This window comes from Phacochoerus africanus, chromosome 3, assembly GCF_016906955.1.
Source record: "Phacochoerus africanus isolate WHEZ1 chromosome 3, ROS_Pafr_v1, whole genome shotgun sequence".
NCBI lineage: Eukaryota > Metazoa > Chordata > Mammalia > Artiodactyla > Suidae > Phacochoerus > Phacochoerus africanus.
Genome location: NC_062546.1, coordinates 119,992,832 through 120,281,189, shown reverse-complemented (window position 1 = coordinate 120,281,189; position 288,358 = coordinate 119,992,832). Strand labels below are relative to the sequence as shown.

General features: G+C 43.2%; 1 protein-coding gene and 1 long non-coding RNA gene across 9 annotated transcripts; one reads left to right on the top strand and one right to left on the bottom strand.

Moving 5' to 3' along the window:
- The first annotated feature begins 98,798 nt into the window (after positions 1–98,798).
- On the top strand, positions 98,799–284,593 carry RBPMS (RNA binding protein, mRNA processing factor). 5 transcript variants are annotated; one of them, XM_047772544.1, is made up of 10 exons: positions 98,799–99,372; positions 175,090–175,167; positions 178,512–178,550; positions 180,045–180,107; positions 214,743–214,893; positions 256,388–256,518; positions 267,525–267,658; positions 269,628–269,697; positions 277,750–277,851; positions 284,479–284,593. In XM_047772544.1, exons 1-9 carry the CDS (start codon positions 99,307–99,309, stop codon positions 277,762–277,764), a joined length of 747 nt encoding a protein of 248 aa, XP_047628500.1. In that variant the 5' UTR covers positions 98,799–99,306; the 3' UTR covers positions 277,765–277,851; positions 284,479–284,593. The 5 variants fall into 5 exon arrangements, with proteins under 5 accessions (XP_047628500.1, XP_047628505.1, XP_047628504.1 ...); XM_047772546.1 differs by lacking the exon at positions 267,525–267,658 and having other exon boundaries at positions 98,804–99,372; XM_047772549.1 differs by lacking the exons at positions 256,388–256,518; positions 267,525–267,658 and having other exon boundaries at positions 98,800–99,372.
- Positions 132,692–134,542, bottom strand: LOC125123174 (uncharacterized). Of its 4 annotated transcripts, none has more exons than XR_007133995.1 (3): positions 134,333–134,542; positions 133,176–133,336; positions 132,692–133,083 (listed from the first exon to the last, which is right to left on the bottom strand). It is a non-coding gene; the product is annotated as an uncharacterized LOC125123174 (long non-coding RNA). The 4 variants fall into 4 exon arrangements; XR_007133997.1 differs by having other exon boundaries at positions 134,343–134,541; XR_007133996.1 differs by having other exon boundaries at positions 133,176–133,238; positions 134,333–134,525.
- Positions 284,594–288,358: the final 3,765 nt, after the last annotated feature.

Below are 288,358 nucleotides of genomic sequence, written 5' to 3'. Positions count from 1 at the left end.
TGGTACATATATATATACAATGGAATATTACTCAGCCATAAAAAAGAATGAAACAATGCCCCTTATAGCAACATGGATGAAACTAGAGACTCTCACACTAAGTGAAGTAAGTCAGAAAGAAAAAGACAATTACCATATGATATCACTTATTTGTGGAATCTAAAACATGGAACAGATGATCCTATCTAAAAATAATAACAAACAGAAACAGATCATGGCCAAGAAGAGCAGACTTGAGATTCCCAAGGGGGAAGGGGGAGGGAGTGGGATGGATGGGAATTTTGGGGTTTTTTTTAGATGCAAACTGTTATATTTGGAATGGATGGGCAATGGGATCCTACTGTACAGCACAGGGAAATGTGTGTGACTGGGTCACCTTGTATAACAAAACTTGACAAAACATTGCAAATCAACTATAATAATAAAAAAATTTCCTTAAATACATAAGTAAATAAGTAACAACAGCAACAAAAAAATCAACCATCCAGGAGGGCACACAGGGCTCGATGTGGCCTGATACCAGCCTCCGAGGCCAGGCGGACTCTGGACCCCGCAGGCTGATCAGGCCCTCAGCCCGTCACTGCCTGTATGAAACCCACGCCTGGCCATGTCCCTCACCTCTCTCCTAGCTGCCACAAGAGTCTCATCCCTGAGTCTTGGCAATGTCCTTGGTGCAGAAGACTGTGGCAGAACCAGGTATAAATATTTATGAAGCTACACGTTAATAAGACATATACTGAGCGCAAAGCATGGATTCCTGCTTTGAAGATCAAGGTCGCTTTTGCCAGGGGAGCCATCTCTATATACAGCTGTATTTCAGGGGATGAGCTTCTGGACTCTTGGCTCTCTCTGGCCTATTGCTAATGTGGTCCTCTGCCAGGGGCTGTGTTATCCCCAGGGGACATTCGGCCATGTCTGGAAGCCTTGTGGGCTGTCACATGGGTGGGGAGGAGCTTAGTCTAGCATCTAGTGTGTAAAGACCAGGGACAATGCAGTAGGTCCTACCACACGCAGGACGCCCCCCTCCCCTGCCCCTCCAATATCAGTGGTGTGGAGGCTGAGGAACCCTGCCCTAAGGTAACAAGCCCGGGCATAGAAAAGCACTCCTGTTAGAGAGGAATTTGCTCAAGGCCTTACAGCCAGTGAAATCCAAGCCTGAGGTCAGGGATTCCAGCAAGCTTGCTCCAAAGCCTCCAACTCATTCTCGGAAAACCATCTTGCTTCCTGGCATCGTTATCCTCCCATTCTAACTCTTTTTTTTTTTTTTGTCTTTTGCCATTTCTTGGGACGCTCCCATGGCACATGGAGGTTCCTAGGCCAGGGGTCCAATCGGAGCTGCAGCCACCAGCCTATGCCAGAGCCACAGCAATGCAGGATCCGAGCCATGTCTGCAACCTACACCACAGCTCACAGCATCGCTGGATTGTTAACCCACTGAGCAAGGCCAGGGATCGAACCTGCAACCTCATGGTTCCTAGTCAGATTCGTTAACCACTGCACCATGACGGGAACTCCTGTATCTCCATTTTATAAGAGAAGAAATTAAGAGTTAGAATGGGGAGTTCCCGTCTTGGTGCAGTAGTTAACGAATCCGACTAGGAACTATGAGGTTGTGGGTTCGGTCCCTGGCCTTGCTCAGTGGGTTAAGGATCCGGCATTGCTGTGAGCTGTGGTGTAGGTTGCAGACGTGGCTCGGATCCCTCGGCTGTGGCCCTCCCTAGCCTGGGAAGCAGCCTTGGGAAGCGGCCCTAGAAAAGGCAAAAAGACCAAAAAAAAAAAAAAAAAAGGAGATACCATACCTACCAATTAGTATTACTGTAAAGATGAAGTCACCTAAGGCATAGGAAAATGCTTTGTAAACTGGCTAAGTACTGACCTAATACTATTATTATCATGAAGAGTAAGATAGAGTGACCCAGCGGTATGAGAGACCGGATCTGGGTTCACAGATCAGGCACCATATGAGGACATTGCCTTGACTCAGCTAACAGATCACGTCAGATGCTGGCAGTTGTAAAAGAACCACATGGTCTTCATTTATATCGTGAGGGAAGTGTTATGCTTCTCACAGCTTCTATTGCGTGGTAGTTAAAAGCAGGGCTGTGGGACCAGGCTGCCTGGTTGTGAATCCCATCCCTGCCAAGTACTGGTTGTGTGAACTTGGCAAGGTGTGTGTCCTCCCCGTGCCTTTGGTGTAGACTAAAGAGAGCAGTGTCTACCTCACTTGGTTGTTTCTTTTCTTTCTTTTTTTCTTTTTGCTTTTTAGGTCTGCACCAGCGGCATATGGAGGTTCCCAGGCTAGGGGTCTAATCAGAGTTACAAGCTCCTGGCCTACACCACAGCTCGCGGCAATGCCAGATCCCTGAGCGAGGCCAGGGATCAAACCCACAACCTCATGGTTCCTAGTCGGATTCGTTTCTGCTCCACCACGACAGGAACTCCTGTTGTCTCTTGTTTGTAACACAGCCAGGCCCACGATAGGTGCAGAATAACTGTCAGCTACTATGATTGTAGCTCTTGTTGGTGTCACTTGCTTCTGACAGTGCTTTCTGACACTACCTCAGTAACGCCCACCTAGGAATACTTGTGCCAAGTTTTACTCTTTGGAGTAAATGTCACCAATTCCCTGCAGGTTGGTGTCAGGACTGTTTGGGTGGTCACTGCATCTCTGTCTCCTGACATGATGTTATGGGCTGAATGCTGTCCCTCCAAAAATCATATGTTGAAGCCCTAACCTTCAGTGTGACTGTGTTTGGAGCTAGGGCCTTTAGAAAAGTAACTGAAGGTGAAGTCATAAAGGTGGGGCCCTGACCCAATGGGGTTGGTATCCTTATAAGAAGAGTAAGAGACACAGCAGGAGACAGAGATCTTTCCCACACGTGCACACAGAGGAGAGGTCACCTGAGGGCTCTGGGAGAAAGCAGTCGTCTGCAAGTCAGAAAGAGCTCTCGCCAGAAACCAACCCTGGTGGCAGGTTGATCTTGAACTTCCAACCTCCAGAGCTGTGAGAAAATAAATTTCTGGAAGTTGCCATTGTGGCTCAGTGAGTTAAGAACCTGACTAGTATCGAAGAGGACATGGGTTCGCTCCCTGGCCTTCCTAAGTGGATTAAGGATCTGGTGTTGCTGAAAACTGTGAAATAGTTTGCAGACTTGCCTCAGATCCCATGTTGCTGTGGCTGTGGTGTAGGCCAGCAACTACAGTTCTGATTTGACCCCTAGTGCCTGAGAACCTCTATATGCTATGGGTATGGCCCTAAAAAGACAAAAGACAAAAAAGATTAAAAAACAAAAAAAGAAGGAAGGGGAATTCCCATCGTGGCGTAGTAGAAACAAATCTGACTAGGAACCATGAGGTTGTGGGTTCGTTCCCTGCCCTCGCTCAGTGGATTAAGTGTCCGGTGATGCCATGAGCTGTGGTGTAGGTCGCAGATGTGGCTCAGATCCATGTTGCTGTGGCTGTGGTGTTGGACAGCAACTACAGCTCCGATTGGATCCTTAGCCTGGGAACCTCCATATGCCACAGGTACAGCCCTTAAAGGACAGAAAACAAAAAAAAAAGAAGGAAGGGAGAGAGGGAGGAAAAGGGAGGGAGGAAGGAAGAAAGGAAGGAAGGAAGGAAGGAAGGAAGGAAGGAAGGAAGGAAGGAAGGAAGGAAGGAAGGAAGGAAGGAAGGAAGGAAGGAAGGAATTTCTGTTGTTTAAGCCACCTTCTCCATAATATTTGGTTATAGCAACCCCATAGCAGGCTAGTTTACTTGGAGTGCTCAGAAAATTTTATGGAACAAATGAATGAAAGGGTAAGTAAGTCCTCTGCTCTCTAGAATCATACCAGGGTTCCTATTGCATCTCAGTGGTTTAAGAACTAGACTAGCATCCATGAGGATGTGGGTTCAACCCCTGGCCTTGCTCAGTGGGTTAATGCTGCAAGCTGCATTGTAGGTTGCAGATGCAGCTTGGATCTAATGTTGCTCTGGCTGTGGTGTAGGCCTGCAGCTGAAGCTCTGATTTGACCCCTAGTCTGGGAACCTCCAAATGCCATAGGTACAGCCCTAAAAACAAAAAAATTTAAAAAAAGAGAGAGAGAAAGAGAGAGAATCTTACCACCTGGAGTTTCTGCTGTGACACAGCAGGTTAAGGACCCAGCATTGTCTTTGTGGTGGTGCAGGTTCAATCCCCAGCCTGGGGCAGTGAGTTAGGGATTTGCCGCAGCTATGGTGCAGGTCACAGCTGTGGCTCGGATTCAATCCCTGGCCTGGGAACTTCCACATGCTGCTGGTACATCCAGGGGAAAAAATTATACCACTTAGTAGAAGCCTGTCAACAAGTACTTGCCATGTAGTACTTGTAATTATTGAAACATTAACTGATTCACTAAATATTTATTGATCCTTTACCACATACCAGGCACTGTGCTAGGCGCTTTGAGACAATCTCTTCTGTCACATCTTGTGGGGGTACAGCCTGAAACAACTGGACATCATATCCAGAAGAGGGACAGAAATGGCAGAGGTTATCTTTCTTACAATGCCTGTGGAGGGCTCTCTGACCAGTGATAGGTGGGCAGGGGCCTGAAGGAAATGCAGATGGAAACATTCAGGGGTCTGGGGCTGAGAGGAGGGCAACAGCTGGAGAAGGGGCTGCGTTGTGCTCAGACAGAGGAGGCCCACTCAGCCGGAGTGAGATAGGCCAGGGAACAGGCAGGTGGGGCCACCTGGAGTGTCAGGGCCCCGCTGGCTCAGGTGACCCCCTCCAAGCCCTGAGAGTAGCCTGGCCGTGTGTTGGCTTGTCACACGCTTTGTAATCTACACAGCTGACATAGGCCAGCTGCGAGGGGTTGGCCCTGCTGTCTCCTGCTAGGTCCCCCTTCTCTTACACTTCCTCCCAAGTTGGATGGTGTCACTCATTAGACACTTGGCATTTTCCATATCCAGAAGGGGAAATCAACTTGTGAGGAGTTTTAATCTGTTGTGACTTGTTTTTTCATGGTACATGAATATTCATGGTTATGCATAACTTTGTATCATAGCTCTTAAAAAATCCTCCAAATTGTATAAGCTTAGGCCCCACAAAACCTGGATCCCCTCCTGGAGGCCAAGAAAGTAGGAGGTAAGGACAGGAGAGCAGCGGTGACTGTCCTCTGAGTGAGATAGGAAGCCATAGAGTGTTTGTTTTGAGGAAAAAAATCTTTATTTTTGATTGTGGTAAATATAATAAACATAAAATTTACCATCTTAGTAATTTTTAAGTGTACAGTTCAAGGGTATTAAATATATTCTCATTGTGTACCCCTCACCACCATCCATCCCTGTAACTTTTTTAAAAATTGAAATATTGTTGATATACAGGATTATGTTAGCTTCAGGTGTACTACCTAGTGATCTGACATTTGCATATTTCAGAAAATGACTGCCATGAAAAGTCTAGCAACCATCTGTCCTCATGCAAATTTATTACAATATGAATGGCCATATTCCTTATGCTTTATCTTATATGCCCATGGCTTATTTATTTTACAATTAGAGGTTTGTGAATCTTAATCCTTTTCACTTATTTCATCCAGCCCCACGCCCCCTCTGGCAACCACCCATTTTTTTCTCTATAAGTCTGTGATCATTTTGCTCTATTTATTCATTTGTTTTGTTTTTTAGATTCCACATATAAGTGAGACTATATGGCATTTGTCTTTCTTAGCTATTCTTTTTTATGGCTGAGTAATGTTCCATTGTATATATGTACCACATCTTCTTAATCCATTCATCTATTGATGGACGCTTAGATTGCTCTGTATCTTGACTATTGTAAATAATGCTTCAACGAACATTGGTATGCATGTATCTTTTTTTTTTTGTCTTTTTGTCTTTTTAGGGACACATCCATGGCATATGGAGGTTCCCAGGTTAGGGGTCCAATTGGAGGTGTAGCCACCAGCCTATACCACAGCCACAACAATATGGGATTGGAGCCACGTCTGCGACCTATACCACAGCTCACAGCAACACCAGATCCTTAACCCACTGAGTGAGGCCAGGGATCAAACCCGCAACCTCATGGTTCCTAGTCGGATTCATTTCTGCTGCGCCATGATGGGAACTCCTCCGCATTTATCTTTTTGAATTAGTGTTTTTGTTTTCTTCAGATGCCCTTAGGGTCTTTTGAGCAGAGAAGTGATGTGACTTACGCGTTAAAGGATAATTTATCTGTCCTGTTAACAACATCCCATGAGGGGGTCATGGTACATCAGGATGCTGGGGCCCAACAAATGCAGTCCTCTACCTTTGATTTGAGGTGTAAGGGTATTGTAGAGGGTGCAAGAAGCTCACCCTTGGGTGGGGAGCAGCCCTTGCACACAGCCATGGGCACAGGCTAGATAAACAGTGAGAGGAGAGAGATGGATGTGAGCTAGAGAGGTGAGTGGGGCCAGACCTCAGTGGTTAGATGCTGACCAATCTCTTGTTTTCTTGCTTTTGCTGCTTTTAATAAAAGGTGCCGTGTTGAAGCGAGGAGGCAATGACATCCACCTGTATTTTCTTACACTCTTCCTTGGCCCTCACAGACTCTAGGCATGTAGCTGTCTTCTTGGTTCTTGGTTATAAGAGAGGGATCCTGAGGACATCTGGATGACACCAATGCAGCATATTTATGCTATATGGAATTGGCTAAAGTTACAGGACCAGTAGGCTCCTCTGGGGCAAGCAGGGATTAACAGATCTCTTGGACTCTGACCACTGGACCAATTAGAACTGAAGTTTTGGTCAGTGGTGGGTTTGGATACCTATACTTTTCTAAATCTTCAGTCCCTTCATTTCATTACCAAATGGCAAAATGCCTGAAGTGTCTTGATCTGTTTCCCAAAAGTAGGTGATCTTCTTCTTGGGAGGAGGGGGATCTGTTCTGGGTCCCAGCATGTCCCATCACTGTCCCTTGCATGCACCCTCTCAGGCCCTCATGTATATAAATCCTGGGCGGCCTCACATCTTGGCCTCACATCTCGGCCCCTGCCTGAACACATCTGAATTCCCAGTGGATGTCCCGGTTAGGCTCTCCCTCTCCATGTAAATATGTGTATACCATACACAGGGTGTCACATGCACTCACAGGGGCATTGTATATCTAGTGACCTGCCACATCTCATGGAGTGAACCACAGGACTACGCTTTGAGTCTGTAGGGTAGAGTTTCTGTTCATGCCTGAGTCCACACGATGGCCTTGTGGGACTGAATGACATTGCTTCTCTACCTTAGTGGGAATATGAGAAAGGAGCATGCTTCTTTTATTTCAGTCATTCTTTTTTTTTTTTTTTTTAAGGGCCACACCTGTGGCATATGGACATTCCCAGGCTAGGGATCACCACAGCCACAGCAACGCAGGATCAGAGCCACATCTGTGACCTACACCATGGTTCACAGCAACACCAGATCCTTTACCCACTGAGAGAGGCCAGGGATCGAACCTGAGCCACAATGGGAACTCCTGACGATGAGGAGTATTTAGCCAGTTTTTATCAAGAAAAATAAGTCTATCTACTGGCTTATCAATGGATGTTCTCTGGGAACAGATAGTAAAGATGAGCCTGGGCCAGCATAAACCAAGGGGAGGAATAAATAAAATCATAGGTTATCCCAAGGAACCAAGGGGCAGGAATGTAGCCAGGCTAGGACCAGAAACCAATAGGACCTTTCCCCTCCAGCTCTTGTCTTTGCTTCCTTTTGAGCATGCTCTCATCTTCTTTCTCTTTCTCAATTCAGGCATGGTTTTCTCTGGCCTTCATGGAGGACTATGGGAATGTGGCCATCCCAGTATTTCCACAGCCTGAGATACCAGCAGAGGCTGACCCGCAGCTTCCTGGTCCCAGGTCTCAACTCCTAGGAGAGAGGACCTCAGACTTACCGTGGGACTGGTCTGATTTTAAAATGTGAGAAGAGTAAAGTTAATTCTAACAACATATTCTATTTAACCCAATGTATACAAAATATTATCTTAATGTGTAATCATTTAAAAATTAATAACCAGCGTCTCTGCTGTGGTTTCAGCAAGTTGAGAACATGACATAGTATCCATAAGAATGTGGGTTTGATCTCTGGCCTCATTCAGTGGGTAAAGGATCAAGCGTTGCTGTGAGCTGTGGTGTAGGTTACAGACATGGCTCAGATATGGTATTGCTGTGGCTGTGGCGTAGGCCGGCAGCTGCAGCTCTGATTCAACCCCGAGCCTAGGAACTTCCATATACTGCAGGTGTGGCTATAAAAAAATTAATATCTTGCATTCATTTTTTTTTAGTAAAATTCAGCATGTGTTTTATACTTTCAGAACATCTTAAGTCACAGTTCCCACATTTCAAGTGCACAATAGTCTCATTCGGCTAGTGGCCCCTGTGCCTGACAGGACAGTCCTAGAGGAGAGAAAGTCCTTCTGTCCCAGCGTGTTCAACTAGAGTTGACATTCATTCTGACATTCACTCAAGTGTCAAAATAAAACTGTGAAGGAATGATAACATTTGTGCCATAAACAATAGACTGAAAAGACAACAGATAACAGTTTGGACCACTTTACTCCCTGGGAGGCTAGATGAGGATTTCCTAGGAGAGGGAAAGGGGGGTTAGAGAGGCTACAAAAGAATAAGATGCTGCTCATCTCTTCATATCCTTGCACTCTGTTGCCTCTTCTATACTTAAGCAACAACAGAATTCTGTATATATTCTGGGAAATCTAAGAATAGACAAGTCTTTTGCCCCATTTTCTACTGGAACCTTGGAAGCCAATGGGGCAGGGTTAGGGCAGAGAAAATCTAAGGCAACCCTTCAGTTTTTCTCCAGCACCTACAGTCCGTGGTCATGACACTGAGGGTGTAGAGTATGTGGACCAACAACCAGAGACCATGATAAGATATGGACAGCTTAGTGCCTGCCAGGGAGATAGATGCCAATAATAAGACCAGGTGGGGAACAGTCCTTCTTGGCAGGGACCTGGGTGGACCCAGGATGAAGAACCAGCTGCCACCATCACATCGACTTTATGGCAATATCTAAGCCCCCTAGAACTTAGAACCACCTCTATAGAGGTGCTGAGTGAAGGGAAATTGTAAAATGATTTAGTTTAAACCTGAAATAACTAAAAACACCCAGATTTGAATGCACTGGCTCTTGACATCAGAGAATGGAAACTCAAGAAAGACATAAAATTTACCTATAGAAAAAGAAAGTTGCCTTTTATTGCTCATGGGAATTTTATCATCTAGAAAAATCTATGTCCTCTAAAATTATGCTATAAGAATATTGGGAACCACTTAGAAATCCATAGGAGCATAAATGATTAGAATTGCTATATGCTCTTGTTGAATTGAGCCCTTTATCATGATAAAAAGATACTCTTTATCTCTGGTAATAGTCTTTGCCCTGAAAGTCTGCACCTACTTAGTGTGATATTAACACAGACACCCTAGCTTTCTCTCGATGAATGTTAGCATGACATACCATTTAACATCCTTCTACTTAAAAAACTTTGGATTTTGAAACAATTTCAAATCTGTGGAAAAGTAGCGAGGATGATATAAAGAACACCCTTGTATTTGCCCCCCACCTCAAGTAGGGTTCCACCATGATTAGCAAGCAGCAGAAGCTAAAGAATGGTCAGCAGATCTCAGAGCACCTTCCCTACTCGGCACTCTGTACTCTGCTCTCCCTTCGAAAGCACTTGACCTTGCACATTCCAGCTGCCGTGGCTGCCCCAAATTCTCAATTCTGTCTCCTCAACTCAGGCAGAGATTTTCTGCATAATCTGGAAGATGTGAATGTTTGCTTTTGTTTCTGGAGCAGGTCTCCAGTTTTCACCAAACCAAGAACTGCAATCTCCCTTCCAACTTTTTAAACAATAAAAGGAGCTTAAAGTGGAGGCCACCGGAAAAATAGCTCATTGGAAGTCAGGACAGTTTCACCACCAGGACTTTTAGAACAACTCGGATACAGTGATAAAACCCACTATAGTTCCTGGGACAAAAAGTCCTGACCCGTCTCATCCGTGTATCTGTATACTCTCCAAGAATGTGTTGTGTAACATCAAAGGATGGCAGGAGATGGAGAAAATCTGAGACCTCATTTGGTCCAACGCCCTCATTTTACATGTGAAAGTAAGAAGGTCTGGGTGGGAAGCAGCTGCTCAAGGTTAGACTCTTGACAGTTGAGGAAACTTAGCCCCAGATCCTGGAGATCCAGATGCTCAGGGAAGGATGTCTTCCAGCTCCCTGGATAACTGAACTCTTTGGTCAGCCTTGATTGCAATATTTTATCAGTGAAAACCTCCGAGGTATTTAAATTACTCTTGTGGCCTAAATCCAACAAAATGAATCTTTCCTTCTAATGGAGGCTCTTGCAGGGTCCAGGGGGTCATTATTCTAAAGGGGTCCTTCTCATGTCATAGAGAAGCGAGTGCAACTTGCCTGCTTCCTTTCAGGAGGGGTCCTTGAAGAGCAACCTGAGCTCTTCCATAGACACCCTGGTCTCTGACAAAATACCAGCACAGCCAGCTCCCCAGCTCTCTTCCCCGCTCTTTCTGGTCTGTCCTGACTTAGCATGTGCTCCAGATCTTGCTCCACATTTTCTGAGGTTGGTGAGCACCAGAAGTTTGCAGACCTCATGATATTTCCAGGTTCACAGCCTCGTGAAAATCTAGCCCCCCCACCCCACCCCCTGCCTTTGTTCACAACGGATTTTTGTTGCTTAGTTTCTCACATGGAGGAACAATCCAAGCATCTGTTTGCTGCCCTTTCCTCAAACTGTGCAGTGACACAGCTAACACCCTGGGCTCTGGATCCTTAGAGTTTTGACTTTAGAATGTTTTATGGGATGTTCCCTGGTGGCTCAGCGAGTTAAGGAACCGGCATTATCACTGCCGTGGCAAGGGTTCGATCCCTGGCCTTGGAATTTCTGTGTGTCGTGAGCTTGGCCAAAATGCAAAAAAAAAAAAAAGAATGATTTATGGAAGTTATAAAAATAAGTTTATGAGGAAAAAAGTGCATGCATATATACAGAGAGTTTAGAGTTTCCGGGGAGGCGGAGGGAGAATACAGACACAGTAAAATGTACTAATCTTAGGGGAACTCATATATACATATCTCCATCATACTGATCAAGACAAAATATTTTCAGCCTCCCAAAATGCTTCCTCTCACCCCCTCCCAACCAATGCCCTTGTCAGTGAGTTACGACTGGGGCTCTATCACCTGAGACTAGTTCTGCCTGTTCTTGAAATTTATATGAATGGAACCAAACAGTGGTACTTTTCTGTGTCTGGTTTCTGTGAGTCAACAATACATCCTTCAGCTTCATTTGTGTAGTCTACAATCGACCACCTTCTTCCAGGAGTCAAAAATTGCAAAAATGCCAAGATCCAGATAATCAATATTTGTATTTGTCATATTTGGCCCTAAGTAGGCACAAGTGCCTTAAAGACATGAACCAAAAATTCATAAACATAAGACATACAACTCATTAGTAGACACATAAGAAAATGTTCCATCTCACTAGCCTAATATATACTTCTAAGTTAAAACGCCAGATCTATTTTTTTCTTTTTTCTTTTTTCTTTTTGTCTTTTTAGGGCCGCACCTGTGGCATATGGAGGTTCCCAGGCTAGGGGTCCAATCGGAGCTGTAGCTGCCAGCCTACACTAAAGCCACAGCAAAACCAGATCCGAGCCACATCTGCGACCTACACCACAGCTCATGGCAATGCCAGATCCTTAACCTACTGAACAAGACCAGGGATCGAACCTGAAACCTCATGGTCCCCAGTCGGATTCGCTACCGCTGCGCCACAACGGGAACTTCCCCCAGATCTATTTTTCAAATGAGTACAATTATTTTTCAAATTGAGTAGAACTAATTTTTTAATGAGTTCAATAAAATGGGAATACTCCCAGCAAGACTATACATAAGTTAGAACAAGTCTTAGAGGATAAAGTGAAAAAGCCTTTAAAAATCTCTATTCCCTTTAATATTCCCCTATAGTGACTCAAACGCAGGAAATAATCTTAAATATGGAAAGGGGTTTTTGAACAAAAACGCTCATCTAGCATCTTAAGTAACATGAAAAGCCAGAAACAAATATCCAGCACTTGGGGAATGGCTACAAGAATTGCAGAGTTCCCATTTTGGCACAGCAGAAACGAATCCGACTGGGAACCATGAGGTTGCAGGTTCAATCCCTGGCCTCGCTCAGTGGGTTAAGAATCCAGCATTGCCATGAGCTGTGGTGTAGGTCGCAGACGTGGCTCAGATCCCATGTGGCTATGGCTGTGGTGTAGGGTGGCAGCTGTAGCTCTGATTCAACTCCAGCCTGGGAACCTCCATATGCCAAGGGTGCAGCCCTAAAGAGAAAAATAATAATAATAATAATATCTCAGCAGGATATTATATTGTCTTAATGGACCAGCAGCCAGCACAGCTAGTTAGCTGTGGGACAGAGACAGAGTGAGTGGCAGGTTACAGTTTGCTTGGACAGGATTGGCTGTTTTGTTTTACATGTAGCATTATAAAGCTGAATGCTCTGGAACCCATCCCAATGGATGTATTAAACTATTTTTTTTACTAATTAAAAGTGAAAGGGGAGATCCCCTTTTGGCTCATCAGTAATGAACCTGACTAGTATCCATGAGGACACGGGTTCCATTCCTGACTTTGCTCAGTGGGCTAAGGATCCAGGGTTTTGGTGAGCTGTGGTGTAAATTGCAGACATGGCTAGGATCTGGAGTGTTACTATGGCAGTGGTGTAGGCCAGTGGCTACAGCTCCATTCGACCCCTAACCTGGGGACTTCCATATACTGCAGGTTTGGCCCTTAAAAAAAAAAAGAGAGAGAGAGAGAAAGAAAGTCCTTTTGTGGTAAGAGACTATAACTTAAATTTATCCGTTTCTAGCATATTTCCTGGCTAAAGTAGGTGACAGCAATTATTTATCACAGTCACAACTGATATTGTATTGAATTCTGACTATATGCCAGGGGCTTTCCCAAACAGGTCCTACCATCTCATTTTATTCTCACTGTACACATTTTGCAAGGCCTCCCCACTCCCAGTGTTTCAATTTGTTTCCCTCCAAGACATTTTGCCCTCCAGGGGGGTTCAGTGATCCTGAAGGATGGGGATTCTGAGTCTGGGGATCCTAGCAGCCAGGTCCTGGGTTTTCCAGCACTTCTGTGCTTTGAAGACAAGGACTATGCAGATAAAAGGGGGGGGGGTTGCAGATCAAAACCTGGTTCACCTATGCAGGCTGGGCCTCCAGCCTCCAGTGTCCTTGGAGCTTGGGGTGGAGCTGGTACCCACACTGCTGTAGGGCATGCACCTGTGCCACACAGGGCCGGCTCCCGGGCAGGTTGAGCTTCTGTGCTGCCTAGACCACAAGGCCAAGTCTACCTGGTGGATGGAGTCAGGGAACACCGCAAGTAGAAATCCTTAGGGAGCAAAGGAAATGCAAATTATTCCTCTGGAAAAGGACTTTTACAAGCCTTCTTCATCCCCTCTCCCCCAGCCTGCAGCCTGCAGGGTCACCCCCAGTTTGCCCGCTTTCAAACAGGCAAAAAGAATTCTGTCATCTCAGTCATATTTCTTCAGAAAAACGCTGGCAGGGCTCTCATCCCTCCTTCCAAGGGTGTGGTGGAGATAATTCAACTCTGAATGGCTCAGGCCTCAGAACAACCCAGCTGAGCCAACTGGGGGAAGAAACCTGAAATTGGAGGCATTTCTCTTTTATTCCTTCCCATTTCTTTCCTTTTAAAATTTTTTGAATTTTATTTGAATGAAAAATAGCAATTAAATTACTGAAAAACTGAATATTGCTAGAACTGGAAAGAAAACCAAGAATCCCTGCTGTACTCCTCTACACTTCTGATGCCTCTTCTTTCAGGTTGTTTTCTTTCTGGTATTTTCTCCGTATTTTTAAAATACAAGCTTACCCAGGTTTTTCTCGATTTTTTTTTTTTTTTTTTGGTTTTTAAATATTGCCTATTGCCTTTCTGTGGAAAAGCACGATCTAGGACTCTTCATCAGCCACTGCCTCCCACACACTCCTCCCTCTCACAAAATTTGGTTAAATCCATATTTAGGGTTTCCTTTCTGGTGACCTTCATTTTCTTCACAGCTGAGGCAAAGTCATGTAGTCTCTCCCGGGAGTTCTCTTCCATTGACTTGAAACTTGTGGATTTATTCCGCCCCACCCCCCACCCCCCGCTGCATTTTAGTGGACGTGGGAGAGTCATCCGTCTTCCTGTTTTCACCAGAAGTCTTTCTCAGCCGCCAGGCCACCTTCTCTCCTCCAAAGCCTCCACTTGCGCCCATTCTTCTGAGTCTGTGAGCCGATAAAAGAAAAGCTTAAGTCATTTGCCTTTCCGAGGGTACTTGCATCATTTTATGAGGAAACACTGGATGATAAAAAATGTTCAGGCTCCCAGAGGGAAGTTGGTAAAGCAGAGTTTCAGGCTGCCAGAATTTCAGGCTGCAGCAATAGGGATCTGGGTTTATGAATGGCACCTCTCATAGACTGAACTCTTCTGCCCAAGTGCGAGGCCAGCAGGGGACTCTCAAGCCACGAAGAGGGGGAGCTGGGTTTGCAGATCAAAATCTGGTTCACCTGCCCAGGCCGGGCCCCAAACCACCAGTGTCCTTGGAGCTTGGGCTTTATGCTTCCCCCCTCGCCCACTCCTCGGCTGCCTTTTAGTGGAAGTGGAGTCAGCCGGCGGCGGCGGGAAGGACTAGGAGGGAAGGGGGAAGAAGGAGGCGAAAGAATCCCTGTCTCCGCTGGGAGAAGGCTAGTCGGCTGGAACTGGCTAGTCCCTTCCGCGATTGACTAAATATAACTGTTCAGTAATCCGCAGCCCTGGGGAGTCACGCTCTTCAGGAGAGCTAGGCCGGGAAAGAAGTGGGTGTTGGCAGCTCCAGGTCAAAGGTGTGCTGGAGGAAGCACCGCTGGCACCTTCTGTTCCCGCGAGTCAGTCCCCCAGCGCAGAGTCGTCCTTGTTTTCCTGTTTCACACTGAGGGATCTGAGCGGTCACCCGCCCTTACCCAGCGCCGGCCGATAAAGATCCGGCTGTCCTTGCGTAACTCTGATTGGGGGCCCGCATTCCGCTCGGGTCTTTATCTGAGGAACATTCCTGACTAAAACGGGACAGATCCCAGAGGAGTGCTGATGGACAGGGCCTCCGCTGTTGACCCACAGGGCTGGCTCGGGGCTTAGGGCCCTACCGGGCGGAGGAGCACCCTGAGGAAGGGCCCCGTGCTTCAAAGGGGCCTCGGGGAGGGCCTGGCTGGGGCAGCACCGCGGCTGGCACCTTCCGCTGTCCCCTTGCCCTGTTTGTTTGCACAGCCAGAGGTCTGTGTCGCTTGTGCAATGTTCAGTGAAAGAGCTGATCATGGACTCTGTCAACTGGAAACTCAGGTTCTCTGTTAAAAAATACAAGCAGGAAGAAAATCTCCTGTGGATAGGGCAGAGGGAAAGGAAGAGTGGGATTCAGGGACTGGTGACACATCACAGCAAAGAAAAATCCCTTCGTGATCTTCCGAGAGAGAGGTTTTTGTAACCTCAGAGGAGGTCTTAATAAAACATTATTTCCTTTTATGGAAGCACGTCGGTTCTGTTTATTAGAGAAAGCAGAACTTTTTCCTTACCATGTGTGTTATGGAGAGGACTGTTTACACACACACACACACACACACACACACACACGCACACACACGTGCTCTAGGCACTTTGCAAGCAAAACCTCTAGGAGGCTGAGGTAGGCAGTGGTGCTTTTTCTCTAGCCATTATTTGCTTCCCTAAAGATCTTTTTTTTTTTTTTCCTGTCTTTTTTAGGGCCTCACCAGAGGCATTTGGAGGTTCCCAGGCTAGGGGTCAAATCGGAGCTGTAGCCACCGGCCTATGCCAGAGCCACAGCAACTTCAGATCCCAGCAGTGTCTGCAACCTACACCACAGCTCTCCGAGAGGCCTGATCCTTAACCCACTGAGCAAGACCAGGGATCAAACCCTCAACCTCATGGTTCCTAGTCGGATTGGTTAACCACTGAGTCAGGACAGGAGCTCCACCCTAAAGTATTTCCACTGCTATGCTGGAGCCTCAGGTAATCAGGCACTCCTGAGTGTTCAAAACAGTCTGTCCCTCTCTTTTTCCATATTAATGGTCTTCCAGGAGAGGGGCTCTGAAAGGTATTTGAGTACCAGGGGGCAGCCTGCCTGGAGGTTTCTTCTTTGGCTGTCACCTTCTGTTATTCACTCCTCGGAACCAGCAGGAGGGTGGAGAGCTCTCCCCGCCTTTGTGGGAAAGTGGTGCTGATTAATAAATAGAGTCTGGGGAGTTCCCATTGTGGTTCAGTGGGTTAACATAAGTTTATTATTATTAAAACATATAGGGAGTTCCCGTCATGGCTCAGCGGTAACAAACCCGACCAGTATCCATCAGGATTCAGGGTTGATCTGTGGCCTTGCTCAGTGGGTGAAAGATCTGGTATTGCTGTGGCTATGGCGTAGGCTAGCAGCTGCAGCTCGAATTTAACCCCTAGCCTGGGAACTTCCATGTGCCGCAGGTGCGTCCCTAAAAAAAAAAATTTAATAAATCGCAGGTGCGGCCCTAAAAAAAAATTAATAAATGGAGTCTGTAGAGTTCCTCAGCTTTGAACTCCAAAGTGCACTTGAACGTCTTGTTAAAAATGTAGAGGCTTATTCTGGTGGCCCTGGTGGGGCCTGAGACTCAGCATGCCTAACAGGGAATGAGAGAATCCTGGTACTCTGGTTCAGACAACATTTTGAGTAGCAAGACCTTGGGGGACCTTGTTATAGATACCCAGAACAACCCAGGGCAGGCCTGAAGGCTTTGCCCCCTGCCCCCCTAGGTTTGTAAGGCTCCTGGTCCTCTCTATGGACTTGGGCTCTTGTGACTGCCCTGGTGCTCCTAGTCCACACCCCTGTCCTTGTACTACTCAAGGACTGGGCGACACCCTGCATGCCACCTTCCTCCTGCTCCCCACTGGTAGCTCATCTCTGCATGGGCACTCTGCTGATTAGGAACTCCACAGCCAGCAATCACCACAAATGATCATCAGTCCTGGACCCCACACCTAAGTGCCTGTAGGTAAGCCTCTACTCTCACCCAGCAGGACTCCCTATGTCTGGGACGAGGAAGATGGTGCCTCCCCAGAGCATAGCCACGTGGCTTTGAAAATGAGTGGAGCAAGCTTATCTTACCTCTGTGCTTCGGGAGAAAACAAAAGGGATGGCAATCTTCAGATCCTGAGGCTCTGGGAAAGACAAGCCATTAAGGGAAAATGGGCTTATCTCAGAAGGCGCCCCTAGATAACCTTTGCTTCCACTTTCAGCCCTGACATTCCTTTTTCTTTTGCCAGAAGACTGAATAAGAGAGTCAGGGAATCATCCATTTGCTCTGGAATGTTTTACACTCAACTCTCTGCTGCAGTGATCAAAAGGGGGGACGCAGGCAAAGGTCCCCCACCTCCAAACATGGCAAAGGTTCAGAGAGCTGTTGTTGTCTTGCATACACTCATACGGATGTACATGCATGTGCACATAAGCCTATGTGCCCACACACACACGCCTATGTGCACACACAATATTTGCCAAGCAAATAAAGGACTCAAGCATGAAAGGGAAGAATGTGTACATACTGGTGAAAAGAATCTTTGTAAAAGAATTTCTGGAAGTTCTCTGGTGGCTCAGCAGGTTAGGGATCTGGCATTGTCTCTGCTGTGGTGCCAGTCACTGCTATGGCAAGTGTTTGAGAAACTTTTGCATGCTGCAGGTGCAGCCAAAAATAATATACATATATATAGAAAAAAGAATTTGGGGGAAGTTCCCATTGTGGCTCAGTGGTTAATGAACCTGACTAGTATCCATGAGGACTTGGGTTCAATCCCTGGCCTTGATCAGAGGTTAAGGATCCTGCGTTGCCGTGGGCTGTGGTGTAGGTTGCAGATGAGGCTCGGATCTGGCATTGCTGTGGCTGTGTGTAGGCTGGCAGCTACAGCTCCAATTCGACCCTAGCCTGAGAACCTCCATATGCCACAGGTGTGGCCCTAAAAAGACAAAAAAGACAAAAAAAAGAGAGAGAGTGAGAATTTTGGGGAGAATCCATCTTCGTATATCTGCTTTTTAAAAAAACATGATTTTTACAAGTTTTTAAAAAATTGATTATTTTTCTCCCAGTTGCATTGAGACATAATTGACCTACAGCACTGTACACTTTTAAAGTGTAGAGAGTAATGATTTGACTTACATACATCATGAAGTGATTATCACAATAAATGTAGTGAACGTCCATCATCTCATATAGTTATAAAATTAAAGAAATAGGGAAAAAATCATTTTCTTGTGATGGGAACTCTTAGGACTTTCTTATGAACTTTCATATGTACTGTACAGCAACACTAATTCTATTTCCCATAGTGTCCACTACATCCCTAGTACTTATTCACCTTATGACTAGAAGTTTGCACCTTTTGACCCCCTTCATCCAGCCCTCTCCCTGTGTCTGCTGCTTTATCATGAAGGGGAGTCTTGAACTACCACTCACTTCATTAAACTTACTATAAAAATTATCAGCCAGGCTCATCTTTCCCCTGCATTCTTGGTTCTCCGAGGCTCAGTCCAAGCTCTCCTCCGGCCCCCAGCCACTAGTCATCGCTTAGAAATAAACCCTCCAATATCCTTAATCTTGGCTTCCAGTGTTCAACACCTGACTTTCATCCAAATCTGACTTTATCTGCAGAAGGATCCTTTCTCCTTCTCTTTGCACACAAACCCCTCCTTCCCCACGCCCCCCCATTCCATGCAGACATGACCTTAAGAACAGCTCCACATTTCCCTGTTCCCTTTCCTGACTGTTTTGTCCATCATCAGCTCTCAGCAAGGACCCCTAGGGAAGTCCACCTATTCTGTCACCTCACCCTCCTCAATCCTTCCTGCCTCCCATGCTCTAGAATGTTCTTGCTGCTCCCCGTTCTGGAAACATCCACGGATATCCTTTGCTTACATTTCCTCAGCCTCCTGTAAGGACCTTCACCTCCACTGATTTTATGTCAACAAGACATAAGCAGAGGAGGTCCCTCCCATTGTGCCTCAGGGGTAACAAACCCGACTAGTATCCATGAGGACATGGGTTTGATCCCTGGCCTTGCTCAGTGGGTTAAGGAACTGGCGTTGCCCTGACCTGTGGTGTAGGTCGCAGAGGCAGCTCAGATCCCATGTTGCTGTGCTGTGGTGCAGGCTGGCAGCTGCAGTTCCAATTCAACCCCTAGCCTGGGAACTTCCATATGCCGTATCTGCAGCCCTAAAAGGTAGGGGGGAAAAAAAGAAAGACACAAGCAGATAAACATACAGAATGGCTCCCACGCTGGAGGCCTGACATTCTTCTTTCAGGTCTGCAGGATCTCCCCTTCCCTCCATCCTACTGAACCAACGAGCCCATCACATCCCTTCTCGCTGTTTTCAGAGTGTCCTTCCTGGCTTTCCATCCTACTGAACCAATGAGGCCATCACTTCCCTTCTTGCTGTTTTCAGAATGTCCTCCTGGCTTTCCTTGCCTCTCCTCACCCAGGCTGGAGACTTCTCACCTCTGAGCCATGCAGCACCCCCACACCCACCGGCCGTTCCCACCCTCCACCTTTCTACAAGGTCCTCCCTCAGTGTCCTTGTTCTTTGATTCTTTTGTGTTTCCCCTTCACAAACCTCACGAGGTCCCTGCTATAGAGAACCTGCACCTTCCACTTTCCTTTCTCTGTTGTTGAGGCCACCAGAGGAGCCTGGTTGCTTGTTTCCCTTCTAGTTCTTATTACTTAACCTCGAGGGAGAGGTCAATGGCGCTTTGCCACCCTTTAGTCACTTCTGACTTCTCAGACCCCCCAGAGTCTGTTGCAGCGCCCATTTCACCCCATGAATTCCCAGTCCATCCCTGTCCGCCCTCCTCGGATATCCTTCTGACTGAAAATATTGCGATTATCTGAGGGAGGGTGTTTCCTCATTCCTCCCCACTCCCTACTGGCCTTCTAGTGAGGACATTTATACTTTTCAGCTTGGAACACTGTAATAACCTCCTAGCTGCCTGGTCCCATTCTCTCCTCCATTCCAGCCCACTCTTGGATTTATTATTCCACAAACCACGTTCCTCTCTTGCTTAAAAATCTTCACGTCTCAGAGTTTCTGCTGTGGTGCTGCAGGTTAAAGGATCCAGCATTGCCACAGCTGCAGCGTAGATCACAGCTGTGGCTCAGATTTGATCCCTGGCCTGGGCACTTCCATATGCCATTTAAAAAAAGGTGGGGGAGTGGGATGGACTGGGAGTCTGGGGTTAATAGGGGCAAACAATTGCATTTGGGGTGGATAAGCAATGACAGGGAACTATGTCTAGTCACTTGTGATGGAGCATGATGGAGGATAATGTGAGAAAAAGAATGTCTGTGTGTGTGTGTGTGTGTGTGTGTGTGTGTGTGAGACTGGGTCACTTTGCTGTACACTACACTGTAGAAAATTGACAGAACACTGTAAACCAACTATAATGGAAAAAATAAAAATCATTAAAACAAAATCAAATCTCCCTATTGCCACGGAATGCTTTGACCTGACAGGTGTGACTATTTCCCACTCATACCCATTTTGTCTGCTGCTAAATCTTTGCTCATGTTCTTTTCTGTCTTCGGGGTCTTCTCTCCCTTGGGGCCACATGAGCAAATCTTATCTTACCTCAGAAGCAGGCTCAAAGTCATCTCAGACAAGAAATTGTCCCTAAACCCTCCTGGTAGAAGGGATTTCTCCCACCTTTCTTACAGCTTTTGAATTCTCCTGCAACATTTATAGCTTTCCACTCTGTATTATAGTTGCCACACAAAACCGTAAGTTCTTTTAAGGGTTAGGGTCCTGTTCTGGAGTTCTGGCCGTGGCGCGGTAGGTTAAGAATCCGATTGCAGCGGCTCAGGTTGCTGCAGAGGTGTGGGTTTGATCCCCTGCCTGGAGCAGTGGGTTAAAGGATCTGGTGTTGCCGCATGGCTGGGATTCAATCCCTAGCCCCAGGATTTCCATATGCCATGGGTGCTACCATTAAAAAAAAAGAAGTCCTATTCTCTGTACCTCTGCGTGCCCCATGGTAGGAGCACAGCACATGACACACAATGCTGGACTATTCAGGATGCTTTTATTACAAATGACAGGAACATAGCTAACCTAGGCAAAAACAAAGAATATATTAAACAGCAGTTCACAGAGCAGTAGGAGGAAAAAGGGAACAGCTGGGCCTCAGGAACAGCTGGAACCAGGGACTGGAATTCAGTAGGACACATGCTCTATGTCTTTGCTTCTCTCTACATGCTGGATTCATTCTCCTGCTGCAGTCAAGTTCCCGCCACATGGCTCTGAGAGCTCGCAAGACTCACACACCCACTTCCTTCTCCAAAGAGGGCTGGGTTTCAAACAGCAGTTTGAAAGCTGTCCTGGAGCCATACTCTGATTGGTCCAGACTGGGTCAGGGTTTTGTCTTGGACCAATGAACTTAGCAGGGGGTTGGGTGGCTCAGTCTACTTGGAGCTCACTCCAGAGTTCTGGAGCCATTTTTAGAAAAGAGGACTCTTCATGAATCAGGAAGGCCCCCACAAGAATTATAGCACTCTTTTTTTTAAAAATTGAAGTATAGTTGACTTACAATGTTGTATTAGATTCTGATATATAGAAAAGTGATTCAATATATGTGTGTATGTATATATTCTTTTTTATTTTAGGTTATTATAAGATATTGAATATAGTTCCCTGTGCTATACAGCAGGACCTTGTTGTTTATCTATTTTGTATGTAGCAGTTTTTATCCGCTAAGCCCAAACTCCTAATTTATCCCTATTCTCCCATTTTGACCATTGGTAACCATAAGTTTATTCTCAATGTCTGTGAGTCTGTTTCTGTTTTGTAAATGTGTTCATTTGTATCATGTTTCAGATTCCACTTATAAGTGATATCATCTGATATTTGTCTTTGTCTGACTTAGTATAATAACATCTAGGTCCATCCATGTTGCTGCAAGTGGCATTAATTCATTCTTCTAGGGAGTTCCCGGCGTGGCTCAGTGGTCGACGAATCCGACTAGGAACCATGAGGTTGCGGGTTCAGTCCCTGCCCTTGCTCAGTGGGTTGAGGATCTGGCATTGCTGTGAGCTGTGGTGTAGGTTGCAGACGCCCAACTTGGATCCCGCGTTGCTGTAGCTCTGGTGTAGGCCGGATTGGACCCCTAGCCTGGGAACCTCCATATGCTATGGGTGCAGCCCTAGAAAAGGCAAAAAGACAAAAACAACAACAACAACAACAAAATCATTCTTTTATATGGCCGAGTAGTATAAATCCAATAAATTTACAAGCATGTTATTAATATTATTATTAATTAATAAGAATTATGGGAATTCCTGTCGTGGCTCAGCGGTTAACAAATCCAACTAGGAACCATGAGATTGCGGGCTTGATCCCTGGCTTCCCTCAGTGGATTAAGGATCCGGTGTTGCTGTGAGCTGTGGTGTAGGTCGGAGACGTGGCTCGGATCCCATGTTGCTGTGGCTCTGGCATAGGCCAGCGGCTACAGCTCTGATTTGACCCCTAGCCTGGGAACCTCCATATGCCATGGGTGCAGTCCTAGAAAAAAGACAAAAAAAAAAAAAAGAGAGAATTATGAAGCAGTGCCATAAAGTAGTCAATCACTGCTTCAGATGGCTCTTTGTCATTTTAACCACATACCTTTATCTTACCTACTCATTAAGGTAATACTTTAAATAATTCTACTTGGTCAATCTCATTCCAGTTAGAATATATACTTGAAGGGAATGAAGTTGATTCTTTCTTAACAGACCTTTAAAATCAAACTTTAAAATCTAGATAAGCCTTACCTCTGGCTAAAATGGATTGATGAAATTTCCATGTATATATATCTGGCCCCCAGTGAAAAAATGACATCAAGCCCCATTATATATAGCTTTTGGTTGTACAAATTCCTCTGTATTTTGACCAATTTTCCTCTCTTCCACTTTAATCAACACCCTATACCTTGAACCCCAGCACCTGTGGGTTTGCTGTGTGGAACACATCCTTGTTTCTTTTGTCCATATTGGTCAATATTTATTATGATAAATTATGAACATACTCCCTAAGATTGGCTTTTCTACTTGGTCCCTCATGGCCAGGGCTGTGAGAGTCAGATTGGAAAGTATGTCAAGGATGAGTTGGCTTTATCTCTTTGAGCTTTTTCACACTTTGAGATCTTTAATATCCAGACTAGTCATTTTGACACATTTTTATCAATGTCACACCCACTGAAAGTCAATAATACAGAATTACCAAGACCTTCTGGTCCTTGAATACTTGAAAGTTGGAGGGGATAAAAAGAAAAATCTTTTGTTTCAACCAACAGTTATGGTTAAGAGAGGAAAGGAGCAAAGAGATTTAATGATAGGAGAAAGTGGGCTTTTAACACTTTATACAATAGCCAGATATTTATATGAAAAGAAGATTTATCTAGATGGCAGGTCAAATGTCTAGACCATGGACTGAATGTTTTTTTCCATAGATTTGTATTTGCCAGATTTAGCAAAAAAAAAAAATATATATATATATATATGTATCTGTGTATCTATATATATCAGATGCCCAATTAAATTTGAATTTGAAATAAAAATGACTTTTTTTAGTATAAATATTTTTCCATGTGATACTTAGGACAAACTTATACTAAAAAAAAAAAGAAAAAATGATCTGTAGTTTATCTGAAACTCAAATTTAACCAGATGTCCTGTATTTTATCTGGTAATTCTGTTTATATTAGATACTTTGGCCTTATGTAGACACAGTCTGAATTTTACTTTTAAGCCAATAATTTTTCAAAAGATATATATCCATAGAAATTAATCCTTCCCCATAGTTTCCTTACCTTTCCACCATCTTTGCAATGGAAATTTAGACTGCTCTTCTCAATTCCATATTTTCTTCCATATGGCTCACAACCTTAGCCTGGAATAGTAAGGCATCATAGCTTAATCAATGCAAATATTGAGTTAATACTCTATTTTAGTATGCCCTTTGTTAATTTGATTGCCTCTAACTTTGAATACATTATAGGGTTTAGCCAGTGTCACAACCTTGAGTCCTCTTATAATCTCCTAAATGGTGGTGATGCAATCATATATTCAAGGACCAATTGTCAAACACATATTTCCCATGATGCACCTTTCTAGGCTCTATGAGATGTACAAAGTCATCCCATGACTCCATGAAAAGCCTACCGTGCCAGGCACTATTCAAGGTGCTGGAACTGCTATAGAGGGACTCACAGTTATTGAGGAAGAATGAACGCATCCCATAGGTGGCAGAAGGAACCAAGATCCCCTACCCCAAGGGACATGTGTTCTGCTCACTACCAGGGGGATTGTTTTGATGAGTGGAATAACTATACAAGCTGAGGGCAAATACTGATTTTCATAATGTAACAAAGAGAAGTTCTCAAGTTGACTGGGAGAAAAGAAAGAAGAGGGAAGAGGCAGCTGGCAGAGCTGAGCTCTTCTGGGAGAAGAGAAAAGATGTCCACTGGGGTAATGGATTCAGTTTCAGCCCAGTGATGCTGTGAGCCCTCCTTCACAGGCTCCAGAGAATCTCCAAGAAAACACTAGTTTTCTCATTAATGTGGGGTTGGACATGTTTTGGAGGCTATGACAAAGTGGTGAGTATGGCCTCCAAGTGAGTGTAAAAAAAGAGCGAAGGCCCCCTGAGGAGGCCCACCCATCTGGGTTACGTCTTGGGAATGTTCATCTTGCATATTTGATATAAGTTAAAGAATCCAGCTGCAGTTCAGATTAAGTTGTTGCTAAGAAGACAGCCTTGCCCTCTATGCCAAACATTTGGATTTTTATGTAAGAGAGTGAAGATCCTTCTGGCATGAGCCGCAATGGTTCTTGGCATCAGTTAAGTTTCTTTTGTTTCAAACAAATCAAGGCCGATTAAGCAAGAAAGAAAAAAAAAAAAAAAAAAAAGAGGATGTGGGGAAAGGGATTGTTAGCAGGATGTATTGCAAGCACATGGGAGAGCTTACAGACACAAAGGAAGGGTTGGCCAGTGAGGCCGTGGAAGGACAGGGGAACAGGGAATAGGCTCCTCCAGGGACCTCAGGGGCCAAACTCATAGATTATTTTTTTTCCAAGCTGCTGCCACCATGTGTTTTAGCCTGACTTATGCTGTTCATAGTTTCAAGTTCCTTTGAGAAAATCTTATTAGTGAAGCTGGAGTTCCAGGTCTCTACCCATCATGGACAGCAGGTGGTATGGCCGTGACCCATGGGCAGAATCACTTGAGTTGGGCAGTCTCCTCTTTCTTTGCCTCCAATCTCTCTCAGAACTGGATGGAAATGGTGAAATCTTGGGTGCTTGTTCTGTTGTATCCCTTCTTTTGTTTTAATGGAGAATTTTAAATATTCCATTTCCCTCACGCACACTAATTTAGAAGTTATATACTCGATTTCTATGCTTTGGGTAGTTTTCCTAAAAATTCCAATTTGCATACTTGACAGACCCAACTCTAATTTAATCAGTATCTTTTTTTTTTTTTTTTGCTTTTCAGGCCCACAGTTATTGCACATGGAATTTCCCAGGGGTCAGATTGGAGCTGCAGCTTCTGGCCTATGCCACCGCCGGATCCTTACCTACTGAGCAGGGTCAGGGATTGAACCTGAATCCTCATGGCTACTAGTCAGGTTTGGAACCCACTGAGCCACAACAGGAACTCCATTAATCAGTATCTTTTCTCCCCTCACAGGCAATATAAAGACCTTAAAATATTTAAATTGCATCCCCCCTTAACCTCCTTGTATAAATTGATTTTTTTCATATATTTTAATTCAACTTTTAGAATACAGCCAAAAATTATTAATGACAACTTTATATTGTCATTGTTCATTTGCATTTGCCATTTTCTTTGCTTTTCACTCTTTTTTGCAGCTCATACATTCCACATAGGATCACCTTTTTTTTCCTGCCTCAAGTGTATCTTTTAGCATTTCCTTTAGGAGCTTTTGTTAGTAATGAATGAACACTTTTTATTTTACAGAATATTTATTTATGTTGTCCTTATTCTTGAAAGTTTTTTCCCACCTCACTGTATGTACAATTGCAAGTTGGCAAATTATTTTTTCAATGTGCTGAAAATATAGGGCTATTTTTCTTTCTTCCACAGTTTGCTGTGGAGAATTTGCTGTCCGTCTGACTGCTTCTTTTTTTTTTTTTTTTTTGTCTTTATGTCTGACTGCTTCTTGAAAGGCAATCTTTTCTGACTTTTTTTTTTCTATTTTTAAGATTTTCTTTATTTTCAGTTTTCTGAAACTTCGCTATGATGTATGTAAATGTATGTAGGTACGTTTTACTCTCTGGCTTGGGATTTGATGGATTTTCTGAATCTCTGGTTAAGTTTCTGGAGCAGTTCTGAAAATGCTCAGCTATTATGTTTTTCAATATTGTCATTGCCCAGGTCTTTCCTCCCTCCTTCTGGAATTTCTCTTTTAACATTATCTTGTGTGCCTCTTAACCTCTAGTTCATATTTTCCCATATTTTCCATCTTTTTGATTCTGGGTTGAATTCAGAACAATTATTTTCACTCTTTCCCTTTTGTTTTTTCAATTGTGTCTTAATCTGTCCCCTGGGTTTTTAATTTTGGTTACAACTTAAACTTTGTCATTATAAAAAATCCAGTGATCCTTTTTATAGTTTACAATTCTTTACACATACGGCTAACTTATATTTTATGCACTAAGCATGGATTTTTTTCATTTGTTTTGTTGGTTTTGGTTTCTTTTTTTCTTAAGTGATGAGACTTTTAATGGGAAGAAGCCACTTTATTTATTTATTTATTTGTCTTTTTATGGCTGCCCCTGGAGTATATGGAAGTTCCCGGGCTAGGGGTCTCAGCTGAGACATATGCCACAGCCACAGCAACACCAGGTCCAAGCTACACCACAGCTTGTGGTGCCTCGGGATCCTTAACCCACTGAATGAAGCCAGGGATCAAACCCTCATCCTCATAGAGACAATGTTGGGTCCTTAATCTGCTGGGCCACAATGGGTACTCCTTGGATGTTTTATAATTTGTAACCACTGAGTTCATAATCTAAAGTCTACATGGCTCTTTTGATGGTTCTTCATTGTTTCTGTCGATTTCCTTGTACGCTTGGATATTTTAAATTCTGTGCTGCTCACTGCTCTTAGAAAATTATTTGTGGGGATGCTCAGTGGCCTAAGAGGAAGGTTCCCTTCAGGAGAATTTGTATTTGTATTTGCTTTGTTTAGGTGGATAGGTACCCTTCTGCCTGGGACCACTTTAAACTTCAGTCAATGTTTAAGGTTTCTTAGACCACCCAATCTTCTGAATTCCTAAGAGTAACTACCTCTAACTACAATTTCTTAGGGATTTTGTTTTTCTCCTTTGGTCCTTCTGACCCAGGTGAATCGCCTCAAACACCGTGGTGGGGGAGGGATGGGCAGGCGTGTGTGAAAGCAGGAAATCTTCACCTTTGAAAGTCCCACTCTGTGTGGAGGCTTCCACTCAGATGTTGCCTTTAGACAGTCCTGTACTTCCATTTCTGTGCCTCTCACACCGAGAGTCTGTGAAAACCATTGCTCAGTGCCTCAGACCAATTTGGCAAACACAGTCAGGACGAAAGTAGTGCAGAGTGCTCCATTTACCTCCTGACTTTTGCTTTCTCTTAGTTTTTGGCCTGAGTTTTTGTTTTTATTAGATCAGCAATTTGATGCTTTTATGAAGATTTTGAAACCTTTCTTTCCCCTCATTGTTTTTATTTTTTTATTTTTATTTTTGGCTTTTTAGGCCTGCAACCGTGGCATATGGAAGTTCCCAGGTCAAATCAAACCTGCAGCTGACAGCCTGCACCACAGCCACAGCAATGCCAGATCTGAGCTCCAACTGTGACCTACACCATGGCTCATGGCAATACCAGATCCTCAACCCACTGAGCAGGGCCAGGGATTGAACCTGCATCCTCATGGATACAAGTGGAATTCCTGCTGAGTCATAACAGGAATTCCTCCCTCATTGTTTTTGGATGCTCTCATCCAGAGGGTATCTTTGAACAGCCTCGAACACCATGAAGAACAAGGTCTGGCCACAGAGAGTGAACGCTCGCTCCTCAGGCCTCCAGCCAGGGTCACCTCCTCTACTGTGAGGCAAGGGCACCTGCTCTGTCAGTCAAATGTTTAATGATTTTTGGAGGACTAGAGGTTGGTTTATTTATTTGTCTTTTGTATTTTTAGGGCCACACCCGTGGCATATGGACATTCCCAGGCTAGGGGTCGAATCGGAACTACAGCTGCTGGCCTACGCCACAGCCACGGCAACACAGGATCCAAGCCACGTCTGTGACCTACACACCAGCTCATGGCAAAGCCAGATCCTTAACCCACTGAACAAGGCCAGGGATCGAACCTGCAACCCCATGGTTCCTAGTTGGGTTCGTTAACCACTGAGCCACGACGGGAACTCCAAGCAGAATTTCTTAAAGAGAAGACAGACATGATAATCATTTGTAGCTGTAGACTCAGGTTCGACCAGCATTTCTCAAGGACCTGTTATGCCCAAGGAAGAAGGCTAGGCATCTTTCAAAACATAACCCACCAAATTCAGAACAAAAGAATGATGTCCCCTTTCTAGTGTTAAGCAGGGAGATGTGGGGGGGGACCTCAACTATTTTAGGACTAAGGATGAAGGGTTCTCACTTGATGTTCTCCCATGTAAGGAAAAATATTTCAGAAATATATCTGAAGCTCGAGGGCACATTTTAAAGCTTAACTTAGCATAATATACCACTCAGTTAAGCTTCCAGTTCTCTAAAGGATGTGGTAAGGGTCTTAGATATGAGAGATTTACTTTTTCTCCATATTAGTTCATTTTACATTAATTTGAAGGAAAGATTATGCTGTTTGCTATTTCTGTGAAACCCAACGTCCATGGGGTAAGGATCCTTGGCACACAGTGCAAAAAGTGGTGTGCAACCCTGCTAAGGAAGGGAGTGCCATGTGTCTATGGGGGAGCAGTTTTTCTACAGGGAGCACCCTACTCATTTTCTTTTGATAATGTGTATTATTACACTACCTTCCACTGTAGCTATTTGTGGAAACCTTCAGTCTCATATTAAACTCTCATTTCTTGGACATTTGGGGGACTTATTTTCCCACAGCACCTAACACAGTGAGTTACCCATGACAGGCAATACATAATAAGAGGCAGGATGGGGTGTAGAAAAGAATATATTAGGGCTCTGCCACTAAAGACAGGAAGACCTTAAGTGCCACAGATGCTTGTTCTTTTTCTCTCGCCTATTTTTTTTTCTTCCTTCCTTTCACTAACAGAATCCCAATTTTCATCAGTTATCCATTCCTTGTTCATGCAGTCAATGCCCTTTGGGAAAAATCTGAGCCTACTCCTGGCTACGGGGGAGTATTAGTCAGGGTTTTCCAGAAAAACAGAACCAGTATATGTAAGGAGATTAATTATAATGAATTGACTCTTCGGTTATGGAGGCTGAGAAGCCCCACAATCTCCCATCTGTAACCTGGAGACCCAGGAGAGCCGATGTTTAAGTCTCAGTGCAAGTAGAGGAGGAAACCGATGTCATTGCTCAAGAAAAGGCAGAAAAAGTGAATTCTTTCTTATGCTGGCCCTTGTTCCATTCAGGCCTCCAATGGATTCACTGAGGCTCATCCACATTGGGAAGGCAATTCGCTTCAGTCTAACCACTCAGATGTTAATTTCATGCAGAAACACCCTCAGAGACACACTCAGAAATCATGTTTGACCAATACCTGGGAACCCCATATCCCAGTCAAGTTGGCACCTCAAATTGACCATCACAAGAGGCAAGTCCTCTTTGGTTTAAGACAATCATCACATCCTGCCCTGCCACTGGCCATGGTGATTGGTCCAAGATGGGCAAATATATCAATCCAGGCAAATGAATTGCAAGATGAGGTGATGTTTGCTGGATATTGCAAGGATGGAAACTCGTGTGCTCTTCTATGGAAGAGACCTACAAAGATGTTTTTTTCCACCTGGACATGAATGAAAAAGCTTCAGTCCAGGAAAGTTGCTGATAGTCATCTTATGACATCAGAGGAGTCAGCCTTGAGATACAAAGACGGTATGAAAGGCAGAGAAAGGGCTGAAAATAAACTGGACCAGTGCTGAAATTATTGCACCTGGGATTAAAGTTGGCCTGAAGACCACCATAGAGCTGGACTTTACAGCTCTATCAGCTAGTAAATTCCATTCGCTGTGTAAACTGGTTGGGGTTGGATTTTCTGCTGCCTGCCACCAAAAGATTCCTAACACACACAGTCAGGGTTTCAATGTGAGGATCAATGAAACATATTTACATCCAATGATTCTATTAAGAACTCTACCAGGAAAGCAAAGCTTTTTTTTTTTTCTTCTGTGAAGTGTGAGCAATCAGTAAGTATTAACCAAGTTGGACCTCCTACATCAAAAAAGCTGATGCAAATCCAAAGCTTGAGATGACTAAAGAAATTCTGCAGAGCTGCAGACTGCATTCCTTCCTTCTCTCCAGCTGTAAACATCCTTCGAAGTGGCCTGTCCTCCCCAGGGTTTCAGGGACTCATCTTGCTAACTATCCTCTGAGGATTTACTTGACTGTCTTTAGAGAAAAGGATCTTCTTGTGTATTCACCACTTTGAACAATGCCTGACAAAGAGTAGACCCCTAGTAAATATGAATTATAGATGGATGGATATGTTTAACAAGTACAGGTCTCTTTTGACTTATATAGGGGTTACATCCCAATAAACCCATCATAAGTGGAAAATATTGTAAGCTGAAAATGCATTTAGTACATCTAACCTGCAGAAATCATAGCTGAGCCCAGCCTCCCTTCCACATGCTCAAAACACTCGCATTAGCCTACAGCTGGGCAAAACCTTCTAACATGAAGTCTACTTAATAAAGTGTTGAGGGGTTCCTGCAGTGGTGCAACAGGATTGACAGTGTCTCTGGAGCTCTGGGACATAGGTTCAATCCCTGGCCTGGCACAGTGGGTTAAGGATCTGGCGTTGCCATGAGCTATGGTGTAAGTTGTAGATGCAGCTCTGATCTGGCATTGCTGTGACTGTGGCTTATGCCAGTAGCTATGGCTCCAATTCAACTGCTAGCCTGGGATCTTCCATATGCTGCAGGTGCAGCCCTAAAGACGACAAAAAAAAAAAAAAAGAGAGAGAGAGAGAAAGAAGGAAGGAAGAAAAGAAAGGTGAAAAAGCGGAGTTCCCATTGTGCCTCAGTGGAAACAAATCCGACTAATATCCATGAGGATGCAGGTTTGATTCCTGGCCTTGCTCTGTGGGTTGGGGATCCAGCGTTGCTGGACCTGTGGTGTAGAACACAGACATGACTTGGATCCGGTGTTGCTATGGCTGTGGCGTAGTGAAAAAGCAAATGGTTGATGGGTCCAGATGGTTGTAAACATATCACGTGGCTGCCTGGGAGTTGCAGTGGCTGCCATAGCCCAGCATTACGAGAGAACATGGACTGTGAATCACTACCCAGGGGAGAGATAAAAATTCAAAGTATGGAGTTCCCACTGTGGCTCAGTGGGTTAAGAACCTGACATAGTGTCCATGAGGATGCGGGTTCAGGTTTGATCCCTGGTCTCTCTCAGTGGGTTAAGGATATGGCTTTGCCCCAAGCTGTGGTGTAATTCACAGAAGTGGCTCAGATCTGGCATTGCCGTGGCTGTGGCATAGGCTGGTGGCTGCAGCTCAGCTTCGATTCAACCCCTAGTCTAGGAATTTCCATATGCCCCAGGTGCAGCCCTAAAAAGAAAAAAGAAAAAAAAATCAAAGTATGGTTTCTATTGAATATGTATCACTTTCTTCCCATCAAAAATTCAAAACTCTGTGGAGTTCCCTGGTGGCTAAGCTGGTTGAGGAGTGGGTTCACTCCCTGGCCCAGGAACTTATGAATGCTGAGGTCATGGCCCCCCCAAAAACCAATCTGCAAGTTGAACTGTCCTAAGTTGGGGTCCATTGAAGTGTCTGCTGTGACACAGTGGGTTAAGAATCCAACTGTAGTGGCTCAGGTTACTTGGGTGGCTCAGGTCACTTGGGAGGCTCAGATTCAATCCCTGGCCAGGGAACTTCCATATGCTGTGGGTGCAGCCATAAAAAAAATATGTTGGGGCCCATCACCATTTATTAAGCATCCACTATATACCAGGTACTGAAGGAGGGACTGGGATAGAGCAGGGCACGAAACAAAGGCGGTGCTGGCAGTCTTGGTGTGAAGGAACTTCTGGGGAATTATCATATTTTAATCCCTACAACCAGGTGCTGGTTATCTGGGTGTATTTATGTTACAACAATTTATCAAGCTGTTCCCTTCTGATGTGGGTACTATGTATCTTAGCTTTAGTTTGACAAAGTGTTCCCCCAAACCAACAAAAAAGTCCTTTTTCTCAGTGTTGGGGAATGGCTCGGATCGTCAGTGTCGGAAAGTGAGACACATGAACATGGGGAGATCTCAACAAGGCTCTTTATTTCTGCAGAAGGGTGCGGGTACTCAAAAAGCACGTGCAAAGAAGAAAAGACCCTCCCTATCTATCCCTAACACAGGTGGTATACCTGTCCCCTTCCCACTGGTCAAGTCAGGGCACATATTCTTCTCGGTTGGCTAATTGAAACAAACTGCTGCTGGGAGAAGAAGGAAAGAGGAGGGGGCTGCAGAAGTGTCTCAGCTGAAACCGGAGCAAAATGGAGCAACCAAGATTTCCTTTGATAGAAAAGACGTTAATTCACACATCAAGAAGTTTACATTCCCATCAGATTAGACAGATAATACAAATAAATATCTAATGTTGGCCAAGATGTCACAGATGCTATAAACATATGGCTGTAAGAAGAATGACTGCAGTGAGCACTCAGGTGGGGGCAGTCAGAGCAGCCATTCATCTGTCACCATGTGGACAGAGTCCCTGGACTTCTGTCCATCCATCTCAGAAGCTTAGTTCCAACCTGCTTTCTGAGGTCAGACTGACACCTACCTTTGTGCTTCTACTGGGCTGAACTGAGGATGGTCCTGCCGTGAGTGGACATTGTGTGCTTAGGGACGGCTGAGCTCACATGTAACTCCTGACTCACACAGAAGACTGAAAAATCCATCCTCAGCTTTGATTCTCCAAGCACTGGAAGCATTTGATCAGCTCTTGCACACCATCGTTCATACTTTAGAATATTTAATAAGAAGTGTTTGGGTTTCAGAGAAGGAAGGGGGCTTCCCCCACACCCTCAAGTGTTTTTGGAGGATCTGCTGTCTGCCCAGAACTGTGGGCATTTAGTTCTAAATTCAGTTGTAAGATGTAGTTCTAACTAACAGGAGTTTATCATCTTAATTGACAAGATGGATACATGTCACACAGTTACAGAATAATATAGAAATTTAAATAATTAAGCTTAAGGAGTTCCCGTCATGGCTCAGTGGTTAACAAATCCGACTAGGAACCATGAGGTTGCGGGTTCAGTCCCTGGCCTTGCTCAGTGGGTTAAGGATCCAGCGTTGCCATGACCTGTGGTGTAGGTCACAGACCCGGCTCGGATCCCGCGTTGCTGTGGCTGTGGCGTAGGCTGGCGGCTACAGCTCCTATTTGACCCCTAGCCTGGGAACCTCCGTATGCCTCTGGTGAGGCCCAAGAAATGGCAAAAAGCCAAAATAATAATAATAATAATAATAATAATTAAGCTTAATAGGCTTGGCTGGTATCCTGTATCTTTTCTTTATAGCATTGGTCACATGTGCAATGTTGTCTTTATGTGTGGATATTTGACCATTTGTTTCCTCACCAGCCTGTTAGTTCCATGAGTCCGGGATTGTGTCCATTGCAGTCCTTACACTGCCGAGAGCACAGTATAAGGTCACTGAAATCAGGGAACGAGTCCTCTACCTTTTTATACCCTTATGGTGGTCAGTAAACCTGGGTGGTGCTGAGGGTACATTAGCAACCATCCTCTTCCATCTCTAAGAAATGGCTTGTACGGTGAGCACCAGAAGAGACGTGGAACAAAAGGGACTCTGGCTGGAGGTGGGTAAGGGGTAAGGTGTAAAAGACAAGGGAGTCAAGTTTATCAATAAAAGCTGCCTATGGAATTTTGTCTTCATCTATTGTCATGATCGGCCCCCATAATGTGACCACCATTGGGAGTTTTAATTCATATGTTCTTAGCTTTTAAAGTCCTAGCCTACCAATGAAAATTAGAGAAGTTAGAAAGAATAGGCAAGTTTTCTGAAATAAAAATGCAGAGCAAGAGGAACTGTCTTTAGTGGAAATCTGAGAGCCACGGATCAATTCTATTACAAAATGACCAATGTAGCCTCGAAAGTTCTGGTTGATCTCATTGCAGCTCACACCAGGGGTGGAATGAGCAGTTCCTTAGACTTCCACTGAATCATTTCTAACTTTCTGGCTTCACTTATCTCCAAGCTGGAATGTTCTCTTGAGCCATCAGTTGTCACCCCCAACCTGGGGCGCCTCCCCTTCCCCTCTGTCCTGCCTTGTCCTCAGATAACAGTCCTCTCCAAACAGGCTCTGTTTCCACCGTGTTTGGAATGCTTCAGAGTAAAACTGGACGTGAAGAAAACCAAGGTCCCCTCGTTACGTTCTGTTCACCTTCCTCTTGCATTCCGGACGTACCTCACCCTTAGCTGGAGGGGGCCAGCTGGCTTTCCGCTCAGGACTCCCTCAATTCCGCCTGATTTGTTGTCCAGGCTTGTTGTGAGACTAAGTCCTTTGTTCCTGGCCCCCTTGTGGCCCTGGGCACGCTTCCTTGCTATCCCAGGCCTGCAACAGTCCCCTCCTTGTCTGTCAGAAGCCCGTTCCTTATCCATCTCCAAATCCTGGTGTAAGACTTTGGCCCCGAAGCTATTTTCTGGTGACATGTCCCCTTGGCTTCTCCCTCAGGCTGGGACAAGAAGCAGAGAATCATGCTTAAAGGATGGAGAGGGAGAAAAAGAACAAAAGGCAGCCAGTTCCCGAGCCTTGCACTTTCTGGGGTTTTCAAAGTAGAAATGTTTACTCCGGTGTCCTCTCTGGGCCTCAGCTCTCTCCTCCAAAAGGGAGAAGCTGGTGCATGGGGGGCGGGGGTGGGGCTGCTCTAGGCCTGGTTGTTTGTTTCATCAGGAATGTTGGGATGGGAAAGGGAGAGGGATGAACAAAAGGCCTTGTGTATGCCCAGCAAAATCTCCTTGGAACCTATAAACTCCCAAATATCCTTAAAGGGCCACAAGATTAATCTGTATTGACATCCCCCAGGCGCACTGCGCATTCATTTTCCTTAAATAGTTTTATCTTCTCACACACACACACACACACACACACACAAACCACTGTGGAGTAAATTTTATTATCCTCATTTTACAGATGCAGAAACTGAGGCTTGCCAGGTGACAGAGCTAGTAAGGGTGAAGCCTAGATTGAATTCAGTGTCCTGAGTTCTAAGTCTGTGCCCTTTCATTTCCTCTTATTTAAAAATAAATATTATTGCTTTTCTGATTAAGTAATGCATATTCTTTTTTAATTTTATTTATTTAATTGAAGTATATTGATTTATAATGTTGTGTTAGCTCCTGGTATATCACAAAGTGATACAGTTATAAGTATGTATATACATACTCTGTTTTGTATTCTTTTCCATTATGGTTTATCACAGGATATTGAATATAATTTTCTGTGCTTACAGTAGGACCTTGTTTTTTATTTTATATATAGTAGTTTATATCCGCTATGCGCAAATGCCTAATTTATTGGTCCTCCACCCCCTTTCCCCTTTGGTAACCATAAATTTGTCTTCTGTGTCTGCGCATCTGTTTCTGTTTTGTAAATAATTCATTTGTATCATTTTTTAAGATTTCACATATAATATGTATATTCCACATATAAGTGATATCGTATGATATTTGTTTTTCTCTGATTTAGTATGGTAATCTCTATATCCTCTCATCTCCAGGATTATCTAAGTGGTACATATTCTTTATAGAGAGTTTGGAAAGACAATATAAAATATAAAATTAAAACAATCCATAATCCCACTATCCAGAGGTAGTAGTCATATTAACATTTTAGTGTTCTTTTCGCCAGTCCAAGTTTATGTGATACTATACTATTTTATGTCCCAATTCTTTTGATGTTTTGAGGGGTTTCCTTGGTTTGCTTGCTTTTTTTTTTTTTTTTTGTCTTTTAAGGCCACACCCACGGCATATGGTGGTTCCCAGGCTAGGGGTCAAATAGAAGCTGTAGCCACTGGCTTACGCCACAGCCATAGCAACAAGTGATCCAAGCCAAATCTGCAACCTACACGACAGCTCACGTCAACGCCGGATCCTTAACCCACTGAGGGAGGCCAGGGATCAAACCGGTGTCCTCATGGATGCTAATCGGGTTCGTTAACCGCTGAGCCAGGACAGGAACTCCTTGCTTGCTTCTAAATAGTTGATTTTTCAGAGCAGTTTTAGGTTTACAGGAAAATGGAGAGGAAGATACAGAGCATTCCCTTCCCCGACCTGCATACATGCACAGCCTCCCCTCTCTGTTCACATCTTGCACCACCTGGTGTATTTGACACAGTTGATAAACCTATACTGACATCATTTTCACCTTAAGCCCACGGTTTACATTAGGGTTCACCCTTGGTATTGTATATTCTACAGGTTTTCACAAGTGTATAATGACACATACCCATTATTATGATGTCATACAGAATTGTTTTGGTGCCCAAAAAATTCTTCTGTGGTCTGCCTTTTTATCCCTCCCACTCAAACCCTGAACTTTGTACTGTTCCATAGATTTGGCTTTTCTAGAATGTCATATAGTTGGAATCATTTAGTATATAGCTTTTTCAGATTTGCTTCTTTCATTTAGGAATATGCATTTAAAGTTCCTCTCTGCCTTTTCATGGCTTGGTAAGCTCACTTCTCTTTAGCACTGAATAGTACTCCATTGTATAATGTCTCATAGTTCATCCATCCACCTCCTGAAGTACATCATGGTTGCTTCTAGTTTTTGCAATTATGAATAAAGAAGTTACAAACTTCTGGGTGCATGTTTTTGTGTGGATTCATTTGGGTAAATATCATGGAACATGACTGCTTGATTATGTGGCAGAAACTGCCACACTGTCTTCCAAAATGGCCGTACCATTTGTGTTCCCATCAGCAATGAGGAGAGTTCCTGTTGTTTCACATTCTCACCAGCATTTGATGTTGTCTGGGTTTTGGATTTTTTTTTTTTTTTCATTCTAATGGATGTGTTGTGATATGTAATTGTTTTTTAAATTTGTGTTTCCCTAATGACATGTAATGTTGAACATCTTTTCAAATGTTCATTTTCCATTTGTATATCTTCATGGTGAGGTGTCTGTTCAAATACTACGTCCATTTTAAAATTAGATTGGTCATTTTCTTATTGTTGAGTTTTAAGGGTTCTTTGTGTATTCTAAATAACAATCCTTTAACCAGCTATCTTTAGCAAATATTTTCTAACATTCTGTGGCTTGTCTTCTCGCTCTCTTGACTGAGTCTTTTGCAGAGCAGAGGTCTTTAATTTTGATAAAGTCCAGTTTATCAATAATTTCCTTCATGGAATATACATTTGGTGTTGTATGTTAAAAGTCATTGCCATAACAAAGTTCATCTAGATTTTCTTCTCTGTTGTCTTCGAGGAGTTTTATGATTTTGCCTGCATATATAGGTGTATGTTCCATTTTGAGTTAATTTTGTAAAATGTGTAAGGTCTGTGTCTAGATTTATTTATTTATTTTTTTGCCCCTGGATGTGCTATTGTGACACCTTTTGTTGAAAAGATTCTCTTTTCTCCATTGTATTGCCTTTGCTCCTTTGTCAAAAGTCAGTTGATCAGATGTGGGTCTATTTCTGGGTTCTCTGTTCTGTTCTATTGATCTCTTAGTCTACTCCTTTGCCAATAAATACTATCTTTTTTTAAATTACTCAGTGAATTTTATTACATTTATAGTTGTAATAAACACTATCTTGATTACTGTCTTGAAGTCAGGTAATGTCAATCCTCTGACTTTGTTCTTCTGATTCGATATTGTATTAGCTATTCTGGATGTTTTGCCCCTCCGTATCAACTTTAGAATCAGTTTGTCAATATCCACAAAATAGCTAGCTGAGATTTTGATTGGGATTACATTGAATCTATAGATCAAATTGGGAAGAACTGATATCTTGACAATATGACTCTTCCTATCCATGAATATGGAATATCTCTTCATTTATTCAGTTCTCCTTTGATTTCTTTTTTTTTTTTGTCTTTTTGCTATTTCTTGGGCCGCTCCCGCGGCATATGGAGATTCCCAGGCTAGAGGTCGAATCAGAGCTGTAGCCACCGGCCTACGCCAGAGCCACAGCAACGCGGGATCCGAGCCGTGTCTGCAACCTACACCACAGCTCACGGCAACGCCGGATCGTTAACCCACTGAGCAAGGCCAGGGACTGAACCCGCAACCTCATGGTTCCTAGTCGGATTCGTTAACCACTGCGCCACGACGGGAACTCCTCCTTTGATTTCTTTCATCTGAGTTTTGTAGTTTTCCTCACTTAGATCTTGTTCATTTTTTTTAGATTTATACCTAAATATTTCATTATTGGGGTGCCAATTTAAATACTATTATATTTTTATTTCAAATTCCACTTATGCATTACTGATACATAGAAAAGTGATTGAATTTTGTCTTTTAACCTTGTATCCTGCAATCTTGCTATAATGAGACAATTTTAGTTCCAGGGTTTTGTTTTGTTTTGTTTTATCGATTCTTTCAGATTTTCAACATAGACAATCATGTCATCCGCAAACAAAGAGAGTTTTGTTTATTTCTTCCCAATCTGTATACATTTTATGTCTCTTTTTTGTCTTATTGCATTATCTAGGACTTGCAATACAGTGTTGAAAAGGAGTGGCGGGAGAAAATATCCTTGCCTTGTTTCTGAGCTTAGCAAGAAAGCATATGGTTTCTTACCATTAGTTATGATATTAGCCATAGTTTTCCTGTAGATAGTTTTTATTAAATTGAGGAAGTTTCCGCCCTATTCCTAGTTTGCTAAAAGTTTTTACCATGAATGGGTGTTGGATTTTATCAAATGTTTTTTCTGCATCTATTGATATTATCATGTGATTTTTCTTCTTTAGTCTATTGATGTGATGAATTATATTAATTGAATGAGCCTTGCATTACTGGAATAAATCCCCCTTGGTGTTAGAGTCCTTATTATGCATTGCTGGATTTGATTTGCTAATATTTTGTTGAGGATTTTTCCATCTATATTTTGAGAGATAGTCGGCTGTAGTTTTCTTTTTTGTAATGTATTGTCTGATTTGGGTATTAGGGTAATGCTGGGCTCACACAGTAAGTTTGGAGGTATTCCTTTAGCTTCTATCTTCTAGGAGAGATTATAGAGTATTGGTATACTTTCTTAAATGTTTGGTAGAATTACCCCAGTGAATCCATATGGACCTGGTGTTTTATGTTTGGGAAAGTTATTAATTGTTGATTTATTTTTAAAAATAGATATAGGTCCTCTTGAATTGTCTATTTCTTCTCATGTAAGTTTTGGCAGATTGTGTCTTTCAAGGAATGGATCCATTTCATCTAGGTTATCAACTTTGTGGTCATAGACTTGTTCACAGTATTCTATTATTAGGCTTTTTATGTCCATGATATCCCTTTTTTACATTTCTGATATTAATTATTTGTGTCTTCTCTCTTTTTTCTTAGTTATCGTGGTCATCAGATTATCAATTTATTGTTTTTTTCAAAGAACAAGCTTTTGCTTTTATCAGTTTTCTCCATTGATTTCTTATTTTCAGTTTCATTGATTTCCTCCCTAATTTTAATTTATTTTCTTCTGCTTACTTTGAATTTAACTTGTTCTCCTTTTAGTGGCTTCCTAAATTTCCTAAGACTTAAATTATTGATTTTCAATTTTTCTTTTTTTCTAAGATATGCACTCAATGCTAAAAATTTCTCTCTCTGCACTGTTTTTGCTGCATTCCACATAGTTTGATAAGTTGTATTTTCATGTTCATTTAGATCAAAATATTTAAAAATTCCTTTTGAGATTTCGTCTTTGAATCATGAGTTATTTAGACGAATACTGCTTAATATTCAAGTATTTGGGATTTTACAGCTATTTTTCTAGTCTTATTTAATTCCATTGTGGTCAGTCTGAAAGCAGACATTGTATGGGGTTTTTTGGGGGTTTTTTTTGCCTTTTTTCTAGGGCCACTTCCGAGGCATATGGAGGTTCCCAGGCTAGGGGTGTAATCGGAGTTACAACTGCAGGCCTATGCCACAGCCACAGCAATGCCAGATCTGAGCTGTGTCTGCGACCTACACCACAGCTCATGGCAATGCCGGATGCTTAACCCACTGAGAGAGGCCAGTGATCGAACCTGCAACCTCATGGTTCCTAGTCGGATTCATTTCTGCTGCACCATGACAGGAACTCCTAAGTCCAATATTCTTAATCAACTTGTTCAGACCAATTTGTGATGATTCACAGTATTGCTGCAGCAAGATGACATTTGTGTACTCTAGGGAGTGGGATGAAGTGGTAAAGATATCAGGTGGAGAACAGGTTGAGAGGGAGCCCTTAATAGCTGCTAGCTATCATCAGCAAGAGATGTGGCAGAAGAACAGTTACTGCATGACCGAGGGGGGTCAGCATCAGCATAGACTGGGCCAACCATACTCCTTCTATCCTAACACCTGGCTGTTAGTACAGAGTTAGGATCAAGAATCCAAGGGGGAAGGCAGTTTGCATGCTTCTTGAGAGAGAGCCAAGGATGTGGGCAAAGGGCAGGGCAAGGTTCAGAATCCATGTAGAATAGACACCAGGGTCAATACCACTCACCTGGGCTGAGTGTCCAGCAGGTCTACTAGTTGGGGCCTCCAGTCTCTGTTTTGAAACTCAGGGAACTTTCTCATCTGTATTAGTTCCTCTCTTCTGGGCAGCCACAGTTTGAAAGTGAATTATGATAAATGTTTGACATGTAAACCCTCTTTAGTAACTGCCTCTGGGAATTGCTTCAATTGCTGCCCTGTTCTATTTGTCTGGGTATGGGCCAAGAATTCCCCTGTCTTCTGGAGCCTTGGACTTTATTGGCCATGTCTATGCTTGAAATGGAAGAAGGAAAAGAATCTCTAAAGAAAGGATTGAGCAATGTTAAAATAGCAGGTTGGGTGAGAGGTGGAGTTAATAGCAATGCTCTTAAAGCTACTGAATGAGGTGGGTGTCAGACTATTCTCAGTTTGGGGGTCTCCAAGTTCTATGCCTGGTGCAGTCATGCCCTGTGCTTCAGGACCCCCAGGCTTCTCATACGAAAGTGACCCTGAGCACGCTTTCTGTGCCAACCAATCCACTAGCTCCAAAGATAAGGGTTGGCCTTATCTTGCTCTCCAAGGGGCTTTGCCATCTTCTGTGAACTAAAATTTCTCCTGAGGTATCTTTTGTTTTCTTTGGAATGCAGTTGTTGCTTTTCCATAACAGACTAGTAGTGAATGCTCTATAATTGGCAGTAGGACACTCTATTAAGCGTTGCCTTGAAACCAGGAGACACAGCGTGGTAGAACCCAGGGGACTGGAGTCTCAGACTTTTAATCAACGTATGACTAAGTGTAGTGGAAGGACCAGGAAGAGCAGAGCAGGAAAGGAAAGGAATACAGTGATGTGGTCAGGATGCAGAGGCAGACACGCCTTGCTTCCTTCCTGCCTGGTTATTTTCCAGCTTTGTGTTCATTACTTACTTGGAGCTTCAGTTTCTCCAGCAAGAATTCCCAGCACTGCCTCTCAGAGAGAGGTCACTTATTCAGCAGCTGTTTGTTGAGCATCTACTAAACACCATGAGCCCCTGCAAAGCAGAGCCACGTGCTCTTTGTCTTCCATCCCTGATGTCTAGCACAGTGTCTGGCATATTTCAAGCATTAAATCAATGCTTATTGAAGAAGCAAACCAGTGAATGGGTGGGGAAGAAATAAATGAATAGAGGGGGGAAAAATGAATTGATGTAGAACTGCTCACTTTTGAGGATCTCCTTGGGAGACTGGGTTGATGGTTAGATGAAATGCTGGTTTTGCTCTCTGTAGCTATCACTTAGCACAACCACGGAAGTAGATGGAAATAAGAGTTGACTTCCTTCCAAATACACAGCACAGAGGAACAAGGTTGCTTGGAATGGGATGGAAGACCAGAAGTTAACCAGCTCCATTGTGTAAGGAGCAATGTGGCCCAACAAGACGGTTGGGCCAATTTCATTAGTACCCTTAATGATTAATTTTTTAGTTAATAATTGACATGTCATAGCAAAAAGCCTGAAAACTGAAAAGGCAACTGTTTCATTATTTTGGATTCTCCTGCGTGTATGAGTCCTTCTAATAGTCACCATGCAATACGTGGAAACATCAGCAAGAGAAGGTACATTTGTCACTTTTTGAAATATATAAATAAATTCAAATAAAATAGATGTAAATCAATTCCCTGGCCAGAAGAGGGATGAGAGCCGTCAGGAAGTTATCCTGACTTCCTTAAATATCTGGGTGCTCTAAATAGGTCCTTTTTAAGGATTTGAGACTCTCAAAACAAGGCTGCCATAAGACCGAGTCACCCCACATGTAACAGGGGGGACCAGTCTAACAGGAAGAGCTCTAGAGATTTTTGCTTTCTCATTTCCTCTTTAAATACAACAGAAAAGTCCATTTAGCTGGGATTCTGGAACACTGCCGACTCTTCCTGCCCTATCTGACTAAAATTCAACAAGGGATCATAAATAATAGACTGGAGGCCAAAAATACATGTGGGGAATCCTGTCAAATAGAAGGGTTGACGTCAATGACTTCTGCACGGCCTCTGATATTTAGTGCAAAGAATGAGACGTGAGATCACAAATCCCAGTGTTGTTTCTGCCACATGGAGCCGAGGGAAGGGAGTGAAGCAGAGCAGGGAATCAACTCAGCATGGCCCAGGTCGCCCTGCTGTTCTCTGATCTGTTGTGCATACGAAATTTCCCTAACACTTCGCGGGTTAAAGCAATAAGCTGGCTCATGACTCTCTGGGTCAGGAATTGGGGAAAGTTCAGCTGGACAATTTTTCTGCTCGATGAGGCATCAGCTCAAGAGTTAGTGGTGGTTGGCTGGCAATGGCCTCATCTGGAGGGCCTGTGGCTTCATTCTTCCACTTGCATGTCTAGAGCCTGGTGGGCTTGGCTGGAACTGCTGACCAGAGCACATTCATGTGGCCCCAGGGCAGTCTCAAGCATCTTATGTGGTTGTTCAGGCCTCCCCCCAAAAAAAGGGTGAAAAAAGTGTTCCAAGAGACATGGGTGAAAGTTGAAAAGCTTCTTAGGTCTTCACCTCAGAAAGTTCTAGAAGGTCACTTGGGTGGCATTCTGTAGTTCAAGCAAGTCGCAAAGTCCAGCCCAGCTCTGAGGGGACAGGCATGAGACTCTACCTCTTAATGGGAGAAGTAGTAAGCATTTGTGGCTGCCAGGAACATAGAACATCAGAAAATGGAAGAAAATTCTACTGGGTAGAGGTTGGTCACTTGCAGAAGCATCTCTTCGCTTCTCTGGCTCTTTCTGCAGTATCAGGAAGCAGGCTGGAGGAATGCCAGGCAGGTGGCGAACACACCCTCCTGCCCCTCACAGAGACGCGAAGGTACTTCAGACAGCCCTGGAGACCTGGAGACCAGGCCTTCCCTGTGTGTACCTTTCTTTGAAACGAAGAGTTCTCGCTGACCCGCCTTCCTAAGCTTGTAGCCTACAAACACGTGAACCTCTGGAGGTCCTGAAACACTGGGAATGCTCTCCCCATAGCAACATATTAAAATCAGTAAGCAAACCACAGCACAGGCCCCAAACTTAACATATGCTAGAAACCTTCAAGTGTAGGCCTTTCTCTACATGTTAAAGACAAAATACTTCATAAACATTTCCGTGATGGTTTTCCAGTTCCTAAATGCTGGGAAGCAACGCCAAGGGTGAAGACAATCCATGCATTCCCCAGTAGCCACTGAGTGCCCTCAGCCATGGGGCAAGCACAGAGCTGGACCCCAAAGTGCAAAGACAGAAGAGACACATAGACCCTTCATACCAAGTGGGTCATAGGTAAGAACCAGAGCTCAGAACTTTCCAAATACCACCTCCTCTGAGTAAGGACTGTCATTTAACCTCCTGCAGAGATGAGGCAGGAATCAGGCTCAGAGAGATTGGGGGACTGTCTAAGGGCACATAGTGAGGAGGTGGCAAAACTGGGATTAGAACCCAGGTCAGACTGTGTAACTTGCTCTCAGGAGATAAAAATCCCCTCATAGAAAAAAAAAGAAGCAAATGCACTTCTGGGTACACTGAGAGGTTTATTGAAGTTGTGGCTCTTCCTTAAGCCCTCTTCCTTAGGTTTAGATCATCCATGCTGAGAACTGAGGACTTGAGGAGTTCCCATAGAACTCCACACAGTGTCCATGAGGATGCAGGTTTGATCCCTGGCCCCGCTCAGTGGGTTAAGGATCCGGTGTTGCCACAAGCTGTGGTGTAGGTCCACAGATACAGCTCAGATCCAGTGTTGCTGTGGTGCAGGCCAGCAGCTGCAGCTCTGATTTAACCCCTAGCCAGGGAACTTCCATATGCCACGGGTGCAGCCCTAAAAGGAAAAAACAAACAAACAAACAGAGGACTTGAAAAGGGGACTTGAGGCACGTGCAGGCCCAATTTTTCTAGTGAAGCTACAATTTCTCCAGATCCCATTGTCTTATTGGGCACTTTTGAAAAATATCCATCCTCTATGGAGATTGGTCCGGCAATATTATAAAGAGAGCTATAAAACTGTTCATACACTTTGACCCAACTCTCCTGCTTTGGAATATACCCCAGGGAAATATGCAAAAGAGAGAAGAAAGCCAAGAGCACAAAGATGTTTACAGCAACACAATTCACAACAGTGGAAAAATGAGGCATGACCTCATGCCCCAAATTGGGAAAAGGTTATGTGAACTATGGTACATTAAGACAATGGAATGTTGTGTTGCTATTAAAGGGAATCGGGTTTACAGATTCTGTTGATACATCGCAATGCACATGTAAGATAATCGTAAGAGGAAAGAGAAGAATGCGAAAGGGTATGTACACTCTGGCGGCATTAATCAGTCTGCATGCTCGTCGATAAGGATCAGAAGACGACAGAATGTTGCAAATAGCTGGTGCTCTAAATTTATAGCATTCCCCCTGCCCCATCTAAAGTCCATGGGACCATGAAAAAAAGATTTATCATTCACTTTCATTGCTGGTGAGAGGGGATTTCCTAGTCCCAAGGCTCAGTGTGTGTCGGCAGTGCAATGTGTCTGCAAGAAGAGCCAGCTCCATGTTCATGTTCAAGATAGAAACCCAGTGATCAGAACAAGGGGAGTGCCTGGCCAGCACTCACTAGGCCATCTCTCCTTATTACATATAGTTCCAGGCAGCACACTCCAGGGGAGATTGATAAGCTAGTGTCCATTTTAAAGACGTTAGCTAGCATGTGCTGTGACTAAAGACCATGGAATAGAGGAAAAGCTGGAAAGGCCTACAGATATCTGGCCTGAAGCAGCAAAGTTTATCAGAGACCCAGAAGCTCCCCTCCAGCCCTGGGGAAAAGTGTTGGGCTTGCTTAGGGGCTTGGGAAGCACTGACCCCAGACTAGTTCAAAAGCATGATGAGGAAGTTCCCATCGTGTCTCAGTGATAACGCTGACTAGTATCCATGAGGACACGGGTTCAATCCTTGACCTCAATCAATGGGTCAGGGATCTGGAATGGCCGTAAGCTGTGGTGTAGGTGGAAGATGTGGCTTGGATCCCGAGTTGCTGTGGCTGTGGCACAGGCGGGCAGTGAGAGTTCTTATTAGACCCCTAGCCTGGGAACTTCCATATGGTACAAGTGTGACCCTAAAAAGACAATAAATAAATAAATAGCATGATGATAAAATCTTATAAAATATATGCAGCTTTATAACAATGAAGAAGAAAGCTTTTTTTAAAAAAATAAGGGCTCTCATCAGTGAATTTCAGAAGTACTAGCTCCTGCGTGGGTGGATTCATTTATGCATTCAGTATTTGTTAAGCACCTACTAAGGACCAATTAGGCATCGTGTGCTAGGAGTTGGGGATACATTATAAAGAAAAAAAAAAAAAACAGACAGAGGGTCCCTAAGATTGTGAGATAACAAACAAGGGTATGAGGAGTTCCCGTCGTGGCGCAGTGGTTAACGAATCCGACTAGGAACCATGAGGTTGCAGGTTCAGTCCCTGGCCTTGCTCAGTGGGTTAACGATCCGGCGTTGCCGTGAGCTGTGGCGTAGGTCGCAGACGCAGCTCGGATCCTGAGTTGCCGTGGCTCTGGCGTAGGCCGGCAGCTACAGCTCCGATTCGACCCCTAGCCTGGGAACCTCCATATGCTGCGGGAATGGCCTAAGAAATAGCAAAAAGACGAAAACAAACAAACAAACAAACAAAAAAAAAAAAACAAGGGTATGAGATAGAAAATACACACACAGGTAAAAAAATATCTGATTATAAATAGTGATCCAGGCCATAAAGTAAATATGAAGGTGATGTGCTACACAGGGGTAAGAGTCAAGAATATTTCCTCTAATGTGCTCAGGGCCAGCTCTCAGGGGAATGACATCTATCCCAAGAGCTGAAGATTCAGGACAGACTGCCACATGGAAAAGAGGAAAGACACTCAGCACATTGCCAAACACAGAGTGTGACACTCAAAGCCCCCTAAATCAAATGGCAAGCTTAAACTCATCCCTCAGATGCCCTTGGAGCCCATCATGTATATTCCCATGTCCTCTACGGAGCCCAGAGCAGAGCTGTTTATTTTCGGCAATCCATGCACTGAGTCAACAGGTAGCCAGCTCTAAGAATTTTCCTGTAAGTGGGCTATTTATGGCCTCATTCAGCGGAGCTCGCAGGCTCTCCTCTCCTGGGTCAAGGCTTCCTGGCAGCCTTTACAGATGACACAGAGTCAAGAAGACTTCACAGGCTAGAGATAAGACACCCATGGGTCCTGCCAAAGGGGAGCCCTCTTATTTGAGCAGGGTTACGCCCAAGCCATACCTGTGGAAATAGCAAAGAAAACTGTGGAGTTGCTCTAAAGTGGTTCAAATTCCCTGTAAGGGCACTTTCTTTATCTTAAAATATCAGACTCCTAGAATGAGCATGTTGTATGTTCCATGCCCACTGAAGACATTAATGTGTGGTCAGTAGGTTGGATTTATGACGCTGTATCATCTGGGAATCACATTCTGTCCATTAGGACCAGCTAAGTGCTGTCAGGAATGCAGGACAAGTGGTGCTGAAACGAGGGAGCAGATAAGTGGTTACGGCGCATTAAACGAATCCAGCTGGACCAAGGGTCCTGCAGTGGCAGCACCAATCCAGCGACCCAGCTGGGCAGCACACAGGCTCACTTCACCCTCAGATGTCTGGAATGCAAACACCAGCCTTTTGCTCTTTCCTTTCATGGGCTTTTTAAGCCCTCTTACATGGCAAGAAAGCCAGAAGAGAAATCACCCATGCACACTTGAGATAGCAAAAGAAAAAAAGAAATGGTAAATCTGCCCTTGATCTCAAACTCGACTCACACTCTAGGGTTTTATGGAAGACTAAGCACAGTAGCCATGGCTCTTGGAAGTTTGACTGACACTCATCTCAGTTCTGACTATCGCCAGTGAGAAAGCGTGAGGAGGAAAGTCCCTGGATTCTGTTCATAGAAAGATAACCCTGAATTCAGTAAAAATACTGGGCATTAAAATATTATTGCAGGAGAAAGACGATTTTCTAATGAACCAGGAATAGCAGTGACATTTCTAATGTGAAAAATTTGTCACTTTCATGTCAAGGCAACATGAGAAAAGGGAACCCACGTGCACAGTTGATGGGAATGTAAATTGGTGCAGCCACTACGGAAAACAGTATGGGGGTTCCTCAAAAAATTAAAAAACAGAATAGCCACATGATCTAGCAGTTCCACTTCTGGGTATTTCCAAAAAAAATGAAAACTGCTCATTTGAAAAGATATATGCTCCCCCATGTTCACTGCGGCATTATTTACGGTAGCCAAGATATGGAAACAACATAAGTGTCCATCAACAGATGAATGGATAAAGAAGATGTGATATATACATAATGGAATATTACTTAGTCATTAAAAAGAGAATGAAATCTTGTCATTTATAACAACAGGATGAGCCTAGAGGGTTTTAAGCTAAGTGAAATAAGTCAGAGAAAGACAAATACTGTATGAGCTCACTTACATGTGGAAACTAAAAAGAAAACCAAAAAACCAAACTTATGGATAGAATAGAATGATAGTTCCCTAATAGGGCAGTTCAGGGAGGGGGTGGGGGCAAATGGGGAAAAGGAGTGAAAAGGTACAAACTTCCAGTTATAAAATACATAAGTCCTGAGGAAGTAATGTCCAACATGGGAACTCTAGTTAATGATACAATACTGCAGATATGAAAGGTTCTAAGAGAGTAAATTTTTTTTTTTTTTTTAGGGCCCCACCTGTGGCATGTGGAGGTTCCCAGGCTAGGGGTCCAATCAGAGTTGCAGCTGCCGACCTACACCACAGCCACAGCAATGTGGGATCCCAGCTACATCTGCGACCTGCACCACAGCTCATGGCAACTCTGGATCCCCGACCCACCAAGTGAGGCCAGGTATTGAACCTGCATCCTCCTGGATACTAGTTGGGTTTGTTTTCACTGTGCCATAACGGGAACTCCATGTGAGTAAATCTTAAAAATTCTCATCACAAGAAAAAGAATTCTGAAATTAAGTATGGTAGCGGATGTTAACCAGACTCAGGGTGCTGGTCATTTCATAATATAGACAAATAGCAAATCATTGTGTTGTACACCTGAAAGTAATATAATGTTATATGCCAATTATATATACCTCAATTAAAAGAAAAAGCCACATGAACTACATCCCATGGAACAAGAAGAATGTAATTTGAGCCACTCTCAGTAATCGCTTACAAACTTAAAACAGATAGCAACAAAATGTGCAAAAATTCAACACGGGAAGGAAAATGTATTCCAGAGAATGTTTGATTTTGATTCCCAACAAAACCCCAGATTTGATGAATAACAGATGATAAGTAAACATGGGGAGAAGGAACGCGTGAAAGATAAAACCAAACTCATTTCAGTTATTTAAAAAGGTTTTTTTAAAAATCAATTTTAAAAAATAGGGGGAGACTGTGTACCATGTTACCATGATTTGTGAGGGACATGTGACCAAATTTCTCAGGGTGTCTTGGTCGGAAGGAGACATGTAGGCTCCATGGGGAGGTGATGGGTTCCAGGGGTGATGGAAGAACCTGAGCGGGCTGTGGGCCCTGCAGAGACCTAGAGAGCAATTCCCAGGAGGCCTGTGAAGTGTCTGTCCCTAGTCCTATCCATTGAGTTGTTAGTGTTCAAAGGGGCACATAGAAGACGACTTTATCATGTTTATGATTGCTCCCATGTTGTAAGGGGCAGCTGACACCTCGGAGGGGGCCACACAGGGGTCCACACACCCACTCACCAGCTGCAGGAACTTCTGTGAGCTTCAATTTCCCTCTCCGAGTCTTGGGAGAATGAGAATACATCCTAGAGGCTTTATGAGAACTAAACTACACAACAGAAGTGAAACACCCAGGAGAGAACTTCAATAAATGCAGATTTCCTTCTCGTCTCAGAAAATGATAGAATTCAATTTTATCTTCATAGCTGAGATTGATGGATTAAAAATCCAAACATTGAATATAATAGAACAAATACACACCTTATCTTAAAATAGACACAGGGCAGGCTATGGGAGCATTAACCTAATACCAACTTTGATTAAAGAATAGAAACTGGAGTTCCTGTCGTGGCACAGTGGTTAACGAATCCAACTAGGAACCATGAGGTTGTGGGTTCGATCCCTGCCCTTGCTCAGTGGGTTAATGATCCAGCGTTGCTGTGAGCTGTGGTGTAGGTCACAGACACGGCTCGGATCCTGCGTTGATGTGGCTCTGGCGTAGGCTGGCAGCTCCAGCTCTGATTCGACCCCTAGCCTGGGAACCTCCATATGCCACTGGAGCGGCTCAAGAAATGGCAAAAAGACCAAAAAAAAAAAAAAAAAAGAATAGAAACTGAAGTTCCCTTGTGGCACAAGAGAAACGAATCTGACTTCTATCCATGAGGATGTGTGTTCGATCCCTGGCCTCGATCAGTGGGTTAAGGATCTGGCTTTGCCATGAGCTATGGTATAGATTGCAGACAGAGCTTGGATCCCATGTGGCTTGTGGCTTTGGTGTAGACCAGGAGCTGTAGCTCCAATTCAAATGCTAGCCTGGGAACTTCCATATGCCATGGGTGAAGCCCTAAAAAGCAAAATTAAAAAAAAAGAAAAGGAAAAGAAAGAAAGAAAGAAAATGAAACTCTGGAAATTTTTTAATAGGCTACAAGTTCATAGTAAAGAGGGAGCTTTTAAAAAGATAGACAACCTGAAGATACAGTATGGGTAGGGAAGTATGGAATAGGGCTGGGTGTTACAACCTGGTAGAATTTGCTCCATAAAAGGATAAAAGGATTCATTTTCTAAAAGTAAAAGCTGTTTGTAAATGAAATTAGTTTCCTAAGAAGGTATGGGCACATCCTTCTGGCTCTTGGGAGGAAGGGTACTCTTGTGTTCAAGGTCTTTCAAGGTCTCTTTCAACACCTGGAGGCCCCAGTCCTGGGCTTCTCTCCGACAGCCTTCGGTTCTCTGGTAGAGAGAGGTGTGGCTGGGCTTTGCCTGAGTGCAGCCTAACAGCCTGCGCTCCTGCAGAAAGAAGCTCTTCCTGTATTTGGGAACCTGGTTACATCTTTGTCAGGTAATTGTATGATTCTTTTTTCCATCAAGGTCAGGCAGTGATAAAAGAGAGCAAGTCCCAGTTCTGGAAAACATGCTTGTCTCAACTTCCCTTCACCTTCCAACCACATGGGACTTTTATCAAGTAGTCACACAGTGTTGTCTGAGTCCTGTATTTAACACCACGGAAGTCATTGGTTCAAGCTACTGTACTTGTTATTGATTAAACTGATGATCTCTTTGAGTTCCCATTGTGGCACAGTGGTTAACAAATCCAACTAGGAACCATGAGGTTGCAGGTTCAATCCCTGGCCTTGCTCAGTGGGTTAAGGATCCAGCGTTGCCGTGAGCTGTGGTGTAGGTTGCAGACGCAGCTCAGATCCCACGTTGCTGTGGCTCTGGTGTAGGCCGGTGGCTACAGCTCCGGTTAGACCCCTAGCCTGGGAACCGCCATATGCCTCAGGAGCAGGCCCCAGAAAAGGAAAAAATACCAAAAAATAAAAATAAAAAATAAAAAAATAAACTGATGATCTCTTAATAACAAATTCTCTAATTCAAATGTGATATTTAGGTGGCCATTTTCTTGTTTCTCCATTAACCAAAAGTAGTGTGAAGATTTACAGCCTCGTCTCATAAATTCACATCAGGAAGGACCATTGAGTCCTTCCTTGATCCTAATTATTTTTAAAACTTCATATGGACTCAGATAAAGTACTTTTCAATTTTGGTTGCTAACAGAAGCAAGTCATCACTGAGTCATGTTTACAGTAAACATAGACAAAATGATAGGAACAAGCTTAAATAAAATAGCACATTGCATTGGGTTTGTCTGGAAATAAACTTTTTTAACATTTACAAATACAGATACTCAAAATTTAACTTTCTTTAAATAAGGTCTTATTCCTCATCTACAACCAAATTTAGTACATGCCAAAGTTATTAAGAAACAAACCCTTTATTTAGGTTTGAGTATAAAAATCCATCTGCTTTTTTTCCCAACAACAAAAAAGAAAACATTTTCACCATTTTTATAAGTTATCAAAAACAGCCAAATGGACTTTAGGAGTTTTCCAAAGCAAAAGAAAGGGGTAAATTAAATATGAGAGAATCTGGTACCTGAATGAAATTTTTCCAAATATATAAAAGATTAGTTTGGCAAAAATCAAAGTACAGTGTGTCTCATGAGTTGGAATTGCTCCTGAAATATCTGGATAAATATATCATTTGCCATACAGTTTATATTGTAATAAATGTGCTATTCATGTGAACCTGGTATTAAGGCACATTAAAAACACAAGCTTTGTAAATGAGGATGCTATAATTCTCTATTGTTAGAAGCTGTTATCAGTCATTTTGTGTCTTGGCCCTTCTCTTGTCAAGCTTGACACTGAGCAGAGCTTCCAAATTAAGAAAATATTCGAAACACTTTCTTGAGTTGCCTTTAACATGAGACTCCTTGCATGAATTAAACCTGCTTAATGCTGCCGACACTCATGTTTCCACCGGCCAGCAGCACTGACCCAGAGGTTCAGGAAGGTAGAGAGACACCCAAATATCCTCCCAACATAGCTGACATACTTGTGGGGGCAGCTGCTGTCTTCACCACCCTGGCTGCTTTCAGTTCACATCATCTCCTTCCGTGGGAAACTGTCTCTGAACCAATCTATATTTTGGCCACCAGGCTGCCTTTTCCTCAAAGGCACCTGTTTACCTGGGGCTCTTCCTTCCTCTCCACAAAAATCTTTTTGCCTTTAGTCTTTCTCCTACTCTAGTTACCCTTCTGATCGATAGAGTAAATATTGGGAGTTCCCACTGTGGCGCAGTCGGATCAGTGGCATCTCTGCAGTGCCAGGATACAGGTTCGCTCCCAGGCCAGGCACAGTGGGGTTAAGGATCCATCAATACTGAAGCTGTGGTATTGGCTGCAACCATGGCTCAGAGCTAATCCCTGGCCCCAAACTCCATATGCTGTGGGGCAGCGAAAAAAGAAAAAAAATGTAAATATGTAAATATTGAATTTAACATGACTTCTTTGTGCTTTTTGGAAGGGTTCTAAGTGGAAAAATACCCCCCAATCAAAAAAAAGGGGGGAGGGGTTATGGAGGAGAATAGTACAGAGAATCAATCTGGTGTGGATATATTTGTTACTATGAGGGTAAATATATGAGAGGTGTAATTTAATTTGTAAAAGGGTCAATTAAAACACAATTTTCTATTGAAAAAATCAAATAGTATTTTATTACGTGGATGTTTTATATGCATGAAATCAATAAACAAGGAGTTCTTATCATGGCTCAGCGGAAAGGAATCTGGCTATTCTCCACGAGGACACAAGTATGATCCCTGGCCTCGATCAGTGGGGTAAGGATCCGGCATTGCCATAAGCTTCGGTGTAGGTCACAGATGTGGCTCGGATTGGGCGTGGCTGTGGCTGTGGGCAGTGGCTACAGCTCTGATTCCAGCCCTAGCCTGGGAACCTCCATATGCTGAGGGTGGGGCCCTAAAAAGACCAAAAAAAAAAAAAAAATCAGTAAATAAGAACAGCTTTAAGCAGCCCATTTATGGTCCATTAGCTTAGTAAGTTGGTTGGCATTGGTTGCACTGGGATCTAGTTTCAAATTTGCAGCACTGCCTAAGCTCAATGGTAGATATATCAGTTTGCAAAATCCCTTTGGCTCTCTCTGTATAAATAAATGAGATCATTTTTTTTTCTTAAGAAAAAAAAAGAGGAATCATAATCACATTATTTGTAGATCAAACCAAGAACATGGGTAGAAAATTTGATGAAAGGGATGAAAGAGAAACAGGAATTAATATTAACACTTCAGGCTCTAAACCTAGGCAACTGGGGAAATTAATAAGTTCAAGTGTGAGGACAGGTTTTCTAAACTGTAAAATGCTAACATAATGGCCATGGTTGGTACAGAAAAACTAGCTGAGATGGAAAATACTGGAAAATAGAGGCAGGGCAGGGCAGACAGTGACACATTTAAGCAGAGAGGTACCAGACACAATTGCAGATTTCCATTTGGAAGTTGAGCAAGGTAGTAAGGCTGGAGACAGAAATTTCAAAGTCATCCACACAGAGGTGATACTTGAGGTTTCAAGTAGAAAACGGAGAATGATGACGATCCCTTTGAGTTTCAGAATAGAAATCTTTTCATTGCCTCTTCCTCTGGTATGTGATCAGTTATTATATCTCTTCTGTGTCCACCTATTTTGTTTTTGCTTTTGTGCTCCCAGAGGGTAAGAATGTGTCTCACGTCCTTCGCACAGTATGCAGCTCAACATCATCAGCAAGCGGGCTCTTCAGTCCACATTTCTCATCCAGATCTGAGCTGGTTTGACCTGGGCGTAGGGAGGGCTCCAGGACACAGGCTGTGGGGTTAAGTGTGAGTAGAGAAACAGGGCTTAGAAGAAAATCAACCCACTCAAAATCCAGCGCTATTGTGAAGGTCTGACGAGGAGATTCTCCAGGCAGAATACCATCAGAGGGCAATCAGCAGGTTAGAAAGGGAGGGCAGAGGGTTTAAGGAGTAAGGAGGAAATATGTAAGACGTGATGGTTTTCTCTAACTTCCCCTTCCAATTACACACTCCTGAAAATATAACACACTCCTTTCATATTTCGCCCAGCATTTTGGGCCTTGGAGTATGGATCCAGTGCTTCTCATATGTAATTTTCTTTTTCTTTTTTTTTTTTGCTTTTTCAGGCCACACCCGAGGCATACGGAGGTTCCCAGGCTAGGGGTCCAATTGGAGCAACAGCTGCCAGCCTACCCCGCAGCCACAGCCATGCAGGATCTGAGCCACATCTGCGACCTACACCACAGCTCACAGCAACGCCAGATCCTTAACCCACTGAGCGAGTCTGGGGATTGAACCCACAACCTCATGGTTCCTAGTTGGATTCGTTTCCACTGTGCCACAACGAGAACTCCTCTCACTTGTAATTTTGTGTCTTTCCTTAAAGTTAGCTATGGTTTTGACCATCAGCAAAGAACCCATTTTAAGCATCTCAAAGGCAGAGATGTGTCAGAATCCTCCCCCTCCTCCTTTCATGTCAACCCTGGAATCTTGAGGAACTACCCCAGGCCTTCTGCAATCTGGGTCTGAATGAACAGGTGTCCACTGGATGCTCCAAATTCAAGGACTCATTTTACTAAACCAAGGGCCTCAGGCTCCCCTCACCGTGCTCCTCGCAGCCTTCTTTTTATTCCACCAGGCAACCTCCTCACTCCCCAGCCCTCACAGCCCTGGTCTCCTCCTGCTGGGTTTGCATCTCTCTTTGACTCAGCACTTTGAAAGCCACACCTCAGGCTGCATGCTTGACCCTGGGTTCTGGCCTGTTAATCTTACATTTCTGACATGCTTGCCCCACGTCTTCCCTTTTGAAGGTGAGTGAAAGGTTGAAGCTGATGATTTCCTGTGGAGGCTCAACATGTTAAGGACCTGGCATTGTCTCTGTAAGGATGTGGGTTCGATCCCTGGCCTCGCTCAGTGGGTTAGTGGGTTAATTAGCCACAAGCTTTGGCATAGGTTGCAGATGCTTTTGGGATCTGGCATTACCATGGCTGCTTTGCCATGGCTGTGGCATAGGCCAACAACTGTGGCTCCGCAGTCCAGGAACTTGCATATACCACATGCGTGGCCCTAAAAAGAAAAAAAATGTTGAAGGTTAAAAGAGTTACCCACTGTTATGACTAGAACGTTATGTGATCATTAGCAAATAAATATAATACAATGTAACTCCAATGAATAAAAAAAAAACAGTTCACCTTTGGGTGGATATACAGTGTTGGGGTTATATTTTCCTCTTTTGCATAAAATTAGAACCAGTTGCTGTGTTTACACAAACTGTAAAGGCTCTTCTTGGCCAAGTAAATTGGCAGAGATGCACTTGCAATAAAAGGCCAGCATCCTAATACCTTCTCCCAGCTCTACCTATAAAATGCAGTCTCCATTGCATTTCCAAACATCAGAAACTATAACTTCCTTCCATCACCACCAACACTGCTACAGACAGAAAAAGAAAAGCCAGGATCTTTATGAATTTTTCAAACAAATTGTTACTGTGCACACATCACGTGCTGGTGTTGAGCTAGGCTTTGGAGAATTAGAGCTGCATGGAAGTTGTGATTCCTGGCCCACAGGCACTCACAGTCTAGCAGGGGTGACATGACATGTACAGTGAGCCACACTACAAGGCAGTGTACCATAATTGCAATGGGAGTGGGTGGTGGGGACCTCAAGGGCCACAGGGTTTCAGAGGAGGGAGAGAGCATTGCCGGCTTAACAGAGGAAGTTCATTCAAGTTGAGCTTGCCTTTTGCTTATTCAGTGAATATTTACCGGATGTCTCTGAGATCGGGGGACTGGGCTAGTTGTTGGGGAATATAAGAGTCAGCAACACAGACAGGGTCCTGGGTTCCCGTGAGAGGCTATCAGGAAAACAGACATTAATCAGATGATCACACAATATATAATAGTAATGCATGGTAAGTTGAGTGAAGGATGTAGAGGGAGCGATGAAGGCACAAGGGAGGGGGTCAGGAAGGACTTGCCTAAGGAGCAGCTGCTGAGATCTATACATGAGGAGGAGTTAACGAGACAAAAAGAGAAGTGAAAAGAAAGGAGAGGGGTGTGGACATGACAAAGAGAACCGCATGCACATCCAAAGTTCTTGAAGTAAAAGGAAGCCTGGCAACTTGAATTAAAAATGCCCTGTGCAGGGAGCTCCCCTTGTGGTACAGTGGAAATGAATATGACTAGTATCCATGAGTATGTGGGTTCGATCCCTGGCCTCACTCAGTGGGTCGGGGATCCAGCATCGCCGTGATTTGTGGTGGAGGTTATAGATACAACTTGGATCCCGAGTTGCTGTGTCTGTGGTGTAGGCTGGCAGCTGTAGCTCTGATTCCACACCTGGTCCGGGAATTTCCATATGCTAAAAAAGCAAAAAAGCAAAAAAAAAAGCCCTGTGTATAGAATACTCTACCCAGCACCCAGCAAGATTATCATTTAAATTAGAAGGAGAAATAAAGAATTTCTCTGGCAAAAAACCCTGAAAGAATAAAATGCCACATGTAGCAAAAATAATAGGGAAGAGGGAAGAACAGGAAGAGACTGGAGCCAGACCACTCAGGACATAGGGTGGCGAGGACTCCGGTCTTGATCCCAAGATCGATGAGAATCTACTGAAGGGATTTAAGAAGAGGAGAGACTGGAGTTCCCGTCATGGCGCAGTGGAAATGAATCCAACTAGGACCCATGAGGTTTCAAGTTCAATCCCTGGCAAGCTGCAGCATAGGTGGCAGATGCAGCTCAGATCCCACGTTGCTGTGGCTGTGGTGTAGGCTGCCCAGGTGCAGCTCCAATTTGACCCCTAGCCTGGGAACTTCCATATGTTGCAGGTGTGGTCAAGAAAAAGAAAATAAATAAAGCTGAAGATCGATGTGGAAAAGTTGCTAAAATCAGTCTAGAAAGACAGGTTGGATTAATATTATGAAATGTTTAGAGGGACATGCTAAAGATTTTGGATTTTATCCTATAAGCAAAGGAGAGTTACGTAAGCAGGTGGCTTGAGCTAAACAACCTGTGGTATGTCGGGTAGATTGAGCATAAAACCAGTTAGGAGATTATTACAAGGTCCTAACTAATGTGGGAATGATAAGAAAGGAGAAAATATAGACATAGGAAGGAAGAATCAACAGGTCTTTCTTGAAAAATGAGATGTGATGGGTGATAAATAAGATGAAGTCAAGGTGGCTGCAGGGTTTGCAGTCTGGATGCCCAGAGAACAGGAGCACCATGTGGAAGAAAATGATGAATTCACTTTTAGATACACTGAGTCTGGACAGAGAAGAGAGACATCCAGGTGGTAAGGTCCAGTTGCTTTTGAACATGCAGAAGATGTGGATTTAAGGTCGTTGAGAGATGCCCCCCTTGCTGTGGGAAGAAGAGACAAATTCCTCAGCAATGTCTCATTCTTTAAATCTGAATTCCCAGTGCCTAACATGTATCAGGAACTCTCATGTTTTCAATGAATGCATTGAAGGCTGAAGGTGCTATTCTTCTCCTGGGCTTGGCTAGTAAAACAATTGGAACCCAGGCTACTCAGGGTAATGGCTGACTGAGGGTCCTGGAGAGGACAATGAAGGCAGTAACCAGAAAGAGGGCAGTGGTGGGGACAAATTCCAAGTGAGGAACAGACAAGTGAATGCCTCAGTATGTGGCACTAACGCTGAAGGTCTATCAGCTCAGAGGATCTCTTTCCTGTGGTTATGGCACACAGTTTCCTGGGTGGAGACTCGTAAAGGGTCTTGAGGGCTTAAGCATAAACAATCTGAGTTTGCCTTCCAACGATGGGAGAGAAGACAAAAAAAAAAAAAGAACATTGTCTCACCAAGAAACAGGAATAAATTCTCCTTAATGGGTTAACATTTAAAAGTCAAGGAACTGATTTTCATCAAGGACACCAAGACTGATAGGGGGAAAGAAGGGTCTTTTAAACAAATAGTGCTAGGAAACCTAGGTATCAACATGCAAGAGATGAAGTTGTACCTTTACCTTACACCACATATAAAAATTATTTCAGAATGGACAAAAAACTACATTTAAAAACTAAAACTGTAAAACTTGTAGAAGAAAACTTAGAGGCAAATCTTCATGACCTTGGATTTGGCAGTGTTTTCTTTAAAAATGACACCAGAAACACAGACAACAAAATAAAAATATATAAATCGAATTTCATTAAAATTAAAAAACTTTTGTGCATCAAAGGACATTATCAGAGTTCTCTTGGAGTGCAGTGGGTTAAGAATCCAGCGTTGTCACTGCAGCAACTTGAGTCACTGCTGTGGCTCAGGTTTGATCCCTGGCCTGGGAATTTCCACATACTGCAAATGAAGCTCCACCCCCCCAAAAAAAAGAGAAAGAGAGAGAGAGAATAAAATGACAACCCACAGAATGGGAGAAAATATTTTCAAATGAAGCAACTGACAAGGGAGTCATCTCCAAAATTTATAAACACCTTCTGCAGCTCAATACCAAAAAAACAAACAACCCCATCAAAAAATGGGCAGAAGATCTAAACAGACAATTCTCCAAAGACATACAGATGGCCAAAAAACACATGAAAAGATGTTCAACATCGCTCATTATTAGAGAAATGCAAATCAAAACCACTCTGAGGTACCACCTTACCCTGGCCAGAATGGTCATCATCAAAAAGTCCACAATCAATAAATGCTTGAGAGGGTGTGGAGAAAAGGGAAACCTATTGCACTGTTGGTGGGGCTGTAAATTGGTGCAACCACTGTGGAAAACAGTATGGATATTCCTCAGAACACTAAAAATAGAACTACCATTTGATCCAACAATCCCACTCCTGGGCATCTATCCAGAGAAAACCACAACTCGCAAAGACACATGTACTCCGATGTTCATTGCAGCACTATTTACAATAGCCAAGACATGGAAACAACCTAAATGTCCATCGACAGAGGAGTGGATCAAGAAGACGTTGTACATATACACAATGGAATATTACTCAGCCATTAAAAGGAAAGAAATAACGGCATTTGCAGCAACATGAATGGACCTAGAAATTCTCATGCTAAGTGAAGCCTGTCAGATGGAGAGACACAAACATCAAATGCTTTCACTGACATGTGGAATCTAAAAAAAGGACACAATGAACTTTGCAGAACAGATACTGACTCACAGACTTTGAAAAACTTATGGTTTCCAAATAAGACAGGTTGTGGGGTGGGGGGATGCATTGACGGTTTGGGATGGAAAGGCTATAAAATTTGGTTGTGATGATTGCTGAACAACTATAAATGTAATAAGATCCACTGAGTAATTTAAAAAAAGAAAAAAAAAAGACAAACCACAGAATGAGAGAAAATATTTGCAAGTTATATATGATAAGAGTTTATCTAGGTTATATTTTTTTAGAACTCCTACAATTCAACCACAAAAAGATAACTAAGCCATTTTTAAAATGGACAAAGGACTTGAACAGACATTTCTCCAAAGAAGATAGACAGATGGCCAATAAGCACATGAAAAGATATTCAATATCATCAGTCATTAGGAAATGCAAGTCAAAACACAATGAGATATCACTTGATAAATATTAGGATGGCTGTAATAAACAGTGGCACCCTTGCACATTTCTTTTTGGAATGTAAAATGGTGCAACCACAGTAGAAAACAGTCTGGCAGGTCCTCCAAAAGTTAAACATAGAATTACCCTATGATCCAGCAATTCCACTCCTAAGTATATACCTAAAATAATTGAGGAGTTCCTGTTGTGGCGCAACAGTTAAAAAATTCGACTAGTATCCATGAGGATGCAGGTTGGATACCTGGCCTTGCACAGTGGGTTAAGGATCCAGCGTTGCCCTAAGCTGTGATAAAGGTCACAGACAAGCCTCAAATCTAGCACTGCTGTGGCTGTTGCATAGGCCAGCAGCTGTAGCTCCGATTAGACCCCTAACCTGGGAACCTCCATATACCACAGGTGCAGCCCTAAAAATAAAATAAAATAAAATAAAATAAAATGTAAAGTAAAATAAAATAAAATAAAACAGTTGAAAATAGGAACTCAGATACTTGTACACCAAAGTTCATAGCATAATTCATAATAATAAAAAAGTGGGAGCAACCCAAGTGTCCATCAGAAATGAATGGATAAATAAATGGAGAATTGTCATCAGCCTTAAAAAGAAATGAAGTTCCGACATATGTCACAATGCGAATGAACCTTGGAGACATTATGCTTAATGAAATAAGTCAGACATAGAAGGATGACCCTTGTATGATTCCACTTACATGAGATACCGAGAAAAGGCAAACTCACAGAGAGAAAGTAGAATCAGGGTTACTCAAGGATGAGGCAAGGGTGAATGGCAAATTACTGCTTAATGGGTACAGAATTTAAGGTTGATATAAAAATTTGGGGGAAATGGTAATGGCTGCACAACATGGCACTAAATTGTCACTTAAAAATGGTTAAAATAGCAAATATTGGAGTTCCTGTTGTGGCTCAGTGGAAATGAATCTGACTAGCACCCATGAGGATGCAGGTTCAATTCCTGGCCTTGCTCAGTGGGTTAAGGATCCGTTGTTGCCGTGAGCTGTGATGTAGGTCACAGACAGGCTCGGATCTGGTATTGCTGTGGCTGTTGGGTAGGCCAGCAGCTGAAGCTCTGATTTGACTCCTAGCCTGGGAACCTCCATATGCTGCAGGTGCAGCCTTTCCCCCCAAAGAAAAGAAAAGAAAAAAGAGTAAATTTTCTTTTTCCAAGAGCGTCAATAAGTCAATTTTAACTAGGTAAACATAGTAATGATTATAGCTCTCATTGATTGAGTGCTTTCTGTATGCTAGGAGTTTTACAAGTGTTATCTAATTTAATCTCCGTAATATCCCTAGAAGGAAGGTGTTATTATTCCCATATTATACATAAGGCAACTGAAGCTTATAGAAGTGAAATAATTTTCCCAGAGCCGCAAAGCTGGTAAACAACAAGTTTGAAAGTAAGATAACTTCAAGTTACTAAGTTGGAAGTTAAAGGAATTCCTTTTTGTTGTCGTTGGTTGAAGTTAAATTTTTGTATCTAGAAATAATGTTTTGTAAGAAAATAATACTAAGATTATCATTACTTCTAAAAATAACATGGTTTTAGAACAAGAGTGAAATACCAGTTTCTGCTTATTTAATTGCAAAGACTTAAACCTGTGCAACAGCCAATGTTTTTGAGCATGTAGTGAGTTGGAAACCTTTGAACAGCAGTTTGGCAATGTAAATCAGTACAAGTCTTTTAGAAGGGCCATTTCGCAAGATATACCAGAACGCTGAACACTCATTTTCAAAGAAGTTCTGCTTCTGGGAGTGGATCCTAAATGAGATTCTACATTCAGAGAGAAAGTTTTTATCCAAAGGTGTTAACTGAAGCATTATTTATAAAATGGTTTAAAAAAATTGAAAACTGTCCAACAGTTTTTTAAGTGCTTACGCAAATTATATATATTTATTCAGAAGAATATTGTATTTCTTAAAATATTACTTACATAATATGGGGAAATACTTCTTTACAATGCTAAATTTAAAAAGTTAAATATCACAGGAGTTCTCCCCTGGCTCAGTGATTAATGAATCCGACTAGGAACCATGAGATTGTGGGTTCGGTCCCTGGCCTTGCTCAGTGGGCTGAGGATCCGGCGTTGCCGTGAGCTGTGGTGTAGGTGGTGTAGGTCGCAGATGGGCTCAGATCTGATGTTGCTGTGGCTGTGGCATAGGCCAGTGGCTACATCTCTGATTCGACCCCTAGCCTGGGAACCTCCATATGCAGCGGGAGCAGCCCTAGAAAAGGCAAAAAGACGTAAGTAAAATAAAATAAAAATGAAATGAAATAAAATAAAATAAAATAAATAAAAAGTTAAATAGAGGGAGTTCCCATTGTAGTGCAGCAGAAATGAATCCAACTAGTATCCATGACGACATGGATTTTATCCCTGGCCTCTATCAGTGGGTGAAGGATTTACCCCTGGCATTGTCATGAGCTGTAGTATAGATCATAGATGAAGCTCAGATCTGGCCTTGCTATGGCTGTGGTGTATGTCCACAGCTGCAGCTCCAATTTGACCCCTAGCCTGGGAACTTCCATATGCTACACGTCCAGCCCTTAAAAGACAAAAAAAAGGAGTTCCCTTCGTGGCTCAGTGGCTAACGAATCTGACTAGGAAACATGAGGTTGCGGGTTCAATCCCTGGCCTTGCTCAGTGGGTTGAGGATCCAGCATTGCCCTGAGCTGTGGTGTAGGTTGCAGATGTGGCTTGGATCCTGCATTGCTGTGGCTCTGGTGTAGGCTGGCGGCTAGAGCTCTGACTCGACCCCTAGCTGGGAACCTCCATATGCTGGGGGAGCGGCCCAAGAAATGGCAAAAAGACAAAAAAAAAAGACAAAAAAATAGTTAAATATAGAATTGGATGTTCATTATGAGTGTAGTTCAGTAAAAATAGTATGCAGAAGATAAAAATCACTTCAAGAAAAAATTTCAAATCAGATTATCTTTGGTGGTGGAATTCAATGTGGTAGTTCTTTCCACTTTTATATATTTTTCATATATTTTAAAATGAGCATATATCACATTATAATCAGAAAATAAACTTTAAAGAAGTGTGGTTCAAAAGGACCAAGTGAGTGAGGACCACTCTTTCGAATTAGTGAGTAAGATAAAATATTTTGTTTTTCCATTTCAAAGACGGTCTGTTCTTTTTACAACTTGAGAGCACTGCTGTGATTAAAAAGGCTGATAAATGACCAAGAATTCATGGGTCATCAACTATAACTCCCTGAAGAATGCAGAGAAAGCCCTAAGCCATGAAGTTAGTATTCAACTAACATAAAAAATTAGTCATGTAAATCTATGCCACATGAATACATAGTACTTACTGCTTAGTTATGGAAGGACTCAGTACACCACTGCAGCGAAACTGCAGCACATTTTTTAAAAATGATTTTTATTTTTTCCATTATAGAGGGTTTAAAGTGTTCTGTCAATTTTCTACTGTACAGCAAAGTGACCCAGTCACATATATATATATACATATATATATAGACATTCTTTCTCTCACATTATCCTCCATCATGCTCCATCACAAGTGAACAGATACAGTTCCCAGTGCTATACAGCAGGATCTCATTGTTTATTCATTCCAAATGCAATAATTTGCATCTACTAACCCCATACTTCCAGTCCAGCCCATTCCCTCCCCCTCCCCCTTGGCAACCATAGGTCGGTTCTCCAAGTCCATGAGTTTCTTTTCTGTGGAAAGGTTCACTTGCGCCATATATTAGATTCCAGATATAAGTGATATCATACGGTATTTGCCTTTCTCTTTCTGACTGACTTCACTTAGTATCAGAGTCTCTAGTTCCATCCATGTTACTACAAATGGCATTATTTTGTTCTTTTTTTATAGCTGAATAGTATTCCATTGTGTATATATACCACATCTTCTTAATCCATTCATCTGTCAATGGACATTTAGGTTGTTTCCATTTCTTGGCTATTGTGAATAGTGCCCACAGCACATTCAATAACAAACAGCAACAGAGGCTTCACTAAGTTAGGCAGAGACCCAACCAGAAAGATTTTAAAATGATGAAAATCCTACAAAGAGCTGAAGTATAAGTCAGTGCTTACCTGATTTACAGTCAGGATCAGCCCTACTTCAGCTCAGCACACATGCCTCAGGGGACCCTGGGAGCAAGCTGGCTGAGAGGTGGGCTGGAGCTAATGACTCAAGAAAGTTGAGACCAGGGTATAATTAGATGAACCCCTTTTTTTTTCATTAATTTTTTTTATTCTGTTTCTTTTTTTATTACTCAAATGAATCTATCACATCTGTAGCTGTTTAATGATCATAACAATCCAATTTCACAGGATTTCCATCCCATAACCCAAGCACATCCCCCCACCCCCCAAACTGTCTCCTCCAGAGACCATAAGTTTTTCAATGTCTGCACCTGTTCTGCAAAGAAGTTCAGTCTGTCCTTTTTTCAGATTCCACATGTCAGTGAAAGCATTTGATGGTGTCTCATTGTATGGCTGACTTCACTTAGCATGAGAATTTCTAGGTCCATTCATGTTGCTGCAAATGCCGTTATTTCTTTCCTTTTAATGGCTGAGTAATATTCCATTGTGTATATGTACAACGTCTTCTTGATCCACTCCTCTGTCGATGGACATTTAGGTTGTTTCCATGTCTTGGCTATTGTAAATAGTGCTGCAATGAACATCGGAGTACATGTGTCTTTGCGAGTTGTGGTTTTCTCTGGATAGATGCCCAGGAGTGGGATTGTTGGATCAAATGGTAGTTCTATTTTTAGTGTTCTGAGGAATATCCATACTGTTTTCCACAGTGGTTGCACCAATTTACAGTCCCACCAACAGTGCAATAGGTTTCCCTTTTCTCCACACCCTCTCAAGCACTTATTGTTTGTAGACTTTTTGATGCTGGCCATTCTGGCTGGTATAAGGTGGATATGAGCCCTTATACTAAGTGGGCATCACATATCTGTGATTTGGCCTGGGTGAGATTTTATTTTTAATTTTAAAAAATTTATCATTATTATTATTATTATTATTATTTCGTCTTTTCAGGGCCACACCCATGGCATACGGAGGTTCCCAGGCTAGGGGTCAAATTGGAGCTGTAGACGCTGGCCTACACTACAGCCACAGCAACATCAGATCCTTAACCCACTGAGCAAGGCCAGGAATCAAACCTATGTCTTTACGGATGCTAGTCAGATTCATTTCCACTAAGCCACAACAGGAACTCTGAGATTTTATTTTTTACCTCAGGCTCTGTCCTGTGTCACAATTTGCCAATTATTTTCATGAATCCCATGGCAGTTTTACATGGATCCAAATAATGCCTCTTACTTTTTAATGTCCCTATTTAGCCATTAGATTTTGATGGCTTGATTTTCATTTTTCATATTGAGCATATTCTATATTTTAGGCCAAGGAGCATCAAGCCATTTTGCAGTTAATGAGTTTTGTCCTTACATACAATGAACAGTATTTTTATTTAAATTGGGCAAACATTAACGATCATACTCAGAACATTTTTTTCAAAACCTCCACACTCTGTGGCACACTGCAAAATTTTCATGGTTGATCATAAAGAAGAAAAAGGAAGAGAGAGACCCGACCCTGGGGAAGATGGAGAGGTCAAGGCCTTGGCTTACTGTTTCATTGGCAGGAAGCTCTGTGGGCAGGTGGCTGGGTGGGGGTGTCCACAGGCTGCAGTTCCATGGAACTGCAGTGATCTGAGAAGGTTCAGAGCAGGAGTTTCCATCATGGCACAGCAGAAACGAATCTGACTAGTAACCATAAGGATGCAGCCTGGATCCCGGTCTTGCTCAGTGGGTTAAGGACCTGGCATTGCTGTGAGCTGAGGTGTAGGTCGCAGACGTGGCTAGGATCTGGCATTACTGTGGCTGTAGTGTAGGCCAGTGGGTACAGCTCCGATTCAACCCCTAGTCTGGGAACCTCCATATGCATTAGGTGTGGCCCTAAAAAGACAAAAATAAACAAACAAAAGACATTCAGAGCAGAACTCCCAGCCCCTGTGTATCTTTCCATATGGACTTATCACAGTGCCTGAAGTTCTGTCATTACAATTTTCCCCTGGAGTCTTAAAAGCTAATCATGTTTATGGTTCAGCTTTGAAGATTGCAAAGCACCTCTGGGAAGATTTCTCCCTAAGACCTTGGAGCAGGTGCCCTGACCAGTTAGTCAGGACTGACGGGTGGACCCTTAATGGAAGAGGCATCCTGATATTAAGAGCTTGGGGAGTTGCCGTCCTGGCGCAGTGGAAATGAATCCAACTAGGAACCAATACATTGCAGGTTCAATCCTTGGCCTCGCTCAGTGGGTTAAGGATCTGGTGCTGCCGTGAGCTGTGGTGTAGGTCACAGATGAGGCTCGGATCCCTTGCTGCTGTGGTTGTGGTGTAGATCAGCAGCTACAGCTCCTATTAGACCCCTAGCCTGTAAATTTCCATATGCTGCAGGTGCAGTCCTAAAAAGGAAACAAACAAACAAAAACAAAAAAAAAAAACACAGAAAAAGCAAAAAAAACTTGGGCTTCAGAGTTTAAATTCAGCCTCAGCCACTTACTAACTGAGAATGGCCTGGGGCGGGTTATCTTCTCCAAGACTCAGTTTCTTCATCTATAAAATAAGATAATAAGAGTTACTTTGAAGGGCAGTTGTAAGGAGAACATGCAGGTAAAACACTTAAGCGCCACAGATGGTACTTATTTCAAGATCACAAGGTGGCTGAGTGGGAACCTGTTAGCTCCTGAGTGCAAACACCACCCTCAGCCTATGAGCATCTCCAGTAGAACAGGTTTTAACCTAGAGGTCCCCATACCTGGAATTGTGGAGAGCTCTTTGTTTTACAAAATAAAAAACAACTCAGATACCATCACTTTGGAGGTTCTGCTTCAGGAACTACAAAGGCTTAGAGGTCAAGCATATAGATTCTGGAATCAGACTACCTGGTTCAGATTCCAGGCCCCTGGCCTAAAACATGTATCTATGAGCAAGTCATCTATCTTTTCTGTACCTCAGTCTCTTCACCTATAAAATTCGGATAACAACAGTAACCTACCTCTAAGTATGGTTAATGAAACGAAATTAGCTATCATTCTTAAGCATGGGGTAGAGCTTAGTAGCTGATGTTTTCAAAGAGGCTGAGATCTTTTAAAAGATCATGAGATGTAGTAGAGCTAAAATCACTTTTCTGCAAAGCTCTTCTAATGAGCTTCCAACCGTCGGTCCTTAATGTAATTTTAGAAGCAGAAACAGGAGATTCAGGGACATCAAAGCATAATTTTTGGCAAATGACTGATCACTGACAAGGAAGATAAAAATGAGGAGGCATCGCTTTTTGATCATGCCTTATATGGACACATTTACGAAACGTTGGACAATTTTCAAGGTAAACCATTTACGTCAAGAAGCACAAAGTCAAAAGATTGGAAGGAAAAATCTAAAATTACTGGATTGCACATGGCAAATCACAAGTAAATGAATCATTGCCAGAAATGTTTAAAACTGCTTGAGCTGGACACTGAAAGTCAGGGGAATAAGATATACCTATCTTAAAATGGAGAGAGTGCCATTAAATCAGATTCAGATGCATTTAGAGCTTCATACCTATTGACTACAAATAGACCAGCTGCTCTAGGAATTGGAAATTGAACACAGACAATACATGAAGAAGAAATTTCAGTTCTTAGCAACATAATATGTGATCCATACTTCCAAAATTCAGAGGTGCTGTCAGACATTTCTTCTAGCTGCTCTATTCCTTGTTGTTCTTTTTTTTTTTTTTTTTTGTCTTTTGTCTTTTTAGGGCCTTACCTGAGGTATGCGGTGGTTCCCAGGCTAGGGGTATAATCAAAGCTCCAGCCGCTGGCCTATGCAAGAGCCACAGCCATGCCAGATCCAAGCTGCATCTGCAACCTACACCAACCACAGCTCAGGGTAACGCTGTATCCCCAACCCACTGAGCGAGGCCAGGGATCGAACCTGCAACCTCATGGTTCCTAGTCGGATTTTTTTCCTCTGTGCCACGGACGGGGACTCCTGTTCCTTTTTGTTCTTAATTGTCTTTTACAAATTCCTTTCTTTTCCTCTTGTATACCATCATTTACTCTTCTAAGCTGTTTAAAAATCATTCCCGTTGCTATTGACCATAGCGTCTGGGTATTTATGCAACATTTTTAATTGAAATATTTGTCACAATCCTTGCAGACTTACATGCAGTTGTAAGAAACAATACAGAGTCCAATTTCTCCTAATAGTAATAATTTGAGAAATTATAGTATGGTATTACAGCCAGGTAATTGACATGGCTACAATCCACTGATCTTATTTAAATTTTCTTAGTTTTACTGATAGTGGTTTGTTCGCATGTATGTGTGTTTATTAAGCTCTATATGATTTTATCACCTGTGTAGGCTCACGTATACACTACCAGAGTTAAGATACTGAATATTCCAACACCACAAGGATCCCTCTTGTGCAGCCCTTTAAAATACATCCGGAGTTCCTGTTGTGGCTCAGTAGTAATGAATTCGATTGGTATCCGTGAGGATACAGTTTCTATCCCTGGCCTCGCTTGTTGGGTTAAGGATCTGGCATTACTGTGAGGTCACAGATGCAGCTCGACCTGACACTGCTGTGGCTGTGGCGTAGGCTGGCAGCTGCAGTTCCGATTCAACCTGTAGCCTGGAAGCTTCCATTGTGCTGAGAGTGAGGCCCTGAAAAAAGCAAGAAAAAACAAAAAGACCACATCTACTTCTTTCTTACCCTGCCCCACCCCCAGCCCCAGTTTTTGACCCTGACATCCATCTTTCCCCCGTTTCTAAAATTTTGTTATTTTTATAATTTACATAAATGGAATCATATGGTATGCAACCTCTGGGGACTGGCTTGTTTTCACTTAGTATAATTCCCTGGAGATTCATCCAAGTTGTCAATAGTTCATTCCTTTTGATTGTTGAGTAGAACTCTATGGCAGGACTGTTTCATGGTTTATCTGACCATTAACCTGTAGGAGGACATCTAGGCTGAGTCCAGTTTTTGTCTACTGTGGATAAGACTTCCATGAGCATTCATGTACAAGGTTTTGTGTGAATATAAGTGTTCATTTCTCTGGGATAAAAAATGCCCAGGGGTACAGTTGATGGCTCATATGGTGATTGCATGTTTGGTTTTATGAGAAATTGACAAACTGTTTTCCAGACTGGCTATACTTTTTATATTCCCACCAGCAGTGTGACCCATTTTCTCTAGATCCTCACAAGCATCTAGTGTTGAGATTTCTTAATTTTAGCCTTCCTGGTAGATGAGTACAGATATCTCATTGTGGTTTTAATTTGCATTCCCCTGAGGACTAATGATGTTGAATATCTTTATATGTGTTTAATCTGCCATCTGTATATCCTCACCATTGAAATATCTGGTCATGTCTTTCACCCATTTTCTAACTGATTTTTTTTTTTTTTTACTGTTGAACTTTGCAAGGTTTTTGTGTGTGTGTGTTATACCTAAAAAATTTATAGTTTCATTTTATTTTTATTTTTGTCTTTTTAGAGCTGCACCCACACCATATGGAGGTTCCCAGGCTAGAGGTCAAATTGGAGCTGTAGCTGCCAGCCTACGTCACAGCCGCAGCAACACCAGATCCGAGCCACGTCTGAGACCTACACCGCAGCTCAGGGCAACACCAGATCCTTAACCCACTGAGAAAGGCCAGGGATCAACCTGTGTCAGCATGGATCCTAGTCAGATTCGTTTTCACTGAGCCACAAAGGGAATTCCTATAGTTTTACGTTTTACATTAAATCAGTGATTCATTTTTAAGTTAATTTTTGTATAGATGTTGTTTAGGTCAAAATTAATTTTTTTGCTTGCAGGTGGCCAATTACTCCAGCGTCATTTGTTGAAAAGGCTATCCTCGGAGTTCCAGTCATGGCTCAGGGGAAATAAATCTGACTAGCATCCATGAGGACACGGGTTCGATTCCTGGCCTTGCTCAGTGGGTTAAGGATCGGCATTTCCCTGAGCTGTGGTGTAGGTTGAGGACGTGGCTAGTATCTAGCATTGCTGTGGCTGTGGTATAGGCCAGTGGCTACAGCTCCAATTAGACCTCTAGCCTGGGAACCTCCCTATGCCACAGGTGCGGCCCTAAAAAGACCAAAAAAGAAAGAAAAAGAAAAAAAAAAGTCTATTTTTCCTCCATTGAAAAGCTTTTTCACCTTTATCAAAAATTGTTGACCATATTGCTAGGCATCTATTTCTGGAATTTATTCTGTTCCATTGCTATGTGTATCTCTCTGCCAATACCTCCCTGTCTTGATTACCCTGGCCCTATAATAAGCCTTAACATTAGGTGAAGAGATTCCTCCCACTTCATTCTTTGTCAAGATTGTGTTAGCTGTTCTAGGCCCATGACGTTCTATATAAATTTTAGAATAAGCTTGTTCACATATGCAAAAAGCCTTGCTGGGATGTTGATAGGCATTGCATTTAATCTATAGGTCCATTGGGGGAGAATTGATATTTTTATTACATTGGCTCTTCTTATCCATAACCACAATATATGTCTCCATTTATTTAGGTCTCTTTTGATTTCTTTGTTGAGGTTTTGTAATTTTCAGCATATGGATCATGTTTTATGTGTATTTAAATATTTTGCTTTATTTGAGTGGTTGTAGTGACATCATGTTTTAATTTTAGTTTCTGTATGTTCACTGTCAAAAAGAAGGAGTTCCTGTTGTGGCTCAGCACGTTAAGAATCCAACTAGTATCCATGGGGATGTGGGTTCAATCCCCAGTCTCGCTCAGTGGGTTAAGGATCCATCGTTGCCGCAAGCTGTGGTGTAGGTCGCAGATATGGCTAAGATCTGGTGTTGCCATGGCTGTGGTGTAGGCTGGCAGCAGCAGCTCCAATTCAACCCCTAGCCAGAGAACTTCTATATGCCGAAGGTGCAGCCGTAAAAAGAAAAAAAAAATGCAATAGTTTTTGTGTATCATGGTTTTATTATATCCTAAACCCTTGCTGGACTCACTTATTACTTCCAAGAGATTTTCTGTGGACTTCTTGGGGTTTTCTACATAGAAAACATTTGCATGTTTTCTGCAAATAGAGATAGCTTTATTTTCTTCTTTCTAATCCGTCCGTCTACCATTTCTTTCTTTTTTTTTTTTTTTCCTGCCTACTGCAATGGCTGGAACTTCCAGGACTCTTTTGGATAAAAGTGAGGGCAGACTTCTTTGCCTTGTTCTTCTTGATCAGGGATCATTCATTCTTTCATCGTAAAGTATGACATTAGCTCTAGGGTTTTTAGTAGATGCTATTTAGCAAATTTAGGCATTTCCTCTCTATTTCTATCTTCCTGGGAGATTTATTATGAATCAGTGTTGGGTTTTACCAAATGTTTTTTTCTATATTAAATTGATATGGTTATATCATTTTTCTTCTTCAGCTTTTTTTTTTTTTGTCTTTGTTGTTGTTGTTGCTATTTCTTGGGCCGCTCCTGCAGCATATGGAGGTTCCCAGGCTAGGGGTCGAATCGGAGCTGCAGCCACCGGCCTACACCAGAGCCACAGCAACGCGGGATCCGAGCCGCGTCTGCAACCTACACCACAGCCCACGGCAACGCCGGATCATTAACCCACTGAGCAAGGGCAGGGACCGAACCCGCAACCTCATGGTTCCTAGTCAGATTCGTTAACCACTGCGCCACGACGGGAACTCCTTCTTCAGCTTTTTGATCTAAATTCAGCATTGCCTTAATTGATTTTTAAATGTTGAACCAGCCTTGTATATCTAGAATAAGTCCCACTTGGTCATGGTTTATAATTCTTTTTATGAGAGAGATTGGTCTGGTTTATCTTTGTTTGGTACTGTCTTGGTCTGATTTTGTTTTCAGCCTAATACTGGCTTCATAATATTAGGATTTGTTCTGTCCTATTTCCTAGAAGAGATTGTATAAAATCAGTGTTAATTATTTAAGTGTTTGGTAGAATTCTCCAGTGAAACTATCTGATCATGAAGATTTTGAGGGGGCGAGGTGGAGAAGCGTGGTTTTTTCTTTTTCTGGGTTTTTTTTTGGTTGTTGTTGTTTGTTTTTTTGCTGCACTCAAGGCATGTGGAAGTTGGGATGGAACCTGTGCCACAGTTGCAGCAATGCTGGATCCTCAACTCACTACATCACAAGGAAACTTCCAGGTGCAGTTTTTTAAAAAACAGGATTTTTATGGAATTTCTGCTGTGCTGCAGTGGGTTAAAGGATCCAGCATTGCCACAGCTGCAGCATAGGTGGCAGCTGTGGGTTGAATTCAGTCCCTGGCTCTGAAACTTCCATATGCTGTGGAAGTGGCCATAAAAACAAACAAACAAACAAACAAACAAAAATTTCTTTTTTAGAACAGTTTAGATTTACAGCAAAATTGAGTTCCCATATACATACATTGTTCCCATATACCCTCCCTCTGTTATTAATATCTTGAATTAGTGTGGTACATTCGTTATAAATAATGAACACTATTAATACATTATTATTAACTAAAGGCCACACTTTATTCAAATTTCCTTAGCTTTAACTTAATGTCCCTTTTCTGTTCCAGGACCCCAACCACTGCATTATGTTCAGTTGTCATGTCTCCTTAAGCACCTCTTGACTGTGATAGTTTCTCAGACTTTCATTATTTTTGATGAGTTTAACAGTTTTGAGGAGGACTGATCATGTGTTGTGTAGGATTTCCCTCCATTGGAATTTGTCTGCTGTTTTTCTCATGAGTAGATCGAGGTTATGGGTTTGGGGACCGGAAGCCCGCAGAGGTAAAGTACTATTTTTATCACATCGTATCAAAGATACATATTATTACCTGATTTATCACGGTGGATGTTGACCTTGATCACCTGGCTGAGGTATTTTTGTCAGCTTTCTCCACTCACAAAATTCTCCCTCACTTCCCACACTTTACTTTTTGGAAAGAATTTACTATGTGTGTAGCCCACACCTACAGAGGAGTTACACACACACACACCCCTTATTGCAGGCAGAGTATCTAATAAATTATTTAGAAATATTCTGGATGGGAGATTTGTCTCGTCTCCCCTTTTAATTCATTTATTCAAGTTGTGGCAGATTTTCCTTAAGGCATCCACACTCTCAGATGTCTCAGATGTCACAAATGGTAGATATGAAATGCCTAGCCATGGTGAAAGCAGCCATTAGTTCTCTTGATTACAGGACACTCGAATTGATAACTACCTCACCTTGTCGGTGCTGTATGGCACAAGGTGGTTACTGAAATTGAAGAGAATAAAAACTAGGTTGAGTCCTTGGTGGCACTCACACTCCACACACATTTTCCAATGTCAGGGTGTCATGGTACAGAGGCTGGTCTGGGAATCAGGAGGCCGGAGCTGTACTGCTCTCAACCCTAATGAGCTATGTGACCTTGGGAAGGTCACTTAAACTCTGGAGCACAATATGCTCGCATGCAAACACAAGAATGGGACCTGATGAGCCATTCCCATTCTAAAACTAGCCATGTGTTGCAAAACCACAGCTAGGTTCAGAGTGGTTAACTGATCGCTGCAGGAGCAAACACAGTGCTTTTGCCTGGCTCACATTCATATGTAGAGTCTAACCAGGCGAGGAATGGCCTTAGGCTGTGCTCTGCTTCATGGTTCCTTAGTGCTGTTTCCTATGTCCCTCCCTTTCCATCCCTATTACTGCACTGTTGCTAAGGCCATCAAGCTTCCATATAGACCATCACAATAATCTCCTTATGGGTGTCCCACCTCCCACCTCTTTCCCAACAAGTCACCATACATCCTACAGTAAGGGTTATCTGAGAACAGCAGATTAGCAAAGGCTAGGTTGCAGGAGAATCTGGAAAACAGCTAAATACCAGGATTTCCCAAACTGAGTTCTTTTTGGGGGCGCGGGGGGGGGGGGGGCGCGGCGGCTCGATCAGAAGGACTTGGGCCCATGAGTTCTTTTTAATGGTGGTTATACACACAGAGAAACCTGATTTTTGTGGTAAACTACTTTTGAAAATCCCATATTCCTCTTGGAGGTTTACAACTCAAACTTGCTATAGCCAAAGCTCTGAGAAGTCTCGCTGTAGGGAAATCCTCTCATTATTGCTTAATCCAGAGTTCCTCAAACTAATTCGACCATGATATTTTTGTTATTGTTGCCACAAAAAAATCAATAACATATCTTAGAACTAGTGTTCTGAAGAACATAATTGGGAAATGCTGATCAGCCCATTTTCTAGATGAGGGAACTTGGGTTAAGGGAAGTTAATCAATTATGCAAGGTCACAGGCCTACTTAGTAGTTCAACTGGGACTAAAACCCAGGTTTTCCAAATTCCTGATGGGCCAGTTTCTTTGCATCATACCACACCACCACCTATGAGTCAGGTCTTCAGACTGCTGAAAAACAACAGGAAATGGTTTCTTAAATGTTATAAAATATTTCTGCATGTACAAGTTTTTAATAACATATTTGTGGGGTAAAAAAGATATTAAAATAAACACCCATCACTCAGCATAAGAAATAGAATATTACCAGGCGTTCCCTTGTGGCTCAGTGGGTTAAGGATTCGGTGTTGTCACTCCAGTGTCTCAGGTTGCTACTGTGGCTAGGGTTCAATTTCTGGCCCAGGAAATTCTGCATACTGCAGTGTGGCCAAAAAGAAAAAATAAAGAATATTATCAGACTCTCTGAAGCTCTTATATGTCTCTGCCCAATTGTACCATCTGGTATTTATCATTCACTTGCTTTTCTTTTTCTTTCTTTCTTTTTTTTTTTTTTTTTTGTCTTTTTAGGGCCACACCCACAGCATATGGAGGTTTCCAGGCTGGGGTAGCATCAGAGCTGTAGCCGCTGGCCTATACCACAGGCACAGCAATGCTAGATCTGAGGCACATCTGCGACCACAGCTCATGGAAATGCCAGATCCTTAACCTACTGAACGAGGCCAGGGATAGAACCTATGTCCTCATGGATACTAGTCGGGTTCATTTCCACTGAGCCATGACGGGATCTCCACCACTTTATAGCTTTACTGAATATATATATGTACCCTTAAAATATATTACTCTATTTTTCATATTTTGGACATTTAATTAATAGTATTATAGTATTCTAAAAATTTGTAAAGTTATTGCTCCTTAATTTTGTGTCATGTTGATAAGTATAGCTAGAATTCCTCTGTGTGTATATATCATAATTTATTTACTTTCCTATCAATTGATATTTGAGTCGTTTCCTTCTTTTTTATTTTAGTTTATCATAAGCAACACTGTATGAATTGTTTTATGTAGAAATACATGAATGAGCATGTGAGCTAGTGTTTCTCTAGGTATAGGCTCAGTGAGAAATTCCTGAGTTGTAAAATACACCCACCTTCACTCTTACTAGATAACATGAAATAGTTGTTCAATTTCATCCTCACCATCAGGGTCTGAGGATTTCCATTGTTCCACATCCTTGGCAACATTATCTTGCCAGATATTTTTGAACTTCATAATATGGAAATTTTTGAACATAAGAATCGTATTATGAACATTCTTCAGCTTCAACAATTACCGATCCCTGGCCAATCTTCCATGGGCCATCTTGGAGTATTATAAAGCTAATTCCAGATGTAATATCACTTCATCTGTAAAGACTTAAGAATGTATCCTTAAAAAAATAAGAACCCTACCTTTTAAAAATGGAGGTAAATTTTACATACAAATCTTAAGATACAAATCTTAAGATGGTAAGTATACAAATCTTAAGATGGTACACCCACAGCTGTGAAACCATCAAACATAAAGTTCTAGAATTCGTCCAGTTGACCCAGAAAATTCCTTTGTAGGACCTATAAAAACATAAGAACAATACCACTAGATTGAAGAAGTATTGTAAATCAATGATACTTTAATTTTTAAAAAAAGAAAAATACCACTATTACACCTGGAGTTTAATAACAATTTTTTTTTTTTTAATGGCCACACATGCAACATATGGAAGTTCCCAGGCCAGGGGTTGAATCTGAGCTGCTACTGTGACCTACATCACAGCTGTGGCAACGCCGGACCCTTTAACCCTCTGTGCCAGGCCAGGAATTTAACCTGCACCTCCGCAGCAACCCAAGTTGCTGCAGTCAGGTTCTTAACCCACTTCACCATGGTGGAAACTCCAACAATTCTTTAATATTATGAAATATTTGGTCAAATTTTCAAATTTCTTCAATTGTCCATGCTTTTGTTTTTGTGTTGTTAATTTTACTGTCTTCTCAAATCAGAGTCGAAATGAAAACCATCCTTTCCCCCTCCTTGCAGCTTATTTGATGAACAAATCAGTTTGTTCTGAAGCTTCCCACTGTCTGAGTTTTGTGGGAGGCATTTTCGTGGTGCTATTTCACGTGGTCCTCTTCCCAGTCAAGTATTTGTTAAATCCCGACTGGATCAGATTCAGGATCAAATTTCCGGCAGGAACATTTTATAAGTTGTGGTGTGTTCTTTCACGAGGAGGTTGTGTCTCTTTTGTGTGGAAAGGCAGCAATCATTGATACTTATTGCTTATTTCATCGATTATTTGGTGGATGCAAAATTGTCAGATGCTGTCATTCTATTTTCATATATTAGCTAGAAAGTTTCTCTCAAGAGAAACTTCTCATCATCCATTATTTGGTTACCCTGAGATGTAGTTTGTATAAGAAATCACCAGGGGAGTTCCTGTTGTGGCACAGTGGAAACCAATCCGACCAGGATTCATGAGGTTGTGGGTTCTATCCCTGGCCTTGCTCAGTGAGTTAAGGATCCAGCGTTGCCATGAGTTGTGGTGTAGGTCACAGGCACAACTTGGATCTGGCATTGCTGCGGCTGTGTAGGCTGGCAGCTATAGCTCTGATTTGACCTCTAGCCTAGGAACTTCCATATACTGTGGGTACAGCCCTAAATAAAAGCAAAAAAAGCAAAAAAAAAATATTTTTCTACTAGTAAAAAATATAAAAGGATGTTTTAATTTAAATGTTCTGTTTCCCTAGTTACTAAGGAGATTTTCCTACATTCCATGTTTTCTCTTCTGTCAATTGCCTGTTCTTGTCTTTTGTCCACTTCCTCTCAATGTAGCTTATGTCTTCTTATTACTGATTTCTGAGTTGTTCACATAATCTGGATACTAATTCTTTGCTGGTTGCAAATACCTTCTCTTGGTTTATGGCATTCTTTTTTTTTTGTCTTTTTGCTTTTTCTAGGACCGCTCCCACGGCATATGGAGATTCCCAGGCTAGGGGTCTAACCGGAGCTGTAGCCACCAGCCTACGCCAGAGACACAGCAACTCTGGATCCAAGCTGCGTCTGCAACCTACACCACAGCTCATGGCAATGCCAGATCCTTAACCCACTGAGCAAGGCCAGGGATGGAACCCGCAACCTCATGTTTCCTAGTCGGATTCGTTAGCCACTGAGGCACGACAGGAACTCTTGGTTTATGGCATTCTATCTCTGGCCTCCGAGGCTTTCCCCTTATTGTGTTACCAGCATGGAAAAGCATTTTAAAAGATGTTCATTTTTGCCCTGGAAAGGGCATGGATACATGCACCATTAGCAACATGTGATGTAAATATCACTTGACATTTACTGGAAAACTTATAGGCAGAGAATCTGCAGAGCGCACGGTCTCCTCCCCGACCCCATCCTCTCTCTAGTGTGTGAATACGTGTGCTTGGGCAAAGTGTACCTAATATGTTGAGAAATTAGACCCTGAAACTAGAAGCTACTAATCAAGGAATCTGGCTTATTCCAAAGAGGACCTTCCAGAGCTCATCTTCTGGCAAAGCTGTCCCAGACCTGCTAAAGCATCTTCTTGCTAAACTATAGAAATGCAAGAGGAGGAGTTCCCGTCGTGGCACAGTGGTTAACGAATCCGACTAGGAACCATGAGGTTGCGGGTTCAATCCCTGGCCTTGCTCAGTGGGTTAAGGATCTGGCTTTGCCGTGAGCTGTGGTGTAGGTTGCAAACACGGCTCAGATCCCGAGTTGCTGTGTCTCTGGCGTAGGCTGGTGGCTACAGCTCCGATTAGACCCCTAGCCTGGGAATCTCCATATGCCGTGGGAGCGGTCCTAGAAAAAGCAAAAAGACAAAAAAAAAAAAAAAGAAAAGAAATGCAAGAGGAAATGGTCCTCTGGTGCCATCTTGATTTTTCTCTCCTTGTGTTTGTAGTATCCTGTAGTGGAATGGCTTTTCAGATGACCTAGCCTGCTCTGTCACTAAAAATGAGAGTCTTCTGAAAATGTTTTTGAGGTCAACCCAATGCTTGCAATTAGTATGTGCATAGAATAGTAGAAGACAAGCCACACATTGCTGCCAGGTTAAGCATCTGGAAAATTTCACCTCATTCATGTTAGTCTCTGTCTCAAAAGATTTCAGTAGTACCCCAGGTCCTACAAATTCATGTCCATATTCCTCAGCTGGACATCCAAGGCCTTCTGCCACCTTGTCCCAATTCAGTTCTCTGACCTCACCTTTCTGAAAATTTCCACCCCACTAAATTGGACTCATTACTGTCCTTTAAAATGCCACAAAATTCTGCTGCCTTCCTTCTTGTCTCCAATCATCCAAGGCAGAGGTTTTTTTCTAAGGTACAAACCCAGGTCTCCCTTCTCTGGCAGGCAGGCCCGGCCCATTCCTCCCTGTGACTATGTGACTGTTGAAGAGAAACAATGGCTTTTGACAGGTAGTGTTCACCAAACACCCATGTGCTCCCCACATTTCCCAGCCCCCTTTGCAGTTGGGCTGGGGCTCTGAGACTAGTTCTGATCAGAAGACCACGAGAAATATCACATGTGTGACTAGGACCAAGACAGTTAAGAGTTGATGCATTTTTCCCCACCCTTGATTCTACTACTGTGGCAATCTTGTGTTCTAGATGCTGCTACTCCAGCATTAAAGAGAACAACCCTACCCCCATTCACTTCATGTGAATGAGGAATAAACTGTGGAACTCTGAGAGTTGACTTGTTATTGCAGCATTGACTAGCCTATCCTCTTTTCATTTGGACAGTCTAGAAGTGTAGAGACATGATTTTTCTTTCTCTTCCTCATTATTTTTGCCTGCCCAGCATCACTACTCCATCCTTTGAAAAGTACTTCCTATTCCAGAGGCACAATCCTTATGGGAGTGGCTTGTTCTTACAGCCTACAGTTGACTGGACCAGGGTTCTTAAACTGAGCCATTGAGCTCCTCCTCGTTATCTTTTACTCAGAACCAAATGAGTCAGCTCACCTTTTCAAGGGACTGAAGTTCTAGAATCAAACCGAGAGTGATCAGCCGTCATATCCTGACATATGGAGACAGTTGGTCTACAAGATGTTCAGCTGACACAGAGAAGCAGAGACACTGAAGCCTGGCTTTCTGTTGTCCTGGAGAAATACATGTTTCTTAACACTTCCTCATCTTGTTGTATTGAAACTTTCTTGGACTCCAAGATGCAATAAATCTCATCCTGAGCCAGGGACTGTCTGTTATCTGTAATCTAGTGAGTTCACCTGACACCTATCTGCTCTTTCCCCTGAGGAATTGTCATCAAACCAGCATAACAGGAATCTGGAGAAGCATTTGCCTTTGAGGTTGCGGCAGTGATAATAATGTTCCTCCAGGGCACGAGTTGCCCTGATCCAAGCCAGCTATATTCCTGTCCCATCCCTTCTACCTTATATCAAAAAGACATATGTGGAGTTTGGCTCCACAGAACCATGGAGTACATGCTGGAAAAATAAAAGGAGTAGGGACCCTGAAGACACAAACACAGCCATGCAGGAGGAAACGGAACACAAACTGGTTGTGTGGTGTTAATGAGACCACCTGCTATAGGGTTATCCAATTCTCGTCTGGCTTCAACAGGAAGGAGTTTTCTTTAAAATGTTTTAATGTGGAGTTCCTGTTGTGGCTCAGCAGGTTAAGAACCCAACATAGTGTCTATGAGAATGTGGGTTCGATCCCTGGCCTCGCTCAGTGGGTTAAGGATCCCGCGTGGCTGTGGCTGTGGTGCAGGCCGCAGATGCAGCTCAGATCTGGTGTTGCCTCTGGTATTGCTGCAGCTGTGGTATAGACCGAAGCTGCAGCTCTGATTCGACCCCTAGCCCAGGAACTTCTGCAGGTGCAACCCTAAAAAAAGACAAAACATTAAATAAATAAGTAAATAAATTGTTTTAAATAATTGAAACATTGTAAAGGATGCTCTTGGCATCCACCAGTATCTCCTCAATGTACACCTAGCAGCACCTGGATCCCCTGAGTCTCCCTGAGCGCTTTCTCGGGCTGCAGGGGCGTGAGTGCTCAGCCCATGTGCCAGGCAAGACAGAAGTACCAGGGAGGACGACCCCCAAGAGAAATGTTAATCAGAGAGGGATGAGAGTTGGGGGATAAATACCCCAATGTCCTCACCTCTTAGCAGGACAATTTCTAGGTGCATTCTGTGACCTCAGGGGACCATTCATTTGCACACTCTTTGCTACACCTCCCCATTTTCTCACCCTACCTCCTTGTTAATAAACTTCATTCACCTAAGTCCTTATCTCTCAGGAACTATTTCAGGGAAATCAAAACTAGAACATTTTAAAATTATTATTGAAGAATAATTTCCATGCAGTAAAAGTCACCCTTTTAGAGCACAAGCCTATGAGATTTGAAAGACACAATTGATCATGTTGTACACCTTAAGCTTATACAATATTTCATGTCAATTATTTTCAATTAAACAAATAATAAGAATAAAAAATTCTAGGAAGTTCCCATGTGGCACAGGGAGTTAAGGATCTGGCACTGCTGCAGCTGTGACACAGGTTGCAACTGTGGCAGGGGTTTGATCCCTGGCCCTAGAACTTCCACATGCTGCAGGTGTGGCCAAAAAAAAAAAAAAAAGAATAAAAAATTCTTAAAAAAAAAAAAAAGAAAGACACAGTTGTGTATATACCACCACGTTTCTATTACTTTCTTGCACTCCCTGAAATTCCCTGGCACCTCTTTGCAGTCACCTCTTCCCTGCACCTCCAACCTCTGGTAACCACTGCTCAGTTTTCTATGTTTATTTCAGGATGTCATACATGTAAATGGCATGATATGCTATGTAGCCTTTTTGAGTCTGGCTCCTCTCACTTAGCAAAATGCTTTTGAGATTCATTCATGTTGTTGAGCATAGCCATAGTTTGTCCCTTTTTATTGCATATTTCATTATACAAATATATCACAGTGTGTTTCTCCTCCATTCACTGGTTAGAGAACATTTGGGTTGTTTCCAGCTTTGGAGATTGCCCTAAAGACATTACATTTACAAACAGGCTTTCATGTAAATACAATTTTTTATTTCACTTGGGTAAATACCTAGGAGTGAGTGTGCTGCATCAAAAGGTACATTTATAAGAAGCTGTTTAATTGTTTTCCAAATACCAGTGCATAAAAGTTCCAGTTTCTCCACATCCTTGTCAGTACTTAGTATTATTAGTTTTAAAATTTTCAGCCATTCTCATAGGTGTGTAGTGTTATCTCATTGTGGTTTTTAATTTGCATTTCTCCAATGACTAATTACACTATTTTTTCATGTGTTTAGTTATCATTCATATATCTTCTTTGTCGAAGTATCTGTTCAAATCTTTATTCCATTTTTAGAATGAAATGCTCTCAGTGAGATTTGAGCATTCTTTTTTTTTTTTTTCTTTTAAGGGCCACACCCTTGGCATATGGAAGTTCTCAGGCTAGGGGTCAAATTGGAGCAGGAGCCACAGCCACAGCAATGCCAGATTCGGGCCTTATCTGTAACCTACACCACAGCTCACAGCAATGTTGGATCCTTAACCCACTGAGCAAGGCCAGGGATCGAACCCACATCCCGATGGATACTAGTCAGATTCGTTTCCGCTGCACTACAATGGGAACTCCCAGTTTTGAACACTATTAAAACATTCTTTAATTTCAAAAGGAGCGCTTTCTTTTTCTCTATTTAGAAATGTAGTTATACTCATTTTTAAAAATCAGACAGCATATAAAAGTCTAAAGAAAGTGAAAACAAAATTAGAGAACCTTCCCTGATTCTCTTAGTCACAATGAGATAACAGTTTCGAGACAGAAACCCATGAAAGACAGATCATTTTTTTTTTGTCTTTTGTCTTTTTTGTTGTTGTTGTTGTTGCTATTTCTTGGGCCGCTCCCTCGGCATATGGAGGTTCCCAGGCTAGGGGTTGAACCGGAGCTGTAGCCACCGGCCTACGCCAGAGCCACAGCAACGCGGGATCCGAGCCGCGTCTGCAACCTACACCACAGCTCACGGCAACGCCGGATCATTAACCCACTGAGCAAGGGCAGGGACCGAACCCACAACCTCATGGTTCCTAGTCGGATTCGTTAACCACTGCGCTACGACGGGAACTCCAGATCATTTTATTGATGATGCTTAGCAACACTCCAGTGTTACTCACACAGCTTCTAGCCCTCTGCTGTGGGTGGGATTTCTTCTTACATCTAGGATTTATGTTAATTCTACTTAATTGTTGCCCAGTATGCATTGTGTTAATATTATTTATTTATCTAATCCCCTATCTGAATATTTAGGTTATGTGCAACATCTAGATACTACATTTCTTAAGTGAATTGTCTGTCCTTGTCCTTTGACCCTCCCTCCCCCTTTTTTAGGGCCACACCCACAGCATATGGAAATTCCCAGGCTAGGGGTCAAATTGGAGCTACAGAAGTTCCCGTCGTAGCACATCGGAAACGAATCCAACTAGGAACCATGAGGTTGCAGGTTCGATCCATGGCTTTGCTCAGTGGGTTAAGGATACAGCATTTCCATGAGCTGTGGTGTAGGTCAAAGATGTGGCTCAGATCTAGCGTTGCTGCAGCTGTGGTGGTAGGCCAGCAGCTGTAGCTCCAATTAGACCTCTAGCCTGGGAACTGACATATGCTGCAGGTGTGGCCCTAAAAAGCAAATTAAAAAAAAAAAAATTGGAGCTAGAGGTGCCAACCTATGCCATAGCCACAGCAACAAGAGATCCAAGCCACCTCTACGATCTATACCCCAGCCCATGGCAATGCTGGATCCTTAACCCAGTGAATGAGGCAAGGGATTGAACCTGCATCCACATGGATACTAGTTGGATTCATTTCTGCTGAGCCACAATGGGAACTCCCCCTTTACCACTTTTGTATTGGGTTATTGAAAAGGACTTTAAATATTAGTGATGTTAAATATATTTAATTACTTTAAAAATTTAATAATCATGAGCAACCTTCTTTCCTTTCTTTCTTGATAATTTAATTTTTAAAAGATTATGCACGTCCTACCAGGGAATGTGATTGGGGTTCACACAAGAAGGCAGCAAGCAGGTGACAGCCTGGCATTAGAAGGACACATACGGTGGAACTGAACAATAAGTAAATATATTGAGGATAATGAGAGCCAGGTTTCTCACTGTTGAAGCAAGGAATTATAAATATAGAAAAGGAGGAATTCCCCTTGTAGCACAGCAGAAATGAATCCGACTAGTATCAGTGAGGATATGGGTTCAATCCCTGGCCTCACTCAGTGGGTCAGGGATCCAGCATTGCTGTGAGCTGTTGTGTAGGTCACAGATACAGCTCGGATCTAGCATTGCTGTGGCTGTGGTGCAGGCTGGCAGCTGTAGCTCCAATTCGACCCCAGCCTGGGAACCTCCATATGCCACAGATGCTGCCCTAAACAAACAAACAAAATATATATATATATATATATTTTATATATATAAAAGCAAAAAACTAGAATGAGCTTTGTGTGTTAGATTGGGATTATAGGCATTGATGTGAACTAATGCTATGGAATATAGAGATGTAGAAACAAATAAATATGTGTGTGTATGTGCAAAAAATATGTGTGTGTATACATTTATATGTTCCCTTGCTCTATGCCCTAAGAGGACCTGTAGCAATGAGCACACCTAATACCCACATCTTGGTATCTAAATTCCTTTTCTCCACTAAAAGTGCTCCTTATATAAATGGCTGATTCCAGGTCGGGGGTATGAGTGTGCAACATCTTCTCATCCCAGAAAGTAAGAAAGTGCCCATAGACTGACAGAACATATCAAAAGGATGTAGGAATCAGCTTGAATAGGGCCCAAATCTGCGTCAATGTGTGCATCAAAATAAATCGCAATAGTAACAGATTACATTTCGCTGAATAGAATTGGAATCCAGGAGTCCACTGATATAAACAGACAAATGAGTAAATACATGGGGGAAAGGCCAACTAATAAGTTGAAAAGGAATGATGGAATTAGAAAATTACCATTTGTCAATCATTATAGTAATAATTATTTCAGGCAGAAAACATCAATTTATGCTAAAACTGGGAGGAAAAAGTTGGATGAGAACAGGATACTTGCCCAGCTTCAAAGTTCCATCCCACAAAATAGGGATTAATTACAAGAGGAAAAAATATAATTTTACTATCAGACACCAGATATTTTCAGACCAGCTGACATCATGAGCTACCTGATGTGCAGTAAGAAAAGCACAGCATCTTCTGTGATATCCTGGATTGGACCCTTTTGCCTTTAAGGACATATTGAGGAGTTCCTGTCGTGGTGCAACAGAAATGAATCCAACTAGGAACCATGAGGTTGTGGGTTCGATCCCTGGCCTCACTCAGTGGGTTAAGGATCCAGTGTTGCCATGAGCTGTGGTGTAGGTCACAGACTCGGCTCAGATCCTGCATTGCTCTGGCTGTGGCGTAGGCCAGCAGCTGTAGCTCCGATTGGACCCCTAGCCTGGGAACCTCCATATGTCATGTGTGTGGCCCTAAAAAGACAAAATAAATAAATAAGTAAAAATTTTAAAAATAAAGGGCACATTGCGAGAGCAAAAGCTGATAGTGTTTCTGGGTGAATAGTATATGAGATTCCCCTGTAGTGTTCTTGCAACTTTTCTGTAAGTATGAAATTATTCCAAAAGGGAAAAGAAAAAGGAAAAAAAAATGGTAAACAGAGGAAAGCCAAAAGAGTGCCAGATTTATAGTCAGATGCGGAAACAGGACAGAACAATCAAATACTCAAACACATGTTTGTGGTAAATGGATGAAAGAAAAGCCTTTAAATGAAAGGAGAAACAAAAAAGGTTCATCTGGCTGTAAAATGTCAATTTTTTTCTTGCACAGGCCTTTAGTGAAAGTATTTCAGCAGGTAACATTTGTATTAATTAGCAAAAATATAACAGAAATAGATCAATCAAAAAAGGAGACAGAGGAGTTCCCTTCCTGGCTCAGCAGTTAACGAACCCAACTAGGATCCCTGAGGAAGCTGGTTCAATCCCTAAGCTTGACTAGTGGGTTGAGGGTCAGGTGTTGCCATGAGCTGTGGTGTAGGTCACAGACATGGCTCAGAACAGGCATTGCTGTGGCTGTGGAGTACGCCATCAGCTGCAGCTCTGATTCATCCAGATAAAATTTGTTGAATCAGACCAGGTTATAGGTTATAGCTTAGAATCTGTGATAGCAAGTCTGATGATCTCCGGTCAGTCAGAAATCAAAATCAGTACTCATACAATAAGTTCCAGACCATTTCAGAACAAAATGCTTTTCGGAAAACATCTTCTAGACTGCTTAACTGATATATCATTAAACTTGAAAGACAATTCAGTGGATTTGCATTATAGTTAAAAAATAAGAATCATTTAGCCAAGTCTACCTATAATGTTTTCCACATGTTTTAAATATGGCATAAGTAGATGTAATGGGAAGCATCAGATGAGATTATGCCACTATTCAGTCTTTAAACATCAATGAACATTCCAGCAAAAATTACATACTCGCTCTCATTGTTTTAAAAGGTGGTGAAGTAAAGAAATGGGTTAGAGACTACTATTTATTTAAGAGCTGTAAATTCTACATATATTTATCAATGATGTGCCAAGCACACAATTTAAATGAATATATCATTTTCTTATGTTAATAACAGAAATTAAGTAGGTTTTGGTTCACATGTCACTGGCAATACCAGGCATCGCTGGGGATACTTGAAACCCCAAATATTAGTTGTGTTAGAATATTTTGGGGGATAAATTAAGGCACTTTCTGAAGTAGTCTTCTCAAATGCCTATAGCAGATATAATTGCCTTAGGGAATTATAAGAAAATTAAATCAAATACTTTTGTGGAGTTCCTGTGTGGCTCAGAGGTTAACGAACCCAACTAGCATCCAAGAGGACACGGGTCCCTCGCCTCGCTCAGTGGGTTAAGGATCTGGTGCTGCCATGAGCTGTGGTGTAGGTCACCGATGCAGCTCGGATCCCAAGTTGCTGTGGCTGTGGTGTAGGCCAGCAGCTGCAGCTCCAATTCAGCCCCTAGCCTAGGAACCTCCATATGCCGTGGGTGTGACCTTAAAGAGACAAAAATACCAAAAAAAGAAAAAAAAAAGAAAAAAAACCTTTTGTGAATGTTTAGAGATGTTGTGGAGAATGGGCTTAATATGCTTCGAAAAAAAAGGGGAGGAACTAGATGGAAAAGTGATGGCTGACAGTAGAGGAGGGAGGTAATGAAGAGTAAAGGGAAAGAAGTAAGAAGACCTGGAGAAAAAGAGAACTAAATGTAAACGTGAGATGCTGAGAATAACTGTTGGTTTCCTACCCAAAAGCTTTTACCCTTTCCTTTTCTCCTTGCAGATAGAAGCCACTTCCCATCACAAAGGGTGAAAATGCCCAGTTCTCACTTTCCCAGCATTCAGTGCAGCTAGGGATTCCCATATGATCTGGTTCTGACCAATGAGAGGTGGGAAAGACTTTCCTCCCTATTAACATAGGCTGTGCCTACCTTTTCCACACCATTGAACCTGATTGTATGAGGATATGTTGCTTGGAATTGCTGCAGCTATTTGAGAATTATAAGGGAAGATATGGGGATAAGAAGAGGTACCACATCCACACACGGAGCATGGCAGAGGGAAAAGATGAATCAACCCAGAGCCTACAATTCTTATTATGTGAGATTTTAGAAAGTTTTTGTTGTTGAAGTCACTTTCCATCAAATGTTTTGTTTCTACTTGCAGCTGAAAACATTCTTTTTTTTGGGGGGGAGGTGTCTTTTTAGGGTCACCCCCCTCGGCATATGGAGGTTCCCAGGCTAGGGGTTGAATCAGTGCCGTAACTGCCAGCCTACACCACAGCCACAGCACCTCAGGATCCAGGACCCATCTGCAACCTACACCACAGCTCACAGCAACACCAGATTCTTAACCCACTGAGCAAAGTCAGGGATCGAGCTTTTGTCCTCATGGATGCTAGTCAGATTCATTCCCACTGAGCCACAAAGTATTCTAATGAATGTATTTTATTACTGCCTTAGGATAAAGTCGAAATTACTTTCTACAACTTTTAAGTTTTTTAAATCCTTAATGACCTGGCTCCCCTTTACCTCTCTAAGCTAATCTCTGAATGCTTTTTTTTTTTTGTCTTTTTGCCTTTTCTTGGGCTGCTCCCGTGGCATATGGAGGTTTGCAGGCTGGGGGTCTAATCGGAGCACTTACCCCAGAGCCACAGCAACGCTGGGTCCGAGCCAAATCTGCGACCTACACCACAGCTCAAGGCAATGCCGGATCCCTAACCCACTGAGCAAGGCCAGGGATCAAACCTGCAACCTCATGGTTCCTAGTCGGATTCGTTAACCACTGTGCCACGACGGGAACTCCTCTGAACGCTTTTTGCATTCTTTAGTTGTTTTTTTTTTTCCCAGTTCTCTACCCCAAAGTCCTCTCTCTTCCAATCAGGCTGGTTTCTAAGGAACACTCTCCACTCCTACCACTCATGCTTGACCTGGCCACTGTACTCATCCTTACTCGGTGAAATGTCACATCCTCCCAGAAGCCACTATTAACCACCCCAGCGTATGTATTTGCTACATTTATTAATTCCCTAGAAAGGTGAACTTCCATAGTTACAGCACATTTTCTACTCTGTCATAACAACTTAACACATCATCTAGCCCATGCAAGTCAGTCTTGTATCTCTCTTGTTCATTGCTGTATTACAAGAACCTAGATGGTACCTAGGAGTCATATCTGTGGAACACATGAAGGAGGTATAGGATATTGGAAGCAAAGTAATTTCCTAATCAAAGATAGATTAGGAAAAGGCAAACACCTCAACCAGAAAAATGCACAAAGACTGGAGTTCCCATCATGGCTCAGTGGCTAACGAATCCGAGTAGGAATCCGACTAGGAACACTGGCCTTGCTCAGTGGGTTAAGGATCCGGCATTGCCATGAGCTGCGGTGTAGGTCACAGACATGGCTCAGATCTGGTGTTGCTGTGGCTGTGGTGTAGGCTGGCAGCTGTAGCTCTGATTAGACCCCTAGCCTGGGAACCACCATATGCTGCAGGTGCGGCCCTGAAAAGGTAAAAGACAAAAAAAAAAAAGAAAGAAGAAAAAGAAATGGACAATCTTACACACACTGTTGGAGTGAGTGTATATTATATAAACTTTCTAACTGTAAGTATCAACATTTAAAATGTGCCTACCATCTAACCAAGCAATTTCTTTGGACCATATTCTAAGGAAATAATCCAGGCAATGTATAAAGATATTTGCCCATGGATGCTTACCATAGCATTGTTTAATATTAAAAAACTGTAAACAAATGTCCTTCTATATAGAAGTTGTGCATATGTTAGCGGCATTTGTCAAAGCTTTAAAAAAAAAATGAGATAGGAAAAACCAAGATGTCTTGGTATAGATAAATATTTATGATATGGAGTTCCCATTGTTCCACAGTGGAAACGAATCTGACTAGTATCCATGAGGATGCAGGTTCAATCCCCCGACTCGCTAAGTGGGTCAGGGATCTGGAATTGCCGTGAGCTGTGGTGTAGGTTGCAGACACAGCTCAGATCCTGAGTTGCTGTGGCTGTGGTGTAGGCCAGCAGCTGTAGCTCCGATTCAGTCCCTAACCTGGGAACTTCCATATGCTGCAGGGGTGGCCCTAAAACAAGCAAAAAAGCAAAAAAGCAAAAAAAAAAAAAATTTCATGATATATGTTAAATTGAAAAAGCAGATATAGAGTATTAGTATATAATGATGCCATTTAAAATGCTAAAATTTGATAAAAACTAAACTTAAACCAATTAAACAAATTGGTTAAAACAAACTGATCAAAAACCATATTGGACAAAGATGAATCTATCCAGGCACTAGTGTTAAAACTTTTCAGTTGGAAAATGTCCAGTTTATATTTACAAAGATTAGTCATACATAAATTTTAAAGTGGGTCATTTAGGATGAAAATTACAGTAATTAGGATTACTGGGACCCTGATTTTACGCACACACAAAAAGACCTAGTTTTGCAGCTTTTCGGCCACTGATGTTTATCTTACCTAATTAGTCACGTTTTTGCTCTCTTAAAAATTTATTTACTTTATACTTAAGCTGGTTTGATGAGGCTTTTTTCATAGGAAGAGAAATAAACCTTTGATAAAAACGAAAGCAAATTTGTTTTTCTTTTTCTGTTGGATATTCTTAAAAAGGAGAGATTTAAAATGTTAAGTAAACAATAAAATATGCAAAAAAAAAAAAAAAAAAAGAAAGAGGAATCTGGGTACAACTTTCCTTTTGACCAGGGTGAGCCCCCTTTTTACTCTCACTTCTGAGCTGCCAGCTGCCATCATGGCTTTGGGGGATTTTTCAGTGTTAAGGTTGCTTCTCAGTTTTCTCCCATGAGGCTTAGGATTGTGTTTTCTCAGCTCCCCAATTTTATTGCTGTTGTTTTCTTTCATTCTCTTTATCCTCATTAATGTACATCTTAAAATAATGACAGTAGCTACAAATCTTTTCCGTGTTTTTATTGGAGGTTTTGGAACCGAGCGGATAGAAATGTACATGTATAACCTGCCATCTTCAAACCATAAAATGGGACAATCTACATAAAGTTTGTAACATGGTTTTCTGGCAGTGCTGTTAGCTACTATTATTTTTATTAGTGTTTTTATTCCCATTTTACATCTGATTGCTTGGTTTGTCTCTTTTCTGGCTAGTCTTTCTCCTTGTCCTGTCCAAGCATAGATACATCCTAAGATTCTATTCTCCAACTTCTCTTTTTTAAAGCTCACCTATGATTTCAATTCAGATGATATCCAAATATACGTATTATCTCCTATCTCTTCTGGGCTACAGACCCACTGTTCAACCATCAGGGTGTTCCTGACTTGCAAACCTCATAAGCTTGATGCTGAATTTAATGCTCATGTATTCATGCAATCAGCTCTTCTCTTCTGACATCTGTTTCTTTTGTTTTTCTCTTTGGAGTTGGCATCACCAAATCTTTGAAGCCTTGAAACCTGGCTTTTAGTTCAGATGCTTATTCTCCCTTAGCCCCTACATCCAATCATTTGTCAGATCATGTAGCTTTCCCCTTAGAAATGGCTTTCATTTCCATCCTTTTTTCTCTGCTTGGCCATGGACCATTTAAAATCCATTTCCCATCTCTCATCTCACCTCACTCAAATCTACCTTACTGAAGATTTTTTTTCTAAAGAGCCATTCTTTCTTTTGGCCATGCATGTGGAGGTTCCCACCAGAGCCAGGGATTGAGCCTGAGCCACAGGAGCGACCCAAGCCACAGCAGAGACAGCACCAACTCCTTCACCCACTGTACCACAGAAGATAGTTCTTAATAATAACTAAACAAATTAACTCTTCAGGGGACACCACGTCCCAACACTCACGTATAAGTCAGCTACATTCTAGACAAGTTAAAGTAGGCATTTAAAAATGCTTAATCAAGGAGTTCGCATCATGTCACAGCAGAAATGAATCCAACTAGGAACCATGAGGTTGTGGGTTCGATCCCTGGCCTCGCTCAGTGGGTTAAGGATCTGGCGTTGCCATGAGTTGTGGTATAAGTCACAGATGTGGCTCGGATCCTGCATTGTTGGGGCTGCTGGCAGGTGTAGCTGTGATTTGACCCCTAGCCTGGGAATCTCCATGTGCTGTGGGTGCGGCCCAAAAAGCAAAAAGCAAAAAAAAAAAAAAAAATTAAATAAATAAATAAATAAATAAATAAATAAATAAAAACCTGACCTTCAACTGTTTATAAGTGAGTCTCTAAAAGGCTAGAGACATTTACTAATTTATTATTTTCCTGAAGCACAAGTTCAAATCACAGCTGTAAAGTCGGCGACAGGAAAAGACACTTAATCATAAGCATGCTTGCCAACGGCCCCACAGCCACACCTCCACCTGGCTTTGTTGTTTTCTACTTAGTGTCATGTGTTCAGCAATTTTTAGTAAGGTTCTGAAGGGACCGTATATATTTTTCAATTTCACTTTACTGTCTTAGAAGGAAGAGTATGTGCCAGAAATGGCATTTGTGATTTTTGTTGTTTTATAGATCTAACTCTGGGGTCAAGGGTTACCATACTGGCCAATCCTTAAAAATGCCCAGTGCTTCCTGGTTTCTAGGGCCTTCCTTCCATTGTTCCCTCGCCTAGTGTTTTTGTGGCATATTGCTACATAAATAACCACCCCCAAACCTAGTAGTTTAGAACAATAACCATTTATCTGCTCACAAGGGTATTTACAATTTGAGTAATGTTCTAGGATTGCTGGTCATGTGGTGTCAGCAAAGGAGGTGGGGGGACTCATTGTAAAGGATTCAAGACGGCTCACCCAGAGGGCTGCTTGCTGGTGCTGGCTATTGGGAGAGCTCAGAAGAAGCTGTGAAGTTTGAGGGAACACATGGCTAGAGCTTGAGTTTCCTCCATGTGGGCCTCTCCAGGTGATGACTTGGGCTTTCCCATTAAATGGAAGCTAGGTTCCAAAAGGAAGGAAACAGACACTGCCAGAAATTCTTAATGCCTAGACTGAGAATTCCCAGAATGTCATTTCTTCTACATTCTGTTTGTCAAAGCAGAAACAGGCCTAGCTCAGATTCAAAGGGGAGGGCACACGAGCTCTAACTCTTGATGGCAGGAGTGGTGTGCTTGTACGAAAAAGTGAAGTTATCTGGAGCTATGTTTGAAGTCTAGCTACCTTCACCATCTTATGGCCATAATTCATTTCCCTCCCACAGGAAAAATATACTTATCTCCTTCCCTAAGATATCAAAATATCTCATCCCATTACACATCACTTTGTAGTCTCAGATAGGGATGAACAAATCATAGCCTTATTTGGTGTGAGGGCCAAATCCAACATTGGGCCATTTTTGTACAGTCCTTAAGATAAGAATGGTGTCTGCATTTTTACAGAATTGTAAAAAATAAAAACAAAGAATAATATGTGTCAGAGATCATACACATGACTTACAAAGCCTAAAATATTTACTGTCTGTCCCTATGTGAAAAAAGTTTGCCAGCCCCTGGTCTAGGATATTACCATCTAAGTCAGGTCCAAATGCAGATGTGGCTCCTTGGGTATGGGTCCTTGACTATGCATCCTCAGGATATTAAAGATTCATAATGTGTCAAAGCTGGTTGGCATGATTCCTCTTGATCTGAAGACCAGTGGGCTCAAGAAACAAAATGTGTGTCTCTCACATACCCAGCATCTAATGGTAGAGATAGAAAACCCATGATAGATATTCCCACACACGGAAAGTGGTCCATAGCAATTCTGAAATCCAGCTTGACAAAATATATCAGTTCATTAACTATACCCACTCCTGCTCTTTGGGAACAATTCTCAGTGGCTCTTTCACCCATCTTGAATTATCTTCCTTTTGGAAAAAGCTCATAATTGCAGATGAGTAGATTCCTCAGCCTGCTTCCTGCCTATAACTATGAAGGTCCAGAGGCTGCTTTTCATTATGAATAGTCTCTGTCTATTTCAGTGCAAGGTGGTAATACATATCATTAAAAAGCCAAAGGTTACTTATACTTAATGTTATAACTATCTCCCTTAGGCAAAAGCCATATGCATTTCTTATCAAGAGAGGTCCTTCTCTACCTTGGGCCAGGGTGATACTGTTGTGGGACAACATCATTTAGATCCCCAGAAACCCTAAGGATCTAGGACGTACTACCTTAGATTTTTCTGAGACATTAACTTATCTATTACTGCATAACAGGTTACCCCAACACTCAATGGCTTAAATCAACAAATTGTTATTATCTCACAGTTTCTATTGGCTAGGAATCCAGGCTCTGCTTAGCTGGGTCCCTCTGCCTCAAGGTCTCTCAAAGGTTTAAACCAAGATGTCAGCAGGGCTATGATCTTGTCAATCTGATCCATGTTAGCCCACCATAACAAAATATCCTAGACCAGTGGTTTACACAACAGACATTTTTTTCCCTCACAGTCTTGGAGGCTGGGAAATCTAAGATCAAAGTGCCAGCCAATCTGGCTCTTGGTAAAGGTCTTTTTCTGGCTTATAGACAGCCATCTGTTCACTGTATCCTCCCATGACAGAAAGAGCAGAACCCCTGATGTCTCTTCTTACAAGGGCACTAATCCTATCATGGAGGCTCCACCCTCATGACTTCATCTAAACCTAATTACTTCTCAAAGGCTGCACATCCTAAAACCAATACATTGGGGATGAAGATTTCATAATATGAATTTGGGGGAGGAGACAAACATTCAATCCATAACAGCTCTCATCTAAGGCTGCACATGTGGAAGGTATGCTTCCAGGCTTACTCACGTGGCTGTTGGCAGGGTTTAGCTCCTTGGGGGTTGTTGGACTGAAAGCCCCAGTTCCTTGCTGGCCCGTGGATGGAGGCCTCCACTATTCCTTGCCACTTACGTCCCTCTATCAGGTAGCTCACATCACAGCAGCTGGTTTCCATCAAAGATAGCAGGTAAGAGCACAAGAGAAGGTGTGTGAAATAGGAGCCATGGTCTCTTTGTGATCTACTCTAGGAAGTGATAGCCATCACTTTTTGCTATGTTCTACTCATTAAAAGCAAGTCTCTATGTCCAGCCCACACTCAAGGGGAAGGGAATACATAGGGGCTTGAATACCAGGAGGTAGGGATCACTAGGGTCTTCTAGCTACACCCCTGCCTTGAAATTTACCTAAGGCCAAGTTTTTCCAGTAGCACCCCGGATTTGACATTTGCTCCTAGACCATTTTTCATTTCAAGAATTTTTGTCTTCTAGAGAAGCTAGGCATGAGGAAGTTTTATTTCAAATCCAGCAAGTCCTGGCTTCTTTATGTTTCCTCTAGATAGTGATTGAAAATGGAACAGTTCCTTTTTTCTTTAGCTCATCTCACTTCTCTTGTTCTATATCATAAGCCTCTAAAAGAAACCATCCAACCCTTTCAACATTCTAGCCAGATCTAGGCAGATCCACATCTTCTTAAGGTACCTTTTTTATCTTTCATGTAAAAGATAGAATAGCTGAAACAATTAGCTGGTTTGGCTAATTGTTCTTCCAGTACAGAAATGGTGTCCCCTGTTTTCCTGCCTGCAGTAACAATACCCTCACAATCCTTTAATAATGCTCTTCACTAGCAGGCTCCTTAAAGTTCTTCCAACTTCTGTCTTTCACTTGATCCCAAAGCTACTGCCACATGTTTTAGGTTTCTTTGATGGTGAGATGCCATTTCTAGGAGTGCTATTGTATTTCAGTTATCTATTTATTGCTGCATAACAAACCGCCCTAAAACACAGTGCTTGAAAACGACAGCCTTCATTTTTGCTAAAAGTTTGCAATCTGGGCACGGCTCAGTGAAGACAGCTCATTTCGCTTCCATGTGGTGTCAGCTGGGGCAGATCAACTAGGGCTAGACTATCCACTTCCAAGATAATTCATTCATAGAGCTGGCAATTGGTACCGGCTGTCTGCAGAGAGCTCAGCTGGGGCCATACGCTGGGGAACCTAATTCTCTTCCACTGCGGCTTCACCACATGGCTGCATGGGTTTCCATAAATATTGGAGGGAAGTGATTGAATCTGAGAACTATTTGGGAGGTAAAAATCAGGATGTTGCACAACCATGTGAATATACTTCAATACCGCTAAACTGTACACTTACAAGTGGTTAAGATGGTAATCACTAGGCTGTGTGTTTTCAGCCCCAATTAAAAATTAATAAATAAAATCAGGGGAAGGTGGGTGATGGCCCGGGGAGGGGGCGGGTGGATGGGGGTGGGTTGTGGGAGAGAGAAGTGTCCTATGTTGTTGTTTTTTTTAATGGCCTTACCTGGGGCATATGGAAGTTCCCAAGAAGTGTGACGAATGACAAAAACCAATCAAACACAGCCTCTGGCTTCAAAAACATTTTTGGTCCAGCAGAGGATGAACAAGAGTTAACAAACAATCACAACCCATGTGGTAGATACTGCAGCTTTCTGTCCCAGTGCTAGCAGTTACAAAGCCCATGCCATGCAAATTTGCCTCAAAATAGACCTTTCAGGTCTGCAATTCCCAGAGAAGAACATTTAAGACATAATTATAGGCTTGGATTTCTTTAAGCAAGCTTCAAAATGAACACTGCCAACAGATGAGGAATGCAAACTACAGGTGCAGAGACAATGTCCCTCTCAATCTAGCATGGAACCTTGCAACAGAGGTAGAAGTGCTGGGCAGGGGGAAAGGCAGCACTTCTTGGTCATTCATTAGCCCTGTTTTACCAGACGTTTAAATCCCTTTGTTGGCTTATCACACTTAGTATGTCTGGAAACTTCCTACTGAGGTGATATCATTTTGAAACTTTCTTTCTTTGAAGTAGTAAACAGGTCATAAAATCATTTCGATCCTGAGTGAATGTACACCCCCCCCCCATTTTCTTTGCTCACAAAGTTTCATAAATATCGAGTCTATTTACAGATTTTTCATTGTGTTATTTTGGCAACATAACTCCACTGTTCTTCCAAATAAGTCTAAACCATTCCTCATAGAAAGGACAAAATAGAGGAGCCTCTCTTTTCCTGAGCTTACTACCCCTTCCCCCACACTTTTCTGAAAACACTCCGAATTTCATGCCAGAGCCACAGCAATGCCAGATCCAAGCCCTGTCTGCGACCTATGGCACAGCTCACCGCAACGCTGGATCCTTAACCCACTGAGCAAGGCCAGGGATGGAACCCTCAACCTCATGATTCCTAGTCGGATTCTTTTCCGTTGTGCCACTATGGGAACTCCGATCTTATATTTTTATTTTTTAAACTCTCACCAGTTGTCCCATTCTGCGGAATCTCTCTATGTAAGGTCCCACCCCCAGCCCCCAAATAATGACCAAAGACCACTACCATGAATCCTCCTGGTGCCTTTGTGGAACTTTCCATGCAGAGACGCCTCTGCGAATTCAGTCCCTCCTGTAAGGTCTTGGAAGGATTATTAATATCATTCAAACCCTAGAATCAATGCCTGGTAAGAATGCATTCATCCATTCAAAAGTAATTATTAAGCACCTACTATGTGTGAGGCCCTGTCTAGATGTCCGTAACACAAGAATAAACAAGCCAGACAAGGATCCTCTCACAGAACTTATTTTCATTTTTCATTCCCGAGGTTTTTGACTTTTAACAATGGACAAGGTGCCAGCCTGGCTCAAAGACAAAGGAAGCAGATTCTGTCTGAGATTAAGCCACATTTCCTCGGGTGGGAGGAGGGAGGCTCTCCCCGCACCCTAGAATCACACAATATCCACCTACTCACAAATGGAGTCTGACAAGGACTACCAATCCCTGGGTCAATTGTTATTTTTCTTGGGCCTCTGCCAGGCTCCAGCAAGACAATGCCTTTCTGTGGAGTGTGTTCAGCAACAGGCAGAAATGGCCAAGGAGGGCAAAGTGCTGGCATTACTTGTCAGCACAGGGGCCCAAGACCACCACTCAGCCATTGCCCAGGAAGACAGTGCCCCCTTGTGGTTCCTCATATAACCGAGGGAGGAACTAGAAGAGGAAAAGGGCCATTTCAGTTTCCAGATTAACAGTACCCTGGCCTCTTCTGAAGGTCAATTGCAATTTCAATAGATTCTCAGTTTATTTTCATCCAGGGGACACTTTTTATTTTTTATTTTTTTCCGTAGAGAGAAATGACATCAGGACAGCAATGAACTCTCTTCATCAAAATCTTTCGACTTCCCCTCAACACCAGAAAAATCCAATATGTAAATCCAAGGATCACTACTGGTTTTCTCTTCGTCATGCTCTGAAAGCAAATATTTTCTCTGCTTTCTACAATTTGAACCAGGATCTCTGATGATGTTGCCCTGGAGTCGTTTGGGGTATCTCGTCTCCACCGACACCACTTTTAATGCCCTAAAAGCAGAAGCCTATCTTCAATTTCTGCCGCCACCCCATCCCACTTCTAGGAGCACTTAAACCAGTTAAGGGTAAAGAATGTGGGGTGGGGGAGGGGCGGGGTCAAGACAAACAGTGAAGCAAGCAAGCTGATTAGAAATTGTGATTGGTGCGGTGCGGGGAGAGAATTCCTAGGAGTGAGAAGTGAGAGAGAGCCTACTGAAGTTTGGAGGTTTAAACTTAGGTGTTTGTAGCAGTCACTTGAGTGGAAAGCATAAATGACACCATATTGGAAAAGTTCTGGATGGCTCAGGAAAAATGGAAATTTCCTTCATAAAGCCAGTTTCCATGTATTGTAAACTTAACTGGGTCAGAATGGGTGCCAGGTGCTATAGTTTTATCTATCAACCGATAATCTCCTCTAATAGCAAACTCCTGGGCGATAAATAGAACTCCTAGTTCACAGAGAAGGAAACGGAAACCAAGGCAGTTCTTCCTTCCAAGCCTGGTGCGTAAACAAGCGTTGTGCACTGACCTAGATGCCGGGTCTCCCTTCGTCTTTAAGCTGCTCTGACCCTCTGAATATCTTGTCTTGTCCTCCAGCTCGTCTAGCAGTGAGGAACATTCCCTCGGCCAACAAATATTTATTGAGTGCGTACTATACACCAGGTAGCCTATTAAAAAAACCCAACAACCCAAACCAAACCCGTGGGATTTGAAAGGTAAAGAGGGCTGGGTCTTGCCTTCCAAGAAGGATCTCTCAGAAGAGTAAGAGAGGCAGCCAGGTAAACAAGTAATTCCAGGATAGTCAGATAAGGGCTCTAGAGGAGTCTGAACAGGGGCCAGCCGGTGCAGGGAGGCTGGAAAGGTTTTTGAGGACCAGGCGTCGGACGTGGGTCTGAAGCTGTGCCCTGAAAACGCTGGCCTGGAGTGGGCTGCCCCCGGATGTCACTCGATTTCTCGCATCCTGTCATTTCAAGCTGCCGACTAGGAGAGGTAGAACTAGGTCTAAGCTGGCATTGAAAAGGAGGGGTAGGGGTGCGAATGCCTCGTGAAGAGTAAAGGAGCAAAAGTGACAACTCACACTCCCCGGTCCCCGCGCGGGCAGGGCCGGGCTCCCCGAAGCCCCTCTTCAAGGAGAGTGCAGCGCCCGGCTGGGCCACCGGGCCCCCCAGGGGCAGGGCAAAGGGGGACCTAACCTTTCTCCTCTCCCCCTCTTCGGCCCTCGCCCAGCGACCTACCGCGGAGTCGGGGGCTCGGGTCGGTCGCTTCCGCCCGGCGCGCGCCATCCGGCCGCCTGGCAGCAGCCCTCCGCGCAGCCCCTCCTCCTGCGGGGGGCTTTGCCGTCCTGCGTCCCGTCCCTCCGGGCTCTAGCCTGCAGCCCACATCCAGGGAGGGCGGAGGGAGGAGGAGGGGAGGGAGGAGAGAGGGGAGGAGGAAGGCAGGCGAGAGAAGGGGAGCTGCTTGGAGCCCGTACTTTCCAGAGCCAGCCAGGAGCGCGCACTCAGCGGCTCTCCGGGTCCCAGCCGCGCCCCGCTACCACGCACCTACTCCTCCTGCTCCTCTCCGGGTACCCCTCGCCCCCTCCTTCCAGCAGCTGCTACCTCGGGCGGCGGCTGCCCCCGAGCCTCTACTCAGCCACATCCCCAACTCTGGGCTCACTCCTGGGACGCGCGTCCTCGCCCCATCCTTTCTTACTTCCTTCCCTCACGCCCGCCCGCCCTCTCCAGGTCTCCCTCCTGGGTCCCGATTGTCTTCGTCCCCTTCTCTGTCCGCCGGCGCCTAGCCCTGCCCCGTCCTCTCCCTCGCACTTCCTGAGTCGCCCGCCGCCGCAGTCTCGCCGCGGGACCCCGAGCCGGAGCCCCAGCCAAGCCGCCACAGCCCCGGCTCCAGCCCCCGCTGCCCGCGGCGCCCGGGGAAGGGAAAAGTGGGCGAGCTCGCCCTCGCCCAGCCCCGCGCCCCAACCCTGCCCGGCGAGGGAGGACCGGGAAGATGAACAACGGCGGCAAAGCCGAGAAGGAGAACACCCCGAACGAGGCCAACCTTCAGGAGGAAGAGGTACGGTGAGGTGGTGGGTACGGGCTGGGACGGACGGCAGCCGCGGGTCTTTTCCAAAGTGCCGGCGGCCGGCGGGGCGCGGGTCCCCGGGCGCCGGGCTGCGCCGGGGAGGGGGCGCCGCGGTCGAGGGTTTGGGAATCGTCCTGGCTCCTTGAAGCAGCCCCAGGCTGTGGCCCGGGGACAGTGTATACTCACCGAGTGTGTTTTTGTGGGTCCACGCGCGTCTGTGTGCCTAAAATTGCGTAACTTTGAGGACTTTCCTGAGACCTTTTGTAAGTATAATGCCCAGCTTTGTTTGCACCGGATTTTAAAAGCGGAATCGAGAGCTGACTCCTGGGTGACCTCAGATTATTGAGACCGGGAGGGTCAGCACTTAGTTCTGCGTCTGGGGCTGGAAGTTGTGGGGTGTGTTTGTGTGGTTTAAGGAAGAAACTCGGGGAAAGTTCTCCTTAAAAGACTCCTTCTGTTCCCTGCCCCCTCCCTTTCAACGTGAAAAGTTTCTTAGTGAAATATCTTTCCAGCTGAGGCATTTTGGATTAATAGATAACTCATCAGCCGCATTCTTCTCTGATGAGTCTAAGACCCCAACCTGAGTAATTAGGTTTTGTAAATTTAGGGGCGTTGCGGTTGTGGGGAACAGAAGACGAGAGTTTCAAACTTTGCAATTCATTAAGTGATCATCCAGGCTATTTTAATGGGACTTGAACGTCTGAGCGTAAATTTTGTGGTGGGTCTGTAACAAGGATAAAAATGTTGCAGCTGAGGAGCGTTCCTTTGGTAGAAAAAAAATTCAGTAAATGTAGAAGGGAACTCTAGAACAAACGTTCCAGAATTTCGTAGTTGAAATATTTGTGATAGCCTGTTCAGTGGCTCTGGTTCCTATAGGTACGTTGTCTGGAGTCCAGTAAACAATATTTTTCGCCCTCTCTTTTAAAAGCCCACGAAATTGACTTCTTAAACATGCTAAAGGGAATTTTAGAGTGTATATAGATGCAAGAAAGTATGCAATCTAAATAATGACCTATAAAACATTCTTATAGGTATTGCATCCTAATGTATAAGGTTAACAGAAAGGCAAACTGATTCTAAAGCGCTAGGCTATTGATGATTATGGAGATACTACGTTGAGCGTAAAATAAAACTCTGATAGTGAAACCAAACACTAAGAATTTAATTAGTATATATAAGTCCTCAGCACTTTGTTCCCTTGTAAAGTGGGAACTATTTTTAAATGAGGGAGAGGGAGGAGAGCCCCTAAGACCATGCAAAACAATGCAAAATAAATAACAAAATGTTACAGTTTTTGGGTAGTGCGATGTAGGTGAATTGCTGTGAGCTGCAAGTTGCCTTCCCACCTAAGGAGATCACCTTTATTATAAACTATTATTTTGAAAAGCGTTGTTTTCTTGCCAGTTGTTTCTTAACTGCAAGTGATTGAATACTACTGACATTCCTTCTTTCTCAGAGATGGAGACTTGAATTGCAAGTTTCGCTTTTTTCTTGAGCCTTACTGCTTTGCTATTTTCCCTGCCACTGAAATAAAATTTTAAAAATAAGTTTGCTTTTTTTTTTAAGTTGTTACAGTTAACTAACTCACCTAACACACACTGCTTCAGAAACCTTTCTATATTGCTTAAATTGACAATCTGTTGACTTCTAAGAGTAAGAATATATTATGTGAAACCATCTTTCTCCATTCACCTAATTGAGAACTTGCAAATGGGAAGTTAATCAGGTAAACCAAAGATTTTTTTTCTTGGTTTGAATGTTCCCAAACCCTAACCTACTTGATAAGATTAAAGTCACATTTTTCTGCTTGACCTATCTCGGCCAAATTGCCGCCAGCAATGGCTGTAGTCTGTCCTGTTGTCTTAATGTATGAGGTTGATTACAAGTAGAATTGCAAGTGATCTCGGTCCAATCAATGCCTCTTACCTGTCTTGTTGCCTATTGGTGTTCCTTTTCAGGTGGGAATGGCAAGTATCAGTTTTAGCAAGATACTTTTTTATTTTAAAAATAAGATAGTGTAAAAGATTTCAAAACCCCCAGTTGTGCAAGAGGTAGCGTGTACAAAACAGATACACTGAAGAAAAGAGATTTTTACAATGTTAAAAATTCAGGAAAAGAAAGTGAGTTGGCCTGAATGAGCTAGGTAATTTTGCCCTGATTCCCTGTTTGGGGTTTCTGTTTTGTTTTTGAAAAGCTCCCAGCCTCTTTTTCCTAACCCTGAAAGCCACAAGTAAAATAAATATGGTATTTGGTGAGTCCCATTAATGTACTCAGCATTATACAAAACCACCGCCCTGGACCCTTTCCCTGCCCACCCAGAGATCAGCAATTTGTTCTCAAACACATTTAAAAGCCAGGGCTGAGGATTCCAGTAAACAGAACACACACATATAAAATGTATATTACATATAATGACAGGAGGGGAAAAGTGTGTTCTGTTATAGTTTCTGGTAGCCATTGTGCTGATGAGGAAGAGGGTGAGTTCCGTCCTCATTTAATAGACTAGTTTATTTTCAGAGATCATCAGAGTCGTCTAGGTTTTCTCTTATAACTTGATAAAATCCAGGCATTTTTTCCTCCTGTTTTTAAAGTGCGTTCTTTTTATCTTGTACATTTTAGCCCTGTTGGAGAGCTGTCAAAGCTCACTCTGAAACAGTGATGCTGAAACACTTGGTTCCAGTTGGATAGAATGAACAGTCTAGGACTTAGAATTTTTGCAGGTTTTTAGGGGTGGAAGTTTTTGAGAACCTGAGCAGGAGGTAGACTTCTGCTTTGGGTAGTATTTAAAACTTTGAGGAAAAATTAAGATTTAGGTAGCCAACTGTGTGAGAGAAAATGCATCTGGCTTTCTGGCCTCTAGTGTGCTGTGCATGTGTGTTCCTCTACAGGATGTTCCTGGAAAGAAAAACCAGTTGTCAAAAGTCTTACTGGGGACTGAGATGGACAAGGCTTTGGTATATGTATGTGTAGGGCAGTAGATCATTTCTTACATAACTTTACAGTTAATACAATAATAAAACAAATCCTTGAATTTACCTCTAATTTTAGCCTAGGCAATGTTCTCTTAAAACACCCTTGGCAGTTCACACTTGCCCGACTTTACTAAAATTAATACATGTATAAGAATAGACATAATTGTCTTAATCATTTAAGTTCCGAATATTGAGAATTCTGTTAGAGTAGGTAGAAATTATTTTTGGTCCCAGAATTTTCAAAATGGAAACTTTTGGGGGGGGGGATCAGATCAGTACATCGTTTGTTCTTATTTTTACCTTTATCCATGTCATTGGGTGCTTTTCTGGCTGATTACAAATCATTTCTAAAAGGTGTTTTATTATGTTGAAGCACTGGTGTCAGGGTAATTTCTCCTTAAATTGCTTTGACTGAACGTCCTTGTACTTTAAAAGAACTTGGCCTCATTGGAATATCGACCAAAAAGATGTTTGGCAGATGTTGGACAGAAATCACAAAGTCAGGTCTTCAGAAGTTAATACAGATCTTTAGCTCACATTCCTCCTTTTTTAAAGTACTTGGTAATTTTACCCAAATATTGGGCTCATGAAGAAAATTGTTATGTAATTGCCACAGAAAAAGGGTACCATGTTAGTTTTCACTCGGCAACCTGGGGTTTTCATTGAACGTTCAGAATAATCTACATTATGACTTGGGGAAAAAACAGAATAGTTTTGTATAATTGAACCGAGTTTGGAGTCAGTTACTCCAAATCAAATCACATACAATAAATGTATATTTCAGTCATAAATAGAATTTGGTGACAGTGTTTTGGATGAAAATGTGGTGACTTCATAGTAAAATGATGCTATAAGACCATGCTAATATAGCATACGTTTCTGAGTTATTTTTCCAGTGGTGGTTTTAAAATTTCCCCTATAAGCCCTCATGCTCTCAGGCAGGCATCTCTTTCTAATGGCATTGGTTTGTGGGATGGATAGGCCGGCTGGGTAGGGATTCTTAATTGGTAATGCTTTCAGGTAACATTTTTAGGTTCATCTTCATTTTTGCTTTGAGGATAGAAGTGTTTGACACTGGTCTGGGGTAGTAAAGTAGGAATTCTTGTGCACTGCCATAGGGATATGAATTTTTTGTTTTGTTTTGTTTTGCTTTTTAGAGCCCAAACTGCAGCATATGAAGGTTCCCCGGGTGAGGGGTCTAATAGGAGCTACAGGTGCTGGTCTACGCCACAGCCACGTGGTAGCCAAGCCAAGTCTGTGACCTACACCACAGTTCATGGCAACTCGGGCTCACCAGATCTTTAACCCACTGATCAAGCCAGGGATCTAACTGCAACCTCATGGTTCCTAGTTGGATTTGTTTCCACTGCACCACGATGGGAACTCCATTGGGGATATGAATTATGGCAGCTTTCTGAAGGACTTTGGCACTAGATATCAACATTTCAAGCCCTTTGATTCCATGCTTTTATTTTAAGAAATTAACTCTAAAGAAATAGTAAGCAGGGACAAAGATTTCTTTATAGGGATGATTATTAGGGTTATTTATGATAGTGAAATTTTGCAAAGACTCCATACTACTAACAGGGAAATTGCTAAGTAAATCTGTGTATTTCCTCAAAGAAAATATTATGCAGCCACTAAAAGCCACATTTTTAAAAGAATGCACTTGTGTGTGTGTGTCTGTGTGTCTGTGTCTGTGTCTGTCTGGAGTCCAGGTCTTAGCATTACCTCCCATGCGGTAGGGGAGAGTCTGACCTTCTATTTCAGCTTCTACATTTTAATTGAGGGGATGATTCTTGGGACATTAAGTAAAAAGCAGAATTAAAAGTTTTATGATGGCGGTTTTTTCAAATGAATAACCTAACATTAATAAAAACAATCTGGTATATTACAGATCACTTACTTACTTTCTGATGCTTTTCTATCTTTTCTAAATTTTTTTCTTTCATTTTTCAAAGTTTTATTGAAGTATAGTTGATTTACAATGTTGTGGTACCTAAATTTCCTGTAATGAATATAGAAAGAAAAACAAATGTCTTCACTTTAATGATTTCATTAAATTCCCTTGCACTGTCTGTTGTTGTCACAAAACCATTGGGTTGGTCACATTTCGTTTTGCTCCTGGGCCTTGCCATGGGGATTGGGCCTCTCTGTTCCTCCTAGCCTTTCCTAGGTTTATCTCACTCATTCCTTTATCCTGCCTCTTCGTAGTGATCTTCTGCACTCTCCTCATTCTAAACTGCTTTCTCAGTTTATCCTAACACAGTGCATACTGCTGGGTCCTCTGATGCCCCAACTGCCTTCACTCTTAAATCCAAATTTGACTTTCAAGATTGCTCCAGGAGTTCCCTGTTGGCTCAGCGAGTTAAGAATACAGCATGGTTGCCACTGTGGCTCAGGTTCAGTCCCTGGCCTGGGAACTTTTGCATGCCATGGGTGATGCAAAAAAAAAAAAAAGGAAAAAAGAAAAGGAGAACAGATTATGTGCCTCCTTACATACTGAGCAGACCACTTGCTTCATCCACCCTTTCCCTCTTGGTCAGGCCTGAGCTGCTTTTAAGGCAAAAGTTAAGTTTCATCCCACATTTTGCAGAATCCCATTACCTGCATGCCCTATCCCAAAGTGACAGTTTTCCTCAGCATTCCAGGAGCAGGTCTGTTACCTCCATTTAACTCCCGGATCATTACCTTTCATGTGTTTTGTTTTGTTTTAAAAGATCTATGCTGTCTTACCACAGTGTTTCCAATATCTAACACCTTCCCAAAGTTAGTACCCTGGCACCAGGTAAGTACCACACACACGTATACACATACAATTCTTTATGCATTTATAAACATATGAGCTATCCTTACTGGTAAGTTGGTGGTGATGATATTGAATAGGTAAGCTGTCAAAAAGCAGCCAGCCACTTACTTAATGGCAGATTGTGGATGGACCCACTGGGAAGTGACACCCCCACCCACCTGTCTCCTGCAGCCTCCATTTGTGCCCACAGGTGAGCCTGCCTGGTCTATCCGCCAGCCACTGCCAGTGGGGGCTCGCTCGTTTTGAGGTGCAGTTGGCTTTTCACTATTAGAATTTTGGTTTCTGCTGTGGCATTTGTTGGCCCTTTTGGACAGGGGCTTTTGGAAGCTCTGGTTAGGTGGAAGAGCATGGAGCTTCTAAATGAGCCTGCTCTGTGTGACAGCCACTTTGGAATGTTTGTGTTCAGTTTCACTTGGCACCTTAGTGTCTGCCTGGGGGTAGGGGAAAGGGAATGCAAATGTTCCTCTTGAACAGTACTTGCTTTGGTCAAAGAAAAAATTTAGGAAGGAATGAGGAGAATGAACCTTAATAACAGCTGGGGCAGAAGTGGCGGCTGCTCTTTAGGCTTGAGGCCAGCTGGGACCAGGTATTTAAACTGATGCTGTGTTGATAGGGGGATGTCATCAGAGATGAGCTTGTATGTCCTATGAGGATAACTTGGGTACGATTCCTCTAACTCACACCCGTATCTTGAAGTGTGCGGGAGAATATTTCAAACCACCACCGCGTAGTGTGTGTGTTGGGAGGATTTATTGGGGGCAGAGAGTAGTGCCTGACTTTGGAGCTTATCAGAACAAAGTTGCCTAGTTTGTCACCTTTCCTGAGCACAGAAAAAAAGATAATATTGAAATATTTGATCCTGGGAAATTTCCAGAAATTTTTGTAGCCATTCTTTTGGGTCCTAATTATTTTGTGCATTTACTCTGTGCCAAGTACTGGCCAAGCACTTTTAAGTTTCATTCTCACAGCAAACTAAACGGTGAGGATCAACTTCATTTTCTGGGGAGGTGACTGGGGTCTTCACGTGCAGATTTTCGGGGAGGCTGAGATCTGTGCTAGCATTGCTCCCGGGTTGAGTGGTGACGGCGCTGTGTAAACGCCTAGGATAAAGCACTGTGTTAAGTGAGGTGGTGGTTTGAATTGGGAACACAGTTGATGCTCTGGGAGGAGAGGGTGATGTCGCTATATCAAAGAAAGCTTTTTAGAAAAAAAAAAGTGTTTGAGATTTTTCCAGATGAGGAAAGGGTTGAGATAGATGGTAAGGGAAAGATGGTCCAATCAGAGGGATTGGGATTGGCCCTCTGGAAAGAGAGAGGCTTAAAAGGGAAAACAAGCAGGAGCGGAAAGGGAGGAAGGATGAATGGGGGAGGGGGAGGCATGATGTGGGGGATGGGGGTGCAGGATGGAGGCACTTGCTTTCCTCGCCAGGGAACAGGACCCTTCCTGTGATGGGAGCTGGGCATCTGTATGGCTGGGATGGTCCAGAGGGAAAGGGGATACAGTGGGTTTGGAGGCTAACGCTGCAGGAATCCTGGTCTTGAAATAAGGTAGTGGCTCGCGGTGCGGGGGTGGGAGGAGAGATGTTCAATGGCTACAGTAACTGTCAGATGCCAGGGCTGGAAGACTAGGAGATTCATCCATGGGGCCTCTTGGATTTCTCCTTTGGATGACTAGCTAAACGGTGGTTGTATTGGTAGAAACAGAAAATATATTGAAGGGCAGGGAGAAAGAAGGCAACTGGCAGGTGGAGAGGTTGGGTTGGAGAGGCAGAGGAGAGGGCTGATCTTGCAAAGGGATTTCCAGAACAACTTAGGAATGTATATTGAAGGTCCGTCATGGCTCAGGCAGTTAAGGATCCGGCCTTGTCACTGCTGTGGCGTGGGTTCATCCTTGGCCTGGGAACTTCTGCATGCCAAGGGTGCAGACAAAAAAAAAAAATTTTTTTTTAAGTATAGCTGATAATAAATTTTTTTAAAAAGTATAGCTGATAATCGAAAAGGTGGGTATGTGATTTGAGTGCCCAGAAAACTGGAGAGGGAGTGGGAACCCCAGTTCCTAGGAAAACTTGTGAGGGACAGCCACAAAAGACATAATTTACTTAAAATTGAAGCTGTGTAAAACAATGGAGTTTCACCCCCAAACTGGAAATAGGAAAAACTGAGGCATATTCTTGAAAGCACTCTTTAATTTAGGAACATAAAAAACATATGGCGTATAACCTGCCGAGTTATAATAGTATTCAGTATACATAACTGAAAGCCTGATTTGGGGGAGTTATAAAAAACTAGGTATATATACTAAATTTCATACACTTTTTTTTTTTTTTGCTTTTTTCAACTCACTTTTGTCGGTAGTCTTTGGAAATTGTTTTCCTCTAAAATTTGCAGTTAATTCTCCAACTTTTACTTAAAATTTTCTTTTCCTAGCCAGTGTTCCTAGAAGGGACATAAAATTTGTACATGGGTTTTAGAAGGTAAAGGTGGAAGGCCTAAAGAGGCTTGAATATTTTTGTAAGAAATTTCGCCAAATTGCTTTGTTCTTGTTTGCCTTTGGGGGTGGGGGTGGGGAGGTAGAATGAGCCTTTAACTAGAACCCAAAGTCCTCTCTTATATGGGTCATATTTTCAATTTATTCATTTCACACTTTCCTAAATGTTTGCTACTTTTTCTGCTCACAGCTAAGTGGTCGAGGAATTTAAGAAAACAGCAGTTGCATTTGTACTTTTCATAGGTTTTAACCCTGCTGCAACCATTATGATGCACATTATGTAGACTACTAGAGAAAAAAAAAGGAAATGGCAGTAATAAATGCCAATCACACCAGGAAGATGGCTCCAAATTCCAGGCTGTAATACAGTATTGTTACACCAATTTAAAATGAAAATGCCAAGGGAATGCCAAAGCGGTCTAGCTAGGATTTTGCAAAGATATGTGAAAGCTGGGAGTCCCCCGAAACTGAGGTGCCTCTCATGGACCCTTGAAAAGAGGTTAGAGACCAGTTTCTAATTTCAGTTAAATCTATTCTTGTGTGTTGATTTTCAAAATGATCCTTTCTCAGCTCTTCCTAAATTCTTAGGTCACCAGGTAGATAGGCTGGCAGGGGGCCAGCATTATTCTAAGATCCTAGAGATAATTTTTTTTCTTCCTCGAATCCCCAGGATCCTGTTTTGTGAACATTTCTCTTAGGCCCACCTATGGGATGGGTAGTTTTGGCCTCATGAGGGAAGGGATCGCACAGAAAGTGCTATCTTATTACAGAAGTACCAGAATTTCCTTTGTGCTCCGAGGGGAAGTGCTACAGAAGTGTAATTACTTTACCCAGCATGTGTGATTTACAGGACTTAGAATGTGTGAGTTTCCAAAGGGGCATCTGTGTTTAAATACAGAATCCCTTTAAGCCTTCAGGGTGTGTTTTGGGGCTGGGGAGGGACACACACACACACACACACACACACTTCCGTCCTGTGCCTGCCCCTGTTGGGTGACAGGGGACTAAAAATGTTGGTAATTGCTTTTCCTCCAGGCCTTACTTCTCTGGAGAAGGAGCACGAGAGGTCCAGTCACTAGCTACTGGGCCAGATCCCTGTTCCAATTCTGTCTCCTTTCCTCCCTACTGCCCTTCTAAGCCTGCTTCCTTCATTTCCAGGACCTCCAAGCAATGTACAAGCAACGAGGAGGAAAAAAAAAGTTAAAACTAGTGCTGAGACCATTTTTGTTGCACAGTTTTCCTTTTCAGTCATGTCTTCATACGTATGAGAAAATTGAAGGGGAAATTGAAGATCAGGTGCATCACCAGGTAATATAATCCAACTTGTAAAAGCATTTATGGATTTTTTTTTTTTTTGCACATTAATTCAGGTATCCACTGAGCAGTGTCTACTGTGTTAAGCCTTGCGCTTGACCAAACCAAATGAAGTGTTGTCATCCCATGTTTAGGGATCAGGAAACTGAGGCTCTGAGAGATTAATTTGTTGGAGCTTTTATTTGTAGCTGGTGGTAGGAGATTACATTCGCTCTGGAGATGATTAAGCATATGAGGTTCCTGTGATCTGGTCCTTGCTGGTCTCCCTGAGCTTATCTACCAGGAATCACAGCTTCATTCATTCTGCTTCAGCTGCTTGGGCTGTACTGAGGTATCTCCAACTTGCCAAACCTGTTCCTGCCTCAGGGCCTTTGTACAGGCTATTCTGTCTGTACCCAGCTGTTTCTAAGGCAGTCTCATCCTTGTCATTGGTTCGGATCTCCCTTCACATGTTACAGAGTGACCTTTGACCTCCAAGCTTAAAGTAGCCCACATTCCCATCCACTCTGACATCCCTCTTATTTTGTTTTCTGAGAGTACTTTTCACTCACTGAAATTACCTTGTGTACTTACTTGTCTTGCACGCCTAGATTGTGACTCCCGTCTTGTTTAAGGCTGTAACCCCAGTGCTGAGAACAATGCCTGGAACTGCTCAAGATATTTTTTATTTGCTAAATGATCAGAATACAAACCCACCTGTCAAGTCCTGAGGCCCGTAAAATACTCGATATCGTCCCAATAAACCCTTTCCAGCAGGTTTTTTTCTTCTTTTTTTTTCTTTAGGGCCACCCCCCTCAGCATATGGAGGTTCCTAGGCTAGGGGTCGAATCAGAGCTGTAGCTGCCAGCCTATACCATAGCCACAGCAGCTCGGAATCCGAGCCGAGTCTGTGACCTACACACCAGCTCACAGTAACTTAACCCACTGAGTGAGGACAGGGATCACACCCACACCGTGTCTCATGGATGCTAATCAGATTCGTTTCCACTGAGGCACAGTGGGAACTCCTCCAGCAGTTTTTAGATAAAATTTTAATGATTGCTGCCTTCAAGATGATCATTTCTGGATCCCCATCAGAAAGAGCAACTCCCACCTGTTCTTAAGCCCAAAATTCTGTGAGTGCTCAGTCCCTTGCGGGAGGGCGAGTTGGGGGAGGGAAAAACAGTTTTTCACACAGAAAGGAATCCTTCCCCTTGCCTAGTGAGAATGGAAACTGCACAGAGAATTCCAGAGAAGCGGGAGTGAAATGTGGGCCTCCCGTGGAGTAATGAGTAGGGCAGGATGCCTTTGATTCCTGTTTTGTAGATGTGACTCTTGGGTTGCAAAGAGTTAATGTTACTAAGCCAGGTGGCAGTGATGTGGAGACAGACTTAGTACTCTGGCCCTTTTAGTCTCCAGCTCTGCTTGCTTTCCTCCCTTTGCTTGCAAACTCAGAAGGTTTGCAGCTCAGGATAAGGCAGGCTTTACCTGGCCGAGTCCAGTCTCTAAGCACCTGTGTGGAAGCAGCTACTCTGGCCTGTGAAGCCTCCTGGGGGCACGTCACAGCAGCAGTTGTGTTTATTCACCGTAAAGCAGTAAAGCACAACAGATGATGGGGCAGGATGAAAGAAATCTAAGTTGTCATTACTTTGGTCATCAGACCTTAATTGACTCACTAATACACTCGGGGAAATGCAGGCCATTGGATTAGCCTCACTGATGTCCTAACACTTGACCTTGAGCAAATTGTTTAAACTTTACCATCATCTACTGTCTGGTAAGAGTCTTAGAACCAGTGATCTATAAATCTTTATTAGAACCAGTGATCTATAAATCTTTACATTAATCAGTTCTTGACCAAATCGTCAGTACATCCTTTTTATTATACCTTTTTTTCTTTTTAAGGGATCTAGCACAAGTCATTTCAGTGTCTGTTTCCCCAACTAAAATGTAGCAATGGACAGAGGAAGCCCGCTGTACATTAAAAGAACCAATTCTGCTGCCTTTTTCTGTTTCATCCCTCTGTTCATCTCTCCTCTGATACAGCCTGCCCTGGTAGCTCACCAGCCCAGATACCTCCGGGGTGGAGGAGGGTGGGCTGGCAGGCACAGTTTTAAGCCCAAGATTGTTTTGTTTTTTACTAAGAAAACTAGTGCCTCTCCTTGAGAACTGGGTGGGAGTTTCTGGGTGTGAGCTAACGGCAGGAAATGACCCTCTCTAAACAAAAGGACTCTTGAAGGCCCATCCTGAGTCTTTGTGTTTTGGGGAGGGGTTATGCAGAAAACCAGAGCTAGGAAATTAATCTCTGCTTTAGCCCTTTTAAGAGGGGTAGGGGGTGGGGAGGAGAAGATTCCTTCCTTGCTCATCCTCCCTTGGGTGCAAGTGCCTGGCTCTCTGGACTGTGAGTGCCAGAGAGGTTTAAGAGTAAGGCCTGGGCCAGCTCTTAGGGAGAGGGTGGATTCATACCCTCAAGGAGCGAAAAGGAACCAGGTTGGGCAGAATTATGACTTTCAGCTTTAACCTTGGCTTTCACCAGCAAAATGCAGAAACACAGAAAGGGGAAAGGAGAAGAAAGGGATATTCTGTATGATCTAGGAGTTGGGGTCCTGTGATTTGCTAACAAAGGCTTATAAATGAAACAGATTTGAATACTACATTAACTACCATCTTCATTTTTCTAAAATCTAAACCAACAAGAGCCAGTGACTTCTGCCGGTTGACAAACTGAAGGCACTTGTCATCATTTCTGTGTTAGATAGCAGGGCCCGGATGAAGAAACGTCAGACCTGGCCCCTGCTTTGAAATGATCCTTCTCTTCCCTTTAAAGTGACCATTCGGTATATCAGTATTTGTACAGCAGGATCTTGAACTTATATTGCTAGGAAAGTAGTTCTATCTTATCAAAATTATTTTGCCTTGACAAATTCTTGCTGACTTGTGGCAATGAACTTCTTCCAGGCACACCATTTTTTTTGTCTCCAGGAATATAAATCTTCCCATTAATAATTGGAAACATAACATTTTGTGAAAAGTGGTTTACTAGTTTTCCGAACACTTGAAAACGACAGATGTCTTCTCAAAGAAACATTATCTGTTACTCACTATTTTTAGGCTTTATATTGTTGCTGTACTTTTAGAAAGGCCTGCTGATGTGTTTGGTGGGGACAGGGTGGTGTGTTGGGGTAAAGAGGTGGTTTACGTCACAGCACCAGACACTTAACAGAATTGCAGAGATAAGATTAAAGCCCCTGCTCAGATCCCAGTATGAAAGGGTTTTGTTTGTATGTTAAACGTGTTGAAAGACTCTGTGTCTTAAATAGGCATCAAGGGGTGTAGTATTGTTTAAAAGAGATGTGTTCACTGTAAATTCCAAGGTTTACAGGGAAAAATTATTCTTGTTAAATTCCAGGATCTGATGGGTTGGGAGGCTTGCTCATTTTCTTAATACACAAACTTTAGAGAAAGGTTCCTGTGGTATTATTAGTAGTTTACAGATAGGAAAATATATATGGATTTAGGAAAATATATATGGACTTAGATTCTGTGTTTGGAGGCTTGTATGTTTGCAATACACATTTGGCGTATGTTTTTCATTTGCAAAGTATCAGTTATTTTTTGGTTATTCGTGTAACATCACTTGCATTTTTACAAAGAAAAGACGACATTACAAGAAAAGACGACATATTGGTGATGTCTGTTCTCTGAATTTTAAACACTTCGAACTATAATGTAGGGTGGTAGAATTCTTTTCATTGAGAGCCATTTCTGCATTAGCCTTGCTGACCAGGGTTGAAGATTCCCAGTGTGCATACTTGCCAGAGGTTAGTTTATCATGTAGATGGATTCAGAAGTGAACCCTGTCTGATTGTATTGGGTGGAGGAGCAGCTAGCTCTTGCTGTAGCTTTCCCATTCGTGGTAAACCTTGAATCAAAGTGAAAATGTCCTAATCAGGAATGTTCTTGAATGATCAAAGGGAAGCTTTTGCCCTTTGCAAGACCAGCATCTGTTGCCATTTGGTCATAGTGCGCCCAGCCTACTGACTCTGTATCTTAAAAACAAAAACAAAAGCCTGTAGGGAGGGAGCAGAGACTCAAAAATACTTGTGGAGTTTTGGAATATGGTAGGTTTCTGATTTCGAAAGAAATACATTGGAGAAGTTTTAAGCAGTAAACTATCCCTTCCTCTCCCTTTCAAATGCCTTCCCCTCCATTTTTTAACTAACAGTTGATCAAGATGAAAATTGCTCTATTTCTATTGTCATGATTATACAGAAAAATCCTAAGGGTATGAGTGTATTCTGAATTCCACAAAAAAGTGTTGTTTTTCCTTATTCACTAATGAAGGCAGCCCAGGAGAGCTTGGGTGCCTCTGACAGTAGGAGACCCAGACCTAGTAATCCAGCAGTTTGACTCTGGTCTTCCAACTCATTCCAGTGCTCTCTGAAATCTCTCCACAAAACTAATAAGCGTTGGAGTTCCCGTCGTGGCGCAGTGGTTAACGAATCCTACTAGGAACCATGAGGTTGTGGGTTCGGTCCCTGCCCTTGCTCGGTGGGTTAAGGATCCGGCGTTGCCGTGAGCTGTGGTGTAGGTTGCAGATGCGGCTCGGATCCCGCGTTGCTGTGGCTCTGGTGTAGGCCGGTGGCTACAGCTCCGATTCGACCTCTAGCCTGGGAACCTCCATATGCCGCGGGAGTGGCCCAAGAAATAGCAACAACAACAACAACAACAACAGAAAAGACAAAAGACAAAAAAAAAAAACTAATAAGCGTTATATTTTCCAAATCGAATTGCATTCGTATTCTTTGGAAAACATGCCATAAATACATCACTTCCCTCTTCACCCCTTGTGGATTAATTTGCAGTCAGGAATTGGGACATTTTTCTCATCTAGGGGTGGGATAAAAAAATGAATATAGTGTTCATTATAAAGTCTTGAGATGGTTTCCCTTTATTGAAAGCTCTGGATGGTGGTGACATGTTTTTATAGTAGTGTTGGTTGTTTGCAGTACCCACTCCTATGGCAGTGGGCCATGCACAGCTGAGCTTGAGTGTACAGTGGAGGTTGTCTCCCGGGATATTGTTGCATGTATTAAATCCTGTTATGTATTTAATTGTGCAGTCATTACTCCCAATGCTAAAATAATAACTCCATTGGATTTTTAATTTTTCTGACTTTTAGGGTGGAGACTGCTAAGATGCACAAGCCATTCCTTTACCTAATTGGTGACGTTGTGCCCAGATTTCTTTTCACTGTTGTTTTTTCCCCCCATCAGAACGAAATCTTTTTTTCCCCCTTGGAGTTCCCTGGTGGCTCAGTGGGTTAAGGATCTGGTGTTGTCCTATGGCGAGGGTAAGAGCAGTAGCGATTGTTCATTCCCTGGCCTGGGAACTTGTGTGTGCTGTAGGTGCGGCCAAAAAAACCCCCTTTTTTTTTCTTATTGGCAAATAAATTCACCTATTACGCCTTTCTCTCCCCTCTCTCCCTCCAAAAATAAAGATAAGCTCAAAAAAATAAAACCTGTGTAAATTAATTTTAATCCTTTCTCTACAACCAGTGTTAATGCTTTGGTATATTTAATACTGTGTACAAGTGGATGCCATTCTCGCTCCCCTCTATTTTGGCAAAAATGAGGTCATATCATAATAGTGTTGACTTACAGTTGATTTTCCTTTCACTCGTCGTTGTGATAAATATCTTTACATGCCACTAGATCAATTCTACAGCCCCATCTTTAATTCTGTATACTGTGCCATAGTAGGCTGTGCCCGACTGTATTGAACCCTCTCCTCATTACTGAGCAGGGAGCTTGTTTCCAGCTTTGTGATGTAAACAGTGCTGTGCATCCTCCCAGCTGCGTCTATGTGCCCACAGTCAGTGACTTCCTTAGCTTAGACTCTTAGAAGTGGAATTTCTGGGTCAAAGGGCTTACATTCCTTTTTAAGACGTTTTGGTGTTTATTGCCAAATCATCTCTAGAGAGACTGTGCTAACCTATACTCCCACCTAGAGTATTAGCAGGCCCATTTTCCTGCATCCACTGCTCTTGCAGTTTTCAAATGATTCCAAGATTGCTTCTTGGCTGTGGCGGTTTTCACATTTGTGTTCTAGTTGTGATTCATAATTCATACCCCAGTTGATGTGTATCATACCTGGATGTTACATAGTGACTTTTTAAACTCCACTTCAAGACAACTCCCAACTGTTTCAGGTATTGCTGTAGGCACTGAAATGCTTAGCAGATAATTTCTGGTTATGATATTGAGTTCCTTGAACACACTGAAAAGTGTTGATTTTTGGGGTCTTATGTATTAGGTGCATGGTATATATACTGCCGGCTATAAACGCAATAACTTTGTGATGGGCCCGATATTTGGGGTGTTTCTGTGTGCATGGACAGAATTTCATTGACTTGGTTGCAACATCAAGTGAACCAAGAACGCTGCTGATTAAGCTGTATGGTAAGATGCATCCAGATTTTTTTTTTCTTTATTTTTTGTCTTCTGTCTTTTTAGGGCTGCACCTGCAGCATGTGGAGGTTCCCAGGCTAGGGGTCCAATCAGAGCTGTAGCCACAGCCACAGCAACATGGGATCAGAGCCACATCTGTGACCTACACCACAGCTCACCACAACAATGGATCCTTAACCCACTGAGCAAGGCCAGGGATCGAACTGCATCCTCATGGATGCTAGTCGGGTTCGTCTTGACTAGTCGGGTTCCCGTCATGGCTCAGTGGTTAAGTTCGTTAACCACTGAGCCGTGACAGGGAATTCTTCATCTGGATTTCTGAGATGTTATTTGGTGGAAACGTGTCTTGGAGCCTTTGAATGTCCTTGTTGCTCTACTTTTTGGGTCATGTGGTTGGTTTGTGTTTGAGGTGAGGATAGCGACACTTTGGTCAGTTTGACACAAGTCTTGATGGACAGCTAGCCAGTCAGGTCCCTGGAAGGAGCTTCTGTAAGCACAGTTGAAACAGTAGTGCCTTTCATTAGCTGTGGACCCCATAGCTCCTTTTCCTCCTCTCTAAACTGAAGAGGGGGGCCTAGAGTCCAGTGTGGGATCTCTCACAACTATTCCTCAGTCTGAATGAGGGACCATCAGGACTTTGTCACCTGCCGCAGAGGGGCTGTCTCACTGTGCATGGCCACAGCACACCAGGAGCCACATGCTACGGAGGAGGAGCTGGGCTCAGGTCTCCTTGTGGGGGCCGGGCTGTCAACGTTAACCCCAGCCCACAAGGCCTCCTTAATTGTTACCAGAACATTCCTGCAGAGCGCATGCCCTCCACAAAGCCTACACACATGTTCTTAGAGTGTGACTCTAGGAAACGAGCAGATGTAATGGAAACCTCAGTCTTGACTCACTCTGACTGTTCCATAGGAATGGAATTTGCATCTCATTGAGCGTGTTTAGCAGTATTTTAGGGTAAATTCCCACTGAGGTCACAAAGTACTGGATTTCTGTGCACGTGGCACCTTTCTCAAGGGAACTGGAAGCTCTTTGGCAAATAAAAACATGGCTTTTCTTTGAGTCCTTGTGGTTGACAGATGGGGAGGGAGTTAGGGAAGAAAATATTGATTAGTGAAGAGGTACAGCCCCCTGGGGGGTATGGTCGTTGGTCCTTGCAGCCTTGGCCATTTAGGTGGGATGTAGAAGTGTTACAGAGAAGCAGTTTTCCTGCCTACTTGGAAAGACTGAACACAGGAAACAGTGGGAAAATAATGTGAGTTCCTATGTAAATTGCCACCATTGTGCCTTGTAGGCAGAGGATTTAGAAATGCAGAGAGAAGAGGGAGGATGAGAGTGAAGCCGGCTTTTTAGAAAGTGGAAGAAAGATGGGCCTCAGGAATTGGGAAGATTTAAATAGGTAGGGAGAAATGGACCCCAGGATTACAGCTTTACCATCATAAAGCCTTTTTTTTTTTTTTTTTGTCTTTTTAGGGCTGCCCCCGCGGCATATGGAAGTTCCCAGGCTTAGGGGTCAAATCAGAGTGGTAGCCAAAGGCTGACACCACAGCCATAACCTACGACCACAGCTCACGGCAACATTGGATCCTTAACTTACAGAACGAGGCCAGGGATAAAACCCTCGTCCTAATGGATACTAGTTGGGTTCGTTATTGCTGAGCTACAATGGGAATTCCTGAATGTAGCATATTTATATGATAGGGAGGAGTCTTATCTGGCTGTTAATTTTGAATGAATAAGTGAGTAATGAAAACAATTTAAGGATATTTAATTTATTGTGGCTGCAACTGCAGCATATGGAAATTCCCAGGCCAGGGATCAAACCTGTACCACAGCAGTGACAATGCTAAAATCTCTAGCTGCCAGGGCACCAGGGAACTCATTTTTTTTGTTTTTGTTTTTTTTTTCCTTAAAAAACAAAACTAGGCTTCAAAGCCACACTCACTGGTTAGATTAGCATACTGGAAAAAATGAAACATTTTCCTCTTTTGACTCTTCCTCCTCAGCTTCCCTGATGGCGCCATTTACTCCATGACTGCATTCGTTTTCATGTCTATTCTGCAATAGCACGGCTGTTTACCAGTCATGGTGGCTCTCAGCCTTGGAAACTGGGTATGTGATTCCCAGGTGATAGAGTCATTACAGAGGTATTAAACTCCTGGTATAGTAGGCCCTGCTCATGCAATGGGCAGCAAAGAGACATTGTCCTTGACCTTCCTGGAACGTCCATTGTGTTGGGGAAGGGTATAGTAAACACATAAAAACACAAGTAAATATAAAACTATAAACCGTGACAGGTGCTGTGAAGGAAGACAAGCATAGTGATGTGAGACTGATAGTTGATGGATAAGAGTGGAGTTTTGTTCCAGGCACTGTTGACATTATTCCGTGTATGTTAACTCTTTTAATTCTCATTATACTGTAGGTAGGTACCAATCATCATTATTCCTAGTGTACAGGTGAGGAGCTGAGAGTTGAAGAACTTGCTCTAGGTCACAGCTAATAAATTATAAAGCTGGGATTTGAACCTGGGCAGTTAGTTCAAAATCTCATCTTATGTTAAATATCGGGACATTTTTTGAGCCTCTTAGTGTCCTGCCTTCATAGAGAAATTTGAGATTGGGGACCTGCCTAAGCTCCCAGTAATAGGTAATGGAGCAACTTCTTTTCAAGGAGGTGACTGGTTTCAGAAAACTGGGTGGCCTGTGACTTCTTGCCACAGTTGTCCAACTTTTCCCACCTTTGCCATCTCACCTGTCATGGACTCTAAATTAGACCTTCGGGGCCCATGAAGATTGACTTTATCAATCTCAGTCCATTAACACTAACGGCTCTTCCAAAGATGTTACTCCCTGTGAGTCAGCTAGCACCTGAACACATTTGGAGGCTCCTTGATCAAAGGATCTGGTGTCTAGAAAAGTACTGTCCACCAGTTTTTGGTTATAGTTAGTGGATAGGATCCAGATTTCTGTAGCTGACATTTAGAGCTCCCCATGACCAGGCTCTTCCTTTTATTTCCAAACTTGGTGTCTCCTCTCTGCCCCTGTGCACTGTCTCTCGTTACCCTCCATCCCCACTTCTAAGCATCTAGTTGTAGGTTGATGGTGTCCCGTTCCTTTTTTTTTTTTTTTTTTTTGCTTTTGGGGCTGGCCTGGTGCATTTGGAGTTCCCAGGCCAGCAGTCAAATCCAAGTTGCAGCTTCCATCTATACCAGCAGCTGCAGCAACGCCAGATCCTCTAACCCATAGTGCCGGGCTAGGGTTTGAGCCTGCGCCCTGGCATTGCAGAGACACTGCCGATCTGATCCCGTTGCCCCATGTCGGGGACAGTCTTCTCCTTTAAAAATAACTTTATGGAGGTATAATTCACAAAACTTAAAATTCACTCTTCTAAAGTAGACAGTTCAGTCATTTTCTGGTTTATTCGGAGTTGTGTAACCATCACAAATTAATTTTAGAACATTTTTGCCACCTTCCCCTCCCTCCCAAAATAAAACCTGTCCGTACTCATCAGCCCCTCCTCTGAGCCCTTGGCAACTGCTCATCTACTTTTAGTCTTCATGGGTTTGCCTATTATGGACATTACGCACAAATGGGAATAATACAAAACGTGGCCTTTTGTGCCTGGTTTATTTCACGTAGCATACTGTTTTCAAGGTTCATCCATGTTGTTGCATGAATTGGTACTTTTTTTTTTTATGGCTGAATAATATTCCCATGGTGTGCTTATACCGCATTGAGTTGATCCATTTGATCCTTTGATGAACATTTGAGTTGTTGCCACATTTTGGGCACCCTCTTCTTGCAAAGACGATTCTGCCTCCAGGCCCCTGACTTTCTTCTGCCCAGTGCTTATTGCTTCGTCCTTGCCATGCATTTATGTTTTTCCCCCAAGCTTACTCTGTGAGTAAGAAGTCCCTCCATAGGGCTATCATGTCAGTCTCTGACTTAGCACACTGGATATACTGCCTAGTATTTTTACTTAGGTCTTTTCATGAATCTCTACTTATGTTTGTTTGACCTTTGAGCTTATTTGCTTGTTAGTTTTTGTTTTTTTGAGTTTTGTTTTGTTTTGTTTTGGTTGCACCCTCAGTATGTGGAGAGGTTCCTGAGACACGGGCGAACCTTCACCGCACCCAGTGACAGTGGTGACTCCTTAACTTACTGAGATGCTTTCTCTTTCTTTTTTCTTTCTTTTTTTTTTTTTGGCCTGTTTGTAAGTTTTAAATACAATTAAGTCAAAAAAATACTTAATCCACCAACAAGGCTAAGAGCCTTGCCTTTGAGGGAACTTTAGATTCTAGCAGAGCTTCTATTCTAGGTAATATACACACACACATTCACACACACCTCTTATGTTTCCATGTGGTCACAAGATAAGATACAGGGTAGATTCTCAATCAGTGTGATTTGATAACTATTACCTTGAAATTACCAAAAAGTTGGGAGTTCCCATTGTGGCTCAGTGGTAAACAAACTCAACTAGGATCCATGAGGATGTGGGTTCGATCCCTGGCCCTGCTCAGTGGGTTGGGGATCTGGTGTTGGCATCAGCTGTGGTTGTAGGTCATGCATGTGGCTCGGATCCCTGTTGCTGTGGCTGTGGTGTAGGCTGGCAGCTGTAACTGATTCAGCTTCTAGCCTGAGAACTTCTGTATGCCCCAGGTGTGGCCCTAAAAAGAAAATGGAAAAATTGAATGAGTCCACTAATCCTCTTGCAGGCTGTAGGTTGCTGTCTTGTTTCTTACTGGCAACTGTAATCATAGTTGCCAAGTTTATTCATGAAGGCAAAGGGATGGGTGTGAAGTGTCCCCTAGGAGATGGGGAAAGCAAGTCCCCTACATGCTGTGTCTTCCCTGCAGACCCTAACCTTCATCTTGCCCCTTTCCTAGGCTTTTCAGGTTGGGGTCTTCTTTATTCCAAAGACTGGAATCTTGGAGACCCGGAGGGAGAAAGAGGGGAGGGCAGAATCCGTCCTGTCCCTCCAACTGCTGTCGGAGATGAGAAATTGTCCTCCTTCCTGTTCCTTAGTAGGAAAATGGTTACACAGTTCCTGACAAAACCAAGGCCTGTCAGGTCCTGAACCAGGCTCTCAGGAAGAGCTGCCAGTTCCTTGCCCACTTGGCCATAAGTATCTGCACCATCAGGGGGCTTCCTCCTCCAGTCTTGGCAGTGGCAGTAGTGTGCATGGCTCCCCTAGTACCCTGTGAGGAGGATGAATGAGTTAATATTTGTAGCGGCCTCTGGAAATGTTAAGTGCTTGGTGTTCTTATCTCCTCTGTGAACATAATTGCCTTATAAGGCTGTCCACCAGGGCTGAGGGACTTGGGGCCAGCCTGTGAGGCTAGTTGACTGTGACAGTTCATGACAGTGTTCCCAGAACAGGCTCCGGTGTCTTATTTTAATACTGGTGATACCACTTTTTTTTTTTTTTGCTAATTGTTAGTGTCTGTCTTACAAGTACTTACCTTCAGCTTTGTTGCATCTATTTTTAGCACCCAACCTCTTGTGAGTCTTTTCCTCTGAAAACCAAGCATAGTAAAGTCTGTTTGAACAAAGTGATCCAAAGTGTTAGATTTTTCTTTTTTTTTTTGAAAGGTAGACTACTCATCCCAAGAATTATTTTGAAGTAAATTCATTCTTTTTTTTTCTAAAAAAATACTGTATTTTAAGAGGAAATGGCAGATACAATATTCCAGTAGCAAACCTTATTTTAAATCAATGAATGAAAATGCATACTATTCAGACTAGATTACTCCAAACGTTTGTTCATTTTTCTTTCATGGAACAGAGACTGCTTTTCAAACAGTGGTATGTAAACATGGAAATTTACATGTTCAAAAGCCAGTTTTAAAGATTTCCCCCTAACTCTGGCTGTCCATGTTATGACATAAACATTTATGCTGTCATAGGGTTTTTTTTTTTTTTTTTTTTTTTTGAGCTGGATGGGACCCAGGAAGTTCTTTTATTTAACACCCTCCCTTGAGCAGTGAGTCAGCTGAAGCCCAGGGTTGGGTCTGGAACCCATTTCCTTTTTAAAGTTGACTGTGTTGTTCTCATTGACCTCTGTCTCTCTCTGGAAGTAGAACTGTCATCTCTTTCTGGATCTTTTTTTTTTTGCGGGGGGGGGGGGGGGGCGCTGTGCCTGTGGCTTGTGGAAGTTCCAGGGCCAGGAATGCAACCCACGCTGCAGCTGTGACCTGAGCCATAGCAGTGACAACGCTGGATCCTTAACACGCCGCCCCACCAGGGAACTCCTGTTTTGACTTTAATTTATAAAGAGGATGATAGATATTTTTACAGGTAAATGGTGTAAAATATGCCAAAACATTGTTTTGGGGTTGAGAGAAGGGAAAAAGTTTAGAGTATTATTTCTTATATCCTTGTTGACCTCTGAAAGTATCTTGATTATCTCTCCCTTTTTAGTGTTATCAGAACAACAGGCATTGATTCAATGGCTGGCTCTGTGGGTTACCATCATTTTCATTAATGATATCTTATGCTTGCCAGGGCAGTACCTTGTGAGTAAGTATAAATCCTATTTAGAGGCAGTGAACAATTATTTTCGGTGAGTCTTGGACCTCCTGTATCTGTGAATGTTTATAGGCAGTGTTGTTTATAGGAAATGGTGCAGAGTTGGGGAACTTTGGCCTTAGTACTGGTGGGAAGTGGGACACAGTAGGCTGGGTCTGTTGCTGGTTAGCTCATTTGATTAGAACAGTATGCCAATGACCCCAGGGTCACTGGACCATCTGTGTGTAGGCCAGCCAGCTCTTCTCTGCTGGGATTCCAGCCCTTGGCCAGGAGGCTGGGCCATGTGTGTCACTGGTCACGAAGCTGGAGCAGATAGATCACCAGACCCAGAGAACGAATTCAAAACACATGCCCTGTGGGTTGAAGACTATTTGTGGCTTTTTAATTTATGGGTCTATCATAATGTTGAGAAATTTTACACAGTTCAAAGAATTTCTGATGAATATATCTGTGTACATATCTATCAAGGATCCTAGGAAAATACAGAAAAGTTAAGGAAGGAAACAAAAAAACACTTATCCCATTACCGATAGATTTTACATTTTGGATTTTTTTCCCACTCTTGACTTTTTTGGCTTCCATGACACCATGGGTGCCCCCCACTACAAACACACGTTTTCCTTTTCATCTTTTTTCCTTGGTTTGGTTGTTTTTTGTTTTTGTCTTTTTCGGGCCTCACCAGCGGCATATGGAAATTCCCAGGCTAGGGATCCAATCGGAGCTGTAGCCACTGGCCTACACCAGAGCCACAGCAACACCCGATCCAAGCCGAGTCTGCAACCTACACCACAGCTCATGGCAATGCCGGGTCCTTAACCCACTGAATGAGGCCAGGGATCGAACCCACAACCTCATGGTTCCTAGTCGGATTCATTTCTGCTGCGCTACAACGGGAACTCCTCGTTCTCAAGTGATAGTATTTTTCTGGCCTGGGTCTTCGTTTCTCATTATCCTGCTCACCTGTGCACGATGCCCTTTGTCCCAGACTTCTGCCCTGAGCTCCAAATATGCAAGTGTCCACACCATCTCTAGTTGAATGCCTCCCATATATACCTTAAACAGTAAGTCCAGTAATTGATTTCATTATCTTCACCCCCACACTTGCCCCCTGTATTCCACATCAGAGTCACCTTTTACCCAGGTGCCTAACTCCTCTCTAACTAGTCTTTCACCAGACCCAACAGTTCATCCTTCCATGTGTCTCTCAGATCTGTCGACTTCTCTCCATCTTCCTTGTACCACTGTAGCAAGGCCACCATTACAATTTTCTGCCCTGTCATACCAGCTTTGAAACACCTTTCTGTCCCTAGCATGGCCTGCCCAAGTCTTTGATCTTCAGGATAGCCAGGGTTACCTTTTAAGAAGTTAAGATGCCCTGTCATTCTCTCCCTTAAAACCTTTAACTGCATCCCCTTACCAGGTAGCCTTATCTGTGACACTTTTCTTCTGCAGATTCTGCTTTTTTCTTAGCAAGCTTCATTCATTCTCAGTAATGCACTGTCATGTTCATTCATTCAGTAAGCATTTTTATTGAGTATCTACCATGGCAGATGCTAGGGTTCTGACAGCATGCTCCAAGGAGAATGGGGAAGGGGTCAGGACACACCTGTCAGTGGGCTTGCCTGGAAGGCTGTAATGGCTCTGTTGTTGGGGAAAACTTGGGCCAAGACCATGTGGTTAATGGTTTGGTGTGTTAGATGGCAGTGCCTGGCATGTGGAAGTCACACAGTAAAAATTTCAGCTTGCATTTCTGCAGGGCTTGGAAGGATAACTCCTTGGAAGGATTATGTGGGAAGCATGTTGTGCACAGGGCAGGACATCTGATTTCTTCATCTAAAATTAAGTATGTCTGAGGTTTGTCAGTTTGGTTTTGTATTAGCTTTATGCTTAAAATTACTGCAGTAGGGCTAAATTTTAATGTAATATGATAAATCCCTTTTGTAACATTCCAAGTCATGTTACATGCAGTGCGGGGTTTTCAGAGTTGGGAAATCCCTGGGAGCCAGGACAGAGTGTTGATTCTGGATATCCTAGAGACTTAGGGGGTAGGAGAGTTGCATATATAGTAGCCATGTCCTGTGCTTCATTTGGGGTTTGTTTTGCATCATCCTGGCCAGATAAACTAAACAAAACGATAAAGAGCAGAAAAGGCCCTCCATTAGAGAAGTCAATGTTTGTGTAAATGTTAATCCCTAGGAAATTGAACTTTCTTTGCTCCTCAGTCTTACAGATCCACTCTTTGACCCTCACTCTGCTGCCTTGATGTTTTTCATAGATTGTTTCTCTTTTCTTGGGGGAAGCTTGTTCTTCAAAGAGACAGATACATCTTTTGGCCTAATCTGAGAATACAATAAAATCTTCTGGTGGGGTTTGTGATCTCTAAAAATTTGTTAAGAATGTTCAAATAGTTTACTTTCATATAGAAACAGAACAGAATCGATCACATTGACTGGATCTTTAAGCTTTTACAGAATGTTTGAAATTGTTGGCTGTTTTCTGTTTTCTTTCTCAGTGTCTGAACCTCCCTGGGAATCTTCGCTACCCGTACCAGATAACTGAGGTTATCAGGGGCTGAAATCAACATGGAGGCTCCTCAGAAAACCTGTTTTTCATAAACTTTGAGAGGGTTGCAAAGGACCATAAATACCATGGCTCCATGTTTTTCCATTGTTTAAAAAAAAGGACTTTTTTTTTTTTTTTTAAGTGTAAAAATACGGAAGTACATGGAGTAAAAAATTCGATTTGCCCCTCACTCTCCCATCTCGTCCTGTTACAAACGTGTAATCACAGTTAATGGTATAATATGCATCGTTCTATGCACTTGGATGCAGATAAAAAGGTTTGCTTATATGTAGTACATATGATTTGCCCCCTCTTTATTATAACGACAATAAATCTTAGATTTTGTGTATCAGGGTGTATAACCGTAGCTTATTCTTATTATTAAAAGTTATATGGTATTTGTTGTATGGATGTACACTAATATATTTTACCACTTCCTGCTGACTGACGTTTGCATTATCTTCAATATTTTTGCTGTTACTAGTGCTATTGCAGGAAGCTTCTTTACATACACATCTTCAAACATAGATGTGCTGGTATTTCTAACAGAGTAATATAGCTATCTTTCATGCATTTAACTTATTAGAACTCAACCATAATATCCTCTTAGGTAATTGAAAATGTAAAATTTTACATTTTCTTTTTTTTTTTTAATTTTTATTTATTTATTTTTGCTTTTTAGGGCTGCACCCGTGGTATATGGAGGTTCCCAGGCTAGAGGTCGGATTGGAGCTATAGCTGCCAGCCTACATCACAGCCACAGCAGCGCAGGACCTGAGCTGCGTCTGGGACCTATGCCACAGTTCATGGCAACGCTGGATCTTCAACCCACTGAGCGAGGCCAGGGATTGAACCCACATCTTCATGGTTACTAGTTGGATTCATTTCCGCTGCACTGCAGTAGAACTCCTTTTCATTTTCTGTGTTCTTTATGATACATGTACCTCAGTGAATGAATTTATATTTATGTATATTATGTGCATGTTTGCATAAGTGAACTACATACACTTAGACAACTTAAGGGATATTTAGGGATTTTTAGTACCATGTGATATTTTAAAATCCAGTCTTTAACTCAAACTTGAGTATAATGTAAAGATTCCTAGAAATGGAATTTCTGGATGAAAGGGCTAGTGCATTTAATTTTTTGGTGGATAAGCTGCATTGCCCTCTAAAAAGATTTATTGTACAGTCCTGTCTGGAGTGTTCATTTTTCCACATCCTTTCTATCATCAGATACTATCTTTCTTTGGAGTCATTGGCTGGGAAGCAGGCATTTCTTTAATTTGTATTTTTATTAATGAAGCTGAACATTTTTATTTTTATTTTTATTTTTTGTCTTTTTCTAGGGCTGCACCCACGGCATATGGAGGTTCCCAGGCTAGGGGTCTAATCAGAGCTGTAGCCGCTGGCCTACACCACAGCCACATCAACACAGGATCCAAGCCGTGTCTGTGATCTACACCACAGCTCACAGCAACACTGGATCCTTAACCCACTGAGCTAGGCCAGGGATCAAACTCGCAACATTATGGTTCCTAGTCGGATTCGTTAACCACTGAGCCATGATGGGAACTCCTGAAGCTGAATATTTCTATATGATCACTACTTTTTAGCTTTTAAACAACTTGGTTAGTAATCCTCTCTTATTCATGGTTTTGCTTTCTGTGGTTTCATTTGCCCAGGGTCAACTATGGACCAAACATCTTAAATGGAAAGTCCCAGAAACAAACAACTCATATGTTTTAAATGCTTGCTGTTGTGAGTAGCATGATGAAATCTTGTGCCATGTCCTGCCCAGAATGTGAATCATCCCTTTGTCCAGTATATTGTGTTGTATATGCTACTCACCAGTTAGGATAGGAGGAAACATGGTGTATATATGGTTCAGTACTATCTGTGCCATCCAGGTCCACTGGCGGCCTTAGAGGGTGTCCCCTACAGATAAGGGAGTACTACTATATTTATATTCCTTATTTTTCTATTAAATTATTGATTTCTAGCCACTCTTTATATATTGTAAGTATTGTTTCATGTACGTATTTCCTAATGTCTTTTGGAAATATTTCCCGTAGTTTCTGTTTTTGTTTTTGTTTTTTGCTATTTCTTGGGCCACTCCCTCGGCATATGGAGGTTCCCAGGCTAGGGGTCCAATCAGAGCTGTAGCCACCGGCCTACGCCAGAGCCACAGCAACTCGGGATCCGAGCCGCGTCTGCAACCTACACCACAGCTCATGGCAACGCCGGATCCTTAACCCACTGAGCAAGGCCAGGGACCAAACTCGCAACCTCATGGTTCCTAGTCGGATTCGTTAACCACTGCGCCACGACGGGAACTCCCCTTTCTGTGGTTTTTTTACTTGTCTTTTAAGTATAGGCCTGAGGTGTCATTATTTGATGTCAGTGTGACTCTCTGCCTAGAAAATTCAAAATGATCAATTGAAAAATAAAAAACAAAACCTAGAATAACAAACTTCAGTAAGGTAGCCAGACAAGATTAACACAAAATCATGGAGTTCTCATCATGGCTCAGTGGTTAATGAACCTGACTAGTATCCATGAGGACTTGGGTTTGATCCCTGGCCTCTCTCAGTGGGTTAAGGATCTGGCATTGCTGCGAGCTATGGTGTAGGTTCCAGATATGGCTCAGATCCTGCATTGCTGTGCCTTTGGCATAGGAGGGCAGCTATGGCACCAATTCAACCCCTAGCCTGGGAACCTGTATTTGCCTCGAGAGCGGCCCCAAGACCCCCCCCCCCCAAAAAAAAAAACACCAAAAACACACAAAGTCACAAATCACAAGGCTTTTTTAAAAAACAACCATCATAGGAAAGCAGTATTAATCAACTAGAAATCATAATGAAAGGATACATTCTTGGTAGGAGTAAAAACGAATTTGAAAGAACTACCTGAAGGAAACTGTATTCTTAAGGAAAAAATAAATAAATGAAGATTTTTTTTTTGTGGATGTGGCTGAATAGTGTGGAGGTGAAGAGTGATTGGTGGTAGAAGGTGAGAGTCTAGGAAATATCTAGGTAGAAATGAATGGTTTAGAAACTTGGAGTCAGTTGACAGACTAGTTAGTATTTTATTGACATTGTGAGTTAAAAGTTTAAAATACTGAATTGTGGGAGTTCTGTTGTGGCTCAGTGGAACAAACCCGACTAGTATCCATGAGGATGCGGGTTCGATCCCTGGCCTTGCTCAGTAGGTTAAGGACCTGGTGTTGCTGTCAGCTGTGGTGTAGGTTGCGGACGTGGACTGGATCCCATGTTTCTGTGGCTGTGGCGTAGGCCAATGGCTACAGCTCCAATTCAACCCCTAACCTGGGAACCTCCATATGCCTCGGGTGTGGCCCTAAAAAGACCAAAGAAAACCAAAAAAACCCCCCAAAAGACAAAAACAGAATTGTCAGAGTTCCCTAGTGGCCTAGTGGTTAAGGATTTGGCTTTGTCACTGCTGTGGCACGGGTTCAAGCTTGAGCCTGAGGAACTTCTGCGTGCTACAGGCACAAACCAAAAAAAAAAAAAAAAAAAAACCACACCTGATATAAGTCTTGATTATAGCCAGTTTTAATTTGTTTTCCTTCTATGTGCTGTGTTGTAAAGATGAGCAAAAGGTGTACCCATGGGAAGGGGGCATTTAGAATTTGTAATTGCTTATGTGAAAATTTGGCACAGTTTGTTTTTTTTTTTCTTTTGTGGCTGGTCAGCTGCAGAACCTTCTGTTGAAGTAACTGATAGCATCTAGGGTGGAGCTAAGGGCAGGAACATGTTTTAATCGCATACTCACCAACTTCCTGGCACTAAGAAAATTATCACCAGGCAGCAGCTACCAAGCTAATTTAACTTCAGTTCTAGACAGACACATCTGCAGCAATCATTTTTGAAGTAAAATTTCTTCAAGCAAATATAGGCATTCCTTGGCTTCCTCTTTCTGGTGATGTTTCCATGCATCCTCTGTGGTGTTTTTGTCATTTGTATGCGCCTATGTGTCTTTACCATTAAAAAGTGCTTCAAGTACAAATGTCATGTGCAAATGCTATATTTAGTATTCAGCATCACAGAGGTGATTTTTTTTTTTTTTTGAATTTTTAGGGCCACACCGTGGAAAATGGAGGTTCCCAGGACAGGGGTTGAATTGGAGCTGCAGCCGCCAGCCCACACCAGAGCCAAAGCAACGTCAGATCCAAGCCACGTCTGCTACCTATACCATAGCTCACGGCAATGCTGGATCCCCAACCCACTAAGCAAGGCCAGGGATCGAACTCACAACCTCATGGTTCCCTAGTCGGATTCGTTTCCCTGCGCCACAACAGGAACTCCAGAGAGATGATTTTTAAAGAAATTTTCGGAGTTCCCATCATGGTGCAGTGGTTAACGAATCTGTCTAGGAACCATGAGGTGGCGGGTTCGATCCCTGGCCTTGCTCAGTGGGTTAGGGATCTGGCATTGCCATGAGCTGTGGTGTAGGTTGCAGATGGCAGTTCGGATCCCACATTGCTGTGCCTCTGGGGTAGGCCAGCAGCAACAGCTCCAATTAGACCCTTAGCCTGGGAACCTCCATATGCCGCAGGAATGGCCCTAGAAAAGGCAAAAAGACAAAAAAAAAAGACGAAAAAAGAAAGAAATTTTCTACTTACCTACTATGTGCTAAGTGTTGCAGTGCCCTTAGGCGACTCTTGGGCTAGGTGGAAAGTATTAAAGTATTAAGGTTAGAGAAGGTTAATTGCTGTAGCAGGTAGTAATCACCACCTAGGATGCTGAGGAAGACTCTTAGAAGCACTAGCCTTTGGGCTGGGATGTGTAGGATTATCTACTGTTTTATACACAAACCTGGGCTTTGTTTAGGCATGAGAGAGTCCCATAGTACTTCCTTTTGTAGGAACTTAATGTACAAGAGAAACCCAACTATAGGTTTCTGCACAAATTTAGACATCTGAGGGTAGATTTTGGAAATCCTTCCCTTAGGGTTCATTGCCATAATTTTTTCATAGGTAAGCTAACACACAAGAAGTTGCAGAAGAAATGTATTTTAAAAATGCACCTTCTTGGGAGTTCCCATCATGGTCCAGCAGTAAGAAACCCTACTTGTATCCTTGAGGATTTGGGTTCGATCCCTGGCCTCATTCAGTGGGTTAAGGATCCTGTGGCGTGGGTCGCAGACACTGCTTGGATCTAGCGTTGCTGTGGCTGTGGCCTAGGTCAGCAGCTGTAGCTCCAATTTGACCCCTAGCCTGGGAACTGCCATATGCCTCAGGTGTGGCTCTAAGAAGACAAAAAAATAAAAATGTACCTTCTTAATGGAAAGATCATATTCTTTATGCATGGTCTTGAATGGATGTGTTTATTGAAATAGGTCGTTTCCATTTAATATCTGTCTACTCTCTATGCTAGTGAAACTCATTAACAGGAAATCCTATTGACTGCATTCAGTCCCTTTCTAATTTAGCTTATTTTGAAGAGGTCGTGTATCCTTTGATTTTGACCATGCGGAGTAGGATTGAGGACCAGGACCTGGCCCAAAGGCCTTGGAGCAGTTGAAATGTCTAATACAAAGTCCATGCCCTGGACATTCATTGCTGTGTTAATCACTGCAGTTCAAGCTCACTTCCAGCCTCTTTGCTCTTGAACTGGATCACCAGGGGTGTTGCTATCTGGTGTCCCAGCAGAGCCTTCCAACTTGCTGTGCCCCGGTGTCATGCCAGGGCTTTTTTAAAAAATTCTTCGACTAGAGATCCAGACACTCCAACATCTGTACCGTTTGTCCCTTATCTCTCCGTTCTGTGTTTCCGTCACCTTGAGGGTATTTATAGGTCACCAGTTCTGCTTTCGTTTGAAGACCTATGTGGCAGGACTTGGCACCTCTTTCCTCTGTGTGTGCCTCTTGGGTCTGGTTGCCTAGCTACTACTGAGAGGACAGGAGCAAGGACAGGTCTGGAGGGGGAAGGGAGCGTTCTGGGTTAGACTCAGGGTGTCCAGTGTGGGTGTGGCTCTGAGAGGCCCAGGGAAAGCCTATTGTTGGAGAAAGCCACTTCCCTTCCATTTCTTCTTGACTCATTTCTTCTCTTTCTTCATTGCTGCTTCTATTTCAGGCCCTCTCATGCTCAGTAGGACCAAAAGAATCTGCAGAGTCCATTGGTGGAGGGGTGGGGAACTTCCTGGAAGAGTATTTCAGATTGTCTGAGACCGGTGTGTGGGTCAGTTGAAAGGTGTGATGGTGGGCAGTGTTAACTCTGGGTCTGTGTCAAGAAAACCTGGAGGAGCTTTTGGCTTCTTCCTAGTGCCCTAAGTTTGGGAGTCGGCCAGTGTAGGCTTTGAATCCTGGTCGCCTATCATGGCTTTGTCATGTATTAGCTGTGTTACCTCGGACAAATGACTTGATTTCTCTGAGGCTGCGTCTTCCTGCGTAAATGGGGAATAACAAACTCTACCACATAGGGCTGCATACTAACTGTAGCAGTAGTTATACAGAGAGCGCCTCATTAAGATTTAAATGTGTGCTGGACAAGTACAAAACTGCTATTATTATTACTTTATATTTGTTTGGATGGGGGTTATCATTGAGAAGTGGAAGGTCATGGAGATATCGGCCAATAAGCCCAACTTTTGGGACAGAAAATTTAATTATAAATCAGTTACTTAAGGCGCACAGTTAATGGTGGATTTATAACTGGGTTCATAGTCTGTTTCACCTGATGGTCGGGTGACCGTTAACCTTTCTAAACCTTAGTTTCTTCATCTATTAAAAAAAAAAAGTTGATAATATCTGCTTCGTGGAACTCTAAGGTAATAGATGCAAACTAATGCCTTTGGAATGGATTAGCAATGAGATCCTGCTGTGTAGCACTGAGAACTATGTCTAGTCACTTATGATGGAGCATGATAATGTGAGAAAATAGAATGTATACATGTATGTATAACTGGGTCACCATACTGTACAGTAGAAAAGAAAATCGTATTGGGGAAATAACAATTATGTGGTAGAGTGGCACAGAGCTTGATCTAGAAAGGAACTTTATTTTTATTTTTAAAATGTTATGGCCACACCCACAACACATGGAAGTTCCAGGGCTAGGGACTGAATCTGAGCCACAGCTGCGGCAGTGCCGGATCCTTAAACCTGCTGCACCAGGCTGGGGATCAAACCCCTAACTCTGCAGTGGCCCGAGATGCTGCAGTCCTATGCTTAACCCACTGCACCACAGCTGAGACTCGGAAAGGTTCTTATTTTACTTCATAATAAACTTTTAAGATAAAAGAGCAGTAAATGCTACAGTACAATTATATCCTTGTGTTCACTGTCCCTGGAAACAAAGCGGTTTCCAAAATTTTTGACACTCCTGCATTATTTTGCCAGAGAAAACGTACATACACGCCAATAGCAGTGGCCCATTATTAAATAATATCACTACACCATTATTAGGGTAGGAATTTGTCTTCCTTCTAAATAAAGTTAAGGCTAGCTTCCTCGGTGTGTTACAGTGGATATGAGATGAGTCTATTAGGATTGTCTGCTTCTGTAAGGTAATTATGTAGTATAATTTATCATCAACATCTAGTGATTGACATGTGATAGTAGCTCAATAAATGTTTCCTTAACTTAGTTTGATCTTTCCGATTTTTAAATATTTTTCTTTTAAAAAATTCCTTGTTTCATTGAGGATTAGAGTATGTGCGCTTAGAGTAGTTATTTTGGTGTTTAATTTCACACTGAACATTAGGCAGATTAACCTGAATATTGGTATGTTACTGACCTTGCATCTTTCTCAGTTCTGTTGAAATAGCTAGTTTCCTAAATCAAGGAATTTTGATAAGGTTTAGTGTATTTGTCAAACGCTAGATTGCAGACACTGTTGTAAACTTCTTACAAACATTAACTTTATTGAGTTCTTAATAATTCTCTGAGGAGGTACGATTATGAGCCCCGTTTTATAGGTGAAGAAGCACAGAGAGGGCAGCTAGTTTGGCCAAGCTCACACAGCTCCAAGGTAAGGCTGGCATGTGGCCCAGTCAACTGTTGATTCCAACATTGGTGTTTTGTTTCATTTGGTCTTTTTTAGGGCTGCACTGGCAGCATATGGAGGTTCTCCCGCTTAGGGGTTGAATCGGAGCTACAGCTGCCAGCCTACACCACAGCTCACAGCAATGCCAGATCCTTAACCCACTGAGGGAGGCCAGGGATCAAACCTGCATCCTCATGGATACATCCTCTGAGCCACGATGGGAACTGCCCCCAGCACTGGTGGTTTTAACCACCACTCAGCTCCTTGCTGCCTACCATGCCAGGTGCCCAAAGGGCTCACCTCTTTGTGTCTTTCATGAGAAGTGGCTTCTGTTCACTTGACCTGTGCACTGCTTTAAAGATGGCAGCGTGAAGCTGAACAAAAATAGAATAAAGTGACAACCAAAGAACCATGTTGAAATGCTGGTGATGTAAGATGTGATGATGATGACAGATGCTGGGTCAATGTTCACGTTCCACCAGGGACCAAGTCGCCAATCTGTAAATAAGGGCTCTTGTGTTCAGACTCCTTGGTGATTATTATTCCTGAGGGGGCAGTCATCCTTTTAATCCTGTGGTAGAAAATTAAAAGTGAGTTTCACTGAGGTGCGGTTTATTTTTGAATTTTCTTTTAAATATTAGTTTAGAAAAGTTAATTAAGTACCTGGCCTGTGGATTCAGCTTCTTGGATTTCCTCACTGCTTTCACTGCTTCGAAGGCAGCTTTTCTTAGGAGAATTAGATTACAAATCGGAGAGTTTATACCTTATCAGTAAATCACGAACATTTGGGGTCCTGAATAGGTGGCAGGCTTGCATAATAGGACCTGAGTAGAGTTGGACAAACATAGCTATCTCAGATCTTAAAGGCCTTTTGAACAGAGCCTTAAGCTAAAGTGTTTGTCAGAGTTTCAAGTAAGGCCCAAGAGACAAGAGTACTTTCTCATTTTGCTTGCACTGATTTTTCTTCTTTTGAAACTTAACTGTGTCCAAGGGTTACCCCAGGTGTTAGAAGTTGCAGGGAGGTTTGGCCTGCTTGAAAGCAGTGACTGTTGTTTTGAGGGAGGGATGTCACCAATCCCTTTGAGAATCTTTTTTTTTTTTTTCTTCTTTTTACAGCCACATCCATGGTACATGGAAGCTCCTAGGTTAGGGGTTGAATTGGAGCTGCAGCTGCCTGCCTACACCACAGCCATGGCAACACCAGATCCAAGCCACATGTGCCACCTGTGCCACAGCTCATGGCAATGCCAGATCCTTAACCCACTGAGCAAGGCCAGGGATCAAACCCACATCCTTATGGATACTAGTCAGGGTTCTTAACATGCTGAGACACAGCTGGAACTCCCCCTTTCAGAATTCTTATGAAACCTGTGGGTACTCTCCCCAGAAGGCACACACACATACAGTTTTGTTCCTAACCCCTTAAGGGCTACCCAACTGGGCTTTAGGGGAATGGCAGGTCATCATGGGAGCCAGTAACTGCCCCTCATGTTCTGTGTGCCTTCTGCCTGCATGGTCTGGCTCTGAAATTCAGCTAGCTGGTTAGTTTATCACAGCTGTCTTCTTGCTTACACCCCAGAAACGGTTTGCATTTGAAGGTCTTCCTGACTCTGGGGATGTGAATATCTTATAAAAGAAAAAAAAGACATACCTTCCAACTCCACTAGATATTATCCCTATAAGAGAGAGCTGTCAAGGGGGCCTCCCACTTTCTGGCTACCATTAGCCAAGTAGGAACTGAGGCAGAAAGGGGTCCAGGAGCTGGCCTTGGGAACTGCCCATTCCCTTCTTGCCATGCTGGATTCCCCAAGCTCACTCACCTTCACGTACCTTGGCACATGTTGTTCTCCACCTGGAATGCCCTTCCATTCTTCTTGCACCCCAGGAATGTGTGCTCATCTTTCAGGACCCAGCTCAAATCCAAGCCTTGCTGAACTCCCCTGACAGCCTGCCTCTCTGCTGTGTTGCCACAGCCGTTTTTAAAGGTCTGGGTTACAGCACACCTATCATGTTGTAATTATTTTTTATGTGTTTGGCAGACTCCAAGGCATGTAAACCAAGCTCATCTTAATCATCTTTGATCACCCAGAACCATGTCAAGTGCTAGGTGTGTTTGCCATTCAGCATTTCAATAGGTAGGCTGTGGGGTTAGGATGCCAAGATTCAGGTTCAGCACTTGTGACCTTGTGAGGAGATGACTTTGTCTCTTTGTGTTTGTTTCCCTGTCTGTAAGGGGGTGCGGGGGCAGAGAGGGTTGGAGTCAATAATACATAGTGTGTCTGCCCTGCAGTAAAAATATTTAGCAAGTGCTAAACATGACATTTAATCATAACATAAAGTAGTAGCATTGAGTGAATGAAAATTTGTAAAAAATAATCCAGCCATAATTAGAGATAACATTATTTAAAGAAATTTAGTTGATTCTGCAGTCTCCAAGTTTAAATCCCAGCATAGAGCAAATAAATTAAAATGTGTAGGGCACCCCAAGAGTCTTGGTAGGACACTCTCCCTTCAGCGAACCATCCGTCTTTGTATTAATGTTAGCTGTCATCTGTGTGAAAGCTTTAAACCACTTAGAAGTTACGGTGGGAGTTCCCTTTGTGGCTCAGTGTTAATGAATCTGAGTAGAATCCATGAGGATGTGGATTTGATCCCTGGCCCTGCTCAGTGGGTTAAAGATCCTGCGGCGTTGCTGTGAGCTTTGGTGTAGGTCAAGATGCGGCTTGGATCCTGAGTTGCTGTGGCTTCTGCTCCGATGCAGCCCCTAGCCTGGGTACTTACATATGCTGCACCTGCGGCCTAAAAAACAAACAAAAAAAATTTTAAAGTAGGTACTGTGGGAATATGATGTTTTTTTGTTTGTTTGTTTGTTTTAGGCCATGCACACTATTTTAGTGTCTGGATTAAATATGCTCACAGCCTTGTGTTTTTCAAATCACTTTCAGAGCAGCCCCAGCAAACTTTGGGAATTGGAGGGGGGCGGGTCACCACCATGTGTAGCCCCACCAGTAACATTCAGCCCTGTGGGAATCTTTAAGAAACACTTCATCACAAAAGCATTTGCTTCTGCTTCTAAGAGAAGTCAAAGGTGGTGAGAAAAAAAAAATGTCATTGGAGTTTTTCCTCTTTGTGTTTTATTTGTAGGCAGGAAGGAGACATCCTGCTAAAGTCATAAATGTAACAATCCTGTTTTAGAACTAAAAGGAAAGTCACTAGTCCAGCCTTTTCTCCTTTGACAAATAAGGAAACCAAGGTCCAAAGAGGGGGCTTGATTTGCCATATAACATTGAGTCTGGAGATGGGTCTGTGCCACTGGTTGTCACGAGGCTTCACATGGATGGCCCTGCCACTGGCGTGGGCTGAGGGGTGCTGGAGTGCCCGTGCGCCTGCTTTCTGTGCAGGACCACCTAACTTCCTTCAAGCACACAGCTTGCTTCTAGAAATCCTTCCTGGACTCCCCAGGCAGTATCTCCTTTGTGCTTTCAAAACTTAATTATGCCTAAAATAAAAGCTGAGCAATCCAGGCCTCCTGGAAGGGTATTTTGTTTTCCATTTTTAAAAAAGCAAAGCAATTAAGCTAATAACAGTGTTGGAAGCCTTAGCCACCCCATCCAGCGATCGATATACAGGTCCCCAAATTTTTGTAGTGAAATACAAAGTTTATAATCTTATTTTGCAGTCAAAGTTTCATCAATCGTGGTAGATCTCAATCCATCCCTAGCAGTTGGGTCCTCAGGTCACGCAGCTAAATCCCTTTCATCAGCTTCTTGCAGCCATTTTCCCTCATGTTTTGGCTTCTTGGTGTCTACAAAGTTTCTAAGCTCAGCAGCCCAGTAAACCATACTATTAGCTCCAGATTTCCCTGCTTTAAAGAATGGTATACACTTGCTATTGTCTCCTTTGTCCAAATTGTAGGTCAATTTGTGAATTTTTAAATGGTTTCAAGGTGAAAGAGGGAATGCTTTAGAAGAAATTAAATCATGGTAACTCAATGCCCAAGCCCTAGTAACGTGAGTTAGAGAACAATACTTGCACTTGTAACTGTGTGGTTATATAAGCTACACTCAAACTTGGCAAAGTTAAAAAGTGAAATGGCACAAGTCCCTTTGTCATCGTGGGCAGTATGGGAGAGAATCCTACTTAGTGCCTCTATACCTGTAGTCTTTCTTTATAAGAGAAAAGCAAGTTGCATGTCTTTAGTCTCTGCTGTCCTGTGGAACATGGTATTTGAGAGCTGAAAGCAAAGAAGAGGCTTCATCGTGTATAATTCCTGAAGAGCACTTTTTCTAGCACATTTTTCAGATGTTATAGAGAACCAATTTTTTTCTTTTTTGAACCAATTTTTTTGTTTGTTTTTCATTTGGGAAGGGCCAAATAGCAAATGCAATAGCAAAGGCTTTTAATTCCCTACATCATAGCTCTGAAACTTCTCTAGCCTTTTTTCTTTTTTAATGGCCACACCTGCAGCATATGAAGGTTTCCACAGCTGTAATCTGTGCCGCACTGCCACAGCGCAGGATCCTTTAACCTACTGCCCCAGGAGTTCCCATCGCGGCTCAGTGGTAACAATCCAACTAGGAACCATGAGGTTGCAGGTTCGATCCCTGGTCTTGCTCAGTGGGTTAAGGATGCAGCGTTGCTGTGAGCTATGGTATAGGTCGCAGACGCGGTTCGGATCCTGCATTGCTGTGGCTCTGGCGTAGGCTGGCAGCTATAGCTCCAATTAGACCCCTAGCATGGGAACCTCCATATGCTGTGGAAGCAGCCCTAGAAAGGGCAAAAAGACAAAAAAAAAAAAAAACCTACTGCACAAAGAGGGGATTGAACCCACACCATAGTGGCCCGAGCCATGGCAGTTGGATTCTTAACCCACACAGCTGGAACTCTGAGAACCAATCTTAGTGAATTGAGTAATTTTTGATCCATTCCCCCAAAGTACATTGACAAAGTATATCCTCCCAGAGAAGAGGAATGCAGTAATGACAGCATTTTTAAAATGACTGGTTAAATGTTGTCTGGAGAGACCAGTGTCTGATTTCCTGGTAGCTATCTATGTTACTAACTGGGGAGGGCAGAATAATGCAGTCACCCTTTTATCTGTGTGTGAGAATAGATGGATAGTTTTGACGGACATGGACTAAACACCGTGTTGTGCAGTTTCTCCTAAAGGCCAAAAGTTATATAGCCTCTGTCTCATCTTCATCTACTTTCTTTAGATATGGATGAAAGTTCCATGAATTTTAAAAACACCTCTTATATTTTGTCTGTTCCAAAAAGATACATTGTGTCTACCATTTGATGGGCATTGGGCAAGCTTCTTAAATTTAAAGAAAAACAAGGCCCTTAATGAAAATGATGAAAGTGAAGCAGTTTATTGCACTGCAACAGGATAATTATTTGTGAGTGATTTACTTTGTGGGGGCAGCACCTGTGGTACACGGAAGTTCCTGGGCCAGGGACGGAAGCCATACCACAGCATGACAGATGCCTGGTCCTTAGCCATTAGGCCACCAAGGAACTCCAATTTATTTTTAATATATAAGTTAAAGTGGTATGAAAATGAACAAGGCCTACTCCATTGACTCGCAGTCTTTCTTCTCTTGTTCAGTAATGGTACTTATCAGCATACTTCCTACTGATCATATGGGTCTGTTAAGAGTTTTAACATTTTTGATTTAACTTCCCAAAGATCACTTTTCTTTAGAAACAGTCTTTAGTTTGACAGATAATCGTATAGGTGTTTCAACTGACTCTGATCAAAATGTAATGATGTTTCACTCCTTTATCTGATAAGATGTCCTGGGTCTTTGGTTAGATGGAAGCCTGCAGACACCGTAGCCCTGCATCTCATTTGTGTATGTGTGTGTGTATATATATATGTGTGTGTGTGTATGTATGTGTATATATATATTTTTTACTCTTAAGCAAGAAATCTTCACCAGGACCTCTGATGTGGTAATGACAGCACTGACTACAAAGGCACTCATGACTTCTGATGTCCCTTGTGGACGGTGGGGGCCAAGGGCTGCTTAAATCCTTCCTGGAGTGAAGTGTTTTCTTTATCCGCTGAGGATGATTGCCTTAACTTGTGTCCTTACCTGTTTTGCCTTCCTGTCAACACAACCACTTCCTTAGTTCCTGTGACTGCAAAGACTACCTCCATAGAGGTAGCTATATGAAAAGACGATGGTGATATTAGAATTAGATAGGCTTCGTTAATAGTATGAGAGTGCGGTATGCAAATTTATATGACTAATAGTTTAAGATCAGGGTAGCAGCTATTGTAATAAAACCGCATAGGGCTTCTGGCTCATTTGTAACTTAGCGGTAGTTTAAAATATTTTTATTATTTGCGGCTTTTTTCTTGTTAGAACAAGGTACAGAGTAAAATGGAAAAAAATCCTTACACAATTGTTTTCTCTCTGGTTATATTGCAACATAGGAAAACAAGAAGAAGAAAACTCTTGAGCTTGGACATTCTGTGGACCCAAGAAAAATCATACAAGCTGTGAAGACAGCCTTTATTTGGAGAGCTCGATTTTTCTTGAGTCTTCTCCTGTGGAATGTTCAGTAGAAATCCAGTGCAAGCTTAGGATGATGATGTCTTTCGCCTAAGAATAGACCCTTCTTTGAGTATAGAAAGCAGATAAGCTGTCCTACAGGATCCAAATAGCTAGCGGCCTCACCCCCACCCCACCCCCAAACTTGAATAACAACACAGCAATATAATTTTACCGTTTAAAACTTGGCTGACCCAAACATGAACTTTCAAAGAAAACAAGAGTCATTACTAAAAGAGATTCCATTTCTTTCCGGGGCCTAATTTAAGATGACTTTCCAGAACTTTGAAAAAACTTATTCTTCCAGTGGTCACTTAATTGTGAAACAAAATAAACACCACAAGGGAGGCAAGAGCGAGAGTTCTCCATGTTTGGATTCTAAAATCTCACTTTTGGGGGCGGTGGTGACCTTTTTTTTTTTTTTCCTTCCTTTTTCTCCCTAGAAATGTCATGTTATTTGGAATGATTTATCAGGTTCCATGGGAAGATTATACTCTTTCTGTGAATTTTAAGGGTGATGATTTATGAATAACTCTAATTCAGTAAGACTTCATTTCTTAAAATTTGCCCTGTTAAGCCTCTCATAATACTTCTCTATTCTGTGTGCTCTGGTTATTCAGAACCAGTGAGTGATGGTGTCAAGACTTTTTTTTTTTTTTTTGGTCTTATTAGGGCCACACCAGCAGCATGTGGAGGTTCCCAGGCTAGGGGTTGAATCAGAGCTGCAGCCGCTGGCCTACACCACATCAATGCCAGATCTAAGCTGCATCTGCAGCCTACACCACAGCTCACGGCAATGCTGGATCCTTAACCCACTGAGCGAGACCAGGGATCAAACTTGTGTCCTTATGGATTCTAGTCAGATTAGTTTTCGCTGAGCCACAATGGCAACTCCACAGTCAGGACTCTTAAACCTGGAGGGCCTGGCTTCTCAGCCCTTGCTTGTTGCAGTGAGCCTACCATTTCTCAATGTGTATACCTTTCCAACCAGTTGGAAACGTCCTAGAGAAATGGGATTGGAAGTCACTTCTTAACGTGGCACAGCAGAGAGTCACAGGCTTTACAGTGAGACAGGCCTGGGTTTCAATCCAGACTTGAACGTTGAGGCATTGTCTTTGGGCAAAATGAATCTCATTGATCTCCTTGGTAAATCAGGGGTAATCATACCTGCCATTGCAGGATCGTGGGAATGATTACATGAGATAGTGTATGCATAGGAATGAGTCAATTAAGATACAGTAGGAGTTTATTTCATGATAGCTGTTCTAATTATAATTGACTCATTGTCATTATTGACTTGACCTAGAACTCCCATGTTCTGATTTTTTGCCATTGTACGTGTTATCTAAGTGATGATTTCCAAGAATGAGTTACTTCAAGAATAAAATATCTGAGAAGTTATGAATTTCATGTGGTCCCAAAGCAGTGACTTCTATGAGGTGATTGAGCCCATATTTTGTTTGTGGTTTAATATAAATGAAAGTAAAATAAATAAATAAATGAATAAATAAGGGAAAAAAACTGTAACGAGTCCTGCATCACCAGGTCATGTCACTTTTCTAAGCAGTAAAAGGAGGGAGCTGCATGCATTAGATGGTCTGTTAGTTACTTTCTAACTCTGGAATTCTGTGATTGGTATTAAGGCCGGTAATAGAATTCTGGGAGCTTTTAGTATCCTTAACTCTAAGGAAATTAAGTGTACAAAAGACAATTACATGAACCTTGAAGTAAAGGAGTTACTGTCAATGATCTTTTGTATCCACTAAGAACAGGAAAAGTGCTTGGTGTTTGATTATACTAGATTTTCAAAAATAATTACTCCCTCATCTCTCTCACACACACATAATCACATAATTTAGTTCTTCCATATTTAAGTTTTTTCTCTTTGTGAACTATATATGGAATTTCATTTAACCAGCTACTAAAGGCTCTCCTGGGACAGGAAAAGGAAGACATCTCCATCCTTAAGGAATTTTTTTTTGCTTTTGCTCTTTAGGGCTGCACTCATAGCATATGGAAGTTCCCAGGCTAGGGGTCAAATTGAAGCTGTAGCTGCTGGACTATGCCACAGCCATAGCAATATGGGATCTGAGCTGTGTTTGTGACCTACACCACAGCTCACAGCAATGCTGGACCCTCAGTGGGGTGAGGCCAGGGATCAAACGCACATCCTTATGGATGCTAGTCAGGTTCATAACCTACTGAGCCACAATGGGAACTCCTCCATCCTTAAGGAATTTATAATCTAAGCAAAGCTGAATGATAAAAAAATTTTTTTTAACTCGTAAGTTCAAAGTCTTCGCTGTAACTTAAATTCTGTTCTTATCAATAATCCTTATGGGGCAATGGGTACTGCGTTGGTGATGTACACATATAACTGTGGGAACTTAAGGAGACAGCACTCAGTGGAGATGTGTGCACTGTCTCTGTGTGTCTGTGTGTGTGGTGGTGCAGTGATGAGTTAAGGAAGACTCTACATCATGAATAATCTTGAAGAGGTTTCAAAGGTAAGTTGGAGACTGGGAGAAAAAGAAACAGTCTTTGGTTTGCAATATATTGATTCCAGATAGGAAAAAAAAATTGGAATATGGATAAATACAGGGAATGGACAACACTCTTCCTGACATTGCCTTAAATCTTTTCTTTGAATTTGGTTATAGGCAATAATTATCCCCATTCTTCCTTTGAAGAAAATAATTATTCATGGTAAAACAGGTTACCCTGGAGAATAGAAAGCTCCTGGCACCAGAAAATGTTCAGAGGTTCGGAAAAGTAATTACTCCAGCCTCCCTTTCAAGTCGGGCTCTTTTCCCTTTTCTGATCCTTTAAACATTGCCTGCTGCCAGGAGCTTGCTAGTCTCCAAGGTAGCCCATTTTAGTATGGGCATTTCCAGTGGTTCTAGGGGTTATATACCCCTGGAACTGGGACCTCGTGCTCTATGCTCTTCCTGCATAGTTGGATGATGGCATCATTAACCTGTTCTTTGTACAGGACAGCTCTAAACATATTTTAAATGTGCTGTCAGATTTCTCCTGAACCTTGCAGACATGATTGCTCTCCTCTGGGACGTCTTCAGATGGGACTTTGTCCGCTGAGCATGGCCCCTCTATGCTGAATGTGTTGGCGTCATAACAGTCCTGTCACTGAGGACTACCTTAGTTTTCTTAGCACATGTCACCCTGTTTCCCTGCCTCTCCAAGGCCAGGGTATGTGGTTTGCCACAGCTTGTTGGTGCCTTTGCATTCTCTCATGCAGTCACGGTCTGCTTGTGTTTTCATTTTCAAAAAAAAGATGGAATCATTGTGTTGAATTCATAGTTGGATTTTGTACTAGCAGAGATCCTTGCTTGTGGGATTGATGTTTCTTAAACATTTGAATCGAATAAATAACGAACCTTTAAATGTTTACAGTCCTTGTCATGTGTAGCAATTTGACCTGGAGTTGACAGGATTATAGGTCAAACATTAAGACCGATCTTATCAAAGCCTGCCATTTGGATAAACAAGTTCATTTCAGAAGAATTTTGTATTGAACTCTGAGTGCTTTTTTTTTTTTTTTTAATTGTTGTTTTTACTTAGATGATTTATCTATTATGGAAGTTTGTCTTTGAGCACAACTTTAGATATTTATTTGCTTATTATTCATTCCCATCTTCCTCTTTCCGTGCTGATAAATGGCCTAGTGGCTTTTAGTAAAATAACAGCTAATCAACAGTGTTCTCTAAATAACAGACTGTAAAATTTCTGAGCCAACTGCTTCTTCTTTCCAAGTTTTAGGATGGTTATTATAACATTTATCAGATACAGAGAGTATAAGTAGATTTGCCCCTTGTGTTGTACCTATGTGGTGCACGTAGACTGTCAGTAAGTGGAACCAGAAGTTGGTGATGGTCATTACAAGGGGGTAAGGAAGATTATAGCAGCCAAGATGCATTTTACCTGAAACGTCTAAGTGACTTGGTAGAGGAAACACTTGTTTAAGCAAAGGCATTAATTGATTATCTTTCAGAGAGGAATGAGGTTTACCATTTACTTCTGCAATTGGAATTACTTAGTTCTTTATCCTAACACACAGGGGAGGCCGTAAAGGAGAGGCATTTCAAGGACAGACTATACTACTCTACTCTTTTATGTCTTTCTTTCCTTTTGCATTAATGATACATATTAAGAAATAGGCTGCATGTGCCGTGATTTGTGTCAGGTTTGTATTTATATACAGAGCTAGAAATAGAAAGATGTGGGCGTATGTGAAATGTTTGTTTGCGGAGGGGGGATAGGAATTTACTTAAAGTGTCAAAAATACTGATAATGTAATATCTGTGGTTATTTTAACCTTATTTTAGACAATAAGCTGTAATCAGTCACTATACTCAAGAAATAATGTTTGGAGGATAAACTTTATGTGTGCGTCATTTAAAAGCAAATCTCTTTAATCTTAAAGCCAAAAGGAAAGGATGTGTTCTTTCTTCCATGTTTCCTGTTGGATCTTACAGCTGAGTTGGAGGAGTCATGAATTGGCAGGTTCCAAGAAGTTAAAAGTAATTTTGATAGTTTGTAAAGCAAAATCTTTCCTGTGAGAGTCCTTTTTCAGGGTAGCATAATGATGTAGGGCATTGATTCATGGTTTACCAGGAATCTTAAAGGACCTAAGAGAACCTTAAATAGGCTGACTTGCAGTATCTCAAAAATGGAATGCTATGAGAGATCTTTTTATGTTCTGAAGATCTGTTTTTTAAAAGTTACGAGAAAAGTTCTTCCTTAGAGTTAATTAATATCCCATTCATTTCTCTCCTGCTAATTGTTTATTTTTCTTTCTTTCTTTCTTTTCTTTTCTTTTCTTCTTTTCTTTTCTTTTCTTTTCTTTTCTTTTCTTTTCTTTTCTTTTCTTTCGTCTTTTTGCCTTTTCTAGGGCCACTCCCGCGGCATATGGAGGTTCCCAGGCTAGGGGTCCAGTTGGAGCTGCAGCTGCCAGCCTATGCCAGAGCCACAGCAACTTGGGATCTGAGCCGAGTCTTCGACCTACACCACAGCTCACGGCAACGCCAGATCCTCAACCCACTGAGCAAGGCCAGGGATCGAACCTGCAACCTCATTGTTCCTAGTTGGATTCGTTAACCACTGAGCCACGACGGGAACTTCTAATTGTTTCTTTTTTATAGAACTTAAAAAATTTGTGGTTTAAAAAAAAACCAAAAAACAAAAAACAGGGAGTTCCCCTTGTGGCGTAGCGGAAATGAATCCAACTAGGAACCACAAGGTTGTGGGTTCGATCCCTGGCCTCTCTGAGTGGGTTAAGCATCCAGCGTTGCCATGAGCTATGGTGTAGGTTGCAGACGCTGCTCAGATCCTATGTGGCTGTAGCTTTGGCCAGCAGCTGTAGCTCTGATTGGATCCCTAGCTTGGGAACCTCCATATATCTGTGGGTATGACTATAAAAAACAAAAACAAAAAACAAAAAAAACCAAAAACCATGAAATTGACATCTTAACCAAGTTTAAGTGTACAGGTCAAAAATAAGTATATTCACCTTGTTGTGCAAGAGATCTCCAGGATTTTTTTCTTAGCAATCTGATATTCTAGGAGTTCCCCGTGGCGCAGCAGAAAACGAATTGGATTGGTATCCACGAGGGTTCGATCCCTGGCCTCACTCAGTGGGTCAGGGATCTAGTGTTGCTGTGAGCTGTGGTGTAGCTCGAAGATGGGACTCAGATCCCGCATTGCTGTGGCTGTGGTGTTGGCCAGCAGCTGCAGTGCCAATTCAGCCCCTAGCCTGGGAACTTCCATATGCTGTGGGTGCGGCCCTAGAAAGCAAAAAAAAAAAAAAATCATACTCTAATCCATTAAACAGCAACTCCCCATTTCTACCTCCCTCCAGCCCTTGGCAGCCACCATTGTACTTTTTGTTTCGAAGTATTTGTCTGCTTGTGATAATCTAATATATAAGTGGAGTCCTACAGTATGTCTTCTTGTGACTGGCCTATTTCACTTAGCATCATATCCTCAGGTTTATCCATGTTGTAGCCTGTGTCAGAATTCCCTTCCTTTTAAATGCTGAGTAATATTCCGTTGTATGTACAGCCCACATTATTTTCACTCATTTGTTGAGGGGCATTTGGGTTGCTTCCATCTGCTGGATATTGTGGATTATGGGTGTGCACATGTCTTTACAAGATCCTGCTCTCAGTTCTTTGGGGTATGTACCCAGAAGTCAGATAGCTGGATCATATGGTAATTCTTTACTTTTTTTGAGGAACTGCTGTACTGTTTTCTGTAGCAGCTACACCGTTCTGCACTCCTACTAACAGTGAAGAAGCAGTCTAGTTTTTTAGAATTCTTGGCAACGCTTGTTTTGTTTTGGTTTTTTCCTATGTTGTCAACTTCTCATACTAGCCATAATGATCAAATAATTTTTGATTGCTTGAGGAGATCTGTGTGTAGTTTAAAAAGCTACGGTTTTAAATTGTTCTTGCACTTGCTTTTAATAGGTCTGGTGCAGAGTATTGTTTGTTCTTGATTTTCAACAAAGCTTGTAGGGGAATTTTTAAACAAGGTAGAAAAAGCAGTGGAACATTAATGGTAGCTAAAACTGCAAATCTCAAACTTGGTAAAAGTTTTATACTGATAGAAAAAAAGTAGAGTTCAGTAGAGCAGATTGTGGGGAAAGCATTATTCATGTCATAAGAGTTTACAAATAACAGGTGTACATAGTGCACCAGGATCTTTCTTGCCCATTAATGGAAATGTTCCAAAGACTGAGCAGTCTAGAAAGATGGATAACGTGGGTCTCTTCGGCACTCCAGTGCTTCACTTTTTCCATCATAATGTCTAGTTTCTGTCCTTTTTTATTACAGAGCCTAGGTAGTGTCAACATTCTCTCCTTGCTGTTAAATCTGAAAAATAAACCCTCCAAAAATGGGGAGGGGGAATCAGTATTTTTTTTTTTTCTTGTATCCTCTTAGCAGTCATATCAGAAATAACCTGATCTGGAGTTCCCGACATGGTGCAGTGGTTAACGAATCCGACTAGGAACCATGAGGTTGCGGGTTCAGTCTCTGCCCTTGCTCAGTGGGTTAAGGATCCGGCGTTGCTGTGAGCTGTGGTATAGGTTGCAGATGCGGCTCGGATCCCGAGTTGCTGTGGCTCTGGCATAGGCTGGTGGCTACGGCTCTGATTAGACCCCTAGCCTGGGAATCTCCATGTGCCTCGGGAGCGGCCCAAGAAATAGCAAAAAGACCAAAAAAAAAAAAAAGAAAGAAAGAAATAACCTGATTTGCCTCCTACAGACTACATATATTAGAGAAACAAGTAAACTTGGATAGAAAAACATGGGGAATTTCTGAACTAAGAACAAGTACCAACCTAATTTTAAACAGTATGTTTTTGGACCTTTAATATGTCAGATGTTTTCCTCTGGTGATAGAGGCATAATTAAGCCAAAATATGAAATAAAATACTTGAGATTCTTCACACTTCATTTTCTCATTCTCCACATTTCCATGTCCTCATCTCTTTTCTTACTTTGCCTGTCATTTTGTACCACTCCTCTGTCCCTCCAAGGGTTTCAACCCACATCCTGCCTCCCCTGCCTGGCACCTCCTGACTGCGCCTTGGGTGGCACTGTATCGTATTGTTTCTCTAAACATTCCTGGCCAGTCGCAGCCTTCTCCATCTTAATGACATTCTCCCCACCCCTGCTTTTTTCCTGGAAGGCTTCCTGTTTGCTGAAGATGGGGCCCCTTAGGCCCTCAGCTCCCGATCTGCCTTTCTCTTCCTTCGACTGATGTGCATTGCCAAGCAGAGTGATCAGCACGTCTGCACCGAGTTGTCCACTCAGCCGGAAACTGTGTCAGGTGCTCAGCTGCACTTCCTGTTGAGCCTCCCCCTGCCCCCCGTCCGGAAGCCATCTCTATATGGGGTCAGAGGGCACAGACTGGGCTTGAGGCCCAGCTCATTGTCAGCAGTGGGAGGTCAGCAGGTACAAAAATCTGTGAACTCCTAACAAAGGTCTGGATGGCATTTCCAGTGATATTAGCGACTGAATTAGGGATTCCATGGAAAGGTATAGACAGAATTGGTGGTTAGTTCTCACCACTTGGTGGTATGACCCTTTTTTTTTAATTTTAAAAAATTGTTATTAGGAGGGGGAGGGAGTGGGATGGACTGGGAGTCTGGGGTTAATAGATGCTAACTATTGCATTTGGAGTGGATAAGCAATGAGATCCTGCTGTATAGCACAGGGAACTATATCTAGTTACTTATGATGGAGAGTAATGTGAGAAAAAGAATGTATATATGTGTGATTGGGTCACTTTGCTGTACAGTAGGAATTGACAGAGCACTGTAAACCAACTTTAATGGAAAAAATAAAAATAAATAAAAACTGTTATTAGAGTTGATTTGCAGTTGATTTACTGTACAGCAAAGTGACTCAGTTATATGTATATATACATCATTTTTAATATTCTTTAATGTTGTCTATGCCAGGAGATTGGATATCATGACTTTTCCCCCTATAATAACTTTTAAACCATGATATTAGTATGTTCCCTGAAACGTCCATTTGTGACAGTAGGAGTGATTGGGAAATAAGCTGGTGCGTAGGCTCCCTTCTCTACTCCACTGGGAATGGCTCCTTAGTACTGAGAAGGGTTGTGACAGAGCCCCTTCAAGCTCCCTGTACCTGTACCCCTAATCTGGAGCAGTGGGCCCTTTGGATGCTGCATGTTTAGAGAATATTGGAATTAGTTTGCCCAATGTCTTTTTCCTTAAAATTCAGTTCTTACTCTTGTTCTGAAGCCTAACTCTGGTTTGTTTTTTTTTTTTTTTTTTTTTTTTTTTTTGTCTTTTGTCTGTTGTTGTTGTTGCTATTTCTTGGGCCACTCCCGTGGCACATGGAGATTCCCAGGCTAGGGGTCGAATCGGAGCTGTAGCCACCGGCCTACGCCAGAGCAACGCGGGATCCGAGCCGCGTCTGCAACCTACACCACAGCTCATGGCAATGCCGGATCGTCAACCCACTGAGCAAGGGCAGGGACCGAACCCGCAACCTCATGGTTCCTAGTCGGATTCGTTAACCACTGCGCCACGACGGGAACTCCTAACTCTGGTTTTTAGAAGATTGAGTGTTCTGCAGGAATAACTTTGGTGATTATGGCTGGAAAAATCCAAAACCTTATTCATGTGCATGATGTTTTGTTTTTTTAAAATTTTTTTTAACTGTAAACATAGATGCTGTATTTAATGCTTAAAATGTAAAAACAACTTCAAGAACATTTTTCACATAAATTCGGAGTTGGCCAAAGCATATACTTAAAAATATGTTTGCTGAATTCAAGTAAAAAAAAAAAAAAAAAAAGACTGCATAGCAAAATGTCCAGACTCTGAACTACCTGATTGAGTTAAAAATCTCAGCTTTAACACTTACTGCCATTTTAACCATGGGCCAGTTTCTTAACTGTGTGTCTTCATTTGCAAACTAACGCCTATCTCATAGGGTTGTGGTGATGGTGATTGAGTTGATACTTACTAGTCCACACTTCCTTCTTTGAAATCATTGGTACCGGATGTGCTTCAGAATCTTTGAGATTTTAAAAGGTAACCCAATGATAACATTATACTCCCAGTGAGTTTTAAGGTGGTGCCTAGTAATTAAACACATTATTTCTTCAGTGAAACAAATAGTTAGACTGGGAAAAATTAAAAACTTGAAAAGAATTAAAAATCAAATAGCTCAATGTCACTTTAGGTCATGTTTTGCCACCCAGTGCATTTGCGTACACAGCCTTTCTTCCTCCCTTGGCACACACAACTTTAGGCTTTCAGAGCTTTTAGGTTTTAGAAATGGATTAGGGTTTGTGGATGCATACATGGAAAGCATTTGTAAGCACCATATTAATGTTAGTTATGTGTAAGAACTGAGTTCTTTTCTGTATTTTCTGACCTTTGGCTTGTCATTGTAAGAATAGTTAAATCATTGTGGCTTAAAATGAATATGGTAGGGGGTTCACATAATTATGTAGTTTTCACATATTACTATTTCATTTGGGTTTCAAGTCTACCCCTTTTTCCAACTGTAAAAGAATAAAAAAAGCTGAAGAACAAGGTGGAGCAGAGACATTCAGTGTTCCTAACTGCCATTTTGTCTTGTCTACTAGTTGGCTCCTCACTGAACACTTTTTTAAGAACGTTTCCTTCAGAGACCTCAAATTTCTGAAATGTTTTCTTCTGTTTATTTGTGACTTCTGCCTTCATTCACCTCTACTCTTGAGCATGCATTTAAGAACAGAAAGCCGGAGTTTCCGTCGTGGCGCAGTGGTTAACGAACCCAACTAGGAACCATGAGGTTGCGGGTTCAGTCCCTGCCCTTGCTCGGTGGGTTAACAATCCGGCGTTGCCTGAGCTGTGGTGTAGGTTGCAGATGCGGCTCGGTTCCGCGTTGCTGTGGCTCTGGTGTAGGCTGGTGGCTGCAGCTCCGATTTGACCCCTAGCCTGGGAATCTCCATATGCCGCGGGAGCGGCCCAAGAAATAGCAGCAACAACAACAACAAAAAAAGACAAAAAAAGAAAAAAAAAAAGAACAGAAAGCCACCCTGTAAAAATTAATCTTTTGATCTACTTTGCTGCCAGTGGATCATTTCTGGAACATTTGATGTAGTTTTTTTTTTTTTTTTAAAAGGCCACACCTTCGGCACATGGAAGTTTCCAGGCTATGGGGATGAATTGGAACTGCAGATACAGGCCTGTGCCCCAGCAACACTAGACTCAAGCTGCATCTGCAACCTACACCACAGCTCGCTGTACCCCCGAATCCTTAATCCACTGAGCGGGGCCAGGGATTGAACCCACATCCTCATGGATACTAGTTGGGTTTGTTTCAGTGTAGCTACAACGGGAACTCTGTTGTAGAAATATTTTTAAAAGTAACTTAAAGCACTCCTTAACTTTTAGCTTTCTTTTCCAAGAGTGGAGCCTTATGAGCTTATGACTGGAGTTAGTTGTTTTGTATGAATTCATGGTTATATTATGATTGGCTTGAAAGTCTAGCAGTTTGTTTTATCCTATTAAAATCCACTGAAAATCTCTTTCAGCTTATAGAAGAAAATAGAGTTGTAGATTTTTTTAAAAGATTTTTATTTTTTCCATTATAGTTTATTTACAGTGTTCTATCAATTTCTACTCTACAGCAGAGTGACCCAATCATACATATATATATTCTTTTTCTCACATTATTCTTCATCATTTTCCATCACAAGTGACTAGATATAGTTCCCTATGCTATACAGCAAGAGTTCTAGATTTTCATTTTTTTTTTAAACCTAGTATATGTATTTGCCAGTTAAGAGTCTGACCAAAAGGAGAATTTGGAAATGTTTGAAAGAATAATGTATGCTTTTGAAAAGATAAGACAGATACTAGAAGCAGAATCTATGTACTTTATGAAGGGCAAATATAAAGTTTTGAAGGAAATGTTATTATCCTTATGTCTGTAATAAACACTGACAAAAGTAGCTAAATACGTAGGTATTTCGGGAGAATAATCTTTTAATCTGCCGGAGTATATCTATTCTCTGAAGAACTATAAATTCCACTTTTATTTCATTTATAATTCAGTAGTCCATTAGTTGTAAAAATAGCTGATTCTCTGTAGAAGTAAAGCTGATAGTGGAGTTTTTATGTTTTTTTTTAACATTTCTGTATCATTTATCTTTAGTCTGCCTTTAAGAATATTCATGTGAGGACTTAGTAAACTGATTTTATTATTTCTTAAAGATGTACCAATATGGCATATTAAAAATAACTTGGAGGAGATACCCTTGTAACTCAGTGGAAATGAATCTAACTAGCATCCATGAGGATGCAGGTTTGATCCCCAGCCTCGCTTAGTGGGTTAAGGCTCTGGCGGTGCCGTGAGCTGCGGTGTAGGTTACAGTCAAGGCTGAGATCTTGAGTTGCTGTGGCTGTGATGTAAGCCAGTGGCTCCAGCTCCAGTTCAGCCTCTAGTCTGGGAACATCCATGTGCTGTGAGTGTGGTTCTAAAAAACAAAAAAACTTGGAAAGTTAGATCAAAAATTACCAAAAATCACCTTGTTGAAGTAAGCCTTGTTTCTTGTATAAATTCCTGTCTGTTGCTGCTTCATGTCATACTGATGGCGGGATATTAATTTTAAGATGATTTTATAGTTTGTGTTTAGAGATTCCTTCTAGTTCACTTTTTTATTATGGTTAATATGTGAGGTACATTAGGTCATCTGATGCAATTTATTTTTAGTAATCTCATCATATTTTTAATGCTATATTTTAGTTCTTTTCAAGTAGGCATTAAGGCCAGCAATCATTAAAGATGAGACTGCTCTGTTTCAGACTTGCTGCTCAAAAGCCAAGAAGGCTAAGGAAAAAAACAAGATCTCTCAGGTTCTTTGGTTTGTTTTCTATTTTAAGATTTAATACAGGTGGACTAATTTTCAGTTGTTTGTTTAATAAACTTAGCTTTAAAATGAGATATTCATAGCATTGGAGTAACTTCCTGGTATGTGTATGCATGCATGCAGTATGATGTTGGCTGCTGCAATGAAAAACAAAATAATGTGATGTAAGCATAATAGTTGTATTTCTCTCACATGAAAGCCTAAAAGTAAGAGAGGAAAATTTCATAGCATTTTTATTTTTTTAGGGCCGCACTTGCAGCATGTGGAAGTTCCCACACTAGAGGTCAAATCGGAGCTACAGCTGCTAGTCTGCCCCACAGCCACAGCAAGGCCAGATCTGAGCCGCATCTGCAACCTGCACTGCAGCTCACTGCGATGCTGGAAACTTAACCCACTGAGTGAGGCCAGGGATCAAACCTGTGCCCTTCTTGGATACTAGTCAGGTTTGGTACTCCTGAGCCACAACAGGAACTCCTCACAGCATTTTTTGTTGTTGTCTTTTAAAAAATTTTTATTTTTTATTTTTAAGGGCTATACCTGCAGTATCTGGAAGTTCTCAGGCTAGGGGTTGAATCAGAGCTGTAGCCACCGGCCTACACCACAGCCACAGCAACCCAGGATCTGAGCCGCATCTGTGACCTACACCGTGGCTCATGGCAACACCAGATCCTTAATCCCCTGAGCGAGGCCAGGGATTGAAGCCCCATCCTCATGGATACTGGTTGGGTTCATAACCCGCTGAGCCACAATGGGAACTCCTCACAGCACTTTTAAACTTGGCTTTTCAGTTAAAATACTTGGAATCTCTAACATGATCTCTTCTTCTGAGTCCTGTATTCCCATATCCTGATGCAGCTTAAATCAGGTCCCCTTCCTCATCTTGGGTCATGAAGTCTAACCTCCTCACCCACTACTTCCTCTCAGGAGGAGATTTTTTGTTTTTTTTTTTTTTTAAATCTTTTTGCCTTTTCTAGGGCTGCTCCTGCGGCACATGGAGGTTCCCAGGCTAGGGGTCTAATCAGAGCTGTAGCCACAGGCCTACGCCAGAGCCACGGCAATAAGGGATCTGAGCCACATCTGTGACCTACACCACAGCTCACAGCAACGCCAGATCCTTAACCCAGTGAACTAAGGCCAGGGATCGAACCTGCTACCTCATGGTTCCTAGTCGGATTCATTAACCACTGCGCTATGACGGGAACTCCTTTTTAGTTTTAGTTATTTATTTTTTTTGTCTAGGAGGAGATAGATGTAGGCACTGCCCCCTCCCCTCCCACAGGGAGAGTCTGGGCCTCAGGGACTGGAGGGATGTCACTACTCTGAGACTGGGGTTCCTACTCCTCATAGTCTCTTGGGTGTTTTGTCTTGAGAGTACTTTTCCATTGTTTTAGAAAGAGCTCATTTAGGACCAGAGTCTACAGTTTTATGGGCAAAATCTAGTTTCAACAGAGAATCATGAAAAATTACAATTTACATTTAGTTAGACTCCAAGTCAACTAGGATGTCCTGTTAGAAGTAGGGCTCCAAGCCTTTTTAAAGAACAGTTTATCTTTCTTTTAAACAAATGGAGGTATTACAGGGGACACAGATGGAGGGCAGGTTGCCACATCAAAATAAACTAATGCATAGTTTCCTTCTCTCAAATGACTTTTCTCTTACAATGAGGGTGGGAGAATGGATTAAAATTACAAAAGTTGAGATTTTTAGTCACTTTGCAATCACGAAGCACAGTGAATAGCTAGCATTCTGATATTTGTTTAAAAGTAGACTGTTTTAAAAGTCCAGGAGGGGAGTTCCCGTCATGCCTCAGTGGTTAACGAATCCAACTAGGAACCGTGAGGTTGCGGGTTCGATCCCTGGCCTTGCTCAGTGGGTTAAGGATCTGGTGGTGTTGTGAGCTATGGTGTAGGTCGCAGACGCAGCTCAGATCCTGCATTGCTGTGGCTCTGGCGTAGGCTGGTGGCTACAGCTCCGATTAGACCCCTAGCCTGGAAACCTCCATATGCCGCGGGAGCGGCCGTAGAAAAGAAAAGGAAAAAAAAAAAAAAAAAAAAAAAGCCCTGGAGGTAGAATATTTAATCACTTGCTTGCTAGTTGCTCAGAATTAATGATTAAGCAGTTCAGAATGAAATGAACTTGCAGATGAACTCCTTTGGAAAGTCTACCAAGTAGACGTCAGTCTGGTGGGAACTATGGATGGTTACAACCTGATTTGTTTGCTTCTATTCCTTGTACCTAGAACTAGACTTAGGGGAGACAGTAGGAGACTATGGGAGGTCAGTTTAGGTAGGGGCTGTTAGGGTGTAAGCAGAACATCTCACCCCATACCTGTGGTATTGGCTGGAAACCCCAAATGGTGAGCAATGAGCAGCTTTGATTATTTACCTCCACCCAGCTCAGGCCTTCAGTCACAATTCCTTCCTTGGAATTCATGACACTTGAATGGGCAGAAGTCATCACATACAATGCATGATATTTCCAGAGCTGCATGACGATGAAAAAATAACTGGGGTTCTAAAAGCTAGCATAGTCTTCTATAGCAACTCAGGTGAATGTAGCTGTTAGCGTATTCTGTCATTTTTGGTTTTATTTGGTTTCCCATTGACTAAAAGCAATAAAAATGAGCTTTTCCTTCAGTTTAAGGAAACATTCTTTAATAATAGAGAAACTTTGGAGCAAAATTATTTTTCCTTAGCCTTTTATGATACTCATTGATGAAAGGCAGGTGTATTTATTTAAGAAAAATCTTACTACATATATTAAAATTAGTAGAAAACATACAAGAAGCATAGTGACTAGCCAGCGTCTTAATATTTGTTTAAAAGTAGACAGCTTTTAAAGTCCTGGAAGTAGACTATTTAATCATTTGCATGTCCTGAAATGTTCTAATCCTTGGGTCTTGAATCAGGGTCTTGTTCAGGCCCTGGGTGCTGCAACTTGGGGGTCTTTTTGTTTTTCATAACCTGCTCTGTAACAGAAGTAGGCAGACCAACACATTTCAGTGGCCTGGACTCCTGAGGTCTTTAGATTCATTCACACCTCCCATCTTAGTACCCTAAGCCTCGGATTTTTTTTTTCGTACCTCCCTGAGCTAATATCTAATAAACCTCATGTATAAAATGATGTATACCAGGTATTACTTCAGCTGTTGACACAGGGTTTGTACTCATGAGGCTTTGTTGATTAGGCAAGGTTGAGTTGTCTTTCATTATTTAGTAGGTGTTTTGATCTAGATCATGTGAGAGTTGTCAAGCAAAGCAAGCATGCTTTGTACAGGAACGAAGTTGAGATTTTGGTAAGGATTATCTCCCCCTCCTCACATACCATTTTCTCTTTGGAAATAGCTCCCATTATTTCAGGCCCTCTCGAAGTATGAATGGGGCTAGTGTCTTTTCTCAGGGAAAATTGTCATTTTACTGATGTTTTCCAGCAGGAAACAGTCTATTAGTGATGGATATACTGATAAGAATGGAAAGCAAGTGAGAAACAGGAGATCGTTGTGCAGAGTTGGGGGCTGATTTTATTTATGGAGACATTGCTCCCATTTGTTTTTAAAAATCAAAAGGATCTATACAAATGGCTCCCATCTACTAGGGAATGCACCATAGTCAACAGCTAGATGCAGTCTTGATTTGGGAATTGTCATTAGCCTTGAATAAAGTTGTTGTTTCTATTTCTTTTCCATCATTGCTTTAGTTTCAGTATTATTTCAGGCAACCCCAGAAAGACGGCACATCCAGAGACAACAATTTTGAGGGAGGAAGCAGAGGTCAAAGATGTTTAGTTCTAGAATACACGACTCAAAATTCCTGGTCAAGTGCTTTTTCCCTCTTATCACTCTGCCTTTGTCCTCTGTGAGCTGCCTCACCAAGACTGCATTACATTTTCCAAGATGTCATTAATACAGGTTGTATTATATTAAGTTCAGTGTCCGTCAAACTTCAATAAGAGGAAGGCAGTAATCAGAAGTGTATTTTATAGTCATCATGGCTTAGTTATCATGAAAAATATGGGAATTCCAGAGGCCTTCTATTCAGAAGTAGCCAACAAACCCACATCCATCAAGTCCAGCCTGTGGAAAAGTGGGCAGGAATGAATAATTCATGTTTGATGTGCAGAAATGGCTCTACCGGATATTGCCACTTACAGAGAAGACATCCAGACTAGAACAAACAAAACGCTGGATGTTAACAGGGGAGGAGAGGGTGGAGAATCCCTAGGTTGGAAGTAGATATAATGTACTGGCATTTTGTTCACACAGTAGATGAAAATGGTCATTGTGGCCAGCCTTACTAACTCCCCATTGATACACCTCCCACAAGAATTCTTTTTTTTTGGGGGGGTCTTTTAGGGCTGCACCTGTGAGATATGGAGTTTCCCAGGTTAAGGGTCTAATCGGAGCTGTAGCTGCCAGCCACAGCTGCAGCAACTCGGGATCCGAACTGTGTCTTCGACCTACACCACAGCTCATGGGAACACTGGATCCTTAACCCACTGAGTGAGGCCAGGGATCAGACCTGCATCCTCATGGTTACCAGTCAAGTTCATTAACAACTGAGCCACGACGGGAACAATTTTTTTTTCTTTTACTACATAGGATTGGTTCTTCTCTTGTTTCTTTGGGTTTAGTACCTGTCATTCTGTTTTTGACCTCTTAAATGGTCTTTGGCCTCTTAAAGATGCCTGAATGGGGAAGAGTACCACGTGATTCTTATGCCTCAAATTCCTGCCCATCCGTACGATGTTTGTCCCATATTTTCTACTATGGGACAGATACCACCAGAACAGCTTGCCTCAGCATCAAACCATTTCTTGTCAGAATTCCAGGCATTCTGGCATTTGTTTGTCATATGAATATGCTATTTGTTGAAAGAGTATTCTTTTCATACTTAATCATTTCTGTTTGCTACTCAAAACTTCAAAATCTTTTCCTTCCTAAAATATCAATATCTGCTAACTTTAGAGCAAATTGTGAGTACTATTCTTAACATGTATCTCATACTGCTTTGGCTGCTTTGAAGTATGGCTGCTTGGCATAGGTGTCTTCTTTTCCTCATAAATTCTTAAGAAAGAGATACCAAATTTATTATGATGTGACCTCCATAATGATATTTCTCTGTGTGTGTTCTATGAGCTGCCTGCCTATATGGGTATCATTAGGAAGGACCCTGTTTAAAAATGCAGATCCCAGGGTCCCAGCTTTAATCAGAACATCCAGGAATGAAGACAAAGAATTTTCATTTCATTTTATTTTTGTTTTTCTTGTGGCATATGGAAGTTCCCAGGCTGGGGATCCAGTGGGAGCTGCAGCTGGGGCTATGTCACAGCCACAGCAACACTAAATATGAGCCTCAGCCTGCGGCAACGCCAGATTCTTAACCCACTGAGCAAGGCCAGGATTGAACACCCATCCTCACAGAGACAACATCTGGTCCTTAATTCTCTGACCCACAGTGGGAACTCCCAGAATCTTCATTTTAATTAACCACATGTCCTCCTCCCTATCAACCTTAATGCTCATAAAAGTTTGGCAATCATTCCTACATTTTTTTTTTTTTTTTTACTGTGTTCTACGGACCAGGCAGCTAGTTAGAAAAGCAGTCTCAGGCCCCACAGTGGATTAACTGCATCAGAATCTACATTTGAATACATTCCTGTGGGATAATGTGCACACTGCTTTACTGCTCTGTGCAAGTAATAAGCTGTCAATAATGATTGCCTATTGGTCTCTTGTTCTGCTTCTCAGATATTCTACTTTTCCAAAACAAAGCAGCCGTAAACTGTTTAACTTCTCAGAAATTTAGGGAGTGTCTCAGGGGAATTATTCTTTTATTACATTCTCTTCAATAACAAATTACAGTGAGAGTTCATCATATCACTAGTTGAAGCACAGACATAGTGATTTCCTTCAAGATAAAGGCAGAAGTACCTCATAAAATAGATTCACAAATCTGTTTCTCAGATGAAAAAAAGTCTAATTCTTCTCTGCCTGTGTGAGATCCACTTTGGGCCTGACTCAGAGGCCTATGCTCTAGGGTCAAGCAAAGACTCCCCAGCAGGCCCTATGGCCCTTGGCAGTGAGGGGCTTTCAAGGGCCACAACCTCATCTCCGTGGGAGTAAGTGTAATTGAATATTGTTCCATATGGTGTTTTAAAACTAGAAAACCTTCCTGTGCATTTGACAACTTGGTATGGCAGATGGGTCTGATCAGGAAAATCAGCTGTGTTGCTTGTTAAACATTTAGATACCTAAGCTTCAGCCCCAGATCAATTGAATCACCTTCTGGGGGAAGGACCCAGCAATCTGTTTTTTAACAGATACCCTGAACATTCTTGTAACCAAGCATATTTGAGTAACACCAAATTATGTGCTCTTTCTCTCAGCAGATTATCTTTCTGATGACACCCTTTTTGTTTTTTTTTCAAACACATATATTGCCCTAAGAGTGGTAACGAAGCAGCTCAGAATAGACTAAGAACTGAAAATCAGAAATACAGATCACTAGGAGGTCCTTTCATGGCTCAGTGGTTGTGGAATCCAACTAGTATCCATGAGGATGCAGCTTCGATCCCTGGCCTTGCTCACATGGTATCCGGCATCACCATGAGCTGTGGTGTAGGTCACAGATGCAGCTTGGATCTGGTGTATCGGTGGTTGTGGGCAGTGGCTACAGCTCCCATTGGACCCCGGCCTGGGAACCTCCATATGCCATGGGTGCGGCCCTAAAAAAAAAAAAAAAAAAGACAAAAAAAAAAAGAAAATACAGATAACTAAGTACTAGTTTTTATGTTTTTCAGGGACTTCAAAATTAACCTAAGTTATTTTATACTACTTGTATTCCTTTGAAAACATAAAGATGGCAAGTTTAGGAAGATCTAAGATGGTGAAATGCTGAAGCATCCTAAAATACCTTTGAAGTGTAGACATTGGTGTGGGAAGGGGCTTAAATACATAATGTGCCATCTCTTAGAACTCCTTTACATTTAACTCTCAAATGTGCCTTAACCTCAGATCAACTTATTACTATTATTATTTAGAGAAATGAATTATGCATCTTCTTTTAATGAAAATGTTTGTGTGCCATCCTTTCTGAATTTTGCGGAACAAAGCTTGTTCTTGGAAAGGAACAAATTGTGTTGACCTAGGATTAGAGTAATCCTTGTGTCTTGAGCATTAAAACAAATAAAATTATCAGATGCTTAAAGCTGCTCTCTTAGAAGTCACTGAATCTATTTGTTTAAATCCATTATGAAATTAGGTCACGTTACTTAATTGGGGATCTCAAATTCTTGTACTCTGTAAATCATTTCATGGGATTAAATAATTGTTTTTGATGGACAGATAGAAAAGGAGCCTTTTCCTGTTACAATGGAGATCCTGACCATTTCCATGAAATAATTTAAGTACTATAGCTGGGGAGTCATCATTTCACAGAAATAGCCAAGATCATCTGTAAATGTCAGATCTGAAAGGGACTTGAATCCCTAATCTTACATTTAGATCCATCATTCAGCATTATAGTGATAGGTGAACAGTATATGGTCCCTGCTCTCAAGGAATTTATAGTTTAATTGGAAAAGATTTAACTCTGAGCAACAATTAGAGACAGAATAAAACAAATGACTGTGCTACAAACAATGCAACAGAAGTTGAACAAGGAAGGAAGGAGGTAGTAGAGTTGTCACAGAAGGCTGCTGCTTTGGAGAAGGAAGGACACTTGATTTGGGCTTTCAAGTCCGGAAGGGAGCTTTCTCTCTGAGTAAAGAATAACTAAAAGAAAAGGCTTTTAGTCAGGAACAAGTAGAGTATGAGAGATGCTTAGGACAGGGAGGAAATGTTAAATAAGAGAAAGGAACCATAAATGTGAGAGTTTGAAGGCCAGAGGCTTGGGAATTTTGTTCTAATGTAGTTGGAAGAAACAGATGCATATTATAGCAGTGCTGATTATGAGGTTAGAAAAGCAATAATTTTGCTTTTGTTTTTATTCATTGCCCAAACCAAATGTGTGTGCAAATGGATGTGTAATGTGTATCTGATAATTTTGGTGTTTTGGTTTTTGGTTTTGGTTTTGTTTTTGTTTTTTTGGTTTTTTAGGCCCACACTGGCAGCATATAGGGGTTCCCAGGCTAGGGGTCGAATCAGAGCTGTAGCTGCTGGCCTACACACAGCCACAGCAGTGCAGGCTGCATCTGTGACCTATATCTGTGACCTACACCATAGCTGGATCCTTATTACTGAGCAAGGCCAGGGATCAAACCTACTTTCTCATGGGTGCTAGTCAGATTTGTTTCCACTGAGCCACATCAGGGACTCCAAAATTTAAAATTTCTGATGAATGGGACGCTCCAGCACAGATGAAGACATTTGGAGGGAAAAAAAACAAAAAAACCAAGATGCTTACACTAGCTTTAGAGAGGGTCATGTGAGAGTTACGGGCCAGTTGGCCAAGCACTGCTTACACTTGGATAGTGTCAATGGGGTGAGGTGTGAAAGGATCCATGCTCATCTTCCCTGCGTTCACAGAACCTGTGACACAACTTCACTTAGCAAAAAAGTGTATTGCGTGTGGTATGCAGTGTTAATAACAGTAAAAAAATTTTTTTAATCATTGGCATATTGTAGCTCAGTATATACATAGACTGTTTTTTTAGGTGGCTGATGACATTTTATGTTTTATTGTATTTGGAACATTCAGCAATTTTTCCACTAGGCTCCAAGTAAGTTTCACTTTAATTAATAGCTTAGACATGGCCATTTTGGAAGAATGATTGAGAAGTTTTGGCACGGCAGAACAGCATAATCTGGGAAGTTGGTTGTATCTTTATTTGGTCTTATTAGAACACAGACTCTGGCGTGGTGAGAACTGTTTGGCCATGCATAGCTTAGCCTGTGTTCTGCCCGGAGCTGGGTTGGCACCTCAGGTTCCAGGCAGATCCCCGGCAGGCTGAGTCATGTCCACTACGGAAGGTCCTTCACGGGTCCCCAGGGTCTAACACTCTTTGAAATTCATGAAATGGAAAATAGCTGGTTTCTGGAAAGTGTACTGTTTTGTCTTCTTTACAAATATGTTATATTACAAGTGCAGACTTTCATTCACACCTTAAACCTTGAAAAGGAATTCTAAGAAGTTCCTGGAAGGGTGTGGGAGTAGCGTCAACAACAGCTTTTCACTCTGAAAATTCAGGATTAATAATGCAGGGTTTGTCCTAAGTGGTATGCAGTTTGTTCATTGGTCAAGTTTTTCCTTAATAGCTGTTGTTGAAAAATTACTATGGGCAATTTTTCAAAGTATCTTTAGCTGTCTAAATGAAGTCCTAAGTTTCAGGACTTGACTAATTTCATTCTTTAGTGTTCATTTTGCCCCGCCAGCAAAAACTATTACCTGATAACAGTTGAAGGGTTATATTTATTTTACTTATTTAACAAAAATTTGTACAATGTTTACTATGTGCCAGGTCCTTTTCTGTATACTTTACAAATATTCACTTATTTAATTTTCTTAGAGACCCTATGAAGTCAGTTTTATTCTGTCTCCCATTTCACTAATGAGAAAACTAAGGCTCCAATTACCTAATAGTCTGTCCAAGATCACTTAGCTTATAGGTGGGGGAGCTGGGATTCCAATCCATGTAGTCTGCCTCCAGAGTTTGTATGCTTAAACATAATGCTCTTAAGTCATTCTTTCTCACAAGGAAAAAACCCAATACAAATAGATTCCATCATGGCTCTTAAGTCAGTGTGTCTGAACTGAGAACATGTCAGTAACTCTGGAGCCCATTATGTGTTTCCCACTAACAACTGCTAAATTCTTTCAATTTGTGGCTTAAGACAACATTCTACTTTATTACTGTAAAAAAAAAAAAATACACAATTTAAAAGATATCCTTGGGAGTTCCCATTGTGGCGCAGTGGAAGCGAATCCAGCTAGTATCCATGACGATGTGGGTTTGGTCCCTGGCCTCTCTCAGTGAGTTAAGGATCTGACGTTGCCGTGAGCTTGTGGTGTAGGTTGCAGATGCAGCTCAGATCCTGCATTACTATGGCTGTAGTGTAGGCCGGCAGCTGCAGCTCCGATTGGACCCCTAGCCAGGGAACTTCCATATGCCGCAGGTGCAGCCCCCCCCCCCCAAAAAAAAGATATACTTACATAAACAATGAGATATATGTTCCAGTGGCTTGATTGAGAGGTTCTCAATGGCAAGAACTAGGTCTTCTTGACTGATGTGCTGTGACCCAGTATGCTCTTACCAAAAGCCTTTCCTTTAACTATACCTTTGGAATTGAGATGGAACCTGAAGTTGAGCTATTCCACACCTTCATTTTATAAATGAGGAAGCCAAGGCTTAAAGAAATCTGTGCCTAAAGCCCTCAATAGCTAGTTTTGAAGCAGCAATGTGATTTTAACTACCAGGCTCCATTTAGTGGTCTTTTCCTTCTATTACAGAAATTGAAAAGTTATAGTGCTGTGGAAACCCAGGTTAAATATACACTAAACTTTTAAATATTTTAGATCCTTTTGAAAACATATATTATACTTTTTAAATCTAGGTTATTTCTCAACCTCAAACCTCACCATTTCTTTCTGACATTGTTAGGTCTTGCAGTGCCCCCAGCCAACAAATATACTCCTGCTTGTAAGTCATGTCAGGTCTTCTGAGACCTGCATCCCTTTGCATAATTACACATAAGTAATATATAAACTTAATATTGACTTGATTCAGATGGCCACATAAATGATAAAGAGATATGATTACAGGTGGTTATCAAACAAAATAGGAGTTCTTGTTGTGGCTCAGCAGGTTAAGAATCTAACATAGTGTCCATGAGGATGCGGTTTTGATCCCTGGCCTCGCTCAGTGGGCTACAGAGCTAGTGTTGCCGAAAGCTGTGATGTAGGTTGCAGACAAGGGTTGGATCTGGCATTGCTGTGACTGTGGTGTAGGCTGGCAGCTGCGGCTCCAACTCAACCCCTAGCTTGGGAACCTCCATGTGCCACAGGTGCGGCAGTAAAAAGAAAAAAAAAAATCAAACAACTATGTCTCAATAGAGAGGTAGTTCCTTTAGTGGGCTGGGAGATGATAAGTTATAGTGGAAATATATTGAATGTATCCTGGAATTGAAAATTCCTACAATTGGAAAAGCTAGGAGGCGATCTAAACTTAAACATTGAAGTTTGCTCTTTTACTGGAAGAATGCATTATAAGCACTGGGCTTTGTAGTATTGAAAGTAAACTAGTTTGTAAATTAAAGGAAGTAGCTGACCCAAAGTAGATTATTTTAAAAATTCATATTTCAGTCATGGAGTGTTGTAAATACAAACATTGGCTGAAATTCTCATGTAGAAACAGGTTTATAAGAGTGGGTGGTTCTTGGTAAGCTCATCAAAGCCCCGTTAATAGCCTGCATGTATATGTATGCTCTGTGGAAATCTTTGGACTTGACCTTCCAAGTTTTCCCCCAATAGTAATTTAAAATATTCTAAATTTATATATTTGCTATTGTAATTTAACGTGTTATATGAGATGCCATGAGCTCTGTTGTAGGTTATGGATGCAGCTCGGATCCCGCGTTGCTGTGGCTGTGGTGTAGGCCGGCAGCTACAGCTCCGTTTGCATCCCTAGCCTGAGAACCTCCATATGCCGAGGGTGTGGCCCGAAAAGGCAAATAAATAAATGAAGAGGGTAGTGGAGGGACTTTACACTGGCATTTCTGCCATTTTCTGTTCATTAGAGTGAATCATGCTGAAGGGGAAGGAACTTAATGCTCTATTTGGTGAATGGGAGAAAAATAGCAAAGATTTCGTGGACATACTTTAAAGCTACCACAAGTGGGTTACCCAGATTGTCTCGAATTTCTGGAAGAAGAAACTTGTGAATGGAGAAGTGACTGGTCCAAGGTGTGTAGTCAGTTGGAGAACTGGAGTTCAAGTCCCAGCAGCCGAGCTCCCGTGTGTGGATCTTCTTCTTTTTTTAACTACATGTGCTTTTTTACTGCCTTGAGTACTTAACCTCTCAAATGCACATTTGAAAGTCACAAGGACCTTTATTTCTTCTTCATACTTATCCATGTATGGGTCTTAAAGATCAAATGGCCCTTTCATGCCTCACTCTTAGTAGTGAATACTTAGTCACAATTTAATACTTAAATTCACCCATTTAGTTCATTCTGTAGACACTTAGAGGTTTATCGCCAAGAACTGAGATACTGTCATGTGGGAGAGAACTTTCGTTTTGAAGGTGTACTGACCTGACACCAAAGAATTTCAAGGTGTACCTTGGGTAGTTTCCCACGGCTAAACATTGGGGCGCAAATCTTTTTTTCCCCCACAACTTTTTCAAACTTATGCAGTTCTCAAACCTGCCGTAGTTAACAACTGTGGTGCATTGTGGGAGGTTATTAAGAATGTGCTGCAAGTTGACGTTGACAGTGGGATCAAGTTCATCAGATGGAGTTTGTCCACAACTGGTATCAAAAGCAGTAAATGCATTTAGACCCCTGGGGACTGTTGCGACCGTAATCTGCTACTGCTAATTTTTTCCAGGTACTTAAAGTGACCATGAAGAACTCTGTGCCATCTGGAATTGTTTTTACTATGTAATTTAGGAGAGGTAGAATGGCTTTTTCTTTGAACAGATCTGCTTTGTAAAATCACAGTCACCCAAACTGTGCAGATGGAGAAGTCTTCGGATACTATCTCTTCATATATTTTCTGCTTAGATGTTACTTTGTTAGGCTTTGGAGAAGTCTATTGTGAGTAGCCCAGGGCATCTTTTTGACAATTTCAGGGTACTCTATAGGATTAAGAAACCCTAAGGGTAACAGCACTATAGCAAATTAAAAGGCAAGTTTCTGGTTACACTGAATGAAAGTATCCATTTGAAAATCTTCATATTTTGGAATTCCCGTTGTGCCACAGTGGAAACAAATCTGACTAGGAACCATGTGGTTGCGGGTTTGATCCCTGGCCTCAATCAGTGGGTTAAGGATCTGGCATTGTCGTGAGCTGTGGTGTAGGTCGCAGATGAAGCTCAGATCCTGCGTTGCTGTGGCTGGGGTGTAGGCCGGCAGCTGTAGCTCCTACTGCAACCCAAGCCTGGGAACCTCTATATGCCCTAAAAAAAAAAAAAAGGAAATCTTCATATTTTAACAGTATAAGCAGTGCAGTGTAAGTGGATGAAGAGTAATACTTTCAACCAGTGTTAAAACAGAATAAGCATTTGAAATTTGACTAAAGGAATTTAGAGAAGCCAGGGTGGCGTGTTAAAGGGTAAAGCTTTTCCCTGCCTTTATAAGGAACTTCTTGTTGAACCCTAAGGACTTGACAACCATATATTGTGTTTGACAGCACTCAGTGAATTACCTAATAATAATGTTAAGTTCTCAACTATGCACACACATACAGATCTAATTTCCTTTCTAGGCTAATTCAAACCCTAAATTCCTAATTTGCCTCTGGTACCCACCTCCATTTGTGTCTGACCGCACCAAGGAGGTTTCTGAATGAGGTTTAAGTGCTTTGCATGTACAGACACATTTGCCTCTGCTGGGGCAGTTTCAAACCCTAGAAATTCTTGATTTGTCTTATCCGTTTAGAAATAGAGCAGATGCGCGAGGTGGCCTAGATTGGATTAGACTTTGGTTTTAACAAGTCCTATCAAGGTGAGAGAGATTATGAGACCATCTGATTATAACTTGACAGGCTTGGCTTGGGGTCAGCTCCTCCAGAATGAACATAGAAGTGTGATGTACCTTGTGCTAACTTGGGATCTTGGTTCCCTGTGCATATTCTGAGCCCTGCACATACAACTTTATGGAACATGGTGTTTCTCTTTTTCTGTGTGTATTCCATGAGTCTTCCTCCTTCCTTGATACTTAAGAGAAATTTTTTGATCACCTTGGCGAAAAAGGCCTTGGTTTCCATGGGCCCTAAATAAAGGTATACGTTTGGTTGTACAGACAGGGTCAAAAAACTGAATATCGCTCAAGGCAAACACTAGTGGGCCCTCAAACATTATGCATTATGGGTATAATTGTGTGGCTGTTTTCTTTTAAAAGGACAGAACAATTATCCATATAAAACCAAAACAAACCTGGGAGTCCTGAACAACAGCATAGTGACCCTTTTATCCTATGGTTAGTCAATGCTTGGTGTCTATAGCAACCTGGCCTCCTGAACCAAAACATACCTTCCCAGGGCTAGAAAAGGCGCAAGTCTTTTAAGTCCAGTAGGTGGCTATTGTCAGGAAAAAGAACTTGAGCACCTGTTCCATCTTGAAGCCAATGCCAAGAAGAAATGGAGCTTGACCAAAGGTTGGTCCATTTCTACTGAGCTGCAACCAGAATTAAACGTCTGGCAGGCCATTTGAATCATTGTGGTAATCCATTTTCATAGTGGCAGGATATGAATGGGAAATCGTAGCAGGCCAACAAAGCCTCCTTTGGACCTGAGAGAACCAGCAGTCCTCACCTGGGTTCAGTCTTGTAATTTGGTTCTTCAGACAGTGCTTATAGCAACAAACTAAACCCATTTGCATTTTGTTTATAGAGTTGGGTTTTTTTTTGTTTTGTTTTGTTTTGCTTTTTAGGGCCGCACCTGCAGCATATGGAAGTTCGCAGGCTAGGGGTCGAATCAGAGCTGCAGCTGCCGGCCTACACCACAACCACAGCCACTTCAGATCCTTAACCCACTGAGTGAGGCCAGGGATCAAACCCGCATACTCTTGGATAGTAGTCAGGTTTGTAATCTGCTCAGCCACAACATGAACTCTAAACTAATTTAACCAGTGTGTAAAACTTGGAGGGCTCTGGGGCACAGAGACTCCCTGCCCCAGGCTTGTGTGTTGCAACAACCCAGCTCTTTGGGATTTGTATTGCCACACATTTGTGGAACTCTTATCTTCTCTGTCCCTGAAACCATGTTTCTGTTTCATGGTCTCAGAAGAGATACGGCATGTCCTTAGATGTTGGAGAACGAGTAATTCCTCTGTTCTTGTCCTGGTGGGAAGTAGGATGATCACAAAGCAAGAACACGCCTTTGACTGAAGCCAGGATGGATGGTCCTGTGCCTACCTCCCTACCTTAGAGTTGTCTGTGCCCTTTTTGGGTTAGATTTTATTTTTATTTATTTATTTATTTATTTTTAATTTATTTTTGTTTTTTATTTTTTTGGTCTTTTGTTGTTGTTATTGTTGTTGTTGTTGCTATTTCTTGGGCCGCTCCCGCGGCATATGGAGGTTCCCAGGCTAGGGGTTGAATTGGAGCTGTAGCCACCGGCCTACGCCAGAGCAACGCGGGATCCGAGCCGCGTCTGCAACCTACACCACAGCTCACGGCAACGCCGGATCGTTAACCCACTGAGCAAGGGCAGGGACCGAACCCGCAACCTCATGGTTCCTAGTCGGATTCGTTAACCACTGCGCCACGACGGGAACACCCAGATTTTATTTTTAAAGTACAAAGAAACACTGACTCGTGGTCAGAATTCAAATGTGAAGCAAGGTACACGAAGATGTTTCTACTTGATCAAGTTTGTCTCCCTGGAGCAAGGACAGGCAGGAAGATGAAAATTACTAAGGACAAAGGTGAATAGGTGGGACCCAAGGTTTATATGTTCAAAGCAAGGAGACATAATCAGGCTTGTGTTTGTTGTTTTTTAAAAGAAAGAGGTTATGCTTAAAAAAACGTAAATGCTGGAGTTTGTAAATATATAAAGTGAGGTCTCTGTGTGATCCCACCTACTGTGCCCTATTAACATACAATTAATGTGGTCTATATTCTTTTGGTACCTTTTTTTTTTTTTAAACTTGAGTATCTACTAATGTATAAAAACACTGAAAGAATTACTGGGATTGTGGGCAATTTCAGGTGTTTGCTTTTATTTTTTCTTTTTAGGGCCATACCCGCAGCATATGGAAGTTCCCAGGCTAGGGGTCGAATCAGAGCTGCAGCTGCTGGCCTACACCACAGCCACAGAAACTAAGGCTTCAAGCCATGTCTGCGACCTACACCACAGCTCACAGCAACGCTGGATCCTTAACCCACTCAGAGAGGCCAGGAATCAAACACGCATCCTCATGCATCCTAGTCGGGTTTGTTAACTGCTGATCCAGGAAGAAAACTCCCTGCTTTTTAAATTAATAATCAGGAACCTTTTTCTATCAGTAAATAAACATGTCTACTCACCATTTTAAATGTGCAAGGGTTTTGAGCATCTTCTCAAACTTTTTGTGGATTACTCATTACATTTGTTGAAATTGGACTTTTATTTCAGTCATTAGTTGAAATGTGAGTGATTTTATTATTATCCATATGTATATATTGATCATTCTGTCCTTATTACTAGGTGCATAGTCCTGCATTTTTTGGGGGGGCCTCTTTGACTTTTTAGGTCTGTTGCCATTTCAGTCTGTTTTTCTTTTTCATTTTTCTCCCTTGTTTTTCATCTAACTTGTATTTCTCTTTTAAATTTGTCTCTTATAATGTTAATCTCTTGCCTTTTTGTCATATGAGTTTTTATCATTTGAAATTGTAACTGTGCTGTTATGATGGTGCTTGGGAAATGGGGTCACCTCATTTTGTTTGCCATGTCACCACAGATGTTGACATGGAAACACTAACTGTTGCCTGTGAATCTACAATGGTATTCTGTAGATTTCTGAGATCAAGAGAGATGTATACATAGATGTATACATACTGTGTGCCTAGAGCTGGGCTGCATGCACAATACCCCAAAAAGCACATTCACACTCTAAAAGGCCCTTTGAAAGATCTGTGAATCCACTTGCAATTTGAAAGAATGGTAACCTCAAAAGAATGGCTCCAGGAAGTTCCCATTGTGGCTCAGTGGAAATGAATCTGACTAGCATCCATGAGGACCCAGGTTCGATCCCTGGCCTCACTCAGTGAGTTAAGCATCCGTCGCTGCCATGTAAGCTGTGGTGCAAGTGGTAGACTAAGATCCTCTGTTACTATGGCTGTGGTGTAGGCTGGCAGCTGTAGCTCCGATTCGACCCCTAGCCTGGGAACCTCCGTGTGCCACGGGTGTGGCCCTAAAAAAGAAACAAACAAACCCCAAAAGAATGATTTCAACATAGAACACATTTGAAAGCTTCTTTTGGAGTTTACATTTGTACGTGTGAGCATGTGGATAGATGGAAAGAAAGCTTGCAGAGGACAGATGATCATAAAAGCACCTTATGGGTTCCAGAATGTTTCAAATGAGTGACTACACAGTTATTCATGAGTCACTTGAAAATGAGATTGCCTTTCCCAATCCTGTGAATTTAAGTTGGAACTTCAAGAGGTCAGCTCAGAGTCGTTAAGATAATGTCTAAGACCTTTTAATAAATAAATAACACACAGAGAGGAAAGCCAACAGTCTTTGGGGCACTGTGATGTTCACTAGATGTGGCTACTTGCTGAAAAATGTGTGTGCTGCTTCTCTATTATGTACTGAAATTATTCAGCATTTTTCTGTTGGTTACCAGATTACCTACAGGATCTTGTGTGTTTTTCATTAAACAGAGAGCCTTTCCATTTCCAGGCCTGTTTTGGCCTTACTATCCAGGAAAGCAAAGACCAACACAATCAATGACTTTGCTTATTGAATTAGAGTTTATTACTTTGGAAGTAGGTCATTGAAATGTGACATGTCTTTCCCCGGGGGAGTTGGCAGTGCCTGTTAAGAACACACAGCTAGTTTTAGCCAAAATGTAACTGTGGCCTCTGTAGGAATGGTTGATAATGGTTGAGCAGGAAAGTGCTTGCTGTTAACTTGCCTGCACATGGACTGTTTCTCCCAGCAGTTATTCTTCCAGTCCTGTTACAGTAGATCTGAAGTTGGAAGTGCATCCACAGAATCCATTAGAGTCCTTAGGATGGAGCTGTCAGCAGCTTCAGGTCTCCACCTTCCGTGAGGCATGTTGTGTCCTTGACTAAGAAATGTGTTTCCCCATGTGTCTGATCAAGTAAACAACTCTAAAGGCCCAGTGCCAGGCACATCTGTGTCCATAGACAGTGTTTGGTTTTTGTTTTTTTCTTTTTAGGGCCACACCCACAGCTTGTGGAAGTTGCCAGGCTAGGGGTCGAATCGGAGCTGTAGCTGCTGGCTCTACACCACGGCCACAGCAAGGCCAGATCCAAGCCATGTCTACGACTACACTGCAACTCACAGCAAGGCCAGATCCTTAATCCACTGAGTGGGACCAGGGATCGAACCCACGTCCTCATGGATACTAGTCAAATTCGTTAATGCTGAGCCACAACGGGAACTCCAACAGTGTTGTGAAATTAAGTGTTGCCCTGGGTAATGATTGACCTGCCACAAAGTTCATTTGGCGTCATTTGTTGCTTTGGAACACTTTTTTCTTGAGTATTTGATCATGGATTCACATATCCCTTAAACTCTTACCTTACTGTTTCGGCTCTAATTGGTTACTCTGTGAATGAACTAAGCTTTCTATTGTCCCAGGAAGTTGCTTATTCCTTCAGTGACCAGGAAACCAAGCATGAATCGTGTCTCACCTTTGGGATTTCCATAGACATAGCAAAGGCAGAACCCTTTGCTTTGCTATTTAATAGCTCAGATAAAACACATAATAGAAGGGAAGGGAAACTAAAATATCTTCAGACCTCCCCATGATTCTCCGTCCCAGTCATTATAAAGAGGCGTGAAGTAGATATTCATTCAGGAAGAGTTTATTTTCCCATTCAGTATCTGTTCGTTTGTTTGTCTTTTAACTGTGAAAATTTCCTAGTCTGAGAAGGTCTGGAAAGTGTTCAGAACACATAGATGCCAAGCACTGGGATTTAAGAGACCATGAGTTGTTCTCATAACATCATAACGCAGATATTTAAGAGTTATTTCTCCTGGTCAGCCTGTCTGTTCTGTCAGAGAAGAGAATCTCGCTCTTCATTGAGAGGCAAGATATCTTGTCCGTTTCACTAGATTCTAGGAAATGTAATTTGTTTCTGTGTGTAAATAAAATGCCAGACATCTTAGTTGCCTCTAATTTGATGAGCAAAACAGAAGAGCTTTGATTCTCTTTTTATCATGGGTGAGTGGCAAGCTTAGGCCTAGCAGGAGTAAAGGGCTTTGGGTTTTGTTTTTGTTTTTCTGTAGATCAGTTTTCATGTTGAGACACTAAGAATCTTCTAATTCTGAAATATTTACATCAAAGTTTTCTCCATAAACTTCAGATTTAATTTGTATAAATATTGACATTATTTATAGTTTCCTAAAGAAAGCAATTTAAAAACGCTAGGCAATTTTCAACCTAACAAAACAAATTTATAGTTGCCAAAACATGCTTATTATGGAAAGATAGAAAATACCAACAAGCTAATAAACATTAAAATCACTTCTTATTTCACCATTCAGGGCTAACCCATGTAGATAAAAACATTATATATATATATATAAACCTCCTACAAGGCATTTTTCCTGTTCTCCATAGACATACTTGTGTATATTATTTTTGTTGGTTGCATAATATGCTTTATGGACCTAGATGAACCTTAATTTATATCAGGTAATCTTTTGCTGATAACCCCCACATTTCTAGCGGGGTTTTTATATATATATTTTTTGTTTGTTTGTTTTTGTTTTTGTCTTTTTTTCTTTTTAGAGCCACACCCTTGGCATATGGAAGTTCCCAGGCTAGGAGTCAAATCAGAGCTATAGCTGCCAGCCTACACCACAGCCAAAACAATGCGGGATCCAAGCTGAGTCTGTGACCTACACCACAGCTCACAGCAACGCCCGATCCTTAACCCACTGAGCAAGGTGAGGGATCGAACCCGTGTCCTCATGGATACTAGTTGGATTTGTTTCTGCTACACCACAATGGGAACTCCTTGGTAAATTTTTGACGTAAAAGTTTCTAAAGCCTATGTCTTGAGGCTAGTACTGTAAATAATTTATTCCCTGAGTTAGCTCCCTAGATCTTCATTGATAAGCTGTCACGTGACTAAGCTTCCCTCCTGGACAAATGGTACTCCGGTGTTTAAAACACAAGATCTGCTTATCAGTATTTCCATGGAAACTTCTGTAATCTGGTCAGCACCTGGCATAGCATCAGATATAATGGATACTCCCCAAAATCTGAATGAGTGGGAGCTGAGATTTCCTCTCTGTCCAGGTTGCCAGAGCAGCCAAGTAGAACAGTTGGTGTTCACTTGCTGGAATGTGGGAAAAGGGCTATGGATAGCAGGGAGGGTATACAGGAGAGCAGGTTTCCACTGTCTGTGTCTTTGGCAGTTGTATCCAATTCAGCCTTAACAGCTTTGATAACGTTCTTTGGAAAGAGTGTTTATCACAGGCAAAGTTGCGTGAGAATGAGGGACGCACACGATTATATTGAACAGCAAACCTGACCTTTATTGAAATTTATGCAATACCACACCCAACAGCAACAGAATATACATTTGTTTTAAGTACACACAGAACATTTATCATGTTCTGGGCCATTAAAACAAGGAATTGAAGGACAAGGGTTTTTTTTTGTTTGTTTTTATTTTTTTTGGGTAAGATTTAAGCGTACATTTGCTATATCATCAAGATATTCCATTTCTAGGTATTTCTCCAAGAAGAAAGTAAACATATCCATATAAAGACTTTTATAGAGTGATACATGAATGTTCAGAATCATTTTATTTGTAAAGGGCCCAAATTAGAAATAACCCTAGTGTCTCCTAAATGAGTGAGTGGATGGATGAAGTGTGATGTATTCAGAGACCACACAGTTACTACTCAGTAATAAAAAGGAATAGACTTTTTTTTTTTTTTTTTGGTCTTTTTGCCTTTTCTAGGGCCATTCCCGCGGCATTTGGAGGTTCCCAGGCTAGGGGTCTAATCAGAGCTCTAGTCACCGGCCTACACCAGAGCCACAGCAACACAGGATCCAAGCCGAGTCTGCAACCTACACCACAGCTCACGGCAATGCCGGATCCTTAACCCACTGAGTGAGGCCAGGGATTTAACCCGCAACCTCATGGTTCCTCGTCGGATTCATTAACCACTGAGGCACGACGGGAAACTCCGGAATAGACTATTGATACAATGCAGCATGGTGGATAAATCTCAAAATAATTTTGCTAAAATGAAAGAAGTCAGACAAAAATGATACATACTGGGAGTTCCCTTGTGGCACAGTGGGTTGAGGATCTGGTGTGGTCCCTGCTATGGTGTGGGTTTGATCCCTGGCCTGGGAGCTTCCACATGCCATGGGTGCAGCCAAAAAAAAAAAAAAAACATCATGCCTTAATTTGTATAAAACTTTAGAATATACATGCAAATCTGCAGTGACAGAGGGCAGATGAATGCTCGCCTGGCAATGAGGATGGTAGGACAAAGATGGTAGGACAAGGTGGAATATTAAAGGAGCCTTGAGGTGGAATTCCTGTCATGGCTCAGTGGTAACAAACCTGACTGGTATCCCTGAGGACACAGGTTTATTCCCTGGCCTTGCTCAGTGGATTAAGGATCCGTCATTGCCATGAACTGTGGTGTAGGTCGTTGACGTGGCTTGGATCTGGCATTGCTGTGGCTGTGGCATAGGCCAGCAGCTGGAGCTCCAATTAGACCCCTAGCTGGGGAACTTCCATATGCTGCAGGTGCAGCCCTAAAAAAGCAAAAAATAAAAAAGATTAAAGGGGCCATAAAGTAAGGAAACTTTGAGGGGGATGATGGATATATATGTTCTTTGTCTTCATTGTTCTGAGGTGGTATATATATGAAAATTATTGTAAATATGATGTAATTTATGTATCAGTTATACCTTAATACAGCTGTTTAAAATATAAACAAATAATAAGGCATTCGTGATTAGGGGGCTGTTCACATCAGGTAAATAGCATGACATTTTACCATGTACTGTGTTGGATCAATTAAAGGGTCTTGCTTGTTGATTTGTGCTTCTTCAAGCCAGAATTAATGGAAAGTGATAAGATTCTAGAAAATATTCTCCTTATTTTTCACCTAGGAAAAATATTCAATAATTATACATGGTTTATAATTGAGCATTCCTTTTTTTTTTTTTTCCCCCATCTTTGAGTAGCAACATGATTTCTAGTGAGAAACTCAACTGTGTGGTATCACCTTGCAGAGAGGAATGGAAAATGTAGGGGTTGAACCTGAATTCATAAAAACAGTAGAAGGGTTATTACCAGGAGCTGGAGGGTAAGGGAAATGGGAGACGTTAGTCAAAGGATGCAAACATCTGGTTAGAAGTTGCTGAGAGTTGATCTTCAGTCATCTTGCCACCAGAAGAGAAATGGTCATTATGTGACGTGATGGCAGTGTTAGCTGTAGTGATGATCATTTTGCTGTGCACATGTACATTTATTAGATCAAGAGTGTATCTCAGTATTGGCAATATCTTTAATATCTTTCATTTTATTCCATTCCAAGTGTTTTCATTAATAGTGGTCTCTTCCTGTATTGCAAAATGTGGAGGACTTAAGAGTAATCACAGCGATTACTTTTTTTGTGGCTGTTGGATATATTCATCATCTTGAAGTAGATTGTTGCTTATTCCATATAGATCCAAATTAATTGACGATGTCCGAAAATCTGAAGGAAAGGACGCGTAAAACAACAGTGTTGTAGCTCCAAGCAGTGGGGGAGGGAAACTGGCTAAAGGCCCATAAGACCCACTAAAATAAATAAGTGGAAACAAAATGTGGTGGTAGTGATAATGCAGGGGTTACTCCTTTCCCATTGAATCAGGACCATATTCCTGAGCCAATGAGTCGGTCCTGCCCTTGGTTTGATCCTCCCTGCCTGTTCAGTTTGGCCTCACCCTTCTCAGAATACGCTGGGCCATGTCTCTCCTTGGTTAAGGCTTTTTTCTGCCTGTGACTCTCCCCCATCTCAGCTTTTCTTTATGTGATAAAATCCTACCTATCCTTGAATTTCCCAATCAGATGCCAACACAGTGACTTCGATCCTCCGAGCTGGAAAGGCCATTGGTGTTCTGTGTTTTAGTGCACATCGAGTACAGGTTTTGCACCCTAGGTCTTACAGGTGTAGTTCGGCAAGCTCTGCCCTGGTGTTCTGGAACTGAGCAGATGCAGAGGTATAGATTTGGCTACTAGTTAGGTGCATTTCAGTTGTTTAAGAAATTCTTATATTTACCAAAATTACTGTAATTATCCACACCAAGGAGGGAAACAATGGCAAGACAGGCAAGAGAAAACAAAAGCTGTTTCAGTTTTATCTCTGAACCACATTCTATGCTCATTTGATTAGAGCAGAGGAGTGGTAGGTATACCGTCCTTAAGACTTTTTCTCTTTAAGCTAATATTTTAACTGTGAACCTTTTCTTCCCTCACGTTTTTAGAACAAGGCTGTGGCTAGTTGGGAAAGGAGAAGTCATTTATAAATTGGAATCAGCTAGAGGTGATTCGCTCTGATAACCCACACAGAACCTCTCAAGCGTTGGCTTATTGGCATCTTAACACTGGAGCAGTCATTGTGTCATGGAATGGCACGAATTAAGAGTCACGGGATATTTGAAGAAAAGTGGTTTGGGAATTTCAAGTGAGCTATTCTCTGTCCACTCCCCTGATCACGTCTCATGTGTATTTTCCAGGTCCGGACCCTATTTGTCAGTGGTCTCCCTCTGGACATTAAACCTCGGGAGCTGTATCTGCTTTTCAGACCGTTTAAGGTAACTTTTCTATCTCGGACATTTAAAAGGGGACCAAAAGTATATCTATAAGCTTCCTGGGGCGTTTTGGAGAAAGATATGAAATGATTGAGAAAGCACCCTGTAAAGTGATGTCTTGAAAAGGTTTGCGAGTAAAGGAGATATAATACCTCAGTTGTAACCCATATTCTCATGGAGGGAAGGAAGATTGAAACTGCCTTTTGTCCTCGCAGCAGCTAATCTAGAGAAGTCTCCTGCAGACGTGACATGCACCTGATTCTGTTCTACGTGGAGCAGCCCGAGTCCTCATTTATCCTGTACCATTTGAGGATGTTCTTCAGAGTACAGATTACCCAAAATATTATCAGTGACTTACTTTGTATTTATATTTCAAATGCAATAATGTAAGTCAAGCCCTCTCCCTAGGAGGTTCCTTATTAGTTGAAATACTACCGTTGTTGCTGTTCTTTGGAGACAGTAGATGAAATAGGATTTTATGAACTAGCCTAGGAGCCTAACACCATTATTCTTCCAATGAGCAAAATGTTCTAAGTTTCAAACATAGTAAAATAAAAATTTAAAGAATTGCTTTGGGGAGTTCCCGTCCTGGCGCAGTGGTTAACAAATCCAACTAGGAACCATGAGGTTGCGGGTTCGATCCCTGGCCTCGCTCAGTGGGTTAAGAATCCGGCGTTGCCATGAGCTGTGGTATAGGTCCCAGACACGGCTCAGATCCTGAGTTGCTGTGGCTCTGGCGTAGGCCGGTGACTACAGCTTCAATGAGACCCCTAGCCTGGGAACCTCCATATGCCACAGGAGCAGCCCTAGAAAAGGTGCAAAAAAAAAAAAAAAAAAAAAAATTGCTTAGTATGAATTGAGGGAGCTCTTTCCTGATGCTCAGTGAAATCTTTAATGCAGTCGCCTGTCCATTGTTACTATCAAGATAAAACTACTTCAGAGATACTTAATGTTGCTCAGATTGAAAACTTAATAGGAAATTAAAGGTAAAATAACCATGATCTGAGGATTAAGATTAGCCTTTGGAAGATAAGGAGAAAGCTGGGACTGAGCAAACTGGGGGCTGGAGGCCTTGGCCTCCAAGAGGTGAACCTGGAAGTCATGCCAAATTAAGGGAATGTCGGCTGAGGACATGGCAGCACCAGTGCATGGCCAGGGCCACACTTAGGATTACATGATGGCCCAACTTGATTCCTGGTTAAAGACTCATCCTGACTGAACTGGACCCTAGCCATAGAGGCGTGACGGATTGAGGGCACAACATTATAAATCAACTATACCTTAATTTAAAGAAGTTCATATTGTGACTTAGCGGGTTTAGAACTCCGCCAGTATCCATGAGGATGTGGGTTCGATCCTTGGCCTTGCTCAGTGTGTTAAGGATCCAGTGTTGCCACAAGCTGTGGTGTAGGTCACAGATGCGACTGGGATCTGGCATGACTGTGGCTGTGTTGTAGGCCAGCAGCTGCAGCTCCCATTTGACTCCTAGCCTGGGAACTTCCATATGCTGCCGGTGTAGCCATAAAAAGGAAAAAGGTTAAAAAAAAAAAAAAAAGACAGGTTAAGGGATAATAGCTAGCTTCCCAGGCAGAGGGAATAGGCTGTGACAGCTGAAAACAGCTGGACAGTCGAGGAAGAAGGAAGGCTAAGGGGGCAGCTGGTTAAAACCAACAAACATAAAATAGTCTAGCTTATATGCCAGAAAGTCACCATATAATAATGGACGTAACTCCATTCTGACAGCTGTCCTTTTAATGCAGCAATAATGATGGCATTGCAGTGGGAAACAGGAAGGTTAGACATGAGGTCAGCTGGAGGAAGGAAGGAAGAAAGAACAGGGGTTGTGGGGAGAGTGCCAGCTTTGTAGAATTTGCCAAGTATCTTCTGCAGGGTTGCCATTTTTACTTTCTGTCCCTTTGGTAGGATGAGAACGTTTTAGCTAGTTCCTTTTAATGAAGAAAATAGTGATGTTTTTGTGTATAGAGAGAGAGAGGATTTAGCCAGCAAGCCCCTTATGAATTATCTCACTTATTTCTCCTCACAGTCCTATAAAGTGGGCTAGCCCCATTTTTTTTCAAATGAGTAAAATGAAACTTGGAGCAGTTGCATAAATTTTGGCTCAAGTTTACACACATAATAAATGGCAGGGCCAGGATTCAAACCCAAGCAATTTGATTCTGCCATCCCTGATCCGAACTATTATGTCCTAACTTCTCTTCTGGTGACCTGAGGGGACAATATATCCCCAGGAGTGGTCTTTTCCTTGACTGAAATATCCATTTGTCCTTTGCCTCCGAGGCCTTTGGGGTGTTTAAACCTTCAGGTTTTTCAGAGATTGAGAGCACCTTGAAAAAGGAAGAGGCAGGGCTGTGAATCACGACCTCTCTGGCCAGAAGAGCTCAAGGCCTTTGAGGTAAAATGTTTACAGTAGCTAATTGGTAACATAGTTCTCTTCCTGGGAAAATAGGAGGATGAATCAATCCTAACATCCTGCCCAGAAACCCCAACGCTAAAGTCAGGACCCTCGGACATTCCTAACAACCCTCTTTTAATTAAAGTCCCTGGAGGCTGACCCTCTCCTGCAAATCTGTCTCTGTCCTGATAGGTGTGTTGGTCACTTACGTCAAGTGTCACCCCCCCACCCCCGCACGTGTCATCCATCACTGCAAGCCACCAGCCATTGATTCTTCCCAGAAACAAACAGACTTTGTTATCCTTGTCCTAGAGAGTCAGGAGGGGTAAAAGGGAGGGAATGTAAAGGAAGTGTTTCCATCTTCCTTGAGGATGAGCTGGGGATCAAAACCCCACCGGGAATTTTTGTATCAGTACCAACATGTGAAAAGTGATGGCTGCAATAAATAAGCAAAAGACTCAACAGAATTGAGCGTCACTGCACATTGAACCTTTCCTGGCAGTTTTGAAATTTTCATGAGATGTTCTACCAAGGACATCTTAGTCTTTGTTGTTGTTTTATGGCAAATATATGATCAAGTCATCCTATGTGCTGCTGATTTTCTTAACTTTCCTAGTTCTATAAAAATAAAACAGACTCTATGTTAACGTAGACACCATTTTCCTACCATAATTTCATGGGGAAAAAAAAAATGCATGAGTGTCAGGGCTTGATTTTTTTTTTTTTTTTTTTAAGGCCTGAGTGTGCAAAACATAGGCATATGTGTTGATCATGCATGTGTGTATAAAATTTGTTTTCTCACTTAAGAGGCATTTGTGAGAAGAGTGCTTAGTAGTTATAAAGGACTCATTTTCACTTGAGCAAAGTGCTATTACAATTTGCTGCATTTTCCTGTTATTTTGGGGGGCTCTAAATTTGGTTCTTTGTTTTTCAGGGCTACGAAGGTTCTCTTATAAAGCTCACATCCAAGCAGGTAAGAATTTCACACGTGCACATAAATCATCACTTCTACTGTGAGTTAGGATTGACTTTCTTCAGGAATATTGCTAGGGCCAAACATTCTTTATTGCCATGAAGATTTGATTTTTTTTTTAATTGCTGCTCTAAAATAAAGGGTGAGGTCAGTGATGAATTAGCACAAGAAAAAGATTTCTAACTCCATAGTCTCTAGCTAGGGTGTCTGAGACTGTCACCATGGAGGGCAAATAGAATGCATTCGACACAGTTATATTGGCATTGATCTGTATATTCAAAAGAAGTGATGAATTATCACCTATGTTCACTTTTATTGCCAATTTTTCCTTTAAAAAAAAATAAGGTTAAACAGTTGGTAGGATTTGATGCTGAAGAATGATGCTCTCTCTGATAATAACCATAGGCAGGGTCCCAGGTCTAGGACGGAGCACAGAAGGTGCCAGATGGAGGTGTAGTAATCAGTGACCCTGATAGTTTCTGCAAGTGTCTTTAAGTTTCTAGCTATATCTTTTTTATCTTTTTTTTCTTTTTTTTTTAATGCTGAGCAGCTAGCGTCCTCACTCTTAATCACTCTTCATCTCTTAGTACGGTGTTCTCTGTCCTCATGAATAAGCTATGTTGTAACCATCCTTCTGGACTGAAAGATACTGAGACCAAAGGAATCAGTTATTTTTATTTTATTTTGTTTTATTTTATTTTTGCTTTTTAGGGCCACACCTGCAACATATGGAAGTTCCCAGGCTAGGGGTCGAATCAGAGCTGCAGCTGGCCGGCCTTCGCCACAGACACAGCAATACCAGATCTGAGCCGCGTCTGCGACCTGCACCACAGCTCATGCCAACTCCAGATCCTTAACTCACTGAGCAAAGCTGGGAATTGAACCTGAGTCTTCATGTATACTAGTCCAGTTCCTTACCACTGAGCCACAGCGGGAACTTCCAGAACCCCTCTCTTTAGTTGGAAGAGTATGGTTTACATGACTCATCAAACACAGGAATTTTAAAAGGCATCCCTTGGGAGTTGAGATGAAAATGTTCATTATATAATTTTGATCAGAATCCAGGGCTTTTATCATTGTGTCATTATATTCCTTGCACTTACAGTGTACCAAAAGGTGATTCGGTTCTCTTTCCATTTTAAAAGATGAAGAAACTGAGGTACAGTGAATTCAATTTAGGAAAGTAGAGCCTCTCCACCCAAGTTTTCCTCTATTCCCTTGTTCACTGCTGCTCACCTTCCAACCCCTTCTAGATATTTTTTTTATGATTCTCTTAATCTCCCAGCTGTGCCCTTGAAGAACCACCCTCACAACCCCTTTGATTCATGTTAGAAATTTGGCTAAGCCACTGAGTCATGATTCTTCTGGACTGGCTTTCTTATTTCTGCCCATTGCCTGTGGTTGTTTCTTTATCTTAGCTCTTCAGTTTGATATCACCTTTGACCCAGGAAAATCCCCTGATATTTTTTTTCTTATTTCTTTTTCTTTCCTTAGCCCGTAGGTTTTGTCAGTTTTGACAGTCGCTCAGAAGCAGAAGCAGCCAAGAATGCTTTGAATGTAAGTACTAATGATGTTAATTATAGGGGGTTTCCTTATGAGGTGGTGGGGAGGGACAGAACCTCTTTGGACAGGAAGTCAAACAGAAAGACTGTGTGATAGCTTGATCTCACAAGGAGGGATTCGGTAATTCGCCTTCTAAAGAGATTTCTCATAAACTGGTGAGATGTCTAATATTAAATAACACTTGCCTCAGAGTTCCTGTCGTGGCTCAGCAGTTAATGAACCTACTAGTATCCATGAGAATGCAGGTTCAATCCCTGGCCTTGCTTAGTGGGTTAAGGATCCGGCATTGCTGTGAGGTGTGGTATAGGTCGCAGACACGGCTAGGATCCCGAGTTGCTATAGCTGTGGTATAGGCTGGTGGCTACAGTTCCCATTCGAGCCCTAGCCTGGGAACCTCCATATGCTGCTGGTGAAGCCCTACAAAGACAAAAAAGCCAAAAATAAATAAATAAATAACACTTGCCTCTTCTCTAGCTTGTCCTGAAACACTCAAAATACCCAACCATGCAGGTCTCACTTTAATTCAACCCAGCCACATCCCATGATGGTGCACAGTTTAGTTTGGCCATCATTATACTCTCAATGGCTAAAAGCCAAAAATAGATAAAAAATCTTGGCTTTCCTTAATGCAGGAGGTTTTTGTTTAAAATATGTGGCTGAAAAAAAAAGTTGTAGTCTTTATTCTGATTAAAAGTTGTGTATACTGGAGTTCCCATAGTGACTCAGTGGGTTAAGGACCTGACATTGTCTCTGAGAGGATGCGGGTTCAATTCCTGGCCTCGCTCAGTGGGTTAAGGATCCAACATTGTGGCAAGCTGTGGCATATGTTATAGATGTGGCTTGAATCTGGCATTGCCATAGCTCTGGAGTAAGCCAGTAGCTGCAGTTCCCCTAGGCTGGGAACTTCCATATGCCACAGGTGCAGCCCGAAAAAAGAAAAAAATAAATAAAAACTTGGTTGTACTGCTTTCTTAAAAGATATTCTGTGTTGTGATAGAATAAACGATAGTCAGCTGGAATTGAGTAGAGATACCAGTATTTGGTTTCTAAGCATTTTGTTTGCCATTTTTAAAGGCTTTTACCAGCCTTATTGGAGTATTTTTCCCCTTTAGTATGTTAAAAAAACAAAACGTCTTAAGGGGAGCCAAGCCAAGAAAAGGTGTCAGGAAGCAGAATTTTGTTCTGAATGCTGAGAGGCCTGATCCTTAATGAGGAATCTTCGTGAAAAATCTGGTTCTATCCTTCTCCAGGTAGTTGGCCTAAGCAGCTGTGAATGGGGTTTGATGAAAGCTGTGGAAAGTGTTGAAGATGCTTCTTGAAAGGCAAGAGGCTATTTGGCTGGTTGTGTTCTGAGTGTTGGCCTCTGTGAACTTGTTGCTGTGGAACCTGCAGGTGTCTTGCCAGTACCTGGGGGCTAAGGCACCCCTCACCGAGGCAGGCTATAGGGGCTATCCTGCCCTGGTGACTCAGGGCCCAAGGGAGAGGGCCTCCAGGAGGGTCTGTTCTCTTGCCATGATGGTGTCATTTTGACACAATCTTGAAAAGTTTTTATAAATTGGGGAAAAAAAAACCGTATACACTCAGAAGAATGGTTTGCTTCCTTGTTGGGTTTTTGGAAACATATGGGTACATTTTAGGACCCCAGGAGCTCCAAAGAGCTTAGAATTGTTTTGGATTTGGATAAGTGACCTTCTGGTGTGAATAACTGCTTAATTCATTCCTCTCCCACAGAACAAAATGTAAACCAATTATTTACATCAGTGATACACACTGAAGCAGTGTATAACTGAATATTTTGATATGAAAATGGTTTTATGATTTTTGCATTATATAGATACAATAGAATCTTCTCAATGTAACCATATTTTAAACTTAAAATTGATTTCCATTTAGACAGTGTTTTCTTTCATTCTCACAGGTAGGCATCTTTCTAAAATGCAGAAATATCCTGGGTCCTTTGAAGTTGTTTGGTGAAGTTTTCACCAGGTCCTTTCCATTGTTGTAAAGGAAATGACAGCAGTTGAAGCTTGTTCACAGAATGGCCTTCCATTGCCTGACTTTGTCACTGCTCTGTGTAGAAACATGTCACCCACAATCTGAGAAACAATAGGCTTTTATAATGACCTCTCTTATCTGATGAAGGCATTCCCTTATAGGCTGGGTTGTTTTTTTTTTTTTTCTTTTTAAAGTTTACTTTTTAGATGTTTAAATGGTCATAGTGGTGTTTCCCAGCCTTACTAAGCAGAGTATAGCAAACATCATTTGATTTTTTCTTAGTGCCGAGGGTTGTTTCATCACAGACAACACACATTGAACCATGCTGTGACATTGTCATGAAGGTGTTTACGCCCAGCCCCATGCCAGCCGGCCTCAGATCATTGTTGCTCTCTTGTCCAGAGGTCAGGTTTTAGGTTCAGTGTTTGTTGCTTATGTATTAATAACGTGGGAAGAACACCAAGTAAAACAGGTCTATTTCTGTTCTACTCTGTAGATCGAAGAAAAGTAACTCTTAATATTTACCTGTGGAGTATTAAACATAAGCTTCCTTCTCCTCAGAGGTTTTCTTGTTGATACAGAGCATTTATTAAGCTCCTACTTGATTTCTTTCTCGATATTTTAAATTTTTATGTGAGAGTATTATGGGAGTTCCCCTGTGGTACAGTGGGTTAAGGATCCAGCATTGTCAGTGCAATGGCTTGGGTCGATACTGTGATGTGGGTTTGATCCCTGGCCTGGGGAACTTTCACATGTCATGGTTGTGCACCGCCCATCCCACCCCCAAAGTATTAGAAGTTTTTGTACCTTACAAACTGTCCTGTTGTTTAGAGAACTGAGACCAGAGAGGCTGGATGGCTCAGCCAGTAAGTGTAGGCTTAGAGGCCACCTAGAAGGAAGCCTACTGTGTCACTGTCCTGCCTACTTTATACAGCATCTTGCTGCTGGCTTGGTCCGTGGAATGTTGCTGCATCTTTCTGGTGGCGATGATGGACTATTTAAATCACGTTGTCCAAGACAAATGGCCACAAAGTTTGGTTCATGACCACGGAGCAGCATTTCTTATCTCTGCAGAGAAAATGGACCCGTTCAGGATAACATACTTAATCATGAAGTTGATGCATCTTCTCTGTGACCCAACACATTATGCTCTTTTCAGGATCTTGTCTTTTTGTAGCTGCACCCGTGGCATATGAAAGTTCCCTGGCCAGGGGTCAAACCCGCATCTCTGCAGTGACCCGAGCCCCTGCAGTCGGATTCCTAACCTACTGTGCCACAGCGGGAACTCCAGGATCATCTCTTCTAATTGTTGAATTTAAAACATATGATGTTCATAGCTATTACAAAAGTTTCTCCTTAGGTCCTTCATCCAAGCTTCTTATAAAAACTTCTCCTCACATTCCTTTGGGGGAAATGTCTCATGTTGTAATGTTTTGTTTTGTTCCACTATTGAGAAACTTAAGCCTCAATCCAGTAAGTCCTTCTACATAGAATGGTTCACAGTGTTATGAAACACTTGTCTGTGTTTAGAGCTACTCTTTTGTTTCTCTGTCTTGATCACTGTCTGGTTCAGTTAATTAGTGTTAATAACTTTTCCCAAAATGACTTTTAAAATGATTTTTAAAATCCGTTAATTTTCTTCCATTTCTGGATTATGCTTTAGTCAGTTTTAGAATTCAATTTAAGCGTGTTTTTCCATAAAATTAAGTGGTAACACTGAATTTGTATCAGGGAGCTAGTCAAATCTTCTAAAGTAAATATAGTATATTTTGGTCTTATAGCACAATCTCTCAAATTAAGCTCTAAAAAAATCCCAAACTCAGACTTCCCTTCAGGCTATCTGTGGTACCATTACTCCACATGATTATAGAAATCCCCATCTATTCTTTAACCTGACAGCAAAATATTTAACCTATCCTTTACCCTCCACACATTTATAATTTGTCCCAGCAGTTTTTTCCATTTTCCATGCTAATGGAGGGGGGAGCTGATAACCCAAACTATTATTGGCAAGGTATTTTTAGGATTTGTTTATAATGTTGGAATGTATATCAGATACATGATATCGAGAGTTATAGTCTGGTTGAGTGAAAATTTGATTTGTGGAAATTTTAAGAAGAAACAGGGCCGTGAGCAGAGGTGGGAATAAGCCATCGCTGGCTATTCCTGCCAACTGTGAAAACCCCAAGATTGCCATGGTTGTGTAGCTAAAAATCATGTTTTCATAAATAAGAATGATCTGTAGTTAATTTTAAGATCCACAAGTCTGTTGGGGTCCCTGCTTATGTACAGTTCTTTAACAGGCATTGTCTTAGGCTGGTGTTTGAGATTTGTTCATCAAAACTACTTAAAAAGGTTGGTGTGTTCTGTTGAGTATATGTGCCATTCTGATAGATCTTCCTACTCCCCAATAAAAACTCCTTATTGGCCAAGGTTTTCTCATAGGCTTTATTACAAATGTATTGGAACTAGAGAAGTCTGATCGCAATCAAACTGTGTACGTTACTACAAATTGCCTTCACAACTAAACATTGTTTAGGCAAGCACAATAATTTGCTTTAATCTAGACTCACTGTTCTGAGTTCTAATTATCATTGCACACACACACACACCCACCACTGGGTTCTTTTTAAAATAAGCTTTATTGATGGAGTTCTCGTTGTGGCGCAGTGGTTAACGAATCCGACTAGGAACCATGAGGTTGCGGGTTTGGTCCCTGCCCTTGCTCAGTGGGTTAACGATCCGGCGTTGCCGTGAGCTGTGGTGTAGGTTGCAGACACGGCTTGGATCCCGTGTTGCTGTGGCTCTGGCGTAGGCCGGTGGCTACAGCTCCAATTCGACCCCAGCCTGGGAACCTCCATATGCCGCGGGAGTGGCCCAAGAAATAGCTAAAAAGACCAAAAAAAAAAAAAAACAAAAAAAACCTAGCTTTATTGAGATATAACTCCCATACTATACAATTCACTCATTTAAGGTATACAATTCAATAGTTTTTGCTATGTTACATTATTTTGTAAACTTCTGGAAAAAATATATATAACAATTTGACATTTCAATGATTTTTGTTAAGTGTGCACTTAAGTTGCATTTGTACATTCACCATGTTATACAACCATCACTCTTACGTATTCATTATCTGTTTATATTTTTTCATCATTACAGATAAAAACTTTGTTAACTATTAAGCAAACCTCCCTATTTCTCCTTTCCTCTAGCCCTGGTAAAGTCTAATTTTCTATCTCTATTATTTAATTTGCCTGTTTTAGATATTGAAACAATTTGTCCTTTTGTGTCTGGCTTTCACTTAGCATAAAATTTTTATGATTTATCCTTATTGTAGCAGAACATCGTTCCTTTGTAGGGCTGAATAACTTTCCATGGTATAGATACACCACCTTTTGTTCTTCTCTTCACCTGTTGATAGACACCAGGGTTGTTTCCACATTTTGGCCATTGAGGATACTGCTTCAGTGAACACTGGTGCGCAAATATGATCGAGTCCCTGTTTTTCAATTTTCTGTTTTTCATATATCTGCAGGTGGTGTATTTATGTTTTTAACTTTCTGAGGAACATCCAACCTTTTCCATATTGGCATTACCATTTTACATTGCCACCAGCAATGTATGGGGGTTCCAGTTTTTCTTGTTCTCCCTAATAATTGTTATTTTCTGTTTTGTTTTGTTTTTTAATTATAGCCTTCCTACTGAGTGTGGAGTGGTAATTGGTTCCTTGATAAATACTTTTTGACAAATTTCTGTTATTTATTTATTTATTTTTAGGGCTGCGCCTGTGGCATATGGAAGTTTCTAGCCTACACCACAGCTCACAGCAACACCTGAACCTTAACCCACTGAGAAAAGCCAGGGATCGAACCTGCATCCTCAGGGATACTAGTTGGGTTTGTTAACTGCTGAGCCACTGATGGGAACTCCTTTGACTAATTTCAATAGTAGATTTGGTTTCTTTTTGTATCCCACATGATATAAAATAGTGTTTCTTTTAATGAATATTAGTAACATTTCTGTGATGGCAGCTCTAAGTAAATGGAACTGTTACCCTTAGTTTACCTATTAATAAAAGAAGGAGAGGGAGAGAGTTCCCATTGTGGCTCAGTGGTTAACGAATCCAACTAGGAACCATGAGGTTGTGGGTTAGATCCCTGGCCTTCCTCAGTGGGTTAAGGATCTAGTGTTGCCGTGAGCTGTGGTGTAGGTCGAAGACTCGGCTCGGATCCTGCGTTGCTGTGGCTCTGGCGTAGGCTGGCGGCTACAGCTCCGATTAGACCCCTAACCTGGGAACCTCCATGTGCCAAGGGAGCAGCCCTAAAAAGCAAAAGAAAGAAAGAAAGAAAGAAAATGAAGAGGAATTGAGGATATATAGTATAAAGTTATTTCTTAGGTATTGAAGAAACTTATTCAACAAAGGTTTGTGGTGAAAAGAATTTTTAGAAAAATCTTTAATTTGTAAGAAAGCATGTTGAAAAGGTATTGATAGTGTCACATGTTGGAAAAAAAAAAGCACTCAAGAAAAATTTTACTTTCTCCAGCTCCATAAATTCCCAGCATTGAAAATAAACACTGTAGTTCTTTATATCACAATGATTCTTGCACATAATTTCTGTTTTGTTGAATATCTTAAGCTCTCCAACCACAGAGTTTTTAAACACTTGTATCTAATTCATTATTCCTATACCAGGTTTCTCACCTGTGAAATACGGATATTTTTCGTTTCCAAAAGTGTTAAAGGGAAATTAAGCAAAAACAGTTGCAATTGTTCTAAACATGAAGCCATGCTGTGAACATACTTTCTCTGTCAAAAGCTGTAGCCATAATGTGCTGCTACAAACTCTTGAGTCCAGAGGGATTCCAGGGCTCTTGAGGCAGGTACTGGCCACACAGATGCAGAACTCTGGACAATGGTCTCTGTTTCCTGTATCACAGGTTTTCCTGACAGTTTGGTGCAAGTTAGGACTTTTGATCTTAATATTTGTGCAGCTTGTGAGTTTGGTGAATTATTTCCACTAAACAAAGCTTTTCACATACACAGGCCTCCAGATGGCCTGTCTCAGCTCCTTGCTCACCAGGCACCATGTCAATATGTTTCTTATCAGTTTTGAATTTTTCTCCCTACATTTCTTTAGCCTATTGCTCAAAGTAGTAGAAGAGGCCCAATTAGCGTGATCCCAGCTGGGACTTTTGGATGGGAAATATGCACGCCTGCCAGATGAGATCATGAGGCTGATCTAGTGTTTATCTGTTAAATCTGTTTATAACTGCTTACTCTTGACTTGCTATTTCAAAGCAGCCATTTGACGTCATTGGGTTGGGGAGTATGCCTGTGCCAGTCTAGAGCCGCCATAACGCAGGGTTCTTGGACTCTTTTTTCAACAATTGGGTGCATTTTGAGGCTTGACACACAGCTTAATCCTACTCCCCTCTCCCCCTGACACCCCTGGCAAAGGAAATAGACCCTTTGGGTTGGGGGAGGGGGGCTGTGCTCCTCTCTGTGTTACAATTTGGGATTGTTCTAAAACCTCCCTAGGATGGTGCAGCACATAAAAGTTGTTCTGGGGTGTTCCTTTCGTGGCTCAGTGGAAACGAATGTTCCTAGTATCCATGAGGACCCAGGTTCAATCCCTGGCCACGCAGTGGGTTAAGGATCCTGTGTTGCTGTGGCTGTGGTGTAGGCCAGCGGCTACAGCTCCGATTCGACCCCTAGCCTGGGAACCTCCATGTGCTATGAGTGCAGCCCTAAAGAGACCAAAAAAAAAAAGGGGGATTGTTCTGAAAGAACAAATGAAGATGAATGTGAGGAATTTGCTAAATTCACAATCAGAGTCTTTGCCAGAAGGAAAGTAGGTTATTTAAATCTATGAAGCATTCACAGAGGAAAATAGGAGACAAAATGCCAGAAAAAGAAATCCTAAGGAAGTTTGAAGAAGGAAAAGTAGCTGGGAATGTTATTCGCATCATCCTTTCCCAAGGAAATAGGCGAGAAGAACTACAGGTTCTCGCCCAGAAGCTTACGTGTATTCCAGTGACAAGTAAGTGTGGAAATCTTGAGTTTGCCCAGCTTTTCCCCAGGTAAAACAGTTCACCACATACTACATGGCTGTGTGAAACCGCCCTCAGACTTTGCTTTGTGGCCTTTTCTGAGGATCTGCTTGTTTAAACTTATCTCGACCCTCTTTTAAAAACGCTATCTTATATTGACCTTGCCCTTTCTCCAGGGCTCTTCAGGTATTTCAGAAATGCCAGGAATCTGTTGGCCCCTATTGTAAATGAAAGTAGAAAATATAGTTAGTGTTCATGGAGCCTGTAGTGCAAGGAATGAGTTATTTGGTCCGAAACCAAGGTAGTTTTAGAACCAAGTATCTGATGCCTAACTCACTCTCTTTGTTGTAAAATCACTCCTCGACTTTCTAATGAATGATCAAATGCGTCGTAATGACGAGGGACTTTAGATCTCCCTTCCATGTTGGCTTAATGTTTCTGATTATCTATTCAGATAGGAACTTTGGTCCTCAGAGCTGACGCCCTTTGTCCTCCTCTGTAAGTAGAATACATTAGAACATTTTGAGTTCCCGGTTGAGTTCCATTTTGACTTGGCTCAAGTGGGTTAAGAACCTGTTGCTATCTCTGAGGATGCAGGTTTGACCCCTGGCCTCCCTCAGAGGGTTAATGATCTGGCATTGCTGTGAGCTGCACTGTAGGTTGAAGATGCAGCTCAGATCTAGCATTCCTGTGGCTGTGGCATTAGGCTGGCAGCTGCAGCTACATTTTGACCTGTAGCCAGAGAACTTCCATATGCCGCAGGTACGGCCATGAAAAGAACAAAAAATTAAAAAAAGAAAAATGCACTAGAGCATTTTAAAGACTTAAGGAGTAGGGTAGGACTAAACACCCTTAATGTGGAGTAGGGTATTCTGATGGGGCGTTTGTCAATTATTCTACTCTTATTTCCTTGTACTTAAATACAATATTTCTTTATTTATAATTAAATGGAAAGTTTTCTTGATGTTTCAGTAGACTTTAATAATTATTACGTGGAAATGTTAAAAAGAGAGAATTACAGAGTCAAGGGTTTTTTGTACATAATAAGGAGAGGAAATAAATACTTGCAGAATATGAAAAATACATCTAATGTATTATAAATATGGGAATAGGAGGAATAGAAATAACACAATTCATCTAGAATCTTAAAAATAATATGTCTAAAAAGGCTAATTTTGATAGAAAACCCCTAAAGTAATTTTTAAGACTAGAATTTCTCCTCTAAAAATGTAATGAGACGTTTCAATACAAAACAATTTGAAGTTCCTGTGTGGCACAGTGGTTTAAGGATATGGCGTTGCTGCAGCTGTAGCGCAGGCCACACTGCAGTGCAGGTTCAGTCTCTGGCTCAGGAACTTCCATGTACTGTGGGTGTGGCAAAAAAAAAAAAAATTAACAATTTGAAAAATTAAATGGTACCCAGAGTAACATTGACATTACCTAAAAGAATATAAATTTGGAGTTCCCTTCGTGGCTCAGAGGTTAACGAACTTGACTAGGATCCATGAGGACGTGTGTTCAAGCCTTGGCCTCACTCAGTGGGTTAAGGATCTGCATTGCTGTGAGCTATGGTGTAGGTTGCAGATGCAGCTTGGATCTGGTGTTGCTATGGCTGTGGTGTAGGCCAGCAGTTGTAACTCTGATTCGAACCCTAGCCTGGGAAATTCCATATGTTGTGGGTGCGGGCCTAAAATAGCATAAACAAATAAAACAGACCGATTAAGAGGTAATATATTTGTATGCCAAAAAAATTAATTTAAAAAAAATGTAAATTTTTTTTTCTAGCCATTGTGGCAAGTTAGTTTTAAAGATTAAGGTTTTAAAATTTTAAAATCCAAATTACTCCATAAAATTCAGTTGGGTAGAAAATTCTTACCGTTAACTGGTAACCAATGGTTCTCTCATATTTTGAATTATTTAAATCTGTTTTGTTCTTTATTTGCCTGTCAAAAGATATCACTCAAAACTGAGTGGATGAGTAAACACACAGAACTTTAAGTTGGAAATGTATTATGGAAAGTGAAAATAAGCTTAGGTGGAAAGGAATTCACATCATATGCCTAGATCAAAGGCGCACAAAGCAGCCAAGATATAAAAGTGTTGTTTCAGAGTTCCCGTCATGGCTCAGCAGAAACGAATCTGACTGGTATCCATGAGGATGCAGGTTCGATCCCCGGCCTCACTCAGTGGGTTAAGGATCCAGCGTGGCCGTGAGCTGTGGTGTAGGTTGAAGACGAAGCTCAGATCCCGAGTTTCTGTGGTTGTGGTGTAGGCTGGCAGCTACAGCTCCGATTGGACCCCTAGCCTGGGAACCTCCATATGCTGCAGGTGCGGCCCTAGGAAAAAAAAAAAGACAGAATAAGTAAATAAAAGTGTTATTTCTACACTTTGAAAAAAAGGAATACAAATTAGAATTCACATTATTACAATATAATTTTTCATAGAAGTTTGGCGTTCATTTAGAAGGCCAATATAATGTGCAAATAAAGGAAAATTTAATAGAGGCCAGCAAAAGACACTTCAAGGTTACAGGCCATAGGTAAACCTTAGTGAAAAAAGCAAACAACCATGTTATGAAAGGGCTCTGGCTATCTTATACATCTTAGAATACTAAATAAATGATTGACAAAACAAAGGGAGGAAAGTCTTTTGGGCTTAAAAAAGTCTGTGGTAAGAATTTTGACTTTTACGAACACTTCAGTGTATCTTTTTGGTTTATCTGAGGTGGGGGTGTTCACCAAATTCTAAAAATGTACTTAACACACATCCTAAAAATAAATTTTAATTTACTAATATCAAAAATATACTGTGCATTTGATTTATGAGGGTGGTTTTTTTGGTATTTGTGCATAATATTAAATGTGTACCCGTGAAAAGGTCCTAAAGCTCTAAACTGTGGCTGAGAAGGGAGCAAGTTTTGCGTCGTAACCACTTACCGTGTCTGGGCAGGGGCTTTCTGGTCAAAAGCAGTGTCGTAATTAGGCTGACCTGGCTCACGTCCAGGTTCTGCCACTTAATTCAAGATTGTTCTCAGAGCCTAACTTCTCCTTTTATTAATACTCTTATAGTAACTATCACAAAAGTAAAGAGCATCAAATTAAACGAGAGATTTTTTTTTATAGCCACTAGCACTCAATAAATGGTAAAAATGCCCATAATTGATGGTGATGGTTTTCACAAAGAATTGGTTTTAATTTCTTAACTCCCCTTTTCTACAGTGATTTAGAAATACTTTCAGTGGAGTCCCAAATTCTGCTGGGTTCAGAATACTTCTGAACATTGATTTGTATTCCAGTATGACTACTGGTAAATTGCTTCATCAGTCCTTCCTTAGAGCTTTTCTGGGAAACAAAGCAACGGTGTTGTCCTTAATATTCTCCAGTCTTCAAAATACCGTGAGCCCAGCAAGCACACCCCTCTCCCTTTTATTCCCTTAAGCTAACCATGTACGTGTCTTTCTCCATTTCAGATTCCAGTTGAATCTGTTTAAAACCTAAGACCCCCACATCAATTTTGTAAAAATTAATTTCTTTAATAGCTAGTGAGATTCTTGAGAGGTTTGTTTTTTGTTTTGTTTTTTGTTTTTTGAGGGGTCTAGACAATCCTTTTAAAGAATGAGAAATTCAGCCTCTGCCTCATCAGATCACCAGTAAGTGGTCTTGGTGATGCATTAGAGTGGAGGAAGAGCACTGATTAAAGTTGCTCAGAGGTGAGATCCATTTGAACTCGCTTTATTTTGGCTCCCTGTGCAGCACAGGAAGTACTTTGCAGTGAACTTCCGAAGTTTGGACTTCACTGTTTACATTCTTTGCAACTAACTCTTGCCTAAGCCCCAAATTCTTGGTTGCAAAGCCCTTGCGAGTCATTTGATGATCTGTGCTAGGTTTTTTTTTTTTTTTTTTTAAACAAATTTAAGGAGCAAATGCTACTTTCCTTTTCAAATTCCTTTTCAAACTTCTAAGTTTTTGCTGCATTCAGTAGAACAGATTTCCCATCCATGGATTGATTGATCTAGTCATGATTTATCTAGTTTGTCAGTGACTGTGAGGAGCAAATAACTTATTGGTGAAGATGCATTTACGTTATTATCCTTTGTAAATGCAAGAATATAGCATCACTGACTTTTTAAAAGACTTTAAATTTTTAAATGTAACACAGCCTGTCTAAAGACTATTATCCTGATGTATAGCTTAAAAATCAATAACTAGGATGTACATCATCTTGGTATTTAACTTTGTTAGGATTACCCTAAAATTGGTTATCCAATTTGGGAGAGACCCCTGGATCCCACTGGGATGAGGGATGTTCTTTGCTGATTAACTGAAAAGCAGAAACAGGGCTATAAAACTATACTGGGAAGCCTGTTGTGGGCTGTGTCTGATCTTTCAATGGAAGGCTTTTCAAAATGGTTTTCGAAAGTTTAGGCTGCTGTCTTTTTTCAGTGGTGGAATTTGTTTATATCAACATCGTGCTCCCCTCATCCCTCCTTTTCCCTTCTATGCCAGCCACTAATCAAGACTCAGAGTAAGGCAGAGCCTCCTTACATCTCTCACAAGTGTCCTATCTTAATAAATCTATTTCTTGCCTTTAAAAAAAAAAAAAAATCTCAAAGTAACCTTAGCAGAAGGATCTTCACAGTATATCCAGAAAGTAACGATGGTTGCTCAAATAACCTCACAAGCACGTTAGGTGATCCTTTTTAAAAGGAGAGTGTGTTCTCCTTGCCTCCGACTTCACAGGTAGGATTTATTCTTCATGTGCTTTTCTCCATGAACACAGAAGTAGTTGGTCCTTATAATTTTGAGACTCTTAATAGTGCAGTATTGATCATTCAACGTATCTCAGAGTTCAGAAAGTACTTAAATACGTACAAACACACACATCCACTGTTTTATTCTTCCTGTTAGGTGCAAAAGCAGGTCAGCTTCCTTCTTCTCAATAATTAGAAAACTAGTGCATCATTACTATGATTCTTTTCCTTGAAGAGTTAACACCATCCTTGAAACTCTAGTCTCAACTCCAGTAAACCCGTTAAAAAAAGACCAAGTTGTCTATTATTGATACATTTAGAAACTCACCCCTTCCCAGTTTAATTCTGGGTTTTTGTGTTTTGATAAGCTGTATGAGCTCATCTGGCCTTAATGAAAGTAATGCCTTCAATTTGCCATCACTAGGAAAAGAGATTTAAGCTATCTTTTTAGTTGTAATTAATTAGAATTTGATCATAAACACCTTTTCTTTTTCATCAGATATACTACTTGACCAACAGTGTATATTTTCTAGGCTGACTGGTTTAATAATCTAGACTATGGCAAGGAATGGTGTTGTAATTTCTTTTGTTTTCTTTTTTCTTCAGTGCCAGACTCGCTGATTTATGTGGCTCAGAGATGAACCACATAACCTAGAAATCACTCATACTGACACAGCTTGGTTTATCCCTTAAACCATGGCTCCCTCTTTATTTTTTGCTGTCTCTTTATTCCCTGCAGTTTTTGTTGTAACAGGTTGTGGAGAAGTATGGGGGGAAGTACTTGGTTGAGGCAGAACGCCTTTGTTGATTTCTCAAACAAGTTAACCCTCAAAATTCTGAGGTTTTCTGGTGCCCAGGGAGGGAACAGACGTCAGACTAGATGTCACAGATCAGCATTAGGAAGATATGGGCCATCAAAAGTTTGTAGGTTTGGGGACCTGTGGTGGCTCAGCGGATTAAGAACCCAAGGTAGTGTTGGTGAGGATGCAGGTTCAATCTCTGGCCTTGCTCAGTGGATTAAGGATCCGGTGTTGCCTCAGGTTGTGATGTGGGTCGCAGATTCGGCTCGGGTCTGGTGTTGCCATGGCTGTGGGCTGTGGTATAGGCTGGCAGCTGCAGCTCCAATTTGAGCCCTAGCTTTCCGGTGTGTCTGTAAGAAGGAAAAAAGTTTGTAGGTTTGGGAGTTCCCACTGTGGTGCCGCAAATTAAGGATCCAACATTGTCTCTGCTGCTGCTTGGATCACTGAAGGTTTGATCCCCATCGCAGCAGGTTAAGGATCCGGTGTTGCTGCATCTGTGGCACAGGCTGCAGTTGTGTTTCATATTCAGTCCCTGGCCTAGGAACTTCCATATGCCGTGGGTGCAGCCATTTAAAAAAAAAAAAAGTTTGTGGGTTTGACCCATATCACCTTAAAATCTTCTGAGAGATGGAGTTCCCATCGTGGCGCAGTGGTTAACAAATCCGGCTAGGAACCATGAGGTTGCAGGTTCTGTCCCTGCCCTTGCTCAGTGGGTTAATGATCCGGCGTTGCCGTGAGCTGTGGTGTAGGTTGCAGACGTGGCTTGGATCCCGCGTTGCTGTGGCTCTGGCGTAGGCCGGTGGCTCCAGCTCTGATTCGACCCCTAGCCTGGGTACCTCCATGTGCCGCGGGAGCAGCCCAAGAAATAGCTAAAAAGACAAAAAAAAAAAAAAAAATCTCCTGAGAGTCAAAAACATAAATAAAAGAAAGAAAAAGAAAGGAGTTCCTGTCATGGCACAGCAGAAACGAATCTGACTAGGAACCATGAGGTTGTGGGTTCCATCCCTAGACTTACTCAGTGGGTTAAGGATCCGGCATTGCTGTGAGCTTTGGTGTAGGTCACGGGTGCGGCTCGGATCTGGTGTTGCTGTGGTGTAGGGCGCCAGCTGTAGTTCCAATTTGACCTCTAGCCTGGGAACCTCCACATGCCGCAGGTACAGCCCTAAAAAGAAAAAAAAAAAAAAAAAGAAAAAAGAAAAAAAAAACCAATAAATGAAAACCCTTGCCTCCTGATCTGCTTTCTTTTAAGCTTTCCCTGTGAGTGCCGTTCGCATGCCTTCATTCAGCAGCTAGCAGGAGTAAAAGGCTGTCATTCTGCCATTACCTTTCCCCAGGGGACAGAGGGGATGCTTATGGTTATAGTCACTGTCCCTGCAAGGAGAGAGGAGAGGTGGAGGCGGAGGACTGTAGAATAAAAGGGGCAGCTGGCAGCAGAAGCCACTCTTGGCATTTGTGTGTTAAGGATTCCGAGAGATGCCTTTGTTCAGCCAGAGCCCTTGACCTCCCTGTTTTCCTTCAGAGTAAAAATGTTAACGTCGGGATTCCTGGATGAAAGAATGCCGTCTGCACTTTGGCCTATGTTTCTTTTCGTGTTCATATTATCTGTTTTGACGTGTCACTCTAAAATATTGCTCTAACAGGTCACTGACTGCGCTTGAAGTGGAGACATCCCCTCCCTGACGTTGTCGGGGTCTGGGTCTCTCAATCATCCTTTTCAAGATAGTTGGAGAACCTAGTGGCAGAAGTTCAAACAATCATGCCCTCTCAACCTTGTGGAAAATAAACTCTGTTGGACTCTGATTCTGTTGACATGTTAAAGATGGAGTTTATAGCTTCTTCAAAGGCCCTGCCATGACTTTATAGTCGTCCTATACAAAACAGATTCTCCTAGGCATGGTTGTGTACACAGGGGGTGGCCGCCTAACAAAAAGCCTGCTTTAGCGGACAAGAAATGAATTGCGGGGGTGGCTGGTCAAGTCAAATGGAGACCTAGATAATCTCCAAAGTACTTTTACCCAGGTCTCCTCCGTAGTGGGTCCAGTCTCTGGGGTTACCAGCCAGTCTCCCGAGAGCTACTCAGACTGTGAGAAGTGAAAGGAATGGTCAAGAAAAGCAGGACACCCTTCCATTCCCTGTGGGGGAAGTGAAACCAGGCAGAATAAAAGAATTCTGTAAACCTGCACAGCTCCTCAAGTGGCAGCTCCAGTATCCTGCTGCTGGTGGGGGTTGGGGAGGGGAATCCCAGAGTCAAGTGTGCCATCTCATCCTTCTCTATTACAAGTGGTAGAAGCACCCTTCCAGAAAGGGGTTTTCTTTTCCTTTGGAACACCAGTCCGCAGTAGAAGGAACAGCTCAGGAGTATCTCATAGGCCGGACGTTAATCTAGACATTGACAAGAAGAACTCATTTTTTTTCCTACAATCTACCCCAGGAGGTATGGACTGTTATTATTCCCAGTTCCTAGATAAGGAAACTGAGGCACAGAAAAAGGTTAAACAACACACCTAAGTCAGTAGTGGAGGTAGATATGAACATATGTGGCCAGATGTCCAAGCCCACACAATTGCCACATTTTAAGCCTTTCTTTGGTTGTGACTTTCGAGTGAGCATCTCCTTTGTAATTGTCACTGTAACTGATGGTGCTTCCGGAGAACCTTTCTTGCTTTACCAGTGGGTGGCCTAGGAGCCACCAAGATTATCTTCTATTTGTTTTTCTAGCCTTTCTGGATTGGGCGGGGGAGTGGAGTGGAAATGAAGTTTTCATTTTGTTGTTGGGATAGATCTGTTCTTACCTTAACCACTTTGCAGTGTCACTGAGAGAGTCTGGCCTAGTAGAGAGGGTTTAAATTTGAGTTCTACAGTTTTTTCACATGAATCAAAATGAAGCCAAAGAGAAACTGTATTTTGCAAAGTGGCCTCGTCGCTAGGAAATGTAAAAAGTCTTTTATTCCAGGCCCAGGTTCACTAGTGAGGGGTGATCATGGGTTTCTCTATCGTGGCTCAGCTGATTCTATTACAACACTCACAGACCTGAGCTTGTTCTAAAATATTATCAGAGAAGGAATTATATCGGCTTGAAATCGAGGATAAGCCTCTGGAGACATTTGAGGCTAGATGTGGGTATATATGCTTTCTATCACTGCAATTTTCAAAGCAAGAGAAAGGTACATTGTGTTCCATGGAAATCTGGTTTAGAAACAAAAATTCTCCAGATTTTTTTTCCCCTTCGTTTTTGGCCACCCAAGGAATTTGGAATTCCCAGGCCAGGGATCAGATCCGAGCCGCAGTTGCAACCTAAGTCACAGGTGCAGCAATACCAGATCCCTAACCCAGTGTGCTGGGCCAGGGGTCAAACCTGCGTACAGCGCATCACTCCCAAGATGCTGCTGATCTGGTTACGCCACAGGAACTCCTCTCCAGATTTTTTTAATTCAAGGGATTAAAAACAAGGAGGGACTAGAAGACATCTACAAACCTAATGTTTATTGGAAGACTGTTAGGGAAGCAGGAATTGTTCAGACACGCGAAGCCCACATAGTTGTGTAAACCTGAGAGCCCTTTGGAAAGGGGTCTTTTTAAGTATGTAGACTTCCAGTGGAGAGGGACACATTCTTTCCAAATGACTCTACTTAGGCAAAGAGGACAATGAGTAGTAAATCAGATGCTTCCAAGGTAAATCTAGGGCAAGCATTGTGAGGTCGTTGGATTAAGGAAAAGGAACAAAGTGTAATTGGTCCGATAGTTTCTCAGTGGGCAGTGACCCAGCAGCACAAACTGTTGTATTAACAGTCCTGCTGTTTCTACGAGCAATGCCCTTATTTAGGAAAAGTATGAAATATGGTTTACATCTGATGGAGTCTTCTCCTCACTTAACCCATTCTCTGTTGGAACTCCTGTCTACGTAAATGTTGGCACAGCAGAAACCTTATAGCAACCTCCATTCTTATGTGAAAATAGCATAGGCTTTGTCATATAAGGAACTCGACTGAACTGTCTTGTGTACACATGCAGGCAGTCGGTGGGAATCAAAGTTGAATTCTGATCTGAATTCTACCAGTAGTGAACTGGGGAGTTCCCACTGTGGTTCACTGGCTTAAGAATCCCACTAGTATCCAGGAGGAGGTGGCTTCCGTCCCTGGTCTTGCTCAGTGAGTTAAAGATCTGACATTGCCCTAAGCTGCAGCTAAGGTTGCAGATGCAGCTTGAATCCCGAGTTGCTGTGGCATAAGTAGGCTGGAAGCTGCCGCTCTGATTCGACCCCTAGCCCAGGAACTTCCACATGAGGCCTTAAAAAGGAAAAAGAAAAACAGTGAACTGGAAATTTAGGCAGATAACTTGACTTTTCTTTCTTTGTTTATTTTTCTTTTTAGGGCCCCACCCTCAACATATGGAGGTAACCCAGGTTAGGGGTAGAATGGGAGCTGCAGCTGCCGGCCTACACCACAGCCACAGCAATGTAGGATCTGAGCCTCATCTAAGACTTAGACTGCACTCTCAGCAACGTGGGATCCTTAACCCACTGACGAGGCCAGGGATAGAACCCACATCCTCATGGATACTAGTCCAGTTCATTATTGCTGAGCCACAACGGGAACTCCAACTTCACTTTTCTGAACCTTCATTTTTTCATTTCTGTTGGGCAGGCTCTGATGCTTTGGATGAGGCTGTCTTATGTTGTATGGCACCGTCCTGCTCCTTGTAGGAGTTTAACATCCTTATTTCCTCCTGCGCACTGACGGGCATTCAGTCACACAACAGCTTTTAAAAGCACCCTCATACATTTCCAAGTGTCCCAGGGAGTGTGCGGGATGGGGGTTAGGGACAGCTACTGTGAGGAGCACTACCCATGGTTGAAAGTACAAGGTTAGGAGCTCCCCAGAATTTTAAATTCTGTAACCTTTATGCTTTATGTACTCACTACTTAGCACCAGAGAACTTAACCCAGTTCTCTGCCTGTTTCCCACTTCTGTGATCTTTAATCATAGATAGTTGGGTTTTTTTTTGTTTTTTGTTTTTTTTTTTTTTTTAAGGGCCATACCCACTGCATATGGAGGTTCCCAGGCTAGGGGTCAAATCAGAGCAACAGCTTCTGGCCTACACCATAGCAAGGCAGGATCTGAGCTGCATCTGTGACCTACAGCACAGCTCACGGTAATGCCAGATCCTTAATCCACTGAGCAAGGCCAGGGATCTAACCCGCAACCTCATGGTTCCTAGTCGGATTCATTTCCGCTGCGCCACAACGGGCACTCCTGTTTTCTTTTTTCTTCAGTGCCAGACTCGCTGATTTATGTGGCTCAGAGATGAACCACATAACCTAGAAATCACTCATATTGACACAGCTTGGTTTATCCCTTAAACCATGGCTCCCTCTTTATTTTTTGCTGTCTCTTTATTCCCTGCAGTTTTTGTTGTAACAGGTTGTGGAGAAGTATGGGGGGGAAGTACTTGGTTGAGGCAGAACGCCTTTGTTGATTTCTCAAACAAGTTAACCCTCAAAATTCTGAGGTTTTCTGGTGTCCAGGGAGGGAACAGACGTCAGACTAGATGTCACAGATCAGCATTAGGAAGATATGGGCCATCAAAAGTTTGTAGGTTTGGGGACCTGTGGTGGCTCAGCGGATTAAGAACCCAAGGTAGTGTTGGTGAGGATGCAGGTTCAATCTCTGGCCTTGCTCAGTGGATTAAGGATCCGGTGTTGCCGCAGGTTGTGATGTGGGTCGCAGATTCGGCTCGGGTCTGGTGTTGCCATGGCTGTGGGCTGTGGTATAGGCTGGCAGCTGCAGCTCCAATTTGAGCCCTAGCTTTCCGGTGTGTCTGTAAGAAGGAAAAAAGTTTGTAGGTTTGGGAGTTCCCACTGTGGTGCCGCAAATTAAGGATCCAACATTGTCTCTGCTGCTGCTTGGATCACTGAAGGTTTGATCCCCATCGCAGCAGGTTAAGGATCCGGTGTTGCCGCATCTGTGGCACAGGCTGCAGTTATGTTTCATATTCAGTCCCTGGCCTGGGAACTTCCATATGCCGTGGGTGCAGCCATTTAAAAAAAAAAAAGTTTGTGGGTTTGACCCATATCACCTCAAAATCTTCTGAGAGTCAAAAACATAAAGAAAGAAGGAAAGAAAGAAGGAAGGAGTTCCTGTCTTGGCGCAGCAGAAACGAATCTGACTGAGAACCGACAGGAACTCCACAATGACATTTTATAAGTGGTAGAAAATTTCTACTCATTCGTTTTCAGAGATAGTATTGAGTTGGGAGAAATTTTTGAATTATGGTATTGATTCTCCCTCCGCCCCCCATTTCCTTTCCTCTAATCATTTTCTCTGTATGTGCAACATGTAGCTCTTCCCCAACTTCTCTCCACACTGTCCTGAGTGGTCCCCATCCACCCCGTGGTGACAGGCTACCCAGATGTGTGTTTCTGCTTGGCCTCTTGTTGAGCCATTTTAAGACTCTGACTGAATATAACAGTTGTTTTCAGAATCCTGGGGAAACTTTGCATATATGTCGCTAGAGCCTGTTTCTAATCCAATGGAATGTTTTATGCTGCCTTTAGAAGAGAAAGTGGAATGTATTCAGAAACCTATAAATACAGTTTGGTACCCTGAGATCTCAGAATATCTCTAAAGTATCTGTTTACCTCCTTGTTTCCGATGGGAGTAACATGTCTATCAGTAATTTTCAGAAAACAATTTTATTTCTAACTTTTCTTAAACTTTTCCAAAATAAAAGCTAATTCCTTTCACTTCACCTTCATTTATATGCAGATTTGTAGTCTCCAGGTTCTTTGCTTTTTCTTGTGGCCAAAATACTCTTTGAAAGTAGAAGGCTTTTATTTTTAACCCTCCTTACAAAATGTTTTAAAAGACAACAGCATAGAGAAATGCAAATTGGAACCACATTGAGATACCACTTCACACCTCCTAGGATGTTTCAAGACAGGCACTAATGAGGTGAGGATAGGAAGAAAATGGGATGCTCATAGATTGGTAGGGGGATTAAAATCCTATACCTGCTTCAGAAAACAGCTTCACAGTTCTTCAACAAAGTTCACATCATTTGTATTTGAACCAGCAGTTCTCCTCCGAGAGAACTGAAAACATATATTCATGCAAAAACTTGTACACACATGTTCATAGCAGCCAAAGTAGTGATAACTACCCAATGTCCATCCACTGATGAGAGGAAGAACAAAACATGCTATATTTCTGCAGTAGAATATTTTTCAGTGATAAACAGTGGATGCTCCTTGGAAATATTCTCATTAAAAGAAGCCAGTCATAAGAGACCACATGCTGGATGCTTCCATTTAAAAGAAATAATCCGGAAGGATTCTTCTGGTCTCAGAGACTGAAAAGTAGTTAGTGGTTGGGGGAGGGGTGTGAGTGAAGAGGGAGAGAGGGAGAAATGAGGTGACAGCTCCTGGGTAGTTTCCTTTTGGGGTGATGAATGTGTTTTAAAGCTGCCTGGTGGGGATGGTGGCACAATTCTGTGACCATACTCAAAATCATTACATTTTATACAAAAGGGTAAATTTTATAGTATGTGCATTTTTAATAAGAGCTTTACAAAATATATAATGGCAAGAACTATTCCAGAAATTTTTAAGATAAGAACATTGAATTTAATTAAGTCAGTGTTAAATACATTTAGTAGAAACTTAAGCCCTAAGTGAGAAACCTCAGTTGTTTGGTCACTAGCAAGAAAAGGCTCAAAAACATGTTTGTGGTTGAATGAAAAATCTTTTTTTCTTCTTTGTGGGGGTGTTTTTTGTTTTTGTTTTTGTTTTCCCTTTTTTCTTTTTTGGCTTCCCCATGTCATTTGGAGCTCCCAGGCCAGGAATCAGATCTGAGCCACAGTTGTGACCTATGCTGAAGCTGTGGCAACACCAGATCCTTAACCTACTGTGCCAGGCCAGGAATCAAACCAGCATCCCAGTGCTGCAGAGACACTGACAATCTCTTTGTGCCACAGCAAGAACTCCTGGAAAATCTTTTGTAATGTAGCATAGTATAATTAAGCCACCTGCAGCCCCTGGATCTCTTGCCTGTATCTTCCCTCACATACTGTTATGACTGGACAACTCTTGAGTACAACGTATATAAGAACAATGAGAATCACTCTCTTATTTATTAGCTTGTTCTAGTCCACTGTAGTGGAGGAAACTGGTGGTGGAGCACTAAGTTTCTTAATGAGGAAGAAGCCATCTTGGTTTCTTGGTTGCTGAGAAACTGGGTAGTTGTTGACTAAAGCTCGACCAAGTCATGATCTCAATGAATTGGAATATCAAGGCTTTGCAGAACCCCCACATCATCAGTGGAGCTTGCCCTTCTCTTTAGTTACTCCCGAGAGTAGTTCTTCCTTCCCCATGGATCTGTTTTATGAACCAACTTAACAGAAATTACAAGTGTTGGTTCAGCATTTCTGTGTAATACTTGATTTCTGATAATTTAGAAGGAAATCATTTTACCATCCCAGCCCCTGATCCCACTATGCTGTCTGATTTCTTCTGCCCTGTAGAGTAATAATCACTATCTTTCAGAAGAAAGAAGAACAGTTACCATAACACAGCTCAGTAAGAAGAAAGATCAGTGGGTGCCAGGTGTACATTAGCTGCCACTTGGTGGAGCTCTGAGTGTTGGTGGTTGTGATAGAAGTTTTTGAAGCAGTTCTGGAAATTTACTGGGTCTCTGCTTGGGTAAACCTGAAGAGGCGTAGCAGAACTCCAGCCCTAGAGGATCTGGGGTTTAGTACCAGAAACCAAGATAAGGAGGGTGGTGTGGAACAGGGAGATAGGAGCCCGGTACTAAGATAAGATCAGAGAGGTATTATTACTGTTTGATCTTGATTGGAGCTCCTTTCCTCAGATTCCTTATTTCCTGGGCATAAGACGGGGGTATCACTAACATCATCTGTAGGACGTTAGAAGATTCTATAAAGGTTAGGCAAGAACTGAGCAGATTATTACAAAAGAAAAGTGGCTTTTCCTACACTGGGATTTTATTGTATAGCATATGTAGTTTCTGGTGACAGATTATTCTCATTCTGATTAGAAAGTCCGAATGAATTGGCAAAATCCTATAACCTAACCAAGGAACATTATTTCTCTCCTTCAGCACGGACACCTGGTTGGGCAGGGTTTCTAGATGCACCACATTCCTTACAGCAGCACTGGGTTTTTGTTTGGAGTTGGCTGTGGAGAAAAGGGCAGTAAGATATGCTCATTAGAATCAATCAGGAAACACAATAAGTACATTCAGTTGAGTCCTATGAGGAGTTCCCTGGTGGATCAGTGGGTTAATGACCTGGTGTTGTCACTATGATGGCTCATGTCACTGCTGTGCCTCAGGTTCTATCCCTGGCCCTGAAACTTCCACACACTGTGGGTGTGGCCAAAAGAAATTGAGTCCTAGAAGATTGCTGCTACTTTACTATTTTTATTCTATACACAGAAGATTCGTTTTACCTGGTTCAATATGTAGTCCTCAGATCCCCTTGATTACCGCGCCAGAGTGGAGTATGTGTGGAACGCCACGAGATTCTGAGAGGAAACGACCTTAGCTCCAGAAGAAGGGGGTCCCGTGTGTTTGTTTCTCAGAGGGGAGCAGAGCCACTGAATGAATGGTGGGGGCAGCCTGTTACTTTGCAGCAGTTTCATACAGTTCGCCCAAATGGTATAAACATATCAATTTGCCCGTATTGGGACATTGTAGAGGCTTTTGGCCCACGACTCACCAGTTGAAGTCAGGCATCAAGCACCAGCCAGGTTCATTCAGGCCCTTGAACTTAACCGACACTTTATAGCAGAATTTATTACAGCAGTTTGAGCTCCAGTTGACTTCATTACCCCTGTTTTTCAACATTTCAGCATGTTGCGTTTAGACATCGCAAATTAACTAAAAGAATTAACTGCAGTAAATGAGGTTTTAAAACCTTAGTTATTGGTGCAATGAGATTGGTAACATCTCTGAAGCACCAGGAGACAGGTTTGATCCCCTAGTCTGGCACAGCATTAGTGGCATGGGCCACAACTGTGGCTTGGATCTGATCCCTGGCCTGGGAATTCCATATGCTGTGAGGCAGCCCCCCCCCCCAAAAAAAAACTAGTTATTAGAATCTTTCTTTAAAAGAGTCTGTGTCTCAGGAAGTCATTGCAGGGAGGAGAGGGAGTGTTAAAATTCTGGGTCCTCAGCTTTTTAGTCAACATATAAAATTATTCAGAACTTCAGAAGTGCATAAAAAATGAGTGGGTTGATGAATCATCTTTAACTTTCCAGATGATAAAACAATTTTACTTGCCATGAATATAGGGAGTGAAAATAAAGTGGAAACAAGAATGGGGAGAGATTCGAAGCAGTACAAACAAACAAATTATTTCAAATGAGTAATACCACCACACTGAATTTGGGGCAGTTGGAGAACCAATGACCCAAAAAATTGTTTAAATCTTGACTCTCTGCATTTAAGCTAAAAACAAGAAACTCTAAATACTGAACTGTAGTTAATAGGCTTTCTTTTTATGTTGGTCTTGCTTAGCAGTTCTGAAATTTCTCAATATGCATTCCCGCATTGAGCAAGTTAGTAAATGTGTATAGTGGATAACTAGAACTAGGCTTCAGGGAAGGAGTTAGAAGTAGAGAGAGGGAAGGCAAGAATTAACCTGATAGTGTTGGATTGGATTTGGAGCTCTCAGTACTAAACTGTGTTTTTAATGTATCTAAATAGAGGTAGAGGAATAGATACAAAGGTGAAAACATGAGTGTATGTTTATAGTAGAAATCTGGGATAGTCTGAGGACCAAAACACCTGATAGTAAGAAACTGTAAATCCTAGGATAAAATAAGGTATGAATCGATACTTATGTGTGAGTGAATGAATGAAAAAACACATGTAAAACGGCATAACTAATAAACAGGGCAAAGGGTAAGCGTTTTCTTAGAACAGAAGGCTAATGAATACCGAAGGAATGGTGGGATTAGAAAATCACCATTTGGCAATCCCAAGAGTACAAATTGCTTCCAGTAAGAATTGTCAATAAATACTAAAACTGGTGGGTAAAAATTTGAGAAATGAAATAGTCTCAGCATATCTCCCTATGAGATAATTTATTAATTAAGGGGAAAAAATAGGAACCTCACAGTGACGAAACTTGGCAGGTGATCAGAGTTATTGTCACTGATAATGAGACTAAAATGACATCATGTGCCTCCTAATATGTTGCACGGAGAATGGCACACACTTCTCTGATTTTCCTGCCAAAAATGTGTAACCTTAATTTGATCACAAGACAAATCCCAATTGAGGGACATTATAACAAAGTAAATTGCCTATACTCTTTGATCACAAGACAAACTGCAATTGAGGGACATTATAACAAAGTAAATTGCCTGTACTCTTCCAAAATGTCAAAAGTCATGGAAGACAAGGACTGAGGAAAATATCCTAGGAGGCTAAAGAGATGACAACTAAATGCTATCTATGTATGATCCTGGATCAGGAAAACAGAGATGGCCTTAATTTGAGGAAGCCAAACTGTAAAGGGGCATCATACTTTCAACATATTCTTTTTAAAATGTGTTTTATACAACATTTTTGTCTTTCGAATGTAATATTATTTACTTTTGTTTGTTTGTTTGTTCTTTTTGCCTTTTCTAGGGCTGCTCCTGCGGCATATGGAGATTCCCAGGCTAGGGGTCTAATCAGAGCTGTAGCCGCCAGCCTACACCAGAGCTACAGCAACACGGGAACAGAGCCGCATCTGCAACCTACACCACAGCTCACAGCAACACCGGATCGTCAACCCACTGAGCAAGGACAGGGACCGAACCCGCAACCTCATGGTTCCTAGTCGGATTCGTTAACCACTGAGCCATGACAGGAACTCCTACTTTTTTAAAAATAAATTTTACTGGAGTATAGTTGACTTAGTGTTGTATTAGTTTCATGTATACAGCAAAGTGAATCAGTTAGATATATACATATTACAGTCTACTGAATTGATTTTCCCGAGCTATATAGTAGTTGTCTGTTACCAATCGATTTTGTGTATAGTAATGTGTATATTCCAATCCCAACTCCCAGTTCATCCCTCTCCCCTTTGTTTCCCCTTTGGTAAGTTTGAGTTTGGTTTTGAAATCCTTGAGTCTGTTTCTTTGGTGAATGAGTTCTTTTGTATCATTTTTATTAGATTCCACATATTAATGATCTCATATTTTTCTTTCTCTCTCTGACTTCATTTAGTATGATACTCTCTAGGTCCATCCATGCTGCTGCAAATGGTGTTATTCCATTCTTTTTTTATGGCTGGGTAATAGTCCATTGCACCCACGCGTGCACACACACACACACACACACACAAACCACATCTTCTTTATCCTTTCCTCTGCTGAAGGACATTTAGGTTGCTTCTATGTCTTGGCTGTTGTAAATGGTGCTGCTGTGATCATTGGGGTGCATATATCTTTTTGAAGTATGGTTTTCTCCAGGTCAACATATTCACAGTTCAGGGAGCTAGGGAAAGTGTGTTGGGAAATCTAGGCAAAGTGTACACAGGACTTCTTTGTACTCTGTTTGCAACTTTTCCATAATTGAAATTATTTCAAAATAAGCAATTTTTTGGTGTGTGTCTGTTTTTTTAGGGCCACACCCGCGGCCTATGGAGGTTCCCAGGCTAGGGGTCTAATCAGAGCTATAGCTGCCAGCCTATGCCACAGCCACAGCAATGCCAGATCCAAGCCGCGTCTGTGACCTACACACTCCTCACAGCAACACCGGATCCTTAACCCACTGAGTGAGGCCAGGGATCGAACCTGCAACCTCATGGTTCCTAGTCAGATTCATTTTTGCTGCACCATGACGGGAACTCCTCAAAATAAGTATTTTTAAAAAGCTAAACACCGGGAGTTCCCATCGTCGTGCAGTGGTTAACGAATCCGACTGGGAGCCATGAGGTTGCAGGTTCGATCCCTGCCCTTGCTCAGTGGGTTGAGGATCTGGCGTTGCTGTGAGCTGTGGTGTAAGTTGTAGACATGGCTCAGATCCCACGTTGCTGTGGCTCTGGTTTAGGCCAGGGACTAAAGCTCCGATTCAACTCCTAGCCTGGGAACCTCCATATGCTTGCGGGAGCAGCCCAAGAGATGGCAAAAAGACAAAAAAACAAAAACAAAAAAAAACTAGACACCAACGTAGCTGGTTGAGTGCTTTGCACCAAAGTGTCTGTTATTTCTGTCCCGACTCCACTAGCACTACATTGCAAAAGCCCCTATGCCTGTTTTCTCCCTCTTCTTTCTTCGTTTAGCCTGTATCCCATCTTGTAAACTTTAACTTTATAAATTATACATATTTGTAATGAAGTCAGATGATACAAAGTTATAGAGAATAGAAATCCCCCACCCCCACCCAGGTCAGCACCAAAGTTGACCACTGTTAACAGGTTGGTTGTGGCATTATGAACATTCCTAGGCTTATTACGGGTAAACTGATGTGCTTACACACATACAAAGTTGCCTCCTAAGACGACTAAACATTGTTGAGTATCTTTTTTTAACGCCAAGGACATGTTGGGGTTTTGTTTTGTTTTGTTTTTGTTTGCCTCACACATGTGAAATTTCCTGTGCCAGCGATGGAACCTGAGGCACAGTAGTGACAATGCTGAACCCTTAACCAGTAGGTCATCAGGGAACTCCTTCATGGGCATCTTCCTCAGTAAGTGTATAGAGAGCTGTACCCTATTCTTTACCATTTTTTTCCCTCCATGAATGCTTCCGTCATCTCTAAAACTAGTTGTCAAGGATTGATAAACCCACTTACTTTAATGGTAGAGCCATTTGTAAAGACACTGGGTCATAGCTAGTAGCTCACATTTGAAGGACGTACCAAGTAAAGAAGATTCCATCAGACATCAGGACAGCTCTGAAGACCTCAGTGGCAGGATGTTAGAGACCTTTTCTCTAGTGGGAGACTGTTAAGGTAACTCGGGTTCAGCCATCTCCATTTTCTGTATTTTTATACTCAAGGTTGAAATCCTCAGAAGAAAATTGTTCCTTGTGGGCAGCATCTGCCCCTTAAAATGGTCAGCAAGGGTTAGGGCAGTACGGTCACAGAGCCTAGATGTTGGTCTCTGGGTGCTTTCCAGGAAGGAGGCCCCGTGAAGCTGTTATTCCAACTGACTTCTCTCTTCAGGGCTAAACTGCTTCTGGTCTGTTCCAGTCTCACCTTTAAGCCTAGCTACCCTTCCCCCCTAGAGTTACCCTCCACTCACGTGCTCTCTGACGTGGTGGTCCGTAAGTTTCAGCCTGGAAACTTGTTAGAAGGGCAGATTCTCAAGTCCCATCCCAGAGCTACTGAATCAGAAACGCTGGAGCTGGGGTTCAGCGCTGTGTCGAGGAAGTCTGCCAGGTGATTCCCATGTATGCGAGCACTTCAGCATCACACTCAGCTACAGCCATCTGATTCCATCATTTCCTCAGTTACAAAAAATGTTAGCAGCTCTGCCATGCAGATCCTGCAGAGTCCTCTCTCATGACCTAAAAGATGCTCATGATCTCACCTCAGCGCTGGTGTAGTCATTTACCAACCTCTCTTGCATGCGAGTGCTCATACACACACACACACACATATGCACATGCATACATATACATTCACACCCTTTTCCTATCCTGTTACACACAACTTTGCTCTTTCCTGGGCTGCCATCTAGTAAATTTCTGTTCTCCATTCACTTCCTCTGCAATGCCTTGGCAGTCCCCAACCACCCTTGGCCTTGGTTGTGTTTCTCATGGAATCCTAGCCATCATGTTTATCTAACCATTAGTTTACCTGGACGGCTCCCCCATCAGAGTGTAAGCTCTGAGCCCCACAAAGCCAGAAATTCATTTCAGTGATACTTGTGTGTCTAGCCCATGTGATTGTTTAAAGCTGTTTTGTTTTTACTTTTTGTCTTTTTGCCATTTCTTAGGCCGCTCCCGCGGCATATGGAGGTTCCCAGGCTAGGGGTCGAATAGGAGCTTTAGTCCCTGGCCTACGCCAGAGCCACAGCAACACGGGATCTGAGCCACGTCTACAACTTACACCACAGCTCACGGCAACGCCGGATCGTCAACCCACTGAGCAAGGGCAGGGATCGAACCCGCAATCTCATGGCTCCCAGTCGGATTTGTTAACCACCGAGCCACAATGGGAACTCCTGTTTTTACTTTTTATTGTGAAACTTCAAGCATACCAAATGGTAGCACAGTAATGAACATCCATTAACCCACCATCAGAATTTACCCACTTAACATTTTACTGCATTTGCTCGTCTTTATTCCCAAGTATTTAAAGTAAGTACCTGATGTGACGACATTTTGTCATTGTGTATTTTAGTATGGAAAAACTGAAGACATTTTCTACATATTATCATGCCTAATAAAATTGACAGTTCCCAGATATCACTTAATGCCCATCCTGTATTCAGCTTTCTCCATTTTCCTACGAGCAGTCTTTTTATATCTGGCTTGTTCAATCAAGGGCCACATTGCCTATGAGGGTAGGCCTGCCTCTAAGGATATTTTCATCATTCTAGAATAGCCCTTCCCTTTTTTTCTCCCATTCTTCACTGAATAAACTGACTAATATTTATCCCACTCATGTGGGATGGCATTAATCTAATACCAGTGACACTCATAAAGAGTTGCAATGGCAGGAGTTCCTGTACAGCGGAAATGAATCCAACTAGGAGGCATGAGGTTGCAGGTTTGATCCCTGGCCTCAATCAGTGGGTTAAGGATCCAACATTGCCGTGAGGTATCGTGTAGGTCGAAGAGTCAGCTCAGATCCCACGTGGCTGTGGCTCTGGCGTAGGCTGGTGGCTACAGCTCCAATTTGACCCCCAGCCTGGGAACCTCCATATGCCACGAGTGCCGCCCTTAAAAAGGAAAAAAGGAAAGAAAAGAAAGAGTTGCAATGGTGTTGAACCTTTATGTTCAGAGTAATCAGATGATTCCTAAGTCATGATTTGCATCCAGTAAATCATTCCAGCAAAGCCAGTGGGCACACGAAGTCAGGATCGCAGCAGCTAGAGAAACAGGAGAGCTGCTTGGGATCTGACTTTGCAGAATGTTTCATTAATAGCTTCTCCATTTTGTTTTCCTGAAAAAGCAAAAGTTCATTTACAGGGACTTTCTAGATTCCTGTAGACTTGGGTCCTTGGGATTTGGTGGTTTCAGGCTTTGATGTAGTTTGGAGAGCAATAAAATGGCATTTTAAAGCTCTCTAACTTGCCTAGAATCTTAATTCAATTTAAATATGTTTCCTACACAAATTTGCCTTAAGGGGTTCAAGTCCACAACACAGAAATTCTCTGTTCAAGATGTTCTAATTGGTGCAACATTGTAAATCACCTGTACTTTAATTTTTTTAAGAGTTCGAGATGAGATTTTCTATTGACAAGTAGTTCTTAAGCTTGACTTAATCTTAGGAAAAAGGATAAAAAGTTTTTTTTTTTTTTTTTTGGGCTGACATATGGAGTTCCCAATCCGTGGATCAGATCCGAGCGACGCTTTCAACCTTTGGCCGGCTCCTTAACCCACTGTGCTGGGCCAGTGATCCTGTTGCACCACAATGGGAACTCCGGATAAAAAGATTTTTAAAAATTGCCTCAACAGAGTCCCAAATGCAATTTGACCCTATTTGACTTTAGAGGATTACCATATGCAAATTCAGAGTTTGAATTTTCCTTCAAGTCTTTAATTGCTCTCTGTAGCTTTTGAGATTGAATTATTGAGACTTCTAGTGATCACTTATATCAACAAGGGTTGTTGAATAAAACCTTTCCCATGGTTTGAGTTCCTTGCAGTGAGGACACAGGTGAGGTTGGGGATGGGGTTGATAGAGAAGGGGAGATTTACCTGTATGAGACTACAGAAAGTTTAGAAAGACTCTTTTAAGCTCTTTTAGGAACTATGGCACAGGAACAAAAATCATGTTAGCAGGGTGTCTTAGCTCTGGCTGCTGTAACAAGTACCACAGGCAGGTTGTCTTTTTTTTTTTTTTTTTTTGCTTTTTAGGGCTGTACCCACAGCATATGGAGGTTCCCAGGCTAGGAGTCCAGTCAGAGCTACAGCTGCAGGCCTACACCACAGCCACAGCAATGCCAGATCCAAGCCACATCTGTGACCTACACCACAGCTCACAGCAACATTGGATCCTTAACCCACTAAGCAAGGCCAGGGATTGAACCCACAACCTCATGGTTCCTAGTTGTATTTGTTTCTGCTGTGCCACACCGGGAACTCCTAAGTTGTCTTAAACATTAATTCTCTTGGTTCTGGGTGCCAGTAAGTCCAAAGTGAAGTTTCCAGCAGACCTTCTTTCTGGCTTGGAGACCACCACCCTCTGACTGTGTTCTCTTGTGGCCTGGGCTTGACATGTGCCCTGAGGACAGAGATCCTTACTGCCTCTTCCTCTTCTCTCAGGGGCACTAATCCCTTTCTAGGGGGCCCACCTCCAAATAGCATCATGTCTGGGGTTAGGGCTTCAATGTGTGGATTTGGGGAAAACACGAACATTCAGTCCAAAACACATCAATATATGGATCTGCCCTGGTGTACTTTTTAAGTGTAGTAGACTCAAGGCTTTCTGTCTCCTAGTATTCACCCTAGGTAGGGAGGTTGGCCTTTGCAGATCATGGTGAACTTCTGTTGGTTTGGTCACAGAGTTTGAGGCCATCTATTCCTATAGCCAGTCAGATTGGTCTGCTTCTGAATAACTTACTGTTCTCAAACCAACAACCAGAAACTCCTTTCTGGACACCAAGGAAGTAACCTGTTGTCCACCTGAACCTAACACGACATTGCAGATCACCTACACTTCAGTTAATAAAACATTTAAAGGAAGGAAATAAAACCATTTCCAGTTGGAAAAGTTGCAGTCCGTCATTCATAAGAACGGTTTTGGTGGGTTTGTAGGCAAGCCAGGAAAAAGTTGATTTTGAAAGGTACAGATTCCCCCTCTGACACGGTAGTAATCTTAGCCTGACAGCGTTTAATAAGTCTTTTTAGACTTTAATTAAAAGCACAAGAGTTGGGGGAGGGGGTTTGTTTTTTCATGTCTCCTCCTTATCTGTCTTTCCCTTTTTCATCTTTCTCCTCACTTTTCTTCCTGTTTACTTCCATGTTTTCCCTACCCCTGCCCCCCTCTGCCTCCTCTTCATCATCCTTCAACATTGAAAATGTTTTTGGCTTGGCTAATCCCTCTGGATAGAAACCAAGCTGAGCAGGATATTGATTACCAAATATGGTGTTGCTGCTAAAGATGTTAGAGGAATGTGCCTTGTATTCTAAGCCTCCAGCCTCTGAATAAGCTGCCAAACAAATTAGGTCATTTTAACTCTTTTTTTTTTTTTAATAAGGAGCTGGAACTTTGATTTGGAACACGATGATGATGTTATTTTAGCTCAAACGGGGAGGAGGGGTACTGGGTAGTGGGAGCGACTCAGTTAAGCATGTTTTTAGGACCTGAGTCATGAGGCCAGGTTGTGTAAGCGGCAAGCACGTGGCATGGAGCCTGGGTCAACCCTGGCGAGTCAGTGAAAGAGCTGAGGCATAGAATTCAGATGTGCAGCCTCCTGCTCTGATTAGAAACTCTAGAGGTCCACCGTTACCCATGGCGCTAACGTTGATGTGAGCTCAGGGTTGGGAAGTCCCAGGAAGGATGATGGCATTAAGTGCCAGGGAGGACACCCCGAAATCCATCGCAGATCATTGCTGTGTAGTTGGATGTGACAGAAATAGGCATGTCCCTCCACAGGGTACCTTTAAATGACGGCCGGGGAGTTCACTTGTCTCCCAACAAAGATGACAGCTCTTCAGATCCATATTTGGAAATATGTACTGTGTTGTGATATTAGCTTTGATAGAGTGAAAGGCTCTTAGTGGAAGTGGATGGATGCAAACACTGCCTCAGTAGGCTGCTCGCTCTTGTCCCCTGATACACATTTTCAGCGAGATGAGACTGAGGTTTCCCAAATTAAAAGAAAACTGGCTCTAGGGAGAGACCATGATGGAAGATAATATAACAAAGGGAATGTATATGAATGGATGACTTGGTCACTTTGCTCTACAGCAGAAATTGGCACAACATTATGAATCAACTAGACTCTAAAAAAAGTTTAAAAAACAAAAAACAAAAAAACAGACCAGTTAAAGAATTTCTGGACTGCCTCTTGTGGAGCAGCAGAAATGAATCTAGCTATTATCCATGAGGACTCGGGTTTGAACCCTTGCCTAACTCAGTGGGTTAAGGATCCGGTGTTGCCATGAGTTGGTGTGTAGGTCACAGACATGACTTGGATCCTGCATTGCTGTGGCTGTGGTGTAGGCCAGCAGCTGCAGCTTCAATTTAACCCCTAGCCTGGGAACTTCTATATCCTGTGGGTGTCATGCTGAAAAGTAGGGGAAAAAAAGAAAGAATTTCTTCTTAGATGTCATACAGGTGGCACCCTCTTTTCAGTTTTTTGTCGTTGGTTAGGCCTGCACAGAGGGTTCTTCTTCTTGTCCAACCTCACCTGTTTTGCTGCCTTCAATTGGTTTGTTCTTAGAAAGTGGAGAGATCAGGTTCACAAAGAAATTCCACCCACATCAGAACATCTGTGGGTCCCATGGGGTCCCATGGCTCTCGTGCCCACTGAGGGGGCCTCTCCTCCCTCTCCCCCCATCCCTTATTTCTCTTGCCATTAGCATCAAGTTACAGGCTCTTCCTCCCATCTTTGGAGCTGAGTTGTTCATCTAGGTCTACAGAGTTAGTCTTATTCATTTCTTGTGGGAATTGCTCTTTTTCTCCAAGATAAAAAAGAAAAAGAAAAGAAAGAAACAAACAGGCTTTAGGGCCCCTTATGGGCATGGGCTTGGACTGAGTACCTTTCAGAAATGTGTCTTCTTCCTCCCTCCACACACCCTCACTCCCTTTGCCAAATGCAATACACATTCATTTCATGGAACTTGGAAAAGAGAGTTCCTGTTGTGTTTCAGCGGTAATGAACCAACTAGTAACCACGAGGACAAGGGTTCAATCCCTGGCCTCACTCAGTGGGTTAAGGATCTGGTGTTGCCTCGAGCTGTGGTGTAGGTTGCAGACACGACTTGGATCTCTTGTTGCTGTGGCTGTGGTGTAGGCCAGCATCTGTAGCTCCAATTCAACCCCTAGCCTGGGAGCTTCCATATGCTGTGAGTGCAGCCCTAAAAAAGCAAAATACAAAAACAACAAAAAACTCTGTTTAGTTCTTGTCTACTTAGTTACTCAGAATACATGTTTCACCATTATGAAACTGCTCCAGTTAGAAAGGGATAGCACCTTTCCCCTCCAGAGGTAGTGACTAAACTAAAGCATTACCTTGTTTAGACTCAGTGTCAACAGTTGTCAAAGCCTTGCCTCTTAGGGCTTGAGGTATTGGGCTTTCAGGTATGACATTGGGCCTTATGTTAATTCATTCTTATTGGCAGCTATTCATTTAGTTTTTTAACTGTGCTAGGAATTTCCTGGTCCAGTTTTAAAATTTGAACCTGAATGTTTTAGTCCAAAAAAAAAAAAAGAGTCGTTAAGGAGTTCCTTTTGTGGCTTAAGGAGTTCCTTTTGTAGCTCAGCGCGTTACAAACCGAACTAGTACCCATGAGGATACGGGTTCAGTCACTAGCCCCACTCGGTTAAGGATCTGGCATTGCCGTGAATTGTGGTGTAGGCCAGCAGCTGTGGTTTCAATTCAGCCCCCAGCCTGGGAATCTCCATATGCCACAGGTGCAGCCCTTAAAAAAAAAAAAAAAAAAAAGAAAAGGAGTTGTTTAAAAGCCATGCAGATAGACTTTTTAATACAGTAAACCGAATCCCCCCCTCCTTTTGGACATGATGTGTTAGGGGCCTTCATAGTCTGTGTAACTAGTGAGAATGAGAGCTCTTGCTGACCGGGATAGGCCACTGTTTACTGGTGTGTTTGTTTTGTCACCATTCTGGTTTGACTCTAAGGAAATGAAAACATCTTTCATTTGTTCTTTATTTCCAAAGGGCATCCGCTTCGATCCTGAAATTCCGCAAACACTACGGCTAGAGTTTGCTAAGGCAAACACGAAGATGGCCAAGAACAAACTAGTAGGGACGCCAAACCCTAGTACTCCTCTGCCCAACACTGTACCTCAGTTCATTGCCAGAGAGCCATGTAAGTTGATCTGCTTTTTGTTTTGGGGTGGGAGGGGGTGGGGAGGAGAAGAAGAAGAACTCGGAATTATTCAAGGGCTTCTTGTGTGATTACACCATGGGACGAAGAGCTGGCTGGGTGTCATTTTCCATTTCTGTGAAGAGGCTGCTCGCCTCCTCTTGCCGTCGGAATTCCAAATACAGCAGTCCTGTTCGTGATTGGCTGTCCCAGAAGATGGCTCCACTTGATCAGAACTGCAACTGCAAAATTTCGCTCCAAGTGCTGTAGCTTCCCTTCATATGCTCTTGACCTTATTGAGGATGTATCTGTTTGCCTCGGGGAAATAAGCCCTTTTTTATTTCCCCATCCTTGGACGTGAGAACTGGTTCTCAGTATTCCCTTTACTTCATTTGCTGAAAACTATCCGTTCTGCAGCTTTGGGAAAATAGAATATTAAACATGAAAGAGCAGATAATAAGTTCTGGGTTTGCTTTTTTTTGTTTTTTGGGTTTTTTTTTGTTTTTTTTGTTCTTTTTTTTTTGTCTTTTTGTCTTTTTTGTTGTTGTTGTTGTTGTTGTTGCTATTGCTATTGCTATTTCTTGGGCCGCTCCCGCGGCATATGGAGGTTCCCAGGCTAGGGGTGGAATCGGAGCTGTAGCCACCGGCCTACGCCAGAGCCACAGCAACGCGGGATCCGAGCCGCGTCTGCAACCTACACCACAGCTCACGGCAACGTCGGATCCTTAACCCACTGAGCAAGGGTGGGTTAAGGATCACGGTTCCTAGTCGGATTCGTTAACCACTGCGCCACGACGGGAACTCCCTTTTTTGGGTGTTGTTTTTTTTTTTTGGTTTTTTTGTTGTTGTTGTTGGGTTTTTGTTTTTGTTTTTTTTTTTTTTTGAGCAGTTTAGCCATCAATCTTGGGGAAAAAGGAAACATACATAAAGCATTTATATTTTGGAACAGCCGGTTCCAGCCAAGTAGTACCCGTAAAGCTTTAAGGAAATTCAGAGCTTCCTGCTTTAAATGAATTGTGTAAAGACACAGACTGATTGTAGAACAAGCCTTTTACCCCAGGTAATGGGCTTATTCCCTTAAATGTCCAGGCTACCATTTCTGCCTTTGTTCGAATAACTTAAAAAGGGTGTGTTAATTTGCCTTCTCAAGCTCCATCAGTAGCAGAAGTGAGGCGTGAGAGAGGCCTTAACTTTTCCTTTCAGTGTGTGGCCACACATGATTGAATGCGGCTGGCGTTCAAGGAGTCCCACATGCCTTGCTGTTACTTGCAACTATTTCTGTCCCATCGTTCTTGATCTTCTTTCCAAACCACATGACCTTGGTTGTCTTCCTGCCTTCCCTGACAATATGCTTCAACTTTCCTTATTGAAATTGAAGGGTACATGGGTTCCTGTCTCCCCCCATGTCATGTGCATGTCAGATTTAATCAGGTTGTTGTGGAAGTTACCGTCATCCTGTAGCTCAGTCACTCTGGAGAAAGCTGCTGCCTGTCAGTGGAAACTAACAGATAAAAGCAGACTTTCTCTCCCAGTGTGTTCTGCAATTTTTCTATGAAGCCAGGACATCATAATAGAGGGGGAAAAATATTTTGTTCTTCCACATCCTAGGGAAACTTAAAACCTTTGTTTATTTGGGAAATCTAAACAAAAGTTTGATCTGATGGTGCAGTTGCACTGCAGGAGGGCATATGGACGTTTCTAACTAATTCTGTATCCTTAACAGCATCTAGCTCAGTGCTTTGCATATTGCATCTATTTATTTAATATTAGTGATGATGAGTGAATACATTTAATATTTTAATTTGGCTATGGGCAGAATTAGTCTATTTGTAAGAATTTATTTGTAATTTATCCGTAAGAATTTCAGTCTGTTTGCAGAGTTAGTCTTCATTTCTTTCTGAAGTTTCTTCTTTCTTGATGAAGGTATCAGGAAAGATTATTTGTAGGATAACCTTTATTTAGAAGATACAATCTAGGAATTCCATTGTGGCTCAGTGGGTTGAGAACCTGACTAGTATCCATGAGAATGGGGATTCCATCCCGGGCCTCACTCAGTGGGTTAAGGATCTGGTTTAGGTCAAGCTGTGGCTTAGCTCAAGGATGCAGCTCAGACCCCAAGTGGCTCTGGCTGTGGCGTAGGCCAGGAGCTACAGCTCCAGTTTGATCACTAGCCTGGAAACGTCCATATGCTGCAAGTGTGGCTGTAAAAAAAAGTGGGGCGGGAGAGGGGGACAATATAGACGAACTCTTTACTTTTCTAGTGAATTTGCTTGCTTCAATATCAGAGTACCTTGAAAAGATTAATTTAGACAAGAAGTATAATGCTGGCCATACTTTGTCCTTTCAGTTCTTTATTGAATACTTTTCTTTCTGGGAGTTTGGATGTTTTTCTTCTAAATTTGCTTTAGCAACTCTGAAATACTTAGCGCCAGGGAGGCTATAGCCAGTTCACGACAGGGTACATGAAAGCACCGCAGATGAACAAACTGGACATCTGTAAGTCCCTGAATTTACAGGAGAGCTTAGAGCAGAGTTCAGAACACTGCTCTGGCCAGCTCTGCCTTCCTGTGTACAGAACCACTCCGAAGTGCTCAGATAGTTTCCATGGCAGGGTCAAAACTGCCCTTTGCTCATGGCAAAACAAACTTGACATTAAAAAAAAAAAAAAAAACCAACACTAGTATATTCTTGAGAAAATATGTTAGCATGATTTCTCTTAATATAGCTCCTCTTTGTATCCACGGGCCTTGATGGACAGCAGTTCCACTGTCCACTCAGATTGACCTTATCATCCATTATAAATCCTGGGAATTGTGAACTTTTCTGTCACACATGAAAGATTGTTGTTTTCCCTGGAGCCCACCAGACTCCACACCACAGGCATGGTAGTGGCTCTGTACTGGCGAATCCAATTGCCCTGTACCCATAAGTGGTCCTAGAAGTGGTCCATTTAACTGCCTACCAGAAGTAGACCGTGATGGAATCATCGGATTGGGGGATTGGAAAAGACCTATAGGCTTCTCTATTGCTTCTTTTCACTGTTGTTTTCATGGTTTGGGCTGAAAAGTTCCCATTGCCATCACTAAAGGAAGAATGTGCTATGATTGGATTAGAAGACAAATATTTACTTGAGCTCTCATTTCTCAAATACCCCTTGAACTTAAATGACCACCAAGTATCGTGGACACTGGGGAAGAAGGGGACTGTGGTTTTCTGCCTTAAAAGAGCTGTCAGTTCAAGGGGTTGCTGGTGATCAAAGTGGTCAGGAAACTTGACCCATGGAAAGGATGTAAAAGAGATTCCTTGCCACTTAGTATTGATCGCCCCCAATCAGACAGACTGCCTTATTTGCTGAGCGCTTGCTCTGTGCCAGGCATGAAGGATGAGAAAACCAGATACTGCAACTTGCCAGGGGAAATGGTGGCCTTGGTGAGAAATCTCAGCCTTAGTCTTGAAGTTGGTGATGAGTGTTCTCATCCTGCCAGTTGTGGTCATGCCATGCTTGTGTTCTCTCAGCTAAATTAAATGATATTCTAAGATTGTCCTAAAGATTAAATGGGTGTGATGTATGTAGAGTAATAGGTGAATGTCAAGTATAATCTTAACATTAAAAAACATTGGATTGCTTTTTTTTTCCTAAGAGTTAAAAGTAAATATTGAACTACTGAGATGTCATCGCTGTGGCTGTAGCCAGTTGTCTTTGCAAATGAGAAGAAAAGAGGAGTGAAATTCATAGGCAATTCTCAAATGTAGTTGTATTAGTTTCCCAACTAAATTTTTTATTAATTTGACCTTCTCTGTTTCTTACTGCCTTGTATGTAATAAAGAAAAAATGCTGTGAAAAGCAGGAAGTTGTAGAGATGGAGAAATTTTTTCAGTTGTATAAAATTCTGCTAGATTATGCATTTGCTTATCCAGGAAACCATTGTAAGAATTCCAGTTAATTTAGAGATAAACACGGAGCAAGTCCATCTCTCTTGAGTTTTGTTTTTCTCATCAGTAAAGTGATACTGTGTATCAGAGACTCTGCTAAGCATTTTACATGAATTATTTCATTTGATTTTCAGTAGCACTATTTTACAGTTGAAGAATCTGAGGCCTATGAAGGTCCAATAACTTTCTTTTCAAGTCTCATGTATTTTTATTTTGGAACATATCTGTTATCTACACATAACGACCCTTTAAATCACTTTTCAAAATTTTGCCTTGAAATTGAATTTTTAATTAATATCACTGTTCCCTCTTTTCTATGTGTAGATTCATTTCCCTTACATATTTTGCCCATTGTGTTATTTTATTTTATTTTTGGTCTTTTTGTCTTTTTAGGGCCGCATCCTCGCCACATGGAGGTTCCCAGGCTGGGGGTCTAATCGGAACTGTAGCTGTTGGCCTACACCGCAGCCACGGCAATGCCAGATCCAGGCCGTGTCTGCAACCTACATCATAGCTCACAGCAATGCTGGATCCTTAGCCCACTGAGCAAGGCCAGGGATTGAACCCACATCCTCTTGTTTGCTAGTCGGGTTCACTAACTGCTGAGCCACGATGGGAACTCCCATTGTGTTATTTTGAATCTTATTTTAAGTGTGTCTCTGTTTGAATAGCACAGTGTAGAATTTGGTTTATGACTCTGTGAATCTTTTTTTTATTCCTTTTTTCTTTTTATTAAAGTATAGTCGATTTACAGTGATGTGCCAATTTCTGCTGTACGTCAAAGTGACCCAGTCATGCATCCCTTTCTTACATTATCTTCCATCATGATCTATCCCAAAAGACTGGATATAGTCGTCTGTGTTAGACAGTAGGACCCCATTACCTATCCATTCTACGTGTAGTATTTTGCATCTACCAATAGCTTGCTTGATCTTATGCAGTCATCGGATGTCTTGGGTTGAATCGTAACCCCCCCCCTCCCCAATCCAACTGAACCCCCAGTTGGAGGTTGCCTCACAATGTAACCATATTTGGAAATGTGCTCTTTGAAGAGGCAATTAAATTTAAATGGGATAATTCGGGCAGCTCCTAATCATGTGACTAGGGTCCTTATAAGAAGAAAAAGACATCAGATATGTGCTCACACAGAGGAAAGGCCACGTGAGGATGCAGTGAGAAGGCACTGCAAGTCAAGGACAGAGGAGAAGCCAGGAGAAGCCAGACCTACCCACACCTTGATCTTGGGCTTCTGGCTTCAGGAATTTTGAGAAAATTAATTTCTATTGTTTGAACCACCTGGTCTGTGATATTTTGTTACAGCAGCCTGAGCAGTCTAATATATCCAGTGGTAGAGTCTGGGTTTAAGTTCTGACCTTTCACTTAGTAGTTTTGCAACTTTAGTCTAATTACTTAAACTTTTCTGTGCCTCAGGCTTCTCAACTATAAAGTGGCAATAATTGAACATGGCCATTGGGTTGTGAGGATTAAATTAATTGACAAATGCAAAAGTTAGAAGAGGGACCACACAGTGAGTTCTCAGTGACTGTTAAAATGTGCATATAAAAATGTATGTTTAGGAGTTCCCATTGTGGCTCAGCATTAACAAACCTGACTAATATTTATGAGGATGCATGTTTGATCCCTGGCCTCACTCGGTGGGTTAAGGATCTGGCATTGATGTGAGATGTGATGTAGGTCACAGATGCAGCTCGGATCTGGCGTGGCTGTGATGTAGGCTTGCAGCTGCAGCTCTGACTTGACCCCCTAGTCTGGGAACTTCCATATGCTGTACCTACAGCCCGCTCCCCCCCCCAAAAAAGGATGTTTATGTGCCTTTTGTCTCTTGTGAGACCTAGAGTTTTTCTACCTTTTGCGTATACTTGGTATCCTAATACCTAGAAAAACATGTGGAATTTTTTGAGATGCCACAGACTTTATTTTATGCTTTTTTATTTTTATTTATTTATTATCTTTTTAGGGCTGCACCCGTGGCATATGGAGGTTCCCAGGCTGGGGGTGAAATCAAAGATGCTGCAGAGACTGCTGGGTCCTTAACCTGCTATACCATAGTGGGAACTCCTCAATTCAAATTTTATGGAGTAAATGTGAAAAGGCTCTGGGACTTTGAAGAATTCTGTAGTCCAGCCTTGAGGCTTCTGATTCTTTGGGTCTGGTCTGGTCTGCATGAAAAGCTCTTTGGGAGATTCCGATAGTCATTTTGAGAATCACCAGCACAATGAGGAATTGTAAAGTTCTTCCTACTCATACACTCTTCTCCTCCACCCTTGCAGCACCCCAATCCCCTCCTCCCAGAGAAATTCAGTGCTTATTAAATCAATACTGCTACGTACCTGGTAAGCACATGACCCTTCGGTGCATCATCAGACCACTTAATAGCTTTCCTGCTGTACCCCTGGAATTTCCCATTTGTCCAATACTGATCCCAGCTGTTAAGAAGTGAGTTTTCTGTCTCATGTCTAAAGAGATCCTGATAAAAAGTCTACATGCTTCTCAGGAAAAACATTTTTAGGCAGTGCAGGAAAATATAAAAAGGAAAACGAGTCAATAAATTCTCGCACCCAGGGACAAGCACTGTTAAACTTTCTGTGCCTGTTCTCCCTTTAACCTGCATATGATGACAGTATTTCTAGTGATACTTTTTTTACATTTTGGTACACTTATTCCTAAATAATATGCAACTATTGTTCACAGTCTAAAAAAACACCTTAGTTGTCATTTCATGTAGTTTAATTGATCATTGTTCTGTACAAATATTATATATTGATCCTTTTTCTTTTAATGATGTTTAAATTAGGTGCAGGTTATAAATCTTGTATATCTGGGAGGTCCCATTGTGGCGAAGTGGAAACGAATCCCACTAGTATCCATGAGGATGCGAGTTTGATACCTGGCCTCACTCAGTAGGTTGGGGATCTGCCGTTGGTGTGCGCTGTGGTGTAGGCCAGCAGCTGTAGCTCTGATTTTGTTGTATATCTTTCTACATGTATTTCTATACATTGATACATATATGTGTAAAAAATAGAGTGTGGCAGGTTATTTTTGTTTGGTTTTGATTTTTTGTTTGGTTTGGTTATAACATGTGGTCATACCGTCTTCATCATTTCTCATTTACCTCCTGAACATATTTCTGTCCAGGATTGTATACCCAGAGCATTATTCTTAAAGGCCCTTTGGTGGAAGGTGTGAGGGCCTTCAGTGCCAGGCTGACGGGGAGAATGGAGGTGGTTGAAGACGGCAGTCTCATGCTTTTGGAAGGCAAACTCTCCTTTAAGCTCTAGAAGCTGCAATGGGGAGACAGAGGGAGAAGAATGCCTTAAAATCTCCTTTATGCAAGGAGAAAGTTGAGTAGTGGGAAGAAAGCCCTTGCCCACATTTCATTAAATGTGACTTGGAATGCCAGTGGCAGTACATTGTGGGGGCTTGGGGCCGTGTGTTTAGGAATGAAGGTTCCCTTCACTCCTTCCACCAAGTTTAGGGAAGAGGAATTGGTGATGGCGAGACTACAGATCACTATTTCGCCTGTTTTTCTTCCACAGCCATAGCATGTGATAGTTCCCGGGGCAAGGATTGAACCTGCGCCACAGTTTCAGCCTGTGTCATAGCTGCGGCCACATAGGATCCATAACCCACTGTGCACGGGGAAACTTCTCTCACTTGTTTTTCTTAACCCAGTCCTTGCCGTAAGGTTTTTGATGGGAGGAATTCTAGAGAAAGACAGCAATGAGGAAGCTTTGAGCAGTGAGAGGCTTCAGGAAATTGTAATGGGGAGCGATCAGGAGATGGACCCAGGGAGGACACGGGAGGCAGCTGGCCCCTGAGGAGGAGAGGAGGTCATCAGAGTATGAAAGCTGAGCCTGCAGGATTTTGCTTACTTGACTCTGTGCCCACTGCTTCTGAGGCACCTCTGCAGTGGGGACTGTCTAGGAATTCTGTCCTTGATCTGGGCCACTTTGAAGCTGGTATACCAAGAAAGAATATTCACAAAAACGTGTCAACGACTTGCATTCTGTGCCCTGAGACTCCATGAAGATTGAGTAACCGCCAAGCATTCTCTGAACACCTCACCCCCTAATTCTCAGTTATGAGTCAGGACACATGTTTAACAACACTCAGGATGAGCTTAAGGGCACCGGGCACCTAAGCCCTTGCACATTCTGAGACATAAAAATGTGAAACAAAACCCCAGTAAATAAGGACAGCAGAATACTCTTAGAAACCAAAGACCAAATGTTTATTTCCACATATGTCCCACTCTGAAAACCAAAATATTATTTTCCTTTTAAAAAGAAGAATCAGGAGTTCCCCTCGTGGCTCAGTGTAGACGAATCTGACTAGCAACCATGAGGACGCAGCTTCGATCCCTGGCCTTGCTCAGTGGGTTAAGGATCTGGCATTGCGTAGGTCACAGATGCGGCTCAGATCCCACGTTCCTGTGGCTGTGGTGTAGGCCAATGGCTACAACTCTGATTCGATCCCTAGCATGGGAACCTCCTTATACCATGGGTACAGCTCTAAAAAGACAAAAAAAAAAAAGAAGAATCAAACATTTACTGAGCCACACCAAGATTTACAGCCCACTTCCACCTCTCTTCTCTTCAAACCTGCACACATTCCTAGTTTTTCCTTAGTGTGTATAATTTCAATAATTTTAATAATTATGCATCAATAATAAAATATTAGGCAATGGATTAGGTAAGAATGACTCCCTAGGGAGGTACCTGTTTTATGTGGGGGTGAGATCTATAGCACCATGTAGATCAGCTAATCTTATCCAGTTTATGATTTAATGAATAGCCTATCTTTGATTAGCAATGGCTATGAACATTTTGCTTTGAGTTTCTGTTTGCTTATCTGATCATTTAATCAGCTATGAACAAGTGCCTTAAAGTCTCAGGAAGTCAAATTTCCTTGGAAGTCACAGCTCTTTTGTAATGAAAATAACTGCCCCAACTTTAGTGTTTTGTAAACTCAAATTACCCATCACCTCTACAGAGAAATGAAAAGAATAAAGGGAGTTCATTTACTGGGACAATCCAAAAGAAACAGCCACTGCACACTTAATTCTTCTAAGGCCAAGTACTCTCTTCATCTGATCATTAAAAGGAAGTCCTTTCTGAGTCTGTTAAAGTTTGTTGCAGGCTTCCTGCTTCGACCCTTCTGCTTTTTCATACTCTTATAATCCTCACATAAAGAGACCCTTTCTCTTGTACAGCATTTCTCCAACGTCTTTGTCTACTAACCTCTGGTTGGTCTCCAAGACCCCTTCAGGGAGTTCACAAGGCCTAAGGTATTTTTTTCATGAGAAGAGTTTGTTTTTCTCACTGTCTATAGGTAGGCACAACTACTGGCACTTTGGTGCACGTCAAGAGAGTGACACAAAACTGTACCAGTAATCACTGGGTTCTTCACTGTCTCACATGTTGTATTTAAAAAATATTAATGAAACTTTCTTAGAAGTTTCACCTAAGAAAGACCTAGGAATTAATTCAATTTCAACTTTTTTTTTTAAACTGAATTACAATGTTGTTTCAGGGGTACAGCAAAGTGATTCAATTTACATATACATATATTTATATTATTTTTCAGATTCTTTTCCATGACAGGTTATCATAAGATATTGAATTTAGTTCCCTGTGTTATTCAGTAGGTCCTTGTCAGTTATTTTATATATAGTACTGTGAATATGTTAATCCTGAACTCTTAATTTATTCTCCCCCTTTCGATCTCAACTCTTAAGTACAAATCATTATGTGATTCTTTTTTGACAAAACAGGGCAGTACACAGTAAAGCTCTTCAGCAGTGGTTTAAGTTGTCAGCTGAACTGGCTGACATTTTTATTTAAAAGGATAACTTGATAGACACACCAGTTATTCAAACTTGGATATTTGGCATTCTTTTTCCTCGAAAATTAACGAAACAAGCCTATCATTTTAAGAAAAACAACAGAACTTGTTGAAACGATAAAATTCGAACTATAAAACAAAAAGAATTTTTGAACTCTCATAACCACCACCAATGAGTTTGCCGGCTTCCCAGCACTTGATGACTTTCTTGGTGAGATCATTGATGATACTAATGAATTTTTCCTGAATGATGAAATTAGTCAACATTTGGAAGATCAGCATAATGCAGACAACCAGTATTTTCCAAATAACCAATGCATCATGGTATAAAATCATGCATTGGTTTAAAAAAATCCATTTAAGATATAAAATTGAATTTAATGTAACAGTACATTAATGTAACAGTACATTTTTAGGTATAATATAAAAAAGGGATATCCAGTTACCTGTAAAAGATATTAAAATACTCCTTCCTTTACAAGCTATACATTTCTGTGAGGCCTCCCCCCCACCCCCAATATTCTGCAGCAGTACAACACATTGTAATAGATTGAGAAACAGATAAGAGAATCCAGTTAGTTGTCTTCTATCTGGATTAGACAGTTAGTATCTGTCTTCAATCAAATACTAAAGAGGGGAGTTCCCGTCGTGGCGCAGTGGTTAACGAATCTGACTAGGAACCATGAGGTTGCGGGTTCGGTCCCTGCCCTTGCTCAGTGGGTTGACGATCCGGCGTTGCCGTGAGCTGTGGTGGGGTCGCAGATGCGGCTCGGATCCCACGTTGCTGTGGCTCTGGTGTAGGCTGGCGGCTATGGCTCCGATTCAACCCCTAGCCTGGGAACCTCCATATGCCCGGGAGCGGCCCAAGAAATGGCAAAAAAAAGACAAAAAAAAAAAAAAGAATGTACAAATACTAAAGAGGCTACAAAAGTGTAGAATTAAAGTTTTTCCTTGTTTGTTTTGAAATAGGTGCTTGTTTTTCATAAACATATCTATTTAATATATAATGATTTGGTTTAATGCTTTGATATTTGCTTTCTGCTGTACATTTATTGATATATGAAAAAATAGAGCTGAGAATAAAAGTATCAGAGCAGCATGTAATATCTCATTCATCTAAATATCAGCAGGTCAGAGTTCCAGTGGTGGCTCAGCGTTAACAAACCTGACTAGTAACCATGAGGACGCAGGTTCGATGCCTGGCCTCACTGCGTGGGTTAAGGATATGGCGTTGCTCTGAGCTGTAGTGTAGGTCACAGTCATGGCTCAGATCTGGCGTGGCTGTGGCTGTGGCATAGTCCGGTAGTTGCAGCTCTGATTCGACCCTTCGTCTGGGAAATTCCATATGCCGCAGTGTAACCCTGAAAAAAAGATAGTAAATAAATAAATATCAGTATGTGTGTATTTGTATGGCTGTTCATCACAAACACTAAAATACTTAGTTCAAGTCTTTTTACAGTTGAATTTTTCATGCTAGGTCAATATATTGTATTTAGTTAAGTGTCTTTTAACCTAGGACCCTCCGCTTACCCTGCACTCTCTTTTTTTAAGCCACTGACTTGTTGAAAAAAGTGACAACCTCCCTGAGGAAAATAATCCTCTTTCCGTGCTTTCTGTTTGTTTGGTTTGTTTATTTATTTATTTATTTATTTATTTATTTATTTATTTATTTAGGATGTCTTTTCACTGCTTTCTGTGTCCCCTGTATTTACTGCAAACCAAAAGTCTTGATTAGATTTGGAAAGTGTGGTTAAATTCAGGTTCATCTTCTTTCCTCAGGAATCACTGTCACAGGTGGTGCTGTGTGCTTCATGTGGCATCATCGCATTAGGAAGTAACCAACATTTAGGTTATTCTGCTTTTGGTGATGCTGAGATGGACCTGTGGATTAGGGTAGCAGATATATAATAACTCTTCCATTGTAAAGGTCTCTGTCAACTTCATTTTCCTGGTTTCATCCATTGACCTTCATCTTACTTGCCATGACTGTGACCTACACTACAGCTCAGAGCAACGCCATATCCTTAACCCACGGAGTGAGGTTAGGGGCTGAGAAATGGTGATTTTATAAATCTGTCTACTCTGAAATACAGTTAGTTCTTACAAAAAATAAAAAGGCAGAATAAATCCTTAATTCTTCCCCTCTCCATGCCAATTTTCAACCTAAGAGATTGATGCCTGGTTATCTACATTGGTGGTCACTGTTTTTTTTTTTTGGGGGGGGTCACTTTTTTCCCCTTCATTTTCATTATTTTTGTGTATCATAATGAAGTTGTGTTTTTATATTTTTAAGGTGTTTCAATATATTGCAGTCATTCCTTCTGATACCAACAAAGGGACAGCATTATTTTTAAAGCATTTTTTTAAAAACTGAAGTATAATTAATGTATTAGTTTCAGGTGTACGGAAGAGTGATTCAGTTACATATTCAGTTATATATATATATTTTTAGATTTTTTTCCATTACAGATTATTTCAAGATATTGACTATAATTCCCTATGCTATATAGTAGGTCCTTGTTATTTTATATATAGTAGTGTATATATGTTAATCCCAAACTCCTAATTTATCTCCCTGCCCTCCCACTATAACCTTAGCTCCAATAAGTTTGTTTTCTATGTCTGAGTCTGTTTCTGTTTTGTAAATAAGTTCATTTGTGTGGTTCTTTTAGATTCCACGTGTAAGTGATATCATAAAGACACATATAAGTGATAACAAAGACATTTGTCTTTCTTCACTCTACTGGATGTGATAATCTTTATATCCATCCATTAAACAAATTCATTTCCTTATTGAAACAAAATGGCTTTGTTTCACTATTTTTATGGCTGAGTAATATTCCATTGTATATATGTACCATGTCGTCTTTATTCATCCATCTGTCAAAGGACATTTAGGTTGCTTCCCTGTCTTGGCTGTTGTAAATAATGCTGCTATGAACATTGGGTGCATATGTCTTTTCAAATTATAGTTTTCTCTGGATATATGCCTAGGAGTGAAATTGCTGAATCATATGATAGTTCTATATTCAGTTTTTAAGGAACGTCCATAGTGGTTGTACTAATTTACATTCTCACCAACAGTGTAGGAGGGTTCCCTTTTCTCCACATCCTCTCTAGCATTTATTGTTTGTAAACTTTTTGATGATGGCCATTCAGATCAGTGTGAGGTGATACCTCATTGTAGTTCTGATTTCTATTTTTCTAATAATTAGAGGTGTTGAGTATCTTTTCATGTGCCTTTTGGACATCTCTCTGTCTTCTCTGGAAAGATGTCTATTTAGATTTCCTGCCCATTTTTTTATTAGATTGTTTGTGTTTTTTTAATATAAAACTGCATGAAATGTTTGTATATTTTGGAGATTAAATCACTTGTCAATTGCTTCACTTGAAAAGATTTTCTCCCATTATGTGGGTCATCTTTTTGTTTTTTGGGTTTTTTATGGTTTCCTTTGCTGTTCAGAAGTTTAATTAGGTCCCATTCCTATATTTTTGTTTTTATTTTTATTACTCTAGGAGATGGATCCAAAAAGATAATTGCTACAATTTATGTCAGAGAGTGTTCTGCCTATGTTTTCCTGTAGGAGTTTTATAGTACCTTGTCTTACATTTAGATCTTTAATCCATTTTGAGTTTGTTTTTGTGGGTGGTGTTAGAGAATGTTCTAATTTCATTTTTTACATGTAGCTGCACAGTTTTTTCCAGCCCACTTGTTGAAGAGACTGTCTTTTTCTCCCATTGTATGTTCTTGTCTCCCCTGTCATAAATTAGTTGGCCATAGGTACATGGGTTTGTCTCTGGACTTTCTGTCTTGTTCTACTGATCTGTGTGTTGATTTTTGTGCTAGTACCATAGTGTTTGTTTGGTTTTGGCTATATCCACAGCATGTGGAAGTTCCTAGGCCAGGCATCAAACCCACAGCACAGTAGTGACAACACCAGATCTTTAACCTGCTGAGCTACCAGAGAACGCTCGGTACCACACTCTTTTGACTACCGTAGCTTTGTGGTATAGTCTGAAGTCAGGAAACATGATTCCTCCAGCTCAGTTCTTTCTCACAATTAATTGTCTTGGCTATGGGGCACCCTCTTTTTGATGGAAAGAAATTCCAGGGCTGTCTCACTGTTCAGGGCTCTGGTATGTTCATGATTCTTGGTAATAATGGGCTCTCCTTGCTTGGTGCTTCAGGACTGGTACCATGTGCCTTCATGTGCTTCCCCAATTTCCCAAAGGATATGTCATTGTTGGAGTATAAAGAATTTCTTTGGCTTTATATTTGGTCAAATCAACTCTTTTTAATCCACAAAAAAGACTGCTTATATGACCTCACAGATCATAAGATTTTTAGAGAGACAAGAGATTGTTCGGGTTTTATTTTTTGTTTTTTAAATGCTTCAGACTGCTTAGTTAGGAACTGCTGTGGAACAGTGTGATTACTAGTCATTATATAAGATTGGTAGTTTTTCTTCTTAAATTGAAGAATATTTGAACCAGAAAATAACAGAAGGTAGTTTTACATGTCCAGTAATCCCCCCTCCCATGAAATTAAGCTATAAATGAAAAGGTGGGACATTTAACAGTCGGAAAGGTCATCAAAAAGAAATGACATTTGTCTCATAAAAAGAGTGTCTTTGAATTATACACGTCAACTAAACGTAAAACAGACTGAGCAGTGATATTGACTGGATACTTTAAAAGAAGCTCAGGGGCAGAAAGTTAAATATTTAGATTAGTGTGAAATGTTAGCTTTGTAGCCATGTAGCATTGATGGAGTATTCCTGGAACATGTCTCCTCTGCTTGTTTTAACACCTGATGTTGGTCCCTGAAATGGAATGTGTATAGACTGGAAGATACTTGGTGACATGGGTGGGTTTGTTTGACGTTTTCTTTTTGTTTGTATAAGCCCATTAGGTATTTCTTTGCACTCTTTAATACTGTTGAAAATTGGTGCCTTTCTACAATCAAGACAGTATGGGTCTGTTATTTCATAACATGATCTGTTTGGGTTCACTGACTTTTTGCCCCCCCCCCCCCAAAAAAAATAGGCGCTTGAGTCTGAGGTTGAACTTACTTGACTTTTTCATCTTGTTTATGAAGAGTAGATTGATTCTATCAACAGGTATGGTGCCTGGCTCGGAAACAGCAACTTAGTATGCAGCTAGTATGAGAATGTCTATTTCCCTGCCTCTCCCCCTCAACTCTGAGGCTGTTATTGTACATAAACTTACACATGCTGTCTGATAGGCAAAAGTGACAGGTCATTTTCATAGTTTATTAATAAACTTAATTTCTTGTCATAGTCACTGGCCATTTAACTTCAGAATGTTATTTTTCTATTTATCTGTTCCTTATTTCCCTTACTCATGTGTCTATTGAAGAAAAACAATGCTTCCTTCACTCGTGTGGTTTATTTTCAGTGGTTCATCATTGTCATCTGGTTGAAGGAGAAGCTGGTGGTTTTATAGGTTTTTCCTTCCCCTCTCATTTGATAACATGAGCCCATCACAGCTGGCAGTTCCTCTTAATTTTAATCATGAACTCCCTGTTTTGCTTGAGCTCATTGAGCTATAGTGGGAATAAAATGAGATACTGTGCTTCAAGATATATTAAGCACTATGTAATGGCACGTGGCAAATGGTATTGCTTCACCAGGAGAACCTAAAACTCAGCTTAAACACAGGGTCATTTAGATTGCAGTTAGACATACCTTTTTGTTTTCTGCAGCCCTGTATCAGAGGACAGAAATTTTAACTTTCTTTATAGGTGATGTTTCTGAAGATCAAGAGGAGCTATAGTTTCCCCCAAAGTCACAAAGTCAAATACCTAGAGTTCGCTATATGGGTCTTGCTTCAGTCTCATATGTAACAATGGTTTTCTTCTCTTCTTTTGCGAAAGCCCCAGGTAATTGCTCATCTTCATTTAGGATAAATGATAGAAAGGATAAAGAAGGCCATATGAGATATTAAAAGAAAGGATCTGAACAGTATGAGAGTTAAAGATACCAAAGTGAGGTCCAGAGTTTTCCCCAGTTTAACCCTGTCATTGTGATTCTCTAATGCCTAGCCAGCCATAGATTTTTTTTGGCAACATGGATGGCCCCAGCCGTAGATTATTATTACTTAGGTCCACTAATTTATTGCCTGATCCTGTGTATTTTTCAAAATATACATTTAACCATACATTAGTGCCTTTAGAATCTTAATTTCAAGCTTCAGCAGAAAAACTACTTTTTTGTAGCACCTTTTCCATGCTCTTCAAAGACTTTTTTTTTTGCTCTTCAGGCCCACACTTGTGGTATATGGAAGTTCTGGGCTAGGGGTTGAATTGGAGCTGCAGCTGTCAGCCTGTGCCACAGCCACAGCAATGCTAAATCCAAGCCACATCTTTGACCTACACCAAAGCTCATGGCAATGCCAGATCCTTAACCCACTGAGTGAGATTAGGGATTGAACCCATGTCCTTATGGATCCTAGATGGGTATCGTTGTTTTTTTTGTTTGTTTTTTTGTCTTTTTGCCATTTCTTGGGCCGCTCCCGCGGCATATGGAGGTTCCCAGGCTAGGGGTGGAATCAGAGCTGTAGCCACTGGCCTACTCCAGAGCCACAGCAACGCGGGATCCGAGCCGCGTCTGCAACCTACACCACAGCTCACGGCAACGTCGGATCCTTAACCCACTGAGCAAGGCCAGGGATCGAACCCGCAACCTCATCATGGTTCCTAGTCGGATTCGTTAACCACTGCGCCACAACGAGAACTCCCTAGATGGGATCATTAACTGCTGAGCCACAAAGGGCATGCCCCTGTTTTTAATTTTATTGACAAATAATTATTCGTAGTATGCTCTAAAATTTTTAATCACATCATTTTGCAAATTCATGCTTTTGTTTGTGCCTCCTGAATGTTTTTGTTCATTTTATTAATCTTATCAAGTACTGGCTTTGGTTCTGTTGATCTTTTCTTTTGAATCTTTCATTTCTTTTGATATTTGCTCACAGCAAAGCCAGATCCTTAACCCACTGAGCGAGGCCAGGGATTGAACTTGTGTCCTCATGGATACTAGTCAGATTTGTTTCCACCAAGCCACGATGGGAACTCCAAAGACCATTTTTAACATGGTAATAAATACCAAGGTTGGGATCCTATGGGAACATTACAAGTTTAGTTCATCATTTCACCTAAACATAACTTTTTTCTTCTCTCTTAATCGCTGGATGTATTTATGAAGAAAGTTAATCTAGATCTATGTATGAAGAAATTTAATAAAACAAGAATAAACCTTGTCATTTGAAAGTATTTCAAAAGCCATTTTATTACGTAGTAAATGTTTCTCAAACTTGTTCCATTTAACTTCTTTTCCTAAAATAGCATTTTAACTTGACTTCTGGCAAATAACTTACTCCTCAAAGGTTGAGCTAAGTTTTGAATGTAATAATTTTGCGTAGAAGCTAAATTTAGCTGCTAGCAGTCTCCCACTTCTAGTTTAAATCTAAGTGAACTTTTAAAAGTCTAAAATATACTGGCCTCTCCCAAGACCTAGACTCTGATATTAACAAATGCCAAAAAGAGATGTGCAAACAGGAAACTATGTGATTCTTTTTAAAAATGTTTTAAATCATATAATCATTTTTCCACTTGACCTCACCCCCAAATAAAAAGGATCTACAGTAAACCTGTGGAAACTTTAGAAATCTTTTTGTTTTTCTTCCCCACATCTCCCTATTTATATATTTTTAAGTGCCACCTGATATGGCAAACAAATGTAAATGATGTCCTTTCAGAGTTCTCCAGCTTCTTCTCTGAAGTAATCTAAAATTCTGGAGCCATAATACAAAGCATCAGATAAAAGTGTGAGACTCTATCCTTGGGAAATATTAAGTGCCTTAAAATGATGAAATGCAACAACAGGAACATTTTCCCCCCCAGTTTCTAGAAGGGATTGTGTTACTCTTTTAAGTGATACCCCTTTAAGTGACTGAGTCATGAGATTGTAGTTCAGGAGAATGGAAGCTCCTTGAGGGGACCAGAGGGAGGAACATCCTGGCTAGAGGGTAGGGTCTTTGATGAGGCACAGACCCTACTCAGGGCAAGTAGGGTGCTGATCTCAGGGTCAAGCCTAGTCAAGTTCCCACCTCTGCCACGGGTGAGAGCCCTTCCAGCTGGCCTTCCTTTCCTTACTAACCCTGAGCCTTCCCACCCTCCAGCTACTTCTTTGTTGAAATCTCCCCTGAAAACAACATGGTGTGTGAAAGCGTTCCTCAACCCTCATGTGAAAGGTATTGATTTATTTAAAATAGTTGATGCATTTAAATCCCAGGTTAGCAGCAGTTATGATAAGCAGTTACAATAGCTTTTTGATGAAAATCTACTTTTTTATTTTTATTTATTTCCTTTTTAGGCCTGCAGGTGCAGCATATGGAAGTTCCCAGGCTTGGGGTTGAATCAGAGCTGTAGCTTCCAGCCTACACCACAGCCACTGCAACTCGAGATCCGAGCCATGTCTGTCAATGTCAGATCCTTCACCCACTGATGGAGGCCAGGGGTAGAACCCGTGTCCTCATGGATACTAGTGGGGTTTGTTACCACTGAGCCACAACAGGAATTCCTGAGAAGCTATTCTTAACAGATAGATCCCTGTCGTGGCCCAAGAAGAGCTCTCTTTCCCTCTGGATGGTCTCACCTCCTGGCCATGGTGTGCAGTCCCTTTGTGATTAGTACCTCAGCAGTGCACAGCCCAGCCAGTCAGTGCTGGCATATCTTGTGCCCTCACTTGCCTCTGGGCTTTTTGTCTATTGCCTATTTCCTGACCATAAATTCAGTCCTTTTGCAAATGGGCTAGTTGTCCTGTAAAACTCATTTTAACTATCCCCCCCTCTGGAAAGCGAGTCTGACTATCCAAAGGAGGAATTCCTTTAGAGAAAACTTGTCATACTGTATTCAATACTGTATACTGTATGGACATTACTAATTACTTTTCCACGTCCAGGCTGAGGACTCTAAGCTTCTTTTTTTATTATTTTTTTCTTTTTAGGTCCACACTAGCAGCATATGAAGGTTCCCAGGCTAGCACTCAAATTGGAGCTACAGCTGCCGGCCTACACCACAGCCACAGCAATGCAGGATCCAAACCGCATCTGCGACCTACAGCACAGCTCACGGCAACGCCGGATTCTTAACCCACTGATCGAGGCCAGGGATCAAACCTGCAACCTCATGGTTCCTAGTTGGGTTCGTTTCCGCTGCGCCAAAACAGGAACTCTGTCTCTAAGCTTCTTAACTAACAAGATTGGGTATAATGTTAGACACAGTCATATTTAATAAATGCTTGCTAAATTAATTATTGCTCCAGTTAGGCTGCTGAAACTTACACCCAGCAACCTATTTTTAATCGCTGAGCCTTGCGTATAAGTCTAATGCCAACTTTTTTCTTTCTTTCTTTCTTTCTTTTTTTTTTAATTTTATGGATGCACCTCAGGCATGTATGCAAGTTCAGGGCCCAGGGATTGAATCCAGGCTGCAGACGCAACCTACACCACAGTTGGGGATTGAACCCATGACTCTGCAGCAAAGTGATCTGCTGCAGTTGGATTCCTAAACCACTAGACATCAGTGGGAACTCCTAATGCCACATTTACATGATAGCGCTTCAAAATCTAGATTTCTGGCACCTGGTTTTCCAAAAGAATGAGATAGTCCAGGAAGGGTGACTTCTCATACTGGGCAGAACATCCTCCTTTGCTTATAGAAGAGCCATCACTGGGAGGAGACTAAGAGAGAAAGCATTCCTTCTGAAGAAGGATAAGCAAAGATCTTAGTTCTTTCCAGTAAAAGAAGGAAGGCAATAAAGGTGGAAGTGTAAATACTGTTTAACTTGGATGACAGATAAAAGAAGTTCTTAAAAGTAAAGACATGCCACTGCAGTCACATTTTCAAGCTTAATTTTATTTTAATCACTTTGAAGGCTGAGAAGCCCTGGAGTTGGCCCTGGAAGCACACACAGCCTTGAGAAATCCCTTCTGAGCTGTGTGGCTGCCCGCTGGTTAGATGGATTACATTCAAGGCAAGAGGAAGAACTGGCTTTAAAAGTTGGGTGGCAAGAGTTCCTGTCGTGGCACAGCGGAAATGAATCCATGTAGGAACCATGAGGTTGCAGATTCAATCTCTGGCCTCACTTAGTGGGTTAAGGATCCAGCATTGCCATGAGCTGTAGTGTAGGTCACAGAGGCAGCTCAGATCCTACATTCCTGTGGCTCTGGCGTAGGCCGGCAGCAACAGCTCCGATTAGACCCCCTAGCCTGGGAACCTCCATATGCCGCTGGTGTGGCCCTAAAAAAGACAAAGACAAAACAAAAACGAAAAAGTTGGTTGACAGGAGTGTCATTTGTGGCTCAGTAGGTTAAGAACCCGACTAGTATCCATGATAATGCAGGTTCATTTCCTGGCCTCGCTCAGTAGGTTAAGGATCCAGCGTTGCAGTGAGCTATGGTGTAGGTTGCAGATGTAGCTCAGATCTGACGTTGCTGTGGCTGTGGTGTAGTCCAGCAGCTGCAGGTCTGATTCCACCCCTAGCCTGGAAAACTTCCACATGCCACAGGTACAGCCCTAAAAAGAAAAAGAAAAATTTTTGTGGCAAGAATCTTTTTGTTCAAAAAAATCAGTGCTAGCTTTACCCAGCTTGAGGTGAGTTGTATTGGTGGAGATGGGGAGAAGGAAGGAGTAAATGGAAATCCTTATTAGTTAGGCATTCTCTTTGATTCAAAAGAAATTGGGAGCTTTTGGAGATCTCTTAAGAAGGGTTAGAAAAAACACTGGGAGTTCTTGTGGCACAGCAGGTTATAGATCCAGCATTGTCACCCCAGGAACTTCCACATGCCCTTGCTGCTGCAGCCCAAAAAGGGGGAAAAAAAAATTAGCATTAGGTTTGACTATTTTCTCATCCAAAAAAATTAAATGTAATGATTAAAAATGCATCACCAAAAAAGCACCAGGGTGATGATTCAGACAACACTTTGTGAGTCCATCCTAAAAAGGGCATGTGAGCCTCTCTTTCTGCCACATACTCTCAAGAAACTTTCCCAGTCCTCCCCCCACCTCTGTTTATTCCCAGCACCGTTTGCCCCTCTGGACCTGATTCTCATCTAAAGATATTCCAAGTGTGGGGAAAAAATAACTTTTCCAATAAAACCTTGAGCTGAGTTATTGAAAACCCTCAGGCCAGCTTCTCGTCCTATATTTGCAGCAGGGACAGACAGTCTAATAGCTGGAATGGTCCTGGGAGCTGGTGTGAAGTCTGCACACCGTGCAAGCCTGGCCCCAGCCATGATCTCACAACTGCCCTGAGAGGCCTTTTCTGGGGCTCCCAGCCTCACTCATCCCCAACCACTGATTCTTCTAAACTCCCCATCCTCATCTCTTTCCATCAGTTCCCATGAAAGGTCCAGAGAGAACTCTCCAAACAGTCTGTAAACTCCTGTCATGTTACCACTAGCTGGCCTGAAGCCACTGGTTCCATCACAGCCTCATCTCGTCATCATTTACCATCCAAGCCCCACAACTGTTTGTGCCGTGGGCTTTATGATTCGTTTACCAGATTGTTCCCAGCCCCTGCATCCCACGCTGGGCCCCACCACTGTTTGAGAAAAGAAACATTTACTTGGAGAGGATCCAACAGGAAGAAAATGATTGAAAGATTGGAAAGAGGGGTTGCTCAGAGAAAAGGATGCAAGAGCTGGATGGGTTGATCTCTGAGAAGATTGACAGAGGGAGGTTGAGGAACGGCATCAGCAATCTCTTTGCTTGCTTCATTTTCATCAGTTAAAATATTATCCTTAAAGATACTTTAAAAAATTGTATTCTGGAGTTCCCATCATGGCTCAGTGGTAATGAACATGACATATCCGTGAGGACTCGGTTCTCTCCCTGGCCTTGCTCAGTGGGTTAAGGATTTGGCATTGCCTTGAGCGTGGTTTGAGTGGTAGGTACGGCTCAGATCTGGCATGGTTGTGGCTGGGGTGTACGGCTGTAGCTCTGATTTGACCCCTACCCTGGGAGCTTCCATATGCCGCAGGTGCAGCCAAAAAAAGCTCCCCCCCCCCCAAAAAAAAGGATTCCTTGTTTAGTGATGGACATTTTGTGCAGAATGTTCATTTTGATGGCACGGTGGTCTGAGGCACTCCTACAGTCTCTCCAACAGGATCTTGTTCCCTGTGTTTCCATCCCCCTTCTGATTTGCTGTGAAATATGACAGCAAGGGTGGGTGAGCTGAAGTTGCCTGAGGTAGGATGGAGCCACTGCAAGTGTATTTGTTTAATTAACTCCAGTTGGGAAACCCAGATATATCTTTCTTGCCGTTGAGGTTAGTCTTTATGTCCTACATAGTTGTGATAGCTGGTAAAAACCTGGAGTCAGTAGGTAGAGAAGTTTAATAAGGATGACAAGAAAAACAGCAGGTTTTATCCTAGGCGTTTTGTCAAGTGATTCAGATTCGTTATCTCATTTACTCTTCACAACAACCTATCGTGTAACTGCAATTGTTATCCTCATTTTATAAATTCGGAACCAAGCCCAACGAGCTTTTAAAATGTGTCCAGTCTCGTATTTTTTGCATTGCCCATCTGGGGTTCAAAACCTGGTCTCTTGGGCTACAGAGCACAGGTTGTTTCTGTTTTTGTTTTGCTTTGTGTTTTGGCCGCACCCACAGCATGTCTTCCCGGGCCAAGGATCAAACCCATGCCACAGTTTGTGACCTGCACCACAGCTGTGGCAATGCTGGATCCTTAACCGGCTACACCACAAGGAAACTTCTTTAGTGTGTTTGTTTGGTTTTTTTGTTAAAAGAGAAAAATGTTTTTTAAACAGCTTTATTGATAGAGAATTCACATACCATAGAGTTCACCCATTTAAACTATGCAATTTAATGGAGATGTTGCATATTATTTTTTTCTTTTTTTTTTTAATTTTGTTTGCTTTTTATTTATTTATTTTTACAAATCCTGTGTCAAGGGCTGACTGAATAGATCACAGCAAGAGAGCCGTTTTTCTGTGTTCGATACCCTGCCTCAGAAGCAGGTTGGCTGTGAATTGTTTACCACCAGGTTCCCCCCAAATGTGCGGAGCCTGACAGGCAAGGAAGGGCCACCTTTCCAGCTATGCTCCAAATTTTATAAATTGTGGTAAAATACATATGACATAAAATTTGCCATTTTAGCTATTTTTAATTGTTCACTTCAGTGGTATTAATCATAATCACAATGTTTTGCACCCATTACTACTATTTCCAAAACTTTTTCATCGCCTGAAACAGAACCTAACCTTTAAGCAATAACTTCCTGTTCCCTCCTCCCTAAAACCCTGCTTTCTGTCTCTGAATTTCCCTGTTCTCAATTATTCATGTAAGTGGAATCATGTAATTTTTGCCATTAATGTTTAGTTACTTTCTCTTTAGCTTCAAGTTTTAAGGTTCATTCATGTCGTAGTGTGTGTTAGAATTTCCTGCTGGGGTTTTGAGATTTTCTTTTGTATATTTTTACTGATATAAAACCTAACAAATATGAAATTTGGAAAATCTTTAGTGTTATATTCAGTCCTCTTATGTTTGTTTTGTAATATTGGAAGAAGAATGTTCTCATCTTTCTCATCCTCTAAATGGCCCTCATGTCCCTTTATGTTTCCACCTCTTAAAAAAAAACAGTTGTGGGAGTTCCCATTGTGGCTCAGCAGTAACGAACCCAACTAACATCCATGAGGCTGCGGGTTCGATCCCTGCCCTGCTCAGTGGGCTAAGGGTACAGCATTGCCGTGAGCTATATGTGTAGGTTGCAGACACAGGTGTAGGCTGGCAGCTGCAGCTCTGATTCAGCGCCTAGCCTGGGAACTTCCATATGCCGCACATGTGGCCCTAAAAAACTCTGGGAATAATCTGTGGTCATAATAGAGATACAGAAAGCATAATGAGCAGAAAAGAATATGCAAAATCCACTGTCCAGAAATAATCACAGTTTGATCATTGAATGTGTATTATATCACAAGGAATTTTTGAATCCTTTATGTGTCATTTAATTCTCATGACAGCCTATGAGAACAGGGAGCTCCCCTCCTCCTCTTCCCCTTCTTTCTCTTTAATAATTTTCACATAAGGAAGTTTGGCCATAAGTTACTGACTCACCAGGTCATGTAGCTAATAACTGGCTCAAGTCCTGCACTGCTTAGCAAAACACTGTGCCAGTCCCTCACACAAAGTGTGTGTGTGTGTGTGTGTGTGTGTGCACACGCGTGCACACATGCACGCTCACAAGCACGTTGTTAATGAGATTATATTGGAGTTCCCTTGTGGCTCAGCAATAACGAATCCAATTAGTATCAATGAGGATGCTGGTTCAATCCCTGGCCTCGATCAGTGGGTTAAGGATCTGGTGGTGTTGGGAGCTGTGGTATAGGTTGCAGACAAGGCTCAGATCTGGCGTTGCTGTGGCTGCAGCTCTGATTCGACCCCTAACCTGGGAACTTTCATGTGCTGTAGGTGAGCACTAACAAGACCACCCCCCCAAAATGAGATTATACTGTGTATATTCTGTAACCTCTTTTCTTTTTCACTGAATGTTTTGTTAACATTCTCCCTTATTTATAAATACAGATTTCTCCCATCATCGTTTTCAGGGGTGTAATAATAGGCCATTTTATGGTTTTTTAACCAGGCTCTAAATTTGAACATTAAGGCCCTTCCCCTCAATTTAAAAACAAACAAAAAAGCTCATATGGATGACTTTCTTCATAACACTTCACCAGCTGCCAGTTCTAGATTTGTAGGAGATTTCGCAGGCACTGGAATGACATTGGGCATGTGCGTTCTACTATTAAAATAATTGGGTATGACTGAGGAGGTGAATCAACCCCATAGACTCCTTGGTTCCTGCAGGGCTTGCCCACCAAGTCTAAAAAATCACACCCAAAGTCAGTCCACCCTCCTGCTGACCTCATCCAGCTTCCCCTAGTTTTGTATATCAGCGTAAAATCAGAAAGAGACTTAACAGGCAACCTTTTAGCGTTTGATCATCACAGACCTGAAATCCTCTCATAAGATGGAATTACTTGGAGTTCCCATTGTGGCACAGTGGAAACAAATCTGACTAGTTAATCACAAGGTTGCAGGTTCGATCCCTGGCCTTGCTCAGTAGGTTAGGGATCTGGCCTTGCCATGATCTGTGGTGTAGGTCGAAGACACAGCTCGGATCCTGCGTTGCTGTGGCTGTGGTGTAGGCTGGCAGCAGTAGCTCCAATTCAAGCCCTAGCTTGGGAACCTCCATGTGCCACTGGTGCGGCGCTAAAAGGCAAAAAAAAAAAAAAAAAAAAATGGAATTACTTTTTCCCCCAAACAAAGAAGCTCAGTTAGCTGAACCCCTCCGTTTTTCTTGCTGTACTTCAGGGCTTCTCACCAGGTTAGGGCGCCCCGTTCTCTCAGATGAACCCTTCCTGCTGGAGGATGAGTACAGTCTTCAGGAATGAGCAGGGGGAGGGGTGGTATCCGTTAGTGCTTGCCAAGTTGTGACTGTTTATCTTATAGCAAAGTCAACAGTATAACTCTTAGCCTCCTGCACAATTAAGACCTAGGCTTTTTGTTATGGTTGTTCATAAAACTGTGATTAAAGCCTCATTTGTATGAGGCAAAGAAATGGAGTAAAAAAGAAAGATATAGCCATGTAGGACAGAGACCCAGCAACTGCTGGAGATGCTGTTGTGACTTAGAGGTCCTGTTGTAGCAGGTGGAATTGGGTGACCAGGGAGGCGCAGATCCGAGTCTCCAAAGGTACCAGGCCAGTTTTCTTTATGAGGTTAAGTGGCCCTTTTGAGCAAATCAGATCCTCTTAGGCTAAGGGAAATGAGACTTCTTTTAAAGGAAGCCTTCTGCTCTTAAAAGAGAGCAGTTTTGTTTTTGAATTTTTTTTAAGGATAGTTGCAGCGTTTATTTCAAGTTCTCTCTCTCTCTCTCTTTTTAAATTTCTTTTTTGCCACACCCACAGCACATGGAAGTTCCCAAGCCAGGAATCTAACCTGCACCACAGCAGCGACCCAAGCCACAGTGGTGAAAACGCAGGAGCCTTAACCCGCTAGGCCATCAGAGAACTCCCCGTGGAGTTGTTTTAAAAAGAAGAAAGTCACACACAACTCTACCCAGTATACTGTGATAATCCCTGTGGGAAAAGAATTTGGAAGAGAATGTATGCATGTATTGTATAATGGAATCACTTTGTTGGTATAGCAGAAATTATCACAACCTTATAAATCAACTATATTTCAATAAAATTTTAAAAATTGGTAAAAAAGGTCAGGAGTTCCCCTCATGGCTCAGCAGTAATAAACCCAAGTAGTATCCATGAGGACGCAGGTTCGATCCCTGGCCTCACTCAGTGGGTTAAAGATCTGGCGTTGCTGTGAGCTGTGGTGTAGGTGGCAGACACAGCTTGGATCTGATGTTGCTATGGCTGTGGTGTAGGCCTGCAGCTACAGCTGCAATTCAACTCCTGTCCTGGGAATTTCCATTGGTCATGGATCCAGCCCTTAAAAAAAAAAAAAAAGGAAAAATAAAGGTCAGTGCCATGTAGTTAACAAAGCTTGATCTTCTAATGATCAACTTATTCCTAGTAAAAAGAACTTGGGGCGGGGGGGGGGGGGGGGAAGAACTGAACGGTAAGAATGAAACACAAAAGAATGAGGAAGAAATAGTTAAACATGAAAAGTGGCTGAGGGCACACATTCCAGAGCACCACTCCTTGCTGCCAGCCTCTCTCCCGAGCAGGTTCAGCCCCAGACAGCTTGATGAACCAAGGGATTTTCTTGTAATTAGGATAGGTTTCCCATAGCATGGACATTATTTACACCCCCAGGCTGTGACCTCCCTTCCTTCCCTGTATCAGTGTCAGTTGTTGAGGTTAGCTAACATTGTTATGATGCCACATGCCATCACTTAAACCACATGCATCCCAAAATCTAGTTTACTTTTTGTGATGAACTTATGTGATAGTCTATATTTTTATAATTTGAGGCTCAGAGAAATTAAATTAGGTAAATTGCCCAAGGTTGCACAGCCAGCAACATTGGCAACTAAGACCTAAAGAGGAGAAACCCTGGTTTGACTCTCAGGTGAATCAGCGCCACCTTTCACCACATTTCTGGAATTACATCATGTGTAATGCTGATAACAAAGGTCATTCATCCTTCACTTGTCCATGTCCTGTCCAGTGACCATTTGCTGACTCCCTGAAGAGTTTACAGCTCTTTCAGCACTTTGCAGATGATAAATCACACCTTCCTGACAGCCTGCCCCCGTGAAATTAATAAGGCGTTCCATATCCACATAGTTATTTTTTTTTTTAAGTACGTTCTTCTCCCCAGCCCGGAATCACCAAGATACATTCCCTTAAGCAGGAATTGCTCTTTTAAGTGGCACAGCATAAGTGTCTCTAATTTGGGCTGAGAGATTTAAATGATGGCAGTCACCCAGCATCTGGTCCACACTAGGTACTAGCAAATATTTGTATAGGATATTGACAGAAATGTGATAAAATTTGAGAGTAAGTAGCCCTGACAGTATGGTGATTTTTGCATCTCACTGGCTTTATTCATTCGTGCTGGCCTTGAGGTGTGTTGAAGACCTGGTTTCTTCTCTGTTGTCCTCATCTGGAGACTGTCCCATTACGTCATCCATCCTGTAGCCTTGTGGTTCAACCCTTGTAGAAAACATTTTATTCAGTGCCATCACAGAGTATGCTGGTGGAACCTCAGTAGTAATGCGGGACCTGTGTCACCTCTGAGAGCATGAGGGCCCAAGGAAAGCAGGTCTTATGACAAGTTTCTGGAGGTGGAGTTTTGTTTACACAAGTTTTATTCTGAGGTCACTGGATTATAATATTGAATGAATCAGAGTTCCCATCATGGCTCAGTGGGACAGAGTTCCCATCGTGGCTCAGTAGTTGATTTACAGTGTGATAATTTCTGCTGTATAACAAAGTGATTCACTATGTCCAACATAGTGTCTGTGAAGATGAGGGTTCAACCCCTGGCCTCGCTGACTGAAGCATCCAGCATTGCTCTGAGCTGCAATGTAGGTTGTAGTCACGGCTCAGATCCGGTGTTGCCGTGGCTGTGGTATAGACTGGCGCTACAGCTCCAATTTGTCCCCTAGTCTGGGAATTTCCGTAATGCCCCAGGTGCAGCCACTGAAAAAATGCAACAACCAGAAACCAACAAAAAACTTGAATGAATCAAGAAAGGAAAGTGTAGCGGAGGTGGAAAAGGAGGGCAAGTTTCTGAGGTTTCCGAGTGCTGTCACCTTCTAGGTGCACTGATGGTTTTGTTTCTATAGGTTTTTCATAGTTCACAGTAATTGGCAGTATTATTTAAGTGACTGATTTCTGGCCTCCTGAAAAATGTTAAAGCACCTCAGCACAGAGAAATGTGTAAGAAGCTGTTGGCATATCCGTCAGCATTTTTGTGGTGCTTAGATATTGATACTAAGACGACTTTATCTAGGATAGTAATAATCAGGCTCACTGTTTTTTCCCATTTTTTAAAAATTTTATTGAAGTGTAGTTGATTTTCAGTGTCATACTTTCTGCCGTACAACAAAGTGATTCAGTTATGCATGTACACACATCTATTCTCTTTCAGATTCTTTTCCTATATAGGTTATCACAGAATACTGGGTAGAGTTCTCTGTGCTTCATAGCAGGTCCTCATTGGCAGTCATTCCATATACTACAGTGCACATATGCCAGTCCCAAACCCCCAGTTCATTTTTTTTTTAATCTTTCCTTTTTGTCTTTTTTGGACAGTGGGGCGGGGGATAAGGGGTGATGGTAGTAACATACCCAAGCCACTTCATTCTGGAAAGTGGTGCATGATAGGTACAACTCCCTCTGTTAATTGACTAGCGCAATTTTATAATTGCAATTTGAATTTGAATGTCTAGGAGTCCAGATTATAGTATCACCTGAGAAACTATAAATGTTCCAGCCACTTAGCTCTAGAAATGATGGCGCTTTGCTTCAGTGGGTCCTTATTGTCTCTGTAGGACAGACTCCTTTTAATCTATGGGCTGGACTTTTTCAGTGATTGGACAGGCCCCATGAGATACACCATGTTAGCATAAGCTGGTGCCTATTTTTCCTTATTTCCAGACAGATGAATACATTTCCGAGTTCTCTAAAGCATGCTTGTAACTTTCAGACATAGCCATGCATATTTAACTCAGAGTTGCTTTCAGAATAGCAAACTGCAGGCTAGGATTTGAGAGAAAACCAGAGAAGGAGGAAGAAGAGATGACACAGGTTTTGCCAGTGTGGCCCACCCACCTCTCATCTGTGCAGCCAGGACATTATGCTCTGCCAATGGCTCGTGAATATCTTGACATTCCCTGTGGATAAATCAAGGGCGGATCGCCCAGGGCCAGCCAGTGCACATAGATGGGGAACAGGAAACCTCCCAGGGCTCACAGCCCACGGTGCTAATGTAGGTGCCGGCTTTGTGTTGTTTGTACCCCAATGTCTTTCCGAGGTTCTGATTGTTCAGTTCCCTTGAAAACTGGTAGCTGTGCCAACTTATTAAAGAGTCTTTGCCTTTTTATCCCAGGACTGGAGCTTGCGCACAGTTACACTGATAGTTTCTTAAACGTCATGGAAATGGGCTCAATTATCAACCATTTGGGTTGATTAATTATTTCTCAATTTTATATGCTCTTGATCATAGAATAAATTGTAAGTCTTAGTAATATCAATTAACTTTAATGAACTTGTAGCGAATGCTTTTGTGTGCTTAGACCTAAGTGCTGGGAGTAGATTACAAGTTGGGGAAGGAAAAGGGTACAGAAAGATTGTTCTCAATGTAAGGGACAGTTGCGATCAGAGTACACATGCCAGTATGGGAACCATGGGGAAGGATATTTGGTTCATCTGAGATTTTTTTTTTTTGCTTTTTATGGTCGCACCACAGCATATATGTAATTCCTGGGCCAGGAACTGAATCTCAGCTGCAGCTGTGGCAGTGCTGGGTCCTTTTAACCCACTTTGCTAGGGAGGGGATTGAACCCGTGGCTCCACAGTGACCCGAGCTGCTGCAGTCAGAATCTTAACCCATTATGCCACAGTGGGAACTCTTGTCTTGGATTTTTGTTGTCATTCATGCCTTAATGAAAATATCTCTAGGCAGCACCTGTTCCAACTAAGAATCCAGAGGACATTAGTTCAGCTTATTAACTATCAAAGAAACCTACATTAAAATAATGGAAGGATTTTTGCATATAAAATTGTCGGGTTTTGTTTACTTTTGTTTTTAATAACCCCCCCCACCCCCAAGAAAACAGGAGTTCCCTTGTGGCACAGTGGGTTAAGGATCCAGTGTCGTCCCTGCAGTGACATGAGTTTGATCCCTGTTCTGGGAACTTTCATATGCCACAGGCATGGCCAAAAAATAATAAAAATTCCCAACATTGTCATATTAAAACTATGTATAAATGTTTCAGGGAATATATTGAAACATTTCAAAACCCAAAATATAAAGTGCTCATCATCTTAGACATAGTTGTTCCATTCGTGGGATTTTTATCTCAAAGAAAAACAATGTATGCAAAGAATTATGCCTTCCACAGCCTTTATAAAAAAATGGTGAATATCTGCTAGATAAACAAGCTATGCTAGACACTGGGAGACTGCAATGAGCCAAGCAGACTCAGGAGCTTATAGTTTAATAAAATCATTTTCTAGGTCATCAATTTTTTTTTTTGATATTATGTCTTTTTAGGGCCGCACCAGCATCATATGGAGGTTCCCAGGCTAGGGGTCTAATTGAAGCTACAGCTGCCAGCCTATGTCACAGCCATAGCAACGCCAGATCTTCCACCTACACTAGAGCTCACAGCAATGCTGGATCCTTAACCCACTGAGCAAGGCCAGGGATCGAACCCGCAACCTCATGGTTCCTAGTCAGATTCATTTCCACTGTGCCACGACAGGAACTTCTAGATCATCTATTTTTATCCACTAAATAGAGATGTGTCCTAGCAGCAGTTTCATGAGAAAGACACCTGTGCCTGCACCTCTCCCTTCCTCACTTTCTTCCCTCATCAGATAATACATGTATTCCTCTGAAAAGGTCAATGCCAAGTGCAAGTTTCACTAAAACATTGTTTTTTCTTTTAAATATTTTTAAATGACGCAAGGAATTTCCTTTCTTTCTGCTCCATCCAGTAGTCTCAGTAAAGCACGTTAGTGACGTTTCTTGCACGTCATCCCTGTGGTCCAATCTCGTGATTTCTCATACATTCTTCCCCCTTACTTAGTGCTCATTTACACAAAGTATGTCTTCTCTCTCTCTCTCTTTTTTTTTAACGGCTGCACCCGCAGCATATGGAGGTTTCCAGGCTAGGAGTTCACCAGCCTTCACCACAACCCAGGGCAACGCCGGATCCTTAGCCCACTGAGAGAGGCCAGGGATCGAACCTGCATCCTCACAGATGCTAGTCAGATTCATTTCTGCGGAGCCACCACGGGAACTCCAAAATTTAAAATTTCTGGTAAATGGGATACTCAGCACAGATGAAGACATTTAGAGAAATGTCTTAATATCCTAACAGTGCTTAATAGTACGGGCTCTGGAGTTCCCTGGTGGTTCAGTGAGTTAAGGATCCGACGTTGTCACTGTTGTGCTCTAGTCGCTGCTGTGGCCCAGGTTAGATCCTTGACCCCAAAATGCCACAGGTGCAACGGGAGGAGGAGGGGTAAGAAAGAAATCCAGCCTTTCAGAGAGATACTATTAAAGTTCAATTGTCTGTGTCTGGGAAGGGCATTGCCTGGAGAGGCTCTGGGTAACCTTCAGCCCTACAGTTGCAGGTCTCAAGAAGGAAGAGGTATGACAGTGTCCCATTGTGATGAGCAAGAGCAGATAACAGTAGTGACTTAAATCAGTCCCCAGAGGAACAATTTTCTTGTGAGAATGTGAGAGCAGAATTGGACACTGGAAACTCTGAAGAAGCCAGGTGAAGAGTGAGAAGGCTGTTACAACAGTCTAGGTGGGAACCTGCATTTGGGTGGTAGAAGTAGGGTTGGAAAGGAAGAAATAGTGAGAAAGGCATGAGGATGTGTAATCCGTGGGGAAAGGGGGAATGAAGGGTTTGGACTGAGATGACGGGGGCCACACCCTGCTTCTCTCACTTGCTGTGAGCCTTTCGGCTGATATTTCACCTCTGTGAGCCTCTGCTTCCTCATAATGTAAAGGCAGCTGGTATTAGGACCCCTCAGCAGGAACACTTAGCACAAGGTGCAGCACATAAAATAAGCTCAGTAAACACGAGCTACTTATTACTACTGTTGCTATCATTAATACCAGTATCTTTGTTCTTTTTAAATTTTATTTTATGGCCACACCCAAAGCATATGGAAGTTTCTGGGCCAGGGATATAATCTGAGCTGCAGCTGCAGCCCCACTGAATCCTTTAACCCACTGCCCCAGGCCAGGGATCGAACCCACACGTCCAGAGTGACCTGAGCCCTGAGCCATGGCAGTCAGATTCTTAACCCACTGCGCCACAAAGCAGGAAATCCAATACCAATTTCTTTGTTCTTATTGTGTTGGGACTTGGAGAAGGGATATTCCAAGGTAGTCAGGCTTTGGACCTGAATACCTGGGATAAAGGCATGAGGGGAGGTCAGAAGAGGAATTGGAGCATGAAGGACGGTGAGCACACTTTCAGGTGCATTGACTTTGATGTGTTTAGAATGTCTACATTGGAGCGGAAAATCCAAGCTGTAGATTTAGGAGTTATCCTAAATAGAATTAATAATTGAAGTAGTATAAGCGGCAAAGGACTGGAATAAAGAGCAGGTAGAGGTGGAGGAGGCCTGAGCACAGAATTTCTCCTGGCATCTCCAGTGCTTTGTACAGTTGGTTCCCTGCGTAGAACACCAAAATTGCTGGTGCTGGGTGATGCTGAACACATCCTTTGAGCTTTTAACCTTGTCTTTTAACCTAATCAAGATTCTTCCCCTCCACTTACCTTCTGGGGGAGCTAAGGAAGTGTGCGACCTTCTGTGGGACCTGAAGGTTTTCTAGGGCTGGGACAACAAATTCCCACCAGTTGGATGGCTGGGGATGACAGATGTATTCTCTCTCAGTTTGGGAGGTCTGAAGTCAAGGTATCAGCGTGTCAGCTCCTTCCGGGGCCTCTGAGAGGGAAACCATCCCTCACCTCTCTCCTTGCTTCTGGTGCTCATAGCATCCTGTGGGTTCTAGTCACATTCTAACTGGTCTCCCATCATTCTATCTATGTCCTTTCTGTTCTTTATGTATTACAAAGAACTTATATAAGTTCTTTTTTTTTTTTTTTTTTTGCTATTTCTTGGGCTGCTCCCGCAGCATATGGAGGTTCCCAAGCTAGGGGTCGAATCGGAGCTGTAGCCACTAGCCTACGCCAGAGCCACAGCAATGTGGGATCCGAGCCGTGTCTGCAACCTACACCACAGCTCATGGCAAGGCTGGATCGTTAACCCACTGAGCAAGGGCAGGGACCGAACCTGCAACCTCATGGTTCCTAGTCGGATTTGTTACCCACTGCGCCACGACGGGAACTCCAAGTTCTTAATAAATTATAAAGACATATAAATTTTCTTCTTTGTGGGGCCACACCTGCAACACATGGAAGTTCCTAGGCTAGGGGTCAAATGAGAGCTATAGTTGTGGGCCGCAGCCACAGTCATAGCAGCGTTGGATTCAAGCCGAATCTGTGACCTACACCTCAGTTTTCAGCAATGCCAGATCCTTAATCTAGTGCGCTAGGCCAGGGATCGAACTTGCATTTTCATGGATACTGGTCGGGTTCTTAATCTGCTGAGCCACAAAAGGGTTCTTAATCTCCTTTTTTTTTTTTTTTTAAGTATAGTTGATTTACAGTGTTGTTAATTGCTATTGTACAGCAAAGTGATTCAGTTGTATACATATATACTCATATATGTATTTTTCCATTATGGTTTTTCATAGGACATTGAATATAGTTCTCTGTGCTGCTTTCCTCTTATAAGGATATCAGTCATTGTATTTAGGGCCCACCCTAAATCTAGAATGAGGTCCTTAAATAATTACATCTACGAAACTCTTATTTTCAAAAAAAAAACTTAACAAGTCACCTTCTGAGGTTCTAGGCAGATGTGAATTTGCAGGGGTGGCGAGGATACTGTTCAATCCACTACAGGAGCCGTGTGCACTGTGCTGGACCACAGAAACCAGGAATGGGCTATATTTGTAGCCCTAAGATCAGAAAAGCAGGTCCTAATGGGATAGTCCTCAAAAGAGGGGGCCTCATAAGCCTGGTTTTTGAAGGGTTTATGTAACAACCTTGGATCAGCTGCTTGCTGAGGTATGTGAGTGAGAGTCGATTGCTTAACTGAATCCTTGATTTATTTTTCTTGTTGGGAAGTTTTTCATCGTACTTGGGCCTTCCATGTCATAGCTGCTGTTTTTTTCTGGGTGAATTCTTCATCTGTCAGGCAATCTCCCCTGGAGGACTCTGTCCCTGAGTTTGTTCTGGTAACTTCAGTGATGCTAAAAGCCAGAGATGAAGACCACCTGCACTCCACGGGCCTTCTCCAGCACCAGCAAGGGAAGCATCCCCTGGTCAGAGAGGGCAGTATGCTTTGTGTGACAAAGGAGCCTGAACCAGGAGACTTGAGACCTGGATTCTAATCCCAATTCAAACACTGAATTCGGTTGGTAACATCTGCTAAAATGTGTTAAATCACCTCAGGTTTCCATATAATGAGGGTCTCCTACTTTTTTTTTCTTTCTTTTAATCACATTGTTTTTTATTATTGTATTTCCCCAACACAATTTTTTTTCCTACTGTACAGCATAGTGACCCAGTTAACACATACATGTTTACATTCTTTTCTCTCATTATCATGCTCCGTCATAAGTGACTAGACATAGTTCTCAGTGCTTAATAGCAGGATCTCATTGCTAATCTCCTACTTTGGAATGTCATCTTTTCCTTAAATTCCTGTCCTTGTCATCACCTCGCTGAATGCAGACCTCATTCTATTTTTCACTTAATGATCTGAGCCGTGTATTGTGCTCTTTTTTTTTTTTCCAGTTTTATAGTTAAGCAAGCTTGCTTCATTCCACAACGTTCTGATGGCTTTCTTGAGCAATTATTAACTTACAAAAGTCTCCCAAGTTCCCTAGGTTTTCCTCCCCTTCTATGGTCCCCTACTGGGACTCCTACAACTACCTGTATAACTATCCTACTCCATCCCTATCATTAGCAGTCCTTCTCTGCAATCCACTAGGAATAGTTAAGATTAAAGTGATGATGAGATAGATCCACTAGGACATTGGTGAAGGAGTGAATGTGAGAGAGGATGGGGTGACTTCCAGGTCACCCTGGCTTGGGCCACTAAGCAGCATATTTTAGAAATGTGGAACCAAGGAAGGTAGGCCATTGGAGTGTGTTTCATTTCAGACACGTGGAGTATGAGATTGCTCTGGAATATTTCCAAATAGAAATGTTACAGGGAAAATGGGTCACGAGAAGACTTGGGCAGTTTCCTGGGATGGATGGGCTGCCAAGTGAGGGTCCTTGGCTTCACCCAGAAAAGAATTCAAGAATGTGCTATGGTAAAGTGAAAGCAGGTTTATTTAGAGAGATAGACGTTCTCTAGGCTGAACGTGGCCCTTTTCAGAAGGCAAGAGTGGCCTAGAGGTGCAGGGGTGGTTAGTTTCTGTGAGCTAGGTAATTTCACAGGCTAGTAAGTGGTGAGATTATTCCAAAGATTTTGGGGAAGGAGTGGGGATTTCTAAGAATTGGGCTGTTGCCCACATTTTGACCTTTTATGGTCATCCTCAGAATTGTCCTGGCTCTGGCAGGTGTGTCGCTTAGATGCTAATGTATTACAGTGAGTGTATAATGAGACTCAAGGTTCACAGGAAGTCATCTTTCACCATCTTGGACTAGTAGATTCTAGCCATTTTTTGGTGTGTCCTCAATGACTGTGTCATTCTTTTAATAGTCATCCCCTGACCCCTTCCCTCCTTTATCAGAAATATCCAAGAATCAAAATAAATACTGATTTAAAATTCTTGTACTCTGTATTCTCAACTGGACTAAGGTTACTACATCCATTAAAGATTCTCCTGGTTCCTCTTGATCTTGGTTGTTTCTAAGTCATTCATCTTTATCTAAGTGTGACCTTAAAGTGGAAGGGCGCCTGTCTGCATCTTTCTTTGCTCATCCAAATGAAAGGCAGAGGAGACCATTGAAACCTTCATCAGAGACTTGGCAATTCTTTCTGTTCCTGGGGTTGGAGGGTGGAGTTGGGGAAGTTTCTAGTCTTTGTGGGAATCCAATTTGAACTCCTTAGGTTGCGTATTCTTATGCTAAGAAAAAAGGCCTATTCACATGTATATTGTGAGTCCTCAACAACCTTATCCTCAGAGGTGAGAGGAGAAAAGCTTGTAGCTGGATCTGGTGCACTGGAAAAGGATTGACCCAGCCTCTCTGGAGGGTTGGATTAGGCCCAGACCGAAAGCCCTGGCCTCCTCCTCTCTGCTCCCAGGGACCTGGCTCACTCTGGGTGGTCAAGCACCTTTTTTGTTAGGAGGCACTTAAGCCCCTCCCTGAACTCCAATCCACACAGTGAGCCTGCGGCAGAAAACTTTCTCTTCTTTTTTCAGCCTTCCCATTCTGTTCCTTTTGAGCAGGGTGGGCAGTGATAGAAAGTGGAAGCCTGCCGAGCCAGGCTGCTACTTCAGTTCCTCCCAGTCATGTGTGGAAAACCTGTCTCTTTAGTTGTGATTTTCTCAAGACCACATCAGCCACACACACAAAAAGAGCATACAGATGCAGAAAGCTCATTCGGCTTACTACCCTCTTCCATCAAAGGAGAAAGTGTGGTTTTTCAGGGCGACTTCAGCCTCCTAGTGAAATGCAGGTGTCCACGAGGGCTGCTCTACCACACACATGTAGAGATGACAGGTGTGATCCTGGCCGGCTGCCCCCTTGAGCCTCTATTGTTCTGTCACTAGTGCTCTGAGCCAAGCAAGGGGTGTCAGGCTGTGTCTGCCTTGACCCTCCAGTTTCTCTCACAGAACAAGCCTCAGATGAACACTTTAATGTGCATGTTCTCCCCTGGAGTGTTTCATTCATTTATTCCACAGATACTCTGTAGCAGGTACTGGGCTCCGCACTTTGAAAGCAGAATCCCTAACCCTTAAGCAGTTTATCATAAATAAAGTAAGAACTTACAGCAGTGGTTCTCAGACCTAAGTTTACATCAGAATTGCCTGGAGGGCAGAATGGATGATGTGGTGGGTCTGGGGTGGAGCTGAGAATTTTCATTTCTACCAGGCTCCCAGATGTTGCTGGGACTGCTGGCCCGAGGACCCTCTCTCGAGAAGCATCGGCTCTCAGGACGTGCCGTGGGTTCCATAGTGCAGGCATGAAGAGATGGTGTGGGAGCTCAGAGAAGGGAGCAAATTGTTCCTCCTGGCTTATTTTCCTTTCCTCCTGTTCTGTTACGTGCTGTATTTCCTGAGTCAGGTTTATCAGCACTTCACTTGTGACGCCGTAAGAGCTCAGCCAAGGACCCCCTCCACACTCGGGGCACACCAAGGCACCATGGTCACTGAAGTCAGTCAAGAGAGCCTGTTTTGTTTTGTTTGTTCCCTCCCAGTGGTTTCCTTGTTCTTTATTTCTTCCCCATTCCACACCAGCTACTCCTTGCCCGCCCTCCCTCTCTCAGATGGGTTTCCAGGTACTGCAGGAATGAATTCAGACTTCACAGTGATTGGAGAGAAGCTTACTTTAAAAACTGGTCCCTGGGTGAGAACAACTTTAGGAACACTTTTCAAACTCTTAGGAGCTCTGGTGTACTTTTGAGAACTAGCCCAGGGGCTGAGGTCCTCTAGCCATCCCATCCCCATCATTGACACTGAGTCAACCCAAACCGCTACACTTTTATTAAGGAGTTTCTGGAGTTCCCACTGTGGCACAGCAGGTTAAGGACCCAGTGTTGCCACAACTTGTGGCATGGTCGCAGCTATAGCTCACATTCTATCCCTAGTCCGGAAATTTCCGTATGCCATAGGTGCAAAAGATAAAAGAGTTCTTGCTATGGTGCACGCAGATCTGTGGTGTCTCTGCAGCACCAGGACATAGGTTCAGTTCCCAGGCTGGCACAGTGGGTAAAAGGACTTGGCATTGCCACCAGTGCAGCATAGGTCACAACTGTGGTTCGGATCTGATCCCTGGCCCAGGAACTCCATGTGCTGTGGGGCGGCCGAAAAAGGGGATTTAAAAAAAAAAAAAAAAAAAAAGCTTCTGGGAAACATGTTTGAAGAAAGGTTCCATTGCTTTTATTTTTAACTTCGAAAATTATTGCTGCAAAGTACTTGCTCTGGTTTAAGCCTCCCTTTGCTCAATTTTTTTTGGTGCATGGGATTGCAAGGATTGAGAAATTTTAAATGTTGTTACCATGGTTATTTTCTAAATTCCTTTAGCAAAGAAAACAGTAGTGTATCTGTAAACAACTTTTAGATTTTTCTGTCAGATACTGTTGCTGGTTTTTTTATTTTTGTTTTGCCTTTTTTCAGGCCTCACCCTCGGCATATGGAAGTTCCCAGGCTAAGGGTTGAATCAGAGCTACCACTACTGGCCTACACCACAGCCACAACAACACGGGATCCTTAATGCACTAATTGGGGCCAGGGATCGAACCTGCGTCCTCATGGATCCTAATCAGGTTTGTCACCACTGAGCCACAACGGGAACTCGTGTCAGGTACTGTTGAATACAACAAGCTTTACTGCATGCTAAATGCCAGGCACAGAGCTGGCCCCAGGGTGCCAAGTGAGTAAGAGCCAGCTCCTGCCTTGAGAGGGGTTGTTAGTAACCATCTGCCCTCCTGGACCTCACCAGCACGGAGCATCTCCATGGGCACACTCTGGGTTCATCTTCCTCCTTATCCACCCACTGCGGGCCTCTTGACACTTAACTGTAACTCTGGATTCCATCATGAGGGGAGAATGGAGAGATGCAGAGATGGTGCTCCAGGCTTTATCCCCTGATCTCTTAGGCCTCTGCTGCACACCTGTATACTATTACTCTTGAGCTTTGGGTGCAGAGGACTTGGAAACAAACCCTCTGTTCTGCAGGACTGAGTTCGGTGCCTGTGTCATCAGGCTGTCTCCAAGCATCAGTGGTGACCCAGGTGAAGCGGTGCTTTGGGATAAAACATGAAAGTGTCTGGAAATCCCCAATGTTATCAGGCTGAAACTGAAACCCTGACTCTGCCTTATCTCCGTGATTTCTCTCTTGAGCATCAGATATCTTAAAAGACATGCTTTAAAAAAAAACTTTCTGGAGTTCCCATTATGGCTCAGTGGGTTAAGAACCCGACTAGTATCCATGAGGATGTGAGTTCGATCCCTGGCCTTGCTCAGTGGATTAAGGATCCGGCGTTGCCATGAGCTGTGGTGTAGGTCACAGACGCAGCTCGGATCCCATTTTGCTGTGGCTCTGGGGTAGGCCAGCATCTGCAGCTCAGATTCGACCCCTGGCCTGGGAACTTTCATATGCCACAGGTGCAGCCCTAAAAAGCCATTAAAAAACAAAACAAAACAAAAAAAAACCTTTCTCGGGGGAGCATTCATTGATTAGCCCAGCCCCCAGGGTGCCCCGCAGCCACCCCCACCTTTAGTCAGACTTGCAGGCCAAGGGCTGTCTCTCCGGTGTTTATAATCTTCTGCTGTCACAGTGGGGCCAGACAAGCATGGGCTAAGAAATGAGTGTGCTGGGTCTTGAGACTCTCTTGACTTTTTAAAAAAAGACCGAGAATGGCTTAAAATAGCATGGTAGCTGAAATAACAATAACAACAACAATAATAGCTTGCCATTCCCGAGAAGGGTTGTTTGTTTAACATCAGAGGTACCGGTTCTGGCAGTCATTGGTTTCCCTGAGCCAGGCTCTCACCAGAGTAGCTGTAATGGAAATCAGATGGTCTCCTCACGACAGGAAACACAGGGGTCTGTGCAGAGTTCCCTTAACCCCTCGGTAAGGAATTTCCTCACGGAGCTACAGACCCCTCCCCAGCCTAGAACTGGAAGTAGGTGGGGTGTCGACCTGATCATGTTCAAGAGAAGCGTGATGCCGTTTCCCTCCCCACATCTTTACCGCGAGACCACTCTTTTGGCCTCGGCTTCCCACCCAGATACACAAGCAATCCGAAGACTTGAGGAGCTGCCTTGTTTGGGCTGGGAGGCGACCAGCCGCACTGTGTCACCCCCACCTGGTTGGAATCCCCCAGCTGCCATCAGTCTGCTCTGGACTCTCTCATCCCGTCGGAAACTCTTCTCGCACTGGCCGCTCTGGAAAATCGCACCCCAGCCACCAATCCACATGCACCCACAGGCTCAGCTGATTTCTGTTCTGTAGATCTGTCCCCATGTCACACTTAGCAACACTTTTCTGTTTCCAGCCCCTTCCCACACTAACAGACCTGCCCAGCATCAGAACTGGGGAGGGTGGGGACATGAGGGTGACCTGGAATGAAGGCCTGAGGTGGCTTAAATGGTGGGAAGGAGTGGAGCGACCCTGTTGACCTTGGGTCAGGCACACTGTAGACTCCTGGAAAGTCCTGAATGGCAGAGTCACTAATGGCTTCACTGGGTCACCTTTTCCTGACTCCCTCGCGCTCTGGGGGTGCATCTCCGGCTTCCTTGATTTCAGACTTTGACAGGTGATAAAAGCGCATATGGAGATGGCTGCTTCACAGGTTCCTGACTCAGAGCTATTGACTGAGGTTATTTTTGCCAGTGCCGGGACGCTCCCTCATGTGTTTGCTGTGACTTTAATGGGTTGCTTCCTGATTCATTCAGAGGCCCCGGGCACTTGCCCTTCCATCTGGCCAACTGCAGCTTGACCCGAGTGGCATCTGAGCTGCACCAGGAACATTTAGACCATTCCATTGGCAACACAACTCGCCTTTTCTTCCTGAGAAAATAAAATCCACTTACCCAGCAATTGTGAACATCCTCATTTGTATCTCTGTGGACCCTAACTTTAATCAAAATACCCCAGCCTTTTCACTTCCATTCTCTGAATTTTTAACATCTTGAATGCCCTGTAGGTACCATGTCTGGCTTTGTGCTTGCTGATCATGACCTTTGTCCATCATAATCATTCTGATTAGCAGGAAAGTCCTCTGATCTTTGGGGATGGCGGGGGTTGGGGGCAGGGGCTGCCAGTAAGGCTCCTTCTCCCAGAGGCTCTGCAGGGGGCCTTTGCAGGATAGCCGCCTCTGGTCCCTTTTCTTCCCATTTTCCTCAGAGGACCACATTTGCTGTTTGGGACAGGAAATTCCCACTGTTCTTGGGGTCCCCCAGCTATAGCTGGAAAGACATCAGAGTGTCCACAGTAGAGCCGAGGTCTGAGGTCTCAGCAGGCTGGGCAGGAAGCAGATGCTTGTTGCTTTTTTTCCATTTTGTATTTACCATTTTCTGGCTCTGTGTTTGGGGGGCCAAAACCCAGAGGTTTTTGTTTGTTTGTTTGTCTTTATGAAAGTAATTTGACGTCTGACGTTGTTGGTTGGGGTTATGGGGGGAGGGTGTTTCTGATTTGAAAGACGCATTTTGTAATCACTAACTCTTCCCTTATTCTTTTCTTGCAGATGAGCTCACAGTGCCTGCACTTTACCCCAGTAGCCCTGAAGTGTGGGCCCCGTACCCTCTGTACCCAGCGGAGTTAGCGCCTGCTCTACCTCCTCCTGCTTTCACCTATCCCGCTTCACTGCATGCCCAGGTAATTTATACCCCTCGGCCACAACTTCACTCACCCCCCCACTGGTCTCCTTTCAAACCTGGTTCCCCAGAGCACACCGTACAACTAACACCTCTCCAGCTAACAGAGCCACCCTCCAGAGATGAATGGTTCCCTCCCAGTCCAGTTGACACTGCTCCAGGACCTCAGAGGACCGTCTGACAGCAATGACATCACCCACTGCCTGATGTTTGCCCCCAACAACACTTCTCTTCTCCTTAATGATCTCACCCTCATATTGCACATGAGAGACTGGGCCCCGGGTACCTTCCCAGCTCCCAGCCAGCCAGAGGGCGTCACCAGAGCCTAGCCGTGTGTGCCGGCTCTGGACGGGCTGCAGAGGGAGGCATGCACTGGCCATAGGAATTTTGTGTCTGCGTGTGTTTTCTGTGTGTTGAGATTCTGCTCTCGTGTTCTGTGTGATCTAGTGACAAAGGAGAAAGTTGGAAGTTTCTGGGAGGAAGATTATATGCTATCATGCATACGTCAAAGGAAAGATGAAGGGTTTCTTTTTTCTATTTTTAAGAGACCTTGTAGAAAAGGAGGTACGATGTAGTGTCAGAAGTGTAATTGTAGGTTAAGGTGGAGGTGTCTCTTCTGACCAGCTTTCTTTCTTAAGAATAGCCTTCGTTTGGGAGTTTCTGTCATGGCTCAGCGGTTAGCGAACTTGACTAGCGTCCAAGAGGGCATGGGTTCGATCCCTGGCCTCATGCAGTGGGTTAAGGATCTGGCGTTGCCATGAGCTGTGGTGTAGGTTGTAGATGTGGCTCAGATCCTGCATTGCTGTGGCTGTGACGTAGGCCGGCGGCTATAGCTCTGATTGGACTCCTGGCCTGAGAACCTCCGTATGCCTCGGATTTGGCCCTAAAAAGACAAAAAGACCAAAAAAAAAAAAAAGAATAGCCTGCATTTGGAGTTTCCACTGTGGTGCAGTGTGTTGAGGATCTGGCATTGTCTCTATGGTGGCTCAGGTCACTTCTGAGACAAGGGTTTGATCCCTAGCCCGGGAACTTCCATATGCCATGGGTATGGCCAAAAAAAAAAGAGTAGCCTGACTTTTATAAATAGACTCCTTTGTTTCTTCACAAAGATTGCTGTCTACATATCAACCCTTGCTCTTCCCTTAGAAAAAAATGCTTCTCTGAGCTTTGGTTTTAGTGCAAGTAGTAGTCTTCAATATTAAGAGTCAGGCTGATGATCAATAGCAAATACGATAGAAAGACTGTAGCTTTCATTTGTCTTATTGCATGTGTAACTCCCACAAGCCGGAAAGCCTGCTTTTAAAAACCCATCAGCCTGGAGATGTGGGGGTTTTGTCTGTTTTGCTTCGTGTTTATTTACAAGGCTGGATGATAGGAACAGCTTCCCAGAAAACCCTTCTGACTTAAAACTCTTTCATGTTGTATAGGACACTGGCGGCCCCAGAGAGGCTTCTTGCAGGCGGGCCAGGTGTCAGGGGCATTACTAGATGGCCGTCCTTCCATTCTCTTTTGGCTCAGTTGTCAGTGTTCCGTGCACGCGTGGACAGCCCGGGTGGCTGGGCCTCGTGAGTGACTGCCCTCTGTGTTGGGGGAGGCCATAGGAAGTAGTAAAGTAGTGAAGAAAAAAGGTGGTGGTGGTGAGAGTTCTTGGCCCAGAAAACAGAAGTATCAAGGTTCTCCTGAGACTCTCTACCTCATTTCTGGATTCTCAGCGCTTTTGGCCTTTCCTTCCCCTGCTGCTTTGTTTCCTCCTTTGTCCGTGTCAGCACTTGGTCACCCCTGCCACAGTAGGTGGCCGGGGAGGAAGGGAGGAAAGTAAACCCACACATACCTCCTGCTGACTTCTCAGGATGCCGGTCGTGGCCTCAGGGATAATTGTGTACATGCTTTGAAGCAACTCAAAAAGTGTTCCCTGCTTGTCACCCACCCCACCATCCATGGATACATGGTCCCACCCCTTCCTTTCTCTGGACTGCCTAAATACAGATCAATTGGCCATTGAGGCAAATATTGATGATACCATGAAATGGTGCCGAGTTTGCACGGTCTTCCAGCCCTCCATGACTTTGATTAATTGGCAGCAAAGGCTTTCGCCTTTGCCCTGTAAAAGCAAGATTTGAAGACAGCCAAAGGGGACTGGGATTGGTGGCTTTTGGCCATGACATCTGGGTCATTTGCCCTTGCTTCATTTATACCACAGATGCAATCACAAGGCATTCTGGTGCTATGGTGGGAGAAAGAACTAAAAATAAAAAAAGCCTTAAGAGATTAGAAAGCCCAGGGCGGGAGTTTCCATTGTGGCTCAGCAGGAACAAACCTGATTAGTATCCATGAGGATGTGGGTTCCATCCATGGCCCTGCTCAGTGGGTTAAGGATCTGACGTTGCTGTGGCTATGGTGTAGGCCAGCAGCTGCAGCTCCAATTTAGTTCCTAGCCCCGGGGACTTCCATATGCTGTGAGTGTGGCCCTTAAAAAATAAATAAATAAAAATACAGAAATCCCGTTGTGTTGTAAGAAAGGATGGGGAGAGATAGTGCTGAGATTAGATGGACTGACTCAACCACTATGACTTAATGGGATGTCTTGCCCCTGGTGGCACCTTCCCCGTGAGCTCTTCCTTGATCTTGAGACTTGCCCAACCTGGAATCCGCTTGGCATGGCCACGTCAGTCCTAGAGTTGGTGGGACTCTCATCTGGCACCGGTGGGATCCTTCTGCTCAACCTCCCCTTCCTGTTTGGGGTCACTCCCAGTGCAGGCTTGGGTTCCACATCCTAGAGACTGGTGAACACATATGGTTCTTTAAATGTCTTTGTCCAGTATGAGAATCAGAAAAATGAACTGGGAGAGGCTTTACAAATCAGCTGGTTTGACCCATTTGACAGATGAGGAAACAGGCCGGAGAAGATGGAAAGAATTGTCCAAAGGCACAAGTGGCTCTGCCATGACCGGAGCCAGGTCACCTGCCTCCCACCTCTTTCCACAGCTCAGTGCTGGCTCACCAGAGACTAATTCTTTGACGGAATTTTGGAAAGGCCTTGCTCCAGTGCTCCTTGGATCTTTCCTCTCTAAGTAGATGGCAAGCCTGTAAGAAGAGACTTGAAGGCAGAAACAAGGGAATCAGAACTTCCCCTGCACCCAAAGGGCCTAAGAAACTTTTTATTATCTGGAGGTAGAGTAGAGGGAAGGCCAGAGTGGATAATTCCGTTTTTGTTTTGGAAATCATTATGATTATGTCTTTGAAGATCAGCTCTTAAATAATTTTGCTTTTTCTTAGCAATGTTGTGCTCTGTTTTGAGACATGGATTTTTTTTTTCTTCTAGTGTTTCTCTCCTGAGGCAAAGCCCAACACACCTGTCTTTTGTCCACTTCTCCAGCAAATTAGATTTGTCTCTGGGAATGTGTTTGTAACATATCAACCTACTGCAGACCAGCAGAGGGAGCTCCCATGTTGAATTTGCTCATTAGCTATTCCCCACCCCCACCCCCTCCAACCTTTGGCAAAAACTACTTCTTGGTTAACATTTGAGAGATTTCAATAAAAGTTTTAATTAGAGCAAAACTGATCTCAAGCAGACTGCAGCGTTTTGTTTTCACGGTGATGCGATGCTGGAGCTAAGGTGTTATCTCTGACTAAGATTCTGGGTGAGCTGGGCACGGGACACTAAGCCTCCGTGATGTGGGAGAAGGATGCAGGGCAGCACAGGGAGACCTCGTCCCGTGTCTCTTCCTGGGCTCCTGAACCCTCAACAGCTGCCTGTTCGAAGATTCTCGTTCTAGCATCCATTTGTGACACATCTGCCAGGAGGTCTCGCTCCAGCGGGGATGGATGTGTTTTTTCCAGTCTATCTGATCCAGAAGGAGGAGGACCCAGGAGAGACAGGAACTGTCACAGAAAAGGAGCTACGTCATATTTCTGCTTCTCTCCAGCTTCCATCTGTGGTCTGGTGCCAACATCCTCTCCAGTGAAGGTGCTTATTTTCAACATCCAATCCCTTTTTTTTTTTTTTTTTTTTAAGAATAACTGGATGACGTGATAGGACTGTAAGCCTCAGCGCTGCCTTGTCACTTTAGAGACGGAAGAACAGCTCGGTGCAACATCTGAAAAAACGTGCATCCTGCTTACTTTCACTGTCATTGGTAGTTGGCAATGATTCAATATATTATGTGAGTCACTAGGAACAGGAGATGAAGGTTTTGCTCATGAGTTTTAGGAAACTTATAACTCTGAAGAGAACTGACAAATGTTTCTGTCACCTCCTCTTCCCACACCTCAGCTTTTTAAGTCTAGGTTCATTTTTGCCTTTAGTCAGGTTGCTGATGGGGCTGAGAGAAAGTCAATAGAATGAAATGTCCTTGCTCCATTCTAGAAACAATACCGTTTACCCCTGACCAGAGTCACAGGGTTGCGTCAGAACCTGCAGGTAATGAGAGCCGAGAGCCAGTCCTGACTACCTGCTTCATCCTCAGAGGCCTCGTCTGCCCTGAGTAACAGCAGGGCTGCTCTGTGGCTTCTGACTGCAACACATCACCTGCATGAAAGCACAAGGTTTTAAAATCATGACCCAGACTTGGGGCAAGACAGCCCCCTTGGGAGAGCCTTGCGACTCGGAAAAATTTAAAGGTTAAACTGAAAACAAAAATGGATCGTGGGAGAAAGGGAAGAGAGATCCCAGCGGAGAGGTGGCCCTAGGATGGGGCGTGGGTGACCTACCTGCACCCCCACCCCCACATGCAGGCAGTCACTCAGCAGCACTGAGCAGCTTCGGAGAACTGCGTTTGTAAACTTTCTTTTGGAAGCAAATCTCATTAAGCATCTCCTCGGTCATTGAGTCCATCCATAGAGAATAAAGAAGACACAAGGACCCTGAGAGGGGGCATCCTGAGGGAGGCTGGGGGCAGATGTGAGTGTGGACAGAGCGCCGGTGGCGGGGCAGCCACGCTTCCCACACAGGCAGGACTCTGGATGTTCCGCTTCTCCCTCCCATCCAGAGGGCAGTAGCCAGCGCTGTGACAGGGCCCAGGGCCCTAGTGGGACTGGGAACAAAGCCCAGTCCCTCACTAGCCAACCAGCCCCTCCTAGGTAAGGGAGGGGGCTGGGAGACCAGGCACTGCTTCGCCTCTGTTCTTAACCCTGACCTTGTTCTCGAAGCCTGGCTTTCCCAAACATGGACTGTCTGCCTGCAGCCCAGGGCTCGCGCCTCTCCAGGAGACCAGGACTTTGAAGGACTGTGGCCTTGCCTTGGAAGCTATTCAGCTCAAGGCTTTGAATTGTTTTCAGGCCTAAATGAGACTATTAATCCTCTGACGTTTACCTTTCTCGATAAACCTGCAGCTCTATGAAGGTCAGAGTGTGAGGAGAAACCACCCCTTCATTTTTCATTGCCCGAAAGCACCAGCCTTGTCTGGGTCCCTGTTTTGTTTGGCTTTCTGGTCACCTGGAAGCATCTGGCTGGACTCCCATAGGAGACGGGGGCAGGCAGGGCAGGCAGCCTGCTGTGAGCACAGGCCCCCTTTCCTTCCCCAGCCCCCTCCCTCCCCACCTTTTTCCCACCAGCTTCACTGGGCCAGACCTGGCCTGGGACTTGAGCAGGCTGGGACTGGGCAGACACAGGCTCTGCCATTTACAAGCTGTGTGACCTTGACTGAACAAGCACTTCCTTAACCTAAAGGGGGGGCTAATAATCCTTCATGTAAAATGCTTCAAAGTGCCTGGCATACAGTGAGGCCTATTAGTGTGTTAGCCTTTTAAGGAACATTTGTATCTTCAAAGAGAAGAAAGCCTGGGACTAGCTACCCACAAGGCTGAGACAGTTCAAACACGAAGAGCATCTGGCACATCTTGACATTAATGGGGCTGCAGAGTCCTCACAGCTGCACCCAAATCAAGGGCCAGAGGCTGAAAAGACTGAGTGAGGAGCAGGTGAGCAAGGTGAGGCGTCAAAGGACATCACTGAGTAACAGCACCTGCCTGGCCCCTGGCAGCGTGGGCTCTGCAGCCTGTGTCAGTGCTGGGCGAACATGTCACCTGTAGGAAGTTTCCCCCACACCCAGGCCCAGACATGCCTGTCAGAAGAAAACCAGTCCCCGGCAGGAAATAGATCAAGAGTGGAAAACAGCTGAATTCCCAGAGAGACGAAGGGGTTCAAGTGTGTTGTCCCTGAATTCTCCAGCTGCCAGTGACCCAGCCTCTTCCCCTCTGGGCCTTCTAGCTCCTTCTTCCACGAGGATCCTGCCGTTTCCAGGCAGTGGGGTTCCATTTTGTGCTTGGGGTGAGGGTGGAGAGAGATTATTCTCTTCATAGTCCTGTGGCCAAACCACAGGGGAGCCAGCGCCCCACCAAGCAAACACTCCCTTTTTACCTTCTCTGTCCCACCAGTCCTGTCCCTTCCCCTTCCCTCCTCTGCTCTTTGGTATTTGGAGAGCTAAGGAGCCTCTTAATAAGGCCAAGACACAAACCTCAGCCCTGCCCTCACTAGGCCTCTCAGAAGCTGCCCCAAACCATTGTTACAGAGTTGTTGGGGATAATTGTTCCTTTCAAAGCCAGAGCTGTGGTGCCCATCCTGGGCAACTTTCAGCTGCAGCCCCGGGTCAAACTCACCATTGCTGAACCTGAGGAACAGCTTGGGGGGAGGGGGGAGACCACTGCAGGACCGCCTTCATTTAGTGCCCTGTGTTTTCCAGGTTTCTGAACCTTGTTCCACTTTCTTCTGTGAATGGCTAAACTCTCTAGATCCTTCATCTGTCCTCTGGTTGACAGGATGGTGCAGAGGGCCTGGCACATGATCAGACTCTGTATTTGAAATCGAACAGGCTGGTTTTAATGACAATTTCCGTCCATTCCGCTGACTCCAGAATCTTAGGCAAGTTTTCAGTAACCTCACAGAGCTTCAGTTTCCTCATCTGTAAGGAGGAAGAATGAACACTTTTCACGGGCTGGTTTGAGGGCAAGAATGAAATGCTTGGCCTAGAGTAGTAATTACTATTAAAACAGCTCTGCTGTTTCCTCTTTTGGGGTCACAACTTCCTTGGGCATGGCCCAGAGCTCCCCCTTTGCAGCTTAACAAGCAGTTAGGATGCAGGGACTCGGGACTGATTACCCGCCAAGAGAAAAAGGGTCCAGGCTTTATTCTTCGGTAAAGAAGAGAAGCAGCTGGCACCAGGGCAGGAAGGCAGCTTGTGGCTGTAGTGCATGCGCGGACGTGAGGCTCAGGTTGGGCCTGCTGGCCGTCCACCCAGGGTTTGGAGCCTCCTTGGGTAAGAAGAGGCACCCAGATACCATCCACAAATGTGTGAATCCCAGCTGCTTCAGAAACAAAATCAAGGCGACGAAGAAACTTTGGAATCATAAAAGGTAGCCTCCATAACAAGAAAGTGAACTCCTTGAAGAAAACCAGTTGTGACAGGTAAAAAGGAAAACCAGCTCCAAATGGGATCATGTTTTATTCAGGATTTGTGCTGCCGGTGGGGAAGGCCAGAACTCGGTGTCAGGATGGGAAAGTGGGACGCCCCAACTTCAAGACTCCATCCACTCGGCCACGAAGTGCTTCTCACTTCACTGAGCTCAGCTCCTGGGACCTCTAATGGCCCTTGATAGCAAACATAGTTAAAAATTAACCGACTGACAGAATTAAATATGGATGACAAGCAGCCACTGTGGACTTAATCTGACACAGGGTGTTACACGCCTGGGTGCCCTTGACCCAAGCCGCGTCTTGAGTGAACTTGTGGGATGTCTGAGCACATTTCACATGCCTGTTTGGAAGCAAGAGCCTCATTTGTGCTTAGGACAGACAGAGTCTAAAAGCCCCAGAGAGAAAATTATCCCTGCAGGCTCATGTTTAATTAAGCCCAGCTTGATTGGGCTTAGCTGGAGATGTTCACAGGCCTGGGCTCAGCCTTTAGCACTGTCCCACCACTGTTCAGCCTGGGAGATCTTGTGAGGTCATGGGGCTGGGCTGGGCTTCCTGGGCCAGGATATTCTTGCTCAGGTGGCTCAGGTGTCAGACTTAACCTTTGGGCCAGTTCACATAAATCTTGACTTTTTGTGTGGATAATGGCAGCCAGCTTGTTCAGTTGCCCTGGGCCAGAAATAGTAGGTGCTAGGAAAGAATGCTGATTGCAGTCTGTGCCCTCCAGGTCTGCTCAGAAAGAGTCTGTGGGGATGGATGTTCCTTAAAGAGTGTGCCTCTTGAGGTAGAGAAGGACCTGGAAAGTGTTCTGGGTTTGGTGAGTGCTTTATTAGCAATGGGGAGGGTTGCTATTTAAAAGAATTCCTAAAATCAGTTCCATAAACAGGATCATCTTTTTGAATTGCCGATCATCACTCCAGTCCATCTGGTGAGTTTGGATTTTCTTAGGCCAAAGGATGCTTCTGGCTTGGCAGCCTCTCTCAGCCTGGCCACCTGCAACAAAGTTTCCTGAGGCACTTGACGTGCTTTATTTGGTGGTGCTGCTCAAGAGCAGACCCTTAGATTTGGAGGCAGTGGGGCAGGCTTGATTATTATTAAATAATATGGTGGCCATTAGCTCAATCCTGGAAAAGGTCTGGCAGGGCATTCAGGCCTCCTTCTTGGGGACAGTGGTAGAAACCTACCTAAGAACATCCAGGTCTTAAAGGAGGCAGCAGGGGGAGTTCCCATGGTGGCTCTGTGAGGATGCGGGTTTGATCCCTAGCTTCTCTCAGTGGGTTAAGGATCCAGCATTGCCACCAGCTGCATTGTAGTTTGCAGATGTGGCTCAGATCTGGCGCTGCTGTGGCGAAGGCCAGCAGCTGCAGCTCCGATTAGACTGCTAGCCTGGGAACTTCCATGTGCCGTGGGTGCAGCTGCAAAAAGAGAAAAGCAAAAGGAGAGAGAGTTTGGTTCGAAGTATGGTGCTGGGAAATCTGCATTCAGGTACAGTACCTGCAGGCGGCAGGGTAGGAAATCTTCACTGCTCCTTACAGATTTAACATCCAGGGTGCCGGCTGGTCCGGTGATCTTCCAGCTCTAATTAGTTTTGTTAAAAGCTGAGAACTTGGATGCCCTGCCTCAGCCTTCTGGATCCTCCATATGTCCTTACCAGAAGCGCCCTTCCAGACCAGCATTTCTCAACAGTCACAGGCACTAATAGCTCTTATGCAATAATATAGATTCTGGAGTTCCCGTTGTGGCTCAGCGGTAATGAACCCAACTCACATCCATGAGGATGTGGGCTTGATCCCTGGCCTTGCACAGTGGGTTAAGGATCCAGCGTTGCCATGAACTGTGGTGTAGGTCACAGACTTGGCTTGGATCCCACATGGTCGTTGCTGTGGGAAGAAAAGAGCTGAACCAATGGATGTTTATTAATAGTATCTCCATGAACTGAGGCAGCCACCTGGTAAGCACTTCTCATGACTGTTTCTAAAAGCAGTTGGATGATGGGAGTTGTCGCTGGCAAGGGGGTAGTACCATGCAAATTACTACTCTTGGAGCTTTCCCCTGTACTCCTCACAGACCATTGTAGAAGGACTAATGATCAGACAGGTCTTCCTCCCTGGAGTGCATTCAGTGTCTTCCTGTCCTTGGCCCTGCTACTAGGGATGTGAAGTTAATAGGTATTTTAACCCTCTGGGCCTTGGTTTCCTCATCAGTAAATGGAAGAGGGTGGAAATTATCTGTATGGGTACCTACTCCTTTTTCTAACATTCCACTTCACTTCTGTTCTAAGTGATTTCTTTTCCTGGCTGCTCTCCTGTTCCATCTGTCACCAGTCATCGGAGCTGGTACCATGCTAAGATGTTGGAGACTTCAGGCTTACCACTGTGGGGCCACTGCATCTGAAAGGAATATTCCTGAAGAAGTGGGACGGTGGATCTCAAACAGTGCCCTTGGCTAGTGAGTTGTAGCAGTAATAGCTGTCAGCATCTCATCCTCGTGGAGAAGCATCCCAGTCTCTTCCATGTTGCTTATTCATGCTTTTGTCACAAATCTGTGTGGCAAGCTTAGCAGTCTCTGGACACAGTCAATGTCTGTATGTATGAGTTTGGATCATATATATTATGTTAGAGGTTCTAGCAGGGACTTCAGAAGCCTCCAGAAGTGCTTGCAAGGTTGTGAGCATGCAGGTGTGTGTGTGGTGTGTGTGTCGAGCACACGTGGGTTATTCCGCAGACGGGACCATTGCCTTACAAGGAAGGCCAGCCATGTAGATTTCATCCCTGCCTAATTGTCCCTGCAGCCAGAGCCCGACAATTGCGGGTTTCCTCGGTGTTTAGGACACGGCTCAAGCAGCCCCTAGGCAGTGGGCAGGAGTGGCCACGAGTGACCCGAGGCCAAAATCCACCACAGAACAGGCAGTCTGAGCGGGTGTAAGGCTGAACCTCGTTTCTCTTAGAGGGCAGCAGTTATGAGCGCAGAAGGGCTTGTTCCCCGGGGCGGGCCGTCGGCTCAGGTTTTGCACCCTGAGCTCTGGGTCTCTGTCCCCTGCACATGCGTAGGAACATAGCGCACTAGGCCACCTGCTTTCCGCAGGGAGGTGGGCGTGGCTGTGTCTTGTGAGCTGGACCCAGGCGGCCTAGGGTGGCTGTGGGAGGCAGCAGGAGCAGAAGTGTCCGAGCCAGGCGGCACGAGAGGGATGGGTTTCGGGGCCTGACTTTACTCCGTTGCCACCACATCCTTCTTGAGCATCAGCCAGCCAGCCGGCTTGCATTCACCCAGAGGTCACCCCGAGGCACAGGTCCCCTCCCCTCCCCCAGGCAGGGGCACCCAGGAGGGAGTGAGGACTGTATGTGAGTGGACCAGGCCAGAGAGGCTGGAGCAGATGCGCGGGAGACAAGGGCTTCCTTCTTGCAGTCACTGCACCGAAACAACCATGGCATCCACTCCGCGGCTCTCCTCTCCCCGTGTCTCCTCTGAAACACCAAGTGTCTTGGCCTCCTTGGGCTCAGCGCCCCAGCCCCACACCTAGGCAGCACCAGCCGCACCACCGCGCTCCCCCTACCCCGGTGCACACGCACCCATCCCCCCCTCCACTGTGTGTTTAGGTTCCCAGCCCCCCACCTGCCACGGGGCCGTGCCCCCGCCCTCTCCTTTCCCACCTGTCTCAGGAAGGCAGCTCCAACTCTGCCCTTTGCTTAGTGAGCTCGTGGATTCAGATGCACAAGGCCATAAGCTGGGGGTAGGTACCAGTTTTTTCTTTGAGTCTCTCTCTGTCTTCCTCCCCTTCCTCTTTCCTGCTCCCCCTCCTCTCTGCTCCCTTCCTGCCTCCCACATCTCCCCTCTTTATTTCTCTCTCCTTTGTCCTGCATAACCCCCTAAATTCCCAGAGTGATGTGTGTTTAGTCTAGCAAAGCTTTTGGTCCCTTGTCTCTTTAACTGCTGTGAGTGTTGAAAGAACTCTGGCTCTGCCTTAAATGAGCTTCAGGACCTGCTGGTGGCTCCCACGAAATACAGCTTTGCCCTCTCATGATACAGAGCTCCACCTTGGCTAGTCATCTTGTTTCTAGTAATACCTGATGTGCTCCCTGCCCCTGCAGGTCACTAATACACAGCAGACCCAAGGGGCCCCCAGAGGTGGAGTCCTGTGTAGGCAGAAGCTCAGAATGCATCCTTGGACTCTTTAAGTCCCTCTTAACGGAGTAAGTGAGGCCAGACACTTCTATTCCCTCTGGGGATAGAGTCCCCCAGTGTGGCCCCTTATCCTGCAGGGACAGCCAGAGAGGGAATAGCCACTGAGGGAGACCTGTGTGGTAAAGAAGGAACTCTGCAGACTCCTGCAAATGAGCCAGGGGCAAAGGCCAGGGTACCATTGATTGCTCTCTAGGACCCATTCCTAGATAGCCCAGCCTCAGGATCAGTCAGAGCTGGTAGAGCCTGAGCACTGGATTCTGACCCAGCCCCAACCCCATGGGACTTATGACCATGGTGGACATCATTGCAAATACCCAGACCTCATCCAATTCCCAACCAGTTCCGCTCAGGTAAGATGAGCCAGAAGGTTTCTGTCAGTGCCTCAGGCGCCGGCACTTCCATGTCAGCTGGCGTGCAGCTTCCTCTGTTTATGCTTTGGAGATACAAACAGGATGCTATATGAAAAAAAGGGGGTTATGCTACAAATTTAACCACTAACACTGATTTGCCAGGGTAACATTCCCCCCAGCATCCCATTCCACCAGAAACACTCTCATGTGAGCTGGTTTGGGCCAGACCCAGATAAAGAGCAGTCTTCCCCCTGCCATGCTAGGCGGACACCACCTCCCAGCGGGGCCACCCAGCCCTCTGCTGTGCTTCTCCCTGCACTGCTTTCTGTGTTGCTTATGGGCTGGTGGAGAGCCTGCTCAGTGTAAAAAGAAGCAGCAATAAACAGGCTTCTCTAGCCTCTACCCAGAGGTTTACGGGCAAAACAGACAGTGCTGGTAGGTGGAGTGAACGTCTGTTAGAGCCAAAGCACACACACTCTTTTGTTTGTTTTTCCTGTTTTCTTCAGTCAGAGACTGGGAGCATTCTGCCAAGTGCAGAGCATCACAATCCTTTTGTGTTTGGGGCCTGGCCTTGCACTTTGGGAACCTAATCGGAAGAGGTGGGGCAGCCAGGCGGGCAGAGGGCTCAGTGCCAGACATCCCAGAGTGCCAGAAAGCCAAGATCCTTTTCTAAAAGGACAGGACCAGAAGGTCCAAGCCACCCTGGCCAGACCACTGGTCTGGATGGTGTCATGGACCGTCCCTTCCTTGTCACAGCAGATACGTGTTTCCACACAATGCTCAGGAAGCCACTGGGCGGCCTATCCCCCAGCCCAGGTGTTGCTGAGTCAGTGCGGAAAAGAGAGGTCACTGGACCAGGTTTTAGCCCAGCAGCAGCTGTGACTTGAGAAGGGGGGTGGGAGCAGGAGGAGCCACTGGGCCCCGGGTGCTAAGTCAGGGGGTGCATTCCTGAGAGCTCGGCCTTGTGCTCCGAAGGGGGTGTGGAGGATTTCTCAGGATGCTGTTCTAATGCTGTTCAGCCCCAGGGGAGACAGCTGCCCAGGCAGGGGTGCTTGAGCACCACCTGGGAACTGGGAAGGGGGCAGTAGCCTGGCAGGATGCCCTATGAGGGGTGCAGACGTGCCCCGGAGCCCAGGTTCACAGCCTTCTCCCCACATGTCTTTCCAGATGCGCTGGCTCCCTCCGTCCGAGGCTACTTCTCAGGGCTGGAAGTCCCGTCAGTTCTGCTGAATACTGTGTAAGTACTCGGTTTTAATGAGAACCGTGTCCAGGGCCTGGGTGAGCACAGGACCGAGCAGACGTTTGGTCACTGGGCAGCTCTCATCCTGCATTGGCGCCCACACCTTCTGCACTTGCAGGGGTCATCCAAGGTCATTACACTTAGCACCCCAAGAGCGCCTTCGGGGCCATACGTCTCTCCAAGAGATTTTCACTTGGGACTGAAGGAGAAGTGAGGGATACGAACTGGAGAACTGGGATCCTGGCCCCCTCCCCCAAACCCCCACATGAATCAGGAAGTGACATGACTGTTACTCACCTGCTGCCAGCGTGAACAAAACCTTCCTCAGGTCACAGACCTAAGTCATCTACTGACGTAGCGCCTGAGAGTGGGAATCCTAGAGATTTACTTCTGTACATGCCCGCCTGTCTGTCAGAACTTGGGATAGTTCTTTCTAAATCACCTAAATGGTCTTTACAGAACACCTAATGTCCTTACGAAGGTACACAGTGTGCTGCTTCCAATAGGCTTTCCTTAAAGTTTCTTGAGGGAAACTATCCCAAGTTGGCATTTGCGCCATTTCTTCACAGGCCCAACCTTGCTTCAGGGAACTACCAAATGATTTGTTTTCCTGTAAATGTAGAATTGCTGTCACATCCCAAACACCACCTGTAATTCAGTATCTTGCCCAAATTCCTGTGAAGTATAAAGCAGTGTTGTTCTGAACTCTAATTTGGTGTGTGAATTTGGAGAGTCTGCCCCGCATCTTTGAAATGTTACTGTCCTACACTCAAATCTTCTCTTTATGTCATTCCTTCACAAGACAGGAAGAAAAATGGGAATAGGGAGAGACCGGACTTCATCCAGTTAGAAACGGCACAGAGGCCATGGAAAGTTGTTATGTATCTCTCCCTAACACTCCTCAAGGAAAGCTTCTAAGATAAATTCTTTCTTTCTTGTCTTTTTTTTTTAGGGCAGCATCTGCAGCACATGGAAAAGGTCCCAGGCTAGGGATCAAATCAAAGCTGTAGCTGCCAGCCACAGCCACACCCACAGCAACTCAGAATCCAAGCCACATCAGCAACCTACACCATAGCTCACGGCAGCACCAGCTCATTAACCCACTGAGTGAGGCCAAAGATTGAACTGGAGTCCTCATGAATACTAGTCAGGTTCCTTACCACTGAGCCACAGTGGGAACTCCAAAGGTAAATACTTTAAAATGTTCTATTTCTTCTTCCATAATACTGAGTCTCATGTGCCTTTGTTAGATCACTTGAGGCCATTGAGATTCTTGAGGAGGAGGTATCATGAGGGGAGAAGCTGGCCTCTAGTTGATGCTGATTCAGCTCAAATGGAGAGCTGTCTCAGACAGCTCACAGGGAAAGCATGGAGGAACAGTAGATGCCCAGGCTGGCCTTGTGCAGGTCAGAGCCCTCCCACTGAGAAAGAAGGAGAATGCTGAGTAGTTCTGGGCTTTCTTTTCTTTTTTTTGGTGTTTCTCTCTTTTTTGTAGCCACACCCACAGCATGTGGAAGTTCCCAGGCCAGAGATGGCACCTGCATCACAGCAGTGACCTTAGCTGCTGCCGTGACATTCCTGGATACTACTGTGTGCCATAGAGAACTCCCCAGGGTTTATTTTCCACATGCAAGTTGCCCTGTTAAGCTGAAGTCTCCGTTGGTGGCTCATGTCACCTTCATTTCAATTTCCAGGGGAACTGCTGAGTGCAGATTTCATTTGCTGAAGTTCTCAGTACTGTAAAAGGTCAGTGTTCCCAGAGAGCTCCAGTCCTAGGTCAGAAGGAAGGCTTCTTCATCTAAAGGAAGGGCTTCACCAAACAGGAGGATTGGCGATGGGTATTAGAGCACCAGAGATCCCAGAAAGGTATCAGAGTGGCCAGTTGACCCACATCCCAACTGGTCAGGATTCTTTCTCTGGCCATGGAAATAAATAAGGTGAAGGATAACATTTTTACTGCTTTAACACTTCAGAGTTCCCTTGTGGCACAGTGGGTTAGGTATCCGATGTTGTCACTGTAGTGGCTTGGGTTGCTGCTCTGGCATGGGTTCAGTCCTTGGTCTGGGGATTTTCACATGCCATGGGTGCAGGGGGGAGAAAAAAAAGAAATCAAGGAGTTAGGATTATAGCTGTTCATCCCCTAACTCATGTTTCTGAGTGTGATCAGAGAGCACTTGTCCTTAGATATAATTGTGGGCAGAGCCTTAGATGCTTCCAAGGTTGAAGTTAAACAGATTTCCTTACCAAACTATTCTCATAACAATATGAGCATTGTCGGAGTTCCCTGGTAGCTCAGCAGGTTAAGAAGCTGGCATCATCACTGCTGTGGAACTTCCACATGCTGTGGGTATAGCCAGAAAAAAACCTCATGCATATAATCCTTGGACAGTAGTCATCTGTTAACACTCGTTACTAATCTGTGATGACAGGGGAAACATCAGGATTCTTTCCTTAAAGCTACTTGGATTCATCCCTCATTATGAAATTACGTTTTTCTGTGTGTGTTAAAGTACCCTTTTAAAATGAAATGGTAATGTCAGTGAATAACAGTTGTATTTCAAATGTCCTTTTTTAGGAAAACAGTCAGCAGTCCATGGTAGATACCTAAAACGTTCTTTAAAATATTTTACTATTTTGTGAAATTTTGAAATTGGCTATTTAAGGCAGACTTTTTGCCCCCTGAAGATACAAATTTTATGCTTTGAGATACACTCTGGAGTCCTCTTTAGGTCCAGAATCACCTAAGTCCATCCTCCATATCCATACACCCATAACTTTATTTTTCTTTTTTGGCGGCCCCACAACATATGGATTTCCCCAGGCTAGGGATCCAACCCCAGCCACAGATGTGGCAATGCCAAATCTTTTAACCCACTGTGGTGAGCTGGGGATTGAACTTGCATCCTGGTGCTGCAAAGAGGCTGCTGATCCCATTGCGCCACAGAGGAAACTCCAGCCCATAATTAATTTTTAAACTTAAGGTATATATCCCAGCCATTGTTTCTTTGTTCAGAAAAGCCTTAGTCACTTCCTTGTGTGGGGACCTCCTCCATTACTGGGTGACACTGGTCTAGCACTGGCATGTTGCATGGCTCCAGAAGGCACTGTTCCCATGCACCTCTCCCTTCCATGACAGTGCTGATCTCTTAATTTTTGGAGGCTGGGAGGTATTCATATAGAGGTGTCAGGGATAAGGAATCTAGAAATTCTGAAGCTCCTGAAAGAGCTCTTGGGGGTGGAATGCAGATCTGGCATTTAGCATGAGCTGCTAGTCGAGGGAATTCATGAGATTGGAAGGGAGGTCAGGCAGCCAGAAGCTGGAAGCTCACCTTGACAGAAGGAGTCGTCAGCTTGTTCAGAATGAAGAGTGAACGGGAGCCCAGGAAGGGCTGTGTGAGGTGTTTGGTCTGCAGTGTCAAATACTGTAGGAAAGCTGAGTAAGGTGTTGGCGGTTCCAGTTGGCCAAAGATGGCAGTGGCATAAGGCCTAAGGACAGATCCTGTTTTAAGCCTTGAACAGAGCAAAGAGAAGACAGGATCGTTAAGCAGTTGAATAGATGTAGATCCATCCCCGTCCGAGATCCAGAAGCAGTGTGTCCTCCAGAGAAGGCCTGGCAGTGGCTCCCTGACTCCTGAAGTACTTAGGACAGTCTGCAGGCTCTGCATAAAGATATGGTGTCTCCTGGGGGAGGGGGTCTTCAATTGTCCTGAGGTGAACTTGGGCCTTGGGCCAGGTCCTTCCTTGGGGTCTGAAGGGAGTGGAGGAGAGGGGGTGGTTAGAAGGAGAATAGGTCATTGAACTCATGACCCTGCATTTGGGGTTAGAACTCTGGTCTCCCCCCACCCTCCTCCTGAAGTTAGACCAGCTCAGTATGGATCCATGATTCAGGCTCCTCCTGGTCTCTTGGATCAAGTCCAGGACAGCTCATCATCCAGGCTGTGTAATCGTAGGGAAACGTAAGTGAGAATGGAAAACAGTGATGCTGGTGAAATAAGAGAAACATTTTTTTTTTTTTTTGTCTTTTTGCTATTTCTTTGGGCTGCTCCCGCGGCATATGGAGGTTCCCAGGCTAGGGGTCGAATTGGAGCTGCAGCCACCGGCCTACACCAGAGCCACAGCAACGCGGGATCCGAGCCGCATCTGCAACCTACACCACAGCTCATGGCAACGCCGGATCGTTAACCCACTGAGCAAGGGCAGGGACCGAACCCGCAACCTCATGGTTCCTAGTCGGATTCGTTAACCACTGCGCCACGACGGGAACTCCAAGAGAAACATTTTAGAGCAAAATTGGTTTCTTGCAAAGGGCAAATGGCACCACTGGTCCATGTGACTGTCCTGCTTCCATTGGAAGGGGCTTTCTCCCCACGGAAAAATGGCACTAGAATAAAACGGGAGCAGGAGTGACCTCTGCTCTCAGGCATAATGACCTATATGCAGACTGACCATCATTGGCATAAAGAAAGATATCAGAAGAGTGGTCGTTTGAAGGGTTACAAGTGTGCATCACTACACAGGATTTTGCCCATGGTCCAGCCTTGTGGTGGAGAAACCCAGAACATATGATAATGGTGGTGATTGATCAGTTTCCCAGATGTGTTGAGAACAAGAAAGCAGGTGTGTAGTCATTCCTTACAAGGAATGAGGGTTTTAGGGTTTTGCTTGTGGAGTATTCAAATGTAGTTAAATAAATCAGGGAGGAAAAAAGGGAAGAAAGAAGAGTCAGAGTGGATGTGGGAGGATGTTCTTCAAGAACTTATGAAACTTCACTGGCCAGGGGCCAAGACCACAGCCTAGAAATTATAAGCACATGTCGTTACAGCCTCACCAAATTAAAGGAGAACATGGCAAGAGATGACAAGGCTGGAATTTGAAGCTGTTTGTTCCTTTTGTTTAGTTTTGGAGAGGAATGGCCTGGTCTGTCTTTGGCTGTGAGTGCAAGGGCCTTGGGGATGCGGCCATCGTCCAGAGAGCCCCAGGTGCTGAATATCAAGGCAGAGCATGGAGCTTAGCAGGGCAGGAAAGGCAGACTTCATGGCAGCCCAGGCGGCTGCTGTGGCTCCTGCAGTTACTCCTGCCTTTTCCCTAGAAGGGACCCCAAGGCCATTCCTTTCCCCTCTATGATTCAAGGTCTCTAAATCACACTGGAGTTCATTAATGCAATGATATTCAGTGAACATCTGCAGCGTATAAGGTACTGTTCTGGGTACTGAGTATATAGTGAGCAAAAGCAGACAAAACCCTTGCGTTTGTGGTGCTGACATTCTGTAACAGGGAGAAAGAGGGTAATAAAATAGTAAAGTAAACACGGTAGGTCAGGTCAGATGGGGGAGAAGGACTAATGGAAAAGAGCAAGACGAAGAACGAGGGCGGATGTGAGGGGTCAGCAGGTGCATCATGGTACACAGAGCAGAGATGAAAGCTCTTCCAGATTTATATGGGGTTGCTTTTTCAAAACAGACCTCCCTTATGTTTAGAGAATAATTTAACTTCTCTAATCCTCTTTTTGCCTCCCCTTTTGTTAAATCAAAGTAAACGGGTTTGAGCTGGGTAAGGCAGTGCAGGCAGTGGACTGGCCTTTCCCTTCAGGAGGTCGCCACGTGCCCTGAGCACCAGGGACGGTTCTGCTTCCCCTGTGAGTTAAAAAGAAAGGACTGGAGTTCCCACTGTGGTTCAGTGAGATCAGCAGCTGGGACATAGCACAGTGGGTTAAGGATACGGCATTGCCACAGCTTTGGCATAGGTCGCAAATACAGCTCAGATCTGGTCCCTGGCTCGGGAACTCTGGTCCCTGGCTCTAGTCCCTGGCTTGGGGAGGCCAAAAAGGAGCAGGCGGCAGTAACCAGCCTGAGAACCTGCCTCCTGCCAGAAACTGGGGTGGTGGCGTTGCTTCCAGCCTCTTCCCATCCTCCAGGTTTTGTAAGTTAAAACACATCTGGCACCTACTGAGCTCATCTACAGACTGTTGTGACAGCCCAGTGCAGTCAGAGCCGTGACCCCCACCCCCCTTATCCACAATCTGTTTCTGTGAGTCTGGCTGGGAGGTAAGACCCCTGAGCACCTGCACCTGGAGAGCTGCCTGCCTGGTCCTTGGACCAAGTTCAAAGAGCTCGGCCAAGTGTTAAGATCAGGACACTGATTCTCAGGGCCTCCATGGTTGTAGGGCAGGGCCACCTACAGGAGCCCACCCCCACCTCTACCGTCAGCTCCCTGCTTGGCTGAAGACAGAGATTCAGAAGGCCTCCATGCCCACCATAAAGATGAACATTCTTGGAATTTGCTCTGGTGATTGTTTTTTTTCATTTTCTTTTTTTTTTTTTCCTTTGTAGCATATGGAAGTTCTCAGGCTAGGGGTCAAATAAGAGCTGCAGCTGCCTGCCTATGCCACAGCTAGGACACCACCAGATCCCAGGCACATCTAGAACCTAGATCTAGAACACCGCAGCTCACGGCAACACCGGATCCTTAACCCACTGAGTGGAGCTGGGGGTGGAACCCACCACAACGGGAACCTAGCCACAACGGGAACTCCTCCCTCTGGTGTTTTGTGTTCTCAGGGTGTCTGTGTAGACTCTGGCCCCCGCGTCTCTCTGCATACCCAGTAAGCCCAGTGTGCAAATCAGTGCTTCTGCCTGATGTCATAATTGCAAAGAGCAGCTCAGTGCTCATAGGAATCTCGGATCTCAGGACTTAAATCAGTGGTCCTGAGTCATCCTGATTAGCTTAAGCCCAGAGGCTGAGAGGAATCTGGTCAGCAGTGTGATTCCTTACATGACAGGCATCCTAAAAATGCAGCCCTGGTCTGACCGCCCAGGAGCTCCCCCCCCGCCCCCGCCCTCCTCCCAGGTCTGCTGCTGGCCTGCTCTTGGCAAGTGCAGACACTGCAGGGAAAAGTTGGGTGAACTGATAGCTTTCATTTGCAGAGGTGAGCATTTATTTTCCTATCCTCAAATAACCCAACTTTTACTAGGAGACTGGAATCACATCTACTCATCTTTTAATGTTTGTATAATGAAATTCTGGGGAAATTTGTCTTTTCCTAATCTGAAAAGAGTCAGCTGTACCCTGAGAAGGTGATCTTTCCCCCAGCCTCCCCTGATCCCAGAGGTGATGTGAGCACAGAAACAGGCTCCCCGCAGCACCTGGGGGTGGGGGGACTCAGGCCAGCAGGACATCCCAGGCTTTGCACAGTGCTCACAGGCAGGAGGGTGCGCAGAGAACCAGAGAGATGTTAGCAGGGAACAGGGTGCTGGCATCCACGTGCTGGGCCTGGGCTTCCCTCCTCAGCCCCAGGAATTCTTGGTAAATCCATCTGGCCCAGGGCAGCCATGCCTGCAGCCAGGGTAGTAAAAATGTATTGTGTTCTGGGTCTCTGCACTTTATTTCGAAATTCTCAGATCCTGGGACAAGCAGGGTCTGCTTACAAGTGTTTGCTTTGGATTTCTGTTTTCTGGTAGGTGCCTGGTGCAAAGTGGAGCTCATCGTCACCCGTGACGGCCCGGGCTCCCCTGGAGAGCTGTTTCTGTGGCCTCAGGCTGACCAGAGCCAGTGCTGGACTCTGGGGCGGCCCCTGGAGGCAGCTGGGTGTCACACTCTTCCTCTCATCAGGGCCTTGGGTCCTGAACCATTCCTGGCCTGGCTTTTGGATACAGGCCTGGGGATCCAGCTCATGGGGACATGTATGCAGAGGCCCTGTCTCTCTGTGTTCCCTCCCCCACCCATGGCTTATACACTTGTGCCCCGAAGGGCATGCTTTTCTCCAGGTGTCCCCCCCACACACACACACAACTGGGCTCACTGCCAGGGAGTCCCTGGGGGCCACCCTCTGCAGCCAGGACACGTCACTACCAAGAACCCTCTCTCCCTGCTCCACCACATCCCGGCCGCCAGCTCTTCATGCACTGGTGTCATGCCACTCCTGGTGGTCTTGTCCTCTGGACTTTGGTGCCTCTGCCTCGGAGCTAGCTGGTCTGTGAGGCCCCAGAGGAGCCAGCGGCCAGGGTGGGCATCACCATGCATGTTAACACAGCATCTCCTTCTCCACCCCAGGTTCCAGGTGTGTGATGGTGGCTGCAATCTGTCTTGTGGGTATTAACTCGATCTTCAAGTGGCTACTGTTCTTGAGCTGTTCTACAAAACTGGAGCGTGCTGGTGAGTTCCAGGCACTGCTGCTTCTTCAGAGAAGCAGCATGTCCAGGGTGGTGCTCAGCCATGGGAAACAGTGGGGGGAGGACCTCTCCAGGGTTGCAGCAGGTGCCATGAGTTGAGGTCGGCTGCTGTGGGCACCAGTGACCATGATGTGCTCCTCGCTCTCTCCTTCAGCCACCGCCAGCTGAGGGACAGTCGTCCCACAGTAGCAAGTAAGCTCTGCAGCCCCTCGGAGCACAGACCCAGCACTTGTCCTTGCTGGGTGGGTGATGCTGCCCATACCTGCTGATCCAGCAGTTTCTGGGGATGAGATTTCCACCCCAGGGAACTGAAACATAAATGAGATTTTTCCCTTCAAGCCCTGATAAGCATTTTTTTTGTTTTTTGTTTGTCTTTTTGCCATCTCTTGGGCCGCTCCCGCGGCATATGGAGGTTCCCAGGCTAGGGGTCGAATTGGAGCTGTAGCCACTGGCCTACACCAGAGCCACAGCAACACGGGATCCGAGCCGCGTCTGCAACCTACACCACAGCTCACGGCAATGCCGGATCCTTAACCCGCTGAGAAAGGCCAGGGATCGAACCTGCAACCTCATGGTTCCTAGTCAGATTCGTTAACCACTGAGCCACGACGGGAACTCCTTTTTTCTTTTTTTCTTTTTAGGACCACACCACAGCCTATGGAAAGTCCCAGGCTAGGGGTTGAATCCGAGCTGCAGCTGCTGGCCTACACCACAACCCTAGCAGTGTAGGATCTGAGCCACGTCTGCGACCTATACCACAGCTCACGGCAATGCCAAAGCTTGAACCCGTATCTTCATGGATACTAGTCAGACTTGTTTCTGCTGTACCACAATAGGATCCCCCCACCCCCCTTTTTTAAAACCATTTTGGTGGAAATCTTCATAGTATGTCTCTTCTTTTTGATGTATTAATCCAATTATACTGGGTAGAGTGCCCTTACTTGATGATTTGGAGGCATTTTTCTCTTCAGAAATAGGGGGACTGCCCTGGGGCATGACTGAGTTGTAATGGAGTCTCACTGGATTCCTCTAAACTGCAGGGCTTTTCTAGTGGTGGAAGATTTTGGTGACTTGTCTTTTCCATTGATAACCAGCTGTCACTTCTCAGTTTGTCCACTTCTAGCAGGAAGCGTGGTCTCAGAACACTGAGGCAGCGTCCCCAGAGGTGACCCGCCTGCTGGGCACCGTGTGGGGCTTCCAGTCTCTGGAAAGCTTGACCTAGAACAGCAGGAATGCCAGGCGCAGGCCAACAGCAGTTAGGTCTCAGCCCAAATAAGGTGGCAGATTTCATCCCTCTGAAGGGCCTATAAAGATGAGTCAGAACGAGAACAAGATTCCTGCTAAGGACAGAGAACCAGGCAGTTGGGCCTAGGAGATTATTACCGCATTTGGGTAAATAATCTGGTGCTCGGAACACACTTCTCAGTGCCCTCCAGAGGTGCAGGCGTGGGCCTCATCCGGGCTCCTCTGCCTGGACAGGCAGACTTACCAACAAGCACACGTTCTTCCACATCACACAGGGCAGCCAGCAGCTATCCTGCTAGTCCTGCAGCCTGCTTTCTAATTAGTCAGGTTTTCCTTCAGTCATGGTGCTGAATAACGATGCTCACAATATTCTAATTCATGGCACCACTCAGCAGCACTGTTTAAAATTGTTTTTGCCTTCCGCTCTCCTCTGTGGAATTGAAGGACCAATTAAAAGCTACCTATACAGTATTTTGGAAGCGGGTTAGTGATATATATATATATATATATTTTTTTTTTTTTTTTTTTTTTAGAATCCAGTAAATCAACCCAGGCCTAACCCCGCTAGGAAGCAACAAAAGTCAGTGTGTAAGGGCCTGTTGACCCACGGAAGGATAACAGCGGTGTGGCCCTAGGGCGCAAGGTCCTGGGGCGTGGGGAACCAGTAGTGGGGAGAGTGTCTTCAGTCCCAGCCTTATTCACAGTGGGGCTCGCCAGTTCCAGGGCCACTCACTGGTCCTAAGAGTGAAGGAGGCTTTTCTCTCCCCAGAACCCAAGTCAGAGGACACTGCTTCTGGAGATAGGCCTGGGCAGTGATGAGGATGTCTGGCCCCAAGGTGGGGCCTTCTGAGGGTGGGGGCTGGGATCCACACAAGAAACTCTGGGGGTGGAGGTGGGGCGGCAGCGTTAGAATAGGGAGGAGTTTCTGCCTACCTACTGAAGGCTGTTCCCTGGAGGCTTTATAGACTGAACGTTTTTACTAATTAGCTTTTTTATTACAATGAATATTAGCATTTGGTTTTCTTAAAAATCAAGCTGACAGGTATAAAATGAAAACTAAACCACTCTTACTAAAAACCTTAGTCATAGGATGCCCCACATTTATTGGGATTTGGGTGGAAAGAAATATTCCTTACCTGACTTTTGGTAAAAATGAATAAATGTTAAGAGAAGCTCTTGGGGAAGAAATTATTAGTAAATAGGTCAAGTATATGTCAATGGAATGGGGGGAAACAGGATTTTTTTTATTGCTGGCATAAACAGACTCTAATGCACCAACTTACGGCCTTGTGTCAGGCAAGAGCAGCCTGTCCTGTCTCCACATTGCTCCCCCGCCCCCACTGCAGGCAGCCAGCACCTTGACCCCTGCCCATCAGCTGCTGTCCCCAAGTACCAAGGGGCCACATTCTGCCTTCAAATGGGGACAGTCGTGACCTGTTTCAGACCAGACTTTATACACATCTTGTTCCCTTATCACGTTACATGTGTGCCCTAGTTGACCCCCTTTTGGGAAAGGTTGTGAGGAGAGTCTGCTCTCTCAACAGAGCCTAGCCCTCCCCCACCCCCCACAGTGCTGTCTTCCCGGATGTCTTCGCATTCTGTTTAAAATGTCCTTGTTAATACATTCCAGGGTTTGAACTCCGTTCCTAGCTAAACCCCTTTCCTTGTTTACAGGGACTGAAATAGCCACATTTTGACCTTCTGTTCGGTCTGGAACATCTGTGGCAGTGCACACGCATTCTTTTCCCATGTGAGAACTGCACTCACCCAGCACAGTTATGGAAAAGCTCAGGAAGCCATCGACTCACACCCCCTTCCCTGATCTTTTTCAGTCCCAAAGATCAGTCTTTGCACTCAGCCAAGACTGACCGGCCCTGTCCACCTTTCTCTGCTTGGAGGCCCAGAGTACCGTGAAGTCAGGTGGGTGGCTTATGGGAGAGCTGGAGGCATCATCCCATGCCCGGGATCAGCTCTCTGGAGAGGCCGCCCTCAGGCCAGTGAGCAGGGCCCACATGGCCCCTGGGCACAGCCCCCAAGCTCTCAGCCCAGCCCAGGTTTTATCCAGGCAGGCGATCCACATCGCTCTTGTTTCATTTGTCAAAGTGCCTGCATTTTTGCTACATGCAAGTGAGTAAGTCTGGAGTAGAGGGAGGCAGAGATAGCCTTGAGGGAAAAATAATCAAGGTAATCCTTGAGAAAGCCCAGGTGTGGCCTGCACAGTGATAGCTCCTTGTAAGAGCTGAGAGGAGAAAGCCCATAGGCTGAAGGGTCGGGAAAGGTCTGAGGAAGTGGGGTTTTCAACTGGGTTGTGAGGAATAGTAGGGTTTGCATGTTCTGAGTGGTCTCCGCACGCAAGGGAGGAGGCAGGAATAGGGCCAGCATGTTTCTATGGATCATGACGAAGCTGAGGATCTTGGGGAGGCATTGGAGATGTGAGCAAGGTCAAGGGAAATGCTTTAGGAGTCTCATCTTGCTGCCCAAAGCATAATGCAGGGAGAGTCAAGAGGAAGCACAAAACAGGAGAAGCAAACCAAGGTCGTGACACCAGTGTCAGGAAGGGACAGAGTGACCAGAGGGTGCAGATTCGTGTCAGGGACAGAGCCGTGGGAAGGGAAGCTGGAGAGTCTGGGTACAGAGGTGTTGCCTTTGAGGTGGTGGCAGAAACATCCAGGGCAATGCTGATCATAATGGGGAGAACAGCCTGGGATCTGTGGAACCACAAAGCAGCCAGAGCTGGTAACCTGCACTTGCTCAGAGGTAGCCTTTGATCCCTGCTCAGAGCAAGCAGGGCCAGGGGAGACTGTACAGCCGTGTCCGTCCTAACCCAGATGGTCCAGCTGTGGAAGGTGGAATGTTCCTTGCCTGCTCATGCAGTCCTTGAAGGTGGGGCAGCTTTGGTTTCAGGCCTTTGGTCACAGTGTGGAGTCACCACACCCAGTCTCAGCCACTTTCCAGAATGACCCTCCCAGGCCCGTGCTCTGTAAGAGGCTGCTGGTGGCTGCCAGGTCCCTTAGGTTCCCAGAGCCCAGGAGCTGCCCGGTGCTGTCCCTGTTGAACTGTCCCAAAGTGGGAACTGCTGTTCCTCAGAAACTATTTCCCGGAATCAATGTACACAGTTTGGGTTGCTGGTATGTGGCCAAATTTGAGATGACAGGGAACTTGTCACTCTAGGCCTGACAAGCCCAGGGTGTGGAGGAAGGAAACTGGCCTTGTCCCCAGTTCCCGAAGCTGGTTTCCCTCTTCTGTTGACAGAGACTGGGAGGGAGCTGGGGGAGCCACCTGTGGCAGCCAGAGGGCCACGGGTCAGACCTTCGTGGGGGCATGAGGCCAGAACTCGTGAGTTCACTGGGGAACATCAGCTGCTACAGCCCCAAAGATACTGCCTGACCCTTTGGGAAGATGCCCCAAGTCTGGGCATGCTTAGTCCTGCCACCCGGCCAGGGCTGCTTCATGCCAGGCACACCTGGATTGGATCCTGGGAGCCTACAGCCCCACCCCTGCCAGGGCGAAGTCAAGGGGTAGCAGAAGAGATGGCACTTTCCAGAGGGAGTCCTCCTGCTGGTCCTGCTCACTAAGGATCACAGGCCATGTGACCTGCACCAAAGATGGGGTGTGAGCGGTCCTGGCCCACTTAAATAAATCATCTCCCATCCCCTCTGTGCTGGGCACCAGGGGAAGCAAAGGAGTCAAAGTGGGATCTTCAGAGTTCCTGTCATGGCTCAGCAGAAACGAATCTGACTAGTATCCATGAGGATGCAGGTTCAATCCCAGGCCTCACTCAGTGGGTTAAAGATCCGGCGTGCCGTGAGCTGTGGGGTAGGTCGCAGGCGTGGCTCAGATCTGGCATTGCTGTGGCTGTGACATATGCTTGTGGCTACAGCTCCAGTTCGACTCCAAGCCTGGGAACTTCCATATGCCACTGGTGCAGCCCTAAAAAGACAAAAAAAAAAAAAAAACCCCCGCAGTGGGATTTTTCTCAAGAAAGTGATCCTCCTGCTGGAAAAGTTATTTCAGAGAATTCTGAGAAAGTGAAGTAAGGGGCTTCTAGAGCTCAAGTTGGGAGCCTTTCTAAACTGAAGGGCACTCTCATTATCCTAATCATAATAAAATGATGGGCTAGGACTAACAGGTCCAACAAGCTGAAGAGACAGGTGTTACTCTAACATCATAAAGGAGGTTCTGGGTGGCCAAGTCCCTATTCTTCAAAGCAACACCTTCATTTCTCCCTGTGGATTTTTTCATGGTCCATAATAAGTATGTGGTATTTATATTGGGTCTTCTGATTGGTGGCTCACTACTATTTTTACCTATTCACACGGTCATCCAAAAACTAGGCTGTCAAGATATACTGGGTCATAGTTCAGATCCAGCTGGTACCATACAGATCTGGTTTGGATAGGAGTATTAAGAGTGGCCAGTTAGCTGAGTTGGAGAGTGTTAAATATGTATCTTATTTCAGGATTTGCTGCTAAATACACACTTTCCCAAGTAAGTCTGAGGGCAGTGTATGACATCAGTAGTGACAGCTTGCTTCCACATGCAAACACGGAATTCTAGGTTTTGTTTTTTGCTTCTCACTGCCGCATCACGGCATGTGAAAGTGCCCATGCTGGGTGTTGAATCAGAGCTACAGCTGCTGGCTACAGCCACAGCAACACGGATTCCAGCCTCATCTGTGACCCACACCTCATCAGCTCACAGCAACACTAGGTCCTTAACCCACTGACCAAGGCCAGTGATGAGACCTACATCCTCACGGATACTAGTCAGATTCAATTCTGGTGCGCCACAACAGGAACTCCAAAATTCTAGTATTTCTAATTACTTCTGCATCTACCTCTCAGATTTATGTGAGTCTGACAAGAAAACCAGGGATGGGGGAGTTGACGAGAAAAGTGAAATGGATGACAGAGTAAGAGTAGCACTCTTACAGTGCAGCCTTTACCTAAGTGATGAAAATCTAGACACAGGAGTGGGGCCGCATTTCAGAAACTCCTGGGACTAGGGTGGGGACTCTGCCATTGTCTGTCAGGAAGACTCAGTGATTGTCTGAAGCCTTTTTTTTTTTTTCTTTTTTTCCTTGCCACAAAGCAAAACAGCCATGAATGACTGCTTACAACTGCAGGGGAATGAAGTTTTAGAAAGTTTCTAGTAGGGGAGAGAGAGAAATGAAATACACGCTCCCTGTGTAAGGAAAGAGACACCGATGCCCGTGTGAGGTTGGCATGTGCCTCCATGGGACTCACCCAGGGCTGCTAAGCCATGATCTCTGTCCGCTGGCATGTCCGAACAGCCCTGCGCCTGAAGGAAATGCTGCATGCACTTGTGACAGCTGCTCTCCTTACACATTTTCTTTCTGTTTCAGGCTTGAAAAAACCTTGCCCAGTTTTGACCCCTTCAAGACTTTGCCACAGCCTCTATCACACATCTGTTTTTCTCGAAGAAAAAATATAATAAAAGTTTTACTCTTTTACACTGTATAATTGTAAGAAATAGTGTGTTATTTGTGAACGCATGGTCTGACATACATTTCTGTACAGTTTGGAGATATTTTCAAATGAAACATAAAAGATGTCAACGATAAAACCAAGAGAGTGAGTATTTTTATACCAAACCTTTTAAGTATGACAGGATGGATGCTCTTACACTGGGTTGGATCACATATTTTGTGCTTGACTTTTGAATGCTTGTAATTAAAAATGTCTATTTTTTTCCTCTAACATAAGCTGCATGTTTGAGGCATGTTTTTGAGTATTATCAAAATTTCCAGAATCGTATCGTGAATGTACAGACATCTCTTTGCCTGGCCTGAGTCAGGATCCCTTAGCAACGCGGTGTTAGATGTTAGAACTGTGCTTGTGCTGTGCAGACTCCCAGTTCCAGTAGGACATCCCTGCAAGACAATCGAAGCCTCCAGGAGCGTCTATCTGTACCGCAGTTTCCTCACTGGGCTTTGCAGCCTCTCCAGAGGACACCTTTTGAAAGCCTGGCAGCTCCAGGGGTGACTATACAAACAGTAATGCTTAAGTGTTGGGTTTTGCCATCTTTGGTTTTTCTGACAGCACATTCCCATGTGTGCCCTACTGGTGCCAACTCCCCCAGTGGACATGCTAGGAAGGGACGTTGGCTCTGTTAAGCCACCTGTTTCTCAAGTGGTTCTGCAAAAAACATGGGTTGAACTGAGCTGGTGCTCCTCTGTCCTGGCACCACCAGGCCCGACAACCATTTAAAAACAGCTCTTGGAGTTCCCCTTTTGGCTCAGCGGATTATGAGCCCAACCAGTATCCACGAAGAGAGGGGTTCGATCCAGCGCTGCTGTGAGCTGTGCTGTAGCTTGCAGACGAGGCTCAGATCTGACATGGCTGTGGCGCAGGCTGGCAGCTATACAGCTCCCATTCGGCCCCTAGCCTGGGAACCTCCATATGCTGCAGGAGCAGCCCTAAAAAGGAAAGAAGTAAAAATAAATAAAGAAAACCTGATCTTGAATCCCACATGCTCACTGTGACACTACCTACCTATCATACCAACCCAGGGAGAGAGGGCGCAGCCAGTGGGCATCTGGAATGAATAACATGTCATCTTGCTTCAAGACTCCATCAAAGCCAGAGTGAGTCTCGTGTCACGCACGACACTTCCCAGAGTCTACGGCAGCTCACTCTCTCCCCATTGCTGTAAAAGAGCCATGTGTAAAGTGTATTTACCTAAGAAGTTTCTGATATCGCTAAACATGATCACAAGCTTCCCTATTGATCTGCTCACACAGTGTGAAGATTTCAATGTTTTAATGATTACATGGTTGGTATTGGGTTTTGAGTTTATTTTTCACTAGAAACAGATGTCAAGAAGCTTGTAAAGGTCATCACATACAACAAAAACAGCCAGGGTGAGGGGCTCTCACCCTCAGGACAAATGAGGGGAGGGCCATCCCTGCTGTGCCCAAGCCCTGCTCTGGCCTTCAGTGGCGGCACAGGGTTCATGGTGACCCTGCCTGTTTCTAAGGAAAGCTTCCACACAGTCTATTATGCTTTTATAAACTGTTTAAAGGTACTTTTCTATTGTCATTTTTAATAAAGTGCTAATTCCAGCTATCACATCACTGCTTGGCAACTTCCTTTTTGCAAGATCACCGAGTGCATCCCCGGCTGCAGAGCCGGGAGTGGCAAATGCATCCCATGGTCAAGTTAGGACAGGGCCTGCGATAGCCTATGCACATGCTCTCCTTTGGGCACCTGGTGACCAACACCTGAGGCTGCAGTCTTGACCAGAGCCTATCTGACTCTGCAGGAGGGTCTCAAGGAAGATTCACATGCCTCTTTCTTGATGTCTTTTACTGTACTCAGCCAACCCCAGGTCCACTTCAACCTACAAAGTTTTAGCTCAAGACTGAAATCTTTGTGATTTTCTACTGACTTAGAGAACTGCATTTTTATTAAGCAATAAGCAAGGCACTGACAGTCAAGGCGATCAAGTGCTTTATATAAATACACACTCATCTACTCCATTTGGGTGGGTGGGGGGCACAGTGCTCAATTCCAAGTAATGCCACCACTAGCAACAACTAGACTTGCTGAGCACTGACGTCACTGGTTCTGTGGTTTGGAGTGCACATACCTTTAGCAGCAGAGACCAGCCACCAAAGGCAGATCCCAGGTCACAGCCTTCTAGTACCTGGGACCTTCCCACACAGACTAGGGATTAAGGAAGATTTCCTGACACACTGCCATGCTTTTTCACAGGGGCTGTGGGATGGATGGATACTTGCCCAGGTCGTTAGTGCTGTGCAAGTATCTACCCGTCTAGTATGAACTCCAGACACAGCCCCACTCTCCAGTCAGTGTAACACCAGCTTCATTTTCTATCACTCCACTGCGCAGGAACACAGAATAACTTTTGGAATTGGGAACACGGGCTAAGAAAACGGCAGATCTGTCCACTCCCTGTTACGAACATGCACAGGACCCCTGCTTCTAAGGTCCAGAAAGAAGCTAACTAAGCCAGATTTTTTTCATTACCAAATACACCCTCCACTGGGAGGCAAGATGTGCCCTCTCAGGATCAAGGACTAATGTAGCTAAAAACTGGCCCCTGAAATTAAGGGCTATGCCTTCTACCTTTATAACAAAATAACAAATTAAAGGAATCTAGAGTACACACCTCTGCAAAATGGGTTAAGAATTTGACTGCAGCCGCTTGGGGTCACAAGGAGGTGGAGGTGTGGGTTTTGATCCCTGGTCTGGTGCAGCTGTGGCTCAGATTCAATCTCTGGCCCAAAAACTTCTATATGCCATGGATATGGCCATAAAAACTACAAAAAAAAATTTTTTTTTAAGGAAATATGGAAAAGAACTTTAGAAACTGGCAAGAGGAAAGTTAAACTTCCAGTAAAATCATATATATAGGATTCAAATTCATCAGACCCAGTATCCAAATGTGTGTTAAACCTACTCTCGTAGGACCAACCTGCATTTATTACGGCCCTCATTTCCATGGCACCTTCGGGTCTTCAGCTGTGCAGCATAAGGAACATTCCTGAGAATGGAAGGAACAGGGCTGACATCCCAAGAACTCTGGGTATCTGTGTCACAGTGACGTATAGGTATCAACATGTTATTTCTAAGTCCTTTGGGCAAAGTGTGCTTAGCTCTAAGACTACGAACAAATTTCCTACGGTACCCCCATCACTGGGACAGCCAACTGTTACGTGAAAAGCACGTTTTTACCCAGTTTGAAGAGTATAACCCCGTGGCTGCTCCCTTACTCTTCAACTCTTACCTCTATTATGTCATACTTCCTCATGACACCAGACAACTGTACCACGTTCTGAGGGCAGAAGACAATCTGTCACTAGTGAGGTGTTATCTGAAATGCTGGTCCTCACAACACTGACCCTGAAACTCAACCGTGATGCTTAAAAACCATACACAGTCAGCAAACTGATAAGGCTCCCTAACTAGGAAAACATTTAACTGCCATGGTAGAGCTATGCTGCTGCTGCGGAACACCCTAGATGGTACTAACTCTTCCCTAGCCTGCGTGGCTCTTGGACTACAAGTCCCCAGAGGTGCCAATATGCCCTAAGAGGTCTTCCTTTTGCTTCATCCTCTTTCTGCAGGCTCCTGTTACCCATAGGTGCTGCTCTACCAGGGCTTCCACAGTACAAACCACACTTCCCTGCTTTAAGAGGGGCCCTGTGCCCACAAACCATAACAACATGCCCATAAACCAAGACAACAGAGAAGCCCTCC

Bases quoted from the DNA above. Each gene is read 5' to 3' on its own strand.
- RBPMS (XM_047772544.1), top strand. From the start codon at position 99,307: ATGAACAACGGCGGCAAAGCCGAGAAGGAGAACACCCCGAACGAGGCC. The intron at 99,373-175,089 runs GTACGGTGAGGT...TGTATTTTCCAG, and splicing joins CCAACCTTCAGGAGGAAGAG to GTCCGGACCCTATTTGTCAG. The intron at 256,519-267,524 runs GTAATTTATACC...CTGTGTGTTTAG, and splicing joins CCGCTTCACTGCATGCCCAG to GTTCCCAGCCCCCCACCTGC.